Source organism: Jaculus jaculus, chromosome 1 (assembly GCF_020740685.1).
Source record: "Jaculus jaculus isolate mJacJac1 chromosome 1, mJacJac1.mat.Y.cur, whole genome shotgun sequence".
Classification (NCBI taxonomy): Eukaryota; Metazoa; Chordata; class Mammalia; order Rodentia; family Dipodidae; genus Jaculus; species Jaculus jaculus.
Genome location: NC_059102.1, coordinates 144,866,554 through 145,153,667, shown reverse-complemented (window position 1 = coordinate 145,153,667; position 287,114 = coordinate 144,866,554). Strand labels below are relative to the sequence as shown.

At 47.6% G+C, this 287,114-nt stretch overlaps 6 protein-coding genes across 9 annotated transcripts in view; 2 read left to right on the top strand and 4 right to left on the bottom strand.

Annotated features, from left to right (window-relative positions):
- Window positions 1-23,290: 23,290 nt before the first annotated feature.
- Fibcd1 (fibrinogen C domain containing 1) lies at window positions 23,291-60,526 on the top strand. 2 transcript variants are annotated; one of them, XM_004671742.2, is made up of 7 exons: window positions 23,291-23,379; window positions 31,152-31,625; window positions 36,047-36,206; window positions 36,585-36,721; window positions 51,365-51,461; window positions 56,558-56,737; window positions 57,182-60,526. In XM_004671742.2, exons 1-7 carry the CDS (start codon window positions 23,308-23,310, stop codon window positions 57,439-57,441), a joined length of 1,380 nt encoding a protein of 459 aa, XP_004671799.1. In that variant the 5' UTR covers window positions 23,291-23,307; the 3' UTR covers window positions 57,442-60,526. The 2 variants fall into 2 exon arrangements, with proteins under 2 accessions (XP_004671799.1, XP_045001404.1); XM_045145469.1 differs by having other exon boundaries at window positions 57,204-57,333.
- Window positions 60,527-65,427: 4,901 nt separating this feature from the next.
- LOC101594250 (pyroglutamylated RFamide peptide) lies at window positions 65,428-65,832 on the top strand. The gene has a single exon (XM_004671743.2). It carries the CDS (start codon window positions 65,428-65,430, stop codon window positions 65,809-65,811), a length of 384 nt encoding a protein of 127 aa, XP_004671800.2. The 3' UTR covers window positions 65,812-65,832.
- A 3,683-nt stretch (window positions 65,833-69,515) lies between these two features.
- Window positions 69,516-247,433, bottom strand: Abl1 (ABL proto-oncogene 1, non-receptor tyrosine kinase). 3 transcript variants are annotated; one of them, XM_004671756.3, is made up of 11 exons: window positions 246,044-247,433; window positions 102,067-102,240; window positions 100,895-101,190; window positions 91,241-91,513; window positions 83,346-83,430; window positions 82,526-82,703; window positions 80,712-80,896; window positions 77,875-78,027; window positions 75,442-75,531; window positions 74,953-75,120; window positions 69,516-72,816 (listed from the first exon to the last, which is right to left on the bottom strand). In XM_004671756.3, the coding sequence occupies exons 1-11, from the start codon at window positions 246,258-246,260 to the stop codon at window positions 71,123-71,125; spliced, it is 3,513 nt and encodes a 1,170-aa protein (XP_004671813.2). In that variant the 5' UTR covers window positions 246,261-247,433; the 3' UTR covers window positions 69,516-71,122. The 3 variants fall into 3 exon arrangements, with proteins under 3 accessions (XP_004671813.2, XP_004671814.2, XP_044998487.1); XM_004671757.3 differs by lacking the exon at window positions 246,044-247,433 and adding an exon at window positions 120,881-121,007; XM_045142552.1 differs by lacking the exons at window positions 100,895-101,190; window positions 246,044-247,433 and adding an exon at window positions 120,422-120,528.
- Window positions 198,493-198,982, bottom strand: LOC101598655 (protein tyrosine phosphatase type IVA 2-like). The gene is made up of 2 exons (XM_045142630.1): window positions 198,890-198,982; window positions 198,493-198,825 (listed from the first exon to the last, which is right to left on the bottom strand). The coding sequence occupies exons 1-2, from the start codon at window positions 198,980-198,982 to the stop codon at window positions 198,493-198,495; spliced, it is 426 nt and encodes a 141-aa protein (XP_044998565.1).
- Window positions 247,434-256,622: 9,189 nt separating the features above from the next.
- On the bottom strand, window positions 256,623-272,596 carry Exosc2 (exosome component 2). The gene is made up of 9 exons (XM_004671758.2): window positions 272,464-272,596; window positions 269,627-269,728; window positions 264,048-264,093; window positions 263,152-263,241; window positions 262,196-262,261; window positions 261,469-261,537; window positions 259,779-259,955; window positions 258,098-258,226; window positions 256,623-257,391 (listed from the first exon to the last, which is right to left on the bottom strand). Exons 1-9 carry the CDS (start codon window positions 272,583-272,585, stop codon window positions 257,311-257,313), a joined length of 882 nt encoding a protein of 293 aa, XP_004671815.1. The 5' UTR covers window positions 272,586-272,596; the 3' UTR covers window positions 256,623-257,310.
- A 14,282-nt stretch (window positions 272,597-286,878) lies between these two features.
- The window catches only part of Prdm12 (PR/SET domain 12), an 18,119-nt gene continuing 17,883 nt past the window's right edge, over window positions 286,879-287,114 (bottom strand). The window contains exon 5 of the mRNA XM_012952004.2: window positions 286,879-287,114. This exon is cut by the window's right edge and continues 195 nt beyond it. Within this exon, the coding sequence (XP_012807458.2) occupies window positions 286,879-287,114 (236 nt within the window).

Below are 287,114 nucleotides of genomic sequence, written 5' to 3'. Positions count from 1 at the left end.
AGATCACCAAAGGCTTTTCACAAGAAGCCCACCAGTCTTTATGAATATCTCACCCACAGTGGCCACCAGACAGAGGAAACAAGTCCCATCTTGCTGTATGGGAGTTGTCCAGGGGAAACCCTGGTTGGTCCTCCTCCCAGCACTGGAAGTACCAGCCTCATGCCCTGTGTGTAGACCTGTCCCATAGCCTGCCCTTGCAACCCAGGGGGCAGTATTCACACCTGGGCATCTTACTGCTTCCTTGCCTCCCCAGTGGGGGCTTCTCAAAGGTTACCCCAGCTCAGTACGTCCAACATGAAGCTTCATATCTACTTCTAGCCTGCTACTTACCCCAGGATCACTATTGAGGACAACAGAGTCCCACTGTCAAAATGCCCAGGGAGGGGCTGGAGAGATGGCTTAGTGGTTAAGCGCTTGCCTGTGAAGCCTAAGGACCCTGGTTCGAGGCTTGGTTCCCCAGGTCCCACCTAAGCCAGATGCACAAGGGGGCACATGCATCTGGAGTTCGTTCACAGTGGCTGGAGGCCCTGGCACACCCGTTCTCTCTTTCTCTCGGCCCTTTTCTCTGTTTGTTGCTCTCAAATAAATAAATAAAAATATTTTTAAAAAACTGCCCAGGTAGAATGGCCACCTACAGGCTCTTCTTAATGCCCACCTCTCTGAGAAGCATTTTTGGCATTGTCCCTGCTGACTCTTCCCTCAACCTTCTTGGTCTCTGTACAAATCCCAGGTGGCCCTGGTCCATCTCCTGTCAACACTGGAGCAAGCCTCCAAGTGAGTTCCTGGTCATCTCTGAGGGAAACCAAACCCCATTGGTCTTTGGGGTCAGGTGGAAATGTGCAGATGGGCCCCGGACTGGTCCCCCAAGTGCTAGTTTTTGAACACCAACCAAAGTAGCACTGGGTAACCTCGAGCATCCCAAGGTCCATCCCAAGAAGAGCCAGCGGACACCTGGTTAGTCTTGTCGCCACTTTCAGCTGACATCTGGTCCCCAGCTCAGCTGTCATAGCCACATGGTGGGGAGCAGCCATTGCCTAGGCTGCCATCTTAATATCTCTGGCTCTCCATCCGCTGTAATAGGATAGATGATTTTCTGCCATGAGCAAGTCTGGGATGTTGTGGCTAAAGCTGGTGAGGCCCCAACACAGAGAGACAGAGCGAGAGAGAGAGAGAGAGAGAGAGAGAGAGAGAGAGAGAAAACACTAATAGAAATTTAAATCTGGTCAAGGGGCTTAACCATGTTCCTGTAGCCCCTTGACCCTCTGGAGTGACTTTGTGGGAGCATGATGTGTAGCTATTTCCTCATGGGGCTGGAGGGGCTCATAAACTCAGGAAGCCAATGAAACTTGTAGGGCTCAGAAAACTAATAAAACTTAAGCAGCTCAGAAAGTTGTCAGGTTCAGAAGGCCTCTCCCCAAGGTGATAGAAGCATTAAACAATTGCTTTGGAGAAAGACTTTCTGGTGGGACTGCCTGCAAACTGTGCAGGGAGCTCCTGGGATGCACTCTGTGAGTCAGCCATCGCCCCTGCTGGGGTGGGTTTCTTGCTTGTAAAGATGCGCTTGCATTACTCATGTTCCTGTGAGCAACCCCTCATGCAGGCTCCTAAAAGTCACCCTTCCCCATGCCCCTGTAAGCAACCCTTACACTCCTAATAAGTAAACCTTCACTTTCCTGTAAGTAACCCAAGCTCCTGTAAGCAACCCCTCACCCATGCTCCTGTAAGTAATCCCCCAAAAATCTCACTGGACCATCAAGTTAGACTTAGGTAGAATTATTTTGTTGATTTGTCTTCAGTGCCCTACCAAGGCGAACAGAGGCCCGAGGAGCTGAATGAGGAAGCCGAGAGGTCAGCAGAACAGCCAGACCCTTCCACAGCCAGCGCCAGCCCAGACAGTGCTGATGTTCACGGGGGAGTCCTGGTGAGATTGTCTGAACAGAACATGGCAGCCAACGTCCAATCAGACACCCTGTTAGATGAAAACAGGGAAGCTCGGGCAGCAGGATGTGGGTCCTCCAGGGCACACCCACGCCCACGCCCCAGGCCAGTGGGACCCTACAACACAGATGGTGGCGGGGGGGGGGGGGGCTCTGCGACCACTGGAGCAGCGTGCCACATCTGGATTATTGCTCATGAAGAGGCAGGTGTCCTGACAGCCTCAATGTCTCCCCAAGCCCCTTCATGTTTCCACCCCCTACCTGGCAGCCCACACCCACCCTCCAAGCTGCCACACAGAAGCCAGCCGCACATGTGGGAAGCATTTTCAATCCCTCTAGCATTCCTTATCTCTCTCAACAATACCATTCTCCCAAGCATCCTGGGAGGCCTGGGATTTCATGATCTGAGACTCCGTGCTTTGAAGATTTTCAGAGCTAGAGATTCCCACCCAGCAACTGGGGGATGAGTGTGTACCTGGCACAGGAGACCCAGCCACATAGACACGAGAGCCCATCCTGCCCTCAGGCTACATGGCATGCGGACTTGGGGACTGAAAAAGTATTCCAGAGCAAGATCCCAAATGTTGGCTTCTGGGGCCCGCTTTCAAAGCCCTTACCCTGCTCCCCATTGGGAGGTGTGAGGCCTATCCCACAAGGCTGGACAGATCCATTGCTGGGTTGGGGCCTGCTCACTTGAGGGTAGCCTATGTATTGAATGTCCTTTGAAAAATATTTGTATTCACTTATGAGAGAAAGAGAGGGAGAGAAGAGGCACGCAGGGGCCTCCTGACACTGCAGTTGAATTCCACACACGCGCGCCAGTTTGTTGCATCCAGCTTTACGTGGGTACTGGCGAGTCAAGCCTCAGGTATTAGGCTTTGCAAACAAGTGCATTTTGCCTCCCCAGCCCCTGAATGGATTTTGCTTTTTGATACTGGGGATTGAAACCAGGGCCTTGCACATGCCGGGCAGGAACTCTACTACAGAAATACATCCCCAGAGTCTGCGTATTGAATTGCCCTGGCACTCTGCCATAGCTCACTGCTGCCTCCCTTCATGGGGTTGAGTCCTCCTCCTCTTACAGGGCCTGGCTGGTTTTTCAGGCATGGGGTGTGGCTCTCAGACCACTTTCTCTTGGGGCACTTTCCTGGCACACTTGAGGTAGGTACCTAGGGGTTCAGATAACCAACCTCACAGGACTTTTTGGTGTGGGCAATTTAGAGCCAAGTTGTGAGAACTAGATGGATCTAAGGAACCTTCCAGAACCGGACAGTCAAATCTACTTTTGCCTCCCATTCACAGTCCATCATACCCCCCCATCCCCTTCCCAGGCCTCGAGGGGTGGGATGCCCAGGCTCCAGGGAAGGATTCCAGAATCCCTGAAGGAACCACATCTGAGACCCTCACCTCATCTCACTAGGGTTCCAGCAGGGTCACCCTGCCTGGATGGAGCCAATGGTCCCTTTGGGACTGGAACCCTGGAGGTAGTGATGGCCAGCTCCTCTCTGAGCCCTCTAGGCTTTGAGGTTGATGATCTACGGCTGGGCGGTAAGGGACAGAGTGGCAGGCAGGAGTCACAAGAAGCAAATCTGGGCCAAAAATAGGCGGCTGCTTCGTAATCAGGCCCCACAGGTGGGCCTGAGCCGCGTGGCTTTGGAGCCTGGTAATCAAGGAATTAGCGCTGGCTCCTGTGAGCCAGACAGTTTAACTCCCAGCACTGCTCTGGAGCTGAGCCGAGTGAGCCTGGGTACTGGGTGGGGGTGGGGGGTGTTGTCCAAAGGTCTGCAGGAAGAGCAGCATTGGGGTTCAGGGAGAGGGCATGAGGCTTTTTGTGCACAAGTACTGACGATGGGGTGATGGTAGAGGTGTGGGGTAAGGTTGATGCGGGCAGGGCAGGGTGAGGATGGTGGTGGCAGCTGTGGTGATGGTAGGGTTGGTCATGGTGGCAGTAAGAGTCAAGGTTACAGTGGGGTAGTGGGGGTGGTGATGTCGTGGTAGAAGCGATGGTCACTGTTGTGGAGGTGGTGACGGGATGGGGATAGTAATGACAAGAACAGTAGCCGTTGCCATGGGCCATGGAGCGGATAGGTCCATGTTATCTTCATGGCTACCCAAGCAAGTTTGCCTTATTTCATTATTATTTTTTCTTTTTTTAGAAAAGTTGGTGAAGGAATTCTAAACTATTTTTTAAAATATGTTTATTAGCATTATTTTAGTCTAGAGAGAAAGACAAAGAAAGAAATAGGCAGAAAGAGAATGAGTGCGCCAGGGCCTTTCAGCCTCTGTGCATGAACTCCAGATGTGTGCGCCCCCTTGTGTGCATGTGCAGCACTGCATGCTGTGTCACTGTGTGTCTGGCTATGAGGGACCTGGAGATTCGAACATGCATTCTCAGCCTTTGCAGGTAAGTGTCCCAACTGCTAAGCCATCTAGCCAGCCCTATTTCATTATTTTTATCATGTTCATCTGCAGATAAATAAACGGAGGCTTGGGGACATGATATCTCTTGCTGTAGGTCCCTGACTGAGCAGCAAGGCTGCCTGCCTCCACAGCACTGGGTTAACCCGCACAGCTGGTCTCTGCTGCAGGGATGCAGACGTCAGCTGGGAGAACCAGTCACACTCTAGGTCTCCACCACCCCCAACTGACATGTCTCCTACTAATCACCATCTGAGCTTGGAAGGACTCCTGAACGCTTTCTTTTCTTTCTTTCTTTTTTATTTTATTTTATTTTTTTTTTGGCAAAGTGCTTCCTGTCTCTATCTCTGACCTCTGAGAGGCAAACCTAATTAACAAATGGAAGAAGCGAGGCCAGAGAGAGGATATACATGACTTAACAGAAGCCACGGAGCACCCATAAGGAGGCTGTTAGCCAGGAGGAGTCCAGGACACCTAACTCCTGGATCAGGTTTTCCCTTTAGCCCCCTGAAGCCATCAGAGTAACAGATGGGTCCCAGCGGGTGTCCTTACAGGTGCAAGGGAGCAGTGAGGACACTGCTACGTAGTGTGACCTCCGTGTACGTGTCACCCTTGAGCCTCTGTCAGGGTTCTGTGTAGCACCTGGTCCATGGGAAACTTCTGGCCCATGGCATGGTGGGCAGGGTTTACACTGCACGTGAGCTGAGGCAGTTCAGCACCTTGGCCATCACGAAGGTGGCCTTTCCCACCATCCCTGCTCAGGATGGACCAGCCCTGAATCTGGAGGAGAGGAGCTGACTGGCCCATCCCTGTGGGCTGGAGCCCACCTCGGGTCTGGCTGGAGGTCTAGGTCAAAGGGAATTACAGGCAGGTGGATCCGTACTGCTGAGCTTCTCCACAGACTCTTCCACTGAGCGCTGCCTGCCAAGAAACCTCAAGCTCACCCCACTGTCGCTACAGTGGCGAGGCCTCCTGGCAGAGGGACCTGGCCGAGCTGAAACATCCTCCACAGTGCCCAAGCTGCTGGTGGGAATGTGAAAAACAGAACCAGATGCCTCTCTGAACATCCTGGCACTTGGAAGGTAGGAACCTCTTCTCAAATGCAGGCACTTCCTCTCTGCTGCCTCCTGGCTGCTGCGTCCAGCTCCCCTCACCAGGCAGGTGACAGGCCCTATGACTTGCCTGACTGGTACCTCTCTGCAAGGCCACCATCCCCGGGGGCCAGACTAGCTGCCTGCAGGTCCCCTTCACTCCCAAATTGCTCCCCTTTGCTGGCCAAAGTTCAGCCTGTGACCCAGGCTTTTGCGTCCCCCGAGACCCACACTCCTGGTGGCTCCATCTATCCCTCTGCTTGGGTCCACATCTGACAGGCCCCCATCTGCCCCTCCTCTTCTCATGAGAGGCTACGGCCTTTGACAAACCCCGGGGGCCTCCTGCGGAGGAAATGAGGCCTGGCTGTGTAGCTGTGTTCTGAGAAAAGTGAGTCATGTCACCTCCCAGGCTCAGTAGAGCAATGGGGAAGGAGCTGGGTCTCCAGGGGGCATGGGCTGCTCTGCCCATTGGCTCAGAGGAAAGTCATGTCCCCAAGCAACATGCGGTGGGGGGGGGGGGAGGCAAAGGCCCAGCTCTCAGCCTCAAATCATGCCCCCTTTCCATTCCTCTTTTCCTGCTGCCCCCCCCAGCCCTAGGTCTACTGGAGAAGGGACCCCGGAAGGGGAGAGGCTCTTCTGGACATGTAGAGTGTCCCTGCAAGCCTCATCTGGTCTGGCATCTAGAGCTCTTTCCATTCTGATTTTGTAGGATTCTAGAAGAGCCTCCCTCCCCTCCGGCACCACCACAACCCTATCTCTATCACTAAGGGAAAAGAAAAAGAAAAAGAAAAAGAAAAAAAAACACCACCCACCCCATCTAATCCTTTGCCGGCTTATACCACGCAGCTCAGCTTTCTCTCCGGCTCCTCTGGGGGATGATGGAAATGTGAATTTAAATAGAGCTATGTTGAAAGAACATTACCCAGCGAGGTCCCAGCAGGGAGAAGTCCTGCTGAGACACCGAGGCGGCCACAGACCCGCGTGTTTATGAGCAAGGCCAGCACCTTTGGACAATTACAATCAAGACAGCTTGATTAGCCCTCCTCCTCGCCTCACCCCTTCCCATGAATCTCCTTAATAGCTAGCTGTCTTCTTCTGGGGACTAACCATGTGTAGGTAATCTCCAAGGTGGCTCCACAGTGCTGTCCGTGACTAACCTGGACTCCAAAGCAGCCCTTCTTCTAGCATGGCTGTCTACTCTGAGCTGAGGTCTCAGACACAGGGCTCTTGGCAGAATGGCTGGTACTATAAGCTAGGGGCGTCCTGGAGGTCCTTGGTTCCATCTACCCAGTTGGAGCCTGGATGGCCCCACACTTCTTGAGCACGAGAGCGTCAAGGTCACCTAGGCTGCAGGCTGGCAGGTGGGCTTGTTAGAGGGGTGCCCCTCAGGCCTGGGCTTGGCAGAAAGCCCCAAGGGGAGAGTCAGGAGCTGGGTGGGAATGCTGTTCTACCTCAGAAGTCCAGCCAGATTGAAATGGGCTCTGGGGTGGCCACCAAAGAGGCTCTAGAAAGAAACCAGGCAGACGGGGAACATAGGAGTTCTTGCCTGGGCTGGTGGAGATCGCATGGGTAAGCAGTTATCCCAGCTGACAGCCTGGACTCTGGGCTTACTCAATACTAGGGGGCCTGACAGAGACGAGGGAAGCCTTTTGTAGGGTATAGACCCAGGACATGTGTTTGAACCCAAAATAGTAGTGGTGATGGTGATAGTGATGGTGGTAATGGTGATAATGATGATGAAGGTGATGATGGTAGTGTAATGGTGAGAATGATGAGGATGATGGTGGAGGTGACGTTGGAGGTGGAAGGGATAATGATGAAGATGGTATAATGGTGTGATGGTGATGATGTAGGTGGTGATGGTGGGCTTTGGTGGAAGACTCATGCTTCCCCTGTTCCCCCACAGAAGAGAACTGCCTCCACCGCATTTGGGGGGGGGCGCTGCCTTGCGACACCAGGCTGCTGCACAGGGAGCCGCTCTGTAACTGGAAGCAGCCGGGGACACACAGGGGTCTCATGCATTCATTCATTCATTTATAACCAAGCCCCTACCGTTTGCCAGGAGCCAACTGCCCTTCACTCCAACTCCGCCTCCCCTGTGCCTACAGCGCCACCCCAGGCCCACTGCTGGGTGCAGGACAGGACGTGGGGTGACAGGATGGAGATGCCCCATGTGCTCGGGTGCAGAGCAGGCAGGCAGAGGAGCAGGGAGGCCAAGGCTAGACCGAGCCCTTCCCATCGACTCTGGTCTCCAGCCAGTGTGGGAAAGAAAGCTGGAGATTGAACAGGCAAGGCTAGGCTGGGCGAGGGGGCTGGAGCATCTCCGCCGGTCCTGCCCTTTGGCTCCGTAATTCTCTTCCTGGGAATCCATCGAAGGAAATAATTAGTGAGGCCGGCTGAGATGCGGTGAGGCTGTTTGCTGTTTATCAGCAGCTGCAAAGTGGAAATAAATGTGCAGAAAAAAAAAGGAGGGGAGGAGATTTACAAACACATGGCTGTGCCATTCCAACTTTGGAGGCCCACCACGCGTGCAAGGGGATGCCCAGGCTCCCTCTGTGCGCCTCTCAGGGCTCCATTCCCTCCTCTGCAAATGCAGGGGCAGTTCTCAGCTGTGAAGACTTGCGAGGAGCAGGTGAGCTGTCAGTACCTGTGGCGTACTCAGCTCAGCTACCCGCACCACGGACGCCCACTGTGCCCCAACGCCACTGCCGGGCGTGCGTTTGAACACGGAGACCTTCCCACAGCCTCAGTGGTGTGTGTTGTGCCAAGTTGAGTCTGGTTAAACATAAAGGCCGCCTCCGCTCAGTGCGAGGCCCTCCTTGGCATCAAGGACAGAGGTGCCACATGGCCTCATAACTGCACTGACCACAGCTGGTGTCAGGCCCATGGCATCAGCGGGTGCTGTCAGAACAGGGCTTAGACTATCGAGCTCACTGGGAGCCGCAGGAGGGCCTGGGGGACACCTTCCACCCCGTGGCGCTTCAGTCAGAGCAGAGCTGAACACACCAGTGGTTTATTTCTACATAACCAGAAGCGCTGGATCTCAAGAGACGAGACACCCAGGGGAGAGAAGGCAGCCAGTGATGGACATGATGTGAGGTGGATTTGGGGTGCTTGAGAAACAGGGTGGCATGCCTTCCCCAGAGGGCAATGGAGCTGGAGGTTTTTAAGTCTTCCAGGTTCCATCTGTTTGTGACCACAGGCTGCCCTGGGGACAGGGAACAATTACATGTCTCTGCATGGCCTGGAGTGGTGGGCACTGAGTGCCCGCATGGACGGGGTGCGCTGGCGTATGGTAAATGTTGAATAAACACAGTGATATCTTCTCGTCCCCGCCCCCAAGGTGCTGCACGCAAACATGTCTTCTTTCAGCCTGTGCTGTGTACCTCGGTCCACGGGCACCAGTCCTCAAGGGCATCCTGTCTTGAGGGTATACATGGTCTCCAGCAAGGACTGACAGCACTGATGAGAAGGAAACACCCCAGAGCAGTAGACAGGACGGGTTCTGGGTGCAGTGAGAGTAGGGGGGTCCTCTGTCATTTTCACACACGTCCTCTGGCCTCTGCTGTACGTTAGTCAGCGATGGCCATGACAACGCTATGCAGTGACCATCCCCGACACTGTGGCAGCTTACCAAACAGCATCATCCCTCTGGCTGGCCGCTCTGCTGGGTTCAGGTGAGCGTCGTGTGTTTAGCTTTGGAGCCAAGTGGCTTTCCAGGGTATGATCGTCTCATAACCCTGAGGAAATCACAGGGGGGGGGACCTCTTAAAGCTGGTGCTCAGAACCCCACTCTACGCTTCTGCTCATGTCCCACTAGCCAAAGCAAGTTACGTGCAAGTCTCCTGCGCGTGAACAGAAGGCGTAGCAGGCCTCCAGACAAGAGGGTGTGGCTGTGTAATCTCTAACAGGGAGGGAGGGATGGGATCATCTACCCAGGGCCGCCACCTACCTGGAACCAGGGCTTGGCTCAGAGCCAAGGACTCCTTTCTGGACCTGTGGCCCGAGATCCAGCCACCAGCAGCTGATATTGGCTTCATCCCTTTACACAAGGCCTGATGAGAACTTTGAACTTAACCCAGCCAGACCAGAGCCCCCCTTCACCTCACTCCCATCCCTTCTCTGCAGATGGCACCACCACCCACTCTCCACAGACCCTGGCTGCCCCTTCATGCCCCTTTCCCTCTAGCTCTGCTGTTCTGTGAAGAAGAGGGGTTCCTTCCCGTGGGTCATGGGTTGTGCGTCCCGGTCCCCAGCTGGCGGTGCTATTTTGGGAGGCTTTGGAAACTAGAGGTGTCACTTAGTTGGCTGGAGTCATGTCCTCAGGGGTGGAACTTCACCCTGGCCTCTTCCAGAGCTCCCTTTCCTCTGCTTGTCATCCGTGACGGGAGCTGCTCGGCTGCGGCCTGCCCTCCACCGTGGCGGCCTCCCGGCTCTGACACCGGGAGCCAAAACATACCCTTGGGAGTGTGGGTTGTTGCTCTGCTGCCACAGTCAGGCCCCCTGGCGGCATCTCCTAGCCCTGTCCCATATCTGTTCGTGTGTCCCCTGTCTGCTGCAAACACCCCAATGACCGGCTCTGTCTCTTGCCTGGGCAGTTGTAGCAGCCCTGTCATTGGTCTTGGTCCCTGCCCCATCGCAGGTGCCCTTGGTGCCCATGCTCAATATGGAAGCCAAAGGGACCCAGCAAAAAAACATCTATTATGGGCTGGAGGGATGGCTTAGTGGTTAAGGCACTTGCCTGCAAAGACAAAGGACCCAGATTTGATTCCCCAGGACCCATGTAAGCCAGAAGCACAAGGTGGTGCATGTGTCTGGAGTTCATTTGCACACCCATTTTCTCTCTCTCTCTCAAATAAATAAACAAAAATGTATTGTTTTGCATTGTTTTTAATCCATTAGCAGCTGATGTCTCAATGAGTAAAGCGCTTGCTGTGTAGGCATAAGGACCAGAGTTCAGATCCCTAGAATCCAGGCAAAATGTCAGGCGTGGTGGTACGTGCCTGTAATCCCAGTGCTGGGAAGGTGGAAATGGGAATCCCTGGGGGTCACTGGCTAGCTAGTTTAGCCAAATCAGTGAGCTCTGTGTTCAACAAAAGAACCTGTCTCAAAGAATAAGATGGCGAGTAGCTGAGGAAGACCCTGATGTCAACCTCCATCCTCCACATGCACATGCACACACATGTGTGCACACTCATACACACATGCATGCACACTACACACACATGCAAAAAGCAGCAGCCCACTCTATGGTGAGATGCTTCTGCAAGCACTCTCCCCATGATTTCCCTTTGCAAACTGTGTAAAATTAGACTCACTGGCTGCCTGGCATCCCGTTGTCTATCCCTCCTCCTTTCTCTGATTTCATCTCTCCCTCAGTTTGCCCCTGAGCCTTTTGTTGGATCATAGTATATGCTAGCTAGCCTTGTTCCTACCCCAGGACCTTCATGCCTGCTATTTCCTGTGTTTGGAGAGCTCTCCCTCAGTACCCGCCAGGAACGGTTCCTTTTATTATTATTGTTGTTATTATTATTATCATCATCATTATTAGATATGGGCATATTTAGTATGTAAACAATACAGGTTGGTACCATCCTTTCCCTCCTCCCTGCCCCTTTTCTGAACAGGCCCTCCTCGTTGGGGATGCAGGTCAACTCCATGGGGATTGTGGGTCATGCATTATGGGGCCAGCAGTCAGTAATGGGGAAGAGACAATGTCTCTGTGCAAAAGGTCCCAACTTGTGACTCACAATCTTTTTGCCCCCTCTTCTGCAAAATCCCCTGAGCCATGCCGGAAGCATTTTAAGTCTTCAGTGATGGGCTCTTAGGAGCCTCTGGATCTCTGGTAGGTAGGTTTCAGCTGGGGCCAGGGTGGAGCTCTGGGTCGCTTATCTCCTCAGGTCCAGCCCTGGCTCCACACCAACGCACCCCGCCCACACACTGTCCGTGCAGGAAACCCAGACCAGGGTGGCTGGGAGGAGCTGGTGAAACAGGGGTCTGGCCTACTCACTCCATACCGCCCCCCAACACACTGTCCACTAGGGAACCCAGACCGGGGCCAGCGGTTCCTTCTTCACACACCAGCCTCTCAGCAGCCGCTGACCCCCCTCTCTGTACAACGGCATCCTGGTTTATTTGTCTAGCACGCACATGGGCATCTGAATATAGCTCACTTCACTAGAATTAAACTCTTCATAGTAGTGCTCCATGAATATTTGTTGAGGGCACTTGCTGGAGGATTGGATGTGGGAGAAGAGGAAAGGGACAGGAGAACGAGGCCTGTCCCCAGGAGCTCAGATGGCTGGGCGGCTTCCAGTAAGTTTCAAGCAGGGGCCTGATGGGCTGGAGAGATGGCTTCGCACTTAAGGCACTTGCCTGTGAAGCCTAAGGACTCATGTTCTAATCTCCAGGTCCCACGTAAGCCAGATGCACAGTGAGGCAAGTTCAAGGCTACGTATGCACACTGGGGCTCATGCGTCTGGAGTTCAATTGCAGTGGCTGGAGGCCCTGGAGTGCCAATTCTCTCTCACACTCTCACATTAAAATGAAAAAAAAAAAATGCAGTCTGTTGGGCTTGCCTAAAAAAAGTGGGGGGACCTGAGTTCCACAGGAGTCACCCTCTGACACCAAAGGGTCAACTGAAGCCCTGATGAGATCAAGAGGTGATCAGGTGGGGTCACCTCTGCCCAGCTTCATCTGTCACTCCAAGCAGGATGTCTTAGCAAAACTCAGTATGTCCCTGGAGCTCCTCACCTCAAGGTCCTGGGCTCCAGGATCAAAACCCAGCATAGGGGCTGGAGGGATGCCTCAGCAGTTAAAGCACTTGCCTGCAGAGCCTAGAGACCTGGGGTTCAATTCCCCAGTTTCCATGTAAAGCCAGATGCACAAAGTGGCTCATGTGTCTGGAGTTCATTTGCAGTGGTTGGAGGCCCTGGCATGCCCATTCTCATTCTTTCTCCCCGTTTTCTCCTTGAAAATAAATATTTTAAGAAACCAACATATGTTAGGCTTTTAGTAATTCCACAGGTTGGGGAAGGAAGGTGACAGGGGAAAGGTTTTTTGCTTGTTGCCAGAAAGATCTGGAGCTTCCACTTCCTGCTGGTGGGAGTGCGGAATGGCACCACGGCATGGGAAAGGAGATGGGTGGGTTTGGGACACTGGTGGGGCTGGGCAGTACGGCTGGCAAGGAGAGGAGCCACCTGGGAACCAGAAAGCGATTGGCATGTCCTGCCATCCCACTGACATATTTCTGGTCGTTGACCCAGGCATCGACCTCTGCGGAAGCAGGAGTGTCCTGGAGATGCTGGGCGAGGGTGGCCACAGGGCGCAGCTCTGGCCAGGGACAGACATTCTCCCACTCCAGGGACCTGCACTGAACCAGGGCAGGCCTGCCAGGGGTGATGGCTGAGTGTGGGAACTGATGAATGCGGAAGTGAACGATGGGTGAACTTGCAGCCATCCCCAACCCCATCCTGAGGTGCTTACAGGGACGTGGGAAGAGAATGAGGTGCCTGGACCCCACATCCTGCTGGTGTGGGTGACAGAAAAGCCACCATACCATGGAAAGCAATTTGGCTGTTTCTTATGAAGTTTGGTGCAACTCCCTCCCTGTATTCATGTGGCGTTCACACACTCGTGCCCAGAGGTCATACACCAGGGACATGTGTACATAAGTTCTTCACAGCCCTGACTAGAAACAGGCTGGTGTCCATCAACATGAAGACAGGTAACAGTGACAAGGCCATAAGATGAAATACTGTGGTCAATAAAAAAAGGGCCAAACCACTGCTCACACCAGGAGGGTGACTCCCTCAGGTCCACCAGCAAGAAAAGGAAGACAGGGCTGGAGAGATGGCTTAGCGGTTAAGCGCTTGCCTGTGAAGCCTAAGGACCCCAGTTCGAGGCTCGGTTCCCCAGGACCCACGTTAGCCAGATGCACAAGGGGGCGCACACGTCTGGAGTTCGTTGGCAGTGGCTGAAGGCCCTGGCGCGCCCATTCTCTCTCTCTATCTGCCTCTTTCTCTCTCTGTCTGTTGCTCTCAAATAAATAAATTTAAAAAAAAAAAAAAGGAAGACAGGCCCAAAGAGTGCACAGCACAGGGTCCCACTTACATAGTACTCAAGAAAAGGCAAGGTAAGGCTGGGGGATGTAGCTCAGTTGGTAAAGTGTTTGTCCAGCATGCACAGAACTTGGGTTCAATCTCCAGTATCAACTAAATGAAGTTTGTAATCCTAGAACTCAGGGGGTGGATGCAGGAGAGTCAGGATTTCAAGGTTATCCTTGGCTACAAAGAGAGTTCATGGGCCAGCCTAGGCTACATGAAACCCTGTCTTTAAAAAAGAGGGTAACAGGCCCAGAAAGCCAAGCGCCACATGTTCTCCCTCATATGTGGATCCTAGCTGCAGATGATTGGGCTTCTGCGTGAGAAGGAAAAAACTCAGTAGCAGAGGCCAGTAAGGTAAAAAGGAGATATAAAGGGAAGAGAAAGGAAGGGAGGAGAGTACTTAATAGGTTGGTATTGTATATATGTGAGCAGAATAATTGAGATGGGGAGGGGATATGATGGAGAATGGAATTTCAAAGGGGAAAGTCAGGGAGGGAGGGAGGGTATTACCATGGGATATTTTTTATAATCTTGGAAGATGTTAATAAAAATTGAGAAAAATAAATAAATAAATAAATAAAGAGGGTAAGCCGGGCATGGTGGCGCACGCCTTTAATCCCAGCACTCGGGAGGCAGAGGTAGGAGGATCGCCATGAGTTCAAGGCCACCCTGAGACTACAGAGTTAATTCCAGGTCAGCCTGGACCAGAGTGAGACCCTACCTCGAAAAACAAAAACAACAACAACATAAAGAGGGTAAAAAGCTAGAGAGATAGCTTAGCAGTTAAGGTGCTTGCCTGCGAAGCCTAGGGACCCAGGTTCGACCCCCTGGAACTCACATAAGCCAGATGCACAAGGCCACGCATGCACACAAGGTGGTACACGCATCTAGAATTTGATTACAGTGGCTAGAAGCCCTGGTGCGCCAATTCTCTCTCTTGTTCTCCCCCCCTCAATCTCTCTCATTAAAAGAGAGAGAGAGAGAGAGAAAGCAAAGGCAAAGCTGTCTACATTGATGGGACCCCAAGCAGGGAGTACCTTGAGGGAAGGTGACCAAGTCTGAGGTGATACTGATGTCCTGTGTGTTGGCCGAATGGAGGACAAACCTCCCCTGTGCATTATTTTCTAAAGTTACAGTCCACATGTAGGAAGATTTTGTTCTCAACCATAGGACAGACTAGGAACCTCAACAAATATATGGTTATGAAGACTACAAAACTTGAATAAAAAATAGCAAACACCATTTAAAAAAATTATTTGTGTGTGTGTGCATGCACATGTGCACACACACACACACACACACACACCAAGGTCTCTTGCTGCTGCAAACACGTGTGCCACTTTTTTTTTAACATGTGCCAACTTTTAAAAAATTTTTTTTTGTTTATTTTTATTTATTTATTTGAGAGTGAGAGAGAGAGAAAGAGGCAAATAGAGAGAAATAGAGAGAATGGGCATGCCAGGGCTTCCAGCCTCTGCAAACGAACTCCAGACGCATGCGCCCCCTTGTGCATCTGGCTAACATGGGACCTGGGGAACCGAGCCTCGAACCGGGGTCCTTAGGCTTCACAGGCAAGCGCTTGACCGCTAAGCCTTCTCTCCAGCCCATGTGCCAACTTTTGTATCCTGCTTTACATGGGTACTGGGGAATTGAACATGGGCTGGCAAACTTTGCAAGCAAGCAACTTTAACCACTGAGCCATCTCTCTAGCCCCAACAATCATTATTTTAAACTATAGCTAAACGAAACAATGAGGGAAAACAAAGGAGCAGGGTATGTGACTGCAGGAGAGACTGAAGCTATGTTGCCCAAGGGTATATCGGTGGTCAAAACTGTGGCCTTGGGTTGCATGACCCAGGAGACAGGCCTTAAGGGGAAAAGGGAGCAAGAGCCAGACCCACCAGAAAACCTGAGCCATATCCTCAGTGCAAAGATGAGAGGAAATTCCCTCTGTGGGGTGGGGAGGAAGAGCAGATGACACAGGAAAAAAAAATCCTATATCTTAATACCCACAGGCCTGTTCCTGGCTAATTTATTCTACATGTAAGATGGGAACTTGAAATGATCCTGCACTTGGAGGGTCTGAGGTGCCTTGGGGACCTGAAGCACGTCCTCCAGGGAAGGAAAAACCCCCACCCAGAACACAGCAGGTTCCTACAGATGAAGCCCCAACAAAGATGGACATTAAACAGGGCGTGGTGGTGCACTGGGGAGGCAGAGGTACAAGGATCACGATGGGTTCAAGGCCACCCTGAGACTACATAGTGAATTCCAGGTCAGCCTGGGCTAGAGGGAGACCTTGCCTCCAACCCCACTTTCTGTATCCGGCTTGAACCCTGATGGTTAGGCTTTGCAGGTAAGCGCCTTCACCGCTAAGCCATCTCTCCAGCCCTTTCTTCCCTATCAAAATTGATTACTGACAATTTTAGTTATTTATTTGTTTATGAGAGAGGAAAGAGACAGAGAGAGAATGGGCACGCCAAGGCCTGCAGCTATAGCAAACAAACTCCAGATGTAGGTGCCGCCTTGTGCATCTGGCTTACGTGGGTCCTGGAAAAACGAACTTGGGTCCTTTGGCTTTAGAGGCGAGCACCTTAACTGCTAAGCCATCTCTCCAGCCTGATTATTGACAGTTTTGATATATGAAATGCATTTCGATCGCACTCACCTCCCATGACCTCCTTTGTTCCCCTCGATCTCCCCTTCTTCTGAACTAGCCCCACTTCTACTTTGCTCTCTCTCTCTCTCTCTCTTTTTCTCTCTCTCTCTTTGAGACCTACCGCCTGCATGAGCATAGGTGGGTTATTTACTGAGCCTGGGCAACATGCCAGAGCTGCACCACTGAAGAAAATATCTTCTTCCTCCTCAGCCCATCATCTCTGCCAGTAGCTCCTCAGGGAGGGATGGGGGTCTCATGAGCTCCTCCACCATCTGTGATGGGATGTTGACGGGCCCAGCCTTGTGTGGGTGACCCCACCTATTGAGAATTCATGAATGCAATGGTCACGTCCCCCTGGCCATTCTTATCCTCACTATACAGAAGAAGCAGCAATGGAGGTCAAGTCCCTTGTTCAAGGCTGCACACCTCACAGACTGCATGGCACACTGTGAATTTAACCTACTCCCCTCCGCCCCACTGTAAAATTTGGGGACCTGGGACAGCTAACAGGTGGGTTTACACATGTTTGTTGCCAAATATAAAGAACTGGGTACAGAAAATGAAATTCTGGCTCAGAAGTTGACCAAACCAGCCACGACATCTCAACCTACAAGTGGTCCAGCTTGCAAGAGGCTTTCTCATGTAAGGGCAGATGCACAAAATGACAATGGTTAGAGGACAGGGCGTCCATTCTCTCTTCCTCTCTGTTTCTCTCTCTGTCTCTCTGTACTTGCAAGTAAATAAATAAATAGATAATATAGATAATAAAATAATAAATAATAAAATAGATAATAAATAAATAAATAATTTAAAAGGGAAGAAGCCAGGGTGAGAAAATCCAGTGGGTATCTACGCACAGTAGGAAACCCAAATGGAGCTGTCCTGAGGCCTCAAAAATGCAAACGAGGGGCAGGAGAGGTGGCCTCGCAGTTAAGCATTTGCCTGTGAAGCCTAAGGACCCAGGTTCGAGGCTCAATTCCCCAGGAGCCACGTTAGTCAGATGCGCAAGGGGGTGCATGCGTCTGGAGTTCATTTGTAGTGGATAGAGGCCCTGGTGCGCCCATTCTCTATCTGCCTCCCTCCCTCCCTCTCTCCCTCTCTCTCTCTCTCTGTCACTTTCAAATAAACAAATTTTAAAAATGCAAATGAGGCTATCTCAAGGTCACAACACTGCCTGTTCCTCCTGCCTGGGTTTCCTGACTAGTCTGAGCACTGCACCCCAGTGGGGTTCCTTCTCTCTCCCACTGTTTATTCTGTCTTCCCTGGCTTGGGTGCCCATCCCCACCCCCCGCCCTCAGGAGAACTAGGCCCTTGAACCTTCTCTCCAGTCTGGGTGAGGGGCTAGTGTTCTTCTGCTAGGGGACATCGACAAGCATTTTCTTTTGTCTATGTTGTGGGTGGGTGGGGGGATGGTATGATGCACGCACGTGTGCTTGCCCCTGCAGTGGCCAGAGGAGAATGCTGGGGTGTCCTCCTCCATCCTTCATCTGCATGCTTCCTCTCCCGGAATCTGGATCTGCCTTGTTTCTGGTCATGCTGACTGACCAGTGAGCCCCAGTGATTCTTTGGTACACTCCCCACAAGGCTAGGCTTATAGGCCCACATGGTCATGCCCAGCTGTCTATGTGGGGAATCAAACTCCCAGGCAAATCAGCCCCTCATGTTAGCAGGACACTTACTCCAACCCATTGAGCCATCTCCCCAGTGTCAAATTTCAGGATCTGCAAAGGAGGAGCAAGACAGACAGCTTCTTGGATGGAAGACTTTATTTTAGCAGAGGAGAGGGAAAGGTGGGGGGAGGGAGGGAGAGGAGAGAGAAAGAAAGGATGAGGGTGGTCCAGGGAGTGAGTTTTATGGGAAGAGGCAAGAAACTACTGTGAGGAAGGGGCCTTGGGTAGTGTGCAGAGACGTGGGTTGGGGGAAGTGACCTCCTGTCCTCTTAGCCCAGAAGCATACCGGGAGGTAGCCCCAAGTCTCAGGGTCAACATGGCCAGGTAGTAGGGAAGAGTGAGAGGCAGATGGGCGGAGAGCTCTTAGAGCCAACATCCAGCCTGAAAACCACCTTCAGTGTGAGAGCCAACACCATGATCTGCCTGTGCTGCCCCAGCTGGGCCCACCCTCCCCCCCCCAGCTTCAGCCCTCTCTCCTGTGCCCCCCTCCCCCCTCCTCTCTAAGACGCCATCTGGCTAGACCCCATTTCCCGGGGTTTCTTGCAGTTCTCCTGAATTCTGTCCCTTCTCCCCTCCGCATCAGCCTTGAACCTCCAATTTCCACAATGAAAGCACCCACCAAAATGTTCTGTCAACAACAACCAGCTTCTCCCTAGCGGGAGCTCCGTTTAAATGTCTGAAATGACATTTGTACTCCTGCTCCGAATTTACCGAGCGCTAGGGACACAAAACAGGGCAGGTACGGTGTGATCCACACCTGAATGATGACACTCTCCTGCTCCTGGCCTCCAGCCTCAGCGGTCACGGCTCAGCTTTGGCACGTGTTTCTCCCGTGACATCTGACAGACTTGCCATGAGATGCCACACACAACATCCTGATGGACTGGGACAGAGACCCCTGCCACACACGCACAGTTAACACAAAGACCTGCACGCATGCACATGTGTACACACACACACACACACACTCACACACATGCACGCTCCCTGCTAATTCTCGCCTTTGATGGCAGTGTCTGGCCTGTCATCACCACTCAGTGTTGACAAAGCAAAATAAAAATACAATAAAATGAAAGAAAGAAATCCACTCTGTCACTCGGACTCTCCCAGCTCCTGCCAGGTTTGGCAGCCCCCTCCCCGCCCCCGCCTTCGCATTATGGGTTTATGTCAAGGTATGTTGGATTCTAAATTAAATGTCAGCCCACTGTACATTTCTGGCTCCAGCGCAGAAAATGAGGAGCTGGCGCTGGAGACCATCCAATTGTTCAGCTCCCTGCGCCTAACCACGAGGGTGACAAGTCCATTGAATCACCGCAAGGTACCTTCCCATGCCACAGAAGGCCAGGATGAATTTATTCCTAATGATAAATGTGATTGTCAGAAGTAAGTTAAAATAGTTTTATGAGGACAGCAGAGTGCCCTGGGCAGTGTGGGGCAGAGGTGGGTGGGTGAGAGCCAGAAGTCCTGACCTCCTCACCAGCTCATCCCCAGGAGACAGGCACATTTGATATGCGACCCACGTTCCTGCAGTCCCTGCTGCATGCAGGCTCAGCTGTGCTAGCTGGATGTCTCGGACTAACCAGGTGGTGCCGATAGGCTGGAGGAGAGATGGTCTCTTGCAGTGGCCAGCCCATGGTTCACATTCTGGTCCACCAACTGCTGTGTGATCTTGGTCAAAGTATTGAACCTCTCTGAGCTTCAAGTACCTCATCTTTAAAACTGGGATAGTGGGGCCGGAGAGATGGCTTAGCAGTTAAGCGCTTGCCTGTGAAGCCTGAGGACCCCAGTTCGAGGCTCAATTCCCCAGGACCCACATTAGCCAGATGCACAAGGGAGCATACGCGTCTGGAGTTCGTTCGCAGTGGCTGGAAGCCCTGGCGCGCCCATTCTCTCTATCTGCCTTTCTCTGTCTGTCACTCTCAAATAATTAAATTAAATTAAAAAACTGGGGTAGTGGGCTGGAGAGATACTCAGTGGTTAAGGCACTTGCCTGCAAAGCCTGACTACCCAGGTTCCCTAGTATCCATGTAAAGCCAGATGCACAAAGGGGCACATGCATCTGGAGTTCCTTTGCAGTGGCTGAAGGCCGTGGTGCACCAATTCTGTCTTTCTTCTCTCTATCTCTCTGCTTCTAAATGAATGAATAAAAACATTTTTTAAAACACTGGAATATTAGCAGCACCTGTATTTCCTTGGTGAAGATAAAGTGAAATCATGATATTGTGAATGAATGGTGTTAACGCACGGGAACTGTTTACTAACCGATAGTGCAGTGTTAGTTCCATTAAGAGGACCATTACCCAAGTCACACACCTTTCCTTTCTGAGTCTGTTCCCGTATCTCTGCAATGGGAGTAGCAACAACTCGCAGTTATGCAGCTGGGAGAACACGGGTGCGCCCCACAGGGCAGAACGGAAGAGTGACACACAACCAATGGCAGCGGGTCCGGAGGCTGGCACCCTGCATGTTGTCACACTCTGTACCCAGCCACCCTTCCTTGTCCTTTTCTTCCCTCTTCCTTACTTTTGTATGTGACAGTTTCATGTATCTCAGGCTGCCTTTGAACTTTCTATGTAACTGAGAATGACCTGGAATTTGTGGTCCTCTTGCCTCCGCCCCTCAAGTGGGACTACAGGTGTACCCCACTATGCCCAGCTTATGCGATGCTGAAGATGGAACCCGGGGCTTCGTGGATGCTAGGCAGGCACGCTACCCACTGAGCCACGTCCCCAGCCCCTCCTTTGGATATCTTCCTATCTGTTCCTCTGAAGTCAGTTGCTCGTCACCTGTTCCCCCTGTGCTGGACCCACAGTGAGGCTAATGAGGAGAGCTACCTTAGGCCAGCTGACATCTGTGATAGATGCGTCCTGGCTCAGATGGAGGGATGGGACCTTGCCAGCCCTCTCTTTGGAATGTCAACTAAAACTTCCAGACAGGAGGTCCCTGATGGAGGGGTTGTCATACTGCAGGAAGGGAAACCAGGGCTGGTGAGCCAGAGAGGGGTGGCCAGGGTGTGGGAAGCCTCGGGAGGCATCCCCTACAGCCATAAGGCCCTGGGCCCTGGCTTCCTGGAGGCCCTCACTGGTCCCTGAACTGAATGGAAAGGCTAGTCCCACCTTATCTGGCTTGTTGGGTATAGTTGGGGCTGTCCCTGAGGCCATCAGCCTTGTAAAGGGCTACAGAGTGTAGGGAGGGTGCCAGTCTGGTCTGTGGGATCACCTGCCCTTCCTGCCAGCAGATCTCAGGGTGGGCTTGGCACCAGCTTCTGAGATGCACTTGCATCTCATGCCCCCCACATGGCACCCACGGAGCCACCGTCCACTCTTCTCCCCAGACAATGCCTGTGTGTAGCAGGTGCATGCAACATGCAAAGGCTGGGAGCAGTAGGCGGGTTCTTCCCTGACCTGTGTCTCGACTGACAGTTCTGGGGTTCTGAGTAGAGGTATCATTGCAGAGAAGTGACGGGGTGAGGCCTGCCGCCCCCACGCCAGCACGCATACCTTTTGCACCCCAGCAGACAGAATTGAAGGCCGCCTGTTGCTGAGCAGGTGCAACGACCCATCACCAAACACTGACAGGAAGTGCCGCTAGGTGGCGCCCGCTTACCTGTCCAACCGTCCATCCTTAAGCCCGGGAGCTGAAGTACCGAGCAGCTCCCGAGAAAGAGCACCTTGCCCAGGCACGCTGACTCCCGCTCGCCTCGTTTGCATCGGGGCATCCCACTACTCATGGCCGTCCTTGCACAACCCTAGGCTCTTTGCACCGCCTCCGTCAGATTCCTGGCTCAGGGCTGCCCAGGCAGACTTGTAAACAACACAGACTGGAGCCGACAACGCTGTCCCTGTCCCTTCTACAACTGCTCCTGGGAAAGCCAGAGCTTCCCCCTTCCTGGTTCACAGAGGAAGGAAGTCTTCCCAACATCACAGCAGGGAAGATCCAGTCCTTCCCTCAGCGGGCTCGCTGGGGACCTCACGAGGCCCTTCTGAAGGGGGTTCTGCTGACCTTTTGGGGCGCAGGGGGAAAGTGAGGTACGATGGGGTGCAGTGGCTTGCCTCGGACCACACAGCCAGGGTCCGGTGCTTCCACATGCCTCTGCCCCGGGCCTGAGTGCCCTCTACGTCACCTGCTGACCCCCTTAAGTATAGGAAAGGAAGCCAGGGGACAGGTCACCCCAGCGAGGCGCAGAGACCCAAGCTGGGCAGGGGGGTCATGTCCAGTAACCTGGGCAGCAGGGCCGGGACTGCACACGTGGGCACCAAGCCACGCTGCAAGGTAACAGCTGTGAACAAATCTTCTGACAGGTGACAGTCTCCTTGGAAAGCACGCCCCATCGCCCCCTTCCCCAGCTCTAGCTCTGATTCCAGGGCGACCCTGCCTGGCGCCCAGGGGGACAAGAAGAGGGACAACGATGGGGCGACAGACTGGCAACCGGTGGGGAAGAGACGAAGATGGTGCCAGGGAACAACAGTGCGTCGGGCCAAGGCGCCCGGGTGGGAGCCGGAAAACAGCTTCGGGGAGTAGCAGGAGTGTGGGGGGTGGGAAGCTCGGAGAGCCAGGACGTGTCTCGGGAGCTGGGGGGCCGGCGGGGCGCACGGCACCGCGCGAGTGGGAGCCACACCAGCAGCTCGTTAGTCGCGCAGATTAGGGACTTTGTCAATTACCTCCGGAGGCTCGGGCGGATTAAATGCTTGGAAAAGTGCTGCCGGCGGGAGGGGGCGACTCAGAAGTCCCTCGACGGCTCAGATCCGGGGGTGGTGGGAGAGGGGCCGCGGCGGAGAGGCGGAGGACGGGACTTGTACCCACCTCCACCGCACAGGTGCCGCTGCCAAGGGTCCCCGAGCGCCGAGCCCCGGGGTGGACACACGCTACACCCCCACCGCCCCACTCACACACACCGGCCCGCGGCCAGCACCCCGGAGCCACGCGGGGGAGGCGCCCCGTCGCCGCCCCAGCCCGCGGTGAACCCCCCATCCCCCGCATCCCGAGCTCGGGAGTCGCCCGCCCGACGTTCCCCCACGCGAGCGCGCGGGCAGGTGGGCAGGTGGGCGGGTCCCACCCGGGGGTAAGTTTGTGCTCCCCAGGTTGCCCGCGGCCGGGGACCTTCCTTGCTTCCTTCCCCCACCACCACCGCCCCGGGCCGGCGAGTGTTCGCTCGCGGGGCGCGTGCGCGTGCCGGGGAGGCCGCCGGGAGCCGTGCGAGGCACAGAGAGTCCGAGACGCGGGGCCCGAGCGCGAGGAGCGCGAGGAGCGGGAGGAGCGGGAGGAGCAGGAGGAGGAGGAGGCGGGGCGCGGGCGGGGCGGGGCGCGGGGACGGCGCGGGCAGCTCTCGGCGGCTCCGGCTCTCCGCGCTCGCCCCGCGCAGCTCTCGCAGCCCGGCACCGGCACCGAGCGGGGCGCGCCCCGCGCCCGCGCCAGGCCAGCCGGAAGATGGTCAACGAGCGGTGGAAGACCATGGGCGGCGCTTCCCAACTTGAGGACCGGCCGCGCGACAAGCCGCAGGTACACACGCGCGGGCGCGGGGGGTACCTGGGACCCTCCGAGGGCTGCGCCCGGCAGAGCGGGCACCCGGGACCCGGGGCTCCTCCGCAGCGGGTCTGGAGGAAGGGGGGACTTGAACTCGGGTTCACACAGAAGGTGGACGCGCCTGCAGGGGTGGCCTCTCCCCACCCCCAGCGGAGACCCTCCCCCTCTTCCCTCCATCCCCTCACCCCCGGTGCTTCCTCGTGCAGAAGGGAGAGGGGATCTATAGTTCACTGTGGTTTGTGACCCCGGCGGCTGAGTCTCATTCGTCCACCTCCCCACATCCATGTCCCCATCCGGTGCCAACCTCAGGGCACATCTCCCAGAGCTTAAGTAGTAAGACCCAGCTTACTGGATGGCCTCCTTTCCTTGTTCCTGCCTACAACAGGGCACCAATAAAGGTTCATCACTTTTAAGACCAGGAAAGCAAGGCTCAGAGAGGGCCAGCTCCAGCCCCAGGCCACGCAGCTCTGTGGGGATTTGAACGCAGATCTGCCTGGTCCTCTCTACTTGCTGCCTGTGCAAACGCGGTGGGGAGGGGAGGGTGGGCTTGGAGGGGGCCCAGGGCTGTGCACTGCACCGGCTGAGGGCAGAGCAGGAAGAGCCCTGCTCCAGCAGCCGAGGCAGAGGGGTGGCCGCAGGTCTGCCCCAGGCTGGGCTACCAAGGGACCAGGACAGGCAGGCAAGATGAGGAGGCCATTTGCCAAGGAGAACCGACAATGGGGCTGCCCGTTTTAAATTTTAAATTTCAAATTTCTCCCAGACAGATGTCACTGGGGAAGGAACAGTTTGAGTTTGCAGCCGCAGGAGGGGGTGGCAGGGGCGGGCCTTGGCGGCCCCCCTCTCCCTCCCCCCTCTCCCTCCCCCCCCCTCTCTCTACAATGTGCTCTTTCAGGAGTGGCCCTGGGCATGGTGTGGGGGCCAGCCCTCTACAGTTTGCAAAGCTCTTTTCCATTCACCTGCAGGGCCTCACTTTCCCAGGTTTTGCACTTGTATGTCTCAGACTGGTGATCAGAGAGGTTCATGAGATGTGCCCCAGCCACACAGCGTGGGCAGGAGAGCAAGGGTTCAGAGGACTTCTAACCGCAGTCTTTGCCCTGGCCTCCCAAGGGTAGCCTGTCCTCCTTAGGCGAAGTGTTTGCTCTCGGTCCCAGGTAACAGGACCTTTCCTGCTGAGATCTGACTTTCTCTCCCTCAAAAAGGCATTCTTTTACATTTGGACTTGTTCTTAAAGGCTGCCCCAGCCTGGCCCAGGGTCCCCTCCTGTCAGCTCCTTCCAGGTACTGACAGTCACTGGCCAATCCTGGGCCTCACCCCACTTTTAGATCCTTGCTGCCTTATCTGACTGGCTCCACCAGGCTCTGAACTCTCTCTCTCTCTCTCTCCCCCTCTGAGGGACACCCTACATGTTCTTCAACACTGGGTCCTGGGAGGCCTCCTCCTCTTCTGGGAGGCCTTCCTGGATGGCGAGTGCTGGAGTCTCCAGATCCCCCTCCACAGCTTCCAGCGGTCACAGGTCGCCCTAGCTTACTAGTCCACCCCTGGCCAGGCTGCACTCCTTCAGGAAACTCAGGTGGAGAACTGAGTAGAGAGCTGCTTGAAGCTTGGGCCTGGAGGAGCTTGGGGAGAGGAGGGGAAATGCTGCTGTCCCAAGGGCAGGGTGCTTCTGCAAGAAATGGGGATTTCAGGCACCCTGGACAAGGCCCAGGCTCCCTGACCCTGCTTCCCTCTACCTCCCCCCCCCCACCAAGACCAGCTCAGGGCTGCGACATCCGGAGTCCAGCTCCTGTGCCTGGGCTTCTGGGACTAGTTTCACACACTTTCCTTCTCGCATGGTGACCCAGCATGTGGTAGGCTGTGTGTGTGTGTATGTATGTGTGTACACACACATACACACACACACACACACACACACACACACACACACACACACACCGTCCTTGGTGAGCTTTCAACAAAGAAGTCAGACCTTTCTTGTATGGCCATTCAGGGAGAGGTTTGCTCCCCAGCCCCTTGGAGCTGCCTCCCTTGCTTCTAGATTCTTCTTGGCCACTGGCATGCAGCACCTCTCTGGGCCTGAGCTGTACCATCTGCAAATGGGACCAGCCATCTCGCGTTCAGAGGGAGTCAAGGAGACTCCAGGTGCCTCTGCAAACTAAAAAGTACCATGCACTCATGGGGAGCCTGCTTCTCAGAGCAGCCTGTCTCTTGTCACAGCAGTTGGGGCCCTGCTTTCTCCTCAGCCCCCCCAGGGTGGGAGGTCTCTGTACCCCGCTCCCACTGCAAGGGCCTTTGAGGTAGGTCCAGACCAAGGTACTTTACTCCCAGAGAACATGCCAGTGCCCCAGCGTTGGAGGGTGCTCATTCCCACACTTCTCATGTCTTGCTCATACCACCCTGGGAGGCTGGCAGAAGTGACAGATGAGGCCACCAGTGGCCAAGTGCACTGGAGGGAAACTTGAATCCATGTCTTCCTGTAGCAGCTGTAGTGCAGGTGAAGGGAGAAAGCCTGTGGTGCTTGCTTTCTTTTTAAAAAAATTTTTTTTTGTTTATTTATTTGAAAGTGACAGAGAAAGAGGCAGAGAGAGAGAGAGAAAATGGGCGCGCCAGGGCCTCCAGCCACTGCATATGAACTCCAGACATGTGCGCCCCCTTGTGAGTCTGGCTAACGTGGGTCCTGGGGAATCGAGCCTCGAGCTGGGGTCCTTAGGCTTCACAGGCAAGTGCTTAACCGCTAAGCCATCTCTCCAGCCCTGCGGTGCTTTCTTGAACCCAGGAGTTGATTCCAAATGACAGGGCCGGGCAGCACACCTGCCTCTCACCCCTCCACAAAGGGCCTGTGTCGTGGTGTGGCCTCTTGGGGACCCCCTTGGGCCTGCTCTGCCTAGCTCTGTTCCTGCGCTGTCTGTCCTCAGCAACTCATTGGCTAGGTGACCTTGGCCAAGTGGCCGGCTCCGTCTTCATCAGGGTGTCCTTCCACCTCTGCTCGCAGGAGGGGCGCCTGCATCTTGGGGCGGAGAGCCACAGTGCCACCGTGATGTCTGACAGGAGTTCAGAGTGACTTGGACGGAAGACTCTAGAATTAGACGTGCTCTTCCCATCCTAGAGTGTGGGCAGGAAGTCATCCCGGAACCATCTCCTCAGAGGGACAGGAACTTCTTGCTGAGCTGTCCCCAAGCTACCTTCAACATGGCATCGACCTCCCACCCATCCCACAAACTTCCAGAGACGCTGTAGAAAGGAAGTCAATAATTCTCTTAGGGAAGTTTTTCCTGACGTCTAACCTTAATCCCTGCATCATTTAATTCGCTCAGTGGCTATTTCTGGGAGACCCTCCTTCATGCCAGAAGATAGAGCCTGCGCCTCAGGGAGCTTAGAGTTCCCTGGGGACAAAGCCACTAGTCAGGTGTTGCCACAGACGGTGGCAGGAGCTGTTCAGGAAAAGCGATACATCTCTTTCTCCCCACTCTCTGGGGTTTGTGTGAGATCACACTGCATCGGATTTGGGGAGGAGGAGGTGAGGTGAGGAGGGGGAAGAGGTTGCCCTCGGTCATCTCGTGCACCTGTGCTCCAGACAAGCTCACGGGGTGGGTGACCTGAGCCTTGGCAGAGGTCGGAGAAGTGAGTCCCGTGGAGGTGGCATTAGACTGGAAGTTTGGCAGGTGTGCATCCCCGCAGCGGGCGGGGGTTGGGGAGGAGGTAGGCACCAGGTGTCTGTACACTGGGCTGGTCAATATGGAACTTTTGGTTCCAGGGACCAGGGAGGGGTATCAGGGGATAATGTCCTGTCTGCTTTGCTTTTGGGGTATGGGGAGTCAGAGGGGACATGTTCGCCATATGGGGAGTCAGAGAGGATATGTTTGCTATGATTGTGCGTCAGGTGACGGGGCCATGGCCAGGCTGCTGACTGGAGGAGCAGGAACAGAGGACAGAAGGGCTCAGAGGAGGTGGTGACTGGCTAGATGTGGGACAGTGAAGGAAAGGACAGCTGGTAGCATAGGCGCCATCCCTGGGCTGGCATCTCTGGAATACTCAGGTTTGGGGTGCAGAGACTCTGGGGAGTTTTGGTGGAGTGAGGCCCACATGTGGGAAAGCCAGGGGCTGGAGAGACCCCCCCGCCCACGAGCCAGCAGACCCAGAGCTGAGCACTTGAGTCAAGAGAGCATGGGGGCCTCGAGCTTCCCAGAGGGACAGTGCTGGCAGCTCCCCTGTCTTCCCTGTCCCCTTGGAAACCTTCAGCTGCTGCTCCAGGACTTCCGGCCAGACTCAACCTGCAGTACACCTGAGCAAAAAGGAGAATGGATGTTCCTCTGGTCATAGAATGAGCCTGCATTCCCTCTTTCTTTATCTTTGGGACCCCCAGAATTAGGGCAAAGCTACCAACATTCACCCCAGGGGAACTCTGAGGCTCCTTTCATCAGGGCCAGTAGCTCAGAGTTCAGCTCTGATGGGATAGGAACAGAGGTGTGCACCTGGCGGGGGTGGGGGGGGGAGGTCGGTGGGATGTAAGGAGGAACCCAGGGGTCCAGCAGGGCAAAGCCTTTACCCTACAAGCCCATAGTGTTCACCTGGTCCCCAACGTGCTGGCATCCTGATCATGAGCCATAGCTTTTGGCTGGGACTTCCAGGTGGTGGTGAGCAGCGTGTCTCTTCCCGTCACCCACCTTATCTTCCCTTCCGGGAAGAGACCTTTTCCAGATAGGGCTCTCTGTCTATGGCCAGGGGATGGGGCCACCAGTACTGAATCCCTCTCCAGATCTCCAGGTTGCTTCTGAGGGCTGATGACTCTAGGAGATAGTCTGATGGCTATAATTTTGTAACTAAGGCTCTTGCCTCCATTCTAGTGGCCGCCCACCCTTGTCTTCACTAAGGCTTTTTAGATAGCATATGACCTGGTTTGACACTAGGAGTCTTGTAGGAAACAAAGCTACAACCCTCTACCTGCATGCTCATGTGGGTCTTGAACCTGGGTCTCCTGACTTGGGCTCCTGGTCCTTTCTGGACCCATGGCCTGCAACGGTTGTTCTTGGAAGGCGGGGAGTCTGTGCATCCTTCCATTATGGAGCCATGGGGAGGGGGGTGCACCCCGCTCTGCTGGCCAAAGACTGATTAACAAGCTCCAGCCTGAGGCACCGCGTTGGCAGCCCGGCCCAAGCCCCCTTATTATCTCGGGCAGATTTCTTTGCGAGGCACGTAAACCACAGCCTATAAAAATGAACAGCACTTCATCTTTAAGGTTGATCTCTGAAGGCTAATTCTTTTCCATGGAGTGTCCTGCTTCATCGCTGAGCTGTAGTGTCCCGCTGGCTTCCTCCACCCTCCCCACATCTGTATCCTTTGTCCCCACTCCCCGGGGAGGGGCATGTCCAGTCCTGTGGGGTCCTGGAGACCTAGCAAGGAGATGGCTTCTCCCCCTGAGCCAGCCAGGGGACCTTAATGCTACTGTGGGAGGATGTGGCTCAGAGTTGCTTGGGGCAAGGTGTCTCCTGAAGGATGGACTGACCCTGGTGCAGGTGTGACAGGCACAGAGTCATGTCCCTGAAGCTCCAGCCAGGCTTAGGCAAAAGAAGAAGCTGTTAGGGGATGTTTGACTCACAGCTGCCCAGTCCTGGGCTCCGATGCTGCCTCTGCTCCATGTCCTGCATGTCACGCTGGGCTCAGGACTTTGCTCCCTGAGTATCATTTTTCCCATTTGCAAAACCACTTCCACCACAGCCCCCATTGCGGGGGAGACTTGGGTATTCCAGAGACGGGAGCATGGTACAAGACTGAGGCAGTGCCTGTCTGCCTGTGAGCCACTGGCCTGGAGGCCCCTCCTTCTCTACGTGCCGTCCCATGGGGGGTCAGGTCAGAGGTAGCCCTGCCTCGGGATCTGGCGTTCATCAGGGTGGGTCATGAGGCTCTGTAGGTGCCTCGCCTGCTCTTCCTGCCTCTGTGTGTCCGTCCATCCATCCATCCATCCATGCATCCCTCCCACAGTCAGCCATGAGTACTGTTCTGTGTGAGGTGGTTATTCAATCCCTACTGGACGCTGGACTCACAGGCCAGGACAGGTTTCTGCACCTGCCACCCATCATCCTTTGGGTATCCAGAAACTGTCCTCCCCTTTCTTCAGCTCCCCAGGATGTTCGTGCCCCCCGAAAGGTTGAGACTCAAGCCCAAGGGACATAAACTCTCCCGGAGGGGGGATGCGGCCTGGCTTCCCTCTGATGCCTACTTCAGAGGGGCCCAGAGCCTGACTCATGGGGACAGTCTGTGACTGTGGAAGCAAGGCTTGAGGGATGAAAGGAGTGAGCGAATTCATGACCGCAAAGACGGTGCTGTCTGCCAGAAGCACTTGTGAAGCCCCGCCAGGCCCGGGGAGGAAGTGGTCAAGGAGGACTTCCCGGAAGAGGCTTGCCCCTCATTTTCCTCCTCAGGTGACTTGGGAGTTACTGATAGTATTTGAATTTATGCACTTTTTCTTAGTAGTGAGCACACTAGATGTTTTCTAAATCTAAGGAAGCAAGCGAGCTGTCAGTTACCATGGTAAGATGCCCCCTGTTTGGAGATGTTACAAAAAAGAAGGTGCCTGCTAACATGGGAGATACAGAAATAAGGCCCTGGGTGGAAAATAAAAGCCACCTCTTGATGCTTTCTGCACATTGATCACGAGATAATAAAAGCCACTAATATTTACTGCAGAAGTGCAACGGGCCAGGCATGGCTCCAAAGTGCTTTAATATACTAACTCATTTAAAGAGGCATCTCAAATTCAGAAAGTGGAAATACGGGGAAAATGAGTGTGAAAGTTGAAGCAGTTTGGTTGTAGGAGTTTCCTGGCCCCTAGGGGAAAGCAGCAGGCTTGGAATCCAATGGGAGCTCTATTTTTTGTTTGTTTGTTTTAACTATGCTGTTTATTTATTTATTTATTAGAGGGAGAGGAGAGAGAGAATGGGTACACCTCTAGCCACTGCAAACCAACTCCAGAAGCATGCGCTACCTTGTGTATCTGGTTCACATGGGTATTGAGGAATTGAACCTATGTCCTCAGGCTTCGCTGGCAAACACCTTAACTAAGCCATCTCTCTAGCCTGGGAGCTCTGTTTCTAACTGGCTGTGTGACTCTGGACTATCTTCCTGCCTTCTCTGGGCTTCCGTTTTCCCCTGTATCCATGCTCAGTGACTGGCCAATTTGGTTCAGTAAGCGTGGGTCCCCAACGCGTCTGGTACGGTACCGTCAGGGCATCTCTTTTCATTCCAAGCCACACTTTGGCCCTGGCTGCTGTGAAACCCCAGCTAGGGTAGCTCAGTGCTCGGGCCCTGTTCTCACCACACCAGCACTGGCTCCATCCATTCCTTGCTTCCAGGTGTGGCCTGTTCTGGGAGTCACAGTGCCTGCATGGTCTCAACCTCACTAGAGGGAGGGGCTCTGCTGATCTGAGCAGCCCCCTCACATTTGTCTTGCCAGGGTCCTGGTCTGGGAAGAGGGTGAGGGAGGAGATGGTCAGGGTCACTGTGCCTGCTCCACGCAGGGCATGAGGACTTCTCCACCTGTGTCTCGCAGTATCTCTGGATGTCTCTGAGCTTGCCCCTTCTGGTCTCTGGCTCTCTCCATCTCTGGGGTTCTTTCACCCTCCCAGCCCCCATGAAGCTTCACTGGGCAGAGTGGTGGGCACAGGTTGGCCTTTAACATATGCCCTCTTCTCTCCTTTCTGTCCTCATCTGTCTGTCTGTCTGTCTTCGTCTGCTTGTCCTGGACTGGCCCACAGCGCCCGAGCTGCGGCTACGTGCTGTGCACGGTACTCCTGTCCCTAGCTGTGTTGCTGGCCGTGGCTGTCACGGGCGCTGTGCTCTTCCTGAATCATGCTCGTGTGCCGGGCACGGCTCCCCCACCCGTTGTAAGCACGGGGCCAGCAGGGCCCAACAGTGCCCTGGTCACTGTGGAGAGGGCCGACAGCTCCCGCCTCAGCATCCTCATCGACCCACGCTGCCCTGACCTTGCTGACAGCTTCGCCCGCCTGGAGGGCATGCAGGCTTCCGTGCTGCGGATGCTGACCGAGCGCCAGGCCCAGCCACAGCTGGATGGTGCCCCGGAGCTGCTGGACATGCTGGCTGATCAGCTGCCTCGTCTGCTGGCCAGGGCCTCCGAACTGCAAACGGAGTGTGCCGGGCTGCGGAAGGGCCACAGCACCCTGGGCCAGGGCCTCAGCACCTTGCAGAGTGAGCAGGGCCACCTCATCCAGGTGAGGGCTAGGTGTGTGTGGGCCTTGGGACCCTGGTGGAGGGCTGGGATCGCTGCCATTCCCTTTGCGTCCCGTGCACGCTCCCAAGCAAACCTTTGCCCCTTCCATCCGCATATGCGTTCACGGGAAGCCTCCCAGCTCCTGGGAGCCAAAATTCCATCCTGGCTTCTTTGCCGCACACTCTCGGCAGCCCCACACCCTGGTGGCATCCATCAGTGAGATGGGACCCGTGGCTAACGGGACTGGCTCCCCAGGCCCTAGGAGGTGCTGGGAGGTGCAGGCAAGACAAGACATGACCCCCCCCACCCCCGTCAAGAACCAGTTGAGGTTCAGAGGGATGCAACTTGCTCTTGGTCACAGCCTTGTGACTGGTGGGGTCCTGCCTGGAGGGAGCTGCCCCCACTTCGCAATTCAGCTCACTGGCCTGTGATTTTCGTAGCTTTCCAGCTACAGGACAGGGAGGGGAGCCCAGCCAGACCCTTGGTCCGATCCCCACCTTCCTCCCTCCTAACCCTACTCCCATGCCCGCGAGTGTAATGGGGGGCTAGGTAAAGGGCTTCTGAAGTAGCAGCTGCAGCCAGGATTCAACCACCAGCCAGCCGTTCCCATCACAGCAGCAGGGGCTCAGGACCACCTCATGTCCCCCCGCCATTTTCCAAGATGGAAAAGAGGTGCTGGGGCTGGGGAGACAGCTTAGGGGATGAAGTGCTTGTCCGAGTGTGATGACTGAGTTCAGAGCTCCAGAAACCACAGAGACATGCCAGGCATGGTGGCATGCACCGGTAATCCCAGTGCTTGGGAGGCAGAGACGGGGGGTTCCCTGGGACTCCATGGCTAGCTCGTTTAGCGGAATCCGTGAGTCCCAGGTTCAGTGAGAGACCCTGTCTCATAAAAGTAAGGGGAGAAAGCAATAAAAGACGTCTCTTGCTGATTGCTGGCTTGCACATGCAGGCGTACATACATACACGTGTGCCTCCACACACAACTGCTCCCCCACACAAGCATACATACGTACACATCACATACACTCATACACATGCAAAAAAAGGCGGGGGAAAGCAATCCTGCTTAGCCCCTGGTACCCCAGCAGTCCAGCCCATGTCATTATCCTCTGTGACTCAGTCTTAGGGTTAATGCCACTTCTGCTCGACCAGCAGTCACTGCCCCCTTCGCCTGGATTGACCAGGCATTTGGTCACTCACAGCTCATGAGCCATGGGCCTCTTCCCTCCCACAAAGACTGCAGCTGGAGAAATTACAGTTCTTGTCATCCTGTCTGGGTGACTGACGGGGTGGTGGGTCCCCTGGATCGGGGGGAGGGACATGTAGCCAGCTTCCTGCTGCCCCTCCCCCAGTAGCTTCCCCAGGCCTGGCAGGGTGGGTGACCACTAAGACTCTGGGTGCCGTGGGCCCCACCCCATCTTCTCTGAGGCCCAGTTCTTGGTTAGCTCAGGCTGGCCATCGATGTCCCCTCTGACCCGGGTGCTGGGAGGGACCTCAGTGACCCCCCCCCCCACTACAGGAGCCATTTCTGCCATACAGATGTGTCATCACTAGGTTCCACTGCCATGGCTCACCTGATACAGTCCCTTCCAGTGTGGTTCTTGCTGCTCTAGATGGCTCAGAGACTGTGTGTCTGCCTGTCTTGCCCAGAGGTAGCTAACTGTGGCCACTCAGCCCCCGTCCCAGCTCTCCCGGCTATTGGCCAGCAGTGCGCTGGTCTCTGACCTGGCTGAGCTGGGTGATCCAGCCTGTAGGTTTCATTCCTCTTAGTGCCAGGGTCCAGTCCAGGCTCCATACGTATCCGCTGAGTAACCTTAGGTGGACCGCGTCCCCTCCTCTCTACACAGGCTCTCCTCAACTGAAAAAAGAAAAAAATGGACAACCCAGGCCAGACTCAAGGACATGGTGTCATTCCTGACTGTGCAGGGCTTAGCTGGCTTCTGGCTCATGGAGATGCCCACTGTTGGCCCTATCTATGAACAGAAATTTAAAGCCACTAGGAGTCACCGTTGACGATCCTCTGTGAGGAAATGCTAGGCGCACAGCAGGGCTGGGATCTGTTAACAAGCACTTTTTCACCAGTAACCCCAAGGCAGGAACATTTGCTGCCCCCATTCTGCAGAAGGGCAGACTGAGGTGCAGTGGCAACAGGCCTGGGCAGAAGCTTGGCCCTGGGTGGCTCCCAGAAACAGTTTGCTCTGACTTCATGGCCTCGTCTCTCACTGCCAGCCCCCCCCCCCCGTGGTGAATCTGCACAGCTCAGTCACGGGGTCTGATGGACTCCCCATTAATTCGGGGCAGGTTTATACGTATGTTTCCAGAGGTAATCATTTGCTAGTCTAAACTGAGGTCTTCCCTGCCTGCCAGCCACAGGGAGGGGCTGTGCCCGAGCCGCTGAGTGTACCATGGCCGTGGCGACTCTGAAGGATGAGATATGCGGTGCTGTTTACCAAGTGGTCCTGGCTCCCCCTGCTAGGAGCTTCCTGCACCCCCGACTCCCACTCAGGGCTCCCTGATCCCGGCCACAGGTCACCATGCTGAAGCCTGCAGGCGCTCCCTGTCCACCCCGGCACGCTCCCCGGCCCGGTCCTCACTGAATCATGTGCTCAGCCGAGGGGAAATTGACAGGGACGGGGCCTTCACAGGGGCTCTGCCTCTGGATGAGCCGAAAATCATATTTTGTAAACTGCTGGCTGGGTGTATTTCTGTCTCCCTTCCAGCGACGGGCTATTATCTGGCAAGTGACAGGTTCGGTGAGCAAGACCCAGCTCACTGCTGCCGGCTGCCTGCCACCTGCGTGTTTCTCTGCCTCCCGCGCCAGGTGGGTCCCATGCCACCTGGAGCCCAGGGGTCAGGGAGGCAGGAGAACCCCGGCCAACCAGCAGCAGCATAGCTGAGGGGAACCCCTGCTGACCCACATTGCCCTCGTGAGCTCCAACCCCAGGACGGTGATGGGTGGCATGGGGGAGGGATGAGCCTTGCATGGCTGGAACCCTCAGCCAGCTAACACAGGCAGCTGTGAGACAAGCGATCCTGACACCCCCCCTCCCCGAAAGACCCTCATTCTGGTCTGCAGACAGGGGTCTGCTCTCTCCTCCATAATCATCGGCTAATGAGTGGGAGAGGGGATCGGAGGCACAACCCTGCCAGAAATGCTAAGGGCCCAGGGCCCTCGGAGCGCCCTGTCACTGGCTTGCCACATGATGGCGCAGCTCTTTCCTGCTGTGATCCACATGCCTGTTCGCAGGCAGAGACGTCTCCTTCTGGGCCTCAGTTTCCCTGCTTACAGCAAGAAGATGACAATCTCAAGCACTGTGACAGGAGGGTCGGGGGGAGGTAGTCTCATAAGGTCACGGACATTGGACAACTATGGATGTTCCCTACGCTGTTCACAATGGGAGAAGGAGGCATCCTCTTCCCAGCCTGCAGTCCAGGCTCCACACCCATTCCTCTGTAACGTGCACAAAGACCGCTTGTGCCTTGGCCATCTTGTGTGGGGCTCATAAGAAATGGTGGGTGGGGAGGTGAACCGAGGTCTCCACCGTGGGCTGGTGTGGTCTCCAGTTCCTACAGCAGTTAGGTCAAGAGGACGGTGCTTGCCCATCTCTCACATAAGAATCAAAGCTTGTCGGGGCTGTAGCTCCATTGGTAGAGTGTTTGCCTAGCACACATGAAGCCCTGAGTTCAATCCTGTGTGAACTGGGTGTGGATGCCTGTAATCCCAGTATTTTTTAATTTGATTTTATTTTAGAGAGAGTGAGGCAGAGAGAGAGGGAGGGAATTGGTGCTGCAGGGCCTCAGCTACTGCAGCCGAACATCAGACGCTTGCGCCACCTAGTGGGCATGTATGACTTTGAGCTTGCCTCATCTTTGTGCGTCTAGCTTACATGGGATCTGGAGAGTCAAACATGGGTCCTTAGGCTTCGCAGACAAGCACCTTAACCACTAAGCCATCTCTCCAGCCCTAGTCCCAGTATTTTTGAGGGAGAAGCAGGAGGATCATCAGTTCAGGATCATCCTCAACTAGACAGCAAGTTCAAGACGCTATAGGAGAGGATAGGGGAAGGAAAGCAAGGCTTCTTCAACATGCCTACCACAGTTGTGGAATTGGCCAGTAGGTGAGCTGTGCCTTCACCTGGCCTTCATGATTTGAGTGCTGATTCTACTTCCCTCACACCTGGGCTGGACCCGGGAATGGCCAGATTCCCACCTGAGCCCTACCCTCTGAGCCATTGAGGTCCTAACGCAATGGGATTTATCAGAGCTCAGCTAACCCATCAGACCACCTCAGTCAGGGACCTGGGGTCAGGGCAGACCAAGGGCCACTGGGAGCTGGGGACCCACTTCTCAGGGGATTGTCTTTCCTGGCAGGGGACCTTCTGTAACCCTGCCCCCTCCAATAGCTTTTGTGTTCTGCAGCTGCTCTCTGAAAGCCAAGGCCACATGGCTCACCTGGTGAACTCAGTCAGCGACATCCTGGAGGCTCTGCAGAGGGAGAAGGGGCTGGGCCGGCCCCGAGTCAAGGCCGATCTGCAGAGGGCCCCTGCCAAGGGAGCCCGGCCTCGGGGCTGCGCCAACGGTAAGTGAGCTTAACTTCCATTCCCCATGCATCTCGGGTGTCTAGGCCCATGTAGCCAGGAAAAGTGGGGTAAGGATTTCCCCCGGGACACCAGGACCCTGCCCTGCTTCTGCTAGGCCCACACTTTGTCCTGCACCTTCCATGGTGACACTATGGATGAAGGACTCCCTGTGGCCTTACCTGTGCCCTCCTACTGAATCTCAGCCCATTTTCCTGATGAGGAACATGAGGCCCAGGAGAATTCACCCAGGGGGTGACAGGCCCAAGGACTAATTCTCAGACTGATGTCGTTGCTGGAAGTCAGAGAGAGCTAGGGACCACTCAGTGGGTGGGGGTGTGAAATTATACCAGCCCCCCTGGTGTGTCCTTGCTGTGTAGGCTCTCGGCCCCGGGACTGCCTGGACATACTCCTGAGTGGACAACAGGACAATGGTATCTACTCAGTCTTCCCTATCCACTACCCCGCTGGCTTCCAGGTCTACTGTGACATGCACACAGATGGCGGTGGCTGGACGGTGAGTCTGAGCTCATGAGCCCGATGTTACACTCAGCTGCTCACCCAGCATCGACAGGGACAGCCCTGCCCAGTGTGCTTGGCCTGGCCTGAGCTCTGTCCACATCCACAGACATGTGGGACAGGGTAGGGGAGTCTGGTCCTCAGGGAGCAGATGCTGTTCACTGCGCCCTGAGTGCAGGGACCCTTGGGTCTTAGGATAGGCTTGGGAAATTGGGACAAGCCCTGTGATGGAACATGTTGTTAATGTGAGCTCTGGAGCTGCTCTGTAGGTATCTGCTTCTGGAGTAGTCAGTGTGCCAGAGGAAGGAAGGGGAAGCTGAGGGTCTTCCAGAGGGTCTTTGTGAGGAGTCTCTGACCCCTGGGCTTTCTGATTCCTGCCTGATTGCACAGGGGGAGTGTGGGATTCCCAATCAGACATCAGGGTTAGGACAGACACTGGTGCCCTGAAACTCCCCTAGCTGGGGGAAAGGGTGGGTAGGGGTCGCTGTAGGGCCCTGGTTCAAATCCGTTTGGACATCTCCAGGTCAGGTGTGTTGTCTGCAAAGGTCCAGACAGGAAATGCAGGCTTGGCCTCCACGCAGGCTTTCACATCTGTTTCCGGAGACTAGTGGCAACGACCCAGCTTGGCCATTGTGGAAGAAATAAGAAGACAAAAGGAAATGGCCCAGTTGTGGCTTTGTTTCAATAGTGAACTATAGAGGCTGAAATTTGAATTCCGTAAAATGTTCACATATTCTTAAAGTATTACTCACAGGACACTTTAGAAATTCTCCTTTTGGCTTTCATTACAAAGAGTTCAGGGGCTGGGAGACAGCTCAGTGAAGTGCTTGCCGCTTGCCATACAAGCATGAGGACCTGAGTTCGTAGTCCCCCACACCCCATGTGACATGGCTGGATGAGGTAGCACAGGCCTGTAACTCCAGCACTGGGAAGGTGGAGGCAGGCGGATCCCTGGGGCTTGCTGGCCGGCCAGCCTAACTGAATTGGTTCCTTTCTGGAAGAATAAGATAGAAAGCAGCTGAGGACGATCCCAACTTTGACCTCTGGCCTCCACATGCGCACACACATCATGCACATGAGCGCAGGCACATGCACACTTATATGTGCTCATACAGGAACATGCATGTGTACACACCACATATACATACATGCAAAAAAAAACAAAAAAGGTTAAACGGGCTGGGGAAATGGCTGAGTGGCTAAAGCGTTTGCCTGGGAAGCCTAAGGACCCAGTTTGATTCCCCAGGACCCATGTAAGCCAGTTGCACAAAGTGGTGCATGCGCCTGGAGTTCATTTGCAATGGTTGGAGGCCCTGGTGTGCCCATCCTCTCTTTCTACCTGCCTCTTTCTGTCTCTAATTAATGAATTAAGTAATTAAAGATAAAACCATTCTTAGTTCTCACATTGTACAAAAACAGGACATAGGCAGAAACTGTCCCATGCTGTGGCTTACTGACCCTATTATGGAGCTGAAGACTGTTGCTGTCTCCTCACCTAACTGGCCTTTTAGAAAAGGGACATTTCCTGTGTACTGTCTTTGAGACCTAGCCTTGGAGTTATGCCTCAGAATGGATCACTGGCTATTGTGTGATTTTTAAGAATTTATTTTTTTAGAGAATTAGGGCCTCAGCCATTGAAGTCAAACACCAGATGCTTTTGCCACCTTGTGGGCATGTGCAACCTTGCACTTGCCTAACCTCTGTGCATTGGGCTTATGTGGGACCTGGAGAGTCGAACATGGGTCCTTAGGCATAGCAGGCAAGCGCCTTAACCGCTAAACCATCTCTCCAGCCCTGTTGTGTGATTTTTGTGCAGATTTTAAAAATTCATGCCCCCTCTTTTATGCATTCTGAAGCTGGGCTAGGCCAGGTAAATAAAGCCTTGCTGTGTTAGCTGAGTGCCTCAGTGACCAGCTTGTGCCTCTGTCCCCGTGTGCCACCCTGCATTTCTCCTCCTTCATGAGGTGACTGTGAATGGGACACTACTAATCAACCATGGACTTTTTGTTTAAAGGTAGGGTATCACTCGAACCCTGGAACCCACTCTGTAGCCCCAGGCTGGCCTTGAAATCAATGTGATCCTTCTACCTCTGCCTGCCGAGTGCTAAGATCAAAGGTGTGCACCACCATGCCCACGTTAATCATGGGCATTTTTGATCCCTACTATATACTGGAGGCTTCAGAAGTATAGCTGCAGGGAAGCTCTTGTCCTTCCAAGGGGCTTAGAGTCTGCAGGGACTTGGGCTGTGACAGAGGAGGGAGCTCTGGGCTGGCCTGTTGATAAGGGGTATTTCCTATCTGAGAGAATAGGCAGGGCCTCTGGGCATGTGCAGGAAAGAGCAGGTGTTCCGGGACCCCCAAGTCAGAAAGCACATGGCGCCTTCAGGACACAGAGTGAGCTGGCATGTGTGGCATGTGGAAAGGTAAGGCTGAAGTTGACAAAACCTCAGGCTTCCAAATTTTAGGACAGGAACTAGGGAGCTGTGAAGGGTGCTGGGGAATGGGAAGATGGAATAGGAACCTTGCTTCATTGCACCCGTGGGTAGAGCTGGCAAGGAATTCCCATGTAGATGAAAGCCTGGGAGGCCATGGAGCCTGGGACATGGCACTTGGGCTCTGCCATCCATAGACAGATCTAGAAGTAGATGGGTCTTGCTGTGTGATCTTGCACAAGTGATCTGGGTTTTCTGGGTCTCAGTTTCCTCCTGTATCACTTAGTTGTTATTGAAGTTAAGCACTAGGACATAGCTGATAGGCAGACAAGGAATGTACCAGAAGGAGGTAGAAGGCCAGAGACACCTGCTCAAGGTCACTCAACCAGGAGCAGGAAGACTCCCAGGCAAGGTTGGGGGTTGGCCTGGTGAAAACCCCATTGGGTTGGGACTGATGTCATGGTGTGCTAGACACAGTGAGACCTGGGCAGGGTACCCCACTCAATCTTTCGGAGGCTGTTATCTTTCACTGGGGTCTCAAGGTCAGCTTGTGCCCCTTATTTTGGGTAGAGGGGTCACACTTCAGGACAGGAAGCTCGTACTGGGGCTGGAGAGAGGGCTTAGTGGATGAAACACTTGCTGAGGGACCTGAGTTTGGATCCTTGGCATCTTGTATAAATTCTGGGTGGGCATCGCAGCCTGGACAGAACTTCCCGAGGGCAAGCTGGGTACCTGGTCTAGCAGAATCTGCAGGCCCTGGCTTCAAGTCAGAGAGCCTGTCTCAAACAATAAGCTGGCAAGTCATGGAGAAGACACTCAGTGTCCACCTCTGGCCTCCATACGCGCACACGAGCGCCTGCACACAGCATACGCACACACGTTGGTGTTAGTTGCAGTCAGGGTCGCACTGATGGCAGAAATCACCCGACCAAGAGCAGCTTTTGGGAAAACAGGATTTATTTTGGCTTACAGACTTGAGGGGAAGCTCCATGATGGCAGGGGAAATGATGGCATGAGCAGAGGGTGGACATCACCCCCTGGCCAACATAAGGTGGACAACAGCAACAGGAGAGTGTGCCAAACACTGGCATGGGGAAACTGGCTATAACACCCAAAAGCCTGCCCCCAACAATACACTCCTTCCAGGAGGTGTTAATTCCAAAATCTCTATCAGCTGGGAACCTAGCATTCAGAACACCTAAGTTTATGGGGGACACCTGAACCAAACCACCACATTTCATCCCTGGTCCCCATAAACTGTTAACCATGTATGATATAAAATGCAATGCATTCAGTCCAACTTTCAAAGTCCCCACATTTTTTTATCCTAATGATGTTCAAATATCCCCATAATCCAAGGTCTTTTAACTGACCCATAATACCAAAAAAAATTCCCCCCCAAACCATAATAGCACAGAATAAACATACACACTTCAAAAGATGGTATTGGGCATAGCAAAGAAATATTCAGCCAATACAAGATTTAAAACAGCCAGGGCAAACATCAAACTCTGTAGCTTCAAGTCCAGCAACTCTAGTCAGTGACAAATCTCCAAGTCTGATAATTCTAACCAGCAACAAGTTGTTGGTATTCCAATTCCACCCCTCCAGCTAGGCTATGCACAGTCCTGGAAAACTTCATCTGGGGATGGCAGCTTTCCTTAGCAGCCATCTTGTGGTCCTGGCATCACTACTGGGTCTCCACTGCAATCCACAGTTCATCCTCAAGGCTCCATTGGGTCTCCATTCAGGCATCCAGAAAACCTGCTTCATGTTGCCCATGGCCGTTTCCAAAACACAAGACTGTGTTGCAAATTCAATGACCCTCTTTTTCCTACATTTTTATACTCCACAATACCAGGTAGGGTGCCAATTTGTTAATCCAGGGGGAAATGAAGCAGACTTTGATGAATAGGACACTCGTTGAACACTCAGGCCCCTCCAAAAGAGTCTACATTCTTCCTATTGCCCCAGTGCAGGTCAGCTGGCCCAATCTCAGTGGTTGTGATCTCATATAATTGCAGCTGAACAGGCAGATATTTCAACCCAAAGATTTCATTTCTGTGCCATATCCCTCCACCCTCACCAGTCCATTTCTACACAAAGCAACCCTGCACACATTCTCAGGACATGGGCATTATCAGCAAGCCTCTCACACAAACTGCTTCTAGCCCAGTCCAGGCAAAGCTCTTTCTCACCCTCATAAGCCAAACCTCACAGTTCATAGTTCTTTCTGCATTCAGGTCTTCCAGTTCTGACCAGAATAGTCCATGAAGCTGTACTTACAGTACTGCAAAGCATCTCCTAGGACAAGGTTTTAAATCCTTCCACATTCCTCTTGAACATCAGCTCCAAAAGGCCAAAGCCACACAGCCAGGTGTCTAGCAGCAATCCCACTCCTCAGTACCACTTTACTGTTGCAGTCCGGTTCGCATTGCTGGCAGAAATCACCCAACCAAGAGCAGTTCTGGGAAAACAGAGTTTATTTTGGCTTATAGGCTCAAGGGGAAGCTCCATGATGGCCGGGAAAATCAATGGCATGGGTAGAGGGTGGACATCACCCCCTGGCCAATATGAGGTGGACAATAGCAACAGGAGAGTGTGTCAAACACTGGCAAAGGGAAACTGGCTAGAATAGTCATAAGCCCACCCCCAACAATACACTGCCTCCAGGAGTCATTATTTCCCAAATCTCCAGCAGCTGGGAACCTAGCATTCAGAACACCTAAGTTTATGGGGGACACCTGAATCAAACCACCACAGTGCTTAAACAAAAAGGAGGGAATTGCCAATGTTGGTTGCTAAATCTCAAAAGAAGAGGCCAGAAGTCACAAGTCCACTTCAGTGCTTCTTAGGGTGGCCAAGGCTTCTGGTACCAAAATGCCTGCAGAGCAATCTGGAGGCCTACCACTGTTTTTTGACCATGAGCAATGCCCTGGGCATGATACTGGCCACCCACGGTGACTCAGACGCTGTGGCCCCACCCCACCTCAGTCCTCATCTGGACAGGGGCCTCGTAGTCCAGAGAGGTGGGAGCCCAGTTGCCCCCAAAGTGCCAAGGTAGATGCTGGGCATATCTCCACCCTTGGCCTTGTAACAGGGTATATTCAACACTCACCAAGGCCCTTGGCATTGACTATTTTTGGTGTATTGATGTCCAGGCCAACGGACATCCAGGGGAAGAGTTTAACATCAGATAAAACAATGACCTAGAAGCAGAGGAGGGAGGGAAGCCTTTCAGGGGAGAATGTAGTGGGGAGTGCAGGGGAGGGCAGCCCGAGTCAGCTTTGAAAGGGGTCGATGTCCCCAGTTGAGGGGAGATGGGAAGGCCATTGCATGCTGAAGGAAGGGCAGGGCAGAGCTTGCCATTAGGAGCCAGCGCAAGAGCAGCCAGGAGTCCCCTGAGACTGCAAAGATGGACATATCTCTAAACCTGTCTTCAAGCTTCAGAGGAGAGCTTTTAAGTGTACTGTATCTGTGTCTGGGGTTAAAAGCTCTTTTGTTTTTCTGTGAGGAGGTTGAGTTATAGCATTTGCCTCTGGGATCTCTGTAGAAGGAGTGGCCAGGATACCCCAGCTTTGCCCAGAAATCAGAATTAAGGGGTGGGACGGGTTTACACTGAGGCACCGGTATGGCCTTGCATCTTCCACAAAAGCTGACTTGGAGCCAATCTCCCAGGCAGCCAGTTAGGATTTGGGCCAGTAATTCCTCTGGCTTGGACTTCAGGGGTGATTAGTGGGTGGGGGGGGGGGGGCAGTGTCTTGCTCAGCACTGGTGTTCTGACACCTGGATCGGGGCTCTGCAAGAGTGGCCTGGGTAGTCTGAGAAGTGCTTGCGTGGCCAGTAAACGTTAATATCCATTTGGGCTCCTGTCAGAAGCAATCTTTCCCCAGGTACCTTTGGACATCTGTCAGCATCCCCCCGTGCCATGCAAAATCTCCCAGACACTCAATTGTTGTTTAGGAGGGCGCTGGCCACTGCCTCTCCAGACCCTCACGCCATCCATCCTCATTAGGGATTGTGTCCAAACTGCCTGGTCTTGTGTACCAACACTGTATGATCCTCCCCAGAGAATGGGATACTATACTGGACCTCAGGACCCCACTGAACATGCCAGTCATAGCCTGCCTCCCACAGACCAGAGTGGGCAGGGATGGGGTTTGGCTGGAGGAGTGCTTTGTGGTCCATATACCACAGCTCCATCTGGCATTGCCCTGACCCTCCTTCTGTCCCTGGAGGCTGACAGGGCAACCTCAAAGGGGGAAAGAGCTTGCTCGTGCCACACAGAGAGCCTGACCAGGGAAAAGCCAGGCCACCTGACACAGGTCAGTACCGTTAATTGTCACCATATAATAACTGAGCACCAGCTGTAGGGAGCCAGCTGGGACTAGAGAGAACAGTGAGCTTCCAGCTGGAGGGGCGCTGGACAAAGGAACAGGCTTGTGTCAGAGGGGGAAGGAGGAGTTACAGGGGCCTGCCTGGAGCTGAGGACGAAGGAGGGCTCGAGGCAGGGAGGTGACAGAGCTGGCTCTGGCGCTGGGGTGGTTCTGTACTGCTGGCATGTCTGGTGTGTTGGGGGGGCTGTTCAGGGGACAGTGAGAAGGGAGAGGAGAAGGAAGGGGAGGGAGAGGAAGAACAGGAGGAGGAGGGGAAGAAGTAAAGAGGACAAAGAGGAGGAATAGAGAGAGAAGGAAATAAGGAAAGATGAGAAAGGAGGAATAGAAGAGAGAAGAGGGGGCTAGAGAGATGCCTTAGCAGTTAAGAGCTTGCGTGTGCAGCTTAAGGACCCCGGTTCGAGACCTGATTCCCCAGGACCCACGTTAGCCAGGTGCACAAGGGGGCGCACACGTCTGGAGTTCATTTGCAGTGGCTGGAGGCCCTGGCGCGCCCATTCTCTCTGTCTCTCCCCGTCTGTATCTGCCTCTTTCTCTCTCTGTCTGTCATTCTCAAATAAAATAAAATAAAAAGAAGACAGAAGAGGGAGAAAAGGAAGGAGAGGGAAAGGAGAGAGAGAGAAAGGAGGAGGAAGAGGAGGGGGAGATTCCCCTGCTGTCTTGCCACTCTGTCCCACAGCCTTGTTCCCCATGAAGATCTGTTGAGGACAGCACAGCCACCAGGCCTCCTTAGCCAAGCCCTTGTCTTTGTGGAATCATGGGCCCAGATTACACCTGTCTGGCCCAGCTCCACATCTCCTCCAGCAGGGATTCAGCAAAGGATCCCCTCCCCCAACCCTCTCACCCCTCTGTGCCCCACTTGCTGCCTGGCTGGCACCCCCTTCTGCTTGGCAGCCCACTTCACCAGGCATTTTCCCACTGAGCAAGCAGGGTCACAGGTTCAGATGTGCCTCTAATTGGCTCTGTACTAAAGGAGCCCCCTCCCCACACCATCCTCTTCCCTCCACTAGAGGCTGCCGGGCAGGAGGAAAGTCCTGCCCTCGCTGTAAAACTTCAAAGGAGCCTGGCAGGCGATCCGCGCAGAGAGAGATGAAAAGCTCTAAGGGCCGCAAGCCAGGAAGGGACTGCGGCCCAGGGACCCTGCGCTGGGGAGACCTGGCCAAACGGACTGATTGTGAGGCGTCCAGTCTGCTAGACAAATGCAGCTCCTTGTGGCCAGCCCTCCTCTTTCTCCTCCCAGAGAGCAGGAACCTGCTGTGACATTGGTGGGCCACGGTATCCCCCACACTGCTCCCAGATCCCACCCCCCTTCATAGTGACCAAGGAGGCCAGGGATAACTCCTTCACGTTCTCTTGATCTGAAGAAGGAAGCCACCCCCACTCAGAGCAGGTTGATTTCGGTGTCCATGGGATAACATGCAACGTCCCGTGGGACAATGCACGTGAAGCGCTCGGCGCAACATTTAATAGTCAGCAGCTTGGAGCCGTGTTTTGCCAGGAGTTGGCAGCGTTGGCTGCCAAGCCTGGAAGTATGGCGGGGCGCCAAGCCCGGGGGGTACCATTTCCAGTCACAAACAAGGAGTGGGCCTGTTTCCTTCTGGGCCCAGCAGCTGGCTTGGAAGGGGAGGTGGGGAGCTGGTGAGACCTACTGTGTGTCGCCAGGCTCACGTGATGTGTCTGCTAAGAGGCTGCAGGGCTGAGGAAGGTCTTAGAGGAGGAGGCATAGCTCAGGGTGTTCCAGGATTGTCACTCTGGCCCCAGGAAGGAGCAGGTGGAACCTCTTATGCCCCCCCCCCTTTTTTTCCTTTTCAGGGAAAGGTCTTGCTCTAGCTCAGGCTCTCCTGGAATTCACTATGTAGTCTCAGGGTGGCCTTGAACTCGCAGTGATCCTCCTACCTCTGCCTCTGGAGTGCTGGGATTAAAGGTGTGCACCATCAAGCCCAGCTTGGGGACCACTTTTGAGGGCTTACGTTCACCTCTTTGTTCCTTCAGAACAAGAGTTGGCCTTTCTTTGTGTTCCCCTCTGCCTCCTGTCCCAGAGTCACCTGCTGGGCAGGCCTGGGACACTGGAGACTCCACAGCTACACCTCACACCCCTGCCGGTCATGAGTGGGCACAAGACCTCAGTCTAGGAAAACCGCAAGTGTCACCTCCTGGGGACTTTCTTATATTTTCTTTATTTAGTTGAGGGGGGGGCAAATAGAAAAAAAAAATGGGTGCACCAGGGCTTCCAGCCACTGCAAACAAACTCCAGATGTATGAGCCATCTGGAGTTGGGTACTGGGGAATCAAATATGGGTCCCTGGGCTTTGACACCTTAAACATGAAGCCACCTCTCCAGCCCCTCCTGGGGACTTTCTAAGGTACAGAGCCCACCCTTGCTTCAGCACCATGGCCTGAAAGTCCACTCCTTCCCCATCCCTGGGGTCTAAGTACCTCTGACCCCTTGAAAGTCTGTCTACAGCCCAGCGCCCCCTGCTCGGTGCAGCAGATTTGCCAAACACCCCAGTCCTCAGTGAGCGGCTCTCACGTGCCCTGAGTGCCCCTCCAGCCCTGTCCTTGTGCTTGGCCGTGGTTGAAAGCTGTGACTTGGACTCCTCATACAAATCTTGGGGCCTAGGGTTCTAGGGATCCACATTTCACAGAGGAGGAAACTGAGGTATAAGCAGTAGACATTGGGTGCAGCTGTGCTCTATTACTGTGGGCCTGTGTGGGCCTGTCTTTGGGGCCATGAGAGTTCTTTTTTTTATTTTTTATTTTATCTTATTTTATTTTCTTTATTTGACAGAGAAAGAGGCAGATAGGGAGAGAAGAGAGAGAATGGGCATGCCAGGGCCTCCAGCCACTGCAAACAAACTCCAGATGCATGTGCCCCCTTGTGCATCTGGCTAACGTGGGTCCTGAGGAATTGAGCCTTGAACCGGGGTCCTTAGGCTTCACAGGCAAGCACTTAACCACTAAGCCATCTCTTCAGCCCATGGGGCCATGAGAGTTCTGAGGGCCACAGCTGTGCCTGTGTGCCAAGCACAGACAGCCCCACAGTCATGCCTGTCTCCGGGGGAGAGTTCAGAGTTCAGGAGGTCATGCTAGCTGGCTGTCTGGATAGCACTTGGGCTCCTAAGTACTGCCTGGGACTGACAGCCAGACGTGCTCAGAGGCGGGACAGCTTCAGCTTAGCACCCTGTCCCTGTCACACCACAGGGCACTTCCACAGAGGGCGACGTGCCTCCATCTCAGCCTTCCCGTAGCCGCTTCAAGCGCCCCCAGCCTATGTTTCCTCAAGGGCTGAGTTCCTCAGCTCCTGCAGGACTGTGATGGGAAGACCACGTCCTCTGAGGTGCCAGGTGCTCGGGATGCCATCTGTATGGCCTTGGCACCATGTTGGACAGGATGGGGTGGGGGTGGGCAAGGTGGTTCCACAGAGGCAGCTCCACTAGGATGGGTCCTGTGGAGAGGGAGGCTGAGGAAGCTGCAGGGTGTCACTGCTGTCTCTCAGGCTCAGACTGACACAGGACCATCAGCCGCCCCAAGCGCAATCCCTTCTCCTTTGAAACCACTCAGTCCCAACTGCAGGACCATGTGGGTCGCGTACTCCCTTGGCAAAGGCCCCTCCACAGCACTCCCAAGCTGCCCCAGTGGCGGCGGGCAGCCGGCGCTTGAGATGGAGCTCAAGAAAACACGCGCTGTCTGTCCGCCCACTCATGGCAGCAGCCCAGGAGGCCTCGGCGTCGGCAAGCGTTTTCTCCAAGAGTCGCTTTCCAGCCGGAAGCCCGAGAGCTGGGCCAGCGCCCACCGTAGGCCAAGTTAATCTGTAATGACTTTGTGTCTGCCTTTTGCTTCTCTACCCTTTGCCTAAGCAGAGGCTTGGGGCTGAAGGAAGAGACGTGGGCACCCCAGGCCCTCAGTTGGCATCCTGCGTCCAGCTGATCCTTGCACTCTAATTAAAGCCCCGCCTCTTGCCATCGCCGCTGAAGTACAGCTGGTGCCCAGAACTCTGAAGCAGCGGCTGCGGTTTGCCCGCGGCCGCAGAGTCGGAGGAGACACACCCACGCGCCTGATGCCCCGGGAGTGCCTGCCTGGCAACCTGGGGACACCTGGCATGCTCGGTCACTTGGTGCTCAACCCAGTGTCTAGAACGGTCCCCGCAGAGCTCAGGGACTTGATGGCAACCAGCTGGGGTCCGTTGATAGGCGGCAAAATCAATTACCTGAGTTGTGATAAACACAGCTTTTTAAATCAAAGTGGAACGGAATAGAACCCCATAGAGTATAGGGGGGCTGCAGGCTTTTCATTCCAGGAAGCTTTCTGTTCAGATACAAACTTGGGGTGGGAGTGTCCCCTCAAAGCATGGGACCTACTGCACCCCAGCTCCAGCTACCAGGCACACATTGGCAAGCACTGTGGCTTCTTTGGTGCCAGTTCCTGCCATCTGGACATGTTGGCCATTCTCCGTCGTAGTGTTCGTTGCTGGTAGACAGACGCAGGTGGCCTCTGGGGCTGTACCCACCCAAGACGACTGCACAGGTGGAACCCAGGGAGTGGTGAGGTCACTCACACCCGTGGCCAGCTCCAGCCCAGAGAACAGCAGAAGGGGCTGGGCAGTAAGCTGAGAAGTCCGCTCTCACCACAAGGCAGTGTAGTGGTGTCGCACATGCCAGGGACTTGATGCTGGGACTTCATCCTTCAGCACTGGGGACAGGCTCGGCCCGTCTGAGAACATGCTCCTTACCCCGCCACACATGGTCACCTGGCCTGGCCACTGCCTCGGTGTCGATATGTGAATAACAAAGAGGTGACGCAGAGCCCCAGGGAGTTGGTGACCATCACAGTCCGTGGTGTCTGACCACTGTAAGCCTGCCCTGGGGTTCTTCCTACCATGCCCTTTAGAATCAAGGCAGGGTGGGGTTAGGTCTGTCTCTAGGAACTGTAGCATGGGACCAAGGTGTCCCTGTAGGGACAGTGAGGGAGCAGGCTGAGCCCTGACCAGCATATCATGTTATGCACTGGGGTGGAAGCAGGGCCTGGGGAACCTCCAGGAGCCAACCCCAGACACCTGCATGGTCCTTGGAGCCTTCCAGATAAGACACAGTTGGGCCTCTGTGCCACAGCTCCCCTTGCCCCATCCCCATGGGGCCCGGCCATGGAGGGAGGGGGCTCTGTTCCCCTCTGCCCTCACTTTCCCACATCCCTTCTCCACCCCAGGTTTACATTTTTGTTTTTCTTTTTTTCGAGGTAGGGTCTCACACTAGCCCAGACTGACCTGGAATTCACTCTGCCGTCTCAGGCTGGCCTTGAACTCACAGCAATCCTCCTACCTCTGCTTTCCAGTGCTGGGATTAAAGACGTGCGCCACCATGCCCGACTTTGGTTTACACTTTCTACTTTCTAGGATTCATGCCCCACGGGGCCCTGGCAGCCTACCACCTCCACTTTCCACTTCCAACTAGGAAGGCAGTGAAAGGGTGGCCCTCTTAGAGGTCCCGAGAGGCAGGGCTTGCCAGCCACTGGGAGAGGAAGAACTAAACTGAACCATGTGGCAGGCCAGTACGAGGCCCTGGGTCCTGCCCTGTCTTGAAGACCACCCTGGAATCTCCTGAGAAACTGCACTCTACTGGGCAGACTGCTCTCTCTCCACCCTAGGTCTGCCCTGTTCCTGTGTGAGTGAGGGGGTCCTCTGCACACAAACCTTGCCCCTGTGTTCTGTTCCAAGGCACCTGAGTGCAGAGTCTGTACCTTGTGCCACTGACTCAGTTTCCCCAAGGGAGACTGGCTGGCACATTTGCCTGAATGAGAGGTTTGTGGCAGGCGGGCCCACCAGAAGGAGTGACTCCGGAAGGGGGACTGCGGCCAGGCTGCCACTGCGTGATGTCCATCAGGCCAACATTGATCTGAGCACCTCGGGTGTGCCAGGCCCCAGCTCAGGATCCTCGCAGCCCACCATGGAGGTTCTGCCATGATTTGCCTCTTACGAATGAGGAAACAGGCTGGGAGAAGCAGCAGTAGAATGTGGGTGTCCAGGGCAGGGGCACCGGGGCCTCCGGTGAGGCCGAGACCCCAGTGCTAACAGCCTGCTGTCCCTGCAGTCCTCCTCCGCTTCATTCTCTTCATTTTCCTCCCCTTTTGCTTTCTCCTCCCCCTCCTTCCTCCCCCACCCCTTCCTCTTCCTTCCATTTCTCCTCCTCCTGCTCCAGCAGAAACAGGCTCAGCTTGCCCACCGCCTTGCCTTCGGGAGCCCTAAGCTTCTGCCAGGATTAGGCCTTTCAAAGGACGCGTGCTCAGGGTCCCAATGTGCAGCCGTCAATACGGCTCTTCCGCGCGGCTCAGATCTCCCGAGCCTTGTCGAATTTCCTCCCGCCCAGCCGGTCCCTCCAGAGGACTTGCAAATTTTAGGGCAGGACCAGGTTCGTGGGGCAGTGGAGCAAGAAAAAAAAAAAATAGAGGTGTCATCTCCCTCCAGCCCGTGACGTCAGAACTGCCCAAATGCCCGAGACTGATGCCTCTCTGGGTATGCGGTGCATCCACCAGCTCTCTGAACAGACACCGCTCGGCCCAGGCACCCGGGCGGGCTGGCGGGCAGTTCCGAGCCGCTGACCCGGGGCTGCTTAGTAATGAAAGCTCGTGGCTCCCCGTCCCGTCCCCATCGCATGCAGCCACACAGACAGGTGGGCGGCGAGGGGCGCCGCCTCTGCGAGTGAGCAGGAAAAGGCTCGTTAAACAGAAAGACGGTGGTGGAGCCTGAACGGGACTGTCAGCGATCTTGGGCCAGCACAGCCCTTATTTCAAAGCAATTTAACCGCTGGGACTCCAGACTCCCAAATCAAGAATGTTATTAAAAGGAAGAACAGAGGCAGCTTGGTGGCTCCTTGGTACCCAAGTCACACCCCAGCAGGGCTCTGAGCTCCTTGGCCTCCCCTGAGAAGTAGCTGGGACTTGGGAGCTCCCAAATCCTCATAGATCCTGTCAGGCTTTTGAGATGGAACCCTACCTCAAGCCTGGGGTGAGGAGGATGTTTTGAAAAGGGCCAGATGTGATAGCTTCATATCTGAAATCCCAGCATTGGAGAGGTTGAGGCAGGAGGATTGCTGCGTGTTTGAGGCTAGCCTGGGCTGCACAGTGAGACTGTTAGAAAAGCGAAAACAGCCGGCTGTGGTGGTGCACGCCTTTAATCCCGGCACTTGGGAGGCACAGGTAGCAGGAGGATCACCGTGAGTTCGATGCCACCCTGAGACTACATAGTGAATTCCAGGTTAGCCTGGACTAGAGTGAAGCCCTATCTCAAAATAACAAAACAAACAAACAAAACAACAACAACAACAAAAACCAGTGGGGTTCTGTTCAGTTTTATTTTATTGTTGTTTTTTCAGGGGACGGGGTTCAATGTAGGGTTTCACTCTAGCCTAGGCTGACCTGGAATTTACTATGTACTCTCAGGGTGGCCTTGAAATCACAGCAGTCCTCCTACATCTGCCTCCCGAGTGCTGAGATTAAAGGCTTGTGTCACCAAGCCTGACTTTCGGTTTTGTTTTGACCTGGGAAAAGATAACGGGGCCCTGTTCACCTCCCCCTTTCTTGACGAGTGGGGAAACCAGGGAGCAGGAGAGGTGGGCCCATGGTAATTCCTTTTTATGGGGACATTTCAGGGGCCGGTAACCAGTCACGCCTGCCTCTGGCCGCCGCAGGTTCCATCCAGACCTCAGAGCCAGGAGCTGTTCCCGCTGTCGTGAGGGGAATGTGGGTGTCAGGGAGGGCGTGTGTGGGGCTGCAGGTCCTGGGTCGGTTGGCGGGTGACGACTCCGCTCCCACTTCCCCTCTCAGGTGTTTCAGCGCCGGGAGGACGGCTCCGTGAACTTCTTCCGAGGCTGGGAGGCGTATCGAGAGGGCTTCGGCAAGCTCACAGGGGAGCACTGGCTAGGTGAGTCCCCCCCTTACCTGCTGACCTGGCAGACTTCCTCCCTGAGGACACCCACACCCACACTCTGCGGGGTCCCTGTCACGCAAACAGCTGATCAGGGCATTCGGAGCGATTGAGTGAGACCGTGAAAAAGAAGCGACAGAGCATGTTAACATAGGTGGGCTCCGTGCACGTGTGCTGGTAACGGCAACGGAGCGGATACGGGTGAGGTGGCCACGCTGCAACACCAGCACTCGGGAGGCGGAGGCAGGAGGGCTGTGAGTTCCAGTCCAGCCGGGGCTTTAATATAAAGCCAGAACGTGTTTCGGAGCCCCCCCCCCAAAAAAAAGAAGGTGTGGGAGCTGGTGGTGTAGCTCAGTTGGTAGAATGTTTGCCCAGCCTGCGCAAGATTCTGGGTTCAATCGTTGGCACGGCATGACCCAGGCGAGATGGTGCATGCCTGTAATGGCAGGACTCTGGAAGTGGGAGGCAGAAACTGTGTTCTCTTAGGCTACATAGTGAGTTTGAGGCCATGTCCTGGCAGGCACACCTGAGAAGTGATCACTGTTGGGGTCACTGAAGCCATGGCAGGCACGGGGCCCCGTCTTTGGGCACCAGGAGTAGCAAGGATGACCCCAGCATTGTCCTGCTCTCAGAGCCAGCAGTGCCTAGTGGCCATCTTGGGGACACTATGTACGCAGCCCCCAGAGAACAACTAGCTGGCACTTCCAGGTGATCGTGTGCCCACGCATCTTCCCTCAGCTGGGACAGGTCTGCTCATATCGTCATCATTACTTACACAGGATTGGCCTTTAATTTATCTGAACATGTACATTTACTGTTTGATTTTGCCTTAAACAGAGTTATCTTCAAAGCCCACAAATTTGAGGAGGGCCTGTGTTCATCCATGCAGGATGCACAAGGTGGCACTTATGTTTGCAGTCCGTTTGTAGTGGCTAGAGGCTCTGGCATGCCCTTTCTCTCTCTCTCTCTCTCTGTCTCTCTCTCAAATAAAAAATTTAAGAAAACTCTTTCTTCACCCCAAAAGAAACCACACCCCCACCAGCAGTCATTCCCACTTATATTTTACATTTACATGAGTACGTCACCAAATGTCATCTGAGCTTTCCATGATGTGTCGCCCACCTCATGCTACCTTTGCTTCTTGGTATCATATCCTGGAAGTTGGAGCTTGGACAATAGGAGAGTAAGCCAGTGTCATGGCCAGGGACCTCCTAAGAGCCCAGGTGTGGGTGCCAGGTGAAGTTGAAGGGTTCTAGATCTATAAAGACTTTCAGTGAGAGTCCGAGAGGAGGGTGGTAGGGGTAGTATTCGCCAGCAAGCTGACCCATCCTGTCTAATGACTTGGGATGCAGGAGGACAGGGCCTGCCCCACCCTGGTGCCCAGATGGTACTGACCACCCACCCACCTTGTATGGACTTGGTGACCACATTCTGAGCTTACTGAGTACCAGCTTGGAGGAAGGCAGCTACGTATCTTACATTGGTGCCCCAAACCTCACTCCAGCTAGGAGGGCAGCCCTGTTGTCCGTGACCCCGCCTACAGATGAGGAAATGGCAGCTTGCTGAGGTGAGCCCAGTATGGGATGTGCCTGGGCCAGAGTGCTGGTGTGCAGGATGCTTTGAGCTGTATATACGCCTTGCAAGGAGCAAATGCAAGAAGGGGAGGATGGGAGACCCCCTTCTCAGCCCAGCCCACCCAGGTGACTTTGTGAAGGAGAAGGTGGTGGTGGCCAGGCAGAGACCCACCCCCACTTTGCCACCCAGGGCTCTTGGAGTGGTGTGGGCGTCTCCGTTGCTCCGTGGCATCTTAATTGAAATCTGTAAGCAGCCACGGAAGATGGGGGGAAGCATTTAAGCAGGGCTTTGATTAGCTCTGCAGAGGCTGGCGTCCTGACAAGAATGCCAACTCTGATGCCCCTCAGCCTCCCTCTGCTTCTTCAGCCCTCTGTCACCTTCTCATTGAGTGATTACTCTGCTCCTATTAAGTCATGGGTGCTCTTTATATATTAAGGCTCTTGATCCTTTGTCTGTAGACGTATACATGTGCACTTCCAGTCATTGCTCAGCCCTTTCTATTATGTTTTCCTGGCTTTTCAACTTTATTTTTATCAGATGTGGACATATTTAGTATGTAAACAACGCATGTTGGTACCATCCTTTCCCTCCTCCCTGCCCCTTTTCTGAAGAGGCCCTCCTCATTGGGGATGCAGGTCAAATCCATGCATTATGGGGTCAAACATATGGGGGAAGCATTCAGTTATGGGAGACAGGCAATGTCTCTGTGCAAAATGTCCCAACTTGTGGCTCTAACAATCTTTCTGCCCCCTCTTCCACAAAATTTCCTGGGCCATATTGGGTGCATTTTAAGTCTACTTCAGTGATGTGCTCTCAGGAGCCTCTGCATCTCTGGTTTGGTAAATGTTGAGTGCCCTCAGTGTCTATCTCCTTCACCCTTGTGCTGGTATCAGGTTCGCTGAGAAAGCTGCACTCTTGCTCATTTCCCCCAATTCCTCTGTGGTTTCATCTGGGGCCGGGGTGAAGTGCGCTGGGTCATTTATCTCCTCAGATCTTGTTCCCGTCTGAAAAAGAAAAAAGAATTCCACACCGTGGTGCCCGCCTGCAGACAGACAGACACAGGGAAACAAGAATAGGGAGCTGGAACAATCTAGAAAATGGGTCTGGCCTACTCACTCCACACTGCTGTGTCCCTGGTTTTTCAACTTTGATGGAATCAGTTCTTCCCATCTTTTTTTTTTTTTTTTCTAAAAATAGGGTCTCATTATAGCCCAGGCTGACCTGAAATTCACTATGTAGTCTCAGGGTGGCCTCGAACTCACAATGATCCTCCTACCTCTGCCTCCTAAGGGCTAGGATTAAAGGCGAATGCCACCATACCTGGCTTTTCCCATCTTTTAAGAAATATTGTTTATACTTTAGGCCTGCTTTTTAAAGTCACAGTTTTATGAAGTTTTTTTTGTTTGTTTTGAGGTAGGATCTCATCCTGGCCCAGGCTGACCTGGAATTCACTATGTAGTCACAGGGTGGCCTTGAACTCGTGGCGATCCTCCTACCTCTGCCTGCCAAGTGCTGGGATTAAAGGCGTGTGCCACCATACCCTGCTGAAGTCTTTTTTTCTCCTTTGCCTTTGTGTTGTATGTTAGGTTCAGCTCTCTGAGCCTGAGGGTTTCCCTAGGGTGACCGTGTGAGGCGTGAGGTCCCAAGCTCTTCCTGCCCGTCTTCTGTCTTGTCCTCTGACACTTGAACTCTGAGGGGTGGTGGAACTGAATCTCGGCTCATAGTCTGAGGTCTGGGGACTCAGGGAGCAGCCCTGCGGATGGCAGTGACCCTGGAGGGTCAGCGAGAGCAGGGGCAAAGTCAGAGGCCAAAGAAGGGGAGAGGGACCCCAGAGTCTCTTCCCACTGCCAGGCGTCCTGATGAGCCCATCACAGGCACCAGGAAGGCATGTCAGGAGCCAGATATTGCTAGCCCAAAGTAGGGTGTGTGACACCTGCCCCCAGATGACCTGCAGACAGGAAGCATCTCTGGGCTGGTTTCTCTCTCATGCCGTATTCCTGGGTGATGTAATTGGTCCTGGGTAAGGTCTGAATGAGAGCAGGGGCGTTGGGCTCTTCCGCGTGGGTTCAAATCCCAGCTCTGTTGCTTATCAGCTATGTGCCCTGAGCCAGCAACTTCACTCTCTGAGCCTCCCTTCTCTGGCTAATCAAGGGTGATTGTAGTGCCTGCCTCCTCATCGGGTCCTTCGCCAGGCATTGTGGGTAGGGGGAGCTGTGCCATATGCGTTCTGTAATTAACTACACTCTTTCTGAGGCCATCTGATGGATTGCTCTTTGTGAGGTTCTCAGAGCACAGCCTGGCTTCCGGGTGGGGGCTGTCTTTGTCACCTACTCTGTCCTTCTATCCGTGACACCCTCTTGGCCCCCTTCACCAGCTTGCACAGGTGTGTGAGCCAGGCCCAGAGAGGGATAGCAACTTGCCCTGAGATGCCAACCCGGACAGGGTGAGCAGGCAGGATCTTGCAGGGGACATCCCCCCGCCCCCAGGGCTCTTGGACCTACCTGGAAAGGCCAGGCAAGGGACCCAGTGACTCCTCCCAGGCTTCTCCTGTCCCTGGGCCTGGCACATGATACCAGGGTTGGGAGGGGAGGGCTCTTGTAGCCCATCATGCACACAGTAGCTGGGAATGGTGACCCATGGGAGCCACAGCTATGGGCCAGCAAGCAAGGGGGAGGGGCTGATGGAATCTGCTCGTAGCTGTGAACCTGTGAGGCGTTTAATTAAACACCCTCTTAATCAAGAGTTAATCACACTGTCAGGGAAGTGCCCCCAGTGTGTGAGACCCAGGGAAGGGCCTAAGATCTGAGGAGGGAGGGACAGAAGCAGGGAGGAAGGGGGACAGATTGAGAGGGTAGCACAGAGCCAGGCCCTGGGGCCCTCACCCCAGCCACTAAGGCATTTATTGAGCTCCTGTCATGCTGGGCCCCACCCGCCACCCGTTCTGGGGTTTAGCAGTGATGGGGACAGAACTCTCTCAGAGCTTCCGTATCAGTGGGAAACGCACGAGGAAATAGCTGGGACCCAGAATCCTGACAGGTAGGGTAGACTTGTGTGTATGGAAGGTCTGAACCCTCACAGGAGGACAGGCAGCCTACCCAAGGTGTTACGGTCTGAAAATAAGCAGAAAGTCAAGGTGAGAGGGGACACGTGTCCCCGGCAAAGGGACCAGCCCGTGCGAAGGCTCTGCAGTGGAAGTAGCACCCTGGCCGGGTATGAGGGAGGACAAGGGTGCTCCCACGCCCAGATAATTTCCTGGCTCGGGCCAGCTCAAATCCTCTACATTTGGGAAACACAGCTCAACTTCAAGTGAACCGAGAAAGCTAAGTAAATATTCAAAACTTTTTGGCTCTGGCGTCCCTCAGGAAGAAGGAAGTAGCCTTGAGTGGAGAGGGCACGCTTGGTGGTGGCTGTCCTTGCTGTCACTGCACCGGGCGCTCACTCTTTCCTCTCCTTACTTCTCAGGGGACAGGTCTCATCCTGACTCCCTCCACTCCCCCCACCTTCTCCCCCCACCTCAGGGCTCAAAAGGATCCACGCTCTGACCACACAGGCGGCCTATGAGCTCCACGTGGACCTGGAGGACTTCGACAATGGCACCGCCTATGCCCACTACGGGAGCTTTGGCGTGGGTCTGTTCTCCGTGGACCCCGAGGAGGATGGGTACCCGCTCACTGTGGCTGACTACTCGGGCACTGCAGGTCAGAATCCAGGGGCTGCCAGGTAGGCCCGGTGGGATCAGGATCCTGGCCACTCACTTCTGCCTGCAAGTCCTCTCTGACCCTCCTCAGCCCTAAAGCCCACAGCCCACAAAGAAGCCTGGGTTGTTTGCCCATTTCTTGGAGTGGGAGACTGAGTCCAGTGCTGGAGCCAGGAGAATTCTGTGATGGGGCTCCACAGGGCTATTGGGCTGTGGTGGCTGAGACCTTTGGGTGAGAGAGTAGGGGGAGGAAAACCAGAAGCCGGGGTGGAGACTGCCTGGATGAAAGGGCACGCCCCCATTGTTGTTACCGTGCAGGATAGCTACCTGAATCTGCCAGGTTCAGGGGTGGTGTGCACACATTCCAGGGGGCGTGTCAGGCACATATGGTCAGTGGACGCTGAATGGGTCTGGGTGTTCACCCCTCTGTCGCCTGCTTGTGCAGGTGACTCCCTCCTGAAGCACAGCGGCATGAGGTTCACCACCAAGGACCGGGATAGTGACCACTCGGAGAACAACTGTGCCGCCTTCTACCGTGGCGCCTGGTGGTACCGCAACTGCCACACATCCAACCTTAATGGGCAGTACCTGCGTGGCGCCCACGCTTCCTACGCTGACGGCGTCGAGTGGTCCTCCTGGACTGGCTGGCAGTACTCACTCAAGTTCTCCGAGATGAAGATCCGGCCGGTTCGAGAGGACCACTAGACCGGACGCCATCCAGCCCCAGGTCTCCTGACCACACCCCATCCCTGTACCCCTTAGTCTACGCCCACTGCTGTGAGAATACTTTCTGCCCACCCACCTGTTGCATGGCTGACCCTCTCTCCATTAGGGGTGGTCTAAGCCAGCCCTGACACTCAGCCCCCTGGGCCAGCGACACCACACATCTCCTCATTGTCCCCAATTCACCCATGTCCCCTCTCAGCAGCTGACATGATCTCTTGCCAGGGCCAATGGTGGCTGGCACTTGATGTCCCTGAATCACCCCTGCTTAGACTTTGGCTCCCATGCTGTGCCTACTGCCTCATGGAGGGGATGGTGGCATGTGTGCCCCTTGGCTTTGCCAGCCCAAACACCTGTCATCATGGGAACAGAGAGAGTCAGGAACAGACTTAACACCCTGGGCCCTGGGGCCTTTGTGGCATCTCATGGGAGAAGGCTTAGGCTTTCTGAGGCTTGCCTGCCCTAAACTGCCCAGCCCCACCATTCCTCTCCCTCTGTGCCTGGAGACCCTGCCTCTCCTGAGAAGACCTCTAATAGCTGAGGCTGAAGACCGTGTTGGGTTATGGGCTGAGCAGCTGAGTTCTGCTATGTCCTGCAGCTGCCTGTGGAGACCCAGACCCTCAGGCCGAGGCTAGCCCCTGAAGTCCCCTACCCCATGCCTCTTCATGTCTGTACCCGTCTGCTCTGTCTCTGTCAAATGAGGTTTAGCCAGTCTCTGCCCAGCCGTTTACCAGCCTCCTGCCCCACTTCTGCTTGGGGGCACAGGCAGGCCACAGGGTTGGGCCAGTGGGAACCTCTTGGTTTTCTGGGCTGGGGCTGAGGTAGGCTGGCCAGTGCTTGTGCTCAGACCCCCAGCCAAGTGCAGAGGGTGGAGGCCTGCGCCCAGGGGAGGCGGGATAGCTCAAGAGGCTGCGGTCTCTGTAGAGAGGCTGCCCCCTGCTGGTGATCATGGGAACTGCCACCTGGGCGCAGCAAGGCCGAATGGTCACTGGGGAAGGCCACACTGGGTAGTGGGTGGCAGGGGGAGACTGAGGCAGCAGGCCAAGCATCTGGACATTGCCTCCACTGATCCCTCCAATCACCCTGGACTCTACCATTGCCCTCTCCCCCACAGGGAGCCCCACAGCCTTCAGGGACAGGGACAGCAGCCAGGCAGGCTGGCTGGAGCCACAACCTTTGGCCACCAACTCTGGTGTTCATGCCTGGGCTGAGCAAGCTGTGAGAGAAGCTGTCTAGGTTGGGTGGCAACAACCCTCCTTAGGCAGGAGGGAGAGATGCCTAGGGGTGGATTAGATAGGTGCAGGATGTGGAGAGGGTAGTCACTCTCCCCTCCTTCCAAACTCGTGCCAAAGCCCAATCCCTCCATAGGCCAGGTGACCTACGCAGCCCATTGCCATGAGCCATGGACAGAGGTTCACAGTACATATGTCTGCTTGGGTCAAAGCCACCCTGGATGCCAGACAAGAGCAGTTGCTGTCCACTTGACCCCCAGCTGGTGACAGAGGTGGCCAGGTAATAGGGGACTCCAGCCCGGCATGAGTAAGGTGCTGGCAGGGACAAAGAGGCACTCAGGAAGCCCCCTGAAGTGCTCAGGTGGCCACACCGACATGAAGCCCCTTCTCCTTGGTCCCTCTGTATTCAAGAGGGCACCGCGTCACCCGAGCCCCCAGGGTGCCCAATCATATTGCAGAAGTTGGTGGAACCCAGAGCAGGCATCCTGGAAGCACCCTCCTCCCCCAAACACACATTACTGAGACGAGATCGGCATTTGCTGCCAGGGTCCCTGCCAGCCGCCGCTCAGAAGTGCCGAAGGCTTTCTGATGTCTCAACAAACAAGCTCCTGTGAGGGTGATGCTGGTGGTTTCGCAGATGTGCGCGTGTGGCAGGAGGCAGGGCCTGGGGCCAGGGCTTGGCTGCAGAACAGACAAGCCAGAGCTTGGCCTGGCAGGGGGACAGTTGAGGAGGCAGGTGAGGGACAGCATGCATCCATGCCTCATCACGCAGGAGATGACAACCTTTCAGAGCCCCATCACCACCTCACAGCACCAACCGCTCTCCCAGATCGAGGGCATGGCTCTACACCAGCCGAGTGTGCACAACCGGATGAGGCCAGGCGGCAGTTCCTCTCCTCGTGCGTGCCTTTCAAAGGCTAGTGAGGCACGAAGTTCCGGCACACCTACTCTGGGCCACAGTTTCTGCCCTTGACCACAGTCCGATGTCAGTGAGAATGGCTGTCACCAGAGACGGGAAGCAGGAGTGTGGGGAGAGCCCATGGCGGCAGATTCGGTCGGCTCAGACCTGAGTGATGCCACCAGGCCGGTGTACACAAAAGACCCACAGTCACAAACATTGCTGCCCCAGACCCAGTTGGATGGTTTCGGCAGTGGGTGACTGTGACCCATGTTCCATGATTTCACCTGACCAAGCCCACTCTGCCCTTTCCTTCTTTCCTGGGTGAGTAGGGGACGGGTCTCCATGCCTCTACACTGGCATCTTGGCCAGTGCACCATGGCTGTCCCCGTTTAGTGAGCTTCTAAAATTTCCTTCTTCATGCCCAGGGAGGCTCTGTGGACCCAGCCAAGGGCCCCACACTCACCTCCAAGGTGGATCCGCACCGTGAGTCTTTCCAAAGGTGGCTACCCAGCCGGAGCACTGCAAGCCGGGGTTCTGTAGGGGACCCTGGCCAGGCTGCAGGAGATGCGACCGGGGCTGAGTGTCTGTCCTGCCATGTGAGCAGAGGACTGGTGTTTGCCCTTGGGTGGAAGCGGCCCACCTCTTTCTTGCACCTGTAACCCTCATCCCCTCAAGCCTCTGACTGGCCTGGAACTCAAAAGTAGGGGCCACGGCCATTGAAGGCTTTGGCGTTCCGTCAGCCAACCACGTAAAACTGTCCTAAACCAAGAGGACTTGGCAGGGTAGGTATGCCCATTGGCTGGTGTGTGGGGACCACGGGGCAGGGGAGGAGCCAGGAGCTCTCACGACTAGCGCAGCACCCCGTGGACACACGTCGCATGGAACTTGGTTTTGTGAATGTTCCTGTCTCCAGTAAAGTTTTGTGGCGACCCAGCTTCAGCCTCTGACTCTCGTTGTGACCCATGTGAATGGGGTGGGGCCAGGATTGATGTTTGGCTAAGCACCCCTTGTTCTTCGTACACCCCCCAAGGGTGCTGGCTGGCTGAGCGGAGACACACGGGTCTGGCGGCTGGAGCGAGGTGCCTGCCTCCTGCCACGGCTGCGTGTAGCAGAGCTCGTTCTCCCAGGGCTGGGCTTCAGGGATGCACCAAGGCCCACTTGTCTGTTCATCCTACCAGGGTCCCCCTGATGCGTCAGTCCTGCAGGGGCTGAGCCTGGGGCTCTGAGCTGACACTCAGGAACTGACCGTCCCTCAGGGCTGTTTATTCCCATTCCAGTTTGAGGCTTCAGGATGAACCAACTCCGAGTTACCGCATAAAATGCAGCATTGATGGAATACCCATGTTGGAGGAGTCTGGGGTGGTGGGGAAAGCCAGTGTGGAGGCAGTAGGGAAGACTTCACACACTACTGCCAACACTCCTGTAGGGCAGGAGCACCTCAAGCCCAAGTTCAGCCGGGCGTGGTGGCGCACGCCTTTAATCCAAGCACTTGGGAGGCAGAGGTAGGAGGAGCACTGTGAGTTCAAGGCTAACCTGAGACTACATAGTGAATCCCAGGTCAGCCTGGGCCAGTGTGAAACACTACCTTGAAAAAAAAAAAAATCAAGTCTAGTTTCAAGCAATCACCTTTAACCGCTGAGCTATCCCCCCAGCCTTCAAGTCCAGGTTCATAGACCACCAGTGCCAATCTCCTCCAGTGTCCTGAGTATACTGTCCTGTGGCCAGCTCATATTGGGCCACAGGGTTGGAGTGGCAGATGGCAGCACCTGGGGATGGGACCCCTAAGCCAAGCCATGAAAGTCAAAGGTCACCATGGCCACCTGCCTTCCCATGGGACCATACCCACCCCAGGTGGGGGCCTTGTCCAACTAGTTGGTTCCCTGTCACTGCCAAGCTGTCCCCACAGCACTTCTTCGAGCCACAAGCTACCCTGGCTGCAGTTCCCAGAGCCAGCTGCAAGGAGTCCACAAACCCGCCGTCACACAGCTTCCTAGCGCTGACAAAGTGCTTGCTTGGGGGTTAGCCTCAATAGGAAGAGCTTTCCTGAGGCACTGTCCTGGGCTGCAGGAGTGTGTGTGTGTGTGTGTGGGGGGGATGCATGCTTGTGACGAGGGCCCTGACCCTCAGGCTCCCACGAGAGCAGCCGTGAGCATCCGTGGACAGGGTGTCCGGCTGGCTCCTGCCTGCCTGGGGGCACCGTGGGGCTGCACATGCTCTCCACGTGTAACGGGCTCGGAGAGGTTCGTGACTGCCGAAGGTCACAGCTGGCTCTTGGCTGGGCCAAGCACAGCCCTTCACTCTGAGGCCTCACATGTGGCTCAAGCTGAATGAAGGCAGGGTCAGTGCCTGGGTGGGCACAGCCCAACCCGTCATTCAGGTCGCCTCCTTGCCCAGGCTGGCTGTACGCCTGCAGCCGCTAGCACCCTGCCAACACAGAGCCCCAACACCCTGGGGGTCCTCGTGCTCAGGGGCCCCCTGGCTGACCCCCTCCTGTCAGTGGCCACACCTCTCCAGGTACTTGCCCATGCAGAGGAACAGAGGCAGGTTCCCCCTGCTGGTGCTCCACAGAGTGGCACCTGGCACGGAGGGAGGGAGGGAGAGGAGGGAGCTCACAGCAGGTGCTAGAGCCCTGGGCAGGGCGCCAGCCTGCCCCAGGTGTGTTCCTGGAGAACGGGTTGATGAGGACTCCGCCTGCCCGGCGAGGACCTTGACTGCCACGCAGCTGTGTGGCCTGGGGCTCACACAGAGCCACCCTGTCGTTGGTCACACTGTAGAGACAGGAGGGGCCACGATGAGGAATGGCCCCACAACAAGTCAGCGGCTGTGTCTCAGCCAAGGCCGGTCCCGCGAACTGTTTCCAGAGCGGGTCTGCACAGGGAGTGGGCCATGATACAGACCCCTTCCTCCAGCCATACACACAGCAGGTAAGAATGGCACTCCGGCCTGTGGGTGTCTGTGTGTGTGTGTGTGTGTGTGTGCGTGTGTGCACATGCAAGAGAAGCTGGGGAGTGGGCTGGAAAGATGGCTTAGCGGTTAAGGCATTTGCCTGCAAAGCCAAAGGACCCAGGTTCCACTCCTCAGGACCCATGTATGCCAGATGCACAAGGGGGTGCACGCATCTACAGTTAGTTTACAGTGGCTGGAGGCCCTGGCACGCCTATTCTCTCTCTCTCTCTCTCTACCTGCCTATTTCTGTATCTCTCTCTCTCTCTCAAATAGATAAATAAAAAAGAAGCCGGGCATGGAAGTGCATGCCTTTAATCCCAGCACTTGGGAGGCAGCAGTAGGAGGATCGCCGTGAGTTCAAGGCCACCCTGAGACTCCATAGTGAATTCCAGGTCAGCCTGGGCTAGAGTGAGACCCTACCTCAAAAAAAAAAAAAAAAAAAGAGAGAGAGAGAGAGATCGAGAAGCTGGGGAGTGACACACACTGTGAACCCATTGTGGTGCCAATGTGGAAGGAGTGGGAGTTGTGACTTTACCATCTGACCCACTGGGCTAACACGATGGCCTTGCCTCTAGGGCATCACCATGGCCCCAGAGTGGATGTGATTACTTTCAGCTGAAATTCAGAATGTCCTACAGCCACCCAGTGGGACAGCCTAAAAAAGGGTTCCCATGGGCAACAGGCATGGCCTGGCAGTAATGTGGGGGACACAGCACACTGCCTATGGGACAAACCAGCTGTGGCGCCGGAGCTCAACCTCTCTTTAGGCTCCAGAGCAGGTGGGGTACGAAGCAGTGGTGTCTACCTTCCTATAAAAGGGACTGGTCACTGGCTCCACTCCACTCCCACGAGGGCCTGTGCAAACATCCGCCCACCGTGTCTCCCCAGAGGGAGACGACCCAACCAAGGCAGGCCTCTCTTTAAGGGTGGGCTTCCGTGCTTCCGCCTAGGGACTCAAAGGTCTGCGCCCACAATCGACAGCTAATGATGCTGCTCTCCAAAGGGCAGTGCTGGCTGCTCTCATCAGACCACATCCTGTTTGCTTGGGTCTTCACACCAGCAGCCCCAAAGGAATCCCAGGGCCAGGAATGTGCAGCAATCAGGCGACACAGAAGGCCAGGGCGCGCAGGGGCCTATATAAAGCAGGGAAACCCAGGAGCCATGACTGCTAGGCGGGGACCCGAACAGCCCTGCCCAGCCTATTGCGGGGACCCAGGGACCTACCTGCCCTCCGGGGAGCGGGCTAGCGGCATGGTGAGTACGGCGCAGGCTCCGAGTAAGGTCCTCGGGGTCCAGCGGGGTGCAGGTGGAACCCACACACAAAGACCCGTGATGGGAATCCCCACCTTGTCCTGCCAACGGTCCCAGCGTATAGGTGGGCCACAGTCACCTGCCACCGCCTGTCTCCCACTGTGTGTTTTCCCTGCCCCTTCCTGGATGTAGAAGCCAGAAGCCCTAAGTTGTACTGGGCCCCATTCTCAGCGGTGAATATCCTATGATCCCCCAAGGAGAAAAAGGCTATTTCTTGCTTCAGATCAACATGAGTCCTTCCTAGAGGCCACCCTGGGTGCATTTACTCGCCAGGATGGACACTCTGTGGCCCTCATGCCTTGCGCGGGGAGCAGGGAGGAAACCTCTCCAAGAGGCACCCTCAGTCAACTAGGCCCCCAGGAAGGCTGCTCCCCACCCCCAACCAGCAGCAGGCAGGAGCTCGCTCCAGCCCCTAGGGACTGGGAAGCTTAGCTGAGCTGGATTTAGGTAGAAAGCAGAGTTGCTTTTGTTGTTTTTTGAAGCTTTCTGGCTGAGCTGGCTTCTTTGAAATGTTTTCAAGGGACCCGTTTCTGGAAAGAGCTCTGGGGAGTTTCTGGAAGGAGTTCTTTATTCCAGCTTCAGGGGACTCTTCAGAGGACGAGCCAGCTTGGCTCGCCCATGGTCATTACCAAAAAGGCCCCCCTCCTGTGCCAGGGGAGGGGAACAATTCACGTTCTAGGGAGCTCTTCTGTGGGCAGTCACAGATACAGGAGTGGTGAGCGCCTCTTGAACTCAGCTCTGTCCCTTACAAAAGTCCTGGGATCTGGGGCAAGGCTGAGGAGATGGGGTGACACCTCAGTAGGTGGGCTGGGGAACTGTTTGTGATGTGGGGAAAGAAAGACTTTCCAGCAAGCCGGGCACGCCGAGAAGCCACGCAGCCGTGACGAGCCGAGAGCCTTCGCCCTGTACAGTCTTAGATTCTCTGACAGTTTCAGTCCCAAGACAGCAGGAACAGCAATGGATACAGACAGGATTGTGAGGATAAGCCTAGAGGGGGAAAGCATTAGCCCAGAGCTTGACTCATCCATTGTGCTCAGTGAGGGCTGGGGGGGCGCACCTCCCCAAGATGGGTGTCTGCCTTAGACCGGCACCACCAAATCCATTTCCCACTTTCGGGAGCAAACTTGTTTTTCCACCATAGGGAGACAGCAGAGTATCCCAGCAAGCCAGCTCAGCTAGACCCATTCATTATCCATTTGAAAACAGTGATGCTCTTCTCACTTTCTGCCCATGACCTAAGAGTCAATAATCACTAAAAAAAAAAAAAAAAGCAAATAAATAAATATAAGTGCACGTGGCCCTGAGGGCCGCCTGGGCACTGCTATGAGCCACCCAGCAGTCAGGTCCTTCCAGCGCTGAGCTGCTAAGGCAGGTGGCTCCTGGGCTGTGGGATGGTGAGAATCAGACTAACTGGTACAACCAGCTCCTGTGGGCCCCTGCTCTCGGGGGCACTTGGTTTTCCCCGGGACACCAACTTAACCCTCCAAGGGCTGCCCAGGTCTTGGGAAGTGTGCCACCAGAGACTGCCCGTGGACACCTGCCAGCTGCTAACTCCCTAATTCTCCTTCCTCTGCCCAGATGAGGAGCCTGCCCTACCTTCTCCTTCTGCCCTGGGGTGCCTGTTTTCCCCTGCTGGACGGGAGAGGACCAGAGGATGGCAAAGAATCCCGGATGGGCTGGCCTCAGTTGGCCGAGGGGCGCAGACCCCATTCTGCGTGGGGTCCCTCCCCGTGGTGGCGGGGGCCACCACAGACGCCAGCCCTGCTCATGGTGGCTAAGGAGCTCGAAGCGTCCCGTAGGGAACAAGCTGGCTTCCGCCTGGAGAGGCAGGAGGGCGGCCAGGCCACCGCTTTCCTGCCCGGTGGCGGGGAGAAGGCCAGTGGCCCCTTGGGAAGCCTGGCCGAGGAGCTCAGCAGTTACAGCAGGAAGAAAGGTGGCTTCCGCTTCCGCTTTGGCCGGTGAGAGGCTTCTGCAGGGACTCTGTCCCCATCCGTCTTCTCCCTTGTCGTCCCCCAGCCGCAAGGAGCCAGGCACTGCCAGGCCACGGTGTCACCGCAGCACAGTAGTAGTACGGTTTTGGCTAAGCGTGTGCTCACTTCTCCCAACGTTGCTTAGGCAAACAAACCTGCATGGTGTCAGAAAGGAACAGCAAGAGAAAATGGTCTTTGTCCCAGCCCACGACCCAGGCTGCTGTCTGCCTCCCTCTTTCCCCAGCGATCGGAGCAGAGCCCGAGCCCCAGGGGTAGGGTGCTCAGGCTGCAGTCGTCCATGAATATGAATTGGGCCCAGCGCTGGCTCCGCAGCAAGTGGAAGGTAGGTGGACTGAGTGATTACGGCGAGGTAATCAAAGTTCTGACAGTCTCCATAGGGATGGCGGTGCCTGACATCCAAAGTGCAACTGCGACTGAGTACGCTCCACTGTGTGTGGAGTGTGGTTCTGAAAGTTAAAAAATAGAAAAACAACCCAAACCGAAAGAAAAAAAAAAAACAAAACCAACAAGGCTGCTTTTCCGTCATATTAGCACAAGCTCCCTCTGGCAAGAAAAACCCAGCGGCGAATGGCAGTGTCATGGAGCTGCCCTTTGGCTGGCCTTGTCCATGATAGTCTGTTTGCCAAGCCAAAGGCCTCAAGGGAGATGAACCAGGAAGAAACACGGTGTTTGCTTCAGCAAAGCTGCATTTCAAATACTCAAAATCAGAATGTGTTGAGTGTGTATCTTTTGAAATAAAAGTTGTAACAACCTTAGCACCGTAATGGAATGCTGGTCTCTTCCCTCCAGGTCCTCTGGGCCCTAGAAAAAGTTCCTTTTCCCGAGCTCTGCATGCCTCGCTTTGGGGAGATGGAAATCCTGCAGCATACCTCTCCTAGCACACCCTTAATTGGCCGCAGGGCGAAGGTACAGGGAGATAGCATGCGGGCTGTTTTCCCCTTCACGTCTCTCTCCTTCCTTCTCTCCTCAGAATAAGGAGCATTAGGAAAATGTCGCTTTACCTCTAGAAACTGGCTCAGCCTGGGCTGCCTGCAGGCCTGGGGCCAGGCAGAACATCCCTTTCAAAGGCTGCCTTGGTCCCCTGCATCCCATCCTGGGTCAGACAAACCCGTCAGAAGCTGCTCACTCCCAGGGCTGGCTGTGACTGCTGAGATGAGAACTTATATTGATGTTTCTATGGCAACATCCCCCTCCTCCTTTCAAGTGGTGGTTTGCCCCTGTTCACAATTGAATAATTTTCCATTGAGCTGTCACAATTAATTGGTGGATTTTTATTAGCCTTTTAGAACCATACTGGGCTGGGCCCAGCTTGGCACCTTGGAGTATTTCAGTATTTTCCATTGTATTAGTGACTTACGTCCCCAGTAGCAGCTCTCAATCCTTAGCAGCCAGAAAGCCACTTCATTAAGGGTGACAGATCTGAGCTACAAAAGACCCACGCTGACTGAGGAACAGGGCTGGGAGGCGAAGTGGGGAGGGAGGCCAGAGCCCAAACACCTGATTGTGGCATACTGTCTTCCCTCAATGCCTAATTGCTACCTGCACAGGGCTCCCTTGTCCGTGGTCCCTGGACTGCTGTGATAGGGACAATAGAAGGACGCCAGGGTCTAGGAGACACATCAGTCTCTGTGGCTTCTCTACTGTCTAAGGAAGATACCTCTGGTGAAGGCATGCTGCTATTACTACCTGCTGATGTGGCCATCGTGGGGATGAATGCTTATTCTGGGTTGGTGTCCATGGAGAATGACCTGAGGACCTCCCTCAATCAGAGGGTGGACAATAAGAGAGAATTATGGGTCCATCCAATGCCCTCCCCCACCATGGCACTCACTCACTCTGCTTTGGTGAGGGGCAGTCACCTGGATCAACCCATCCATGTCCAGGAAATGTGTTCATGGAAGGCAGGTATAACTGACCACAGGCCAAGGGCAGGGGGATACCCTGGAGCTAGGCCCCTGCCAACCTTCACTTGCCAAGGTGTATGGTCTGAGACAGGAGCTGCACAAGGCCACTGGTCAGGATGCTGGAGGACAGCCGAGCTAAGCTGCCCTGCACAGCCTTATGCACACTGGAGGTATTCACAACCTGTCTTTGTTTATTTGGCAGTGCCTAGGATCAAACCCAGAGCCTAGTTCATGCTAGGCAAGTACTCTACCACTGAGCTACATCCCCAGCCTGGCTCATTTTTAATTTAGCAGGATTAGGTTGGCCTCGTTGGAGATGCCTGGGATGAAAGAGAAGGTGCAGGGGAAGCTTCAAAGGGATGGATCCGCTGTTGCACCTTCCATCATTAAAAAGAACCAACAAAGCTATTCTCTTGTTTGCTTGTAGAGTGGAGCTTAATAACCCTGAAAATCAGACCACTCAGACTGCTAAGGGTGCTGATCTGTTAAAGCAGTGACCCTGTAGGTGGCTAACTTCCTCTTTAACCCCCTGCTCCTATTGACTCCAGCTTCTGGCAAGGTCTGGGCCATTCTCTCTCCTGGTGGGGGCTGGGGAGGGGGGATTCTGCAGGCTGGGGAAAGGGTTTGGGAAGCAGTCATTGTGGAAGTAGATTCAGATTCAGGCCCAAGCTGTCCAGCTTCCCGTCTGGCCTGGCAGCTCCAGCTCAAAGCCCAAGAGCTGTGGGTAGTCGTTTGCTGTTATTTATTCAACACACAGACGAGGGCTGGGTGCAGTGGAGCATGCCTGTAATCCCAGCACCAGGGGCTGAGGCAGAAGGATCAGGAGTTCAAGGCCAGCCTGGGCTAATTGAGACTCTGTCTTGGGAAACAAAAGACACAGACAAGGCCTCCTCTTGGTCGAGACACACACGGCCATGTAGTTACTAAGATGGGTGGAGAACATTTCTTCCCATATCTTCCTGTGTTTGAAATACCAATTGAAAGAAATACTTGTGGGAAAGGTCTGGGGTAGCCGCCTTCCTCATTCACTCCGGTACCAGACGCCACAAGACAGATCCGCTAAGGACCCCATGCCAGCAACATCCTTGTCACCCTGTTATTGGTGCTATTGCATCCACATTTCCCCGAGGAACAGCATCTTGGATAATATGACATGAGGGGCTGGGAATGTGGCTCAGTGGGTAGCGTGCCTGGCTAGCATGCATGAAAACCCTGAGTTCGATCCTAGGCACAACATAAACCCAGGTGTGGTAGCACATGCCTAGAATCCCAGAGCTTGGTACGTGGAGACAGAAGGATCGGAAGGTAAAGGTCATCTTCAACTATATAAGGAGTGTAGCCCAGAGGACTACACAAGACCCTGCTCCCATCTAAAAAAGTGATATGACACCTGGCACCCTGAACCCATGTGAGGACATGCTGGGAGCTAAGGGCAGGGACAGAAAAGGGGGCCCAATAAAAAGGGGAAAAGGTGCGCTGGGTAGGAATTCACTCTTTTAGCCAGCAAGTACCTTGGAACCCCAGTTCAGGAACAATGTCATGGCCTTGATGTGGGGACACCAGCCACCCTTAGCGATGCTGAGACCAGCAAACTGGCAGCCACATGCCAAGGACAGAGGGCAGGCCTGGCGGGTAAGCGGTGGCTGGCCCTGCAGCTCTCCCACCCGCGCCGCGCGCTGCCGTCTGGAGCTTAGAACTCCCCACGCTCCTCCCCACACAGGCTAGGGCTTGGGGCAGCGCGGAGGAATTATCGACCCAAGAAATCTGCTAGTCATTCTGTAAACATTTATTTAAAAAATACTACAGAGGAGAGATCTGGATTCAAAAAACACAAGAGTCATATACAGAAACAAATGTACTGGACTGAGGAAAAGGGGGCACACCACTGGCATTCCAGAAGGGAGGCAGTGGCAAACTATTTACACATTGTTTATAAAAAAGCAAGTCTATAAAGAGTGTATATCAAAGTATAAATGCAAATATAGTGGCACGTCACGTGAGCAACAACAGGCCAGTACCTCAGGGATGGACCATGGGGGTGGAGGCCGTCTGGCTCAGCAAGGCCGCTGGTGGTGTGGCACCGCCTCCCTCGGGCTACGGGAGAGCCATCGGGACAAGGAGAACCACGGAGGACAGCCCAGAGGAAACATCTCTACCAGAAAAATAAAACGAATCTAGGTGATTAGTGTTGAAACTGGCCGTGGGAGGCGGCTGGCTTGGGGAGGCGGGGTGCAGGGAGCAGGAGGTGTTTCTCTAGACAGATGCCCACTCTTTGGTTGGCCATTCTGGGTCATGGTTAAGGAGACCCAAGTGTCCTTTCCTGTCCTCAGCTGTAGTCTTGGCTGCCTGGGGAAGGGAGGCAGCTCCTGGGCCAGTTCTCTCAGCTCACGCTGGGGGGGCCAAAAGGGCCTCTGGGCTGAGTGCTACTCTTGGTAAGTACGCTACAGTTTCAAGCTGAGGCCCACGTCTGTAAGGCCCTTGGTCACTGTTAGGCCTTCCCGGCTGTCTGCACAGAGCTTTGAAGTGCCCAAGAACTGCCAAACACCAGACCATCTTGTCACCAAGGCAAGAACCCTGAAAGGACTGACCTGGTTTAGAGGAGCAAGGGAGGGGGAGGGGGGCCTCTGGGGCACTGGAAGTGTGCAAAGGGCCAAGGCCAGCCAGTGTCTGCCACCTGGGACTCAAGCTTTCTATCCAGGATTTGCAATGCACACACAGGAGGACAGGTGACAGGACACACTCCCCAGCTCCATTCTCTTCAGCACCCACCTATCTGGGCCCCCCATAATCTCCTCAAATGAGCACTTGTCATTCACACACATAAAAACAAATGATGAATATACCACACCAGGCCATGGGTGGAGTGACTGGGTGGTCACAATGGTGTGCACCCCCTTCCTGGGATGGGTCTCCGGCACGACAGGTACAAAGACAGCCAGCACAGGGCTTCCTGCACAGAAGAGGTGACAGTGCACAAAGCCTTGGTGACACAGAAGGCACTGCCAGGAGAGGAGGTCATGAGAGGAGCACGGAAAGGACAGTCCTCCTGGGCGATCCCAGCCGGCACAAGAGCTGGGTCTGAGTCAGCGGTGGGAACAAGCTTGACATGCTAGCTGCAGTCCAAGTGTGGGAAGTCCACAGACACAAGATGAGGACAGAGGTGGCTCAGGGTGCCTGGGCTGGGGAGGGGAGGAGAGGGAAGGGTGCAGGGCAGTTGGTGCACAACATAGGTAGCAGGCTGGCTCCAGCAGGCCCGAGCTCTGCCTGGCACAGAGCCCTCTGGGCCAAGTCACCAGCTACCTGGTCCTGTCAGATCGACTTGGGCATGGAGAGCCCTGGGGGCTGCAGCAGCTGAAGCTGGAGGGACTCTGGCTTCTGCTACCTCTGAACGATGTCACTGATCTCCTTCACGGAGCTGAGGAGCTTGCTGAAGTCCTGGGTGGCTGCTGGGCCGCTGGCGGCAGTCGCGGGGCAGATCTGAAGCTCCCGGAGGTTGTTCTCCAGCTTGTTGATGGCCTCGCGGAAGGCGAACTTGTTCCTCATCTGCTGGATGGAATCCACATAGCTCACACAGAACGTGTACAGGTTTTTGCCGGCCTCCAGCACAGCACTGTGGCTGGCCATCTGCTCCGAGTTCCTAGAGATGGCAAGGCATAGGGCCTCAGTGCTGTCCAGAACTACACCCTTGGTAATGGTGCCACTAGCAATGCGCTCTGGCGGCTGGCGGGTCTTCCGAAGAGACACACGGGTCGATATGAGAGGGATGAAGGCAGCAGAAGATGGCTGGTCCCCAGCCAGGGCTGAGGAGGCTGCTGGCAGTGTGGAGGCTGTGGGGCCTGGGCTAGTGGGGGTCCCCGGTGGCTTGGTGGCTGACTGTGGCTTTGGCACAGATGGCGGCACAGGCTTTTTGAGACCCTCTCCTAGCGGGCCAGGCTTGATGGCATCACTGTTCATAGCATCCGCAGCCAGACCAGCACATTTTGTCTTGGTGCCACCACCTGCCTCCCCAGCGGCTTCCTGGCTGGGGCTCGGGGTAGATTTCCCAGCTTTTCCCGCTGAGGCTGGGGGAGGTGGAGGGGCAGGTTTGAGCTTAGACAGCCGCCCCTTGTCCCTCCCCGGGGACTCAGAGCAGTGCTTGTGCCTTCTGACACGGGACTCCTCGGCAGGGGCCTTGCTGAAGCCCACCCTGCTGCTGGGGGGCGTTGGCTCAGCTGCAGCAGGAGTCCCTAAGGCGCTGCCCCTGCTGGCCTCCTCCTTATGGGGTGGGCCGGAAGAAGGCCCAGCAGTGACCTGTCGACGGAGGAGCTTGGGAGTCACGCTGGGAGGGCTGGAGCCTGGGCTGGACTCCGTGTCCCTGAAGACCTCATCAGCAGCCTCCTCCCCCTTCTTCAGCAGCCGGGGCGGCGGTGTCACTGTACCTCTGGCCACCTGCTCAGACCTGGTCTCGCTGGCCCGCTTCCGAGGCAAGGCTGGCTTCTCGCTCTTGTGCCCTCCGAAGGTGGCTGAGTCAAACTGCTTGCCAGCAGACGGCAGGTCCCGAGGCAGTGTGACTGACCTCCACTCTGTGTCCTTGGCCCCGTGGGGCATACAGGAGGCTGAGCAGGACCGCAGGAAGCGCTTGCTGGAGCTGCTGCCACTCTCCTCCTCTCCGGCTGCCAGCCGGCTACTGGTCAGTGTGCTGGACTTTTTCCACAGGTGGGGGGAGCGGAAGCCTGAGCTGCCTGGCTCCCGGAAGGCGCCATTGGGGACACCAGCCCCGTTGCTGGGCTTCGGGGACTTGACGGACTCCACGGCGTCTGAGGGGGGAAGAGCCGCTGTCCCGTTGCTGATCTCCCTGCTCTCTTCCTCATTGGTCCCCCTGCGCTCTGGCTGGCCGTCCATCTCCCGGAAGGAGCTGCTGCGCTTGGGAGGGGTTGGAGCCATTTTCTTCTTCTTCTTGATCAAGGCGCTGAACAGGTTGGTCTTCTTGTCTTTGGGAAGAAGGCGCTCATCTTCGTTGAGGCCGCCATCTGGAGGCCCACGCTCCTTGCGCGGAAGCAGTGGGGACACGGCGGGCTCATGGTCCAGGAGATCTGAAACACAGGAGTGGGAGGTGGTCAACAGCTCCTGATGGTGAGCCACGGGCTGTGCACCCTGCCTGGGGCTCACAACAGACAGCGGCCCATCTACTGTGCATGAGGCCCAGCATGGCTCTGCTCTCCACCCACTGTGTTGATAAGAAAAGGCAAGTGATTTCAAAGGGGAAAGTGTCAGGGGGGAGAGAGGGAATTACCATGGGATTTTTTTTTTATAATCATAGAAAATGTTAATAAAAATTTAAAAATTAAAAAAAAAAAGGCAAGTGAAAAAGTGGGGTGCCATGCTCATACTGCACCGGCCCAATGCCCATCAATGTCATTACCATCAGCCTGCCAGTTACTCAGACAGGCTCAAGTCCCCCCTGAAGACGGAGGGGCGGGGGTGGTGATGGCGCTGGCACCCTCATCCTGATAAAGCTGTGGCATCCCTCCAGTGTCACACTCCAGTCAGCAGAAAGCCAAGCAGAGTCAGACCTGTGGCTCTCAGCTAGATGGAGGAAGAGGCCAAGTACCATGGTGAGGGGATCAAAATGAGCCATTGTAGTGGGAATCAGGAAAGGATAACCTTTGCAAGGCTTTAAATGGCCCTCTTTAAATATGAATAATAGTTCAACAAAATGCTTTTGGTGTTACCAGGCCACGGGAGCCAGCTGCAAGAAGAGAGCTTTCTCTCAGCACCCTGAGATTCAGAACAGGAGTGGAAGATGCATCTGTCCCAATACCAGTAGTGTGCAGACATCCAAATGAGGGCCAGCCAAGGCTCACCCCATGATCTGCTCCAGCAGAAGGCAGAGAAATTCTAGTGGATCCCATGCAGCCAGGTTCTAGAGCAGAGCCACAGGGACAGACACAGCTGCTCACCAGACGACCTACCACCCCCATGACACTTACGGGTAGAAATGACATGTCTGCTATCACTGGGCTTTTCTAAGGCAGCATCTCCTCCCCGCTGTCCCATGACCCAACAGAACGACAACTAATGGGCGAGGGGATTCTGGACAGCCATGGGCCATGGCCTCCAGAGTAGTAGCAGGAGGACCCAGTGGGGCATAGAAATTCTAAAATTTAGGGCTGGAGAGATGGTGTAACGGTTAAGCGCTTGCCTGTGAAGCCCAAGGACCCCGGTTCGAGGCTCGGTTCCCCAGGTCCCACGTTAGCCAGATGCACAAGGGGGCGCATGCATCTGGAGTTCGTTTGCAGTGGCTGGAAGCCCTGGTGCGCCCATCCTCTCTCTCTCCCTCTATCTGTCTTTCTCTCTGTGTCTGTCGCTCTCAAATAAACAAATAAACAAAAAATTAAAAAAAAAATTTGGGCTTACTTCTCATGTAATCCTACTAAGCATGCATTTTTGGCATATGACATGCATCCTATTCCTATAGTAGTATATATGTATGTATTATACAGTACATGGGCACAGGATAAAACAAAACACAAAACTGGGGAGTGTGGGCTCTGCTGTGGGTAGCGCTTCTCACAAGTTCCATCAGAAGCTGGCTTTGTCCTGCCTTGTCTGACTCAGCCAGCCTGTGGTCCATCAGTGTGAGTTCACCATTAGCCTTTGCTTAGAGCCCCAGGAGCTTCTGGGAGCTCAGGCCCCATGCTCAGACACTTGCATTCAGTGGCTCTGCAAGAGAGCCAGACAGCAGGCTCCAGGGGCAGGCGCTCAGTGTGTAGCCTGGCATGCAGAATGCCCAACATGGCTACTGATATTATCCCTGGTACTATCTCTAGGCACCTCCTGCACCTGCCCCATCTCCCTCACTTGCCTGGGGAAGGGCACAGAACCCATGGGGACACGAGCTCTGCCCCATAAGCGCCTCACAGCAGCCCCTTTCTCAACAAACTGCTCTCTATTTGGTTCAGTGTTCATTATTACTGAATCTGCCCACAAATACTGTGGATAGTACATGAAAAGGCAAGTGCCTCTCACTGGGCCTTCCAACCTCTGCCTGTCTGAGCTAACCATGAAGACCTTAGCTGCTGGATGGCTCCCAGGGAGGCTAGGCAAGAGGACAGCATTCCTACTTTAGGGCTGGGCCCCTGACAAGACACTGCCCACCTTTCCCTGCAGGTTTGCACAGCTTCCCATTTGCCTGCCCTGGCCCAAGGTGTGAAGGAGTGAGGACATACCACTCTCTCCCTGGCCCTTGGCGTGGGAGGGCTCAGACACATCAGTGGTGGCATCTTTCTGCTCGGCAGTTCTCCTGGAAGTCCTGGTCTTGGTGGGCAGCTCTGGGGCCTGCAGCATGGTGCTGGTAGCTCCTCTCACGCCTTGCTTCCCCAGTTCCTTTTCCACTTCTAAGGAACACACACACACAAACAGAAACCCAGCAGCCATCAGAGACAATATTAGCTTGGAAACGGGGGGGGGGGGGGGGGGTGGGAGCAACTATTCAGTTATGGAAAAGGGGGCAAAGGTGCTAAAAAGGCAGCACTTAGCATTTTCCAGAACTCTGTAGGTTCCACAAAAGACTGAGAGCCCACTACCAATGCCTCTTCCCAGATGGATGGTCTTTTGTTTGCCAGTGCCAAGTCCACCTTTGTCAGGAGTGAACTGAAAGCATGCCTAGCAGCCCCCAATCAACTTTCACCCCAGGACTCCCGGACAGGTGACTTTACCATCTGAGATACTGGATTCCTGGAACATCGTCTCAAAGGCTTGATGGATCTCAGCAAAGGAGGGCCGGTCAGAGGGATTCCACTGCCAACCTGGACAGAGGAGAGCCACATCAGACCACCCAGAAGGTTCTGCTCAGAGGCACAGGACGAGCCATTCCCAAGGAAATGGCCAGGAAAAAGGCATTCCAAGTCTCTTAACAGCTGATGCCATAACAAGTTAAAAATAAGAATGCCACTGTGCCAGTACTACAGACATTAAGAATTTGAGGCTGGGGAGATGGTTCAGCTGTTAAAAGTGCTTCCTTGCAAAGCTTGCCAACCTAGGTTCAATTCTACAACACCCATGTAAAGCCAGATGCTCAGAGTGGTGCATGCATCTGGAATTTGTTTGCACCAGCAAGAAACCCTGGTGCACCCATCCTATCTTTCTTTCTCAAGTAAATAAAGATTTTTTTTTTAATAACTTGAGAAGGCATTATATACTGGGGAAAAATAGACCATAAAACTCTAGAGAGGAACCGAGAGAAAAATTTCCTCCAAACCTCACACTAGTAGGTACAGGGAACGGACAAGGCAAATAGCTTGTGTCTACTGCCACCCTTATTTCATGTATATCAAAGTTTCAAAGAATTGCTAGTAAAGAAATGTGTTTATTCTTTTTGTGACCAGGTTACCCTGTACCGCCCAGGCTGATCCAAACTCTGGGCTCAAGTGATCCTCCTGCCTCAGCTTCCTCCTGTGAGGGGACAGCTAGCTTGTGCCACCTTGTGCAGCTACAAGTGCTAATTACAACTGGAGGGATGAAAAGGACTAATTCATCCTGGTGTTGGTGAGGATGTAAAATTACTTGCCTACATTTGTTTGCTCTGTTGTCTTCCTATACTTCTGAAGGGAGTACAAACTGCTACCATCTTTCTTGGAGGATAATCTGGCCAACATTATAAGGAATTAAAACACACACAGTTCTTTGAGCTACAGCTCGGATTTTGGAAATCTTGGCATGGTACAAAGTACGCACAGATGAGGATGTGTCAATTCCACTTCCTGTTTTTGTTGTTGTTTGCTTGTTGTTTTCTTAAAGTAGGGACTAACCCTAGCCCAGCTGACCTGGAACTCACTCAGGTCAGCCTTAACTAGAGTATAAAATCTCATCTTGAAAATGAAAACGGGCTGGAGAGATGGCTTAGCAGTTAAGCACTTGCCTGTGAAGCCTAAGGACCCTGGTTCAAGGCTCAATTCCCCAGGACCCATGTTAGCCAGATGCACAAGGGGGTGCATGTGTCTGGAGTTCGTTCGTAGTGGCTGGAAGCCCTGGCACGCCCACTCTCTTTCTCTATCTGCCTCTTTCCTGGAAGCCCTGGCACACCCATTCTCTCTCTCTCTATCTGCCTCTTTCTCTGTCTGTCGCTCTCAAATAAATAAAAACAAACAAAAAAGAAAACAGCCAGGTGTGGTGGTGCACGCCTTTAACCTCAGCAATCAAGAGCCTGAGGCCACCTGAGACTACATAGTGAATTCCAGGTGAGGCTGGGCTAGAGTGAGACCCTAGAAAGAACCAAAAATTAAAACAGGAGCTAGAGATTACTCAGTGGTTAAGATGCTTGCCTGCAAAGCCTAACAACCGAAGCTCGATTCCCCAGTACCCACATAAAGCCAGATGTAGGGCTGGAGAGATGGCTTAGCGGTTAAGTGCTTGCCTGTGAAGCCTAAGGACCCCGGTTCGAGGCTCAGTTCCCCAGGTCCCACGTTAGCCAGATGCACAAGGGGGCGCACGCGTCTGGAGTTCGTTTGCGGAGGCTGGAAGCCCTGGCGCGCCCATTCTCTCTCTCTCCCTCTATCTGTCTTTCTCTCTGTGTCTGTTGCTCTCAAATAAATAAATAAAAATTAAAAAAAAAAAAAAGCCAGATGTACAACATGGTACATGCATCTAGAGTTTGTTTGCAGTGGCTGAAGGCCCTGACACTCCCATTCTCTCTCTCTCTGCCAGATGTGGGATACACCTTTGATCCCAGCACTCAGAAGGCAAAGGTAGGATGATCACTGAGTTCAAGGCCAGCCTGAGCTAGAGTGAGACCCTACCTCAAAAAAACAAAACAAAAGGCCAGGCGTGATGGTGCACGCCATTTATTCCAGCACTCGCCTTTAACTCCAGCACTTTGGAGGCAGAGGTAGGAGGATCAAGGCCACCCTGAGACTACATAGTAAATTCTAGGTTACCCTGAGCTAGAGTGAGACCCTACCTCAAAAAAAAAAAAAAAAAAAAATACACATATTTTCTGTAAATAAAGGTTCACGGGAGCACTGAAATCTGAGAAGCAAACTTCCATTAACTGCTTGAGAAGAATGAGAGAGGCAGGTCTGCCTTCTGCTCACACCTCCACTACTAGAATTTCTGCAGTGACCATGTGCTTTCAAACAGGCAGGAAGGCTTACATGCTCGCATGAGCTCGTAGACCTTCTCTGGGCAACCTTCAGGGCGCTCCATGCGGTAGTCCTTCTCCAGCAGCTCGTATACCTGGGACAGGTCAATTCCCGGGTAAGGTGACATGCCGTAGGTAGCAATTTCCCAGAGCAAGACTCCGAATGCTGAAAGAAAAAGAGGAGGGCTATCGACTGTGTAGGCTTAGCCAGGCTGTGCTACACTATAGAAGCTGTCCTGGCAGTGACATTTTAGCAGTCTCCCCATGACCAACAGCTCAGGACAGATGGGGCAGAATGAGACTCAGTTTGCTAACACACACTGAACTATGCTGAAGGAGAAAAGGTTAGACACGCAGCCAGCCAGCTGTGATACAGGGTCTCTCAGGCACGTGACACCTTACTAGGAAATGATATGGAAGACAGGCACCCACATTCTGCTCATAGCTCTGTGACTAGCTAGCTACATGACTGCATTATGGTGCCAGTCACTTCTGGGTGGCCAGGATTATCTCCAAGGCCCCTGCTGACTCTCAACATTCCATAAAAATCAAATGAAATCTTTCAGTCAATCCTATGCCCACTCTCAGAACCAGTCACCTTGGAAACAGGTGACTCAGGTTTGGGACAGTGAGCAAACCCTATCCTCTTGTTCCTGACAGCACAGATGTGCACAGACTGTAAGAAGACTACCAGAAGGATGAGGAGCTGAATGACCACTGGCCGAAGAGAAGGCAATCCAAGGAGCAGCAAGGAAAAGAACTACCACAGACTGAAACCACCGGGGTGATTCAAACCCAGCAGTTCATATTAATACTATCAAGGACACACGGAATCCGGCTGCTCACCACCTAAGAGTGGCACTTAGGAAGAGGAAACAGAGGCAAAGCAGCACGCGCGGAGCCTGTGTTCCAGCACTAAATGAGCAACAAGGTGGAGGAGGGACGGGGTTTTAATAGAAGTATTTGGCCACGAAATGGATACAGGATGACAGAACTAGACAATCAGCACAGGGCAACCCTAGGAAAACAGTGGTGGAGGCACTGGATGCAGAAGCTGCTACGCAATACCCCAACAATGGGGGACAATCAAGCACCTGGACGGGCCTACGGGCATGCAACCTTCTCCAGTGTCAACGGGATGAAAACCAACCGCCTAGGTCTGAATACCAAAGTTAGACTGCACAGAGGCAGAGAACAAAACCCAGACTCCAGGAAGAGAGTTTCTTCAATAAATAAGCAGCACAGGAAATGTGGAGTCGGAGAAGAAAGGTTAAAGTGACATAAGGGACAGGTGGGCTATACAAGACGTGAGCTACCTTTGGATCTTGGCTGGAAATGTAAAGAGAAGTCTGATTTTTATAGATCAACTGAAAATCTGAACACTAGATATTTGATAATATTCAGAAACTACTGTCATGTTTGAGAGTAGCATTGTGGTTGTGCTAATAAAAAGTCATCTGAATGAAGCTAATACTGAAATATTTATGTGAAAATAACATGATGTCTGGGATTTGCTTCAAAATAATGAGAGTCGGGGGAGTGGGTGGCATGGAGGACACAGGATGGCTATGAGGTGACGATTCAGGCTGAGTGGTAGGGACATGGATTCATTATGCAGTCCTTCCCCCTTAATGTTTGCTTAAAAGATGTCATCATTAAAAAAATCGTTAAGCCTGGCGTGGTGGCGCACATCCTTAAGTCCAGCACTCGGGAGGCATAGATAGGAGGATCACCATGAGTTTGAGGCCACCATGAGACTTCATAGTAAGTTCCAGGTTAGCCTGGGCCAGAGTGAGACCCTACCTCAAACCACCAAAACAAAACAAAACAATCTTTAAAAAGTGAAAGCAAATAATCATGAGGCTTAAGGGATGGGGAGATGGTTCAGCAGTTACAGGTACTTGTTTGCAAAGCCTAATGGCCCAGGTTCAAGTTCCCTGTACCTACATAAAGCCAGGAACATGAAGTGGCACATGTGTCTGGAGTTTGTTTGCAACAGCAGGAGGCCCTGGCACATCCATATTCACTTTCTCTGTATCTCTCAAATAAATAAATAAATAAAAATACTTAAAAAAAAAAAGAGTGTGGTGATACACACCTTTAATCTCAGCACTCAGGAGGCAGAGGTAGGAGGACTGCTTTAGTTCGAGACCAGCCTGAGACTACATAGTGAATTCCGTGTCAGCCTGGGCCACAGTGAGACTCTACCTTGAGAAAACAAAAACAAAACTTCAGAGTAAAGTATCCTGTTTAAAGCCCAAACAAAAATGAATAGCTTCCCTGCTGAGAGGAAGATTCTGGGGGCCTGACGGGTGAGGTCCTGCCCCAGTAGATCTAAGCAACAAATATGAAATGAACACAGAAAGATAGGATATTAAATGCATTACTCTGGATCATTCAGAAGAAAAGAAAAAGCACTCTATTGCTTCATGTTTGAAAGAAAACAATAAATAGGATTTTAAAATAAGCAAAAGGGGCTGGAGAGATGGCTTAGTGGTTAAGTGCTTGCCTATGAAGCGTAAAGACCCTGGTTCGAGGCTCAAATCCCCAGGACCCATGTTAGCCAGATGCACAAGGGGATGCACACATCTGGAGTTCATTTACAGTGGCTAGAGGCCTTGGCATGCCCATTCTCTCCCCCCTCTCTCTATCTGCCTCTTTCTCTCTCTGTCTGTCGCTCTCAAATAAATAAGTGAAAATGAACAAAAATTAAAAAAAAAAAGAAGCAAAATAAGAAAGAATTAAACAACAAAGAGGAAAATAAACAGCAAGGAAGAGTGAGGAAGCCAGGAGTATTAGGTAGAGTAAGAACTCTTAGCTAGCTCAACTGCCCCAGGGCAGGGCCCTTACCCCAGACGTCAGACTTGATGGAGAACTTGTTGTAGGCCAGGCTCTCAGGTGCAGTCCACTTGATGGGGAACTTGGCTCCTGCGTGGGCTGTATAGGTGTCCCCTGTCATCAACCTGCTCAGGCCAAAATCTGCCACCTTCACCAAGTGGTTTTCCCCAACCAGGCAGTTCCGGGCAGCAAGATCTCTGAGGAAAATGTTCATTGGTGAGAGCTCCTGGCACATGTTCCAGCCACACAGATCCTCCAATGTTGAATGAAGGTGTGACCCTGACTCGTGAAATCAAGCCCTGTCCCCTCCAAAGCATAACACTCCACTGGGGAGCAGTGTCAGTACCACGGCACACACATCAGGCTGTCGTAGTGGTGAGAAGAGGTTGGTGCTAGGAGCAGGTCTCCACCTGTCACCCGGAGCAAGTGATGTTAATTACCTTGGGACTCGGGTTACATCATCTATAACATGAAGATGGTAACTGGGCCTACCCTGCGTGCCTGCACATGGTAATTATCTTTGAGGATGGCAAGTGTCTATGTGCCTGTGCCATGACTGCTAAACCATGCTAGGCATGGGGAACTGATTCTCAACTGCAAACAACTTACACAAGGGATCCTCCACCTGTCTTGTCCAGACCTGTCCAAAATGAAATGCAGCCCATGGCATTCTTCACCCACACTGCATTCCTTACTTTCCGACTGCTTCCCTGATACCTACCCAAACACATTCTAAAAGCTGTCTTCTGTATAATCGCTTTCTCTTGCTTTCTGACTCTCCTGTGGAAGAAGGGGTCTAATCTTTGGTTCGTGGATGTTAACTGTGAAATCACAAGGCAAATGGGAATGAAGAAATGAGAAGATGCAGCAGCTTAAAGTGATGGCTGAGTGACGTACCCTGATCACAAGCAATGAGAGAGAAATTAAATACAGAAGAGTTGTGCCTAATAGGATTTTGGGTGAGGCATTTTAAATGTGCCTGAATGGAAAGGGAACAAAGCTGGCCATGCGAGGCAAGCCAGAAGTCAGGAAATCTCAATTTGCAGCATCAGAGGGTCCACTCTGCTGAGCGACAGGCACATCTGGAGCGGGCTCTTGTGGAGCAGAGAAAATCTGTCTTACGAGGCACTGCCAGCATTTCACACACTCTACTTATTCCTGGCTATGAAATCTCATGTAGAGGTTTCACACTTGAGTTAATTGGGGAGGAAAGGTCATAACAGTGGCATGGAGAACATCTTGCATAAAGGAGTCTGGCCAAGCCTGTCAGGCTCCCTCCTGCATAGCCCGTCACTTTGCTAGGAAGCCACTTCCACCAGCAAAGCACGCAAAGACCCAGGTAATTGTGGCACACTTGAAGGTCAAAACACTCCAGGCTTTAAAATGGCAAAGATGCCTAATTTGGGCCTGCATATATCCAATTCTGATAATCATGGAAACATCCCTGATGACAGCAAGTTAAGTGGACAATGGAACAATGACAAAGAGAGGACAAGGGGAAAAAAACACTAAAAATCAACCCCCTGCCCTGGCTTTCAGTACCAATTTGTGTAAAAGCAGAGCCATGGCCTTCAGGCCGAGGTCATTACTGCCAAGCAATGGCCAGGGAGGAATAATGAACATTGCTCTGAAGGGACCTGTGATTATTAGGAAGAATGACTCTTAGGAACTTCATTCATATTCTTAGTCCACAATGGCCCGGAAGTGACGTATTTCTTCCCTGGGATCCGCTGCTTCACTGGTTCGGGCCCTGGGCCGGATGTGGCAGGCAGCTCTGTCAGGCACTAGTGTCTGCCTTTGCCCAGGGGCTGCTCTACAGGTCCTACCTGTGGATGAAGTTTTTCTTCTCCAGGTACTCCATGGCTGACGAGATCTGCGTGGCCATGTACAGCAGTACCACGGCGCTCACCTCCTGTCGGTTACACTCTCGCAAGTAGTCCAACAGGTTTCCGTAGGTCATAAACTCAGTGATGATATAGAAGGGAGGCTCCCGGGTACACACCCCTGCCAACAAGACATGGGGGGCTTCAGCACACAGCTTTGCTCTCAGAGGAAAAAGCCCTAGAGAGGTCTAGCACAAAAAAAAAGGGTCCCAAACAGATGTGAGACCTGCCCCATGGCTTCAAGTACTTACGGCTTGAACCTGTGCTCTGTGGGAGGGAGGGACATGGCCACACTCTTCTGCCTCTGCAGTCCATGAACCTGGACTTACAGAGGCAGCCTGCCATGGAGTTCAAAAGCTTCCCATCAAACAACCACAGTACCTGTGAGTGCTTATGCCTGTTTATAGAACTGCCTCAGTGAGACAGCTCTGCAATATTCCTAAATTTCAGAGGCTAATCTGAGATTTTCATTTGAGAGCTTTAAGGTAGAAACATTCTTCTCTCCCTCTTGAGCATGGACACATGCACGCATACACCTGTCCCTCCTCTCTTTTTTTTTGAGGTAACATCTCACTCTAGTCCAGGCTAACCTGAAACTCACTCTGTAGGATGGCCTCAAACTCACCGTGATCCTCCTACTTCTGCCTCCCAAGTGCTGCCACGCATGGCCTGTGCCCCTCTCTCAACATGAGGATGAAGTGCGGCTGTCCGGATGGAGGGTGAGCCAGCCCCACAGCATGCTCTCTGGGCCGTGCTCGCTTACCTAGCAGCTGCACCAGGTTCGGGTGTTTGATCTCCTTCATCACTGCAGCCTCCTTCAGGAACTCCTCCACCTCCATGGTGTCCTCCTGCAGGGGAGTTAAGATGTGAAATTCCTTCAGCGCGGAAGTATCCAGGGAAGGTCTCATGCAAATAACAGCACCAACACTCAGTCTGGGTCACCCTTCTCGATGGCCATGAGGCTTGGGGAGGATCCATGACAGGTAAGTCTCACCCTGGCAAAACAAAGACTTTCCCCTTTGGGGTTGAACTCTGGGATTCTCACCCACGATGTTATGATTTGGAAGAGAAATGCGCCCCCATAGGCTCATGTTTTCAACACTTGTTCCCCAGAGGGGAGGCTGCAGAAACTTTAGAAGATGGTGACTGAGTGGTGGAAGTGGGTCATTAGGAGCAGACATTTAAAGGTTCCACCTAACCCCTGGCTCTGGTCTAGCTCTCCACTTCCTGGTCCATGGCCACATGAGCAGCTTTGCCACACATGCTCCTGTCATCACAGACTAAGCAACTCTGACATACCTTACCCCACTGTGCCTTCCCCTCTTTGATGGACTGAAACCCTCTGGAACTGTGAGCCAAAATAAGTCTTCCTCTCCTAAACTGGTTCTGTCAGGTGTTTTGACGTTGTGGTGTGAACGTTTGGAACACACAGGGCAATGGGTCAGAGCCAGCTTGCACATCTGACTGTACTTGTTTCCCCACCTTTTGGGGTTGGTGTGGTCTTGCACTTGAGATGTACAGAGGCAAACGGCACAAACACAGTTTTATTTCCCCAAATACTGCCAAAAAATACTTCCAAAAGGCTCTAATACACTTAATCTGAAAAGCACCTTAAGGGAAGAGACCCTGCATTACCAAGATTGGTGCCTCACAGTTTGGTGTGCAATCACAAACTCCTAATGAAGCCATCACCACAGTCGGGGCGGGGTGGGGGAGGCCAATCATCCAAGTTCTAAGGCAATCCTCACAAGTAGCTCACTGACAACAGACTCCCAGCTACTGCCCACGTAGGTCACACTGCACAGGGCCACAGCGAGGAGAGAAAGAGACTGGCCAATGGCACATTCTTTCCACCTCACACATGTCCAGTCTGGGTCTGAGGGGCCATGGACTTCTGCAGCAGTCTACATTGCTCAGACTTGTGGCAACTTTTGCCACAGACCATCACACCAGGAAGCAGTGGTGAATGACAGATCTGCTAAGCTATGGACACTAGGCTTGGGAGACAAGGATGCCGTAGGGCCAGGGCCACCTGCAGATGTCCACGGGGACTGAGCTGGTCAAGAAGAAACACTGAGCATGTACAGGGAGGGAACTTCCTGAAAATCAGATGCCCTGAGCGGAAAACTCTACCAAACCTTATGGGTCTATCTACACATTCCTGCCTCTTTGCAAACAAGAGACAAAGTTCTCAAGTAGTGGGAGATGCTGGGCTGCTCCAGTCCCCCCAAGTAGAAGGAGACTCCACGATAGCCAACCTTTCCTCTTTAGCGCTTTTCTTGCTTGGTCAGCCACACACACAAGTGAAGCATGACCAATGGCGATGTGTTTCCAGCCATTATCACTAAGTGGAGGCTCTGAGAGAGTAAACCAAGACATAATCTACTGCTCTTTCAGAACGCAAGCTGCTCTTAAAAGTTACCTTGACATTGCTGGCCGCCACTACCCAAGCCGAAAGGGACACTCATCCCATGCCACCCATTGGTTGCTTCACTCAAGTTCCCTGGTCCTCTGCCTGCTAAGTGGGGCTGTCTTGGCTCTGGCATTCAGTGTCCTGATGTACCTGGCATCAAAACTGATGCCAAAGGCTGGGACCCTGCAGGACCCAGAGAGGCCCCACCTCTCAGTATGAATGCAAGCTTGCAAAGCGATTCTCGGTGCTGCTTTCTAGGTGGATGGGGCTCTTCCTTCCCTGAACTGAATATAAATTACACATGCGCACTGAAGTCATCTCAGGCATGCTGCTTGTAGGGCCACTAACCCTTTTCTGAAAGACTTGTGTCACAAAGATTTTGAGGCATGAACATGCCAAAGGAACATGGCTTGCAGAAGCACCTTCCTGTCTGTCTGTCTGTCCCTATTTCACACACACACATGCACACACTGATGGTACAGTAACTCCTTTTTGTTCTTTCAGAACAATCAGTGTGAATTTGTCTCCCCCTGCTGGAATCAGACAGTTCAATTTATCACACAAAATGCTAACTGCAATCTAAGTCTATAACTGTGTAAAATAAAAAATATCCCTCATTCTAACCGGTGATGTTCCTCTACTCTTAATTTTTAAATTTTTGTCACCCCTTTGAATATAATTCTTCAATTTGCATAGTAAAATACAACTAGCTCAGATGAGTTGGGGTGGAGGAAATGTTTTCAGAGAAAGCTGGGCTTTCCTTTCCACCTCATCTCTCTGTGACTCTACGAGAGAAGTAACTGTGCTCTTAACTGGGAATGACGAAATGTTTTGGATAGAAAAACAATGGCTGAGAGGATGGCTGGTCAGTTACACTGACCTGGCTCTGCTGTCTAGTGAGCCTGATAACTTACTGACCTTCTCTGCATCTGTTTTCCTATCTACAAAATGCAGTCTCTATTTACCTCACACATAGGGCACCTATTGCAGTCTTGGAGCATGGGCTGCAGACCTAGGTGGTAGTTGCCATTATTCTTATTATGACACTTATCTTTGGCCCTAAGAAGTGAATTAACACATAGTTATAGAAAGAAAGACTGGGGCTGGACAGATGGCTCAGTGGTTAAGGCACTTGCCTGCGAAGTCTAAGGTTTAAGGTTCAAGTCCCCAGAACCCATATAAGCCAGATTGCACAAGGTGGCATATGCCTGGAGTTCATTTGCAGTGTCTAAAGACCCTAGCATGCCCATTCTCTCTCTTATCTACTCTCTCAAATAAATATATATAAGGAAAGGCTGGTTCTCCCATGAATGCTGCCCTTTCTTTCATGTTCTTGTTTTCTGACATTTTCTTATCTCTTCCAGACTGTGCAGCCAACCTTGCCTTCCCTGGCCTCACTCACAAATGCAGGTTTTCTCTTACATGAGAAAGAGCTCTGTGTTACACCCCAAAGTGAGCCTTCACTATCAGAGACACCAGGCTCAGCAAGATGAAAAGCACACTGGAGAGATGATGGTTTCTGAGCTAGACTGATGGAGGTGGCTCACAAAGCAGACATGGAACTTACAGTCAGGTGAGGAGCCCACAAGAAACTCCTCACCCCCGAAAAGCGTGAATGCACTGAGCTCCACAGAGCCCTGCCAGGAGTGATGGTCTTTCAGGAATGAGTCACACAGCCACAGCAGACTCCATGTCATACAGTCCCGCTTCCCCCTCATGTGCACAGCCTCTGTGACATGACTGCCACATCAATATTGTCATGCAGCTCCCCTCCTTTTTGGTTGTTTCTGCAGTTCCCCGTAACACTGTGCTGTGGATGTGGGGGAGGCACTCTCTCATGCTCTGAGGAGTGCATTTAAGACCAGTACCCAGTAGAGAGAAGGAAGAAGGGCGGGCACTGTGTTGTTCCCTCTGTTGGCTGAGAAGGGCTTTGCTTCTCATTGGAGGGCAGCCACACTCAGCCTAGCTCCTCACTGTTTCCACAGCTGAGCTGTCAGTCCATGAGTCAATGTCAATGCCACAACTACATTGCCAGTAGTCTATTCCAAATTCTATCACTTATTAGAAGACACTGACTTGCGAACTTTTAGAATCAGTTCAATTAAAACTCAGAGCTTCTTACACTTAACAGTTGATTTTCTTAAGCACATCCTGAGTTTGGTGCGTTAATGCAGTTGTGATGCTGGTATTTGGGGGCTGAGGCAGGAGTATTAAGGTCAAGTTCCATGCCAGCCTAGACTATATCATACACAGTAGCACGGCATTGTTTAGTTAGGAGGCTCACATGTGCCTCAATGCTCACCCTTCCTGCAGATTCACCCTTAAAGCAGTAGTCCCCAGCCACCCAGACTTCACCGCAATTCCAGTTTCCTGTCCATAGGGGTCAGCCAAGTCTCTTCTCTCCTTCACTAGGCCTTCCTCAGCTCTGAAGACACCAGCCTTCCAGCTCAAATGGAATGCTGGGTACACGCAGGTCTTGCTACTGCTGGCTGACAAGGGCTCAACTGAGATTTATGTCTATTTGCCATGGTATTTGCGGAATAAGACCTGAGTTACCTCTTAAAAAGACAGGAGGGGGGAGGAGGAGAGTTAGGCTTTTAGAATCCAGTGCTCGGATTCCAATCCCAGATCAATCTCTATTTCAATGGGATTACACTAGTATTTTAGCATACCGTTTATAAGGTTGTAAGGGTTAAATGAGAGGCTGGAAGTAATGTGTGTGTGCGTGTGTGTGCATGTGTGTGTGTGTGATGCGATGCCCAGAACACTGCCAACCTTATAGTAAGTGCTCAATGACAGTCAGCTGTTAGTACAATTCAGAACCCAACTGTCTCAAGTTCTATTTAAATATATACATATATGTGGGATATTTTTTTTATAATCACGGAAAATGTTAATAAAAATTTAAAAATTAAAAAAATAAAACAAAAAAATAAATAAAATAATAAATAAATAAATAACTATATACGTGTGTGTGTGTGTGTATATTTTTTTAGGGTGTTTATGTGTGTGACATGGTATGCATGTGAAGGTCAGAGGACAACTTTTGGTCATTGGTTCTTGCCTTCCATCTACTTGGAAGCAGGGTCTCTGGTGGCTCATGGCTACCTTCACCAGGATAGCTAGTCTCCTGAGCTCTGGAGGATTCCCCTGTCGGGCCTCCCTTCTCACTAACGCACGGGGTTACAAATGCCTGCTGCACAACATCAGGGTTTGTTTGTTTGTTTTTGAGGTAAGGTCTCACTCTAGCCCAGGCTGACCTGGAATTCACTCTGTAGTCTCGGGGTGGCCTCAAACTCACGACAATCCTTCTACCTCTGCCTCCTAAGTGCTAGAATTAAAGGTGTGTGCCACCATGCCCGGTCAACATCAGGCTTTTTTTCCATGGGTGCTGGAATTCTGAACTCAGGTACTCACACTTTCATGGCAAGTGCTTTATCCATTGAGTGTCTTCCCAGCTCCCAAAATAATTTTTTTTTTTTTTTGGTTTTTCAAGATAGGGTCTCACTTTAGCCTAGGCTGACCTGAAATGCACTCTGACCTGAAATTCACTCTGTAGTCTCAGGGTGGCCTCGAACTCATGGAGATCCTCCTACCTCTGCCTCCCGAGTGCTGGGATTAAAGGCATGTCCGGCATCCAAAATTCTTAACTTTTACCACAGAGCTAAAGATTCAGAATAGTGACATTAGCCTTCACTGGCAAAGGAGCAATACACTGCAGAGACAGGCACACAAGCCAGGCAGAGGGAGGGGGAGGCATTATTTGGCAACTGCACAGCACCGAATGTCTGGGTTGGCACATGTCTAGAGTGAGGCACACAGCAGCTCCTTGATGGCGCACCTCACAGGGTGATGACTCACAAGCACCCATTAACAGATGCTGTCACTTCACCAACAGCGGGGCCACATGCTAATGAGGCTCTTGGAAAGACTGGGTAATGGTCTAACAGAAAGTATGAGACCCTAAGTAAGGCTAACTCTGTAAGTGCCTGTTCTGGTGATTTGGGCTCACTGGTGGGAGAAACTGTCCCTGGCACAATCTTCTCTACTGCACAGAAAACAGGACAACCTACTGAGGGGATTCCCTAGTCGTGTAACCACTATCTTTGAGATTTCAAGCAAGCTTTTGCTGCTGAGTCTCGAGGGCACTGAGGTGCTGCGCTTTCCTGTTCTGTGTATATGAATCTTGGCAAGTATCTGGGTGATGCTTGGCCCTCCTGGTCTGTCCAGCTGTTAGGAAAGTCCAGGATGTGGAGCCCACGCACACCCACTGTACCCGCATTGAGTAGGATGTACATGTGGTTGTGGGTTTTTTGTGCTTTTACTTGTGGACTCTGAATGAAATTGTACTCATGCAGAAGGGCAGCAGTTGCTCAAAAACTGTGTCCAGGTATAAAAAGTTGGTACCTCAGAATCCTAGGGGACTGACATTTGTGCCCTGCTATTTCTGCTATGCGCACAACTGGCTGACAAGCACCAGTGCTCTCCCCCCAGGGACCTCTGCAGGCAAGCACCTTAACTGTCGAGCCATCTCCCCAGCCCCCAGTGACCTCTGCAAAGCTTGAATGCACTCCTGTCCATCCTGAGCATCTCCAGCAGCTCCTATTCCTTCTGCAGCTGGGGTTCACAGCCACTGTGTCTCATGGTCCCTCATGACCCCAGCATTTTTCTCACCTAGTGCAGCTCCGTCTCCTCCCTGCGTGGCTCTGAGCCTGCTCTGATGCTGTCCTGACCCACTCACTGTACGGCCACCATCACTATTTTGCTGTCTCTCCTATGACCTGGAACTCTGTCTAATTTGGTTTTTTTTTTAATTCTTTAAAATTTTTCATCTTTATTTATTTTTTGAGAGAGAGAGAAAGAAAGAAGCACACAGAGAGAGGCAGATAGAGAATGGGCACACCAGGGCCTCCAGCTGCTGCAAACAAACTCCAGATGCATGCATCACTTTGTGCATCTGGTTTATGTGGTTCCTGGGGAATCAAACCTAGGTCCTTTGGCTTTGTGGGCAAGCACCTTAACCACTCAGCAATCTCTCCAGCCCATCTGATTTGTTTTCTAATGTGGGTTTAAACCCAGTGCCTGGAAAACAGACAGAAACCTCATAAATATTTACTAAATTTAAAAAACTCACTGGGTGTGGTGGCACATGTCTTTAATATCAGCAGGTAGCAGGCAGTGGTAAGAGGATCCCTGTGAGTTTGAGGCCAGCCTTAGAGTATAAGTAAGTTCCAGATCAGCCTAGGCTAGAGTTGAGACCCTACCTCGAAAAACCAATAAAATAAAATAAAGTTGTATCTGGAAAATAGCTAGGAGTATTCTAGGCAACCCCAACTATAATGATTCTCCCCACAACTGCCAGTCCTTCCATAAGCACCAACAGAAAGGGATAGTAAATGTGATATCAGGAAGTCACCTCTGGTTTCTAGAATAAAGAATGCAATCTTTGCTCTAAAACAGTCACTGTATGACAGCCAAAAATTCCAGTTTCCACTTTATTGTACCTGTGAGGTAAGGTTAAGTCACAAGTGTTGGCTTTGCTATTCCCACCTGACTAACTTGGGACATGCACAGATTTAGGCCCGTGTTCCCAGAAGTAGAGGTCTTGGGATTTTCCCCACTGAACTATAAAAAGGAGACCCTCTCCTGACTGCTGTGCACAGGCTCATGCCATCAGTGTGTCTAACAGGCAGAAGCAAATGACACAGTTCAACACTAGGGGACACTCTGCTACAGGAGAAAGCTGGGGATCATGCAGAAGAAGGGAAACAAAACTTCTTGCAGCACCCTAGCAGATCTCAAAGAACTTCCAGTGGAAAACATGAATGGCCTGGAAAGTCCATGGGTCATGTGTGGGGAGAGACAGGAAGGTGGACAGCAATCCAGACAAAAACACTTCCATTTGCCTTTTCCCCCTGCCCATGGGTCCACAGAGGCCTATGTTCCCTTCAATGTCCTCCTTCCCAACTCAGACAGCTTCATGTGCTTCTCCTAACTCTCACAAGAAGTGAGCTCCAGGCTCCAACCAGGGTGGAAGCCAATGGGTTTTCAGTGTGTAGATTTCCACCCGACCCTCAGCACCAGTCAGGCGTTCACCAACCACAGACCACCACAGACTGAGATGCTCACCGGCCCAAAGAAAACAGACAGACAATGTGAGGCCGAGAAGGAGACTGCTTGAAGCTGATGAGGCCTGGGCATGGCAAACCCCAGCAGAAGACCACCCACCCTTGGCTAAGGCCCACCTTCAAGGTCTTCACAGCCACCGTCAGGCTGTACTTCTTCCACACGCCCTCGTACACCTCCCCGTACTGGCCTCCGCCCAGCTTGTGCTTCATGGTGATGTCTGTGCGCTCCATCTCCCACTTGTCGTAGTTGGGGGACACACCGTAGACGGTGGGCTTGTTCCGCTTAGGGGCCGGGTAGTGCAGTGTGGTGATGAGGCCATCAGCCACGGTGGAATGATGGTGAACCAACTCAGCCAGAGTGTTGAAGCGGCTCTCAGAGGAGACGTAGAGCTGGGGACACAAGGACAGCCTTCACCACAGAGCACAGGCAAGCCCCAATAAGCCAGCCGGCTCTGCTTCAGTAGTCAAGCTCTCCACACTGCAGAGGGTTTTAGACAGTCACAGACAGTGTACTTCCCTAGTACTGCTAGAATTGACTTGCTAGACTACAAAGGCTCAAAAAAGAGCCTCAGGGCCAAGTAGTACCTGCCTCTACTTGAAACCCTGCCCAGCCCTCCCAGCGACAATTTACATGTCTCCCCAGACCACCCATTGTAAAGCTACCTCCCAGCATGAGTCTCTGTAATACCACTGCCACTATCTGGTAATTTTGCTAGCTGGTTTATTGTCTGGGTCCACTAACTGAATGTAAGCTCCATGACAGTAGAGCCCTAACCTGTCTTTTTTTTTAATCCTGTATTCCCAATGATAGGAAATGAGCACATGGTGGGTACTCAATAAATGTTTGTTGATTAACTTAATGAGCAGCATAGAACTTACCAACTGGAAAAGAAAGTAACTTAATTTATAATTTTGAACAAATACAATGGATAGAAACAGTGTTTAGAAGATAAAAACTGATAAACATGGCTGGGCATGGTGGCGCATGCCTTTAATCCCAGCACTCGGGAGGTGGAGATAGGAGGATCACCAAGAGTTCGAGACCACCCTGAGACTACAGAGTGAATTCCAGGTCAGCCTAGAGTGAAACCCTACCTCAAAACAACAACAACAAAAGAAACTGATAAACATGGCGTGTGTCTCCTTTGCACTACCGCCTCCTCACTTGGGGCTGGGTTGGGGGCATCAGACAAGACTTCAGTCTCAGCATCCTGTAAGGAGAGAGCACAGCCTTTTCAGTGGGGAAAGGAGACTAAGAGCTCATTCAATGCAAGGGCCTCTAAGGGATCATGCCAGAGTTCCCATGTGGACATGACAGAAGGGAGGGGAGGTGGGCAGCACTGTGGTGAGTGAGTGCTTCCTCACCCCAACCAACACCATGTTAAAATCCACAGGGAACATCCAGGCTTCAGGCACATAACTAGGTCTCTCTGCTTACCAGTGGCAAGTAAGACCTCAAAATCCCATTCAGGGGCTTAGAAGACTTGCCACAATGGAAAGCCATGGGCAGGAGCAAATCTGACACAGTGGTGATACTTGGGGAAAGACAGAGAAGGAGCAAAACTGCACTCTAATATCTTACTACTGGGGAAAAAAGGGGGGGAGACCAAAAAGAGAAAAGCATGGGAACACATGGCAGAGATAGGTCCTTGGCTGTTGGTGATGCTGGGCACCATTACTGCCATACTGCCACATTTACATATTGACCCTCTCCTCTCTAAATAGTAAGGCTGGCTCCCGAATGTACTGTGCATCATACCCCCTATCCTAGCCATGACCCTGCACCCCACTCAAGGAACTCGGTGGAACAGTGCTTTGCTGGTACACAGGGAAATCACTAGGAATTTGTGGGCATGCTCCTAAGGGTCTCCAGGGTGGCAGAATCTTGAAGCTTGAAGAGGCAGGGTCCTCAGGCCTGGTTGGGGGAGAAGCTTGGGCATGTGAGGAGCTCTGCTGGACCCTAGTGTTCAAAGGACAGTTAGAAAAGGAAGAAGCCTGGCTCCTCTCTTGGCTTCTACTTCCTACTTTGAGATGTGTCTGCTCTCACAATTGGCAACTGAGAGCCTCCACCAGTGCTGCCTGCCAAGGGCCTTCCCCAGTGTCTTGCCATCACTCTCCCAAACTTCCTTTCTTCCTTATGCTTAGGAAGATAGCATAAGTAAAATTTAAAAACCCAATGGCAAACTTTGGGTCCATAACCCTTTGGTAGAAATCCTACTACTAAATCCCAAGAAAACAACTGTCTGAACCCTTCAGCTCTAAAGAACTTGCTCCTGGTGTAGACTGTGGCCCTAAGACATCACCTGGTCCCTCTGTGAGAAGGACAGTTCACAGTCCCTGCCACCCTCCTTGGAAAGCTGCCAGCTGTACAAAGACTATACTCACAGGAGGTTACCAATGTTCCAGCTTCAGGCTAGCTCAGCTATGGTGTCTCAGCTACTGAGGAGCACAGAGAAGGGTCATTCCAAGGGGACACTCTGGGGATCTGAGTAGCCGCCCTCCCTTACCACCCATAGGATAATGCAGGGCATAATGGGAGGTGAAAGAGCCCATGTAGCTTTCTGGCTCCTGGTGAGCTCCCAGAACAGGGTTTATTATGCATTTCTCCAGTAGAGCAAGAGACAGAGTTGACTGGAAGGAGTATCGCTCAGCATGAAGTTCCAGTGTCTTCAATCATGCTTGAGAGCTGCTGGCTCTGCTGAGCCCTACTTCATGGAGAATTTGTGCTTGAACAACTGGCTTCATTGGAGCTTTTAGAATTAAGGGAGTGTTCACTGAATGAGCAAACTTCACACTTTAATAATCAAGTTTACAGGCCCTGTGACTTCGTTCATCTTTCAACTTAAAAATTCACATATTCCGGGCGTGGTGGTGCACGCCTTTAATCCCAGCACTCAGGAGGCAGAGGGAGGACGATCGCGGTGAGTTCAAGGCCACCCTGAGACGCCATAGTGAATTCCAGGTCAGCCTGAGCTAGAGTGAGACCCTACCTCGAAAAAAAAAAATTCACATGTTGATCCTCACTAAATGTTAAAGCCAGATTGCTGAACTGTACCGCACATTTCATCCCAGCTCTTACCCTGCGTCCTACTCAGGGTGTGCTGGCTTCCTTCTGACTAGCTCCAGTTTTTTATTTTATTTTATTTTAGTTTATTTTTATTTATTTGAGAGTGACAGAAAGAGAAAGAGGGAGGGAGGGAAGGAGAGAGGGAGGGAGGGGGAGAAAGAGCGCGCACCAGAGCTTCCAGCCACTGCAAATGAACTCCAGATGCGTGCGCCCTTTTGTGCATCTGGCTAATGTGGGTCCTGGGGAATCAAGCCTTGAACCAGAGTCCTTAGGCTTCACAGGCAAGCACTCAACTGCCAAGCCATCTCTCCAGCCCAAGCTCCAGTTTTAAGCAGCATTTTTCTGGTGAACAGGAAATCACAGGAATTTGAGGCATGTTCAGAGAAGAAAATGATGTTAGTACTGTGAACACCAATCATTATGCTGGATGTCCCATTCCGCAAACTCTTAGGAGTACTCAGCCAGGGCCCTGCCTCTTCCCTATCATGCATGAACTCAGGAAGACAAGACTTGCCAAAGAAACTCCTAGAATGGTTTTCCCCTGACTCCTCTGCTGGGCTCACAGACTTATGCTACATCTGCCTGTCTCAGACCTGAGCCTCATCTCCTTCAGGAAACCAGGTTCCCTTAAAGCTGCTCACGGATTTGCAGAGCCGAAAACCTAGCACTTCCCATCCTGCTCCTACTGGGCAGACTCCTCCAGGACATGGACACCACTGCGCCACTCTCAGGGTAGACAAAGTCTAGAAGTTTTAGGGAGCTCTTCCTGCCACCACTGCACAGTGTGAGCCTGATTCAATTCCTGCCAACCTGAATCTGCCACTCTAGTTCATGAAAATAACGTCCACTGTAAGTTTCATTCAAGAAGAGGGAAGACTATCCGGGCCCTTGGGAACTGCAGGCCTGCACAGTAGCCTCTCACAGACGTGAAGAACAAGAACAGTGTGGGCAACATCAGTCTCTTAACTCTCTCTCCCTGTCAACAGAGGGTGGCCCTCGACTGCCTGATGGGCTGCAATGGCTGCCACAAAGCTCAGGACATGAGAAGAGAGGTGAGCCAGAGCAGGAGGGTGGAGGCAGAAAGAAATCCTTTGGGCCCTACAGAATAATCTCTATCCAGTTGTTTTCTGAAGACTGGCTGATTTGAAAGTCAGAACTAAGCTTTGTCAACCCCAGCCTGGCCCTCCCAGCAATCTTAAACTTTCCCCTCAGTAATCCAAAGAGGATTGCATCAAAGCTCTGCTATGTGGGAAGCATTCTTCAGCGCTGAGCCCCACTGTCCCACGCTAAGCGACAGCACCTCCCCATCCTGATGCCCGTCTCTCACTCTAGGGATGTGATCCCACTTTGAGTGTGGCCTTCAGAGAGGAGCCTCGCCAAGGGCTGAGCTGTCCCAGGGAACCAGACAAATGATGGCAGAAATTGTATGTGGGGGTCAAGTTGGCAAGGTGCCAATGGAAGGCACTGCTGATCACAAGAGTGCCCAGGTCAGATGAACCTCAAGCTTTCGGAATCACCTATCTTGCCCTCTGATCAGTACTCTAGAACAGCCTCAGCTAGTGCGTAGTCAAACTAGCTCGTGCATGCTTGTGTCCGCTGAGAGGCGACTAATGAGTCAACTCTTGGGGAAAGCAGGCATTACTCTGCTAAGTGTGGCTCTCCAGCCATCATCCTAACTTGCCACCAGGTGGGCTCCTAGAGATGACAGCTTGCCTCCCAGCTGTTTTCTTTGTGCAAGGCAAGTTAGGATGATGACCCTGGGCTAGAGCAAGACTCTACCTTGAAAAGTGTAAAAAGTAAATAAAAAGTATGAAATCACCTAGTAATGGCCAATTTATCACAGCAGAAGACTGAATATAACTTCAAAGTCAGCCAGGAGAGGAGTGTTCCAATTAGAGTCTATGTGCCTAAAGGGCACTGATAGGAAGAGAAGCATTACACATGCTACAATCAGACACTCTCTAAAACACCTTGTTACTAGGGGAAAGGCCAGATGTGCAGGTAAGGGGTGTCACCTGTGCCTCCTTTCAAAGACCAACAGATACCCACCAGGTAAATCTAGAAGCAGCTAGGAAAAGCAGTTGCCTCTGGAGAGGAAGAACTGAGTTAGTATAATTTCAGTATAATTCTTCTTGATGTATTTACTTTTTGAAACCATGTGCATATATTACATATTATATTTTAAAAATGAGGTTAGCTGGGCATGGTGGTGCACACCTTGAATCTTAGCACTAAGGAGGCAGAGGTAGGAGGATCACTGTGAATTTGAAGCTATCCTGAGACTAAAGAGTGAGTTCAGGTCAGCTTGAGATAGAATGAGACCCTACCTGGAAAAAAAATAAAAACAACAACAACAAAAAATATATATAATGAGCCAGGCATAGTGGCACACGCCTTTAATCCCAACACTTGGGAGGCACAGGTAGGAGAACTGCCATGAGTTTGATGCCACCCTGAGACTACATAGTGAATTCTAGGTCAGCGTGAGCTAGAGTGAGACCCTACCTCAAAAATCCGAAAATAAATAAATAAACAAACAAATAAATAAAAGGCCAGGTATAGCAACACAAACCTGCAATCTCAACCCTTGGGAGGTAGAGGTAGGAGGATTGCCAAAGTCTGAGGCCAGTCTGAGCTACTTAGTGAGTTTCAGACCAGCCAGGGCTATAGAGCATGACCATGTCTCAAAATGCCAAAAAAAAAAAAAGATAAAATAATATGACTGAAGTGGGGGAGAAGGTGGAGTGGGATTTGGGGATGGCCTCATGAACATTCATGCCACTGAGCCAGATTCCCAGCTCTTAGAAACAATTTTTTAAGGAGAGAGAGAGAAAGAGATGGAATACGAATGGGTATGCCATGCCAGTGCCTCCTGCCACTGCAAACAAACTCCAGATGCAGGTGCCACTTGCACATCTGGCTTTATGTGAGCACTGCGGAACTGAACTCAGGCCATCAGACTGCCAAGCCATCTCTCCAGCCTCTAAAAAGCAATTTTTGCCGGGCATGGTGGTGCACGCCTTTAATCCCAGCACTCGGGAGGCAGAGGTAGGAGGGTCACTGTGAGTTTGAGGCCACCCTGAGACACAGTGAATTCCAGGTCAGCCTGGACTAGTGTGGGACTCTACGTCGGGGGAAAAAAAAAAAAAGCAATTTTTAAGGCATACATCTAAGCTATGAAGACAATCTGCCTATTGACACTGTTTCTCAACACAGCTGGTACAGTAAGTGGCCACCGGGATTCCTGCCCAGTTCCACTAAGTACTCCCTGACTGATGATCTTGGATAAGAAACTTCATCTCTCCTAACCTCCCTTTTATCAATGCAAAAATGCAGATTATGAGCTGGAGGGATGGCTTAGCAGTTTGGCCTACAAAGCCAAAGGACCCAGGTTTCATTGCCCAGGATCCATGTAAGCCAGATACACAAGGTGGCACATGCATCTGGAGTTCGTTTGCTAGAGGTCCTGGTGCACCCATTCTATCTGCCTCTTTTTCTGTCTCAAATTAAAAGAAAATAAATTAAATACAGGCTGCATCACCTGTTTGGGATGAGGTTTAATGGAGACAGGCTGCAGGACATTTGGGAACAGAGGAGGATTATGTACCTTGATTCTTTCCCTCTCTTCATGGATCTTTTCTGTGTGTGCAAAGGGGGGGGGGGGAACACAACAAAGTTTTATTGGGTAAAAAGAAAGAAAAAGAGGAAAACTGGTGCACCAGGTCTGCATCCCAGAGTTCAGGATCTCAGGATGCAGCCCTGATCTGTTGAGAGTGTCACCTTTTATTGGTAATAACCACATCTTCATGGATCTTTAAAGACTGTTTATACAAAGACCACAAAATAATATATACCAACTCCTTTATAAAATTTAAAGTTGGGATTTAGAAATCTATTAACATAATTTGATCTCACTTCCTCTTAAAAAATGTGCATGGGGGGCACACCCTCCTGTTGCTGTGGTCCACCTTCTGTTGGCCAGGGGGTGATGTCCACCCTCTGCTCATGCCATTGTTTTCCCCTGCCATCATGGAGCTTCCCCTTGAGCCTGTAAGCCAAAATAAATCTCTTTTTCCCAGAAGCTGCTCTTGGTTGGGTGATTTCTACCAGCAATGCGAACCGGACTGCAACAGTAAAGTGGTACCGAGGAGTGGGGTTGCTGCTGGACACCTGACTATGTGGCTTCAGCCTTTTGTAGCTGATTTTCAAGAGGAATGTGGAAGGAGTTGAAATCTTGGCCTAAGAGATGCCTTGCAGTACTGTAAGTACAGCCTGATGGACTAATCTGGTCAGAGCTGAAAGACCTGAAGGCAGTAAGAACTATGGACTGTGAGGTTTGGCTTATGAGGGTGAGAAAAAGCTTTGCCTGGACTGGGCTAGCAGTCTGTGTGAGAAGCTTGCTCTTGTGCCCATGTCCTGAGAAGTTGTGCAGGGTTGCTTTGCGTAGAAATGAACTGGTGTGAGCAGAGGGATATGGCACAGAAAGAAAAACCTTTGGGTGAACTGCTGCCCATTCAGCTGCAACTGAGAGATGACAATCTTTGAGACTGGGCTAAGTGACCTGCGCTGGGGCAACAAGAAGAATGTAGACTCTTTTGAAGGGGCCTGACTGCTCAAGGAGTGTCCTGTTCTTCAAAGTCTGCTTTATTTCCCCCCTGGATTAACAAATTGGCACCCTACCTGGTATCATAAGAGTATAAGAAATGCTGGAAAGAGGGTCATTGAGTTTGCAACATGGTCTTGTGTTTTGGAAATGGCCATGGGCAGTGTGAAGCGGGTTTGCTGGTTGCCTGCATAGAGACCCCATGGGGCCATGAGGATGAACCGTGGCTTGCAGTGGAGACCCAGTGGAGATGCCGGGACCATGAGATGGCTGCCGAGGAGCTGCTGGCCCCGATGAAGTTTCCCAGGACTGTGAGTAGCCTAGCTGGAGGGGCGGAATTGGAATGCCAGAGACTTGTTGCTGGTTAGAATTATCGGACTTGAAGATTTGTCACTGGCTAGAGTTGCTGGACTTGAAGCTACAGAGTTTGATATTTGCCCTGGTTGTTTTTAATCTTGTATTGGTTGAATGTTTCTTTGCTATGCCCAATGCCATCTTTTGCAGTGTGAATATTAATCTGTGCCATTATGGGTTTTTTGAGGTTACATTTTGGTATTATGGCTCAGTTAAAAGATCTTGGACTATGGGGATGTATGAACATCATTGGGATTGATAAAAACTATGGGGACTTTTAAAATGAGATGAATGCATTGTATTTTACATCATGTATGGATATCAGTTTATGGGGGCCAGGGGCGGAATGTGGTGGTAAAAAAAAATGTGCATGGGGCTGGAGGGATGGCTTAGTGGTTAAGGTGCTTGCCTGCAAAGCCAAAGGGCCCAGGTTCAATTTCCCAGGACCCATGTAAGCCAGATGCAGAAGGGAATGCATGTATCTGGAGTTTGTTTGCAGTGGCTGGAGGGCCTGGTGTACTCATTTTCTCTCTCTCTGTCAAATAAATAAATAAAATATTAAAAAATTAACTGTGCATGCACATATGTGCATTTAATGCACAATCACTTTATCTAGAGAAAGAATATCACCCATTAGAATTATTTAGGAGGTGCTAGCAAGGTGTTAAACTTTTGCTTGAATATACCTATTGTTTGAATTTTTCTCACTAAAGATGAATGATTAAGGATTGTTTTGTCAAAAAGGAAGTTTGCCAGGCACAGTGGGGCACACCTTTAATCCTAGCACTCAGGAGGCAAAGGCAGGAGGATCACTGTGAGTTCGAGGCCAGCCTGAGATTACATAGTGAATTCTAGGTCAGCCTGGGTTAGAGTGAAACCCTACCTCGAGAACCACCCCCCTCAAATAAAGGAAGAGTTTTAGGAACTGGAAAAATGGCTTAGTGGTTAAGGCACTTGCCTGCAAAGCCTAAGGACTCAGTTTTGATTCCCCAGGACCCATGTAAGCCAAATGCACAAGTGGCACATGCATCTGGAATTTGTTTGCAGTGGCTGGAAGCCCTGGCCCACCCATTCTTTCATCCCCCACCCCTTCTCTGTCCTAAATAAATAAAAATCTTAAAAAGGCAGAGTTTTAATGTAAAAAAGTCTGTCTAAAACCCAACAGGTTCTAGTTTCAGAGAGCCGCAGACACCACACCTATGGGTCTGTAGTATCACATACTGACCTCAAAGATCACTCATGAGGCTAATGCTTCATAAAGCCTGTGGAGTGACTCCTGCAGCCTACTTGAAAGAGTCTTGAATCATCTGGAATGGCTTCTTTCTTTCTTTCTTTCTTTCTTTTCTTCCTTTCTTTCTTTTTCTTTCTGTTTTTCAACGTAGGGTCTCACTCTAGTCCAGGCTGACCTGGAATTCACTATGTAGCCTCAGGGTGGCCTTGAACTCATGATGATCCTCCTACCTCTGCCTCCTGAGTGCTGGGATTAAAGGTGTGCGCCACCACACCCAGCTTGTTTTTTGTTGTTAGGTTTTTGTTTTGTTTTGTTTTGTTTTGAAAGAGTCTCATGTCCTCTTTCTCAGACTGCCTAAGTGCTGAAATTACATGAATTGCAACACCCAGCTTGAGGCATTTTCTTGACTAAGCCATGTTGCTATAACTTACTGGCTTAATTGGCAGGCACTCCGTGGCTGAGAACTGCAGACTACCCGCTGGGCTGCCCCCAGACCAGCTCCCCACAGGTGCCCACCTTGCCATCAGAAGCAGTGTTGATCCTGTAGTGGTACACTCTCCCTTCATAGCGCAGTGAAATGGACCTCTGGCCGGGGCTGCTCTCGCTCTCCCGCACTAGGAAGCTGCCGTTGATCCCGCTGCTCAGCAGATACTCAGCAGCATTTCGGGACACGGGCCCGTGGTACCAGGAATGCTTCTCCAGGCTGTTGACGGGGGTGATGTAGTTGCTGGGGACCCATCCTTGGCCATTTTTGGTTTGAGCTTCACACCACTCTCCGTTGTGATTATAACCTAAGACCCGGAGCTTTTCACCTTAGACAAGAGAACCAAGTAGACCTATCAGCTTTGAAAACTGCCTCCTTCTTCCTCTCACCTCTAAGCCTCAATTTAACAGGCTCACATTAACATGTGCCTTGACATGTGCACAGAATACATGTTTAAACACGAAGCTTCCTGTTTGTGGTAAATATGTAGACTTTTGCCTTGGGGTTTTTTAAATGCATATGCACATGTGCATGCATGTGTGGAGGGCAGAGGACAATTTCTGGTGTCATCCTCAAAAACACCTCCCACCTCCTTTGAGAAAGGGTCTCATTGGCCCAGAGCTCACCAATTATGCTAGAATGGTTCACCCGTGAGCCAGGGGATTCTGCTATCTCTGCCTTTCCATTGCTGGAATTACAGGTATGTGCCACAACACACAGCATTTTAGCGTCAGTTTTTATAAATCTACTGTGTTTACTCAAGTGATCTCCTCCTACTACATGGAAACGTTCTAGGGCAAAATCTTTTTTTTTTTTTAAGAACTATGGGGATTTCTTCTTCTTTTTCTCTGTCCTGTTGTTTTTCAGGTAGGGTTTCACTTTAGCCCAGGCTGACCTGGAATTCACTATGCTGTCTCAGGCTGGCCTGGAACTCCTACCTCTGGCTCCCAAGTGCTGGGGTTAAAGGCGTGCACCACCACGCCCAACTCAAAATGCTTTTTCTTAGGGGTACACACATCCTGTTCAACATGAACACAGGGAAGCTAGTTTGCAAATGGTTACTGTCCCAGAGCCCTTCTGTTTTCTGGACAACTCTGCATCCCAAACTGAAAGCTGCTCTCAGTGAGCAAAGGGCAGGCCAGACAGGCCACAGGCCCCTGGTTTCTGTCACTAGCAGCCACTGCTGCTGCATCCAGAACTTTACCTTTAGTTATGCTTAGGGTGTTGTCACCACTGGCCACAAAATCATACAGTGCAACAAAAAGGTTGGGGTCATTTTCGCTGGGCCCGGCGAGGAGGCTTTCCTTGGAGTTCCATCGGGCTGCTTCACTGAGACCCTGGGGCTCCAAGTCAGATGCTACTGGCCTCTGTAGGGCTTCTGGAAGACAAGGGGAAGAGGATGAGAAAATAACTGAAGCAGAACTTATTTAGGAGCAAAGACAACCCCGCCCAACATTTCACATCCCCAGTTTACTCCATGACCTAACATCTACACATACTATGCTTAAACAGTTTTAAAGAAATCTTCACCTCATCTTGTAGAAAATGCTAAGTATTTTCATTCTAGGGTGGGAATTATTATTCTCAACTAGCTTAAGCTTTTAAAATTTATTAATTCAACATGAATTTAACCACAAGTGGGGGGGGAATCCATTCTAGTCTACCACTGCCTAAAATGTAAAATATTATTAAGTTTCTTGCTTTAAAGTATTTTTATCTGTTTTTAATTTTTTAATTTATTTATGGGGGGGACACCCACAGCACATATGTGAAGGTCAGAGGACAACTCTGAGGTGTTTGTGTCCCATCTTCTTTGAGACAAGGTCTCTTGCTGCTGCAAACAAACGTCAGACTAGCTGGCCACAGCTTCATATTTTCTCCTGGCATGTCATGCCTCCCACACGTCAAGATCACAGATGCATGTGTCACTTTGCAACCAGCTTTATGTGGTTGCTGAGGAATTGAACCAAGGCTGGCAGGCTTTGCAAGCAAATACCCTCTAACTGCTGAGCCATCTCCCTAGGCACATTTTGTTTTGTTTGCGATACGCTCTCATGTAGCCCAAGCTGGCCTCAAATTCACTATGTAGCCAACACTGGCCTTAAACTCCTAATCCTCTTGCCTCTAGCTCCCAAGTGCTAGGATGACAGCTTAAAACACTTTAAAATGTATCCATGTTAATAGTTTAAAAAATCAAATCAGTGCTGGAGAGATGGCTTAGTGGTTAAGGCACTTGCATGCATAGCCAAAGGACCCAGGTTCCATTCCCCAGGACCCACATAAGACAGATGCACAAAGGGGCACATGCACGTGGAGTTCGTTTGCAATGGTTAGAGTTCTGGTACACCCATTCTTGCTACTCCTCTCTCTCCTTGCAAATAAATAAAAATACATATATTTAAAAACCAAGCCTTTGGGGCTGAAGAGAGGGCTTAGCAGTTAAGGCCTTTGCCTGCAAAGCCAGAGGATTCCAGTTTGATTCTCCAAGACCTGTGTAAGCCAGATGCATAAGGGGGCACATGCATCTGGAGTTCGTTTGCAAGGGCTGGAGGCCCTGGCGTGCCCATTCTCTCTCTCCCCCCCTTTCTCTCTCAAATAAATAAATATTTTTTTAAATCAAGCCTTTATTGTCCCAGTCCCCTCTGTGGGAGGGGGGAGTGGGTTTTTTATGACCTCCATTCTAGACAGCAGCTGGTCAGCCGTCTCTTTCAACCTCTTCTTGGTATGTCCACCTTCTACTGCTGAGAGCTCTCCTGTGCTTTCAGAAGCAGACTCCCAGTTCTGTGACAGATGGCTATTCTCCACAACTAGCTTCCCGGGAGGAAGAGGTGAATGTCCACCCTTCCTGGCCAGCTTTCCTCCTCCTCCACTGCCCACTCTCAAATAGGGCCATCAATACAGATTTTTTTAGCCTGTGAATGAAGCCTTGCATGTTGTAGGTTGATTCTCAAGCTGGAAGTCAGACAGCAGCTTGTGAATTAGGAATATGACTACTGTTTACTACAGTGTCACACCATTCATTATATCTTCTTCAAATTCCTTTTTCCTTTTTCTTTTTCCTTAAACTTTGCTCAAACTCTCTAGGATTTTGTTATGATAATAACAAGGTGCTGGAGGGTTTTTCCAAATAAGCGCATGTCCTTTGAACAGATGTTGTAGTAGAGGGACATTATCAAATGAAATCCATATATCATTTAAGGAAATTACAATAAACAATCAAACTTTAAAGGAGTGGTTCAGATTTGAAAAGCATGGAAGATTTGGGCTCGAGAGATGGTTGAGAGGTTAAGGCATTTGCCTGCGAAGCCAAATGACCTAGGTTCAATTCCCCAGGATCCACATAAACCAGATGCACAAGGGGCACATGTGTTTGGAGTTCGTTTGCAGTGGCTTAAAGACAGGCATGACGACAAGTCTGCAGTCCTAGCCTCTGGGGGGGTGAAGCAGGCGCACCTTCCACTGGAGGCCAGCCTGGGCTACAATGCGAGCCTTTATCTCAGAAAAAAGAAAAAAGGAGTATGAGGGAGTGGGGAAGCAGGAAGAGAAGGAAAGAGAAAGGGAGGAAAGAAGAGAGAAAGGAAGATACCTTAGAGACCTGAGGGACCAGGATAAACTTTGAGGAACATGGCTGGAAAATTCCCAGAAATGGACATTGTCTAAAGGATCACTTGGGAAGAAGCCAGCATAAATAACACAGGCCTTTCAATGCTGGCCTTGCTTCTACTAAGGGGAGTGAATCTGTAGGAGTTGGTTCTAAAAGCAAATCAAACCGTGTATTTACTCATCATCACCAAGCTTGGTCAGTGCGCTTCATGCGCTTCGAGGACAGAGGTCATGTGAGAAGCGAGTCTTGCATCATGCCATCTCCCAGCTGCGGAAACAGTGTTGTGTGTCAGACTGCTCGCTAAGTACTCCCAGAACCCTCACAGGTAAGAACTGACTAGTTCAGTGAAAAGGCTGGTGATTAAAGAAGGATTTTTTTTTTGGGGGGGGGGCTCAAGGTAGGGTCTTGCTCTAGCCCAGGGTGACCTGGAATTCACTATGTAGCCTCACAGTGGCCTCGAACTCATGGTAATCCTCCTACCTCTGCCTCCCTAGTGCCAGTATTATCCTGATTTTTTTTTTTTTTGCTTAAAAAAATAAACTAGGGGATGGAGAGATGGCTCAGCAATTAAAGACACTTGCTTGCAAAGCCTGATGGCCTGAGTTTGATTCCCCAGCACTCATGTAAAGTGGCACATGTATCAGGAATTCGTTTGCAGTGGCAGGTTGAACTGGTGTGCCCATCTATTCTAAATAATAAATTAATTTGCATAAGACACAAATTATACATTTTAGTGGAGTACTGTGGAGTAAAAGACCTGAGATATTTTTATTAACAAATGTGACCCTCAACCCACCTAAAATGTGCCTATTAGTCTCAGCTTCAGGGCCGAGAACTGTCTTTGGAGTCTGGGTACATGACCAGAGCTTAATGACGCCCTCTTCTCTAACTGCCCTGGGAGTCCAGGAACTCCTTCTGTTCCAGCATCAACTTCCTGCAGGTGGAAGGAGAACTCAAGGCTGCACCATCCTACTGCAGAACTTCCTAATTCTACAGCTCATGCCACTCCATCTTTTTATGCGTGGCTCCATAGCTTTTTTTTTTTTTTTTTTTTTTTTTTTTGAGGAATGGTCTCACTGTAGCCTAGGCTGACCTGGAATTTACTATGCATGTTGTCCCAGGCTGGCCTTGAACTCATGGCAAGCCTCCCACCTCTGCCTCCTGACACTGGGAATAAAGGTGTGTGCCACTATACCTGACTCTCAGTAGCAATTTCTAAAAGCCACCTCCATTTATGAGTCTTAATTTCATAAAAACAATTATCTTTTCACACAGGTGTTTTGCCAGTTTTACATTAACTAAGTAATTACAACAGCTGCCATGAGTCTAAGGCGAGCAGGCTGTCAGGCAAACACAATGGGCTGTCTGTCAGGGAACAGGGGGGCTCCGTTTTACAAGAAAGAGGAGCGGCTGGCCCATTGAGCACATAGCCTAAGTGAACCCTCGTCAGATTCTGTCGCCATTTTATAAGGAAAACTGCTTGGCAGAGGGTTCCTAACACAAACAAATTCTTAGACAGATCAATCCCTCCACAAGGGGGGAAAATGAGCAAATTCCATGAGCAAGCATGCCACAGGAAACTAAAATCACCATCAAATATGTTAAGTGTGTGAGCCTTTCTAATAATTCTTCACAAAAACTGATCCTTCTCTTGCCCCTGAGGACAGCAGCACCATGGGCACTGATGCAATGCCAGCAGTGGGATATAAGCTAGTAACACTTCAGGAAGGCAAGTGGAGTCCAAATAAAGTCCTAAAAGAATTTTTTTTTTGATTTGTCCTCAGATGCATACAATGACTTCTATATACTGATTTTAAAGACTCGCACAAAAAAGGGAAAGGTACAAAATATAAAGTAAACTCATTTTGTTGTTGTGGTGGTGGTGTTTTGTTTTTTCAAGGTAGGATCAGCCTGACCTGGAATTCACTATAGTCTCAGGGTGGCCTTGAACTCACAAAGATCCTCCTACTTCAGCCTCCTGAGTGTTGGGATTAAAGGTGTGCGCCACCATGCCCAGCTATGTAAATTTGTTTTTGCTCCATCCAAAAAATAGGACATATTCAAGATATATTTAGTTGGGGGCTGGAGAGATGGCTTAGCGGTTAAGCGCTTGCCTGTGAAGCCTAAGGACCCCAGTTCGAGGCTCGGTTCCCCAGGTCCCACGTTAGCCAGATGCACAAGGGGGCGCACGCGTCTGGAGTTCGTTTGCAGAGGCTGGAAGCCCTGGCGCGCCCATTCTCTCTCTCTCCCTCTATCTGTCTTTCTCTCTGTGTCTGTCACTCTCAAATAAATAAATTAATTTTTAAAAAAAAAGATATATTTAGTTGGGGTGGAGTATGCTCAATGGTCAGTGCACTTAGCAAGGCACTTTTGGAACAAGTATCTAATGGCTTAGGAAAGCATTCATATCATGTTCAGTGTTTATATTATATGTCACTATATATAGCATTATCCCAATCTTGTAAAAATTGAAAAAATGATCAGAAGGTTGAAATAACCAAAATGTGTATATGCATGGGGTAATAATATTTTCAATTTTCCTCATTGGTTTCTATATTATGGCTTGTTATAGTGAATGCATTACTTATAATCAGAATGTAATGACAACTCTAGAATGACTTACAAACAGAAGTCAAGGGAGACTTACAGAACCCATAATTTCCCATGAGAAGGCTGGGATGGGGGATCTCCTCCTTTTGTCCTGAAAGAGTATCTGTGCATTTCCCTGGGCACTTCAACCCGGGGCCAGGAGCACACAGCTATGGCAGACTGGGCCCACACAGGAAATTAAACCCAAGTCATGAAGACAGAAATGCTTTTCTTCTCAAGCGCCATTTGACCTCTTCTATCAAACATTCTGCTGCATCTGGATTTGATCAAAATTACATAATCAGGAGAAGTGGCCTGCAAAGCACCTGGAGTGAGCTGAGCAGAGACCCGCCCAGAGGTGAAGTGGGCCTGTTGCTAACCTGAGAGGCCTTCGTTGGGAAGGGAAGAGCCTCTGCCATCTGTTCCAGCAGGACCTGCTCCATCCTCCTCCCCACGCTGTCCTGGGAAGAATTGCTCATGCATGCCTCTGGATGGAGACACCAGTGAGTGAGCCGCCATGGCCAACACCAAAACCTTCCAGCCAATTCCCAGTCCAGGCTGATGTCAAAACTGACTCATGGTCTATCAGTGCCAAGTTACTTTCTTCATTTCACATAGAACTATGCTAGTCAACCTTAAAAATGATCACAGCTTATGAGGCCAAAGTTGCAGAATGTACTCAAATCTTTCTTGCTCAAGATGTGAACTTTTTGCCAGTCTCACTGTCAGGAAGTCATGCCCAGCTCCCCCAAAGCCCAAAGGCTTTATTCGGAAAAGAAGCGGAGAACTCCCTTCTCTGTTCTCCCAGCACATCTTTTGGCTACGGTTAGTCTTCGGAAATAAACTTCAGCATCTGTTATTATTCTCAGTTGTTTTAGTGAACCTTTCCTGCTATATCCTTTCTGACTCATATTTTAAATTTATTTAAGATTTGGATCATTAAAGATGCCTCTCACTTCATTTAGGACCATTCTGTTCTTTTCCTGTAAGTTAACAAAGAAGTTCCCACCCACCAAAATGAAATTCATTAATCAGCCAGTTAAGCACCACCTCAACTGGTGGGTGGAGAACTGGTGACATCTGAAAAACGTCCCAAACCGCTAAAAAGGTCCAGTTCCAGCTTTGGATGTATCAGCTGGTTGAAAACCTGATAAGAACCACACCACAAAACTCGCTGGACCTGTGCTGGATGAACTTGTTTGGACAGTATTCTAGGAAAAGTCTGGACTTTCAAGCTTAATTTAAAGATCGTTTTATGTAAAAACAATACTTGCTCAGTTGAGTCACTGCTGAAAAATGTTTACAGAAGATTCTAAGATACAGCTATCTGGTCTAGACTGCTGGGGGTGGGGGATGGGGGGATGGGAGGAGGGCTAACTGCTGCTGCTAGGAAAGCAAGTGCTTGGTAACTCCAGTGTGGGAGACTTCACTGTCCCAAGGGGAGGGCAGACTTCACCTCCAGGAAAAACATCCCCAGGAAGCTTCCCACCTTCCTGTTGGCAAGGGTGCCCAAGGTCACGCTCCCTCTGGAGTGCAGGGCAGCCAACTGCACAGCATTCATCACAGCCCTCACCTGGGGCTTGAGGAGTCTCTCAGGAGGGCTGTGCAGGAAGCTTTCTTGGGGGGGAGGGTCACGAAGGCAGGGATAATCAGAGGCAACAACTTTCCCTTGTCCTAGGCTCAGTTTATGACTTAAACCCTGGTGCTTTAGTTGAATTTCCTTGGTGGCTCCTTTGCTATTTCCTCTGGCTCAAAGAATCTCCACAACACTCAAATCTATAAAACAGACCCTTCTGAAAGAAGAGGGCTTCGTGTTTTATTTCACACTCAGTTCCAGCTGATGAGATCATGCTCAGACTATTCTCAAGTTAGTTTCTAACAGCCCCATACAACGTTTCATAAAATGAGCTGAGGGGAAAAGCATTATTTCCCACACCTCGAACTTGCTGAAAGTCATTCCATCTGCATTCTACATGGTCCCTCATTTTGTAATACATGCCTTCACTCACAGCAGCTAAAATTATTTTTTAAAAAAAAGTTTAACTAAATACAGCCTTTCTATTAACTTCACACCCTGAACACAATTTTCCCAGCATCCCTCCAAACTGCATTGAGAGCTAGGGAGTAGCAGGACAATAAAGCACCAAGAACCATCACAGGACCTCGGCGTCAGAAGCCCTGGTGACAAAAACTTACATGACTATACCAGAGAAAGTCTGGAAACTTGTTTCTTGGAGGAAGTCATAAGAACAGACAGTCAAGGCTCTGAGGAGTGAACTGGGCAGGGAGGAAACAAGAAGAGAGGGGACTAACCAGGGACCCAGGCCATTCATCTGTGCTATGCTAGAACCCTACTGATCAATCAGTGCCAAAGGCAACTCCAAATCCAGTCTTTAACACAGGCTTGTGAAGCAGAACAATCTTATTGGAATAGTCCTAAAAACAGAAGTTTGTGATTCAGCCCCCTTTTCTTTAATGTACTTAAATATGGGCTGCTTTACTAACACACTAAATTATGAGTTCCAATGGAACTGCTGCCATTGCAGCAGTGACGGGTATAAACAACAATTGACTGTTAATGGCTGATATCCACTGGAAACAGTCACAAGTCCGGTTAGTAACTCTGTAGTTGCTCACTTATGTTCTCAAAAAAAAAGAGAGAATAAATGAGCTGGTAAATTTCAGCTAAGTTAATGAAGTAAAGTTGGCTTTTTGTCCCTCCAAGGACATTGAGTTCTGAATTTCCGCCCAGACTCTAAGGATGTTGCAGGGAAACAGCTCTTGCACCAAGATGTCACAGTGCTCAGCAACATCCCCAATACCAGCAACTCAACAAGAAAAGTCTGCAAGGGGAGGCGGTGTAAAATAGTGACAAACTCACACTGCACAACTTTTTTTTAAAATAAGTGTCGTTTTCTTTCTTTCCTCTTGAAGGAAATATAGGCAGTTAATTATATAGGTTTCTATAGAAATCTTTTTTCAAAAACAAAGTTGAGCCAAGGCATGGTGGCGCATGCCTCTAATCCCAACATTTGGGAGGCAGAGGTGGAAGGAACACCATGAATTCAAGGCCACCCTAAGGCTACTGAGTGAATTCCAGGACAGCCTGGGCTACAGCGAGACTTTACCTCAAAAACAAACAAAAAAAAGGCAGACATGGTGGCACACGCCTTTAATCCCAGTACTTGGGAGACAGAGGTAGGTGGATCACTGTGAGTTCGAGGCCACCCTGAGACTACATAGTGAATTCCAGGTCAGCCTGGACTAGAGTGAGACCCTACCTCAAAAGACAAAACTAAAAAGAAAAAAAGTTGAGGGCTGGCGAGATGGCTCAGCAGTTAAGGCAGTTGGCTTTAGAGCCCAAGGACCTGTGTTCAATTCCCCAGTACCCATGTACAGCCAGATGCACAAAGTAGCACATACATCTAGAATCTGTTAGCAGTGGCTAGAAGCCCTAGCATACCCACTCTCTGTCTCTTTTCTCTCTCTCTCTCTCTCTGCTTGCAAATAAATATTTTTTTTAAGTTGAGGACTACAGTGAGACCCTACCTCCAAAAAAAAAAAAAAAGAGTTGAGGGCAGGAAAGATGGCTCTGTAGTTAAGGCGCTTGCCTGGAAAGCCTAAGGACTCAGGTTCGATTCCCTACTACCCATGAAAAGCCAGGTGCACAAGGTGGTGCATGTGTCTGGAGTTCATTTGCTTTAGCTTGAGGCCCTAGAACACCCATTCTTTCTCTACCTGCTACTCTCTTTCTCTTAAACAAAGTTGAGGGCTGGGGAGATGGCTCAGTGATTAAAGGTGCTTTCTTGCAAAGGCTGCCAGCCTATGTTCGATTCCCCAGTGCTCACATAAAGTGGAATGCACCAAGTGGTGCCTGCATCTGGATGGAGTTCATCTGCAGTGACAGGAGACCCTGGAGTGCTCATACTCTTACTGTCTCTGTCTCAAATAAATAAAAATATTTTTTTTAATGAAAGATTTCAGGGCTGGAGGCATAGTTAAGCAGTTAAAGCACTTGCCTGCAAAGCCAAAGGACCCAAATTCAGTTCCTCAGAACCCACATAAGCCAGCTGCACAAGGTGGCACATACATCTAGAGTTCATTCACTGTGACTGGAGGCCCTGGTGTGCCCATTCTCTATCTGTCCACCCCCAAATAAATAAATAAAATTAAAATTAAAATGTTTTATAATTTATTTTTATTTCTTTATTTGTAAGCAGAGAGAAGAGAGACAGAGAGAGAGAGTGGGCACATCAGGGCCTGTAGCCACTGCAAACAAACTCCAGATACATATGCCCCTTGTGCATCCGGCTTACGTGGGTCCTGGGGAATCAAACTTGGGTCCTTTGGCTTTGCAGGCAAACACCTTAACCACTAAGCCATCTCCCCAGCCCAAAATTAAAATTTTAATTAAAAAAATGAAAGATTTCTTGGGAACCTCTTCCCCATCAAGCAGTCCACAGAGTAACTTTCCTGAAGACACAAAAACAAAAATGAATGAATGAACAAATGAAGGAATCTTGCATCACCTTTTCAAAATCTATTGTTAAAGAGATCTGCATTTGGGGCTGGAGAGATGGCTTAGCGGTTAAGGTGTTTGCCTGTGAAGCCTAAGGACTCTGGTTCAAGGTTCCTCAGGACCCAGATTAGCCAGATGCACAAGGGGGCACACACATCTGTAGTGGCTGGAGGCCCCGGCGTGCCATTCTCTATCTACCTCGTTCTCTCTGTTGCTCTCAAATAAATAAAAAAAGAGGTCTGCATTTGCTGGAAACGGAATGTAAAGACTTAGATAGACATCACCATCTTCCAAACCACTGGACACCTGTTGTTCACGCCCATGCCAGGATGTGCCTAGGAGTCGTCTCCATCTCTCAGCATAAGTCTTTAAATGTTCCTGGCCTGGCCTGGCCACACCACTGGAACCTCTGACCATTCCACCTCCTCCACACTGCCTGCAACCCGAGGGTCTCCCTCATTGCCAGTTGGACCACTCCACTGCTTCCTTTCTCTGTGAGACAATGCCCTGCCTGGCACTGGTCAGAACATCGTGTGCCTTAAAGGGTGGGTGGCTGCTGGTAGCTCACATAGACGTCAGAAAATGGATGGCATTGTCATTATGCCACCCTCCAGGAGAACTCTAAGTTCCTCCTCCTCTTTTTTTAAAAATATTTTTATTTATTTATTTGCATGTGGGGGAGAGAGAAAATGGGCACACCAGGGCTTCTAGATACTGCAAACATACTCCAGATGCATGAGCTACTTTGTGAATTTGGCCTTCCGTGGATACTAGGAAACTGAACCCAGGTCATTAGGCTTTGCAGGAAGGTGCCTTAACTGCTAAGCCATCCCTCCTCCTCCTCCTCTTGAAACAGGTGCCCGAAGGGTGTAGATGCTGCCCGCTGCCTTTCTCTCTTTCTAGTCCAGCTCCCCAGGCTCCTTACAGCACTCCACCCCCTTCCTCGCCTGACTGCTCCTGTCAGCACCACTCACCCCCCTGACCTTCCCAGCCTAAAATGTCCCCTTGGCCTCCCACCTCTAGTCAACATTCTCTACTGCCCCCTGGGCGAGCCCTCCTTCTCCCCAATGTGCTTGATATCGGTCAATATCACCACCGTACGCTGTGCGCGAGCATGGGAACTGCTGGTGTCCCTAAGCCTGGGCTTTGATGCTGACAGGCCAGGCACAAACCTCAGCACCCCGTGAAGGTGCTTTCTGCACCTCTCGAAAGCACTGCAGGACATGAGTCAGGCTCTCAGAGGAGCTGGCGTGCACCACATGCACAGCACTCCCGCGTGGACCCCAGGTTGGTACTGCTGGGCAAAGACCCCTTTGAGGTTGTGACCATGGAGAAGTAAGCTCCTTGGGGGTTGGGTGGCTCTTCTCCCCAGCCCTAGCACAGCGTAGTGTTGCACACAGCTCTGTCCGGTGGTCCTGAGGCAGAGCACGCCACACTTGTCTTCACCAATGAGTCAAAACATTAAGCGGGGACCGAGAAAATGCAACATAATAATCTGTTAACCCATACTAATAAAACTCACAGAGATGACGGGCAGGAGATCAAAGTCCAAGTCTCTTACTATTTCTTACCAGGAAAAACTACAACAGTCCAGGGAATGCAGTGAGTTGTTTTCAGTGAAATATAAACCATGGCCAAGATCCTAAAACAGGGTATGACATGACATCACACGTGCCTGTGCTTTGCATCAGACAGACAGCACGGCAAGAACCCCAATGCATCTAAGGAAGTTTCCAGGAATCCCCACAATGGCTGCAGACACAACTGTCCAAAGTGAGCCACTAACCACAGAAGGACTTTTATTCTGTCACAGGCCACTTGAGCAGGCAGAAGCCTCCCCTTCCACTGCCAGCCCCAGGCTGATTGGAAAGTACTCACTTCCCATCTGCTCTTCTTTCATGTGTCTCCTGGGTCCCTTTAGACCTGGCCTAACTGGCACCCAATGGTAGATGATTCTTCCTCCAGAATGTCACACTAGCCATTAGTATTTTTATTGCTCATCTGAGTCATTCAGCATGCCCTATCCCTAACCCCCAGAAGAGGTTTTGCCCCTAGCTCCAAAAGTCACAATGTTTAATTCTACTCTTGGCCCACCTTTAAAAACAACTGTAAGGTATACAAATGTACAATGCAGTCAGTTTAATGTTAGGACTGGTTATAGAGGGAAAGACTGGGACTTTAAAAGGAATTCACAAGTAAGAAGGTTCATGTTCTGCAACTGGGTGTGATGAGATAATAGCCACACTGATCCATCTGCTCTGTCCCCACCATGGCCCCATCTGGTGACCTCACTGATGAGCTCTCCCTCCGGTTATCCATCCATCAACTTCCACCCACGGGTCCAGCTATATGTCTCTTTTACCTCTCCCTCTGGGATCTCTCTGTCCCCCACATCTTCCCGGGATCTCTGTTCCCCACCCCAGTCTTCCTTCCCTTTCCTCCTCAACTTGGGTGTCTTTGTCCCCCAGTTCTCTGGGGTTCCCCTCAGTCCCTTCTCCTCTTCCTCCTTTTCTCCCTCCCCTTCCTGCTGGTTTCTCTCTTTTACCATTTGTCATCTATATCCACCTAACAAAGTTTTTATGGTGTGTATTAAGAAACAACTCAAGGACTGGGGAGATGGCTCAGCTGTTAAAAGCTGCTGGTCTAGGTTCAATTCCCCTGCCCTCATGTGTCCATTTTCTCAAATAATTTTTTTTTTAAAAAAAAGAAAGGACTCAAGAACCATTTTAGCTGGGCGTAGTGGCATATGCCTTTAATCCTAGCACTTGGGAGGCAGAGGTAGGAAGATCTCTGTGAGTTCAAGGCCAGCCTGAGACTACACAGTGAATTTCAGGTCAGCCTGGGCTATAGCGAGACCCTACCCTGAAAAACCAAGAGAGAGAGGGAGAGAGTGTGTGCCAGGCATGGTGGCACACACCTTTATTCCCAACACTTTGAAGGTAGAGGTAGGACCACCTTTATAAATTCAAGACCAGCCTGGGATTACAGAATGAGTTCCAGATCAGCCTGGACTACAGTGAGACCCTATCTTGGAAAAAAAAAAAAAAAAAAACAGGGCCAGAGAGATGGCTTAGTGGTTAAGGCACATGCCTGTGAAGCCCAAGGACCCAGGTTTGATTCTCCAGGTCCCATGTAAGCCAGATGCACATGGTGGCACATGCATTTGGAGTTTGTGTAGTGGCTAGAGGCCCTGGTATGCCCATTCTCTCACTCTCTCTCACACACTCTCTAATAAATAAATAAAAATAAAATCTTTTAAGCTGGGCATGATGGCACACACCTTTAATCCCAGCACTCAGGAGGCAGAGGTAGGAAGATCACGGTGAGTTGAAGGCCACCCTGAGACTACCTTGTGAATTCCAGGTCAGCCTGAGCTAGAATGAGACCCTACCTCAGAAAAATAAAATAAAATAAAATAAAATAAAATAAAATAAAATAAAAAATAAAATCTTTAGCAAAAAAAGAAAAAAACAAAACAAACAATTTAGACATACCAGTTCTCCTCACCTGAAGATGTGTACAAGGGGCTTCATTACTGTCTGCTTTCACAAGCTTACAGCTTTCCATTTAAAAAGAAAGAAAAGGGGGGCTAGAGAGATGGCTTAGTGGTTAAGGCGCTTGCCTGCAAAGCCAAAGGACCCAGGTTCAATTCTCCAGGACCACATAAGCCAGATGCACAAGGGGACACGTGCATCTGGAGTTCATTTACAGTGGCTAGAGGTCCTGGCATGCCCATTCTCTCTCTCTGTCTATCTCCCTCTCCCCTCTCTGCTTGCAAATAAATAATTAAAATTTAAAAAAAAATTTAAGTTAAAAAAAGAAAGAAAAGGACTGGAGACGTGGCTTAGCAGTTAAGGTGTTTGCTGACAAAGCCTAAGGATCTAGGTTCAATTCTCCAGGTCCCACATAAGCCAGATGTACAAGGTGGCGCATGCATCTGGAGTTTATTTGCAGTGGCTAGAGGCTCTGGCATGCCCATTCGCTCTCTCCAGCTCTCTAATAAATAAAAGTAAATCTTAAAAATAAATAAATAAAAAGAAAGAAAAGGAGCTGGAGAGATGGCTTAGTGGTTAAGGCACTGGCCTGTGAGACCGAAGGATCCAAGTTCAATTCCCCAGTACCCATGTAAGCCAGATGCACAAAGGGGCGCATGTGTTTGCGGTGCCTGGAGGCCCTGGTGTGCCCATTCTCTATCTGCTTCTCTCTCTCAAATAAATATTTTTTTAAAAAGAAAAGAAAAGAAAAAGAAAGAAAGAAAGAAAAGGCTGGGCATAGTAGTTCACGCCTACAATCACAACAGTTGGTAGGCTGAGGCAAGAGGACTGCTGAGAGTTCAAGGTCAACCTAGGCTACATGAGACGTTATCTCAAACAGAAAATAAACCTAAGCATTTATTTCATAGTTGTTGTTCGCCACTATTATTATGATTAGTTATGAAGGAAAAGCAAAATTCTTCCAATTTTGTGTTCCATCATCTTTTTATTTTTGGTTTTTCAAGGTAGGGTCTCACTCTAGCCCAGGCTGACCTGGAATTCACTATATAGTCTCAGGGTGGCCTTGAACTCACAGCAACTCTTCTACCTCTGCCTCCCGGGTGCTGGGATTAAAGGCGTGCACCACCACGCCTGGCCATCTTTCATTCTCGTGCACACATGCACGCACGCTCAAGATCCCCCTGCCTCAGGCTCCCCGTGCTGAGATTATAGTCATGGGTAACCACACGTGGCTTTGTCATATGTATTTAAAACGCACGTTTGTTTTTTTCCCTGTTTCCATTTCAGGTCAGTGATCACACAGGCAAGATTATGACTCAATTTCACAAGGTTCTATCCAGAACAGGACTTTAGTTTCTGAATGTCTAAGGCTGTGGGGAGAACTAAGATGTCAACAACTAAGAACCAGTGGGAGATTTTCTTTACAAATAAAATACTCATCACAGGACTAAGCAGAGGAAGAGAAGGTAATTTTCAGGTTAAACACAAGAACAGGTAGTATTAAGTACTATACATTTATCTTAAAAATTTGGAAACTAAGCCATGTGTGGTGGCTCAAGACAATAATCCTAGCACTCAGAACTCAGGAGTAGGCCGAGGTAGGATACTGCTGGGAGTTCCGGGCCAGCTTGGGCTACAGACTGAGTTCTAAGTCAGCCTGAGCTAGAGGGAGACTGCCTCAAAGCCAAAACAAAACAAAAACCTTGAAAACAACTAATAAGAAAAAGTACGGATGGGTCCAGCTCATTCTATGGAAAAGCCTCCACTCCTTACCTGCTCATGATAGCATCTTACGTGCACTTGCTCTCGCCCCGTACCAGGCTCTGGGCTAAACACTTCACATGATTCTCTCCATGTCAAGGTAGAAAGTACCTGCTGAGCCTCAAGTTCTGAGAACAAAGCAGCTTGAAGAGTGGAGTGCTCAAGAGTGCCTCGGAGCATGACTGGCCCTGGGGTGCGGACAACCAGCTCCAGGACTGCCTGCTTGCATATACATGCGAGATCAGGGGGCCGAGCAATGTCGGCAGGGGCTGGGAACTACCTGGATCTGAGGGCATCTCAGAAGGATCATAGGTTAGCAAAAACGAACACACTTGGCTTGACAGCTATCAAAGCAGTCAGTAGTGAGGCTTCTCATGGCTCTGGAATCGACCCATGGGCTGGGAAAAGGAAGTCTCCTGGACCTCAAGTACGGAAACGGAAGTGCAGACTTGTCACAGGAACTCAGGGATCTCCTTACTCTAACTTCCCAAGTGAACTGGGAGAGCATCCCTCTCCCTGGGGACCTCACAGAGTGGGCATGAGAATTCAGTGAGGATGTCATGATGTGTCTAGCGCCAAGCACTGTCACATCATAAAAATTCAAAACATAACTGGCCGGCAGGCTAAGAAGGAGAAAGCACCGCTGCAGATGTTTCTAAACAAGGCAAGTATGTAATGACCTCAGGACAGTATTTAGCAAGCACAGGCTCCCCGAAGCCTCGGGTCTAAAAGTGCGACTGGTGGTTCAACAGTTAAGGGCTGAGCAGCAGTTTCAAAGTGAGTTCTTCAAATAAATGGAGTTCAACAAGAGTTCACTTCACAGTCGGTAGTTTTGGATTCCACAGCACAGAACCATCGTGTCCACGCACACATGTGCAAATACAAACATAGGAGCCAATAAAGCACAATGAGAGAACTGGGTTCCACAGCCTTGTGTCCGTGTTCCTTCCACATCTCCAGGGGAGAGAATTTGTGCTCCAAGTGGACCAAAGACTGATGTTATCGTGCTGAATAGATACATCATTATCAACAGGTTGGAAAGCAAAATCCAATGTCAGAAATGCCGGGATATACACAAACTATTTCTAGAAGGACACAGTTTTCTTGAAGAAGAAAAGCACAGTGATTGGATAGGACAATGATAGAAGAGGAAACTACTTTTCATTAAATACCTTTTAGAATTTATTGCCAAGTATTTTTATGTTCACATAAAATATTTAATCCATGCTAGGCATCATGGCACATGCCTTTAATCCCAGCAACTCAGCAGGCTGAGGTGGGAGGATGGCTGTGGGTTTGAGGCCAGCCTGAGCTTACATATTAAATTCCAGGTCTGTCTGGTTTGAGCAAGACCCTACCTTGAAAAATCAAATATATACATATAAAAATTTCAAGGCTGGAGAGATGGCTCAGCAGTGAAAGACACTGGCTTGCAAAGCCTGCCTGTCTGGATTAAATTCCCCAGTAACCATGTAAAGCCAAATGCACAAAGTAGCACATGCATCTGGAGTTCATTTGCAGTGGCAGGAGGCCCTGGCCTGCCCATTCTCTCTGTCTCTCTGTCTGTCTGTCTGTATCTTTCTCTTTCTTGCAAGTAAATAAATAATTTTAAAAAATTCAATCTTACTGCTAAACATAATTATTTTACCAGTACTAGGTTCTAGAAGAGAAAGAGACTGTCCTTATTCCAACCATTTAGTTGAAGCATTTCTGAAGACAATATATTAAGATCCATCGTGGGCTCCATGGGAAATAACTGGCCACAGTAGCAGGACACAGAGTGGCTAAGAGTAGGATTCCTGGACTGAGCACTGCGGCACTGGCCCATCCCTGCTAGCCAGCAGATCGAGGCAGGATGATCCCAAGCTCAAGGCATATCTGGGCTACACAGTGAGTTGAAGGTCAGCCTGGGCAATTTAGCTAGGCTCAAGACCTTATCTCAAAATGAAACTTCAGGAAAAGGACTGGAATGGAGCTCAGTAATAGAGCACTTGCTTAGCATGGTGAAGCCTCTAGGTTCAAGCCTCAGTACTGAAAAAAAGGACAGAGGGCTCCCAGAGGCCAGACAGCACAAGTTCAAATCCAAGCACCACCAGTCACTACTTCTGTGACCACAAATGAGTCACCTAGCCTTTTGGTGCCTCCGTTTCCTCATCTACAAGACAGAATTACGGCCACATGACAAATCAGTTTATCAGAGCACTGAGTGCAGAAAGCGTGTGGCACAAGGCAGGCACACAACAGCTGCTGCTTTGACTGCTAGGAAGCAAGCACTTTCCAACAACGGAAAAGTTACTCAGTTCCTTCCCTGACCTGGGATGCCCAGGACGCGGGGTAGGTGTCAATGAACACTGACTGATTGGTTTAGGATGTCAGTAAAGATGGATTACTTTTCCAGATGTTGGCAATTGCTCTGCCCCAGAGATAAGCAGCACTTCCAGTCTTCAACAAACGATCACTGATGTTGGTTTGATTCTCTCAACCACAGAACAAGAATTCCACTGACTTTCACTAATTCAGTAAGAATATAGTGACATCTCCTCGGACGGACGAAACCTTATCGCACAGCAGCCGGCTGAGCTGGAATTTTTTTTCCCCAAGACTTGACAGTCAGCATTATAATCCATTTCAAGGCTGGAATAAGACTTTTGGGATTTGATTTATTTATTTTGCCCAAAGAAGAATTAAGCCAGGTAGTTATGCACCAGCTCTCAGTTTGCCCCAGGAAGACAAGCTGATGCTGAGGCAAAGTGTTCCTCCAGCTCTGCAGTCACAAAAGACCATTCATCTGGGTCCAGGCAGGGCAGCCGCCTGCAAATGGAGATGATAATGCCTAACACTAACTCATCACAGATGGGAGAATGTGCTCCGGATTGAGAGCAGCTTGGAAAAAATCAGCAGCGTATTAACTGAAGATGACTTTGGCTGCTCAGACACCAAATTCTGGGGACGTCCTCCCTCCTTGTAGGACTCTCTGAGCTCCTGCCATCTGCCTGAGCCTTCTGAGGGATCCAGTCCTGAAGTCCCCAGAGCCAAGGGGTACCATGTACAAAATTCATAACTTTATTTGTGTGGCTGGCACTTATGCCTGAGATGGGTATGGGAGCCCCATGCCTTGTCAAAAAGTGGACAAGGAAAGCCAGGGGTAGTGGAACATGCTTTTAATCCCAGCACTCAGGGAGGCTGAGGTAGGAGGATCACCATGAGTTCAAGGCCACCTTGAGACTACCTAATGAATTTCAGGTCAGCTGAGCTAGTGAGACCCCACCTCAAAACAAACAAACAAACAAACAAAACAGTTGATAAGGAAAGGAAAGCAGGGTAGAGAACTAAGAAGTTTGTTTCGCCTTCACTTCTAAAAGGGAAAAACATTACAATTTTGGAGTCTATAATAGAAATCTTTCTACTCCTCTTTGAAGTCCTAAAATACTCGGAGAAGCCCAAGCACCATCACACAGTCCTCAACACTCTCCCTCTACTGTTTCTCGTGTGGTCATCTTATTATACCAAACACTAAAGGAAAGAAGATAGCAATAAACAGAATTGGAGGAACTGGCGGAAAGGACACAAAAGTAACAGGCTCTAAGCTTACGGAAGGAAGGAAGGAAGGTACGTGACCGTCATGGTCCTCCCAGTTCTACGCTTTTGAGTGCCATGCAGCTTCTTTCTTCGAAGAAGTCTTAAGGCCTTTCCGTGGTCTGCAGAAAGGCTGGGGTGGAGTGGAGTGGGGGAGGGGAGGGATTCTGTATCCATAAATGGTAGAGCGGTTCCCTTCGTCACTTAATGGAAGCCCTGCGTTTTCACAACAGGATCGACCTTTCGGACACACCATCCCCAAAGAACGGCACAAAAGTCCACAACGTGGGCTCCCCAGGCCACTGGGCCTGCGGCTCGGGCTTCCTCCAACTTTCCGGCGGGAGGGCCGAGCCGCCCAGGAGGCCGCAGGGCGCGGGCTCTGGGAGCTGGCGCCCGCACGTCCCCAAGCAGCAGCGGGTGGAGGGACCGCGGGCGGGAGCCCCGCAGGCCCGCGCCCCGGCCAGCCCGGGCTTACCTTCCAGGTAGCAGCTGGAGGACGAGGACAGCCCCTTCTTGGATTTGCAGCCCACCAGCTTCAAGCAGATCTCCAACATGGTCCCGGCGCCCCGCCGCCACGCCGCCCAGCTAGCCCGCGCCCCGGGCCCAGGGCCCCGCCAGGCCGCGCTCACCGCCGCCCGGGCCCGCGTCCGCCCCGCGTCTCCGCCTAGCCCGGACGCGCGAGTTAACAAAGGCCAAGCCGGCGCCGCCAGCCGCCCCGCCCCGCCCCGCCTCGCCTTAACCCCCTCCTGGCCGCCGCCCGCAGCCAAGAGGAGCGAATTTCTGCTGTTCACAGGCCGACCTCGGCTTCGCCTCGGCGCCGGGATCTCCCGGGGCAGCTCGGCCCCCCTCCCATATCTGGGCAGGAGAGCGCACCCCACCGCGGCCGAAGACCCCCGAGCCTGGGTCAGGGGATCTGGAAGTGGAAATGAAAATTCCTCTGGAATTACCAATACTGGCCCCATTTCTATTCAGGGAGGACTGTGATTAAGCCTAAGGCAGTGGGTGTCTGAGGGAGACTTGGAACCCACAGGACAACCACAAAGATATGGAACACCATGATCAAACTACCCATTTGAACCTCGAAACGGTTGCAAACTGAAGAGTTGTGAGTTCCAGTGAGGGGAATCTGATCTCCACCATAAGCATTCTTCGTGGGCAGGAACTGCATCCCTTCCTGACCTCATGGTGAGTGCTATGGGGAAACCCGTTAAAACTCCATTTCATTGCTGGGCTGAGTTCAAATGTTTCCTAACTCTGGCTAGGTCTGGTCACCGACCAGACTATAACATAAAGTAACAATAATCACAGCAATGGGCTACTGGCACAAACTCAGAAATCTAAGTCAGTGGAAACAAGGCCTTACCACAGCCAATAATTTGATTAAAAGGTCAACTAAGTTCCAATGACAACAGGAAAGCAAACTTCGTAGCTAACTTTACCTAACAGGGAGAGCTTTAGTCTACATGCTCTAGAACTTGAGTAATCTGAGATGGATGGAGATGTTCCCACGTGCCAGCCCTTGGGAGAAGCACCCTGTGTGCCTTACCACAGCACATCAACACATCAGTTCTTTAAAGAAAATCAAATCCTGATATTGATTCTTCATGCAAAACAGTGGTGTTCAGAAAGGTCAAGCCTGAGATCCTACAGTGATCCCACTCAGCCCAGGTCTGCCAGGCTTCAAGGATCAGACTCCTGGCCAGTGGGCTAGGCTGCCCCTTCTCACCAAGAATCTGCCTTCCAGGGGCTGGAGAGATGGCTTACTGGTTAAGACATTTGCCTGCGAAACTCAAAGACCCAGATTCGATTCCCCGGGACCCACATAAGCCAGATGCACAAGGTGGTGCATGCGTCTAGAGTCTGCAGTGGCTGGAGGCCCTGTCATGCCCATTCTTTCTCTCTCTCACTCTCTCTCTTAAAATAAATAAATTAAAAAAAAAAATCTATCTTCCAAGTAGAGTAGAGCACTACATGGCTGTATCTTTGATCACGTGATGAAATTGGTTATGACCTGTTTCATGGAAAGCCTTGGTTAGGAGACTGTGGCTCCTTGCTAGCCCATCCTTATGATGCTAAAGGATATTGAGAACAAGACCTTTACTTAAATCTGCAAAAAACAGCAGTAAATTCAAGATTGAACTGGATGTGGCTAATATGTATGACAGAGGTTCTCAGCTGGGATGCCATTAACTTTCAGAGGTGTTCCATGAACTTCTGATCCATGTGTGAAATGGATTTGTATTGCAACTAACTGGACCTACTGCTCATGTCTGGTACCAAAGCATGCCTTGTGAGCACCCCAAGGTGGCCACTCAGGACCTCCTCTGTTGCTGACACCTGGAGACACAGGACTACTGGGGACCCCAGGTGATACTGGATACTTTCCAGATTCTGGGAGACCCTGTCTTTCCTCAAGAGAGCCTTCATGTAATGACTGCTAACTAGTGTTGTCTTGAACCTTTCAACCTCCACATGGATAGCCAAAAATAACAGTCAAAAGGGTGCCAACAACACAGACCAGCTAAATAATATAATATCTGTCTGTTCTGCTGCCATTGTGGGGAATTCAAAGGTCTTGGATCAGACTTTAATAAAGTCTGTCATTATATAGCATTTCAGATTAAAGGGTTATATTCAGATGGGCAGGTTAATGCCAAGAATTACACATTAATAAGCATTTTTGAAATTCTAACCATATCCTTGAATACTATCCATTAATACAAGTCCAGATATTCATTCACATGTGCAGTACTTCATACTGAGTTATACGTTTATTTCTGAAAGCTAATGAGTATTACTAGTACTCTGCTCTTGTGTCTACAATGACCTGATCCTCTTAAAGGTGTAATGTCTATAAACTGACCACATCTCTCATAACTTAGATGTGAAACTGTACCAACAGGTCTGGTAACACATGGCACCACATTGGACAGAACTATTCTTTTTCCGTATCTAGCTTTTATAAGATAGGAAAAGCACTGTGTCAAGCAAATAAATAGGAACCTCAATATTCTCACCAATGGAAAGGGGAAGAGGAGTTCCCCCAGTTTATCTAAAGCCTAAAAATCAGAAGGAAAATAAGAGGAGGCCAGGTGTGGTGGCGCATGCCTTTAATTCCAGCACCTGGGAGGCAGAGGTAGGAGGATGGCCAAGAGTTCGAGGCCACCCTGAGACTACATAGTAAATTCCAGGTCAGCCTGATCTAGCCTGAGACCCTACCTCAGAAAACAAAAACAAAACAAACAAACAAAAAAAAACAAGAGGGAAGGTAGAAACTCCAAGGAGTGGACATGTCTGCTGCTGTATTCCATGTGAAAAATGAACTGACTCTTAATGTGTACATGATACATGCAAAGCCTCTCTGCAGCCCTAGGAACCCTGCATAGGTGAACTGCACTCCATAGCCAGGAGACCCAGGGAGGGGCAAGAAGGGAAGTCCACACAGGTCAGAGACAGCAAGGTGGAAAGACCTTGAATGTTCCAAAAACAGCACAGTTTCCAAGTTAAGTGAAAGATAAGTAATATGACCATCACCCAAGTATAAAAGGAAAACCAAGAATGTGTGGCTGGGGAGATAACTCAGCTGTGAAAGATGATTGCTTGCAAAGACTGCTGGCCCAAGTTTAATTCACCAATGCACATGTAAAGCCAGATGCACAAAGTGGCACATACTTCTGGAGTTTGGTATGATAAAAGGTATGCCACAGTATTTCTCTTTCTCTCCACCCTCTCTTTCTCTTTCTGTTTGCAAACAAATGAAAAAAATTTTTGAGATAGGGAAGGAGGGAGGGAGGATGGGCATACCAGGACCTTCAGCCTGCTGCCAGCGAACTCCAAAGGTGTGTGCCCTCTTGTGGCACATTGCAACACTGCGTGCTTGTGTCTGGCTACATAGGACCTGGAGACTTGAACATGGGTCCTTAGGTTTTGCAGGCAAATGCCTTAACTGCTAAACCATCTCTACAGCCTGAAAATATATATTTTTTTTTCCGAAGGTAGGGTCTCACTCTAGTCCAGGCTGACCTGGAACTAACTCTGTAGTCCCAGGCTGACCTCCAGCTCACAGCAATTCTCCTACCTCTGCCTCCTGAGTGCTAGGATTAAAGGCGTGTGCCACCATGCCCAGCCGAAAATATTTTTTTAAAAATCAGTAACTATTGGGGAAATGTGTTGAAAAAAATAATGCAGGGAGTAGTTTTAGCCAGGTGTGTGGTGGCACACGTCTTTAATCTCAGCTCTCAGGAAGGAGGCAAAGGCAGGAGGATTGCTGTGAGCTGGAGGTCAGCCTGGGACTACAGAGTTAGTTCCAGGTCAGCCTGAGCTAGAGTGAGACCCTGCCTCAAAGGGGGAAAAAAAAAAAGTTTTAGGGCTAGAGAACTCACTCAGTGGTTAAAAACACTTGTTTGCAAAGCCTGACAGCCTGGGTTTGATTCCCCAGTACCCATGTAAATCTACATGCACAAAGTGTGGCTCATGCATCTGGAATTTGTTTGCAGTGGCAAGAGGCCCTAGTGCACCCATATTAATTCATTCATTCATCATTATTTTCTCTCCTTGTGAATAAATTTTTTAAAGTTTTTTTTTTTTTTTTTAAAAGCCAGGTGTGGTGCACACCTTTAATCCCAGCACTCGGAGGCAAAGGTAAGAGGATTGCTGTGACTTTGAAGTCAGCCTGGGACTACACTGAGTTCCATCCAGGTCAGTCTGGGATAGAGTGAGACTCTGCCTCAAAAAAACAACAAAATAGGAGCTGGGCATGGTGGCGCACGCCTATAATCCCAGCACTCGGGAGGCAGAGGTAGGAGGATTGCCATGAGTTCAAGGCCACCCTGAGATGACAGAGTTAATTCCAGGTCAGCCTGCACCAGGGTGAAATCCTACCTCGAAAAACCAAAAAAAAAAAAAAAAGAAAGAAAAAAGAAAAAAGAAAAGAAAGAAAAACCAACAAAATATATATAGGGCTGGAGAAACTGCTCAGTGGTTAAAGGTACTTGCTACAAAGCCTGCCAGCCCAGGTTCAATTACCCAGCACTCCATAAAGCTAGATGCACAAAGTGGCACATGCGTCTAGAGTTTGCAGTGGGTAAGAGGCCCTGGTGTGTCCATACACACTTAACACACTTGCTCTCTTTCTCTCACAAATAAGTAAATTAAATATATAGAGAGAATAGTTACAAATATATATAAGAAAAGGAGTGAAGCTGGGCATAGTGGTGCATGGCTTTACTCCCAGCACTTGGGAGGCAGAAGTAGGAGGATTGCTATGAGTTCAAGGACACCCTGAGACTACATAGTTAATTCCAGGTCAGCCTGGACTAGAGTGAGACCATATCTCAAAAAACAAAACAAAAAAAAAAAAAGAGTGAAAGTATGTCATTAAGGTGTGAGATCTGATCAATGTTTCTAGAAGCACGGTCCATAGACAGATTATATTGTCAATAACTTGGTTAGCCTGCTTACAATACACACTAGCCTACAGCATCAGAGTATGTGGGGCAGACGATTTTAAATTCCCTAGAGGATTACTGTGGGTATATAAGATATAAAACCACTGTTCTGGGAGAAGAGGAAAAGGTTTCTTCTTGTTTTCACCAGAAATAAGACACAGGAATGATCACATTTTAGAAATCTAAAATTGACTCATTTGAAAACAATTTCTGAATTTAAGAAATGTATAATATTAGAACAAGTTAACAAAATTTTTCTTCTCTAAAGATAAAAGATGGGATTTTTTTAAATTTTGGAGTTGAGTCCTCTTTGCCCCCCACCCTCCAAATGGGCAGGCACCCACCACAGCAGGAGACCAAGAGGAGGTACAATACAAGATATGGAAGCTCTACCCCCAGCAGTGAAACTGACATGAGGCCTGGCTGGAAACCCCAAGACCAGAAGACCTCAGGTCTGGCTGATCCCCTCACCATACTAACCCACTAGTCAGTAACTCCCGCAAACAAGCTCAGAGAACAGCCCATTCCTCTTGCTCAGCAGAACCTCATGGCTTCTCTGGCTATGTGGCTCCTGTATGTGTCCAACCGAAGGGTGAGAGACTTAAATGATCACAGCAACAATGGCAGTTTAGCCACTGTATCTGAATACATGGGTGTCCTTTTAAATTTCACAACCTTTCAACCAGATATGGCACTATTTGTTGGTCACAAGTCATAGATCACCAAGGCCTAGTGGCTGAGGCCTGGGCAAGCCAGGCAATGCAATAGAGTTTGAATGAGCTGTGATTCCACCTAAGCCTAGTTGTAAAGCTGTGAGGCTTTACAAGCAAGCAGCTCTGAACCACTGAGCTACCTTCCAGCCCAACTCAATAGTTTTACACATCATCTACTAATTCATCAGAGTAGTGTTATGCCACATTAGCCCCATCCCCCACACCATTAAATCATGGTTTTATTTATTTTTTTATTTTGAGAGCGACAGACAGAGAAAGAGGCAGATAGAGACAGAGAGAGAGAATGGGCGCACCAGGGCCTCCAGCCACTGCGAATGAACTCCAGACGTGTGCGCCCCCTTGTGCATCTGGCTAACGTGGGTCCTAGGGAATCAAGCCTTGAACTGGGGTCTTTAGGCTTCACAGGCAAGCACTTAACTGCTAAGCCATTTCTCCAGCCCAAATCATGGTTTTTAATTAAATCAGTGGCTAGTGTTTCCACTACTGTGACAATGTAAACACTGTCCACTACTCAGACTATGAACATTTTCTTTATTATACAACTTCATCTTGGAGATACTAATTGCCTTGGGTTTTTTCCCTTATTAGTCTATGTATTTTTTTCTTTTAATTTTTTTGTTTTTATTTTTATTTATTTGAGAGCGACAAAGAGAGAGAGAGAGAGAAAGAGGGAGGGAGGAAGAGAGAGAGAGATGGGCATGGCAGGGCCTCCAGCCACTGCAAATGAACTCCAGATGCATGAGCCCCCTTATGCATCTGGCTAACGTGAGTCCTGGGGAAATCAAGCCTCGAACTGGGGTCCTTAGGCTTCACTGGCAAGTGCTTAGCCACTAAGCCATCTCTCTAGCCCTGTATTTTTCTTTTCAAATTCTTCAAAGATCTGTCAAAAAATCTATTGGTACTTTTTCCAAATACTAAAGCATTTCAAATACTTTTGTGGTTCTTTTTTTTTTGTTTTTCAAGGTAGGGTCTCACTTTAGCCCAGGCTGACCTGGAATTCACTATGGAGTGTCAGGGTGGCCTCGAACTCACAGTGATCCTCCTACCTCTGTCTCCTGAGTGATGGGATAAAAGGCGTGCACCACCATGCCCAGCTAAATACTCTTAATTCTATTTATTGACTTACTCTTTCATTCTACTGGAATTCATTATCCAGTGGGTTTTTGGAGGGTGGGTGGGTGGGTGATGTCCAAAGAATACCTGTTTTCTACTATGACAGTTAACCAGGTATATAATCCTCAGTTGAAAGTAATTTCTCCAACTGAATTTTGAAGCTTTTTCTCCATTATCTTCTAGTCCCCAGCATAGTTATTTAGAAATGCAACTTCATAAATGGTTTGCTTCTCTTCTTTGGCAGTTTTTAGGATCTTCTACCACCAACCCCTGCACCCACCCCCACACACTTTTGTTGTTTCACAACTTTACAATGACATGACTTAGAATGGGTCCTTTTCATATACTATGTCGGGCCCTCAAGGGGCCCATCATATTCAGAGATCAAAGGCAGAAGCTTTGCAAAACACTAAGTTCTGCAATTTTTCCTCATACTTGTCTCCAAACTTCCTGATTCTTCTTGTTGTTGCTATTGTTATTGTTTAGTTCTCTTTTTCTGAAACTTCCACCAGATGGATATTGAAATCCTGTGAGGGAGCTTCTAATTTTGTTACTGTTCTCTCTCATTTTCCACAACTTCATCTTTATGTCCTATATTCTGAGTAAACTATTTTCCCAATGTTCTGTTGAATTTTAAACTCTGGTTATTGTTTATAATAGTAAAGAATTGACTTTTAGGGGCTTAAGGCTAGCCTCAGCAAGAGAGTTCAAATACAGCCTAGACTACATAAGACTCTACTTCAGAAGGCTAGGGAGAAGGCTCAGTGGTTAAAGACACTTGCTTACAAAGCCTGCCAGCCTGGGTTCAATTCCCCAGCACCCATGTAAAGTCAGATAGGCATTTGTTTGCAGCAGCAAGAAGACCCTGGCACATGCATGTATATATATACACACATGCAAATCAGAATTTAAATTTTTTTTAATTTTTATTTATTTATTTAAAAGTGACAGACAGGAAAAGAGGCAGAGAAAGAGAGAGAAAACGGGTGCACCAGGGCCTCCAACCACTGCAAACGAACTCCAGACGTGTACGCCCCCTTGTGCATCTGGCTAATGTGGGTCCTGGGGAATTGAGCCTTGAACAAGGGTCTTTAGGTTTCACAGGCAAGTGCTTAACCAATAAGCCATTTCTCCAGCCCAAGAAGTAATTTTTTAAAAAAGATCCTTTTTAAAAAAAAACAAGGGCTGGCCGGGCATGATGGCACATGCATTTAATCCCAGTACTTGGAAGGCTAAGTTAGGAGAATTGCCATAAGTTTAAGGCCACCCTGAGACTCCATAGTGAATTCCAGGTCAGCCTGGACTAGAGTGAGGCCCTACCTCGGAAAAAAAAAAAAAAAAAGGAGGGGTCCCTGGAGGGATGGCTCAGCGGTTAAAGGTACTTGGTTACAAAGTCTGTCAGCTGGGTTTAATTCCCCAGTACTCACATAAAGCCAAATATACAAAGTGGCACATGTGCTAGTTTGTTTGTGGTGGCTACAGACCCTGGCGTGCTTATTCTCTCTGTGCTTGTAAATAAGTAAGTGGAAATTAAATAAAAACAAGCAAAAAAAAAACTTATTTTTATTTTTTGTATTTTCATTTATTTATTTGAGAGAGAGGGAAAGAATGGGCATGCCAGAGTCTCCAGCCACTGCAAAGGAACTCCAGATGCATGCACCACCTTGTGCATCTGGTTTATGTGGGGTCTTTTGGCTTTGCAGGCAAGTGTCTAAACTGCTAAGCCATCTCTCCAGCCCTGAGGTTTTTTGTTTGTTTGTTTGTTTTGTTTTGTTTTGAGATAGGGTCTCCTCTAGCCCTAGAATTCACTATGCAGTTTCAGCTGGTTTTGAGCTCACAGAATCCTCCTACTTCAGCCTCCCAAGCACTGAGATTAAAGGCTTGTGCCACCACACCCAGCTCTGATTCTTATTGTTACTGTTTTTAATAGCATTAAGCTATTTCTCTCCAAGGGCTGCAAAGAACAGCTCTTTTCAACTCCTCCTGTTCCCCTGTGTTGTCACTATTTCCTCAGTTCCTTGATTTGTGTACTTATTTCCTTCTTTCCTGGGATGCTGGAGATGCCTCTAGTGCTCAGGGAAATTTGGCTGTCCATTCATTATCTGTGAGGAACTAAAAAGATGAGTGAAGTCCTGGGTACAGAAGGGGCACGATAGTGCCTGCAAGCTTCAATGAAGGAGATGGTGAGCTGCCTTCTCATCAAGACAACCCCCAAATACTGGTATCTTAAAGGCAGTTCTTTAGGGCTATTCTATTTCCCCCCCCAAAAAAAAAGTACTTCAATCTCCTCTTGTTGGATAGCAGGAAGCAGACAAGAGGTAGAGAATCTCACTTCTCAGCATGTGCGTGCTGGCGTGCATACACACACACAGACACACACACACAGTCTACTCTAACCCACCCCGCTATTTTTAGGTGGCTTACCTGACCAGACTGCAGACAAACTCCTGAGTTGGCAACTTAACAGGACACTCCCCTTCTCATGCAGCCAAGGAAGCACAGTGGCCACCTGTCTACAGGGCTGGGAAGCCAAGCCAAGCGAGTAATCTGGATGTACCTTTTGTAGACTCTCATTCACCACCACTGCCACCACTCAACCGCAGACTCAGAGCTGCCTTCAGCAGTCCTAATACCTGTGACTTCTGACCAGGCAGCCTGGCTTCCCAGCAGCACAATGGCTCACATCTGAAGGGTTCTCAAAAGTTGGGCTGCAGCAACCCCACCACTACCCCACCATCCCGCTAGGTCTGCTGGCACTCTTAACTATCTCCCATCTCCCAGAAATGTGTCACCATTGTTACCTGTCCCATCTCCTTTGGGTACCCCTGTCCCCTTTGGGTTCCTTATGCATTTGAGCCTGGCATGCTAGCTCACACTTGCAATCCCAGTACTCAGGAGGCCGAGTCAGAAGTACTGCAGTGAATTCAAGCTCAGCCTGAGTTACACAGTGAGATGACTACCCCCACCATGGTCTCAAAAGAACAAAAAGCAAACTAATAACATCTTTTTGCTGTTTTCATGGGCTAAGGGGAGACTGGAGATAGAGGTAGGTCTCCCTACCTGTAATCATTTTTTACTCACAAGTGAGTTTGCCCTCACAGATTATACAGCTATGGCAGACAGGCTCGAAAGCCTGTGTTTAGCCGGGTGTGTTGGAACACGTCTTTAATCCCAGCACTTGGGAGGCAGAGGTAAGAGGATCACCATGAGTTCGAGGCCACCCTGAGACAACATAGTGAATTCCAGGACAGTCTGCACTACAGCGAGACCCTATCTCTAAAAAAAAAAAAAAAAAAGAGGCGGGGGGGAAAGCCTGTGTTAAGTCACAACAGGTTTGTGGCAGAGCCAGGAATGGAACCTACATTGGCAAATTACCTTGCTAGGTTTTCCTCATTAAGTGACATCTACTTGATACCAATAATTTAAAAAGAGAGGGGTTGGTGAAATTGCTCAGTGATTAAAGATGCTTGGTTACAAAGCCTGCTGGCCCAGGTCTGATTCCCTGGTAGCCACAGAAAGCCAGATGCACAAAGTAGTGCATGCATCTGGAGTTTGTTTGCAGTGGTGAGAGGCTCTACATCCACTCTCTCTCTCTGCTTGCATAAATAAAAATATTTTAAAAAAAGAAAGAGCAAGCAAGCTCTGGAGAGATGGCTTAGTGGTTAAGGCTCTTGCCTGCAAAGCCAAAGGACCCAAGTACTATTCCCCAGGACCCACATAAGCCATATGCACAAGGTGACACATGTGTCTAGGGTTTGTTTGCGGGAGCTGGAGGCCCTGGTGCACCTATTCTCACACTCTCTGCCTCTCTGTCTCTCAAATAAATAAATATAAAGTTAAAAAATTCTAAAAATAGGGCTGGAGAGATGGCTTAGTGGTTAAGTGTTTGCCTGTGAGGCCTAAGGACCGCAGTTCAAGGCTCAATTCCCCAGGACCCACATAAGCCAGATGCACAAGGTGGCACACACATCTGGAGTTCGTTTGCAGAGGCTGGAGGCCCTGGAGTGCCCATTCTCTCTCTACCTATCTGCCTCTTTCTCTCTCTTTCTATGGCTCTCAAATAAATAAATAAAATAAAATAAACAAAAAAAAATTTAAAAAGAGAAAGATATTATTCAGAAGGGTGCCAGGCTGAAGGGTATTTTAAATGTGTAGCAATGGACAGGTCTCAAATCTTAGCTTTGCTGACGAATGGTGAAGAACGACCAGCCCCCAAGTCCCTAAATCAACTTACAACTCTGTGCCTTAAGGGTTAATTGCAGACAGAAATATTATCAAACAAAATATTTTGGAACACTCTTCTTAAACTCTTAAGTTCTTGATTTTACATGTTTGCATAAAATGTCTTGGCCCTTTATTTGGTAAATCTGTGCAGTGAGTTCCAAAGAATTTTATTTTAAATCACTGAAAGTCCTATTTGGCTTCTTCTTATCTGAATAATCAATAAAAGTTAAAATGCCAATGGCTGGGTATTTGTCAACAACTCTTTAATCACAACACTCAGGAAGTCTGAGGCAGGAGGATTATGAGTTCTAGATAAGCATTACCATATTGAAGGCCCTATCTACATACACAGAAAAATCTAACAGCAATGTTGCCAAACAAAATAAAACTATAGGCTTCAAACTCTTATCTATGAGATAAAATTTCTCCAAGGGAGCTGGGCATGGTGGAACACACTTTTAATCCTAGCATTCAGGAGGCAGAGGTAGGAGGATCGCTGTGAGTTCAAGGCCACCCTGAGACTACATAGTGAATCCCAGGTCAGCCTAGACTAGAGTGAAACCCTACCTTGAAAAGAAAAAAAAGAAAAAAAAATTCTCCATTGGGTAAACCCAGTCACCCACAGTGGAAACACAGAAATGCACAGGTTACCACATTACCATCACCTTCTGTTTAGAAAGACCAGTACAGTGCCCAGCTTATTCACTTTTGTTGACTTTAAACTGGAAAGCCAATGGTTAATTTCTTTCCTCCCTTTCCCTAAGACTAAAGGAATCTGCAGAGCAGCAAAGCAGGCCTAGGAGATCACATTACTTTTGGGGGTGGGGAAGAAGGCAGCTGGAGGGAGTGGAGAGAGGGCTAGGAAGAAAAGAAAACAAGCTGTCTAACCCTCCCCACAGCGTAAACCCAGCAAGGCGAGGAGGCAGAGGAGTGATGTTTACCCAAGTTATCTGGGACAGCTGAACGTGCACAAGTACCGATCCCTTGGTACTGGGTACTGGCAGCCTCACCGCGGAGCGCTGTGTCCCAGAAACCACGGCTTGGAACAATGTTCAGCAAGGATTTGTTTTGTTAACAAGGTTTTAGACATACCAGGATGGATGGAACCTGCAGGTTTCTTTCCTACACTTGTTGGAATTTTGTCCTCAGAAAAGCAAAGGTATCACTGAGTGAAACAGCCTTTCTGCTGTGTCTTTTCCTTAAAGGGATGGATTGGGCCTACCGAATCCAGAACTGCATTACAAACTGGGAAAGAAGGAGTACAGGTGACCTTGGAGAGGCTGCCTGTCAAGGAGCCCTGTGCTGAGGGCCAGGAAAGGACTAGGTCTGGGCTCAAGGCCCTGGAAAGGGAAAGCACAAAACTGAGCCTGCCTTCCAAAGTCCACCTGCCAAAACCTATCCCCTGTCATTCTTCCTACCAGCTGGCACAGAAGACCTATAGTACAGCAGCTCCCGAGCAGTTGAATCTCAAAGTGAATTCCACATTCCCTAGGTACCAGGCTGGAGCTTATATGTCAGTCTGACTGGGCTGTACATTGCCCACGTAACTAACAAAGCATATTCATTCTGGGAGTGTCTATGGAGATGATTTTAGAAGAGATTAGTATTTTGACTGCCCTCACCACACACCAGCCCCTGACTTTCCAGCTGGCAGCAGCACATGGTAGCCCTTGAGGACTCCAGGATGGCAGATGCCCTGGGAGGGAAAGATGACGCTAGGGTTCCAGGTCCTAGGGTCCCAGGTCCTAAGCTCCAATCTCCTCTGCTTGGTTCCTGGGTCTTAGCTGACAACTAGGACCCCAGCTCTGATCTCCCGGACCTGGTCCCTGGGAGGGCAGGATGACATTATGCTCTGGCTATTAAATCACTCCCCACCTCCCATCCCCCACCTCCCACCCCCCACCTTCGAGCTCGAATCTTCCCTGAATGATTTCTGTTTAAGATCAGGTCTCGATCTCCCCTGCCAAGACAACTTCAGGTCCAGAACTTGCCTGCATGGACCAAAGAGGAAGATTTAATCGCAAGCCTACAAAACAGCATGTGAGCAGAGTCCGTACTCCTGAGGACCAATCCAAGGATGGGGAGGGGGTGGGAGGAACATTCAAAGGTAATAAAACCTGATCCCCTTCCACAGTCTGAGGCAATCTGGTAGGGACTCCTTCCTATGTCTGAGGAATTTTTCTGTTTCTATCAACAAGCTTTCACTTTTGCCTTGCTACATCTATCTTCCTGTCTCCTAATTCTTTATTGGATAGAGAAAAAGAACCTTATTGGGCTGGAGAGACGGCTTAGCAATTAAGGCGTTTGCTTGCAAGAAGCAAACAATCCAGGTTGGATTCCCCGGGATCCACGTAAAGCCAGATGCACAAAGTGGTGCATGCATCTGGAGTTCATCTGCAACAGCTAGAGGCTCTGGTGCACCCATGTTGTTGTCCCTCCACCCCCACTGCTTAAAGATGAATGAATAAATAATTATTTTTTTAAAAAACAGCATTTTAATGGCTGCTGGTAACAATCTCTGAGCCAAGACCTGATAATTAATCTCTCCACAAAATATAGGAGACAGAAGACATAACATATAGGTACATAGATACCATTGGTTTGTTTCTCTGGAGAATGAGAACTTAATACCCAAAGCATTAATAATTCAGTTATGGGCTAGAGAGATGGCTTAATCAAGGTGCTTGCCTGCAAAACCTAACAACCCGAGTTCAATTCTACAGTGCCTACATAAAGCCAGATGTACAAGGTGGCGCGCGTGCATCTGGAGTTCATTTTCATTGACTAGAGGCCCTGGGGTGCCCATTCTCTCTCTTTCTCTTCCCCCCTCCCCTTTCTCTTCTTGCAAATAAATAAATAAAAATATTTTTAAAAATTCAGGCTGGAAGGCTGTCTTAACAGTTAAGGCATTTGCCCAGGTCCTATCCTCCAGGACCCACATTAGCCAGATGCACAAGGGGACGCAAACATCTGGAGTTCGTTTGCAATGGCTGGAGGCCTGGCATGCCCATTCTCTCTCTCTCCCTCTTTCTCTGCCAAATAAATAAATAAATAAATAAATAAATAAATAATTCATAGTTATGGGGTTTTATATGAAGAACATTCTGGTGCAATGCTAAAGCAACAGTAAAGCTAACCTTTGAAGCCAGGTGTGGTGGTGCACACCTCTAATCCCAGCTCTTGGAAGGCAGAGGTAAGAGGATCGCCATGAATTCAAGGCCACCCTGAGAATACAAAGTAAATTCCAGGTCAGCTTGGGCTACGGTGAGACTCTACCTCAAAAAACAAAACAACAACAACAAAATAACTCTTAGGCTTGGCATATTAACTAGACTTTCTTTGATGTTAGAAATTGGGAGTTCCTAACTATGACTAGGAATGACTTTCAACATCTCCTCTCTTGCCCTCAACCCCTAAAGTTTAGGCTCTAACCATTAACTAATTTTCTTTCCTTTTTTTTTTCCCCCAGCCCTGGTTTTTCAAGGTAGAGTGTATGCAATTTCTAGGTCAAGTTCACAAAAGGATGGGCCATGTCCCTGCCTGTGAGGGACATCATAGCTGGAGTAGCCATGTTGGATCCAGCTGTGAAAGGCACATCTTAAGGAATAAAAGGATGAATGTGTGACATCACACCATGCAGGACTGCTAGTGTCGACCTGTCACAGAACAGAAAAACTCCAGCTCATATAAATTACTGGTGTTTGGGTCTATTATAACAGCTATTTATTTACTATTATTTTTAGTTTGGGGTGTTTTGTCAAGGTAGGGTCTTACTCTAGCCCAGGCTGACCTGGAACTTCACTCTAGTCCCAGGCTGGCCTTGAACTCACAGTGATCCCTCTACCTCTGCTGGGATTAAAGGCACATGCCACCACGCCCAGCCTATAACAGCTGTTTAGCCCTTATGGTGCTAACATTAAAAGATTGGTTCAGGGGACTGAGAAGATGGTTCAGTGGTTAAAGATGTTTGCTTACAAAGCCTGCAGGCCTGAATTTAATTCTCCACCTACTCACATAAAACAGGTATTCACCTGCAGTAGCAAGAGCCTGTTGTTCATATACATACAAATAAATAATTTTCTTTTAAAAAACAGACTGGTTCTGCTGGGCATGGTGGTGCATGCCTTTCATCCCAGCACTCAGGAGGCAGAGGTAGGTAGATTATTGTGAGTTCAAGGCCAGCCTGAGACTACAGAGTGAATTCCAGGTCAACCTGGACTAGAGGAAGACCCTACCTCGAAGTAAAAAAAAAAAAAAAAAAAAAAAAAGCGTGGTTCTAAGATAAATCTAAGAATTCCCCAAGTCAACAGTTTTGTTTTCTTTCTCTGGCAAAAGCTGTTCACTGGAGTCCTTGAACTAGCCGCTAATGTTTGGAAACTGAGAACGTGCTAAGTAGTTGCTCTGAAACACTAGTCCAGGGGACAGCTCCAGCAAACACATGTCACGCGTAACTACTGTTACACTGGATGCCTCTTCTTTTCAGGAACTGGTATTGTGTGAGAAGATACAAACGCATGTGTTCTTGCACATATGTCTGACAAAGAACTTGTGTCCAAAATGCAGAGAATTCTCACTACTCACCAGTAAGTTTGCACACAAAGTGACTAAAGCATAGGCAAAAGATCAGACCTGGCATGAGAGTAGACAGGCCAAGTCTTGAAAAGTTAAGTACAGGGGCTGGGAAGATGGCTTAACAGGTAACAGTGCTGGCTGTGAAAGCATGAAAGCCTAAGAAGCCTGATTCGCCCATGTAAATAATCAGGCATGGCCACGCACACCTGTAACTCCAGCTGTGTTGGGAAGGGGACTGGAGAATCTCTGGGGCTCACTGGTCAGCCAATCTGACTAGATGCAGGTTCAGTGGAGAACTCAGTCTCAAGGAAACACCCAGATGAGTCATAGAGTAGGGCACAACACCATGCATATATATGCACAGGGTGCCTATATCCATAGACATATTTACATGTGCAAAAAATTTTTATCTCAGGGACTTGAGATTTGGCTTAGCAGTTAAGTGCTTGCCTGTGAAGCCTAAGGACCCCGGTTTGAGGCTTGATTCCCCAGGACCCACATAAGCCAGATACACAAGGTAGTGCATGCATGTGGACTTCATTTTCAGTGGCTGGAGGCCCTGGCCCGTCCATTCTCTCTCTCTCTGCCTCTTTCTCTGTCTGTCTATTGCTCTCAAATAAATAAATAAATAAAACCAAATTTTAAAAAATTATATCTCAGTAAAACCACTAATAAAACAGGAAGAAGGTCTTCTAGTTAAGTGTCATACAAAAGAGAAGTTTACACATGCAGCTGGTGTGGATGCCTGGCTCTATGCTGTGAGAAGACCAACTCTGTGTGTCATAGGCACTTGGCTCCTTTAAAGATGCTTCTAGTGAGAGCTAGAGCTGCCAGACCAACACCAAACTATTCCACCAACTCTGATACCTTTCCAACACGCAGCCCAAGGGGCTGCTGCTGAGGAGTGTGGCCGAGGAAGGGCTGTGCATACACAAATAAGTACCTGAGAAAGCCAGCACTCCTTTCACACCCAGGAAGCATGCCAGGCTCCCACCAGCACCTGCAGCCTGCACAGTGGTGGCACCAGGCCACTTGCATCCACACAGCCCCACCACATCTTTTTTATTTTTAAGGTAGGGTATCACTCTAGCCCAGGCTGACCCAGAATTTATTATGTAGTCTCAGGGTGGCCTTGATCTCACAGCCATTCTCCTACCTCTACCTCCCAAGTGCTGGGATTAAAGGTGTGTGCCACCATGCCTGGCTTTTTTTTTTTTTTAATTAATTTTTTTGTTTTTTGAGGCAGGGTCTCACTGTAGTTCAGGCTGATCTGGAATTCACTTGTTGTCTCAGGGTGGCCTTGAATTCATGGCGATCCTCCTACCTCTGCCTCCCCCCAGTGCTGGGATTAAAGATGCACACCACCATGCTTTAAAAATATTTATTTATTTATTTATTTTGGTTTTTCAAGGTAGGGTCTCACTCTGGCTCAGGCTGACCTGGAATTCACTATGTAGTCTCAGGGTGGCCTCGAACTCACGGCGATCCTCCTACCTCTGCCTCCCGAGTGCTGGGATTAAAGGCGTGCGCCACCACGCCCGGTTTAAAAATATTTTTGACAGGCATAGTGGAGCACACCTTTAATCCCATCACTTGGGAAGCAGAGGTAGGGGGATCACTGTGCCAGCCTAGTACAACAGACTAAATTTAAGGTCAGCCTGGGCTAGAATGAGACCTTACCTCCAAAAAAAGGTTTTTTTTATTTATTTGAGAAGGAGTGTCAGAGAGAATGTCAGGGCCTCTTGCCACTGTTAACAAACTCCAGATACATGCACACCACATTGTGCTCTGGTTTTATGCGGATGCTAGGGCATTGAACCCAGGCTGCCAGGTTTTGTAGCAAGTATCTTTAACCACTGAGCCATCTCCCCAGTCTCCTCCCAACCACATCTTAAAAAGCACAAGTCCCAACTTACTCTCATAGAAACCAAGTATCAGTGAGTTATAAAATACTGTAATTTTTAAAAAATATTTTATTTATTTGAGAGAGAAAGAGGCAGATAGAGAGAGTAGACATACCAGGGCCTCTGGCCATTGCAAACGAACTCCAGATACATGTGCCACCTTGTGCATCTGGCTTTACGTGGGTACTGAGGAAATGAACAACTCAGGTCCTTAGGCTTTGCAGGCAAAGTGCCTTAACCACTAAATCATCTCTCCAGCCCAGAAAATACCATAATATTTAAGACCTATTGTAGTAAACTTCTAGGTAGTAAATATTACATTTCTCAACTGCTGAGGAGCAATCTATTATTGGAATTAACAGTAAATACTCCCATGAATCATAAAGGAATTACAAAGCTTAGACAATTAATTTTTTTAAAAAATATTTGAGCCGGGTGTGGTGGTGCATGCCTTTAATCCCAGCACTCAAGAGGCAGAGGTAGGAGTATTGCCATGAGTTCAAGGCTACCCTGAGACTACACAGTTAATTCCAGGTCAGCCTGAGCCAGAATGAGACCATACCTCAAAAAAACAAAACAAACAAACAAAAAAATCAAGAGAGATTAAGAATAAGGCAGACAGAGAGAAAAAGTGAGTATGAGTATGCCAGGGGCCTCTCCTGCCTCTACAAAGAAACTCCAGATACATGTACCCCTTTGTGCATCTGGCTTTACATGGGTACTAGGGAAATGAACCTGGGCTATCAAGCTTTGCAAGCAAGTGTCTTTAACCTCTGAGTCATCTCTCCAAACCTGCAACTCATAATGCTTGATGAAGTCCAGCTTCTTCCTTCCCATGTACTTTCCTGCTAGACTGTACAAAATCGTATATTCTTTATTATTATTATTTTGGTTTTTCAAGGTAGGGCTTCACTCTAGCCCAGGTTGGTGTGGAATTCACTATGTAATCTCAGGGTGGCCTCAAACTCACAGCAATCCTCCTACCTCTGCCTCCCAGGTGCTGGGATTAAAGGCATGTGTCACCATAGCCTGATATAGATATATATTTAATTTTCTTAGTGTATCATCTTTGTTTTTACTTTTTTTTTTTTAAAGGTAGGGTCTCACTCTAGCTTAGTCTGACCTGGAATTCACTATGCATTCTCAGGGTGGCCTTGAACTTTTAGTGATCCTACCTTTGCCATTTGAGTGCTGGGATTAAAAGCATATGCCACCATGCCTGGCTTTATTCTTTTTTATTTACTTATATTTTTAAATTTATTTGTAAGCAGAGAAAGAGACATATGGACAGACAGTATGGGCACACCAGGACTCTTGATGTTGCAAACAAACTCCAGATGCATGGGCCACTTTGTACATCTGGCTTTACACTGGCACTGGGGAATCGAACCTGGGCTATAAGCTTTGCAAGCAAACACCTTTAATTGCTGAGCCACCTCTCCAGCCCCAAGATGGTACATTCTGTATTTGTATTTCACAATATAAAAATTGGTGAAGGCAACAACAGAAGTTCTTCCCTCAGGGAAGTTGCCAGTTGGCCTGCACTGAGAAGTATCCACTGTGACCCCAAGGTGGTAGAAATTCCAGTACAGAGGAGTTCCTTCCAAAACAAGCCACCTCTCCCATCAGGAGAGCTGTGTGACCTCAGAGTAGAGGCAGATGAGCTTTGGAAAAAGTCCTGCACCAGACCACGGCCCTGGTTCCATTTGCTTCTGTGGGGCCAGCCTGACCCAGAAGGCCATGACCACCTGTTCTGCTCTCATCTGTGACCTGACAAGGTCTAAGTTAAGCTGTTTCTTCTTGTCAATGGCCTTTAGAAAACAAGTTTGAGGGACGGAGAGATGGCTTAGTGGTTAAGGTACTTGCTTGCAAAGCCTGAGGACCTAGGTTTGATTCCCCAGAACCCAAGTAAGCCAGATGCATAAGGTATCATGTGTATTTGGAGTTCATTTGCAGTGGCCGGAGGCCCAGGAAGGCCCATTCTCTCTCTGTCTGTCTCTCTCATAAAAAACATAAAAATAAAAAAACACCAAGTTTGCTAACTCACAAATGCCAGCACTGTCCCAAAGGGCTGGCTTCTTGTTACCCTGACTATGTCCACACCAGGCTAACACTTTCCAGGTGGATTTAGGAGCTATTGGACCCTAGCAGGATGAGACGCTGTTCTCCCACAAAGGGAAGGACTCTCGGCTCTGATGGCTGCCAGAGCATCCTCGCGCACAGCTGAACACTTCCACGGAAAGGGTGCCAGAAACCCTCGGAAAAGCAGTGTGCTGAGCCCTGGGCTTCACTTCCTGCCAGCAAGCTGTCGGACGAGGGGTGGGGAACTTTCAGTTGTGTAGGTCTGCTAAGGACCGACAGCTTTCTTCTCTTTAAGACAAAACTGTCTTTAACTCTGTCTTAAAACTGCACGTCACTTGCAGGGTGCTGGCTGCAGGCCCTGCTCCAGGGAGTGTTTGCCTTTCTCATTTCCTGTTCTCAAGAGCTGCGTGGGGGAATTCGGCAATACTCGATATCTGTCAAAATTGCAAACACATTTACCCTTTAACCCCTATCAGCTCTACTTTTGGGGATTTACTTTACAAACTTACCTACACACACACACATTTCCACTATAGCAGTGTTTGACTAGCAAACGTGTCATTGAGTCAAACTCTGGGTTAGCCTACAACGGGCAGGATTCGCTGGGAAAGATCATCACATGAAGCTTCCCCAAAATTGTACAGGAAACTTGTAGGAACTGGGGAGATGGCTCAGTGTAGATAAAGTTTGTCACACAGGCGAAAGGACCTGAGTTTGGATCCCCAACATCCAGTAAATGCCAGGTGGTTGGGGCCACTGGCTATAATCCCAGCTCAGTAGAGGGAGGTGGAGACAAGAGAATCCCTGGGGATTAACAGCCAGTTAGTCTACCTACTAGGCTAGGGAGAGATCCTGTCTTTAAAATAGGTGCATGGCACAAAAGGAATCACACCCAAGGTTGTCCTCTGGCCCCCATATGCATATTACACTCATACATAGAGAAAATGGGGGGTTGGAAGGGAGGAGAAAAGGGGGGAGAGGAATCAATAATCGATGTTAGCTTTTTGTCAAATAATAGCTTGGTCTGATGGCTTTGTTTTTATATATTTAACTATTTATTTTGTTTTTTGTGGTTTCGTTTTTTGTTTTTTTCATTTTTCAATGCAGGGTCTCACTCTAGCCCAGAGCTGACCTGTAATTCACTATGTAGTCTCAGGGTGGCCTCAAACTCATGGCAATCCTCCTATCTCTGCCTCCCAAGTGCTAGGAATTAAAGGTATGCGCCACCATGCCCGGCATTGTTTTTATTTTTTAAATGTTTTATTTATTTGCTTATTTGAGAGAGGGAGGGAAGGAGGAAAATAGAATGGGTGTGCCAGAGCCTCCAGCCACTACAAATGAACCCCAGATGCATGCACCACCTTGTGCATCTGGTTTATGTGGATACTGGGGAATCAAGCCTGGGTCCTTAGACTTTGCAGGCAAGTGCCTTAAAACTGCTAAGCCATCTCTCCAGCCCTGTTTTTGTTTTTGAGACAGGGACCTGAAGTGGAGATCCTCCTGCCTCAGCCTCCTGAATGCTGAGATTACAGGTGTGAGCTCCCACATCCAGCTTGGTCTATTTTTGGAATCAGAATAAGGCTGATTTCATGGAATGAGTACAGGATAATTCATTACCTCCTTTTCTATTTTTTGGAAAGGTTTATGAAATTAGTACTCTGTCTTCCTTTAATGTCTGGTAGAAATCTCCAGGATGCAAGCTGGGCCTAAAGTTTACCTGATGAAAGGTTTTTTTTTTAATTTATATTTTAATGCTTTAATAATTAAACAGTATAATACTGACATAAGAATAAGTAGGTAAAGGGTAGAGAAAGGAAGGGGGGAGGATACTTAATAGGTTGATATTGTATATATGTAATTATAATGATTGTAATGGGGAGGTAATATGATGGAGAATGGAATTTCAAATGGGAAAGTGTGGGGGTGGGGAGGGAGGGAATTACCATGGGATATATTTTATAATCATGGAAAATGTTAATAAAAATTTAAAAAAATTAAAATTAAAAAAAAAAAGAATAAGTAGGAAGAATCAGGCATGGTGACACATGCATTTAATCCCAGCACTTGGGAGGCAGAGGTAGGAGGATCAAGGATCACCATGAGTTCGAGGCCACCCTGAGACTACATAGTGAATTCCAGGTCAGCCTGGGCTAGAGTGAGACCCTACCTCAACCCCCCCCCCAAAAAAAAAACCCAAAAAGAAAATAATGACTAGATAGATCAATTCAATAAAACAAAGGGGTCTGAAACAGACCCTGGGAAGGTTTTAAATTACCAGTTTTTCTTACAGGAACTCTGGAAATTTGCGTCTTTCAAGAAATCTTTCAGGCTGGAGAGATGGCTTAGCAGTTAAGCACTTGCCTGTGAAGCCTAAGGGCCCCAGTTCAAGGCTCGATTCCCCAGGACCCACGTTAGCCAGATGCACAAGGGGGCACATGCGTCTGGAGTTCGTTTGCAGTGACTGGAGGCCCTGGCAAGACCATTTTCTCTCTCTCTCTTTCTCTGCCTCTTTCTCTGTCTGTCACTTTCAAATAAATAAATAAACAGAAAACAGAAAAATTTTAAAAAATCTTTCTTCTATCTATAGAACCTGTGGAATGCCTTCTCTTTCATTACTGATACTACATTCATGTCTCTTCCTCTTGTCCTGAGAGGTCAGAACAGAGATCCATGAGCATATTGCTCTTCTCAGAGAACTGGCCTTTGTTCTCTCAATTTCCATGCTATTCTACTTTCTTTTTCAAAAATATCTTTATTTACTTGAGAAAGAAAGAGATAGTGACAGAAATGGATGCACTAGGGCCTCTTGCTGCTGCAGATGAGATCCAGACACATGAGCTACTTTGTGCATCTGGCTTTACATGGGAAATGGGGAAGTGAACTTGGGTTGACAGGATTTGCAAACAAGCACCTATAGCCACTGAGCCATCTCCACAGCCCACACCTGGCTTTTAAATAGGTGCGAGGAATCCAAACTCAGGTCCTATGTTTGTACAACAAGTATTTTGTGGACTGAGCCATCTCTCAATCCCCCAGATATTTCCTGTTACTGATTTCTCTTTAATTTCATTATGATCATTAAAAATGGAGCCTTGTGGGCTGGAGAGATGGCTTAGCGGTTAAGGCACTTGCCTGCAAAGCCTAAGGACCCATGTTCGACTCTCCAGATCCCACATAAGCCAGATATACAAAGGTGAGGCCAGTTCAAGGTCACACATGCCTATTAGGTGGCACAAGTATCTGGCATTCAATTGTAGTGGCTGAGACCCTGGTATGCCAATTCGCTCTCTAAAATTTAAAAAAAAAAAGGGTTTAGTGCTTGCCTGTGAAGCCTAAGGACTCCAGTTCAAGGCTCAATTCCCCAGGACCCATGCTAGCCAGATGCACAAGGGGGAGTAACCCTAACCCTAACCCTGGCACTCCCATTTTCTCTTTCTCTCTCTCTCTGCCTCTCTCTCTCTCTCTTACTCTCAAATAAATAAAAATGAACAAAAAGTATTAAAAAAAGAATTAAAAATGGAGCCTCGTGTGGTGGCATAAGTCTGCAACACTCAGAAAGATGGAGGCAGAAAGCTCTGGAGTTTCAAGCCTGTCTGGGCTACTATGCAGACTACATCTATGCTTGGCTTTGATATCACAGAATGAGAAAGTTTTTTACAGTCTACATTAGCATCTTCATATGCTAGTGAAAGCAGTAAGGAATTACAAGATTCCAGATTGTCTATGTGCCATTATATTGTTTGCTGGAGATGATTAAGAAAATCTATAAATGGCTCTGTTGACTTTTGTTTTGTAGTGGAGAAGGACCCTGCTGGAGTGTTTAAATCAGGGATCCTGTTCCACTTTGGGGGCAGCTGTGCTAGTTTGTTCATTGACAATTTGTGGGTTGGCAAGCTGTTGTGCCATAGTTTCTGAATCTCTGTCCTGTTACCTGATCATAAGTAGCTTTTATTGGAGGTCACTGCCTGCAATTGTGAGCATGCATGAACCAGTATTCATCCATCCACTCCTGAAGCCATAGGACATACTTGACAGTATTGAGAATAGTTTTCGTAAGGGCCTGCCAGTCAGAAGTTATCATTTCATAATTAGTCATGATCACTTTTATTATTTCTCGAGTGAAATAACTTTGAACCCCATTGTCTTTAACACTTTGTCTGAGTTCTTTATATGCAGTGAATGGGAGCTGTTTGTGAGTAGGCTCTTGTTCGTGGTGCTAGGAACAGGGAATGCAGTTATAAATTCTGCTTGGGCAGCTTCCTAAAGGCACTGTTTTTGTTTGTTTTTTTCAAGGTAGGGTCTTACTCTAGCCCAGGCTGACCTGAATTCACTATGCAGTCTCAGACTGGCCTTGAACACATGGCAATCCTTGATCCTTCTACCCCTGCTCCTTGAGTGCTGGGATTAAAGGCATGCACCACCACCACCACCTGAGATTCTTCGGTCTTATCTGAATCTCTTATCCTTTCTTTTGATCTGGTTGTAAAGCGAGCCGAATTTGACTCCTTAAGAGTTAGATGTTTGAGCTGAACAATCCTATCGAGCACCTGATCACCACTTTTTTTCCCCAAGAGTCTAAATTTAATGTTCCATGAGTTAGATACCAAGGACAAACTTTTGAATAATAGCCCAAAGCTTGCAAATTTCATTTAATAACGTTTAGTTCCAAATCCCTTAAGTAAAGCTGACAGCTGCTGTGTGAGCACAAGCCTCAGGGGATGGTGTTTCCCACAGCAATGACAGAAACTAACAGTAAAACTGTTGCCACTGGAGCAGCTGATCCAGGTCCAGGATCTGCTGAGGCAAAACAGGCTTGATTAGAAAGAAAAGCAGACAAGGAAAACACAGGTGCACAGTGCAGACTAACAGCATGCATCTCTGTCCACTGTCATTTAGCAGTAAGCTGACAGGAAGAAGCTCTAAACAGTCCCCTTTTCCTCATGACTTTTCCAACACAATCTGTCAGACTAACTCCTGACATTACTTAGAAGTGAGCCTGACCAGCAAGACTTGGGTGGAGAGAAGAAATTCCTCACATTGGGCACCAAATGCCTAGCTGGGACATGCCCTGAAATTACAGAAACTGAACTGGTTAGCTGCTTCTCAGAGCAGAGCCTAGAAGAAGGAAAGCTGAGCCTTGGAGTCATTTAAACCAAGGGTGAAGGCCTGTTGCTTCTGCTGTGGCCACTGCTCCGAGATGCAGGATCTCACTAGGGTTTTTATTGAACAGTAATATGGGAACAAGATGAGCACTGCATAGGCAAAGGGCAAGTCATTTTTAACTCTAGATGATTCTTTAAACATGAGTTAAAAGAAGAGATTTAGGAGACTGGAAAGATGGCTTAGCGGTTAAAATGCTTGCCTGCAAAGCCAAAGGACTTCAATTCGATTCCCCAGGACCCATGTAAGCCAGCTGCACAAGGTGGCGCATGCATCTGGAGTTCCTTTGCAGTGTCTGGAAGCCCTGGCATGCCCATTTTTTCTCTCTCTCTCACCCCCTCTTTCCCTCTCAAATAAATAAATAAAAATAAAATATTTTAAAAAGGAAGAGGTTGAAATTATTAAAAGAGAGAGAGAAGAGATTTTAGGGCCAGGTGTGGTGGCACACACCTTTAATCCCAGCACTTGGGAGGCAGAGGTTTACCATGAGTTTAAGGCCACCTTAAGAGTACATAGTGAATTCCAGGTCAGCCTGTGATAAAATGAAACCCTATCTCAAAAAAAAAAAAAAAAAAAAAAAAAAAGGGGGGGCTGGAGAGATGGCATAGCAATTAAGGCACTTGCCTGCAAAGCCAAGGGACCCAGGTTTGATTCCCCAGGACCCACGTAAGCTAGATGCACATGATGGCACATGTGTCTGGAGTTCGTTTGCAGCCTCGGCCTTGGTGTGCCCATTTCTCTCTCTTTCTATCTGCCTCTTTCTCTCTCTCTCAAACAAATAAGATAAAAGAAAGTTTGGGGAAAATGAAGGAGGAGGAGGAGGAGAAGAGGAGATTTAGGGGCATAACCAGTTGGACTCTGCTGATCCAGGTAATCACACTGTGCCCACCTGCTCTTTTCAACAGATCTGTAAAGTAGTTCTGTGGGCAATTCATGTGTTGTTCTCGACAGAATAGTTTACTCATGCACACACTGGTCTGGGTCAAGAGTGCAACCAAGTCACTGAGGAAGCAGGGCAAGGAGCGTAGCTAAAGATCAGTGAGCATCTCTGAACATTCCTGGTCAATGCTGGTCACCTGTTCAGGCCAAAGCACCAAGGCAGAGGAGACCTAGTCATATTATGTTAAGTGAGTAGATTATATGGTTGTGAAGTTATCTTTGGGGTAAGTTACAAGTCAGGGACTTAGCAGAAAAAGCATCTCATGGCAATATTCTCAAAAAAGTTATCTATTCTTTTCCACAGGCCATTCCCACATTTCATTCTTGTAGTTCATGCCCACACCCACTATTCATTCATAGTCCTTCTCTCTCCTCCTTGGGGTCCCTCACAGTACCTTCTCCTTACAGGACTCCATTACACATGCACATGGCCACTTGAGGCTGCCCACCAGTCACTGGACTTTACTGACTTTCCCACTCAGCCTTTCTTTCCAGCTGTTTCATTTTGGACAGGTTCTATAGTGCGAGAAATCACTAATATGACTCTGGAATTTGGCATCAGTCTCATTCAGTGTATCTTTCTTCTGTGTAAATTCAACTTCCAAATCTCAATCTATTCTACTTTTCCCTAGCTTTTTTTTTTTTTTTTTTTTTTTTGGTTTTTCGAGGTAGGGTCTCACTCTGGCTCAGGCTAACCTGGAATTCACTATGTAGTCTCAGGATGGCCTCGAACTCTCGGCGATCCTCCTACCTCTGCCTCCCAAGTGCTGGGATTAAAGGCGTGCGCCACCACGCCCGACTCTTCCCTAGCTTTTTTTTTTTTTTTTTTTTTTTTTTTAGTTTTTTGAGGTAGGGTCTCACTCTAGCCCAGGCTGACCTGGAATTCACTACAGAGTCTCAGGGTGGCCTTGAACTCACGGCGATCCTCCTACCTCTGCCTCCCGAGTGCTGGGATTAAAGGTGTGCGCCACCACGCCCGGCTTTCCCTAGCTTTTTGAACATATGGAATAGAGCTAGAACAACTATTTGATGGCTGTGATGCAACAGTCTTATCATTTGTGTGCTTTCTGGTGAGTTAGTGGTTGCAGTTCCCTACTCCTCATGCCTATTATTTTTATTAAATGATAGAGTGGTTAATCCTGATTGCTGATCTGAAGGGATTCAGAATCACTTGGGAGACAAAACCCTGGACATGTCTGAGAGAAAGCATTTTTAGAGGTTAAATTTAGGAGGAAAGATCCACTTTGAATGTGGATGGCACCATTCCATGGCTGATGTTCCTGAATAAATAAAGAGAAAGCAAGCTGAGCACCAGCCCCCCACCTCTCTCTCTGCTTCCCAAGTGTGGATGCAATGTGACCAACTATGTTTCTGCTCCATGCCTTCCCCTCCATGCCACGTAATGTTCCCTCAAACTGTGAGCCAAAATAAACCCTTCCTCTACCAAACAGCTTTCAGTCAGGCATCTTAAGGCAATGACAAAGTACTTGGGCAGGGAGTGGTAGCACATGCCTTTAAGCACTTGGGAAGCAGAGGTAGAAGGATTGCCATGAGTTCAAGGCCAGCCTGAGACTACATAGTGAATTCTAGGCCAGCCTACAGTGAGACCCTACCTTGAAAAAAAAAAAAAAGTGGGGCTGGAGAGATGGCTTAGCAGTTAAGATGTTTGCCTGTGAAGCCTAAGGACCCAGGTTTGATTCCTCAGCACCCACATAAGCTAGATGCACAGGGGGTGCATGCATCTGGAGTGCATGTGGCTAGAGGTCCTGGCATACCCATTCTCTCTCTATTAAATAAAAAATAAATTAAAAGTAACTGGCACAGAAAAAAAAAAGTAACTGGTACAGATAACCAACAGTGAAATTCAACACACTGGGTCCTTGTTATTTTTTTAAACATTTAAAAATTTTATTTATCCATTCATTGTGGGGGGGGCAGATAAAGAGAATGGGCACACCAGTGCCTCCAGCCGCTGCAAGCAAGATCCAGATACATGTGCCACCTTGTACATCTGGCTTACATGGGTCCTAAGGAATCAAACCTGGGTCCTTTGGCTTTGCAAGCAAGCATCTTAACCACTAAGCCATCTCTCCAGGCCTCCTTGCTATTTTTTTAAATTATTTATTTATTTATTTGAGAGCGACAGACACAGAGAGAAAGACAGATAGAGGGAGAGAGAGAGAATGGGTGCACCAGGGCTTCCAGCCTCTGCAAACGAACTCCAGATGTGTGTGCCCCCTTGTGCATCTGGCTAACGTGGGACCTGGGGAACCAAGCCTCGAACCGGGGTCCTTAGGCTTCACAGGCAAGCGCTTAACCACTAAGCCATCTCTCCAGCCCCTCCTTGCTATTTTTGAAATCCCAAACTGCTCTTCAACTTTTGTTATGAGATGATGCAGCTTATAAACAGTTTGAGCATTGTGGGACTTGCTCTTAACTGTTAGGCAGGATCATTTTTCCTTAGGATTCTTCCTTCCTTCCTTCCTTCCTCCTTCCCTCCCTCCCTCCCTCCCTCCCTCCCTCCCTCTTGCCTTCTTTCCTTCCATAGGTTTCACTCTAAGCCAGGCTAACCTGGAATTCACTATGTAGTTTAAGGGTAACCTCAAACTCATGGCAGTCCTCCTACTTCTGCCTCCCAAGTGTTGGGATTAAAGGCGTGCACCACCAAACCCAGTTTAATCCCCCCCACACCTTTTTTTTTTTTTTTTTTTTTTTTTTTGAGGCAGGATCTCACTCTAGTCCAGGCTGACCTGGAATTCACTATGTATTCTCAGGGTGGTCTCAAACTCATGGCAATCCTCCTACCTCTGCCTCCCGAGTGCTGGGATTAAAAGCATATGCCACCATACCCGGCTCAATTTTTCCCCACTCTTAAGGTTTTGAATATATTTGAGCAGTTGGTCCCCAACAAGTGGCACTGTTTCAAGACGATATGGAACCTTTGGACATGGGGCCTTGATGGACAACATAGGACCACAGGCTTCAGGGGTGGGGCTTATAAATTGTAGACCAGCTAAGTTGTAGCCTGAGCCACTTTGCTTCCTAACTGCCACTGTGATAAAGCAGACACCTTAGTCTCCAATGTCATGTCTTCCCCACCCTGATGGACTATGTCTCCTAAACCATGACCCAGAACAACTTCTTTCTCCATTAAGTTATTTCTGTCAGGCATTCTGTCACAGTGATGAGAAAAGTACTACTGAAGCAAGCCCATATGGTGATTTAATCTTAGGTATCAAGTAGACTGGGCTGGCCATAGGGTTCTCGAGATGTTCAGTCAGGCATTTTTCTGTGGGGGTGTTCTGGGAGAATATTAACATTTAAGTTAGTAGATCCAGTAAAGCAGCCCACCTTCCCTAATATGAGTGGCCTGTAGCCAATCAGCTGAAAACCTGACCGTTCCCTGAGTCGGGAAACTTCCACCCAGCCTTCCACTTGGCACTCTTTTAGACTCACTCTGCCCCAACCCTACAGACCTGGAGGCTTGATGGTCTCCAGTCATACCTATGGCAGCCCTCTCTCTCTCTCTCTTTCTCTCTCCACAAACACACACACTACAGATTCCATTTCCTAGTGAAAGAGATGAGACAAGAACTGGACATTATACACAGCTTTAAATGCCCTCCCTCTTTATTTGTATTTTTTTCATATTTCATTTTTATTTATTTGAGAAAGAGGCAGATAGAGAGAGAATGGGCACATCAGGGCCTCTGGCACTGCAAATGAACTCCACATGCTTGTTCTACCATGTGCATCTGGCCTATGTGGGTACTGGGGAAACGAACCTGTGTCCCTTAGGCTTCACAGGCAAGCACCTTAACCACTAAGCCACCTTTCCAGCCCTCTCTTCATTTTTTTTATTGTAAAATGATGGCTCAATGTGCAAATTTCTACTGACCATGTTATATCCATGCATGTTTTGCCTCCTGAAAATTTGTTTAAGTGACATATAAAATGTAAACTGATGGAAAAAATTACTAAAAACCTCTTAGTTTTCATTTGTGCCTAGAAACTTCTATATTTTATTTTATTTACTTCAGAGACAGGGTCTCATGTATCCCAGGCTACTTGGAACTTATTTGCCCAAGGGTGACCCTGAACTCCTGATCTCCTTGCCTCCACTTTTGGAGTGCTACGGTTATAGGTGTGTGCTGCCATAATGCCTAACTCCTCAACTTGAAAACAATTTTTTTGTTTTGTTTTGGTGTTTCAAGGTAGGGTCTCACTCTAGCTCAGGCTGACCTGGGATTCACTATGTAATCTCAGGGTGGCCTCAAACTCAGTGTTCCTCCTACCTCTGCCTCCTAAGAGCTGGGATAAAGTCATGTGCCACCATGCCCAGCTTTAATGTGAATTTTAAAGTTGATGATTAATATAAATGGTGTTAGAGAAATAGGAATACTTAGATAATAAATGTTGCTTATCTACTGTTTTCATTAAAGAAACAGTTTAGTAAGATGAGAAGCCAGTATAATATGTACATTGTTTAAATCATATTTTAATATAAAAGCTTTAACTTTATCATATATTCAAAGAATTATAAACTTCTTTTGTAGTACATGTATATGTGGGATATGTGATTATGGGTGTGTGTGTGTGTGTGTGTGTGTGTGTGTGTGTGTAAGTTCACATGCATTTATGTGAACGTACATGTGGCATGAGGCCAGAAGACAGCATCATGGGTTTTCCACCATCCCTCTTCATCTTACGCTTTGAGACAATGTCAATTGCTGAATCTACAGCTCACAAATTTGGCTATCCTAGCCGGCTAGGGTTTCCTTGTCTCTGCTTCCCCAGCACTGGGATTACAGGCACACATCAACAAGCCCAGCATTTATGTGGGTTCTGTAGATCCAAACTCAGGTTCTCATGCTTTCACAGCAAGCACTTACCCACTAAGCATCTCCCCAGCCCCAAACAATATTTTATATGTTCCTAAACACATGCCTAAAAAGGAACTAATGCAAAGGCTTATGAACTATGATAGATAACAAAGGGCAAATCTGAAAATAATCTATTAATGACATATATAACAGGTTTGAACAAAACAAATTCTGCTCATCCAGATTTATAATGCCTACAAAGGAGGAATTTGAAGGATGATGAACTGTGTCTTACATTAGGGTTGATGTAAGACAGTATTTATTCAATGTTAATAAATTTACTCTTGAAAAGGACATGCACATCTTTCATTGAAAACTATCAAATGGAGCTGGAGAGATGGCTCAGCAATTAAAGGCACCTGCTTGCAAATTCTGTCTGCCCCAGTTAGGTTCCCCAATATCCACATGATGCCAGATATACAATGTGGTGCATGTGTCTGGAGTTCATCTGCAGCAACTAGAGGCCCTGGTGCACCCACACTCTGTCTCTCCCTCTCTGTCTCAAATAAATAAAAATATTTTTGAAAAAGAAAGCTATGGGGCTGGAGAGATGGCTTAGCGGTTAAGCGCTTGCCTGTGAAGCCTAAGGACCCCGGTTCGAGGCTCGGTTCCCCAGGTCCCACGTTAGCCAGATGCACAAGGGGGCGCACGCGTCTGGAGTTCGTTTGCAGAGGCTGGAAGCCCTGGCGCGCCCATTCTCTCTCTCTCCCTCTGTCTTTCTCTCTGTGTCTGTTGCTCTCAAATAAATAAATAAAAAATTTAAAAAAAAAAGCTATGAAATGGGTGATATACAAAAATTATAAATATATATAATTATAAATATGTTCAAAGAGGTCAAAGAACACATGAAAACAATCAAAGAAGAAATCAAAGAGGAAATCAAAGAGGAAATCAAAGGAATCAAAGAAGAGACAGGACACCAATTTAATGAAATAAAGAAGGCAATACAAGACATAAATAGAGAAATAGAAATAATAAAGAAAAACCAGTCAGAATTACTAGCAATGAAGAACACAGTTAATGAAATAAAAAACTCTGTAGAAAATCTCACCAGTAGGATGGATGAGGGAGAAGACAGAATATCTAAGCTAGAAGATCAGGTGGCAGACCTAATGCAGTCCAACAAAGAGAAAGACAAACTTATAGAAAAGTATGAGTGGGAATTTCAAGATATTCGGGACACTATGAAAAGATCCAATATAAGAATTCAGGGCATAGTAGAAGGAGAAGAATTCCACTCTAGAGGCATAGTAGGCATCTTCAACAAAATCATAGGGGAAAATTTCCCCCAAATTGGGAAAGAGGTGCCAATACAGATACAGGAAGCCTTTAGAACCCCAGCCAGACAAAACCCAGAAAGAAACTCTCCTCGCCACATTATACTCAAACTTCCAAACACACAAACCAAAGAAAAAATATTGAAAGCAGTTAGAGAGAAAAATCAAGTTACCTACAAAAGCAAGCCCATCAGGATTACAGCAGATTATTCAACACAAACTTTTAAAGCCAGAAGGGCCTGGAGTGATATATTCCAAGTTCTGAAAGATAACAACTGTCAACCAAGGTTACTTTATCCTGCAAAGTTATCCATCCAAATAGATGGAGAAATAAAGACATTCCATGACAAAAGCAGGTTAAAGGAATATCTGAAGACAAAACCAGCTCTACAGAAAATACTTGATAGAATCCTCCATGCTGAACAAAAGGAAAAGCACACATATAAGGAACCTAGAAAAAACCAGCCATACTCAAATACCAGTTAACAGAAGAGAGCACAGGTAGAACAAGTAACACACACACACACACACAAATGGCAAACATAAATACACACCTTTCAATAATATCTCTTAATATCAACGGTCTCAATGCCCCAACGAAAAGACATAGATTTGCAGACTGGGTTAAAAAGCAGGATCCTACAATTTGTTGTCTTCAAGAAACTCACCTTTCTACAAAGGATAGACATTATCTTAGGGTGAAAGGTTGGAAGACGGTGTTTCAAGCAAATGGGCCTAGAAAACAAGCAGGGGTTGCTATCCTAATATCAGACAGGGTGGACTTTAGTCCGAAGTTAGTCAAAAAAGATAAGGAAGGTCACTTTATATTGATTAAGGGCACACTCCAACAGGAGGACATTACAATCCTAAACATATATGCACCTAACATGGGGGCTCCCAAATTTGTCAAACAAACACTATTAGAACTAAGGTCACAGATAACACCAAACACGGTGGTGGTGGGTGACTTTAACACCCCACTCTCATCAATTGACAGGTCATCCAGGGAAAGAATAAACAGAGAGGCATCTGGACTAAATGAGGTCATAGAAGATATGGACCTAACAGATATATACAGGACATTTCATCCAAAGGCTGCAGAATATACATTCTTTTCAGCAGCACATGGAACATTCTCTAAAATAGACCATATATTAGGACACAAAGCAAATCTTAACAAATTCAGGAAAATTGAAATAATTCCTTGCATTCTATCTGACCACAATGGAATTAAACTACAAATCAGTAGCAAGAAAGGCTACAGAGCATACACAAAATCATGGAAGCTAAACAATACACTACTAAATGATGAGTGGGTCAATGAAGAAATCAAAAAGGAAATCAAAAAATTTATAGAGTCAAATGATAATGAGAACACAACATACCAAAATCTCTGGGACACAATGAAGGCAGTTCTAAGAGGTAAATTTATAGCCTTAAGTGCCTATATTAAGAAATTAGAAAGGTCGCAAGTAAACGACCTAATGCTTTGCCTTAAAGCCTTGGAAAAAGAAGAACAAGGCAAACCAAAAATTAGTAGACGGGAAGAAATAATAAAGATTAGGGCAGAAATTAATGAAATAGAAACAAAAAGAACAATCCAAAGAATTAATGAAACAAAGAGTTGGTTCTTTGAAAGGATAAACAAGATTGATAAACCCTTAGCAAATCTGACCAAAAGAAAGAGAGAAGAGACACAAATTAATAAAATCAGAGATGGACAAGGCAACATCACAACAGATTCCAGAGAAATTCAAAAAATCATAGGGACATACTACAAAAGCATATACTCCACAAAGTATGAAAATCTGAAAGAAATGGATGATTTCCTTGATCTATATGACCTACCTAAATTAAACCAAAATGAGATTAATCACTTAAATAGACCTATAACAAACATGGAGATCCGAGCAGTTATCAATAATCTCCCAACTAAAAAAAGCCCAGGCCCGGATGGATTCACTGCTGAATTTTACCAGACTTTTAAGGAAGAGCTAACACCATTGCTTCTTAAGCTTTTCCAGGAAATAGAAAAAGAAGGAATCCTACCAAACTCCTTCTATGAGGCCAGCATCACCCTGATACCAAAACCAGGCAAAGATAGAACAAAAAAAGAAAATTACAGACCAATCTCCCTCATGAACATAGATGCAAAAATTCTCAACAAAATATTGGCAAACAGAATACAAGAGTATATCAAAAAGATCATTCACCCTGACCAAGTAGGCTTTATCCCAGAGATGCAGGGATGGTTCAACATACGCAAATCTATAAATGTAATACATTACATAAATGGGTTGAAGGACAAAAACCACATGATCATCTCATTAGATGCAGAGAAAGCATTTGACAAAATCCAACATCCCTTCATGATAAAAGTCCTACAGAGACTGGGAATAGAAGGAACATATCTCAATATAATAAAGGCTATTTATGACAAGCCTACAGCCAACATATTACTAAATGGGGAAAAACTGGAAGCTTTTCCACTAAAATCAGGAACAAGACAAGGGTGTCCACTGTCTCCACTTCTATTTAATATAGTTTTGGAAGTCTTAGCCATAGCAATAAGGCAAGAGACACACATAAAAGGGATACAAATTGGAAAGGAAGAAATCAAGTTATCACTATTTGCAGATGACATGATTCTATACATAAAGGACCCTAAAGACTCTACTAGCAAGCTGTTAGAGCTAATCAAAACCTACAGCAATGTAGCAGGATACAAAATAAATACACAGAAATCAGTAGCCTTCATATATGCTAACAACAAACACACAGAGGATGAAATCAGAGAATCACTCCCATTCACAATTGCATCAAAAAAAATAAAATACCTTGGAATAAACCTAACTAAGGAAGTAAAGAATCTATACAATGAGAACTTTAAGACACTCAAGCGAGAAATTGCAGAAGACACTAGAAAGTGGAGAAACATCCCTTGTTCCTGGCTTGGAAGAATCAATATCGTGAAAATGGCAATCTTACCTAAAGCAATCTACACATTTAATGCAATCCCTATCAAAATTCCAAAGGCTTTCTTCATGGAAATAGAAAAAACAATCCAAAAATTCATTTGGAATCATAAAAAACCTCGAATATCTAAAATAATACTGAGCAACAAAAAAGAGGCTGGTGGTATCACCATACCTGATTTTAACCTATACTACAGAGCCATAGTAACAAAAACAGCATGGTACTGGCACAAAAACAGACATGTAGATCAGTGGAACAGAATAGAGGACCCAGATGTAAGCCCAAGTAGCTATAGCCACCTGATATTCGATAAAAATGCCAAAAATACTCATTGGAGAAGAGACAGCCTCTTCAGCAAATGGTGTTTTGAAAACTGGATAAATATCTGCAGAAGGATGAAAATAGATTCTTCTCTCTCGCCATGCACAAGAATTAAGTCCAAATGGATTAAAGACCTTAACATCAGACCGGAAACTTTGAAACTGCTAGAGGAAAAAGTAGGGGAAACCCTCCAACATATTGGTCTTGGCAAAGACTTTCTAAATACAACCCCAATTGCTCAGGCAATAAAACCACAGATTAACCACTGGGACCTAATGAAATTACAAAGATTTTGCACCGCAAAGGACACAGTGAAAACAGCAAAGAGGCAACCTACAGAATGGGAAAAAATCTTCGCCAGCTATATATCTGATAAAGGATTAATATCTAGGATATACAAAGAACTCAAAAAGTTAACTAATAAGGAATCAAACAGGCCAATCAAAAAATGGGCTAAGGAGCTAAATAGAGAGTTCTCAAAGGAAGAAATACGAATGGCATATAAGCACCTAAAAAAATGTTCTACGTCACTAGTCATCAGGGAAATGCAGATTAAAACTACATTGAGATTCCATCTCACTCCTGTCAGATTGGCCACCATCATGAAAACAAATGATCATAAATGTTGGCGGGGATGTGGAAAAAAAGGAACCCTTCTGCACTGCTGGTGGGAATGCAATCTGGTCCAGCCATTGTGGAAAACAGTGTGGAGGTTCCTAAAGCAGCTAGAGATTGATCTACCATATGACCCAGCTATAGCGCTCCTAGGCATATATCCAAAGGACTCATCTCATTTCCTTAGAAGTACATGCTCAACCATGTTTATTGCTGCTCAATTTATAATAGCTGGGAAATGGAACCAGCCTAGATGTCCCTCAACTGATGAGTGGATAATGAAGATGTGGTACATTTATACAATGGAGTTCTACTCAGCGGTAAAGAAAAATGAAGTTATGAAATTTGCAGAAAAATGGATGGACCTGGAAAGTATTATACTAAGTCAGGTAACCCAGGCCCAGAAAGCCAAGCGCCACATGTTCTCCCTCATATGGGGATCCTAGCTACAGATGACTGGGCTTCTGTGTGAGAATGAAAATACTTAGTAGCAGAGGCCAGTAAGTTGAAAAGGAGACATAAAGGGTGGAGAAAGGAAGGGAGGAGGATACTTAATAGGTTGATATTGTATATATGTAATTACAATGATTGTAATGGGGAGGTAATATGATTGAGAATGGAATTTCAAACGGGAAAGTGTGGGGGTGGGGAGGGAGGGAATTACCATGGGATATATTTTATAATCATGGAAAATGTTAATAAAAATTAAAAAAAAAAAAAAAAAACCCAAGGGGCATTCTCTTCCTATCTGCCTCCTCTCCTCTCTCCCCGCCATAAATAAAAATAATAAATAAATAAATAAGTAAAAAAAAAAAAAAAAAAAAGTAAAATTAGAATTTGAGTTTCCTTTCTATAAAATGACCAAGTTATTCCACCCCTGATAACAAATTCCTTTCCTTTTTAATCATCAAAGTATTTTATTAACTATGAGTTTTCTAGCATGTTCAGGAATCACAAAATGTTCCATATTTTTTTAAGTTGTCTTTATAATCATTTTATTGTTGTGTTTCCAAATGAATGCCTTTCAGAGCGCTATGGCTTTGCCATGCATAAGCACAGCAAGAATATGCAGAGAACCCCAGCATCTCTGGCTTAGAGAATCTGACACAGGAAGCCAGGAAACTGTGACTCTCAAGAGTGAAGCAATCCGAGAAGAGGCAAAGTCAGAGGAGAGCTCCCAACCCAGAACTTCACAGCTCTCATTGAGCCCTCACTGAGCCTTGAGCCAGAAGAATCTAGCACTTCCACAACTGAACATTCTGAATGTCCAGGGTACAATCCAGAAACACCCACAATACAAAGAATGGAAAAATGAACATGTGAATTCAAACATCAACCTGCTTCTTAAAATTAACTAATTAATTAATTGTTAGACAGAAAAGAGGAATGAACACACCAGGGCCTCTTACTATTGCAAATGAATACCAAATGCATGCATCACTTTATGCATCTGGCTTTATGTGGTTACTGGAGAATCAATCTCCAGGCTGGCAGGCTTTGCAAATGCCTTTAACCACTGAGCCATCTCCCCAGCTTGCTTTTTTGTTGTTGTTGCTGTTGTTTGTCTTTCAAAGTAGGGTCTAGCTCTAGCCCAGGCTGTAAAATAACTTTTACAATTGTCTCAATGAAGCACAAACAAAGCTATGCCCTCACCCAATGAATGTAAATCTCACCAGGAAAGCAGGAAACACAACAGGGAGAGAGAAACAATAAAAAAGAATCCACTGGGAATTCTAGAACTGAAAACATTAAATTTTAGAACTGAAAACTTCACTAGATATACCTAAACGTTGACTGGACGAAGGAGAGGAAGGAGTGAGGTTTAACCTGTAACCCCAGCACTGAGGAAGCTGAAGCAGGAGGATCATGAACTTAAGGCCAGTTGGGCTACACAGTGAGACCTTGTGAAAAGAAGAAAGAAAGAGCACAAGAGGCTATAGAGATAACTTAGCAGATGAGGTGCTTGCTTGCGAAGATGAGGGACTCAGGTTTGACTCTCTAGGTCACCTGTAAGCCAGACACACAAAGTGACACAAGCACACAAGGTCGCGCATGCATATGGAGTTCAACTGCAGTGGCTAAAGGCCCTGGCATGCTAATTCATTCTCACTCTCTCTCACATTTTAAAAAAAAAAAAAAAAGGGCCAGTCTGCTGGGCTTTCCTCAAAAAAGATTTTTTTCTAAAAGAAAGGCAGTTAGCCAAGATGAGGAAGAGAAAAAAAGACTGAAGGAAAAAATGAGTTTGGACTCAAGTGGCCCAACAGGAAGAATGACAAAAAGGGAGAGAATGACAGATATTTTAACCAACGACATGCAGAAATTTGATGTAAAATGCTAAATAAACACTAAGAGCAAAGCATTCCTTACATACTAACCCAACACTCCAAAGCCACAGATGAAGGGTAGGTTTTGTTTGTGTTTTGAAATGGGATTTCACTGTTTCTCAGGCTAGCCTCAAATTCACAATCCTGCTTCAGCATTCTTTTTTCTTCCTTCCTTTCTTCCTCTTCTTTTTTTTAAAATTCAGCTTTTTGAGGTAGGGTCTCACTCTGGCCCAGGCTGACCTGGAATTCACTATGTCATCTCAGGGTGGTCTCGAACTCATGGTGATCCTCCTATCTCTGCCTCCCAAGTGCTGGGATTAAAGGCATGCACCACCACGCCTGATACAGAGAGAACAGGTGTACCAAGGTTTCTAGCTCCTGCAAACGAACTCTAGATGTATGAGCCACTTTGTGCATCTGACTGCACATGGGCACTGGGGGATCAAACTCGGGTCATAAGGCTTTACTGGCACTTGCCTTAACTGCTAAGCCATCTCTCCAACCCATTTGTTTATTTGTTTGTTTGTTTGTTTTTGAGGTAGGGTCTCACTCTATCCCAGGCTGACCTGGAACTCACTCTATATTCCCAGGCTGGCCTTATTTACTTATTTATTTGGGTTTCCAAGGTAGGGTTTCACTCTAACCCAGGCTGACCTGGAATTTACTATGTCATCTCAGGGTGGCCTTGAACTCACTGTGATCCTCCTACCTCTGCCTCCTGAGTGCTGGGATTAAAAGCGTGCGCCACCATGCCTGGCTCCACCATATTTTTTGAGATAGGGTCTCTCACTGTACCTAGAACTCACTGATTTGCCTAGGCAAGTCAGATAGCAAGTCCCAGATATCCTCCTGTCTCTGTCTCCACAGTGCTGGGATTACAGGTGTACACTGTCATGCCTGGCTTTTACACAGATGTTGGGGATCTTAACTCAGGTTCTAATGTTTGTGTGGCAATCACTTTATTACTGAAGCATCTCCACAACTCCTTAGCTTTAAAAGGTTGTTATCATATTATTTAGTAAGTAGAAAAGCTAACTTGATGAGTGGAAATACTCTGCAGGGTGGTAATGTTCCACTAGAAACCAAAGGTAGTTATAGGAAAATCCCAGTGACAGGAGTGGGATACCTTCCAGTAAGCTGTTGATCAGGGAGGGTCCTGAGTTCCTCAAAACAATCTAGGCAGGATACTTGGGACAAGGATTGGCAGTTAAAAGGAACTTGTTTGCAAAGCCTGCTGGCCTGGATTCGATTCCCCAGTATCCATGTCAATCCAGATGTACAGGGTGGTGCATGTGTCTGAAGTTCATTTGCAGCAGCAAGAGATCCTGGCATGACCATATTCATATTCTCCCCCCCCCTCACTGCTTGCATATAAATAATAAATAAAAATATTTATAAGAATAAAAATCAATACTAGAGGAGTCATGTTCATTAGTGGTTAGTCACTGGCAAGTTGCCCATGCTCTGGTAAATAACTCCTTATCAGCCCTCATGCATATAACCCTAAAATAAAACAGTGGCACGTGGATGGACACACACACACACACACACACACACACACACACACACCCCAATACCAAAGCAAGTTCCAGGCCAGCCAGGGTTACATAGCCAGGAACTTTCTAAAATAAAAAAATAATAATAATAATCACCCAGGCACTGTGGCTTACGCATTTAGCTCCAGCATTCAGAAGGCTGAGGCAGGAGGACTGTTAGAAATTAAAAACCAGCCTGTGCTACAGCTACAGAATGAGTTCCAGGTCAGCCTGGAATAGAGTGAGATCCTGCCTCAAAAAAAAGCAATACCAATAAAATTAAATTAAACAGGGCTGGAGAGATGGCTTAGCGGTTAAGCGCTTGCCTGTGAAGCCTAAGGACCCCGGTTCAAGGCTCGGTTCCCCAGGTCCCACGTTAGCCAGATGCACAAGGGGGCACACGCGCCTGGAATTCGTTTGCAGAGGCTGGAAGCCCTGGCGCGCCCATTCTCTCTCTCCCTCTATCTGTCTTTCTCTCTGTGTCTGTCGCTCTCAAATAAATAAACAAATAAAATTAAAAAAAAAATTAAATTAAACAAAAAGTTTAGGATTTGGAGAAAGCCCTAAGCAATCTACATTAAAAACAAAAAGTGTCTAGTAGGGCTCATAATGAATTTAGCAAACTGCAGGATACAAGTCAGTATACAAATTAAAAAAAAATTTAAACTATTTTTATTTATTTGAGAAAGAGAGAATGGGTGCGCCAAAGCCTCTAACCACTGCAAATGAACTCCAGAGGCATGTGCCACCTCGTGCATCTGGCTTACATGGGTTTTGGGGAATCGAACTTGGGTCCTTAGGCTTCTCAGATAAGTGCCTTGACCGCTAAGCCTTCTGTTCAGCCCAAATTTTGAAATATTAATTTACACATTTAGAAAGATATGTAAGCTCTTTACTGAAAATTATAAGACACTGCAAAGGAAAATTTATAAAAGACCCAATGATACTACACTATGTTCTTGCACTATACAGTCCTGACTCCTCACCTAGCCAGTATTAGTTGAGCAATCCCAATTTAATAACAGACTTAATGCAATCCTATTCAAAATTCTGAAAGCATTTTGGAAGAAAATGACAAGCTGGTGTGTGTGTATTTAGTAACAAGATCTAGAATAGCCAACAAGTTTGGAAAAAACACAATAAAATCAAAGGACTTACACTATCCAAATTTAAGATGTAATATGGCGTAACAAAGACAATACAAGTTGGCAGAAAAACAGATATATTGCACTGAACAGAATGTAGTCTGTATGTAGGCCCACGTTTATACTATGAACAGAATATGGTCTCTTTTTTGGCTCATATGTGGCGTGTTAAACTATATGGGATAAATAAACACAAGAAGTCCACACCAGCACATAGGATAAACAGGAATTATTACTCTTCTTCCTCTCCCCCCTGCTTCTATTATTCCTCCTTTCTCTGTAGTTCTAGGGATTGAGCCTGGTACAAGCACTCTGAAATATGACCTGCATCCCCAGCCCTGATATATTTAAAACTAAAGAAAAGGTTAAAACATCTTGAAATCAGGAGTCAATGGCATCTGACCTGAGGGGAAGGCAATTCAAATGGCAATGGCTTTCCCATCAGAAACTACAAAGCACAATGGCCTGGGAACAATTTTTTTTTTTTTAATTTTAATCTTATTTATTTTGAGAGAGTAAGGCCGGGAAAGAGAGAGAGAGAGAGGGAGAATGGGCACCTCAGGGCCTTTAGCTGCTGAGAATGAGCTCCAGATGTGTGTGCCCCTTGTGCATATGTACGATGTTGCATGCTCGCATCACTGTACATCTGGCCTATGTGGAACTTGGAGATTCAAACAGGAGTTCTTAGGTTTCACAGGCAAGCTACTTAACTGCTAAGCCATCTCTCCAGTCTCCGGGAGCAAATTTTTTAAGTATTAAAAGACATGTCAAGGCTGGAGAGATGGCTGAGTGGTTAAGTGCTTGCCTGTGAAGCCTAAGGACCCCGGTTCAAGGCTCAATTCCCCAGGACCCACGTTAGCCAGATGTACAAAGGCGCGCACGCATCTGGAGTTCGTTTGCAGTGGCTGGAGGCCCTGGCGCGCCCATTCATTTTCTCTCTCTCTCTCTCTCTCTCTCTCCCTCCCTCTCTGCCTCTTTCTCTCTTTGTCTGTCACTCTCAAATAAATAAATTAAAATGATTAAAAAAAAAAAGACATGTCAAAGGCCAGACATGGTGGCACATACCTTTAATCCCAGCACTCGGGAGGCAGAGGTAGGAGGATCACTGTGAGTTCAAGGCCACCCTGAGACTACAGAGTGAATTCCAGGTCAGCCTGGGCTAGAGTGAAACCCTACCTCAATACCCCCCCAAAAAAAATAAAAAATAAAAAAGACATGTCAAGCCAGGCATGGTAGCACAAGCCTTTAATCCCAGCACTCGGGAGGCAGAGGTAGAAGGTTAAGTTCGAGGCCACCCTGAGACTACATAGTAAATTCCAGGTCCACCTGGGCTAGAGTAAAACCCTACCTCAAAAAGCCAAAAAGTATGTCAACCCAGAATCCTACATTCAGCAAAATCATTCTTTAGAAATAAAGATCTGAAGACATTCCTAGATAAAGGAAGCCATGAGAATTTGTTGCCAGCATGCCTAGGCTGAGATGGCAAAGGGAAGTTCTTGGAGCAGCAGGGAAACAATGAAAGGAGGGATCTTTTACAACATGGTGGGGGGGACATGGTAGGAAAGTTATGGTTAAGCATGTTTTGGACTGATGTGTCTAACCTCTCAGTAATTCCTCTCCACACCCCACTGCCATAGCCCTTCAGGAACTTTACTAATGCAAAGCCTACCTCTGCTACTGCCCTACAGCTCACTGTGGCACTGTCACACAGTGAGTACCTCTGGCAAACACAGCTCCAAATGCTGACCTCAGGAAGCCTCTGGCAACTTAGCTTGATGACTCCTCAGCTTCAACACTGTGAGGGAACAGAAGCTAGGGCTTCGTGCATGCTAGGTAAATCCTCTACCACTGAGCTACAGACTCAGCCACGCTACACTTAAGGAACCACTGTTCCCGTGGGAAGTAGCTGGGAGAATAAGGCCACGAAAGGTTAGAAGGGAATATGAAAGCAAGTGTGGTCCAGATCACAAATAAGTGTTGTAGAATTCAAAAGAAAAAGAGGAAGCATGCTGGGAAAGCCTCAGCCTCCTAGCATTCCTCCTCTACACATTCAGTGCCTGGCAGTGAGCAGGAGCGTGGAGATCCCTCTCTCCTTGCCAAAAGATCCTGGCATACTATAAATCCACATTTACTTATTTAAAATGTTTTATTCATTCATGTGTGTGTGTGTGCATGCATGCATAATGTCATGTGTTTGTGTGCATGCATACCAGGGTCTCTTATACTGCAATCAAACACCAGACACATACATCACTTCTTGTGTCCAGCTTTATGTGGGTGCTGGGGAACTGAACCTGGGTCAACAGGTTTTGCAAGTGAACACCTTTAACCACTGAATCATGTCCCCAACCCCATATTTGTTTCTTAACTGGGCACAAGTGTCCTGTTTCCTGTCACATATCTACCTCCTCTGCATGTTTTAATTATCTGGTTACCAACAAACAGGCATGTGTCACAGCCCCATGGTAGTAACAACACCTGTGTAAATCCCACAGTGACCATGAACAGTGCCTTGCATTACTGATGTTCAATCTTACTGTGAGAGGGGGAACACTCACTTTATTACACAGCCTCAGGATAGAATGTTTCCATGCAACCTAGCAAGAAATGTCTACAGTGCAGAGGGGTTCATGGTCCAGTGTTCTTAGAGGCATGGGCGGTGCCTTTCATGCTTTGCTCATATGATGAAATCAAGTAGTTCACGTAATTATTTTCCTAAATGCTCCTCTTGTGAACAGGTATGTTGTGCTGTATAACATGCCTTGAGCATTCTGGACAGATTCTCTGGGCTATCAATGGCAACTATTGACTAGTCGAAAGTGAGAAGTAATATATATTCATCTGACCAACCTTCTCCTAAAGCCATTTCCATGACAATAATGATGGGACTCAATTATATGTTTTATTTCAGTCACTCTTGTTTTAAATTTTTTTTTGTTTTATTTTTATTTATTTGAGAGTGACAGAGAGACAGAGAAAGAGGCAGATAGATATAGAGAGAATGGGTGTGCCAGGGCCTCCAGCCACTGCAAATGAACTCCAGATGAGTGTGCCACCTTATGCATCTGGCTTACATGGGTCCTGGGGAATTGAGCCTTGAACCAGGGTCGTCAGGCTTTACAGGCAAGTACTTAACTTCTAAGCCATCTCTCCAGCCCTGCTTCAGTCACTCTTGATAAAAATTTGAATAAATAGAGCTGGGCATGATGGCACACACCACCTTTAATCCCAGTACTTGGGAGGCAGAGGTAAGAGGACTGCTGTAAGTTCAAGGCTACCCTGAGACTATATAGTGAATTCCAGGTCAGCCTGAGCTGGAGTGAGAACCTAACCTCAAAAAGCCAAATAAATAAATAAATAAAATTTAAAAACTGAATAAATAAAACTATCTAAAAAAAATATAGCAGTTTTTCAGCAATGAGAACATGGAGGTCTGCCCTGTGAAGGATGTAAATTTTTTTGATCACTTTAGCTCCTCCTTCCTTCAAGTCTAATTAAATGGTTTGATCAGCCAAGCATGGTAGTGAAAACCCAGCACTTGGGAGGCAGAGGTAGGAGGATTGCTGTGAGTTTGAGACCTGCTTGAGACTACATAGTGAATTCCAAGTCAGCCCGGGCTACAGTGAGACCCTACCTCAAAAATAAATAAATAAATAAAGCCATCAGAGGGCTGGGGAGATAGCTCAGCAGTTAAAGGTACTTGATTGCAAAGCATGGTGGCTTGGGTTTAATTCCCTCAGATCCACGTAAACGCCAGATGCACAAAGTGGTGGAGTCCATTTACAGTGGCAAGAGGCCCTGGCTCACCCATATACTCTCCCTTTCTCTTTATTTCAAATAGATTTAAAAAAAAAATTAAAGCCAGCCAAATGAGGGAGCACAATGCCTTACCAGTACTTACTCATGAAATGAATCACCAAAGAAAGAGACTTTAACTTAGTTTAATGTTTTTCAACAAGCAAATGATACTTCTATAATACAAGTGGTTTGATGGAAAAGGTATTCATCAGAATAAGAATTAAAAAGTAATCATTCAGCCAGGCGAGGTGGCATACTCCTTTAATCCCAGCACTCGGGAGGCAGAGGTAGGAGGATTGCCTTGAGTTCGAGGCCACCCTGAGACTCCACAGTGAAGTCCAGGTCAGCCTGGGATACAGTGAGAAAAAAAAAAAAAGTAATCATTCAGGGCCCAAGAGATGGCTTAGCGGTTAAGGCGCTTGCCTGTGAAGCCTAAGGACCCATGTTCAACTCTCTAGATCCCACGTAAGCCAGATGCGCAAAGGTGAGGCAAGTGCAAGGTCACACATGCCCGCTAGGTGGCGCAAGCATCTGGAGTTCGATTGCAGTGGCTGAGGCCCTAGTGTACCAATTCTCTCTTTCTCTCTCTCCATCTCTCTAAAAAGAAATGCAATTGTTCACTGCTACTATTGCTTGTGAAAGCTTTATCAATTCTGACCTACAGAAGAAATTAAAGCAAAGGGAGAAAAGAGAGGAACAAGAGTGGCAGGAGCTGTGCTCACTTGGATGCAGAGGACGAGCTTAGCACCGGAGAGCTGTGCCTGCTCATGCTGCTCTGGCTCTGGAAGTAGGAGATGCACACCCAGTGCTCTTGAGCACACGGTTTCTCCACGAGAAATGCCTGGGACAACTGTCACCCTTACAATAAAAGCCTTGGCAACAAAGATTTAAATGTCAAGCAGCAAGCTGTGAGATGCTTTTACAGTTAGGTACTACCTGACATGTAGTAAGTGTGGCACTAACCTGTGTCAAACATCCAGAACAGTGCTTGACATACCAAGTGTAATGTAACTATAACACTAGTATTTGCTGGTATGAACATTATACTGTACTCCAGTGAGAAATACTTCTTAACCAGCAAGTCCTTTGTATTAACCCACTCTGCCTGTGAAGTGACAAGGCACAGGCCGGTCCCTGTGCTGAGGGAGCACCCAGCCAGGACAGCAGCATCAGACCAAGTAGCACTTTAGTTATAAACTGAGATGAGTTCTCCAAAGGCAAGGATAAATCCTATGAAAGAATATAACAAGATGAAACTTGATTTTAAAAAAAAAGTTCTTAATGAATTAATTATACATTTTATAAATCTCATTTTAAAAGGTTTTTGCATCAAGTCTTCTTAAAAAACTAATATTATATCATACCTAAAGTAGAAATTTATATTTCATTTAAAATTAGACAGATTAGTTACTCCACCTTAGCTTTTCTGTTGAGAGTTTCTCATACATAGTAAATATGAAAAACTCTCTATCTGCCGTGTGTCCAGTGCAACTTCAGACGTAAGAGCTGCTTAAAGTGGGGAAGGGAAATGCCTAGGCAAAACAATGAGGTCAGTTTTGCAAAACGAGGATAACACAGGTTTATATGCTGCTGTCTGCAATTACCAACATGTGGTACCTGGACAGGCAGAACTTTCTGGACTGTCATGCTCAGGCACTTCCAGTATCACCAGGAAAACACTTCCAAAAACAAAAGTGAGGGACCAGCAACAAGGAAAGACTATTCTGAAGCTGCTGCCAGGAAATAAGACTTTGTTTAAACAAAACTAGTAAACGAGACCAGCTGTCAGAAGGGTCAGTAGATCTGAAGTACAACTCAACAAACCCCACTTCATCACCCCAGGGAGGGGATGTGTCCTTCCAGGTGCTATGAGGTGGCAGATAAGCAATGGCACTTCATGGCAAGGACAACAGGCAGCTGTGGCACAGGTGGATGGGTGCCCATAAGAAACCATGTGGCATGGGCCAACTAGCTTTACACTCCCATCTCTCTCCTAAGAGCTTAATAAAAGAAGTGTGCAGGGACCAAGGGCAGGGAAGGGAGATGAATCCACTACAAGTGGTCTTCTTTGGAAGGTGCCAGGAGGGAGGGTCCTGCAACCAGAAACAGAGGCGATGGCCAAGGTACTCCACTTACTAAAACTATGCTCAAGGGAACTCTAAAATGCACACATCTTTCATACCAGAAAGCTAACACAAATCTCAAGAAATACAGACCCTAAGGTCTTTTTTATAAGGTTTGATTATTTAAAACCATTTTCCAGCCAGTGTGGTGGTGCATGCCTTTAATCCCAGCGCTCAGAGCTGAGGTCGGAGGACTGCTGTGAGTTCAAGGTCAGTCTGGAGGTACAGTGTGAGTTCTAGGTCAGTCTGGGTTAGACTGAGACCTTACCTTGAAAAAAAATCAAAATAGGGCTGGAGAAATGGCTTAGTGGTTAAGGTGCTTGCCTGCAAAGTCAAAGGACCAGGTTCGATTCCCCAGGACCCACGTAAACCAGATGCACAAGATGGCGCATGCATCTGGAGTTTGTTAGCAGTAGCTCAAGGCCCTGGCATGCCCATTCTCTCTCTCTCAAATAAATAAACTAAAAACTTAAAATAAATAAATAAAACCATTTTCTTAACTTCTGGGGGTAGCACTTACTCAAGTAACGTGGCCCAGTCAACAGTGACGACTATTTCAAAAGTACTTCCCAATGGATCTCCTCAGACAGCCAGTAGAATTTTAACCAAAACAATGCAGTTGAGAAATTCAGCCATTAATCATTTTATTTTGGAAACCAATTAGGGGATAATGAAGAAATAAAAAAAAAAAACAGTGATTCATTTGTTTTGATGAAATCTGGCTTTTCAAATGATAGGACAGGCCAGAAAATACACGTTTCTACGGTCTACCTAAGGTGCTTTAAACAGCCTTTGGAAAAATAGGTTCTTCTCCAATGAGAAATCAAACAACCCAATCAAAAAATGATCTATGGAACTAAATAGAGTGTTCTCACCAGAAGAAATACAAATGGCATATAAACATCTAAAAAAGTATGCTACATCCTTAGCCATCAGGGAACTGCAAATTAAAACTATCTTGAGATTCTCTCTCTCTCCTGTCAGAATGGCTACCATCAAGAAAACAAATGACAATAAATGTTGGCAAGGTTGTGGTAAAAGGGGAACCCTTCTGCACTGTTGGTGGGAATGTAATCTGGTCCAGCCATTGTGGAAATCAGTGTGGAGGTTCTTAAGACAGCTAAAAATAGATTTGCCATATGATCCAGCTATAGCATTCCTAGGCATATATCCTAATGACTCTTATCACTACCTTAGAGATTCTTGCACAACCATATTTACTGCTTCTCTATTCACAATAGCTAGGAAATGGAACCAGCCTAGATGTCCATCCACAGATGAATGGATAATAAAGATGTGGTACATCTATACAATGGAGTTCTATTCAGCAGTAAAGAAAAATGAAATTATGAAAATTACAGGGAAATAGATGGATCTAGAAAGGATTATACTAAGTGAGATAACCCAGGCCCAGAAAGCCAAATGTCACATGTTCTCTCTTATATGTGGATCCTAGCTACAAATGTACAGACTTGTGTGTGATCTGGGACCAATAATCAGTAGCAGAGGCCCATAAACTAGAAAAAGGCTATAAGTGAGGGAGGAGAGGGAAGGTCTTAAGAGTATGGTATTGTATATATGTAAGCAGAAGAACAGATTACAGGGAGGGGAAAGGCCTAAGCAAGGTCAGGGGAAGAGATCATATAAAAGAAAGATGAGGGGATGGGTTAATCAAAATACAAGATATTCTGAATAAGACATATGAAAATCTATTTTTTAAAAATAATGGCACATCCAGAAGCCATAGATTGCTACTAGAAATTTTTCAGTGCCTGGGATGGGATGCCTCCCACTGAGTCATAGGCCAGGGAGGTCTATGTTGCCTCCAAAACATTATAGGCTACTGCCAAGGGCATTGGTTCCCCATGAGAAAGAGATGGTAAGACCCTATTGCTGAAGAAATCACATGCCTGAGTGGCAAAGTCACTGAGAAATCAAGGTGGTGCTGAGCAGAAAACCTTCTTCCTGTAGCCCAGAAAACTGAAAGCTGGAAAAAGCTGCACTGTATGCTGTCTTATGGGAGACAGAAGTCATCAGCAGTGAAAACAGTGGACGCTGAAAACCTCAAGTTTGGCCAGACAGGCCAAATGTCTGAACAAGTGCAATAGTGGCATGTCTGCTCTGGGGGAAACCAACTGCTCTAATTGGACTGAAAGCCCACTCTATGGGAGGGAATATGTGCCTGGTACTGAAAACCTAATCAAAAGCCTATGGTAGGAGAGATCATGAGCCTTAGGGGTATAAAGCCTGGTTTGCTCTGGATAAATGCATATATTATTCTCAATAAATTGCCCTGAAATCACTACACTTAATGTTCATACACATATATTAATGCTACTCTCACTTCTGGTTAGGGAAGCTTCTCTTTTCAGATAATGATGGCCACTGGGATGACCCAAAATGCAACATAGTGCTGAGAAGAAGGGATGGAGGAGTGTCCAGCACCGAAACATCTCACACCCTCCAAGGCTCAAGGTCCACTATGGAAGAGGTGGTAGAAAGAATGTAAGAGCCAAAGGAAGGGTATCACTCCATACAAACAACTGTCTAGACAGAATTTTGCCTTGATATCCAAGACCTCACAGTGCCTAGCAATACCCACACAAGACCCTCATAATAGGAGAAAAAGATGATGACATCAAATTAAAAGAGAGACTAATGGACAGAGGGAGGGAATATGATGGAAAGCAGAACTACTATGAAGGAGAAAGTGGGGGGGAAGGGAAGGGGGAGGGGAGAAAAAAGCCATGGTTTGTTGTCTGTAAGTATAGAAGTTGTCAATAATATATATATATATGTATGTATGTATGTATGTATGTATGTATGTATGTATAAAAGAAAAAAATAGGTTCTTCTCAAGATTGTGAGCAAAAAAGTAAGCAAGGAGCCAAATAAATCAATTCATAAAGCAGAGTCTCCTGACTAGGACAGGTTCTGCTTGTTTTATGCACGCGGGCTTACAGCTGAAAATACATGGCCCAGGCCATCTCAGACAGACTTGCCCTCTGCAGCATTGAAGTCCGTGAGACAGCAGGGTGCCGTGAACCAACACCCTCTTCTTCAGGGACTTGTGGCTTGGACCTGGAGCTTCACCTGCTAGCTACTTCTAGCTACTTTTACCTACTTCTGTAAAAATCAGACAAGGCTCAGTACTCAAGTCCAAGTCAAAATGTGTGTTTTCACAGTCTGTTCAGCCAGCCTAGAAGTTCTGACATGCGCAGACAGGCTGGTATCCGCAAGACATGAGTGATACAAAGCACACTCCAGTGATAGCACCGTGACAGCTCAGACCTAGGTCAGACTGTACAGAATTTGTAGGGAAGAAAACAAGGTACATGCTGAAGGGCTAGGGGATGGGGAATAAAATAGATCTAAGGGCAAACCTGTAGCGTACTGACAGGAATATTAAAAATGAGCCTGTTCCACATCACTTTCGCTGCCTGTGTGTTTGTAAGCTATACTCTGCCAAGACTCAATGAAGCAAAAACAAGGTGGTATCAGAGAAAAGCCATGAGGCACAGTCCTGGGGGTCTTCCATCCAACCTCATAACCCTAGACATGACCACTTAATGACCCTGAGTCCACTATAAGGATAACATCTGCCATTTCATATGGCATCATCTAAGTTGGTGGTGTCACCAAATTTGCTAGGTACCACCCTGTAAACAGAAGGTCTTATATTATTTGCAGCATCTCCTAAAATATCCTACTCAACACTTTCCATGCGCCTTAGACCCTTCTAGATGCTCCCTCAACTCAGCACTTATTCCTTGTGTTTTCCAGGACCCCAAATCAGGAATCATCTTTTGACATGGCTTCTGGTGTGTTGTGGAGAAAGGGACAGAACTGGGGACAGGAAGCTGCTGATGGAAACTGGGAAAGGGGACTGGAGAGACAGTTTAGGAGTTGAGGCACTTGCCTGAGGAGTCTAAGAACTTGGGTTCAATTACCCAGTACCCATGGTGGTACATGCATCTAGAGTTCATTTGCAGTGCCTAGAAGCCCTGGTGTGCCCATTCTCTCTATATATCTGCCTCTTTCTCTCTCTCACTCTCAAATAAATAGATAAAATATTTTTTTTTAAATGATACTGGGAAAGGAAGAAAGGGCATTAGGCTGACAGCATGGAATAACACTATGATGCCCAAGTAATAATGTGGCCTGAGGCTAACATGTGACCTCCTGAAGGCCACATAGCTGAGTGCTTTGACTTGATTGAGCAACCAACTCAGTGGCAGCAAAAGGGGACATGATCCCACTGGTGATGAGACACTTTAGGCAAAGCCTAGGAGGCTGGGAGACTCCACCTAATTGGTGATGTGTCCTGGCAAAGCTTCAGGTCACCCTACAATGAGCCTAAGGCACCCTCCGTGTGCTTCTGTGTGAGACACAGTCTTCTGTTTGCAATTCTGATTCTGGGTAGGATGCAGATGATTTGGTTTCAAGTCACAACTTGAAGTTCCAGAAGTCCTTCCATCCACGGGTGCCACCGAAGAGCAGCAGAGCCTCGTCAGGCACACTCAGTTCACGATCCCAGAGGCGTGGGGCATACGAGCCTGAAGGTGAGCAGCTCCAAGTCCCAAAGCAGCTCACGCTGGAGCTGCTCAAGGTTTCCAAGAACAAGCAAGAAGAGGGTGCGGATGCACATCCATACCAACAGGAAGGGGGAGAAGCGACCATTAGGACAGCCAACTGAACTGAACTTGTCTATCCCCTTCCTCCATAAGCTTTCCACCACAGAAAATTCACAGCCCTGGGCTGCTGGATGGTTCAGTGGTTAAAAGTACTTGCTTGCAAAGCTTGATGGCCTGGGCTTGATTCCCCAGTACTCACGTTAAGCCAGATGCACAAAGTGATGCATGCATCTGGAGTTTGCAGAGCCAGGGGGCCCTGATATTCCCATTCTCATATTCTCTCTCTCTCTCTTTGCAAATAAATTTTTGTTTGTTTGTTTGTTTTTGTTTTTCGAGGTAGGGTCTCACTCTGGTCCAGGCTGACCTGGAATTAACTCTGTAGTCTCAGGGTGGCCTTGAACAAATAAGTATTTTTTAAAAAAGAGATTCAGGGATTGGGGAGATGGCTTAGTGGCTAAGGTGCTTGTCTGCAAAGCCAAAGGACCTAGGTTTGATTTCCCAGAGGCCACGAAAGTCAGATGCACAAGAAGGCACATGCGTCTAGAGTTTGTTTGCAGCAGTTGGAGGCCTGGTGCACTCATTCTCTCTCACTCTCTTTCCTTTCTCTCAAAAAATAAATAAAAATTGGACTGGGGAAAAAAAAATAAGACATTCAGTTCCAATCAAGTATAAGCTTAGATAAACTAATGTACCTCTCCAGGTCTGCTAGGTCTTCTTCAATTTCAAACCTGTCTTCTTAAGAGTCTTTCCCTTTCTTGAAAAAAAAATTGAAAATGTCCTTTAATATGAATTATCAGTGATAAATTCCTTCTTTAAAAATTTATATGATGTGCCAGGTGTGGTGGTGCACGCCTTTAATCCCAACACTGGGGAGGCAGAGGTAGAAGGAATGGCATGAGTTTGAGGCCACCCTGAGGCTCCATAGTGAATTCCAGGTCAGCCTAGGCTAGAGTGAGACCCTACCTCGAAAAAGAAAAAAAAAAAAGCATATGATGTACATGAGACACCAAGTGTGCAAAGCCCGACTGCCAGGTTCAATTCTCCAGTACCCACATAAAGCCAGACAAAGTGGTGAATGCATCTTTTGCAGCAGCAAGAGGCCCTGACACACCCATTCTCCACCACCACCTCTCTGTCGCAAAATTTAAAAAGTATGTAATATTTTTTCATTCTCAATCTTGAAAGACCATTTTAATAGCTATATAGTTCTAGGTTAACAGTTATTTTCTGCCAGCTTTGCAAATAATAATCTACTGGATCAGGGTTTCTATTGTCCCTGCACAGTACTGGCTGTCACTGTTAACTGCTAGTCCATTGGAGCTAATCTGTCTCTTCTCTCTATTGTTGGAACCTTTTCTGTCTTGGGTATTCTATAAGCTTGTGTGATGTTTGTTTAGACATGGATTTCTTGCCTTTCCTACTGTTCTAGAGTTTGATGAGCTTTGTAAACCTGAGAATTTACCTCTTATTACCATGCTGGGGAGAGGTAGTTAGGTAGCTTTGTTAGGCAGTTAGGGGGACTGGGCCCCTGAAAGTAAAAAGCAGGCATGTGTAGGCTATGCTAGAGATCAGAGAGGAAGCTGGCTTATCTCTAGTCTAAATGAGTTCCCTAGATCTTCTTTTCTACAAACAATTTGAGCTCCTCCTGGGAGGGAGGTCCTCTTTCCTAAAATCTAAATCTAATCCTGACATTGTGGTTGGTCAAGTTCAGCCCCCAGAACTTGGTGTCATGGTTAGTCTCTTCCTAAGATAGCCTCTAGCACAGACCAATCAGCTGTCTCTCTGGCCCAGAAAGTAGGGCCCACCACCATAAGGTTATAAATACATTTACTAGCTCTCTTGGTGGCCAGTTCATCACTCCTGAACCTCCATGTTCTGCTGAGTCTCCCCCTCATCCCAGCCCAGCTGGGCTGAGATGAAGGTAGAACACCTTGGACCCCTCTCTATGCCCTCCTGTCCTCGACAAGGTTGGAACCCTCTGTACTCTTCTTGTCTCTCTGTACTTTCTTTTCTTTTTTCTCTAGATCTCTTTTCATGTTTTTTTTCCAGGCCTACCACATGGGCTCTCAGACCACGTGGGTGTATTCATTTTCCTTCCCTTGGTTCTGTACTTCCCCCAATAAACGTGGTAATTTAAAAAATATTCTTCTGGGCTGGAGAGATGACTTAGCGGTTAAGCGCTTGCCTGTGAAGCCCAAGGGCCCTGGTTTGAGGCTCGGTTCCCCAGGTCCCACGTTAGCCAGATGCACAAGGGGGCACATGCATCTGGAGTTCGTTTGCAGTGGCTGGAAGCCCTGGTGCGCCCACTCTCTCTGTCTACCTGCCTATTTCTGTATCTCTCTCTCAAATAAATAAATAAAATATTTTTTTTGAAATTTTAAAAATATATTCTTCTCAGTTTGGTTTGCCCAATTCTTTGGTTAAAATACAAACACAAACTCAGCATTTGGGGTTCAATGACTCTTTCCTGAACCCCAATAATAATAGGACACTACCATAAAGTCCATTGTTTAAAAACTCCACTTCTCACCAGAGGGCAATGGCTCTGCAGGTCCAAGTAAGTACGCCACAGCCTGGCTTCTCTACTCTATGTCCCAGGACTCTGGAATTCTCTATTCAAATCCAAGCCCACATTCAGAGCATGCATGGGTCTCTTCCCTCAGTCTATAGTAATAGTGGAGTGTAGCAGCTAGGCACAAACCAGACTCTCACCTAGAAGTATACTTGTGAGGAATGTGGACAGAGGGCTGAAGCGCAGGCTGGAGAAAGAGAGAGAGAGCAACTGACCGTGAGCCCATCCCCAGCAGGAGATGACCCTGGGTTAAGGAAATGAGGGACTACATAGTGAATTCCAGATCAGCCTGGGCTACAGTGAAACCACACCTGGGCGGGGGGGGAGGGGGGTTATAGCCATAGATTGTTAATAGAAAAATTTCAGTGCCGGGGTGGGATATCTTCCGGGAAACTGCTGGTCCCAGATGACCCCCCCAAAAAAAAACATTACAGACTACTGACAAGGCTCTTGGTTTCCCACTAGAACCAGATGGTAAGACCTTATTGTTGAAAACTGCAAATTCTTGGGCTGCAGGTCAGGGAGAAATCAAGCTCAAAGTATCCTAAACTGTCTAAACTGACTAATTTAGTCTAAATTTACTAAACTGTCATAGTGCTGGAAAGTATTACGCAGCATATAGCCTTTGAGAGAGAGAGAAGTCATGAATGGTCTTAACCTGCAGTGGACTCTGCGAATTTTATGGCTAGATAGTCAGACCAAGTGTACCAACTGGTCTATTATGAGGGAAACAAACTACTCTCATTGGATTTGAGGCCCACTCCACAGGAGGAAAATCATGTCTGGTACTGAAAACCTAGTCAAAAGCCTTTGGTTGGGGCTTTCATAATCCCTGAGAAGAAACCACTATTGGTTTGTCTGGCTAAATGCACACACTATGCCCATCAAACCACCCTCTAAACACTTATGTTCATGCCCATTTATCAATGCTACTCTCACTTTTGGTTAGAGAAGCTTCTCTTGGGCTGGAGAGATTGCTTAGTGGTTAATACACTTGCTTGCAAAACCTAAGGACCCAGGTTTGATTCCTCAGTACCCATGTAAAACAGGATGCACAAAATGGCACATATCTACAGTTTGTTTGCAGTGGCTAGAGGCCCAGGCATGCCCATTTTCCCTTCCCCCCCGTCTCTCTCTCTCTCTCCTTGCAAATAAGCAAACATTAAAAAGAAAGAAAGAAAGAAAGAAAGAAAGAAAGAAAGAAAGAAAGAAAGAAAGAAAGAAAGAAAGAAAGAAAGAAGGAAGGAAGGAAGGAAGGAAGGAAGGAAGGAAGGAAGGAAGGAAGGAAGGAAGGAAGGAAAGAAAAGGAAAAGGAAAAGGAAAAGGAAAAGGAAAAGGAAAAGGAAAAGGAAAAGGAAAAGGAAAAGGAAAAGGAAAAGGAAAAGGAAAAGAAGCTTCTGTTTTCAGATGGTAGTGACCCCTGGGGTAACTCAAAACTCATTACAGTGCTGTACTGAGAAGTGGCAGTGGAGTGTTCAGCACTAAGGAAGACATCTCCATTACGCCTTCCAAGGCTCAGGACCATTTTGGAAGAAGTAGCAGAAAGAATGTAGGAGCCAAAGGAAGGGAGGACTGCTTATGCAGTATCCATACACAAAGCGGCCTTGATGCTCATGACCTCACAGTGGCTGATGCCACCTCCGTAAGACTTTCCTAACAGGTGGAAAAAGATGCCATCAAAATAGAAGAGACTAGGCCGGGCGTGGTGGTGCACGCCTTTAGTCCCAGCACTTGGGAGGCAGAGGTAGGAGAATCACCATGAGTTCAAGGCCACCCTGAGACTACACAGAGAATTCCAGGTCAGCCTGGGCCAGAGCGAGACCCTACCTCCAAAAACAAAAAAAAATATAGAAGAGACTAGTTGGAAAGAGGAAGGGATTCAGTGGAGGTGGGACTTTGGAAGGGGAAAGCGGAGTGGTAGGAAAGGATTATGATCATCATATATTGTCCATATTTATGGAAGTTGTCAATAAAAACTTTTTTAATTCAAAAAAAAAAACCTCTAAATTTGGGCTGGAGAGATGGTTAAAGGTGCTTGCTTAGAAGGCTTCATAGCCTAGGTTCAATTCCCCATTACCCATATAAAGCCAGATTCACAATGTGGCACATGTATCTGGAATTTGCTAATAATAATGCTAAATTCCAACCTAGCCTTCTGGACTATTAAGAAGGTGCGTTTGTCAGGCTGGAAGGCAGCTTAGAGGTTAAGGCGTTTGCCTTCAAAGCCAGGTTCGATTCCCCAGGACCCACGTTAGCCAGATGCACAAGGGGGCGCAGTGGCTGGAGGCCCTGACACACCCATTCTCTCTACCTTTCTCTGTCAAATAAATAAATAAAATAAAATTTTTTTACAAAAAAGAAGGCACATTTGCCATGGTAGAAACAGGGAATATTTTATAGTATGTCAAATTTATAATTTTTAGATAGATGTATGAATTGTGGGTATTTTTTTAAGACAAGTTTTCACTGTGTCGCTCAAGTTGGCCTGGAACGTACTATGTTGCCCAGACTGGCCTCAAACTTGCAATGCTTCTCCATCAGTCCCCCATGTGCTGGAAGTACAGGTGAACTACCACGCTCAGCCTTTGGGGCCTCCATCCCCTGTAGCAGTGTCTTCTGGAACTCCCACTAGACATCATTGGGCCTTCTCACTATGTATTCCATCTCACTACAATGTCCTCTGCCTCACTCTACACCCCATCTCTTATGTCTTCCATCTCTTAGCTTCTTATAGTCTCCACCTGCACTTGTGCTATTTCTTCAACTTCACCTTCTAGTTCTCTAATTCTCTCTGGTATTTAACCTCTCCTTAAAGTGTTTAATTCAAGCCAAGCATGGCGGCATACACCTTTAATGCCAGCACGCAGGAGGCAGAGGTAGGAGGATTGCCATGAGTTCAAGGCCACCCTGACGCTACTAGTGAATTTCAGGTCAGCCTGGAATAGAGTGAGATCCTACCTCGAAAAACCAAAATAAATAAATAAATAATAAAATTTTAATTCAATGATTATGGTTTTTACTTCTGAACTTTACATTTACTTTCTATTTGGTGTCCGGTTGTTTTGATATTATCATGGTTTTGATATGAAATGCCCCTCCTCAAAACTCATGTGATAAAGGCTTGGTTCTGAGCTGGTGGGTCTAATCATCAGAGGTGGCTACTAGACCACTAGGGCACTGGCACAATCTGTAGACCAGTCCCTTCATGGAGTCACCATTTGATGGCAGTACTGGGAAGTGGTAAAAAGTTAAGAGTTGGGGCCTAGTTGGAATTGGTGGGTCACTGGAGGTGTGTCCTGGAAAGATATGGTTTGATCCCCTGCCTACTCCAATGTCTCTGCTTCTTGGATTCCATGAGGTCAGTAGCTTCCTACACTCCACACTGCTCTGCCTTGCCTCAGGCCCAAAGCAATGGGGCTAGCCAGCAGTGTTCTGAAATCATGAGCAAAAATAAGTCTTTTCCTTTCAGGTTGTTTTCTGAAGTATTTTGTCACAGCGATGAAAAACTGTATAATATAGATGATACGCTTTTCTTTGCTTACATTTTTGATTCCCTCTTTTTTATTCCCAAAATCACATTGTCCTCTCTTTCACCCTCTCTTCTCTTTCCCTCTCCCTCCCTCCTTTTCTGGCACGTTTATATGGGTTGTAGTGATATATGGGAACTCTCTGAGTCCAGGCAAAACTTCAATTTGCTTGTGTCAGGTGCCCAGGAACATTAAAATCCTAGGCTCTCTTTAAATCAATTTTTCCAACCTGCAGCTATTGGAGGTCACACAAATAGCATAAAGTTGGTTTCTGAAGCCAAGCATGGTGATATATACCTTAATCCCAGCAATAAGAAGGCTGAAGGAGGATCATCTTGGTCCTGGAACTTAAGACCAACCTGGGCAACATAGTGAGTCCGAAATCTCAGGAAAACAAAAACAAAAACAAAAACAAAAAAGCCCATCTGTTTCCAACCCCACAAGGGAGCTGGTCAGCAGCTGAAGTACATACTTTCCCCTTTCACCCAAAGCCAAAGCTGAGACAGTTTTCCCTGCAGAGTAGCAGTTTTAACAGGGGCTTCCCCTAGTGCACCTTTTCTCCAGAGTGCAGCTCCTCCAAGGCCTTGTGTCCATTGGGATGTGGGACTGTGAGAAGGCCATACCATCACAGCTGTAGCATTCTAAATCGGAATGTTTAACTTGAATCTAACATTAAAGAAACTTCAAATGAACCAAACTTGGAACACATTCTATAAGACAGAACTGGCCCATATTCTTTAAAGGTATCATCATCATGTAGGAAGAGTGAAGAACAGGACCACTGCCGTCTGGGATGCTGAACCGACTCTGCTGCTTGAGCGACCCTGGAAAGAGCACTGCAGGGACAATGAAAACTGAAGCATGGACTGGAGGAGTCACAAAAAAAAAAAAAAAAAAAAAACACAGCTAAACTCCCTGAACCTGACAATCACACTGCAGCTAAGGAAGAAGGTACCCCTGTTCCGATGGACACACTTCAAGTACCAGGGTGTAGAGGACAAGATGCTGTAGCTTACTCCTACTGACTAAGAAAAACAGCTAACCCACACATAAAGCAGGGAAGAGGAGAAAGGCCAAAAGAATGGAATTTGGCATAATGTTAAAGACTGGCAGATGGGGCTGCAGATGGCTCAGTGGTTAAGGCACATGCCTACAAAGCCTAAGAACTCAGGTTTCATTCCCCAGTATGCATGTAAAGCCAGATGCACAAGGTAGTACATGTGTCTGAAGTTAGTTTGAAATGACTAGAGGTCCTGGCACACCCATTCTCTCTCTCAAATAAGTAAATAAATAAATAAAATATTTTAGGGCTGGAGAGATGGCTTAGCAGTTAAGGCACTTGCCTGTAAAGCCGAAGGACCCAGATTCAATTCTCCAATACCCACATAAGCCAAATGCACAAGGTGGCACATGCTTCTGGAGTTCTTTGTAGTAGCTAGAGAGGCCCTGGAGTGCCCATTCTCCCCCCCACCACCACTTCCTCACCCTTATAAGTAAATAAATAAACAAATAAATAAATAAATAAATAAAATTTTTTGTTGTTTCTTCAAGGTAGGGTCTCACTCTAGACCAGACTGACCTGGAACTCACTATTTCTCATGGTGGCCTCAAACTCATGGCCATCCTTCTACCTCTGCTTCCTGAGTGCTGGGATTAAAGGCAGGCGCCACCACGCCCAGCTAATAAAATATTTTTTAAACTTTAAAAATACTTTTAAAGATTGGCAGCTCTAAGTAATGGCTATAGGGAAATTCTCTATAGTATTAATATAAATTTTGTATAATTTGAAATTTTTCAAGGGTAGTCAAAGTCAATACAAAGGTATTCTGAGAAAACTGAAGGTGCACATGCATGTTTATATCAGTAAACAGCACTGATCTGGGAGGACCCTGTGGTAGTTTGGGTGTAAAATGTTCCTATAGCCTCAGGTGTTTATAAGTCTCCTACTTAGTCCCCACCTAATGGAGTCTTTGGAGGTGGAGCCCTGCTGGAGGAAGTGTGTCACTAGGGACAGACCCTGAGGCGTAGTCCTGCCCTAGGTGGTGTTCAAGGCTAGAGTGGGCTCAGACTGTTCTTTCTCTTCGCTGTGGATGGATGCTGAAGTGAGCCTGCTTCTTCCACGACGATTAAGGTCCCCTGGGATCTGTAAGCCTGAATAAACCCTTTCCTCCCATCAGCTGCTTCCGCTAGGAAGTTTGTCCCAGCAGCAAAAAGGTAACTTCAACAAACACCAATTTCCATTTTGCTTACTTAATTCTGCTGAGGGATAGGTGAATAAATGATTGAGAGTATCTATTCCATTCTTACATTTATAAAATCATAACTTCTCTTGAAATCGAGATCACCACGTAACAGAGAACTGACTGCTAATGAGTGACAAGTCCTCCCAAAGAGAGACAAACATCAAACTATGTGGCTTTTCACAGTCAGGAGACCGAGGTGGCTGCCATAGAACTGCATAGGGAACAGGCCAACAGCTGACGAGCTCATAGGAAGCTGAGTGTAGGCTAGTCTTGGCACTAAAAAACCCCAGGAGATTGGACACAGAGCTATCCAAACACCCTAGCAAGCTCTTGTCCACGGGGCCACCAGTAAGTGCTCAGGCAGAAGACTGGAGCCATACAGGAATTAGAGACTACCCTCTCAATATGGGGCAGGGACAGAATCTTGCCTACCTCCCATTCTCTACTTCTGGGAATGAGGCAGAAGCAAAAGTCACTGCCTGTTGCACTCTGCACTCACGTTAAATGAAGGTCATCGGAGAAGGGGCACATGGCAAGTCCTATCACATCGGAGACCCACCACATGTGTCCAAAGAAAGTGGAAGAGCACGATGCTGAGGAAGCGCTATGGCCCAGAAAGACCTGCTGAGAGCCAAGTGAAAAGAACCAAACGTCCCTGTCTTTACCTCAGTCTGGCTCCAAGCACAGAGCAGCAGCCTGCCATGACAGAAGCCAGCAAAAGTGAAAAGATGCAAGTGCTATGGAAGAAAAGCCATAGAGAGGCTGGAGGGATGGCTTATGCCTGCAAAAGGATCCAGGTTCGATTATCTAGCACCCATGTAAGCCAGATGTACAAGGTGGCACATGTGTCTGGAGTTTGTTTGCAGTGGCTAAAGGCCTCTCTCTCTTTGACTCTTTTTCACTATCTCTCTCAAATAAATAGATTTTAAAAAAGAAAGAAAGAAAAGAAAAGGAAGGAAAAGAAGAGAAAAGCCAAAGAGGCTGCAGATAGGGCAGACCTCAGAACAAGAACTCTCAATGGGGGAAAAGAGAAAGATCATTCAGGATAAAGGGGGAAAGTAAACAAAAGTCATGATAATATCAAATGCATATTTACCTAACAAAAGAGCTTTCAAAATACAACAATAATAATATAAAGTAGTAATTGGGTCTCTCTTTTTTTGTTTGTTTTTTGTTTTTCAAGGTAGAGTCTTACTCTAGCCCAGGCTGACCTGCAACTCACTATGAAGCCTCATGATGGCCTTGGATTCATGGTGATCCTCCTACCTCTGCCTCCCAAGTGCTGGGATTAAAGGCGTGCACCACCACGCCTAACTTAATTCGATCTTTTAATTATGATGTGTCATTTCTTCACTTCTGTTCCATCCATAGTGGTCCAAGTTAGGTTTCCTGCTTACTAGATTACATGATAACAACCTTTTAAAGCTAATGACTAATTCCAAAATACAGCATATTTTCAGTACAGAACTGTTTGGCTTGGCAAAGTAACTCCAGGGCCCTCTGGGACAAGCTGACAAAGCTGTTTAGGGCTCGAGGGCAGAGGAGCCCCATGCAGAAAACCCTTCCCTGATGTCAGAGCTCAAAGAGGGAAAGAGGAGTAAGCAAAGAGTCAAACCAAGCGTCATCACTTCCCCTCCCTGCAAATTCAAGGAATGAGATGATGAGCAGTTAGGTCCCGCCAGGAGACGGAAACCACACCAGTCATTTCAACAGGAAGACTCATCCTAAGGGATTGAGGGACTGTAACTAACCAAAAGCGCTTACATCTAACAGTGTTTGGTGAGTCGGCACTTGTCAGACATCTGTTAGACCCAGGGCCAAATTAACCTGCAATGCAAAGCCCACACTCAGAACCAGCTCCTTATCTAACCCTCATATGCAAGGCCAGTATTTTACCTGCCCTAATCAACCAGGGCAGGTACCACACAACTAGGGACAGCCAAGGGCTCAAGCCCACCAGGATTATCCACACAAGCCAGTTTGAAGCTGTGTTCTCTGTCCTGCTTGTCTGTCTCAAGAATCATCAAGAAAAGCTCTAGTTCAGGGTCTCCCCTCACATCCTCTGCCCCTGACCAAGCCTGGCGCTTCCCTAAGGGGACCTACATGGTATGGCATGCCTTCCACTTGGCATGTAAGTAAGTCACAGGTCTTAGCCTGACTGCATCACCACTCACTCATCTCCACAAATTAAAAGTCCCCAGGTACCCATGAGACAGAGGCTTTAAATTTATTTTCTGATGGAAATTCTGTAAGACCACCTTGCAACCTTCTACCCACACCAACATGAGATGCCTACAGAGTCAAAGTGATGGTGAGGCCCAGCATGGCAAGGTGCAGACCTGAACTCTAGCACCATGACCCTCCACCTGTTTGTGCTAAGAAAAGAGCCGGGGGGCTGGGAGGTGGCTTTGTGGGTAAAAGGGCTTGCCACACAAACTTGAGGGCCTGAGTCCAATCACACAGAACCCATGCAAAAAGCTGGGCACAGGGCTGAGGAAATGGCTTAGCGGTTAAAGCACTTACCTAAGGACCCCAGTTCAATTCCCCAGGACCCATGTAAGCCAGATGCACAAAGGGGTGCATGCATCTGGAGTTTGTTGGCAGTGGCTGGAGGCCCTGGTGCACCCCAGCCCATTCTCTCTTCCTTTTTATCTGCCTCTTCCTCGCTCTCTCTCTCAAATAAATAAATAATAAAAGGGCTGGAGAGATGGCTTAGAGGTTAAGGCATTTGCCTGCAAAGCCACAAGACCCAGGTTTAGTTCTCCAGGACCCACAGAAGCCAGATGCACAAGGAGGCACGCGCATCTGGAGTTCATTTACAGTGGCTAAAAGCCCTGGCATGTGCACGCTCTCCCTCCCTCTCTCTCTCTCTCTCTCTCTGCCTCTTTCTCTGTATCAAATAAATAAATAAAATATTTTTAAAAAACAAAAATAAATAATAAAAAACTTTAAAAAAAAAAAGGGCTGAGCATAAAAGCATGCCTATAACCCCAGTCGTGTGGGGAGTGGAGACTGAAGCTCACTGGTCAGCCAGTCTGACTGAAAATGGCAGCTCCGGGCTCCCTGGCAGACTCATCTTGAGGAAGGAAATAAGGCTGAAGAGTGATAGAAAATACTCAATGTTCTATTCTGGCTTCAAATGTATGTGCATGAGGCGTGCATCTGCACACACTACACACATGCATACACCTGCCAAAAAAGGAAGGAAGAGAGCTGGAAAGATGGCTTAGCAGTTAAGGTGCTTGCCTGCAAAGTCAAAGTATCCCAGTTTAATTCTCCAGGACCCATGTAAGCCAGATACACAAGGGGGAACAAGCATCTGGAGTTTGACATACCCATTCTCTCTCTCTCTCTCTCTCTCTCTCTCTCTCTCTCTCTCTCTCCCCCTCTCCCTCTCCCTCCCCCCCCCGCTTCTTTCTTTCAAATAAATAAATATATATATTTTTTTTAAGAAAGGAAGGGAGGGAGGGAGCTCTGAAGTTCAAGTATCTGTTCTGGTCAAAAGCAGGCAAGGACAGGTCCCTGATCAGGAAAAAAAAAAAGAGGAAAAAAAAAATGTCATTAGCCATACCTCAGGGGGCATCTTCAAAGGGCCCCAGGACCAGAGCACACTAGATCAGCAGAGGTAAGCACAGACAGGCAAGGAAGCCCCATCCCACAGGATCTTACAACCTTCACCCAGATGCCATTGGTAACAGGGAAGAATGGGGTAAAAACAGGGAATATGAAAAACACAGAACTGATACATACCGTTTACATGAGAGAATAGATTTGGCTGGCTGGCTAAAATACTTTGTTCTCCCCTGTGTAGGGTGACAATTTGTGAGCAAACAGAGCGGATTTTTTTAATGCTGTAAGTTCTCTGCCCAGCTGGGTAGCAGTATATATGTCTACAACTGCTACGTCATCATGTATCTTAGGCGAGGTAGGGGGAGAACACACAAAGTACAGCATATTATGGTCACTGCTCCATGTGTCACTTAAACAACGGCACTCTGTTCATGATTACATCCATCCTGACTTCAGAGGGACTTTTAAGTGTGAAATGGTGAACATTCAGAATTAAAGCAGCTCTGGAAAAGTAAGGAAGAAGCTGGCAGGAAGGTGTTTTGTTCCTTTTTCTTTTTCTTGTTGCGGTCTCAGGCTAGCCTCAAACTCAGTCATTCTCCAACCTCTGCCTCTTAAGTGCTGGGATTAAAGGCATGCGCCACCATGCCTAGCAGGATTTCCTTTTCTCTTTATTTTATTTTATTTATTTGAGAAAGAGAAAGAGGCAGAGAGAGGGAGAGAATGGGCACACCAGGGCCTTTAGCTGCTGCAAACAAACTCCAGACACGTGCGGCCCCTTATGGGCAAGTGTGACACTGTGTGCTTGCATCACTGTGCATCTGGCTTATGTGGGACCTGGAGATTTGAACGTGAGTTCTTGGAGTTTGCAGGCAAGTGCCTTAAGTGTCACTTCTTTTTACTAATTGTCCTTTTCTGGTACTTGAATTTTTTACCATGTGTGTTTACTTAAAACCCACACATAGCTTCTATGTGTTCACATCTTCGGTGTGAGGGCAAACTTTAAATTTCTACCTAGATATAGTCTACCTTGATCATATATTTCTAATTTACAACCATTTAAATTCAAATGGAACTAGTGTTCTACAACTTTGCATTTCAGGGTGTATATCTTATTTTTAAGATAGTTTATTTTTATTTATTTATTTGAGAAAGAGTCAGACAGAGGGAGAGAAAAGGACAGAGAGAGAGAAAAAAAAATGGGCACGCCAGGGAATCCAGCCACTGCGAACAAACTCCAGATGCATGCACCATCTTATGCATCTGGCTTCATGGGTCCTAGGGAATTGAACCAAGGTCCTTTGGCTTTGCAGGCAAATAAATGCCTTAGCTACTAAGCCAGTTCTCCAGCCCCCCCAGGGTGAATATTTTAGTTTCTAATTTTGTTAGCAAAGCTCACCTGTATGAACTAGAAAGGGAAAGAGGCCATCCTTAAAGCAGTGGATGCTGCCAAGGTGACTATCCTTCACAGGACACACAACCACAATCTCCAACCAGGAGGTTTCCTGGAACCCACACAAGGACAAAACACATACAGTCAGATACTATTCCCAGAAGAAAGTCTTCACCTCCACAAGGGCCTTCTGAGGTATCCTAGTCCACCTTAAAAAGTCACCTAATAGCTTATGTTTTTTGAAGTGTTCATGATTGCTGATGTTTGTTTGTTTGTTTGTTTGTTTGTTTATTTATTTATTTATTTATTTTTGGTTTTTTGAGGTAGGGTCTCACTCTAGCCCAGGCTGACCTGGAATTCACTATGAAGTCTCAGGGTGACCTTGAACTCATGGCGATCCTCCTACCTCTGCCTCCCAAGTGCTGCGATTAAAGGTGTGCACCACCACACCTGGCTTTTTATTTTTATTTTTAATTAATTTATTTTTATTGACAACTTCCATAATTATAGACAATAAACCATGGTAATTCCCTCCCTCGCTCACCTTCCCTTTCAATACTCCACTCTCAATCATATCCTCTTAATGGCTTATATTTAACTTTTACTGAATGACACATGGGGAATTTAAGAAACAGAACTACATTGAATAGTGTTTTGGATTCATGTTGGGGTTTGTTTCAGTGGTGGTGGAAAGAAACCCAGGAACACACACATGCTAAGCGAGCACTCAACCCTCAAGCTATACCCCCAGCCCAAAGGTTGATTTTCTTTTATACTTTTTCCTTTTTTTATTGACAGCTTCCATAATTATAGACAGTAAACCATGATAATTCCCTCCTCCCACTTTCCTCTTTGCAATTCCACTCTCCATCACATCTCCTCTCCCTCTGATTTTCTTCAGTATGGGATGGTGGTGTGGTACAGGTATAAAAAAAGTGTTCTTCGGGAGCTAGAGAAATGGATTAGCGGTCCAAGAGCTTGCCTGCAAAGCCTAAGGTTCGAGTCCCCAGTACCCACGTAAGCCAGATGCACAAGGTGGTGCATGCATCTGGAGGTGGTTTGCAGTGGCTAGAGGCCCTGGCATGCCCATTCTCTATCTGCCCCTCCCCTTTTCAAATAAATAAATATTTTTTTTAAAAAACAGAATGTTCTTCAGTGTGGAATGGTATTGGGATGCAAGTATGCAAGTACCTTTGTTCAGAACCATTGTGAGTCTGCAGCCAACCTCTAGGAGGTGTGGTGGAAGGGAAATGTCTGTACATTACACATGGTCAGGCAAGAAATAGAGAGGGAGTTCTTTCCCTCCTCCGTTAGCTTTTTTTTCTTCAGATTTAAAAAAATATATATATTATCTATTATTATTTGAGAAAGAAGCAGGGAGAGAGAGAGAAAATGGGTGTGCCAGGGCCTCTAGCCACTGCAAAAGAACATCAGTTACATGTGCTACCTTGTTTATATGGCTTCTTTATATGGGTACTGGGGAATTGAACCTGGGCCCTTGGATTGGCCAGCAAGCACTAAGCAATCTCTCCAGCCCCTCTTTGAGCTTTTTATATATTTGTTAGTTCTCATTAAAAATGTTAGGAAAGGGCTGGAGAAATGGCTTAGCGATTAAGCCATTTGCCTGCAAAGCCAAAGGATCCAGGTTCAATTCCCCAGGACCCACATAAGCCAGATGCACAAGGGGCACATGCAGCTGGAGTTCATTTTCAGTGGCTAGAGGCCCTGGCATGCCCATTATCTCTCTGTCTGCCTCTCTACTATCTCTCTCTGCTTGCAAATAATTTTTTTTTAAATGTTTAATGTTAGAAAAGCTGGGTATGGTGGTGCACGTCTTTAATCCCAGCACTAAGAAGGCATATGTAGGAGGCTCACTGTGAGTTCGAGGCCACCCTGAGACTATATAGTGAATTCCAAGTCAGCTTGAGCTAGAGTGAGACCCTACCTCAGAAAATCAAAAAAAAAAAAAAAAAGTTAGGAAAGAAGCCAGGCATGGTGGTGCACACCTTTACTTCTGGCACTCAGGAAGCAAAGGTAGAAGGACTGCCGTGAGTTTGAGGCCATCTTGAGATTACATAGCAAATCACAGGTCAGCCTGGGCTAGAGTAAGACCCTACCTCAAAAAAAAAAAAAAAAAAGAAGAAGAAGAAGAAGAAAAAAGAAAAAGTGCCAGGTGCAGTGGTACACAATTTTAATCCCAGCACTCAGGAGGCAGAGGTAGGAGGATCACCAGGAGTTTGAGGGCAGCTTGAGACTACATAGTGAATTTCAGGTCAGCCTGGGTTAGAGTGAAACCCTACCTCAAAAAGTCAAAGAAAAAATGTTAAGAAAGCACAACTGACAGTGAATACTCTTGACAAGAACAGTCTTCTTAGCGTCCTCAGAAACGAGAATTTCATGTCTCCCCGGAAGGCCATCCAGGGGCAGTGTCCCTTAGGCACTGAACCTGGAGCTTGAGCACCGCACCTCTGGCATCCCTCTCAGTAACCCATTAGGAGCATGTTTACCCACCGTGGAGTCACAACTTTAGCGGGAAGCCAGTAACTGTTTGATCCCATGGAACTGAGGAAGAACATGGACTTAACACTTATGGACCTGCTTTGGAGCCTTCACTCTTGGGCACTGCCAGTCTCTTCACACTTGGATCAGGACCCATTCTTGATCATGAGATCCATTAGTGAGTCTTAGCCAGTATTTTTCCAAATGAAGTAAAATAGAAACTATCACTATGTTCCACATTATTCCTTCCCAATGTCTTCAGATATGCAGACACACATGCAAAAACATCTGTACATGTGACATGTGTGCATGTATGTGTGTCGGGGGGGGAGGGAGAGAGAAGGTCATGACAGACCATGGTCATGTTTGAAAGCTACTCCATCAGCCACACTGCCTTCTCCTCTTTCATTTCCTGCCCAGAAGCTTCAGTGTTTGGGAGACTAGAGGAGAAAAGAGCAATTCAGATTTAGATGGCGAAGGGGAAATGCCACTGGGAATTCTCTAATCTCAAAATAATACAATGTCAAAGAACACTAACAGACAATAATGCAACTGGCAAATTTGCTAGTATAAAAGCCCTCTCTTCAAGTAGGAATTTGGATAACCCTCATGGTGTTTGTACAGTAAGATGTTATCTCTGAGTCTATTAAAAGACATCAACTTGAAATTCTGGCTGAAACAGTATATATAAACATGGTCAAAGGTTAAAATTAGATGGAAAGAGTCTTCTCTGGCAGTTCTCCTCCACTGAAAATCCAAGTGCATGTCAACATGACTGAGATCAGAATGCCAAGGAAAACCATGGACATGCCCAAAGATGTCCAAAGCAGCTGAGTGGTGCATGAGAGGGGATGGAGGACCCATGCCGGGCAAGTGAGAAGGGAAGATTACTGTAATAAAACCTTCACAAACAAGATGCCCAACAGTATACCGTATGTAGACATGAAAATTAAAAATCAAATCATTCCACATGTGTTTAAGGTCTGCCATTAAAGGAGGGTTTCCTGTGAATTAATCATACCCTCACCAAATGAAGTCATAGGAAGAAAGTACTATGTCTTTAAATCCAGCTAGCTTTCATTCCAAGTTCGGTCTGAAGCCATTACTGCTCCCTAGGGATGGTGTTGACTCACTGCATCTTCAGCATGACGCAAGTGAGGGTCTCTGCACAGCTTCCAAACAGACTGAGCCTATCCAGGAAGGCTGGCTCTGGGCTGTGGCTCAGTCAGTCCAGGTCCATTTGCAGAGCTGGGTACTGGGACTGGAGGACAGAGCTCTCCTCACCTGTGCCTCCATTGGGACCTGATCACTTCCTAAGGAGACACAATGTGAGTGTTCCTACAACTCTGTCAACTTGCTCGTCCCTTAAGGACTGTACATGGTCCACCTTCACTGTTCACTCCACTCTCGTGGATGTACCAACTCTGTCATGTGGAAGAAAGGAATGGAAACAAGTCCTCTCACTCACATCTTCAGTGCTCGCAATCCCTCATGGCTGCAGTTCCTGATATACATATATATATTATAAAAATAAAAGTCTTAGGCTGGAAAAATGTCTCAGCAGTTAAGGCACTTGCCTACAAAGCCAAAGGACCCAGGTTCAATTCCCCAAGACTCACGTTAACCAGATACACAAGGTGGCACATGCGTCTGGGGTTGATCTGCAGTGGCTGGAGGCCCTGGCATGTGCCCATTCTCTCTCTCTCTCAAATAAATAAATAAATAAATATAATTTTTTAAAATAAAAGTCTTGCCTGGTGTCAGCCTGAGAAAGGGACAGAAGTGGGGGTAGAAAAGGCCCATGTCATCAACACACAGCCATGAAAGTATGAACATGAGGTGGGCAGCATCCAAACACAGAAGCTGCAGGAAGTTTCATTCTGGGATTAGTCAGCTACAAGGTCCCACCAATGCAAGGGTGCCCCTGAGGGCCTGGAACCAGATAAATGTACTATCACAGCTTCAGGACAGTCCCTAAAGTGGGCCTCCTAACTCAGAGGATTTGCCAACATTGAACATGCCTGGTTTTTAGTGGGTCACATTGAGAGCTGGACACGTTCACAGTGTTCCTTCTGAGAACTCTCAGCCTATAAAAGGCATTCAGAGGCAGTGGCTCTGTTAATGCAATGATGAGCAGCTGTAGATAGCCTCCCTCCAGGGACCAAGTGAAATGCAAGCAAGTGCTCAGTTTTATCCTTCACTTCCTGAGGCATCATGACTTTGAGCCTTACTGGTTTTATTTTGGTTGGGTAATTTTTGGGACAGGTTCTCACTATGTAAAGGCTGGCCTGGAAGTCAATATGTAGTCCAGGTGAGCCTCAAACTCACCACCTCCTGACCCTGCAGACCTCCACAGTGCTGAGGTTATAGATATACACCACCATGTCCAGCTAAAAGCATGTCATTTCTTTAAACCCAAAGTCACTCTCCATATAACAGACTACTTATATTTTGTTTTGGTTAGTCAAAGTAGTTAACCATCAAGTGCATTACTGCAATTTTTTTCTGGATTAATTAATTTTTAATTAATTTTTCTGTATATGAAGATGCCATGATGAAGCCTATTACTTTTTATGCTACCCTAAAAAATTAGTAAAACCATTAAAAAAAATTCTACATTCCTAAGCCCCTTCCTCCAAGTATAAAGGGCTAACCAGTATATAGCTCTTCAAGTCTTACTGCTAGGAACAAGCATCTTGACTATTGCCAAGCCTCTACAGCCTGGTGTCAGAAATGTGACCATATTGCATCACACACACACCAGAAACCTCTTCCACTAGATCTGGTTGGGAAAGCTAAATGGTAAGATCCTACTACTGAAGACCCCACAGGTTGCGAGCACAAGACACGAAGAAATCAACTGGAAATGAGAAGGAAGCCAACTCCCTGCTACCTGGCCCTCATAGTGCTGGAAAGTGCTATGTAAACTGCTGGGGGATAATGGTTACCAACACCATGAATAAGTAGGGGATCCTGCAAGTTATAAGAGGATCTCCAAGAGTTCGAGACCACCCTGAGACTATACTGAATTGCAGGTCAGCCTGGGTTAGAGCAAGACCTTATCTTGGGGGGAAAAAAAGATGTTCATAGTCTCTAGAGAGAAGCTTCCACTGTTCTTTGGCTAAGAAGAGAAGGTATGACTATAAAAGTCTTTAGAAGCACCATGTTTACCCCTTTGATCCATGCTACTCTCACTCTTGGTTGGAGAATCTTCTTTTCTATAGATGGCAGTGACTACCAGAGAGAACCAAGATCCATCAATAAAGACTACCTAGCATGAGACAAGTTAGCTCGATCACATCTACTGGGCCCAGGAGACACTACAGAAGAAGTGGCAATTTAAACTGTTGTTCTCCCTCAGAGGACACTGCAGAAGAGGAGACAGAAAAGATTTAAGAATCATGAGGTAGGATGTTGTCCCCTCCACTAAGACTGACTGGTGCTGATACATGACTTCACAGTGAATATTTACAATCCTGAGGAGAGCTCTCAGTGGGATGAGGGTGAGAGAGAAGGTATATGAGAGTATAACTCAATAGGAATATGATCAATATGCAATATATTCATACTATAAAGTTCATAATAATAAAAATAATTATTTTTAAAATATTTTATTTATTTACTTATTTGAAAGAGAAATAATGGGTACACTAGGGCCTCCAGAAGCATTTGCCACCTTGTGCATCTGGCTTATGTGGGTACTAAAGAACCAAACCTGGATCTTTAGACTTCATAGCTAGCGCCTTAACCACTAAACCATCTCTCCAGCCCCCAATTTTTTTTTTCCGAGGTAGGGTCCCACTCTAGCCCAGGCTGACCTGGAACTCAATTATGTAGTCTCAGGTGGCCTTGAACTCATGGTGATCCTTCTACTTCTACCTCCCAAGTACTGGGATTAAAGGTATACACCATCACACCTGACTTTCAAAATAATTATTTTTTGTTTGTTTTTTTTTTTCAAGGTAGAGTCTCACTCTAGCCCAGGCTGACCTGGACTTCACTTTATAGTCTCAGGGTGGCCTCGAACTCATGGTGATCCTCCTACCTCTGCCTCCTGAGTGCTGGGATTAAAGACATGAGCCACCCTACCCAGCCCTCAAAATAATTATTTTTTTTTAAATATCTGGTAAGGCAGCAAAGAGGTGAAAGGGTGGAATTTTTATAGCAAGCACCATGGCCACCATGATGGATGACGGTTATAAAGTGTGCTTCTTCTCCAGGATCAAGTTCTTCCTCCTGGTGTTGACCTCTGTTGCCATAACTACCATTTGACTCATCTTAAAAAGTTACACACACATCTCCACAGGGTCACTGCAACTGCAGCTCAGCTTATCCTCACGTGGCAGCTGCTCAAGCTGAAGGCCACTGTCACCTCACCACTGGGACTATTTAGGGAACAAGCAGAACCTGATCCTGAGATGTTGTTTTTGTTTTTGTTTTTGTTTTTCAAGGCAGGGTCTTGCTGTAGTCCAGGCTGACCTGGAATTCACTATGTAGTCTCAGGGTGGCCTTGAACTCACGGTGATCCTCCTACATCTGCCTCCTGAGTGCTGGGATTAAAGGAATGTGCCACCATGCCCACCTCTAAAATGAGATTTTTGTTTTAAAAAGTTGTACTTCTTGAGCCGGGCATGGCGGCGCACATCTTTAATCCCAGCACTCGGGAAGCAGAGGTAGGAGGTTCAGCATGAGTTTGAGGCCACCCTAAAACTACATAGTGAATTCCAGGTCAGCCTGGGCCAGAGTGAGACCCTGCCTCAAAAAAAAAAAAAAAAAGAAAAGAAAAGAAAAGTACTTCTTATCAATACTGGAGCGTATGTAAATCCCAACTGAAACTAAATTAGCTATAAAGTTCTTCCCTATTTATCAGACTTTACTTTTAATTTTCAAAGAGATTGACACACTTGCAGAATATAAGGGACTTTACATAATTCTAACAAGCTCCAGAGGATCTATAGGGTTCCACTCTGGCTGACAGGCCTGTGCCTGCTCCCTGCAGTAATCCACAACTATCCAGTCATACATGACATGAAATGACAGTTGGGATGCTGAATCAAGATGGTGAACTGAACACATGCTCATCCCATCCAGCCCATGACCCCTTTCAGTTACATTAAAGCAATAAAAGGCATAAACACTACAATGAAAGAACAGAATGGGGCAAGGCAGCTTTTTTTGTTGTTGTGTAAACAGGTAATCAGCTAAGCACTTGGCTCAAAGAAACATGGAGGCCACCTGCCCTGGAGGAACTAGAATGCCAGTCTGATTCAGTTTCATCCAAGATGGCAAGCAGCAGCCGCTTCCTGGCTCTCCCTGATTCTTCCTGAACTTTCATTCATACATTCATCCTCTCTCACACTATATTTTTTTTTGGTGGGGGGGCTGAGGCAGGGTCTCATTCTTGCCCAGGCTGACCTGGTATCACTCCGTAGTCCTACGCTGGCCTCAAACTCACAGCCAACCTCCTGCCTCTGCCTCCCAAGTGCTGAGATTAAAGGTCTGAGCCACCATGCCTTGCACACTCTGTTTTTGAGACAATGTCTCATTCTAATTCATGATGGCCTCGAGCTCACAGCAAACCTCCTGCCTCAGTTAGAATTTATAGGTATGTGCCATCATGCCCAGCTTCTCCATTTTTTCTCTTAGTTTTATTTTTTTATTTGAGAGAGAGAAAGGAGAAAGAGAAAGTGTGTACCAGGGCCCCTAGCCTCTGCAAACAAACTCCAAATACATGCACCACCTTGTGCATCTGGCTTATGTGGGTCCTGGGGAATCGAACCTGGGTCCTTTGGCTTTGTAACAAGTGCATTAACCGCCAAGCCATGTCTCCAACTCCTCCACTTTTTAAAAAATATGAAAGTTTGCCGGTTGTGGTGGCGCATGCTGGTACGAAATTGCTGAAGAGGAAGAGTCAGGAGGAGGATCAGGGGTTCAAGGCCAGCCTGAGCTACACATTTAAAGCTGGGCATGGTGGCGCATGCCTTTAATCCCAGCACTCAGGAGACAGAGATAGAAGAATCACCATGAGTTTGAGGGCACTCTGAGACTACATAGTTAATTCCAGGTCAGCTTGGACCACAGTGAGACCCTACCTCAGAAAAATAAATAAATTAAATAAATAAATAAATAAAAATAAAAATACAAAAGTTCAGGGCTTAGTGGTTAAGCACTTGCCTGTGAAGCCTAAGGACCCCGGTTCGAGGCTCAGTTCCCCAGGTTCCACGTTAGCCAGATGCACAAGGGGGCGCAAGTGTCTGGAGTTCGTTTGCAGAGGCTGGAAGCCCTGGCGCGCCCATTCTCTCTCTCTCCCTCTATCTGTCTTTCTCCCTGTGTCTGTCGCTCTCAAATAAATAAATAAAAAATGAACAAAAAATATTTAAAAAAATACAAAAGTTCCTTTGTGAGGGATTTTTGGAGGTAAGCATACTAATTTTTGTTATTCTGAAAATGTCATTTTCAGGCCTCATTTCCAAATCATATTTTAGTTGAGGTGTACTAACTCAGCATTTTTGAGATGCCCTTCCACTAGCTTGTGTTGCTCTAGAAACATCTCCCCTCAGTCCACAGTGTTCCTACGGCTCTAGAGAAGTCTCCCCTCAGCCCATGCTGTTCCTACAGAGAGAATCTATTTCTATTTCACTTCCACTAAGGTCTGCTTCTGTCTTTGGTATTCTATACCTACCAGTATGGACAAGCTTTTTTGTTTAGTTTTGTTTATTTTCCATTTGAGATCTTCTCTGATTCCCAGCCTAAAAGATTCTTGCTTTGCTTTTCTATATCCTTAGAAGACTTTCATATTATTTCAAATACTGCCTCTCACCTATCTATATAGCTATCCTTTATATTTTTATTTCTTTAGATTTGATTCTATAGTTTCATTTTTGTCTGATACTATATTGTATAATTTCTTCAGCTTTACCCCTCAACTAACTAAATCTTCATTTGTGTCTAACCTATTGCTAGTGGATGGGTTCATTCACTTAGGTTTCAATTTCACTGAAAAATATCTTTCTTGTGTTTCCAGTTCTTTTCCAATTCTGTTCCTTACTGGAGATTTTAGCTCCTCCTCCCCCCTTTTTTTCTTTTTTGGTTTTTCAAGGTAAGGTCTAGCTCTCAGGGTGGCCTTGAATTCAGTGATCCTCCTACCTCTGCCTTCCGAGTGCTGGGATTAAAGGCGTGTGCCACTACTGCCTGACTCGATTTTAGCCCTTTTTGTGTCACATTTCATTCCCGTCCATGTTTTAAATCAATATTTCTGAATCTGGAGGCCCTGGTGTGCCATTTTCTTTCCTTCCTTCCTTCCTTCCTTCCTTCCTTCCTTCCTTCCTTCCTTCCTTCCTTCCTTCCTTCCCTCCCTCCCTCCCTCCCTCCCTCCCTTCCTTCCTTCAGTTTTTCAAGGTAGGGTTCAGGCTGACCTAGAATTCACTCAGTAGTCTCAGGGTGGCCTTGAACTCAGATCCTCCTCCCTCTGACTCCCAAGTGCTAGGATTAAAGGCGTGCACCACCATGCCCAGCTGTGTCTTTTTCTTTCTATCTGCCTCTTTCTCTCTGTCTTTCCCTCTCTCTCAAATAAGCAAATAGTATTAAAAAAAAAGAAAGAAAAAGAAAAACGACAAGACTCTATTTCCCTATTGCCCCAAAAAACTTGCAGCATGAATGCATGGAACATAAACTGGCCCTCCTGCTACCCCTAATCAATTCCATACCTAAAAACTCAACACTGACCTGTACTTTGTTTGTTGATGGGAACGCCACCATGTGGTGAACGGTTTTAGTGCACTTTTTTGTTTTGTTTTGGGGTTTTGGGGTTTTTTTTAAACATTTTTTAAATGAGTCTTACAATTTTTTAAAATATTTTATTTTTATTTATTTAAGAGAATGGGCATGCCAGGGCTTATAAAAGCCACTGCAAATGAACTCCAGACACATGCGCCACCTTGTGCAAATGGCTTACGTGGGACCTGGAAAACCGAATCTGGGTCCTTAGGCTTTGCAGGCATATTGATAAGCCATGTCCACAGCCCTGTTTTTTTTTTTTTGTTTGTTTGTTTGTTGTTGTTTTTTTTTTTTTGAGGTAGTGTCTCACTCTAGCTCAGGCTGACCTGCAATTCACTATGTAGTCTCAGAGTGGCTTTGAACTCATGGTGATCCTCCTACTGCTGCCTCTCAAATGCTGGGATTAAAGGTGTGCACTACCATGCTAGGATTAGTGCACTTTTTATAGATATAAACTGAATGTGTTCACACTTGAAAACTGAAGAACTATGCAGGCTCAATACAATATAAAACAAATTTGGTTGGATAGGTAGCACAGTGGTAGAGCACTTGCCTAACAAGATCCCCAGCACTATAGAAAAATACAACAGCAGATATAGCTGCATCTTATGGAACAGAATAACTTATAATTTTTAAAATATTATTTATTTATTTGAGAGGCAGATAGAGAGAGAAGGGGTGCGCCAAGGCCTCCAGCCACTGCAAATGAACTCCAGATGCATGTGCCAGCTTGTGCACCTGGCTTATGTGGGTCCTGGGGAATTGAACCTAGGTCCTTTGGCTTTGCAGGCAAGCACCTTATCTGCTAAGTCATCTCTCCAGCCCAATAAGATATTTTTAATGGTTAAGCTTTTGAGTTCAGATTAAATATTTTATCTGTGCCCTCATGGCTGATTCAGATTACACACCTCATTTCTTACGTGAGGAAGAGACACTGAGCCAGTGAATCACCCAAGGGTCCACAATAAGTAATTGAGGGGCGGGGAAGTAGAAAGGGGAAGTGATGGTGTGAGGATCTGTAATTCTGGTTTCCACCCTGTGCGTTATCTCATTCCTTATCCTCTGGATGTAACCCTGGTCTCTTGCCCTATGTGTTTTATGTCACTCCTTTCTTCTAGATGAAAAGTTCTGGAGACCTTATTATTATTATTTTTTTAACAAACATGTATATAGCATTGAGCCTGCAAAATGTTCTAAGCAGTTTACTAATAGCAAGCTTTAAAAAGTGCCTGAAACCCAGAAGCACTATGTATGTCAAATAAAGGGTGTTTTATTTATTTTTTTTTATTTTTATCTCTTTATTTTTTTGAGGTAGGGTCTTGCTCTAGCCCAGACTGACCTGGAATTTACCATGTAGTCTCAGGCTGGCCTCAAATTCACAGTGATCCTCCTATGCCTGCCTCCGGAGTGCTGGGATTAAAGGCATGCAGCAACATGCCTGGCTAAATAAAGGGTTTTTATTTGCATGAGCATGTGTTTGCACATGCACACACACGGTCCAGGGCCTCTTGCCACTGCAAATGAACACCAGACACTTGCACCACTTTTTATATCTAGCTTATGTAGGTGTTTTGAGAATTGAACCCAGACTAGCAGGCTTTGCAAGAAAGCATTTAAGCTTAGCTATCTTTTTACTCTTTAAATAAAGGTTTTAAGCCTTCAAATGATTTGTGTTTAATATAGCTCTTTGCATATGAGGATTTTAAACTTACTTACTTATTTGTTTTTATTTATTTTCAAGCAGAGAGACAGGCAGAATGAAGGTGTCAGGGCCTCTGGCCGCTGCAAAAAAACTCCAGATGCATGTGCCACTTTGTGCACCTGGCTTTATGTGGTTGCTGGGGAATCAAACCCAGGGTGTTAGGCTTTGCAAGCAATCCCCTTAACTGCTGAACCATCTCTCCAGCCCTGAGGATTTTAAACTTTAAACATTGTAACTCATGATAATCTTCTCGGGCTAAAGAAATACAAAAACATGACCAGTAGAAATAGACCACAGCAAAGTTGGAAGTCTAGCCCTGTGCTCGAAGCCCACAGCAGTGCTCTGTAGCTACTAAGCTTCACCCACTTCTTGGCACTCTCAATGCCCATGTCCACAGTTCGGAGCTCACTCTAAGTCACATCCACCCCTCAGCGCTCACACTGCCTATTATATGGAGTTAAGCCAGGCTCAAAAGTCACACCCTGCATGATTCCATGATTCCATGTGCTAGGAAAGGAAGAACTGCAGGGACAGAAAACAGACCAGAGACTGTCAGGAGCTGGCAGTGGAAGTAAGGGAGGACTATTAAAGGGCAGCACACGGAAAGTTCAAGGCTGCTGATGGAACTGTTCTGTATCCTGAAGATGATGGCAATTTCATAACTGCCTGCATCTGTCAAAGTTCAAGGAGCTGCACACTAAAGAAGATGGGTTTTACATTATGCAAATTATATATACCTCAATAAGCCTGACTAAAATTAACAAAATAGAGCTGGAGAGATGGCTTAGCAGTTAACGCATTTTTGAATCTTTTCTCCTTTGCTTAAAGATTTTATTCATGTTTTAGAAGGATTTATCATTAGCTTTTCCCCCAATCATTAGGAGTTGAGGAGTACTGAATCCATCACTACTTTGATGACACAGGTAAGATTTCAGATTCACATTTCCAGGTACCAAGAGTTCCCTCTAAATGCCACAATCAAGTAAGCCTTCCTTTGTAGTTCTACTGAACACAGCAAAGCCCATTGGTATCTCTGAAGCATAATCGCATCTTAGGTCGGTATTTCTCCAAGAAAAGCGGCTGTTTGGAATTGAATGCTCCCCTTCTTATTTGTCTTATAAACTGAACTGCATTTTCATACTTCATTCCACATTCAATCAAAGCAAGCGCAACCAGCACAGGAGCCCTTCTCAAGCCAGCAACACAATGCACTGCAACACAGCAACCTGGCTCTTCACGAAATTTGGATTTTAACAGGTTCAGCCAATCATCTACAATCTGATTAGGGGGTGGAGCTCCATCATCAAATGGCCAATCTAGAACGTGGATTCCTTCCTTTTCAACTGGAGCTTTATCATAAGGAGCATCACACACTCAAACTTCAGTTGTCACTCCATACTTTTAACTTGTTGAGAGTAGCATTGGTAGGGTTGTGAGTTATCAGAAAATGCATGTTCTCATAAGAGATTTCCACAGGGGCTGGACAGTTCATTATGGCAAATAAAAAGTGTGAGCGTGCGTGTGTGAGTATAGTGGGAAAAATAAAAAAAAAATTTAAAAATCAATAAATCATCAAATGTTTCACAGCAGAAAACATTAAAAAGACCACTAAAATGCCTATTATCGATCACTGTTTTCTCTATTCAACTTATTTATTCATTAGGAAGCTTCACTCTTCAAGATAGGCAGAAGTATTTAGAATCCACTTATGCCTCAATGTCTGCAGATGGATACCTTCAGACTGCAAAAAATCCAACTACATACAAGACTTAAGCAGCCTTTACTACATTTAGGCACTAGTGAGACAAGTTAAAAGTGTAGATTGTTTTCCACTTTTCTTTACTTGATGCTTAATTTTACTGGAGTCATTAAAAGAAATATGCTTGCAATTAAAAAAAAAAAAAGCCAACTATTTCTGAGGCCAGTCTTGGTGTCCAGAGTCTTCAAGGCAATGTTAATTACAATTATGGCACATAGACCCTCCAAGCTCACTTGTCAGCAAAAACGCTGTGCTGAGCCTGGCAGAAGTCTGCCCTCACGCTCAGAATCGCCATAAATGTACAATGGATATTCCAACGAAAAACGCTGGCGAGCTGTGAACTGGGCATTGATGTCGGTGGAGGCGAGAGCGAGGGAAGGCGCCTCTCTCCTCAGTCACCTCGGAGGCGGTGGCGGTGGCGGTGGCGGTGGCGGTGGCGGTAGCAGCGGGACAATGAGAACGACGCGTGCGTGTCCATGAGTCCGTCTTGCTGCCCCTGCTGAGGCTGACGCTACTGTGTATTTTCCTCCTGCCACCACTACCTGCTGGCATGTCTCCGCCGGACCCAGATACTGCTGTAAGGCATTTTCTTGAGAAGCCAAAGGACCCAGGTTTGACTCCCCAGGATCCGTGTCAGATGCACAAGGTGGCACATGCATCTGGAGTTCGTTTACAGTGGCTGAAGGCCCTGGCATGACCATTCTCTCTGCCTTCTCTTCTCTCTCTCAAATAAATAAAACAAAAATAAGATAAATATTTTAAAAAATTAACCAGGGCTGGAGGGATGGATTAGCGATTAAGGCATTTGCCTGCAAAGCCAAAGGACCTAGGTTCAACTCCCTAAGACCCACGTTAGCCAGATGCCCAAGGGGGCGCACGTGTCTGGAGTTCATTTGCAGTGGCTAGAGGCCCTGGCACGCCCATTCTCTCTCTGTCAAATAAATAACTAAATATAAAATATATTTAAAATTTAACAAAATAAAATATAATAAAAGACTAGGGTTGGGTCTGGTGATGCAAGCCTTTAATCCCAGTACTTGGGAGGCAGAGGTAGAAGGATCACCATGAGTTCAAGGCCAAACTGAGACTACAGTTAATTCCAGGTCAGCCTGGACTAGACGGAGACCCTACCTTGAAAAAAAAAAAACACAAAAAACAAAGACTAGGGCCACAGATGGATTCACTGGTGAATTTTACCAGACCTTCATGGAAGAACTAACACCAATGCTTCTTAAACTATTCCATAAACTAGAAAAACAAGGAATCCTACCAAACTCCTTTTATGAAGCCAGCATCACCCTGATATCAAAACCAGACAAAGATAGAACAAAAAAAGAAAATTACAGACCAATCTCCCTCATGAACATAGATTCAAAAGTTCTCAACAAAATATTGACAAACAGAATACAAGAATATATCAGAAAGATCATTCACCCCCACCAAGTAAGCTTTATCCCAGAGATGCAGGGATGGTTCAACATATGCAAATTGATAAATGTAATACATTATATAAATGGACTGAAGGACAAAAATCACATCATCATCTCATTAGATGCAGAAAAGGCATTTGACAAAATCCAACATCCCTTCATGATAAAAGTACTACATAGACTGGGAATAGAAGGAACACATCTCAACATAATAAAGGCTGTTTATGACAAACCTACAACCAACATACAAAATGGAGAAAAACTTGAAGCTTTTCCACTAAAATCAGGAACAAGACAAGGGTAGCCACATTCCCCACTTTTATTTAATATAGTATTAGAAGTCTTAGCCATAGCAATAAGGCAAGAGACACACATAAAAGGGATACAAACTGGAAAGGAAGAGAGTTATCATTACTTGCAGATGATATGACTCTACCAGCAAACTGTGATAAATACTTATAGCCATGGATACAAAATAAACACACAGAAATCAGTAGCCTTCCTATATACTAACAACACACACAGACGATGGAATCAGAGAATCACTCCCACTCACAATTGCATCAAAAAAAAAAAAAAGAAAGTAATGAAGGCTGGAGAGATGGCTTAGTGGTTAAGTGCGTGTCTGTGAAGACTAAGGACCCCAGTTAGATGCTCAATTCCCCAGGACCCACGTTAGCCAGATGCACAAGGGGGCACAAACATCTGGAGTTTGTCTGCAGTGGCTGGAGGCCCTGGTGCACACACCTACCCTTCTCTCTCTGTCTCTCTCTCTCTGCCTCTTTCTCTCTGTCTGTCACTCTCAAATAAATAAACAGGGCTGGGGAGATGGCTTAGTGATTAAGGTGCTTGCCTGTAAAGCCAAAGGATCCAGGTTCGATTCCCCAGGACCAACATAAGCAAGATGCACAAGGGGGTGCATGCATCTGGAATTCATTTGCAGTGGCTAGAGGCCCTGGCATGCCCATTCTCTCTCTTTCTCTCTCATAAAGAAAAATAAAATTTTAGGCTGGGCGTGGTGATGCATGCCTTTAATCCAAGCACTCGGGGAGGTAGAGGTAGGAGGATCGCGGTGAGTTCAAGGCCACCCTGAGACTCCATAGTGAATTCCAGGTCAGCCTGGGCTAGAGTAAGATCCTACCTCGAACCCCCCCCCAAAAAAAGAAATTTTTAAAAAAAGAAACAGATTCTTCTCTCTCTCCATGCACAAAAATTATGGATCAAAGACCTTAACATCAGACCTGAAACTCTGAAACTGCTAGAGGAAAAAGTAGGGGAAACACTTCAACATACTGGTATTAGCAAAGACTTTCTGAATATATCTCCAGTTGCTCAGAAAATAAAACCACAGATCAACTGTTGGAACCTCATGAAATTATAAAGCTTTTGTACAGCAAAGGACACTACGAACCTACAGAATGGGAGAAAATCTTTGCCAGCTACACATCTGATAGAGGATTAATATCTACGATATACAAACAACTCAAAAAGTTAAATAATAAGAAATCAAACAACCCAATTAAAAATGGGCTGTGGAACTAAATAGAGTGTTTAGAGAGTTCTCAAAAGAAGAAATTCAGAGCCGGGCGTGGTGGTGCACACCTTTAATCCTAGCACTCGGGAGACAGAGGTAGGAGGATGGCTGTGAGTTCGAGGCCACCTTGAGACTTCATAGTGAATTCCAGGTCAGCCTGGGCTAGAATGAGACTCTACTTTGAAAAACAAAAAAAAAAAAAAAAAAATGAAGAAGAAATTTAGATGGCATATAAACATATAAAAAATGTTCTACATCCCTAGCCATCAGGGAAATGCAGATTAAAACTACATTGAGATTCCATCTCACTGTCAGATTGGCTACCATCATGAAAATAAATGACCATAAATGCTGATAAGGATGCAGAAAAAGAGGAACACTTCTACACTGTTGGTGGGAAGGCAATCTGGTCCAGCCATTGTGAAAGTTCCTAACAAAGCTAAAAATAGATCTACCATATGACCCAGCTATACCACTCCTAGGCATATATCCTAAGGACTTGTCTCATTACCTTAGAAATACTTGCTCGACCATGTTTATTGCACTCTATTCTCAGTAGCTAGAAAATGGAACCAGCCTAGATGTTCCTCAACTGGTGAGTGGATAATGATGATGTGGCACATTTACACAATGAAGTTCTACTCAGTGGTAAAGAAAAATGAAGTTATGAAATTTGCAGGAAAATAGATGGATCTGGAAAGGATTATACTAAGTGAGGTAACCCAGACCCAGAAAGCTAAACATCACATGTTCTCTCTCATATGTGGATCCTAGGTACAAATGATTGGACTTCTATGTGAGTAGGAAGAAAGCTCAGTAGCAGAGGCCAGTAAATTAGAAAGGGGATATAAAGGGAATAGAAAGGGAGGGAGGGGAAATTTAATAGGATGGTATTATATATATGCAAGTAGAAGTACAGATTAATGGGGGTGAAAAGGCCTAAGTGAGGTCAGGGGAAGAGATTGAGTAAAGGAAAGGTGGTAGAAGGGCTAATCAAAATCTAAGAGGATATAAATAAGTCATATGGAAATGACTTTTCTGGACAATGGAACACCCAGAAGCCATAGATTGTTACTAGAAAATTTTCAGTGCCAGGCGTGGGATACCTTCCAGTAAGTTGTTGGCCAGGGAGGTCCCTGATACCCCCAAAACATTACAGGCCACTACCGAGGCCCTTTGTTTCCCACCAGGAATAATAGATGGTAATACTTGGGCTGCAAGGTCACTGAGAAATCCTGCTGGAACTGAGCTGACAACCTCCTCTGTGTAGACCAGCTGACAGAAAGCTGGAAGAAACCATTCTGCATGCAGTTCAATGGGGGAGAGAGAAATCACCAATGAAGATACCCAACAGTGGACACTGCAAGCCTTAAACTTGGCCAGCCAAGGAAAATGAGCCAACAGGCATCTGTTATGAGGGAAGACAACCACTCACTCTCTAATTGGACTAAAGCCTGCTCCATGGGAGAGAATACATCCCTGATACTGAAAACCTACAACAGCGATAGTCATGAGCTCTAGGGGTGTAACGTCTGCTGCTGTCTGGCTAAATGGATATACTACGCTCACCAAACTGCCCAGTAAACACTTGTCTTAATGTTCATACCCATATATTAATGCTACTCTCACTTTTGGTTAGAGAAGTTTCTCTTTTCAGATGGCAATGACCTTGGGATGACTCAGCAGGCACCATGGTGCTGAGGAGAAGTGACAGAGGAGTGCTCAGCACTGCAATATCTCTATCACAACTTCCATGGCTCAGGGTCCATTGTGGAAGAGGTGGCAGAAAGAATATAAGAGCCAAAGGAAAGGAGGACTCTTTACAACGTGCTCCTCCAGACACAAAATGGCCTGGATATCCATGACCTTACAGTGCCTGACACTGCCTACACAAGACCATCATAATAGGAAGAAAAGATCATGACATCAAAATAAAAGAGAGACTGATTGAGCGAGGAAGGAAATATGATGGAGAGTGGAGGGAGGAAGGGAAGAAATTACTGTAGGATATGGTTTATAATTATGGAAGTTGTCAATAAAAATCTTTTTAAAAGCCAGTCGTGGCGGCACATGTCTTTAATCCGATGACTCAGGATGCAGAGGTATAAGGATCACCATGAGTTCAAGGTCACCCTGAGACTACATAGGGAATTCCAGGTCAGTCTGAGCTAAGAGACCCTACCTCAACCTCACCCACCCAGGGGACCAGACTAGGGCTAGAGTTCAGCTTTCCAAATTAAATAGTGGCTGTGCTCTCAGAAGGTAAGGAAGCTTCGATCTATAAAAGTTAAATAACAACTGTTCAGGCAGCTTGTCTCTATAACCAAGCTACTCTAGTTAGACCTTTGGCTCTTACTGACTTTTATTACTGCCCCATAACAGTTACAACTATTGATATAGCTATATAATAAGCATTATTCTGTTTCCTTCTATTTTCAGTGGAATTCTCAGTACCAATTACAGATGCATGTAAAATACAGAATGAAAAACACCCCCTGGTCTCTCAGCTGTACCCAGCTTCCTCCCCTGGCCCACCCCACCCCACAGAGCCACAGTGGCAGACCACAGAGTCATTTCCTCAGCTTGAGTGGGGCTGAGCCAGCCTTGTCCTTCCACTGAGAACTGGTAGCACCTCTTCATGCCACTCCACATAAAACCACCTCAATCTCTGACCTCACCAGGGTTTGCTGACTGGCAGCTGTGCCATGAATGATGACCTCGGTTATTACAACTGCTCTAAGTTAGGCAGCATGGGGATGCAGAGTGCTTGCTGAGCAGGTACAAGGCCTTGGGTTCAATCCCCAGCATCACATAAACTGGGTATTGTGGCATGCACCTGCAACCCCAGAACTTAAGAGGTACACAGAGGCAGGCAAATCAGGAGTTCAAGGTCACCCTTGGCTATAAAGTGATTTTGAAGCCAGCCTGAACTACATGAGACTCTATCTCTAAAAATCAAAAGGGAAAAAATAGCCACACAAAGTCAGGTTTTCCCTCAGGGGTCCTAATTCAACTCTCACAGGACCCCTACAGAGCAGGCCTGAGACAGAGCAGATGAGCCCTCCAGAACAGATGCACTAGTCCATTCCTTCTACAGGGATGGCTGGGCACCAGCAACATGCCAATGCACCAGGTTAGCTAGTCTTGGCCAGCACAGAGCTTACAACCTCTCTTGCTGGCTCTAACAAGCCACAACCTTCTTGACCAAGGAGAGCAGGGCTGATATACAGGCTCCAGGGACCGCAAGGAGGGGATCTCAGCTGAGTTGAAAACGGGGGGCTAGGGTGTTAAGACCCCTGTTTCTGCTCCTCGGTGCTCCTCTCTACCCTCTCCATGGAACTGAGGATATATAATGAGTCATCACTGGGATGTTGGGGCTTCTCCCTTAAAGGAAAGTTTCTTCTTAGAAGCTCCATGTTTCTCCCAAATGCAATTCAAACCATGCTTCCATGATGCTGTGCATTGAGCAAGAATGGATTCTTTCACAAACAGGGATTCCCTGCCACCAACCTTTCTATCCAGAGGAAAGAGAAAAAGGAGGCTGCAAACTCTGGTGTGTGCTGGGACCAGCCAGGCAGTCCATGTACATGGGGTGTCCAGGGTTGGCTTTCAAGACTGCCTCACAGTGACTGACACTGCCTACACAAGACCATCATAACAGGAGGAAAAGATCATGACATCAAAATAAGAGAGACTGGTTGAGAGAGGGAGAAGATATGATGGAGAATGGAGTTTCAAAGGGGAAAGTGGTGGGGGGAGGAAGGCTATTACCATGGGCTATTTTTTTAAGTTTTTTTTTCTAATTTATTCATGAGTGGCAGAAAGAGAGAGAGAGGATGGGCACGCCAGGGCCTCCAGCCACTGCAAATGAACTCCAGACTCATGCGACCCCTTGTGTACCTGGCTAACATGGGTCCTGGAGAATCGAGCCTCAAACCACAGTCCTTAGGCTTCACAGGAAAGCGATTAACCGCTAAGCCATCTCTCCAGCCCCCATGGGATACTTTTTATAATCATGGAAGTTGTTAATAAAAAATTTTGAAGAAAAAATAACTACAAAAAAAAAAAAGGACTGCAGCAGCTACTCAGCTTCAGCAGAAAGGCACCATGTGAGAAGTACAGCCCTCCCCAGTATAGTGCACGTGCGTGTGTGCTCACACACAAACAGGACATCTCTTTTAAGCAGAAATACCCACCTGCTCTTACAAAAAAGAAAAAAGTTTATAGGGCTGGGTGTGGTGGTGTATACCTTTAATCCGAGCACTTGGGAGGCAGAGGTAGGAGGATTGACGTGAGTTGAAGGCCACCTGAAACTAAATTCCAGGTCAGCCTGAGCTAGAGTAAGACCCTACCTCAGAAATCAAAAAAAAAAGAAAAAAAATCTACATGAGATAAACAACGTTAATATAGATCTCTTGACAGGTTAAATTTGCTCATCAAAGTTTATGCTAGGAGGAGGTCTCTAGAACAAATCATTTGTTGTAATTAACTGGTAGAAGGCTAAACCCTGTCTCAACAAACAAATCAGACTGGAAAATTTTTTTGGGGGGGGTTTTCGAGGTAGGGTCTCACTCTAGCTCAGGCTGACCTGGAATTCACTATGGAGTCTCAGGGTGGCCTCGAACTCATGGCGATCCTCCTACCTCTGCCTCCTGAGTGCTGGGATTAAAGGCATGCGCCACCACGCCCGGCAGACTGGAAAATTTTTAAATGTGAATAACAAACCTATTTTGGGGGGGGGAGAGGGGTGAGAGGTTTGAGTCAGGGCCTTGGTATAAAGCTCAGGCTGGCCTCATATTTGTGGGCTCAAGTGAGCTCCTGCCTCAGCCTCCTCAATATTGGGATTATAAGCATGCATATCTCATGTCTACCTTTGTTTTCTTTTCAGCTCTGTAGGTTTGAGGATTCAAGTGTGTTTTCTTTATAAAACCTGAAGCTCTTCCAGAACTAAAATCTGGTATTGAGTAGGTCAGGCTCTTCGGAACACCAAAGGCCACATGAGCCTTCAGATTAATGGAATCCCAAGGGATCCCCTGGGATACCAGAGGAAGATACATGAGTGAAGTGGTGAGAGTGAAGGCAGGGACAGAGAGCTGACATCCCTGTGCCAGGTGGGTACTGAGGAGCAGGTCAGCAGACAGTCTCTTGGAAGGTGTCATGGTTTGGTCCTGTGTGAACCTGAAAAAGCATGCAGCAGGGCTGGTGTGACAGGGACACAGAAGAGAGCAGGCCCCAGCTGCCACAAAGAGGGAAGGGCACCCGAAGTACATGGGCAGCAGCCAGCATGGAGTCCAGCCCTGGGGGCCTGGCTGGAAGAGAAGTTGGGATTCCACTGGAACTGAGATGGGAAAGGTACGACAGAGGCCAGGTCTCTGCTTGTGGGGAGCAGGAAGGCACCTGGCCCAATAGGGGTGGCAGGGATGGGGCAGGGATGGCACTCTAGGGCAGCAGCCTTGGCTGTGGGCTTGACTCTTCAGGGCTTATTGTTGCATAATGAGGGTTAAGGAGGAATTCCAGTGTCCTGGGCACAGGCTGTTGCCCTCTCCCCAAGTCCTAAGCCATTAAGAGGCAGAGCAGGACCAGGATGCGGAGAGCAGGTATGGTGAGGAGGGAAAAGCTTCTGTGCACTGCTGCAATTTCACACCACAGGTCATCTCTCCTCTGCTGGGGACTCTGCGGAGCCAAGTCCCACTGACCCCCCCCACTCTGACCCTGTCACTTCTCCTGCATGCTTGCCATTCTTCTCTCAGAAGCTGTCTGCACCCATCCTTCTCTTCTCAAAGCCCTCAGGGGGCACTTTCCATGCTGTGGTCATGTGGGCTGCTCCAGTTCGGGGCAGAGCTACTATGTGTCAGGGAATGCCACAGCCACATTCCTCCCCTCGCACCCATGCATCCCACAGCTCAAGCGCTCACAATCAGAAGCTCCTCAACAGCCTGGGAAACTGGCCGTGGGTGATGACCTGCACCCACATAGTCTTCACTCTGCCAAGTACATCTGATGAATTTGCCCAGCTGTGCTTTGCCATCTCTCTCCTTGAGAAAACACTCCAAAGGAGACCAAGACCCTGTCCTGTGACTGCTTCCTCCAGATCTGCTTAGAAGCTCTTCTCCACCAAGCTGTACAGACATGTCATCAGTTGGTTAGCAAAAGGCCTAGGAAAACCTGTGAGACTGTCAGGACTCACAATGCATCTACCTTAATTTTCAAGATTTCAACATGTTAAAAGTGGCAAACCTGTGGCACAAAGAACACAGCAGATGGATCCCAGGGGTCTGAAGGACAGACTGGAACACAGATGCTGTTGGGTTGGCTCTGTGCCCCCACATGACCTTCCTTTCTTCCTTTATCAAGAGAAGTAAGTACCAGCTGGTGAGATGGCTCAGCAGTTAAAGTGTTTGCCTACAAAGTCTAACAACCCGATTTAAATTCCCCAGTACCTATATACAGCCAGATGCACAAGGTGGTACATGTGTCTAGAGTTCATTTGCAGTGGCTAGAGGCCCTGAAGTGCCCATTCTCTCTGCCAGGCTTGGTGACATAGTGGCACATGCCTTTAATCCTAGCACTTGGGAGGCAGAAGCAGGAGGATCACCATGAGTTCGAGGCCAGTGTGAAACTACATAAGTGAATTTCAGGTCAGCCTGGGCTAGAATGAGACCTTACCTCACAAAAAACAAAGACAGAGCCGGGCGTAGTGGCACATACCTTTAATCCCAGCACTCCGGAGGCAGAGGTAGAAGGATTGTTGTGAGTTTGAGGCCACCCTGAGAATACAGAGTGAATTCCAGGTCAGCCTGGGCTAGAGTGAGACCCTACCTCAAAAAAACAAAAACAACAAAAAAGACAGGGGGCTGGAGAAATGGCTTAGCAGTTAAGGTGTTTGCTTAAAAAGCCAAAGGACACTGGTTCAATTTCCCAAGACCCATGTAAGCCAGATGCATAAAAGGGGGGCATGTATCCGGAGTTCATTTGCAGTGGCTAGGGGCCCTGGCATGCCCTATCTCTCTCTCTCTCTCAAATAAATAAATAAATAAATAAAATACTTAAAAAAAAAAAAGAACAAAGACAAAAGAGAGAAAGAGAGATAAATACCAATCTGCCATTGACCAGGTATGTATACTGCTAAACTTAATAATACCCTCCAGAGCACTTAGCAAAACAGATCAAAAGCCTGCATAAATTCCAATCTGCTTTATATTCCAATCTATTTTTAAATATTTTATTTATTTATTTGAAAGAGAGAGAGAGGAAGAGGCAGAAAGACAGAAAGACAAGATGGGTGTACCAGGGCCTCCAGCCACTGTAAATGAACTCCAGATGCATGTGCCCCTTGTGCATCTGGCTTACATGGATCTTAGGGAATTGAACCAGGGTCCTTAGACTTTGCAGGCAAATGCCTTAACCACTAAGCCATTTCCTCCGTCCCTCAATCTGTTTTGTTTATGGAGAAATTCTACTCCTAGAAACTTATCCTAAAAAAATAATAGGGATGGTCAGGCATGGTGGTACACTCCTTTAATCCCAGCACTTAGGAGGCTGAGGTAAGAGGACCTATATGAGCTGGAGGCCAGCCTGGGGCTACAGAATGAATTCTATGTCAGCTTGGCCTAGACTGAGACCCTACCTTGGGGAAAAAAATGTAAGAAGAGGAAGATAGAGAAGAGAAGGAGAAGAAAAAAGAAGGAAGAGGAAGAAATGATAGGTCTGTATAAAGATGGATCAAGCAGACTCAGGAAGAAAGTCTGCAAACAACTCCAGTGCTCATCAGTGGAGAGCTGATCAGGAGATAAGTCACAGCTCAGTTACACTCTCCAGGAATGTCCCTGGGCTGCAGGCCAGAGCACTGCCACTCCTGACTTAGTCTCTTCCATGTGCCCCAATCAAAGCACCTTGAGAAGCTGCTAAAAGCTATGAGCCTCCTCTCCAAACAATCTAACTTCAGGACATACAAAGTCAAGAGGAAACCATGGTACTCATATTTAGCATTAAAAAAATCATCTTAAAGCCGGGTGTGGTGGCATCCACCTTTAATCCCAGTACTTGGAGGCAAAGGTAGGAGGGTCACCATGAGTTCGAGGCCACCCTGAGACCACCCGGAGACTACGTAGTGAATTCCAGGTCAGCCTGGGCTAGAGGAAACCCTACCTCAAAAAAAAAAAACAAATCTTGGGGGCTGGAGATATGGGTAAGTGACTAAGGCGCTTGCCTGTGAAGCCTGAGGACCCAAGTGTGATACCCCAGTACCCAAGTAAGCTAGATGCACAAAGTGGCGCACTATCTGGAGTTAGCAGTGACTGGAGGCCCTGGCACACCCATACTCTATCTGGCCCCCTCGCCTCTTTTTCCAATAAATAAATTAAAAAATATTTTGTTTAAATCATCTTGAGCTGGGCATGGTGGCACAGAGAAAACCTTCACCATGTGGAAGATCAGTAGCAGAACTCTGCCCCAGCTACCAGAGGCCAGCATTTGCTACCTCGAGCAAAAATAAAGAAACAGAACAATTTAAGAGTCTGCTAAAGAAAAGCCTCACTGCCGAGGAGATGCAGTCCAGAAAGCAGGCTCTTATTCCTCCAGTGGTTTCTAGGGTCAGCCAGTTAGTGACCAGAGAACAGGTCTCCCAGGTACAGTGATAAGCACACCTGTCCATGCCCTCTCACAGCATGTTTCTCTACTTACAACCTTCCCCTGCACCAACCTTGGCCAGAGTGATCCCACCTCATACACGCCAGTGCCCTCAGTTGGTCCTCAGCCAAAGCAAGCCCCTCAGGGGAGTGTCCCACCCCCCCCAAGGCCCTGCTATGCTAGGCCCATTTTTCCTTCCCTGGGAGATTAGGGGAGGGTTCTACTAACAGCAAAAGTGAGACACTTTCTCACTTTAGCAGTTTTTATTTACTTTTTTATTATTTATTTGCAAGGAGAAAGAGAGGCAGAGAGAAAGAGAATGGACATGCCAGGACTTCTTGGCACTGTAAATGAACTCTAAATGCATGCACCACTTTGTGCCTCTGACTTTAAGAATTGAACCTGGGCCATCAGGCTTTGCAAGCAAGCACCTTTAACCACTGAGCCTTCTCTCCAGCCCCACTTTCTCAATTCAATCCACACCATAAAACAGAACTGATGCACCACTATGATGCTCGCTTACAGATGCCATGGTAGCCAGACATAATCCACAATGATGCCCAGCTCAGTGAGCATAATGATTAGTGAGTGTCCTCCCTTACTGCTGACCTAGCAACCAGCATAGGACTTCTAAACCTGGTCACACAGCACACAGTGTGGCTCTGCCTTCTGCTTTCCTGAAGTCCTTGCTATGGGGAAAGCTGCTGCCTCATCATGAGGGTGCTGAAGCAGCCTGTGGGTGGTACTTGAACCAAGGAACCCCAGACAACAGCCAGCACCAGCGCACTGGCCTCAGGTGACCCATGCAGAAGAGGGAAGCCGTCAGATAACTATGGCCACACACTGACAACATCCTTGGGAGCAGCCCAAAGCCAAGCCACTTCTAAGTTCCATGCTCAGGGAAGCAATCTTATTTATTGTTTTAAACTGCCGTATTTTAAGACACTGTACTACTCAGAAATAGATAAGTATTGATGGAATTCAAAGAGTAAGCAACTCACTCAGACACTTGGGCTTTTTTATTTTTTTTATTTTTTATTTATTTGAGAGTGACAGACAGAGAGAAAGAGGCAGAGAGAGAGAGAGAGAGAGAGGGAGAGGGAGAAGGAGAGAATGAGTGCACCAGGGCCTCCAGCCACTGCAGACAAACTCCAGACACGTGCACCCCTTGTGCATCTGGCTAATGTGGGTCCTGGGGAATTGAGCCTCAAAGCGGGGGTCCCTAGGCTTCACAGGCAAGCACTTAACCGCTAAACCATCTCTCCAGCCCTGTTTTGATTTTTAGATAGAGTCTCATCCTATAGCCTAGGCTGCCCTGTAACTCATTATCCACACCAGGTTGACTTTGAATTCTGAAAAACATCCTGCCTCAGCCTCCTGAATGCTGGGATTACAGGTATGAGCTACCATACCCTTCGGAGCCTCAGTTCTTAGACACTGTAACACTCGACCTTCTCCTCAGGACTAATGCACCACTAGAGCCCACAGAGCAAGAAGCACGACTGTGTTTTCAACCCTGGATCACCAGCAGCAGCAGCCTAATACCCCAGCCTACTAAAGGCACTGTGTTAAAACAACGAACGAAATGAATCAAAACATGAAGGATGGGTGTTAGTTAGGAGTGACAGGGTCTAGTCTATGCTTTGCTTAATTTATTTATCCTGCAGTACCCATGCATTGTGCAGCTTACTTCACTTGGATTCAATTCAAACAGGTCCTTGAAGGAAAAGGAAGTAAGGAAGTGCCTCCAACCCTCCAGCACAGGGGAACTAAAAAGAAGCAAAGCAAAAAAAGGAGGAGGAGGAGAAAGATGGAAGAAGAAAAAAACAGGAGGGAGGGGCTGCAGAGATGGTTTAGTGGTTAAGGCCTTTGCCTGCAAAGCCAAAGAACCCAGGTTCAATTACCCAGGACCCACGTAAGCAAGATGCACAAAGGGGCACATGTGTCTGGAGGTTGTATGCAATGGCTGGGGGGGAAAAAAAGGCCACTAAGGCTGTGAAGTGATATAAGGATACAAGCCAGATGCTGATTAGCTATTTGGGTTTTTTTTTTTTTTTTTTTTTGGTGGGGGGATTGTTTTGTTTTGTTTTGTTTTTTGTTTTTGTTTTTATTTTTTCCAGGTAGTGTCTCACTCTAGCTCAGGCTAACCTGGAATTCACTATGTAGTCTCAGGGTGGTCTCGAACTCATGGTGATCCTCCTACCTTTGCCTCCCTCCCGAGTGCTGGGTTTAAAGGTATGTAGAAATGAGAGGCTCATGGAAAGCTGTGACCAGGGAAGCAACATGATCTCACTAGCATTCCTGGAAGATTATTCAGATTTCTATATGAATAGCAGTCTGAGCCAGGCGTGGTGGCACATGTCTTTCATCCTACACTCGGGAAGCAGAGGTAGGAGAATTGCTGTGAGTTCAAGGCCAGCCTGAAACTATGCAGTGAATTCCAGGTCAGCCTGGACTACAGTGAGACCCTACTTCAAAGAAAAAAAAAAAAAAAGAGTAGTCTGCAGAGAAGGAAGACTAAGAGACTGAAAGCAGAAAGACGTAAGGGAGGTGAAGCCAAAGTAGTAGTCAGAGGAAGGAACAGACCCTTCAGCGGCAAGGACAGCTCTTTAGAAAAAGGGATAGATCTGGTAGATGATGTCTAAAGGTGCCTAGCCAATCCCTGATGTGCTATATACACCCAACAATGATTATGTTTCTTTGTTAATGCTCAGTTTGAAAGCACTACAGATTTCCCAAAGGTGTGCACCATGGACACAACACAAATTAAAACATCACCACATCCTATGTTCAATGGCATGGAAAAAAAAAAAGGTTTAATTTTTTTATCGTTATTTATTAGATACAGAGGGCAAAAGAATGGGCGCACCAGGGCCTCTAGCCACTACAAATGAACTCCAAATGCATGTGCCATGATGTGCATCTGGCTAACATGGAACCTGGAGAATTGAATCTGGGTCCTTAGGCTTCACAGGCAAGTACCTTAACCACAAAGCCAACCCTCCAGCCCTAAAATATGTTTTTTAAAAATAAAAATAGGCCGGGCATGGTGGCGCACACCTTTAATCCCAGCACTCGGGAAGCAGAGGTAGGAGGATTATGGTGAGTTCAAGGATACCCTGAGAATACATAGTGAATTCCAGGACAGCCTGAGCTACAGTGAGACCCTGCCTTGAAAAACGTAAATAAATATAAAAATAAAGGGCTGGAGGGATGGCTTCATGGTTAAGGCATTTACCTGCAAAGCCAAAGGACCCTGGTTCAATTCCCCAGGACCCACGTTAGTCAGATGCACAAGGAAGCACACACATCTGGAGTTCATTTGCAGTGGCTAGAGGCCCTGGCACACCCATTCTCTTTCTCTTTTTTTTTTTCTCTCTCTCCCTGCCCCCCATTCTCTGTCAAATAAATATATAAATAATTAAAATAAAATACTTAATCCTTCTCAGACTTTTGAAAAAATTAAGTATTATTCTCTTGGGCTGGAGAGATGGCTTAGGGGTTAAGGTGCATGCCTGTGAAGCCTAAGGACTCAGGTTCGATTCTCCAGATCCTATGAAAGCCAGATGCACAAGGTGGCACATGCATCTGTAGTTGGTTTGCAGTGGCAGGAGGCCCTGGCACACCCACTCTCTTTCTCTCTTCCCCTCTGTCTCAAATAAATAAATAAAATAGATAAATAAAATGTTTTAAAACATTCTCTTGAAAAAAAATATCTGAGGAAATGGCTGAATGGGCCATTACAGAAAGACTAATTGTCTCAGAGGAGATTTTTCATGTTAGCAGTGAGTACTGTGACCATGCCGCAGTCATGATGGCAGAGGCAGCGGACAAGAAATGCCAGAAACGCCTGTCCTGGGTTCTGACAATGTGACAAGCTATGGACCCGCTAAAGCTGAACAACATTATACAAGCTGGCTTCAAACTTGTGATCCTCCTGCTTTACAACCTCCCAAGTGCTGGGGCTACAGGTGTCTACCACCATGCCTAGGTTCTAAAGAAGACTTTTTGAAAGCAGAGAAGGGAGGTGACTACAACTGGGGTTGGGTGTGTGGTGTGTGGCTACAGGCTCATGCATGCCATAACATCCATGAGGAGGTCAGAGGACAATTTTCAAGTGTTGGTCCTCGCCTTCTCTCCTTTGAGGCAAGCAAGGTCTCTGGCCTTTCAATCTTTTTTCTTTCTTTATTTTTTAATATTTTTATTTATCTGCAAGGAGAGAGAGAGTAGCATGGGTGCACCAGGGCCTCCAGCTGCTACAAGCAAACTGCAGATGCATGCACCACTTTGTGCACCTGGCTTAACGTGGGTACTGGGTAATCTAAATCTAGTTGTAAAGCATTGCAGGCAAGGGCCTTAACCACTGAGCCATCTCTATGGCCTTTAATGTTTTTGTCGTCGTTGTTTTACCAGGCAACCTGGATCCCACACTTCAGGCAGATTCTCTTATCCTCACCTTCCTTCTGGATGGGATTACACATGCTTGCCACACAACCTGGCATTTCATGGGGGTGCTGGTGTTCTGAACTGGGGTACTCATGCTTGTGCAGCAAGTGCTCCACCCACTGAGATAGACATCTCCCCTGCCCCAAACCAGGGTGTTTTGGTATTGCTTGGTTTTGTTCATTCTCCTAGTCATAACAATGCTCCAGAAAATAAGAGACAGAGGCTCTGGGAGGGTCAATCAGAAAGGAGACTTACTAGCTAGGCCCTAAATTTGAGGAGAAAAGGCAGATGTGGTTTTCCCAGCCCAAAGTCAATGGCCCAGACTTGACCAGCACAACAAGAATGTGCAGAGGCACATGCAGGGCGTGCAGACACACCCTGAAAGCAGAGCAGCTCAGAAGGCTCTTTCCCAGCACTTGACCAGCTACTGTCTTGACACAAGTATCAGCGACAGGGCCGGGGGAAGAACAGTTGATGCCTCTCCATGCAAGAACCCCTGCACACTTAAGCATGGAGGCACCTACATGCAGAGAATAGGAAGAACTCAGAACAGCCAAGTGAGCATCAAGTTGGATGGTAGCTTCTGTCATAGACCCATGAGGACCAGGGCACTGGGCGAGTTCTTCAAGGGGGAAGGCTGACAGGCTCATGCTACCGGACTGCCCAAAGGAAGGAGCATGAAACCAAATACCCAATTAAAATGGCATCACCGCAGCACCCTGATCTGGGGGCAAGGCAATGACAAACTTAATCCCAAACAGTCTGGGTCCTGAGTATAAGGTAATTAGTTGCAATTGAACCAGGTTTTATCTTTGAAACTAAACAATGGCCCATGTGCCAGGGGAAAAGGAACAGGAGCCTCCTGCCTGGGACAGGAGCATGGGCTGCAATCCTAGCTCTGCCAAACAAGATCTCTAGGCCAGTATCCCTAGGTGAGCAGAGTACTGGTATACTGGTATATCAACCCTACAGGACGAGTGGGGAACTCAGAGAGACTGCAACCCCTAGGACAACCCAGACATAGGACACATGATCAGCAACTGCTGGAAGTGCTGCTGTCCTGGGGAACCCCCTCCACATGTTCAGAACCTCTGTGGGCACCTTTTCGGGCCGCCTGCACTCTGACAAATGAGACAATGATCTCTCCTGCCACCCCACCTCGCAGCTGGTGAAGACAGGGCTGCCTAACTCCTAGCCACTCTGCCAACTCTGAAGACAGGAACCTCGCCCAATACCCTTGCACAATGGTCGGCTCAGCACACACACTCCATGTATGTCAGCAAATCACTGGAGTACACTAACACCATCTCCTCAAGGAAGGCAATCTCCAGCCTTTTCATAGCTAAGGAACTGAGGTAAAAGTCCTGGGGGAGAAGTCATATCACAGGTACACTAGAAGGGCCTCACCTCCTCCAACCTTGTATATGAAACGTGGGCTTTCAACAGGAAAGAGAAGTTCAAATGCTTTCCTTCTCCTGGCACTCTCCAGGAGTTAGGGCATACTTCCACAAAGGCTGGTAGAGCTGAGTTCAGGGCCCATCTCAAACTTGTTCTCAGACAGTTCTGAGAGTGTTGGCACAGACAGCCTCAGTTTTCTTCTAAAAGGGCTTCAAACTGCCTCCTCACAGAGGGCCTAGGGTGCTGTAGAAGGACAGCACAAGCTGCCCCTGTCTACAGTACACTCGGGGGACAGCACAGCAGACCACAAGGGAGCCCAGCTCTGCCCAGGCCAAGAGCGGGAGGATTCCACATGCCCAAATTCCTGAGCCATGAGCACAAAGCAGAAAGGAGCCATATTTTCATTCTCCTGTGAAACAGCCTGACACGCACCACACGGCACTCGTGCTTCAAGGCCTCTTAAAGCCAGCTGAAGGGGAACGGGCCACTTACCCCTCTCAGAACCTGTTCGCCAAAGCTGACACGACAAAGACCGGCAGCAGGCTGACACCATGGGCACAAGAGTTTCCTTGAAACAAGGAAGGCAATTCCACAAGTGGTAATAAACAAAACATCCCCTCCCTTCAACTCCTACAAGCCCTCACCTCTCTACCTCAACGAAATACCATCAGGTTGTCCAAACCATGTCCAGTAAGAAAGTGAAGAGAAAATGACAGAGTAAAATGTACTGCAGAAGCTAGACTATAGAGACTTCCATTTACGGCCATGCTGAAAAAGGCACAAATTGTATCGTGTTCAAAGGTGTAAAGTGTTGGGACTGGGGAGATGTCTTAGTGGCTAAAGAAACTTGCTTGCAAAGCCTGCTGGCCCAGGTTCAATTCCCCAGTACATATGTCAGATATACAAAGTGACAGATGTGTCTGGTATTTGTTTGCAGTGTCAAGAGGCCCTGAAGTGTCCATACTCCCCCCCCCCCAAGTAAATGGACAGCCTTGCTAATGAGAAGGATTATCACGGAGAAAGAGAGGCAAGAAAACACACACAAACCCTTCAACCAAGCTGTCTTTTCAATGGGAATCCGGAAGCTGCTAAGGCAGAGAACTGATGGTTGGTGGATCTTTTCACTTTAAACCTGCTCTCCTTCAGAAGAGAAATGGCTGCACTCTCCCCAGAGGCTTGCTTCCTGGAAGTACTACTCTGTCCTATGCAGAGCTGTGAGCATCTGCTAGGTGTACACAGCGTTACTGGATGTGTGATCAGCTCTTCGTTGGCTTGAAACTCATTCACGGCATAAGGAAAGCTGCTGCTGCACCACAGAGCTTCTCAAAGACGCAGGTCTGGACAGTGTCCTTGTCCTCCACAGCCACCACTCACAGTGGGGACTGACTTCCACAAAGGGAGGTCATGGGCACCACCTCCAGCTCGTGGGAGCACTCTGCCATTATGCCACCCACCCCACAGACTCAAAGAAAGGAGCTGTGAGCCTTGAACAGGGCGCTTGCTCAAGAAAACAGCACTTGAGTGTTCAAGGGTGAAAGGCAGTACACAACAGTCACCAAGTCTCTGAATGTGCAGGCTGCTAGAGTCCCAGGAGTGAGCAGAGCCACCACATGAAGGAGTACACTGCTGAGCCTAAATGACTGTCCCAGTCATGGTGAGAACCACAGCAGTATACGGGTGAGTGATGGGTGAGCACCAGACCTCTGAGGACAGAGTGCACACCACACACCTTCCTCCTCGAGGAGGAACGCCTAGGAGTCTTGCCACTCTTGAAACTGTCACTCCCTTCCTCCTTGCCACACTCAAGGTCATGAAGCTGTCTTTGCCCCTCTCACATGTGACCAGTTGAGCCTAGGGTGTCATCCCTTTCTTTAGGCTTCCCTTGCCTTCTCTGTAAGTGGTCTTCCTTCCACTCCCTATCTAAACTTAGATTACATGTCAGCTTTCCTAAATCACTGCACTGAGCTTTGAATACAACCCTTCAATGGAGGTACTGAGTACCACTAAGTGCTAGTAGGTAGATGCTAGGACATTTGACAGAACCTTCATGGTGTCAGCAAAGATGTACTGAGTACCACAAAGTGCTGAACACTGTTCTACATGCTGGTACACTTTATAGAGCTTTCATGGTGTCCACAGCTACTGTGAGCTATCTCTAACTTCCAAATACCTTCAGAATTTCTGTCCTGTTGTTCAGGGTCATCTCTCTGTGACAATTCACATATCCTTTTCTGCCTCATTCCAGCTAAACTTTCTAACATCCTCCATCCTTTCCCACCTGAATATATCTTCTTTCACTGACCAGATGCTAATCCCCTTAACATTCCCTATGCTAAGGGACAAAGTCACTCACTGAAGGAAAGCAACAGAGAAGATAGACCCAGTGTTGAAACCCACCTATCTCCTCTGACTTCGCTTCTTGAATACTTTCAAGACAGGTCAACCACTGCTAACTGCTCTCACTGTCTGAAAGCTTTCCATACTGTGCCCAATGCCCACTGTGACTTCCATCTAGGGCTCCCAACTCTGCCTTCTAGAGGTTCAGTAAGATCAAATCCCCTTCCCAAGACAGTCTTCTTAGTAGTTTCAGACATCTAGTACATCCTCTCTAAGCTAAAAACTTCACCCTGGGGATGGAGAGATAGCTTAGTAGTTAAGGCACTTATCTGCAAAGCCTAACAACCAGAGTTCAATTCCCCAGTGCCCATGTAAAGCCAGATCCACAAGGTGGCACATGCATCTGGAGTTCATTTACAGCAGCTGGAGGCCCTGGCATGCCCATTCTGTCTGTCTCTTTCTATTTCTCTCTGCTTGCAAATAAATAAGTAAATATTTTTTAAATGTTAATTAAAAAAAAGCTTTACCCTGTACTCTGACCACTCATTATTCACCTGTTCATTAAATAAATTTATTTTGGGGTATATGTGTGTTCACATGTATAAATGTGGATGGTGCACAGAGGACAACTTTTTTAAATACTTTATTCTTATTTATTTATTTGAGAGAGAGCAAGAGAGAACGGGTGTGCCAGGGCCTCCAGCTCCAGCCACTGAAAACAAATTCCAGATGCATGTGCCATCTTGTGCATCTGGCTTATAGGGGTACTGGGGAATCGAACCTTGGTCCTTTGGCTTTGCAGGCAAGTGCCTTAACTGCTAAGCCATCTCTCCAACCCTTTTTTGTTTTGTTTTGTTTTGTTTCTTCCGAGGTAGAGTCTTACTCTAGCCCAGGCTGACTTAGAATTCACTATGTAGTCTCAAGGCGGCTTAAACTCACAGCGATCCTCCTACCTCTGCCTCCTGAGTGCTAGGATTAAAGGCATGCGCCACCATGCCTGGCTAGAGGACAACTTTTGGGTCACCTCACCTTCATTTAAGCATGGTCTCTCATTATTCACTGTTCCATTCACCAGGTTAGCTGGACCTCAAGCTTCTGAGAAATTCTCCTATTTTTGTCTCCCTTCTCACTATAGGTGAACTGGAATTACAGAAGCCTACCACGGCTTCCAGCAATTACGTGGGGTCTGGGGATCTGAACTCAGGTAGATACTCAGAGAGGTACTGTGCCACCTCACCAGCTCTCATTAAATAACTATGTATGGAACACCTAGTAAGGTGGTAGGCACTACACGTGGTACTGCTCTGCCCATAAATGCCTTCAGAGGATTTACAAGGCAGGCAGGCAGGTATGACCACATTAAGCAGAGGGTGCAGGGAGTCAGCTGAAAGCTAAATTCTGGTTTTCAGCACAAGCAGAGGTAAGGGGCAGCGGGGTGGGCGGGGTCTCTCAGAGGTAGCAAGATACCATGATCTGCACACTGGCTACCTTCCTCTGAAGAGCGAATGCATGAACATTTGCCTGCACATACAAGGCTCTGGGTTTGATCCTCAGCTCTGCATGAAAATATATTTAAAGTAAAAACCCTTAGACAGGACCCTGGTTTGAGGCTTGGTTCCCCAGGACCCACGTTAGCCAGATGCACAAGGGGGCGCACATGTCTGGAGTGCGTTTACAGTGGCTGGAGGCCCGCCCATTCTCTCTCTCTCTGACTCTTTCTGTGTCTGTCACTCTCAAATAAATAAATAAATAAACAAACCCTTAGACAGGTGTAGCAGTGCACACCTTTAGTCCCAGAACTTAAAGAGGCTGAGGTAGGAGGCTGAGGACCACTGTGAGTTCAAAACCAGCCTGGAGCTACAGAGTGAATTCCAGGTCAGTCTAGGCTACACTGGAGACCCTGCCTTGAAATAAAAACAAAAGGAAAACCCAAAATAAAATTTAAAATGAAAATGAGAAAACTTAGGCCCAGAAAAGTAAAATAGTAACCTAAATCTCACACCAAGTAGCAGAGTCAGGATTCAAACCCAGGACTTTCTGATAACCATCTGGTTAAAAGAACTTCCCCTTGGTGAGGCCACTGTACCCTCTGAGAATTCAAGGAAAGCATAAGATCCCTTCAAAGAAAAAAGATTCTTGGGCCGGGTGTGGTGGCATACACCTTTAATCCCAGCACTTGGGAGGCAAAGGTAGGAGGAGGATCGCTGTGAGTTCGAGGCCAACCTGAGACTACATAGTGAATTCCAGGTCAGCCTGAGCCAGAATGAGACCCTACCTTGAAAAACCAAAAAATAAAATAAAAAGAGATTCTTGTCACATTCAATAAACTTACCCAAGGCCCCAGGGTTTGAAGACTCAGCTCTATGCACCTCTCTTAGCATCAGGAAGAATTTGGGGTAAGCATGGTGGGCCGGAGCTCAGTAATGCGCCCACTAGTCCCTTCTCATGGAAGCATGGAGGGGGAAAGCTCACAAGTACACATAACCCAGCCCCTGCACTACCATCAACCAGAAACAGCCCCAGAAAACAGATGAGGAAACCAGGGCTGGGTCTGGGATCACACAGTGTTCAGCAACAGGACAAGTGTAAGAGCAACTAAAAACAGCCAAAGTTTACAGGTCAGGTTGACTAACAGGCTCTTCAGGTGCTAGAAATGGAAATATTGAATACAAGCATTTATGATATCAACTCAAAAACAAAAAGAAGATGGGCATGGTGGTGCACACCTTAATCCCAATACTCAGGAGGCAGAGGTAGGAGGATCACCCTGCATTCGATGAGGCCACCCTGAGACTACATAGTGAATTCCAGGTCAGCCTGGACTAGAGTGAAACCCTACCTCAAAACAACAAACAAAATTGAAAAAAAGATTATGAGCCAAGCGTGGTGGCACACGCCTTTAATCCCAGCCCTTGGGAGGCAGAGGTAGGAGGACTGCCATGAGTTTGAGGCCACCCTGATACTCTATAGTGAATTCCAGGTCAGCCTGGGCTAGAGTGAGACCCTACCTCAAAAAACAAAAACAAAAACAAAAGATTATGTATTATTCTGCCCTGCCTTTCTGAATAGAGGTTTTTAATTCTCAGATGATGGTGCTGGCCTCCATTTAATTCCCCCATACCTCCACAGAACTCAAACAGCACAAGCTACAGTGTAGCCTTAATAAAGCACCAAAGAAGACTTCAGAACAATTTAGTACTATGAACCACTAATTCACGAGAAAATAAGTGGCTGGCACTTAAAATCGAGTATAGAAGGTGATTTCATGTCCCTAAAAGTGATGCACAGCAGCGTTAACCCGGTGTGAACTACAGCATTACAGCAGCACAGAGGCAAGCCATGCCACGCCTCAGTTATGATAACACGAGCATATTAAAGATAGTCGAGGGGGCAAGGAAGATGGCTCAGGGGGTAAAGGTGCTTTCTTGAAAAGCCTATCGCCACCCAGGGCTCACTTCCCCAGCCACCCTGATGGCCAGTCATTTACACCCTGACACATACATACATGTACACACACACATAAAACTTTTTTAAAATAGATTCTTCATTAAATGGCAATGTGGGCGGGGGGTGGGGGCACATGGGGAGATGGCTCACAAGCATGAGGACCTGGGTTCAGATCCCAGCACTGGGTAAGCAGAGGAGAAGGATCCCCAGGGCCTACTGGCTAGCTAGTCTAGCTGAGTCAGTGGGCTTCAGAGAGTGTGAAGTAAGGTGAAAGAGCAACTGAGAAAGACAACTGACAATGACCTCTGACCGCCACATGCAGATGTACACACATGTACACACACTCACACATATACATGTGCACACACACCACAAATACACATACACATTCAAAAGAAGACAACTTGGTAGAAAGCATAGTTTATGATACAAAAAGGCCACACAAAGCTCATGCCTTTAATCCCAGCACTCGGGAGGCAGAGGTAAGGGGATCACCATGAGTTCGAAGCCACCCTGAGACTACATAGTGAATTCCAGGTCAGCCTGCCTAGAACAAGACCTCAAAAAAAAGAGGGGGGTAGGTAGGGGCTGGAGAGATGGGTTAGCAGTTAAGGTGCTTGCCTGCAAAGCCAAAGGACCCAGGTTCAACTCCCCAGAACCCATGTAAGCCAGATACACAATGTGGCACATGCACCTGGGGTTCTTTGCAGTGGCTAGAGGCCGTGACACACCCATTCTCTCTCTATCTGCTTCTTTCTCTCTTTCCCTCCCTCCCTCCCTCCCTCTCATATATATATACACACATAAGTGTGTGTGTGTGTGTGTGTGTTTTTGTTTTTTGAGATAGGATCTCACTCTAGCCGAGGCTGACCTGGAATTCACTATGTAGCCTCAGGGTGGCCTCAAACTCATGGTGATCCTCCTACCTCTGCCTCCCAAGTGGATTAAAGGCATGTGCCACCACGCCTGGCTTAAAAGGGAGATTTTTTTTTTGAAAGTATGCATTCACATTGTTTTGTGTGTGTGCATACACATATGTGTATACATGTGTACATGTATGCTCATATGGTCAGGCTAGAGGAGAACACTGGGTGTTGTCTTTTTACTCACCAACCTGTTTCTTTGAGATGGAGTCTCTCACTCACCCCAGAATTGTTTTTGTGGGGTATTTTTGTTTTTGGTTAGTAGGTCAGTAAGCCTCAGAGATCTCCCCACCTGAAGACTGAGGTTACAGAAATGTGTAATGATTGCCATGAGTTGAAGGCTACACTAAAACTACATAGTGAATTCCAGGTCAGCCTGGGCTAGAGCAAGACTACTCGAAAACAAACAAAAAAAAGAAAGAAAGAAAGAAAGAAAGAAAGAAAGAAAGAAAGAAAGAAAGAAAGAAGAAAGAAAGAAAGAAAGAAAGAAAGAAAGAAAGAAAGAAAGAAAGAAAGAAAGAAAGAAAGAGAAAGAAAGAGAGAAAGAAAAGAAATGTGAAGGTTGGAGAGATGGCTCAGTGGTTAAGATGCTTGCTTCCAAAGCCTGCCAGCCTGGGTTCAATTCTTCAGTACCCATATAAAGTCGGATGCACAAAGTGACACATGTGTCTGGAGTTAGTTTGCAGTGGCAGGATGCCCTGGCATGTCCATTCCCATTCTCTCCCCCTCTTTAAACAATATTAAAGTCGGGGCGGGGGGCGACATGGTTTAGCAGTTAAGGCACTTAACCTGCAACGACTAAGGACTCATGTTTGACTCTTCAGATACCATGTAAGCCAAACACACAAAGTGACACAAGTGCACAAAGGTTGTGCATGTGCAGAAGGTGGCACATACATCTGGAGTTCAACTGCAGTGGCTGGAGGCCCTAAGTGCCAATCCTCTCTCTCTCATGCATTTAAAAAAAAAAAAAAAAAGCCAGGCATGGTGTCCCACATCTTTAATCCCAGCACTCAGGAGGCAGAGGTAGAAGGATCACTGTGAGTCTGAGGCCAGACTGAGACTACATCATGAATTCCAGGTCAGCCTGGGCTACAGTTAGACCCCACCTCAAAAAAAAAAAAAAAACGGCAATTTGGGGAGGAGATGGCTCAGTGGCTAAAGGTGCTTGCTCCACAAGCCTGCAACCTGAGAGTGATCCCAACATCCTTGTAAAGCTGGATGCAAAGAGGTGCCCTCATCAGTAATCCCAACACACCTATGGCAATGGGAAGTGGAGCTATGCTGGCCTTGCCCTGGAAGAAAGACAACAAAAACCCTATCTCAAACAAACAAAGTGGGAGGAGAGACCCATCACCCAAGTAGTTTTTTTTTTGTTTTGTTTTTTGGTTTCTCCAGGTAGGGTCTCACTCTAGTCCAGGCTGACCTGGAATTCCCTATGTAGTCTCAAGCAGAGGTAGGATAATCACTGTGAGTTCAAGTTCTCCCTGAGACTACATAGGGAATTCCAGGTCAGTGTGAGCTAGACTGAGATGCTACCTCGAAAAACTAAAAATAAAAAGAGCTCCCCTGTTTTGTTCAATCTCCAGTTAGTGAGGACACTGGCCAAGACTGTGGCTCATGACTATGAAGGGAGGAGACTGAAAATGAGGAAACAACCCCAAACTACTACAGAACCCTTGGTTCTGTGTGTGTGTGTTTCATGTGTCCTAGGCTGACCAAAAATTCAATTCATAGCTGAGGATGGAGGATATGCTTGAAGTTATCCTCCTGCCTCCATCTCTCTTGGGTTTTTTTTGTTTGTTTTTGGTTTTTGTTGTTGTTGTTGTTTGGTTTTCCTAGGTAGGGTCTTGCTCTAGCCAAGACTGACCTGGAATTCACTCTGTATTCTCAGGGTGGCCTCGAACTCATGGCGATCCTCCTACCTATGCTGGGGTTAAAGATGTGCACCATGACACGGGCCAATCTCCCAAATTTTAAGATTAAAGCATTCACCAACATGTCTGATTTATTCCCTGCTAGGGATGAAACCCAGGGCTACATATATGCTAAAATGCACTCTACCAACTGAGGTATGTTCCTTGCCCCTGAGTTCCTGCCTCCCGAGTGCTGGGATTAAAGGCATGCGCCATCACGCCCGGCTCTGAAAATGTCTTTAAAGGACAGATTCCTAGAAGGCATGAGGTGAATCTCCAATCCCTGCAACACAGAGCTCCACACCAGTGTTCTGTCACACTTGTCTGTGAGGCTTTAGTCTCTTCAACTAATCCTTCACACCCAGCAAAGGAAGTTTGCTCTACTTGTAAGTCTAGGTTGCACTGACAGCTACACACACTCACAGATCCCAGAACTTACTTACAGCAGCATACCCACAATGCATTACAGCCCAACCTGGGTTTCACAAATCTGTTTTCCATATGGGCTCATAAATAAAACCTTTGGAGCCTGAGGGGAAAAAAAGACAAAAAGAAGAGGAGGAGGAGGAGGAAGAAAGGAAGAAAGGAAAGAAGGAAGGGAGGGAGGGAATGTGCTATAAAACAAGAGACTCCGGGATTAGATAACTTTGTTCTGAAGAAGTAATATATCCTGGAGCAAGACAGGAATGGCCATCAGGTCAGAAGACGCAGGCTTTAACAGGAAGAAGGGCTCAGAGCCTAGACAAAGAAAATCTGGGGTTCTGCATAACTGAGGGTGTCATCAGCTACAACAGGGGGGAGACATCCACAGCCCACGTTCAGGCACCCCAACAACAAAAGGGTTTTCCTTCCAGGTTTTCTCTCTGGGATTTTCTTTAAGAAGGGTTGCATCCAGTATTGTGATAGGATCATCTCTAACCTGAATGGTGTAGAAATAATCCCGGAGTTGCCAACACCTTACAACCTAGTGACAGGCCCACCAGTGCATTCATATTCATTCGTTCTCTCTTTCTTGCTCTTTCTTCCTTCCTTCCTCTTACCACTCCTATCTTAAGCACTATGATTCCCATCCTGCAAATCAAGAACCCAAGACTCATGCACTCAGGTGTCTCTGTCTGCACCCAGCAGAGATGGGCTCAGCTAGTCTTTAAGTGTCTGCAGGCATCTAGATTCAGATAAAGCCATAACTTAATGTCACTCTAGTCTCCCCATGTAGCAGTGAGATAGAGACACAGGAATATTTGTCAGGTGACAGTACAGCTCCTAGACATCCTGGAGTCTATGGGGTCTCTGGAGTTTATGCTGAATCTGTGAGAATAAAACCCACCATGCAAACGCAAGTTCCCAGAAACAGGCTACCCCTGGGTTACTCTCTGAGGCTGATCTACTGATTAGAACTTGGTAATTATAGAGAGTTAGAATGCTGCAGACCCACATTATCTTGGGCTATCTTCAGCCCCTTTAATAACTATTCATTGTCCAACTCTGTGTTTGACCTAACATCACTGTCACTATTAGACAAACCTTTTTGGAATGTACTGACAGGTCCCTAGCTTCTACCAATCCAAAGGCTAAGAATGTTATCAGGTAGCATCTGAGGCCTAGAGCAGAGACCTACATGCTCGGCTATAACTGCTTACCTGATGTCTCTGCCAATATATTTGAAAAGTGTCTTGACTTATGACTTACTTTTGTTCTATTACTATAAACCTTTCATGAAACTGCTACTACACTGGAACATGGCATTTAAGGCAACGAGAATCTGTGTTCCTGGGCCATAGTCAGTTGTATTTAGCTCCAGAATAAACTCTGACACTTTGAGGTGAGAGTTGTGTTTTTGTGTTGACAGCTGAGAAGGTTAGCACTCAAATCATAGCTCTGCCAATCAAGCCTTTTTGTCCAGGTCTATAAGTGGGGTTTTCAGGGCAAAAGCCCGGGTTCTGGCAGCCCCAACAGGCTATGTATGGCCCCATATGTCAGTACCTAAGTACTATGAAAATCAGGAATGGAGGAGATATTTCATGCAGTTATACTGAAAAGAGAAGAGGAGTAAATACAGAGGTCCAGTGACCCCCCTCAAGTCCACCTTTGGGGTACTGATGTGAGGTTTAGGTTGAATTAGAAAGCAAGTGGGAGGTATGTACCACTAAATAGTCCTGCCCATTTTGTTTTAGCTCCAGTCTCCCATGGTGGTCTGAAGTCCTACTGCTTGAAGAGATAAAGTGGTTCTCAGGAGATGCCCACTCCTGTTCCAGGGTGCAGTGTTTCTCTCTTGGATAAGTGCCCTCATCTGCTTCCTGCGAGGTTTTGCTCTCGAGAGGAAAACATCAAGTACATTGACTCTTCTACCCTCAGCAGAGGTGCCAGACAGCCATCCGCGTTCAGGCACCTTGCAGCCCAGTGAGGAGTCAGCACTGTTAGTTGTGAGCAGCTCTCGAGGGCTTGCTTTGGGTCTAGGAACTCTGGACTTTAGGACAGAGATGCAACAAACATTTAGGTCCCTTCTATCCCTGCCAGGTGCAAACAAGTTGTTGCTCCTGACACTGTCACTTGTGGCCAATCACTGTGCAAGCCATTGTGCTTCTCTACAATGGTAACTTCTCTACAGCCAAGGTGAACAGAAACCTTTGGGCTGGGGAGATGGCACAGTGGTAAAAGGCACTTGCTAGCAAAGCCTGGCAATACCCAGGTAAAGCTAGATGCACAAAGTAAGGCAAGCATCTGGAGTACCTGTGCAGTGGCAAGAGGTCCTGGCCTGCGCCCATACTCCCCACCCTTTTCTGATCATAAATTTAAAAAAAAAAAAATTTTAACTCAACAACATCAATGAAAGGAGCATTTACTAACTCCTCCCTCTCCACCTAAGTCGCAGGTACACATAGCATACTAACAAAGCGTGACGTGGACTGAATTGCACCCACAGGAAAAGCCGCAACAGGTTTTACCAACTTACCCAATCCATCTAACAGTTATGACCTCCTGGCTTGGAAATGGTGCAACCCAAAAGCACATTGAAAAATGTTCATCAGGGCTCAGCTGTTAAGGTACTAGTCTGTAAAGCCTAACTACCCAGGTTCGATTCCCCAGTACCCAGGTAAAGCCAGATGCACGAAGTGGCACAAGTGTCTGCAGTTCACATGCAGAGGCTCTGGTGTGCCTAGTCTGTCTCTCTTCCCTCTTCTCTCTCTCTGCTTATATTTTTTTTCCAGGCTGGAGAGATGGCTTAGTGGTTAAGGTGCTTGCCTGCAAAGACAAAGGACCCAAGTTCCATTCCCCAGTACCCACGTAAGCCAGATGCCCAAGGTGACCCACGTCTGGAGCTCATTTGCAGTGGCTACAGGCCCTGGTGTGCCCATTCTCCCTTTCTCTGCCTCTTCTCTAATATATAACTAAGAATTTAAAAAATTAAAAATATTTTTTCAGGGCTGGATAAATGGCTCAGAGATTAAGGCGCTTGCTTGCAAAGCCTAAGAACCCAAGTTTCATTCCCCAGTACCTATGTAAAGCCAGAAGCATAAGGTATCACTGTCTGGAGTTTGTTTGCAATGGCTAGGGGGCCCTGGCATGCCAATTATCTCTATCTGCCTCCTTCTCTCAAATAAATATTAGAAAGAAAGAAAGAAAGAAAGAAAGAAAGAAAGAAAGAAAGAAAGAAAGAAAGAAAGAAAGAGGGAAAGAGTGAGCTAGGCATGATGGTGAACACCTTTTATCCCAGCACTTGGGAGGCAGAGGTAGGAGGATGACTGAGTTTGAGGCCACCCAGAGACTACATAGTGAATTCCAGGTCAGCCTGACCTAGAGTGAGACCCTACCTTGGGAAAAAAAAAAAAAAAAGCCAGAAAGAAAAGAAAAATTGGAGCTGAAGAGATGGCTTAGCGGTTAAGGCATTTGCCTGCAAAGCCAAAGGACCTCAGTTTGATTCCCCAAGACCCACGTAAGCCAGACACACAAGGGGGTGCATGCATCTGGAGTTCGTTTGCAGTGGCTGGAGGCCCTGGCATGCCCATTCTCTCTCTCTCTATCTCTCAAATAAATAAAAATAAAGTTAAAATCTTTTTCTAAAAAAAAAACAAAAAGAGCCTGGTGTGGTGGCACATGCCCTTAATCCCAGCACTCCAGAGGCACTAAAAGCTGGGTGTGGTTATGCATGCTTGTAATCCCTATGCCAGAGGATCCCTGAGACATGTTGGCCAGTCAGTATAACCAAATCAGTGACATAACCTGTCTCCAAAAAAATAAGGTAAGGCTGGAAAGACAGCTCAGTGGTTAAAGGCACTTATTTGCAAAGCCTGCTGGCCCAGGTTTGATTCCCCAGTGCCCACATAAATCAGAAGTACAAAGTGATGTATGCATCTGGAGTTTCTTTGCAGTGGCAAGAGTCCCCGGCACAAATGCCCATCTCTCTCTCATTCCCTTTCTCTCTGCTTGCAAATAAGTAAATAAATAAATGAATAAGGTAGAAGAACAATCAAGAAAGACACTTGACATCAACTTCTGGCCTCTACATGAATATGCACACGTGTATCCATACACATGTGAACATACACATCACATACACAAGAAGCCCTCAATAATCAAGAGACCTGGGCCATGAACATGGCTAGTGGCTAAAGTGCTTGCCATGCAACTCTGAGTACCTGAGTTTAGATCCCCAAACTCTACATAAAAAAGGTAGAAGCTGTGGCAGGTTTCTGTAACCGCAGTGCTTCTATGGCAAGGAGAGGCAGACACAAGAAGCCAACAGAGCAGAGAACAACTAAAACCCCTGCCTCACACAAGTGGAAGGCTCAAAGTTGTCCTCTGACCTCTACATGTGCACTATGGCATGCACATGTCCCTCCACATACTCATATACTAAATAAATAATTTAAATATTATCATCATCATTTATTACTCATTTGCAAGCAGGCAGAGAGAGAAGAGAGACAGAGAGAGAGAGAGAATGGGTACACCAGTGCCTCCAGCCACCGCAAACGATCTCCAGATGCATGCACCACTTTGTGCATCTGGCTTTACATGGGTACTAGGGAATCGAATCCAGGTCATTAGGCTTTTCAGGCAAGCACCTTAATCATTAAGCCATCTCTCCTGCCCTAAAAATATTTTGGCTTTTTTGAGTTAGGGTCTTGCTCTAGCCTAGGCTGACCTGGAATTCACTATGCAGTCTCAGGCTGGCCTCAAATTCATGGCAATTCTCCTACCTATGCTTCCTGAGGGCTGGGATTAAAGGCCTGTGCCACCATGCCTGGCCATAACATTTCTTATATAAACATAGCACCAGATGATTAGGTATAGCTCAGTGGTACTCTGTGGTGGTTTGCTTAGCATGGAGGAGGCCCTGGGTTCAACTCCCAGTACCACCAACAATAAAGATGTCACAGTTCTTTTACTGGGATATAATACTGATACAAAACTATTTTCCTTTTCTTTTTATTTGAGAGAGAGAAACAGGTAGAGAGAGGGAGAGAGAGAATGGGCGCACTAGGGCCTCCAGCCACTGCAAACGAATTCTAGATGCATGCACCCCTTGTGCAGCTGGCTTTACATGGGTCCTGGGGAATCAAACCAACATCCTTTTGCTTTGCAAGCAAAGCCTTAGCCACTAATCCATCTCTCCAGCCCCCAAACTATTTTCTAATCAATAATCCATATTCAGGTTTCAGTGAATAGTCCAATAATATCTCTTGTAGGTATCATCTTTGACCTGGAGTGGGATCTAACTCAAGCAGATGCATTGCTTTTAGTTATTGCTTCTCTTTTGTGCCCTCGGCCTTGGTGTTGCTTAGCCAAGTCAGGTAACTGGCAGAACATACCTCACTTTGGTTTGTTTTTGTACATGATTAGGTAAGAGCTATACTTTTCTTTTTGGTTTGGATTTTTGAGGTACTGTCTTGCTCTAGCCCAGGCTGACCTGGAATTCAGGCTGTATTCTCAGGCTGGCCTCAAACTCACAGCAGTCCTCCTACCTCTGCCTCCACAGGGATGGAACTAAAGGTGTATGCCATCATACCTGGCTTTGGGTTATACATTTTGTCTTGTTTTGTTTTGTTTTGAGGAAGTTTCACATTAGTCCAAGCTGACCTGGAATTCACTATGTAGTCTCACAGTGGTCTTGAACTCATGACATTCCTACTACTTCTGCCTCCCAAGTGCTGGGATTAAAAGCGTGCACTACCATGCCTGGCTCATTTTTTTAAATTTAATTTTATTTATTATTATTATTTGTTTTGTTTTGTTTTCTGAGGTAGGGTCTCATTGTAACCCAGGCTGACCTGGAATTCAGTAAGTAATCTCAGGGCTCGAGAACTCAAAGATTCTCCTATCTCTGCCTCCTGAGTACTGGAATTAAAGGCATGCACCGCCACACCTGGCGGATTATACATATTTTTTTCTCATGTATGCTTAATACATGAAGTGATACATGTATCTGGAGTTCATAGCAGTGGCTGAAGGCTCTGACACACCCATTCTCTCTCTCCCTCCTCTCTCATATAAATTTTAAAAATCACTTAAATAAAAAAGCAGGTGGCATCAGGCAGAGTATGGTGGCCCACACCTTTAATCCCCACTCAGGAGGATGGGGTAGAAGCATCATAGTGGGTTCTAGAGTGAGACCTTGCCTTGAAAAAAGCAAACAAAGAACGTACTATCAGTAATAGATTACCTTTAACAAAATGACTTCCTCATAGGGCAGTACCAACAATATACTTTGTTTCAGTCGGCACACTGTAACAGGAAGAGTTAAGGATATCTCCATAAAACAGGATTTTTCTAATTTTTCAAAGCAGACACAAGAGCAAAATGGCATGTAAACTAATGAGTATGATACAAATAATATTGATTTATATTATAATCTATTATATCATTTGTCAATGAAGCCTGACATTTCTCTTTCTAAAATAAATATAAGAAATAAAAAACTGACCACATAGCCAAGCATGGTGGCACATGCCTTTAATCCCAGCACCCAGGAGGCAGAGATAGGAGAATCCCTGTAATTTCAAGGCTAGCCTGGGACTATACAGTGAACTCCTGGTCAGCTTGAGCTAATGTGACACCCTACTAAAAAAAAAACAAAAAAAAAACAGATCAGGGTTAAATGCATTTCTTTTCCAGCTGGAAGCCTGGTGGCTGGCAGTGAAGGGAACCCAATTCAAAATGGCTCAAAGTACAGTAAGGAAATGTGCTTCACCTCATAATGCAAAGTGCAGAGGTGAGTGGACTCAGCCACTTGGCACTGCCCCATTGAACTTCTCCACCCTTTCTAGAGTTTCCACTGTCACCTCAGGCTGGCTAGCTTCACCCCAACACCAAGGAACAAAAGGCCTTGCCTTCAGACAGACTGGATCAGTTTTAAGACTCATGCCCACACTGTTCCCAAGCAATCCCCAGGGCAAAAGTTACTGCCCAGTAAGTACTTTTCTTAATGTTCATACCCATATATTAATGCTAATCTCACTTTTGATTAGAGAAAATTCTCTTTTCAGATGGCAGTGACCTACAGATGACTCAGCAGGCATGATGGTGCTGAGAAGAAGTGACTGAGGAGTGCTCATCACTGAATTATCTCAATCACACCTTCCAAGGCTCAGGGTCCATTGCGGAAGAGGTGGCAGAAAGAATGTAAGAGCCAAAGGAAGGGTAGGACTCCTTACAATGTGCTCCCCCAGACACAAAATGGTCTGGATATCCATGACCTCATACTGCCTGACAATACTTACACAAGACCATCATAATAAAAGGAAAAGATGATGACATCAAAATAAAAGAAAGACTGATTGAGAGGGGGAAGGTGTATGACGGAGAGTGGAGTTTCAAAGGGGGAAAGTTGGGGGAGGGAGGGAATTAACATGGTTTATTGTCTACAATTATGGAAGTTGTCAATAAAAAAATTAAAACAAATAAAGGTGAAAAGGCCTAAGTGAAGTCAGGGGAAAAGATTGAATAAAGGAAAGGTGGAGGGAGGGCTAATCAAAATCTAAGAGGATATAAGTAAGTCATAAGGAAACCTACTTTTTTGGACAATGGAACACACAATGGAGCCATAGATTATTACTAGAAATTTTCCAGTGCCAGGGATGGGATACCTTCTAGTAAGTTGTTGGCCAGGAAGGTCCCTGGTGACCCCAAAACATTACAGGCCATTGCTGAGGCCCTTGGTTTCCCACCAGAATACATGGTAAGAAGACCTTATTGCTGGGCTCCACATATTTAGGCTGCAAGGTCACTGAGAAATCCTGCTGAAGCTCAGCTGAAAACCTCCTCCATGCAGACCAGCTGACAGAAAGCTGGAAAAAGCCACACTGCATGAATCAAATGGGAGAAAGAGAAATCACCAGTGAAGATACCCAACAGTGGACACTGAAAGCCTTATATTTGGCCAGCCAGGCCAAATGAGCCAACAGGTGCAACAGTGGCATGTCTGTTATAAGGGAAAACAACCACCCTGTAATTTGACTGAGGGCTCACTCAATGGGAGGGAATACATCCCTGATACTGAAAATCTACAACAGGGGTAGTCATGTGCCCTAGGGGAGTAATGTCTGCTAGTGTCTGGCTCAATGTATGTACTATGCTCACCAAACTGCCCAGTAAACACTTGTCTTAATGTTCATACTCATATATTAATGCTAATCTCACTTTTGGTTAGAGAAACTTCTCTTTTCAGATGGCAGTGACCTTGGGATGACTCAGAAGGCACCATGGTGCTGAGAAGAAGTGACAGAGGAGTGCTCAGCACTGCAATATCTCTACCACACCTTCCATGGCTCAGGGTCCATTGCGGAAGAGGTGGTGGAAAGAATGTAAGGGCCAAAGGAAGGGTAGGACTCCTTATAATGTGCTCCTCCAGACACAAAATGGCCTGAATATCCATGACCTCACAGTGCCTGACACTACCTACACAAGGCCATCATAATAGGAGGAAAAGATCATGACATCAAAGAGAGAGAGAGAGAGAGAGAGAGACTGATTGAGAGGGGCAGGGGATATGATGGAGAATGGAGTTTCAATGGGGAAAGTGGAGGAGGTAGGGAATTACCATGGGATATTGTTTACAATTATGGAAGTTATCAATAAAAAAAAAAAACATTTAAGTCCAGTCTGAGTTATAGCAGACCCTGTCTCAAAAAAACAGAGAGCTGGGCTGGAGAGATGGCTTAGCAGTTAAGGCATTTGCCTGCAAAGCCAAAGGACCCAGGTTTGACTCCCCAGGACCCACATAAGCCAGATGCACAAGATGACGCATGCATCTGGATTCATTTGCAGCGGCTGAGGGCCTGACATGTCCATTTTCTATCTGCCTCTTTCTCTCCCTATTTCTCTCTCTGCCTCTTTCAAATAAATAAATAAAATTAAAATTAAAAAGGAAAGCAAACAAATAAATAAATAAATACAATATTTTTTAAATGGCAATAGTTGAGCCAGGCATGGTGGCACATGACTTTAATCCCAGCACTGAAGAGGCAGAGGTAGGAGGATCAAAGTGAGTTTGAGGCTACCCAGAGACTACATAGTTAATTCCAAGTCAGCCTGGGCTAGTGTGAGACCCTACCTCGAAAAACCAAAAAAGTAAATAAATAAATAAATAAATAAAGGCAATAACTGGGCTGGAGAGATAGCTTAGCAGTTAAGGCACCTGCCTGCAAAGCCAAAGGACAAAGGTTTGATTCCCCAGGACCCGCATGAACCAGATGTACAAGATGGAGCATGTGTGTGGAGTTCATTTGCAATGTTTTTTCTCTCTTTCTCTCAAATAAATAAAAATTTTAAAAACACTTAGAAAAAGAAGAAAAATGACAATAATTTACAGAATTTAGCCTTTACCACTCACAGAACAAAGGTCCCCTCAGATGGCTGGCTTTGTCAGTAAGAAGTCTCTATGTTTCACTATTTATTCCTAGGATCAAAGTAATCTATAGAACAAATGCAATCCTAGAAGAAAATCTTTATGGGTATTCTTATTGGCTCTAGAAACTGATATAATGGATCCAAAAATGTACATGGAAAAACAAATGAGTGAGCTGAACCAATGTTGAACAAAACTGAAGACTCTATTCCATCATATATTGAGATTTATTTTAAAGCTACAGTAATACATGTGATGTTGGTGGGGAAAAAGAAAGAGAGAGAGACAGACTTTGCAATGAATAAACAGAATACAGAGTCCCCCAAGAGATCCACAAACATTTATGCAGCAGAGATGAAAAGGCTAGGTCAATACGGAAGGGAAAAAAGAACCCTCACCAGTAAAAGAAAAATCCATTCCAAGTGAACTGCAAAGGAGTACACACTTCCTCATAACCATCTAATAGACATGCTTTTTTTAAATGCAGACCACAGAAAAGTACTAATCATAAAGAAACAGGTTGTGCCAGGCATGGTGGCACATGCCTTTAATCCCAGCACTCAGGAGGCAGAGGTAGGAGGACTACTGTGAGTTTGAGGTCAGCATGGGCTAGAGTGAGACCTTACCTCAAAAACAAAACAAACAGGGCTGGAGAAATGGCTTAGTGGTTAAGATGCTTACCAGCAAAGCAACTCTCCAGGACCCATGTGAGCCAGATGCACAAGGGATGCATGCATCTGGAGTTGGTTTGCAGTGGCTGGTGGCCCCGGTGTGCCCATTCTCTCTCTTTCTCTCTGCCCCTTTCTCTCTCTTAAATAAATGAAATAAATAAATAACTAGGAACGTAGCTCAGTTGGTAGAATTTACCCATGTAAAAATGTCAGAAGTGAGCCAGGTGTGGTGGCCCATGCCTTTAATCCCACCACTTGGGAGGCAGAGGCAGTAAGATTGTTGTGAGTTCAAGGCCACCCTGAGACTACACAGTCAATTCCAGGTCAGCCTAGGCTAGAGCAAAACCCTACCTTGACAAAAATGCCAAAAGTGTACCTTCTAATCCTGAGGAGGCAATGAGAAAGGAGGATGCTTGGTGCTTTCTGACTAGCCAGTCTAACCTAATTTGTGAGCTCTAGGTCAATAAGAGATCCTGTCTCAAAAAAGGTAGACAGTGTTCCAAAGATGACACCCAAGGTTATCTTCATACACACACACACACACACACACACACACACACACACACACACCCTCCCCCCGCATACAAGCACACATAAATGCGCTGAAAAAGGGAGAGTCTGATACATGCTACAACATGGACAACCTTGAGAACATTATGCTAACTGAAACATGCCAGTCATGAAGGGACACATATAATTACATTTATATAAAGCAACTGAAATGGGCAAATTCTGTTATTTATGCAGTTACTGCTGTATACCCAAGAAGAGAAAGAATTTTGCTATTTTGTAAAACAAACTGGATACCTCCCAAGATTCAACCCAATCCTATGTAAAAACACAGCATCGAAATTCCATGAGTCTTGCTTACATCCATGAACTGTATGTAGAGACATCACCATAGTGATCACATCAATTCTCACACCTTAACTACTGTCAGCCTGAGACTACTCATTTTTTTTGTTTTGTTTTGTTTCTGTTTTTCAAGGTAAGGTCTCACTCTAGCCCAGACTGACCTGGAGTTCACTCTGTAGTCCCATGCTGGCATCGACTTCACAGTGATCCTCCTATCTCAACTCCTGAGCGTTGGGATTAAAGGTGCGCATCACCATACCCCAGCTAGGTTTCTTTTGCTTTCCTTCTTTTTTGGATTTTTCCAGGCAGTGTCTCAATCTAAGCTAGGCTGACCTGGAACTCACTTTATCTAGGCTGGCTTCAAACTGCTATCTCAGCCTCCAAATGCTGGGACTCAAGGCATGTGCCACCATGCTTGGCTGACTCACAGTTTCTCTTTCCAGCCTTCACTGCTTTCTTGAACTCAAACTCATGGACCTAACTGCCTGCCTCACATGCCCACCTGGATGTCTAGCAGACACCTCAAATGTAGTTTTCTCCTGAAGGTTTCTCCTAAAGGTCTGCATTCCCCCACCCCAACACCCCGCTCCTGGTCTGCATTTCCCTGCCCCAATACCCAACTCAATGGCAAAAAGTTTTACCAGCCCTCTCAGTAAAAGGCAACTTCATTCCTCAAGTTATTTTGTCCAAAAACCTGAGTCACCCTTGACCTGACTCACACTCTTTATCTCACAGCAAAGCCAGCCAGCTCAGACTTCAAATAGTTGTACAATCTATCACTGCCACTTCCCTGGTCCAAGAGCCATCATTCTCTTCGACATTTGTGCAATTGTACCCCATATGTAACCCTGCCCTTCCCTTACTCCGTCACACCACTGGCTGGCCACCACAGCTGTGCAAAGAGATTGGACCAGAATATAGACCAGGGGACTAGAGAAATGGCTTAGCAGTTAAAGGCACCTGCTTACAAAGCCAGGATTCAATTCCCCAGCACCCATGCAAAGCCAGAGATTCACATAGTGACGCATGCATCTTGAGTTCCTTTGTAGTAGCAAGAGGCCATCATGCACCCATTCTTCCTCGCCCTCTCTCTCCTTGCACTTGGGAGGCAGAGGTAGGAGGATCACTGTGAGTTTGAGGCCATCCTGAGACTACACAGTGAATTTCAGGTCAGGCTAGGCTAGAGATAGACTCTATCTTGAAGAAAAATAAAAAAGTCAGTCAAAACTGGGAACCGGAGAGATGCTTCTCAGTGGTTAAAGGCACTTACCAAGCCGAACTGCCTGGATTCGATTCCCTGCTACTCACATAAAGCCAGATGCACAAAGTGGTGTGTGTCTGGAGTTCATTTGCAGCAGCAGGAGGCCCTGGCCTGCCTACACTCACTCTCTCTCTCTCTCTCTGTGTCTGTCTCTTTCTCAATTAAATAAAAATATTTTTTTTAAAGCAAGAACTCCTTAAACTGGCCAAGGCCCTATGCTTCTGCTTTTCTAGGCATTCTCCTGGCAATCCTCCTTCTACTCTGCTCTAGCCAGAAATGTCTTACATTTTGAAATTGTGACACAACATTGTCATCTACAGAGTTAACACTTGAAAAATACAAGATCAAGTTACCAAAAACAAACAAACAAAAAAAAAACCCATCATAATATTTTAAATAAGTTTATGATTCTGTGTTGCACTGCATTCATAGCTCTCCCCAGCCATATGCAGACCACAGGCCACAGACAGTCCCCTCTCCCTTAAATGTGCTACGCATTTCTGCCTCAAGCCTCTGCCTGTATCCTTACACAGCTTGTCCCCAACCCATCCTTCAGCTTTATTCAAAAACCAACCATTCCAGCACCCTTTCTAAGGGTTACTACCTGAACATTCGCACTGTTATTTTTCTCCTCAGCATTTGCCACCCTCCAACATCTATCTGTATTTTACATATTTAGCAAACGGATGGACTGTCTCTGCCACTAGAATAAAAGTTCTAGGAAGGCAGGGACATTTCTTTGTTCACTAATGTACCATCAGAGATTAAAACACTAGCACATAGTGTATGCTCAACATTTGAAGAAAAGTGGAAATCCTAAGACAAAAAAGAGGCTGAGGACATGGTTCAGTGGTTAAAGGTGCTTGCTTACAAAGCATGCTGGCCAGGCTTCAAGTCCCCAGTACCCATGTAAAGCCAGTTGCACAAAATGGCACATGCGTCTGGAGTAACATGGTAATTTGAATTAGATGTCTCCCATAAACTCATGTGCTTTGAGTGCTTGGTCCCCAGCTGAGGGCAATTGGGAAGTGGAGCTGGAGGAGGTATTTTGGTGAGTAGGCTTAGGGGTGCTATAGCTAGCTCCCCCTTGCAAGAGCTTGGCTCAGTCTCCTGCTGCTGTTTTCTACCTGGTGTGGCAGAGGTGATGTCCAGCCTCTGCTCCTGCCATGGTTTCCTCTGCCTTCATGTAGCTTTCCCCTCGAGACTGTAAGTCAAAATAAATCCTTTCCTCCTGTCCCCTGCTTTTGGTCATGGTTTTTGTCCCAGCAACATGAAGGCAACTACACCAAGTTCATTTGCAGAGGTAAGATGAAGTCCCTGACATGTGTGTGCTTTCTCTCAAATAAAAAATAATAATAGAAAATGAACAATAATGTTGTTAAAACAATAAAAAGAAGTCTAGGGCTGGAGAGATGACTTAGTGGTTAAATGCTATGAAGCCTAAAGACACAGGTATGATTCCCAATTACCCACATAAGTCAGATTCACAAGGTGGCACATGCATATGGAGTTCATTTGCAGTGGCAAGAGGGCCTGATACACCCATTATCTCTATATCTGCCTCTTTCTCTCTCTACATCTCTCTCTCTAATAAATAAATACTTTCAAGTCTTCTGAAAGTAAATTCTCTAAGGCAAGTGACTAAAATTTGAAAAGAATATTTGGTATATAAAATAATACATAGATTTTTAAAAATATTTTTTCTGATTTATTTTTTATTTATTTATTAGAGACAGAGAGAAGAACAGAGAGTGAGACTGGGCACACAGAGCCTCTATCCACTGCAACTGGCTTACACGGGACCTGGAGAATCGAACCTGGGTCGTTAGGCTTCACAGGCAAGTGCCTTAACCACTAAGCCATCGCTCCAGCCCAGATTTTCTTTTTTTATATACGTATGACTAAATTCTTTCAACTCTTAAATGATGCTGGCAAAGTTACCAACTGCTCATACAAATGTTGCACCTCCACCACATACCATTTCACCACCATTATCACAATTATCATTACATCAGCAATGACCACCATTACCAACAACCACCCCCACTCCCATTATTCTGGTTTCCAACTCATGTTTACCACAGCACAATGTTTCTGACTTCAAAATAGAATCTATGCTGGGTGTGGTGGTGCACGCCTTAAAACCCAGCAGTCTGGAAGGCAGAGGTAGCAGGACTGCTGTGAGTTCAAGGCCTCTCTGAGACTACATAATTAATTCCAGATCAGCCTGAGCTAGAGCAAGACTTTACCACAAAGGGAATAGCTCAGTTAGTAGAGTGCTTGTTTAGCAAACACAATGCCCTGGCTTTGATCCCTAACCCTGCATAAAACTAAGCATGGTGGTACATGCCTGTGACCCCAGAACTTGGAGGTGGAGGGTGGAGGATCAGACATTCTCAGCTACATAAGGAGGTTGAGGCCAGCTTGGACCAGAAAGTGTAACCAAACTTTGTGAGTTCAAGGTCAGTCTGGGACTACAGAGTGAGTACCAGGTCAGCCTGGGCTCCAGTAGGATACACGGGGAGGAGGAGAGTTAAAATTTTCTCTTATTCCACCTAAACTCTCAATTCCCTAGAAATAGCAGTTTTTGCCTAAAATCCTTATTTTCTGCATACACATTAATAAAACAGATATGTGCTTCAGATATGTGCTTACAAAAATGGGGTCAAACAGTAGAAGGATCCTTCAAATGGTTTTTTCCAACTACAACACATGGACGTCTTTCAAGCAGTCCTTTATAAGATGTAAGTCCGCAACCTGTGGCGCCCTCTGCATGGATTGCCTACAGCAGCCCCTCTCAAACATTTGCAACCCAGGCCTCCTTATACTCCTGGAAACCACTGGGCCTCAAAGACCTTAAGTTAATTAACTTATGTTGCCAATAATTACCATATTAGAAATTAAAACTGTGATTTTAGGGCCTGGAGAGATGGCTTAGCAGTTAAGGTGCTTGCCTGAGAAGCCTAAGGACCCAGGTTCAATTCCCCAGTACCCACGTAAGCCAGATGCACAAGGTGACACATGCATCTGGAATTCATTTGCAGTGGCTAGAGGCCCTGTTACATCCAATCTCTCCCTCCACCAAACCCCCAAGTAAATAAATATTAAAAAAAAAAAAAAGAAACTACTGACCCACCTTACACTCTGAATAGACTTTTACCTATTAGTAATCTTTTGTTTGTTTATTTTCACCTGTACGAGGTAGGGTCTCACTCTAGCCCAGGCTGACCTGAAATTCACCATGTAGTCTCAGGGTGGCCTCAAATTCATGGTGACCCTCCTACCTCTGCCTCCCAAGTGTTTGGATTAAAGACGTGTGCCACTATGCCTGGCCCCATTAGAGATTTTTATAGTAAATGCTGATTATTTAGAAAATACCAGTTCACAAATCTATACAGAACTTACATTTGATTATGAAATATCAAGACATCACACTATCACAGTGACAAAACAAGTTCTCCAAAACCCTAATTTTTGCTAGACAGCTAAAATTCTATCATTAGCAACAAATACTACCACTATTTTCCTTGAAAGAGTAACCATAGTACATTCATTGTGGTTTCAAGTAAGAATAATCTGAGAGGGCTGAAGAAATGGCTTAGTGGTTAAGCGCTTGCCTGTGAAGCCTAAGGACCCTGGTTCAAGTCTTGAACCAGGACCCAAGTCAGCCAGGTGCACAAGGGGGCGCAAGTGTCTGGAGTTCGTTTGCAGTGGCTGGAGGCCCTGGCACACCCATTCTCTCTCTCTCTCTATTTGCCTCTTTCTTTCTCTGTAGCTCTCAAATAAATAAATTAATTAATTAATTAATCTGAGAAAAAGGAGCTAGTACAGTTTGCAGCTCAAGCATGGACTATATGGCTTTTCTGGAGAGAGAATCAGATGTCAGTACTTCATACATACTCCCATCAGATCCCACAAGAGTATCACAAAGATATATGCAAAAGGAACAGGGTGGTGGTACACACCCGTAATCACAGCAGGACACAAATAGGTGGAGACAGGAGGATCAGTAGTTCAAGGTTATCCTCTACTACACTGCTAGTTCTATTTCAGAAATACAAAAGGAAATGTAGAGTTGGCTAGGTGTAGTAACACAATCCAGCGCTCAGGAGGCAAGGGCAGGAGGACTGTCTTGAGCTTGAGGTTGACTTAGGCTACACAGTAAGACCCTGCTTCAAACAACCAAAACAAAGAACAAAAAGTTAGTAAAACCAGCAACTTTGACCGGCATGATGGCACATGCCTTTAATCCCAACATCTACGAGGATCACAGTGAGTTCAAGGCCACCCTGAGACTACACAGTGAATTTTAGGTTAGCCTGAGCTACAGCTCGACCCTACCTCAAAAAACCTAAAACATCAGTTGCAACTTCATCAAAACCAAATTGAGGGCTGGAGAGATGGATTAGCAGTTAAGCACTTGCCTGTGAAGCCTAAGGACCTCAGTTCAGGGCTCAATTCCCCAGGACCCACATAAGCCAGATGCACAAGGGGTGCATGCGTCTAGAGTTCATTTGCAGTGGCTGGAGGCCCTGTCGCACCCATTTTCTCTCCCTCTCTCTCTCTCTCTCTCTCTCTCTCTCTCTCTCTCTCTGCCAGTCGCTCTCAAATAAATAAATAAATAATTTTTTAAAAACTGTTTTAATGTCTCAATCCTTGAAAAGTATCACAGACATATAGGAGACAACATTGTTTCCACTAGTGTGATTACTGGGTCATCCCTGTGCACGTTTTCAGTTCACCCAAAACTCTGTATCAACCTCCACAACTTAAGGCTACACCAGTCGGGGTTAAAATGTAAATGCTGGCTTTTTAAACTGAAACTCTGAGAAGATCGGAACATGCTTTCACATTTGCCGGCTGCAAAACAATACTAGACTAGAACTGTTTCAAGACAGAGTGAAAATGAAGTTACCCGGGCTTACTGAGGTGAAACTTCATTGTCATTAAATGCAAGGTCATCAAAAGTGGCTTTTGTTCACTGTGGTCACCCACTGTCGAAGTATGTACCATCTGCACACATGCTACATTTCATTATTCAGTAAGCGTGCTCAAACGGCACTTTAATATTAAGTACACAGTCTGAAAAGTGTCAAGTGCAATAGTACAAACAGGACCCTAGGCCAGTCATGGTACACACCCCTTTAACTGCAGCACTCAGGAGGCACAGCTAGCAGGATCACCATGAGCTTGAGGCCCCTGAGACTACATAGTGAATTCCAGGTCAGCCTGGGCTAGAGCGAGACCCTACCTCAAAAAAAAAAAGAAAAAAAAAAAAAAAACATTAAGGGGGCTAGAGAGGTGGCTCAGTGGTTAAGCCTCTTTCCAGAAAAGCCTAAGGACCTGAGTTTGATTCCCCAGTACCCATGTAAAGCCAAATGCACAAAGTGGAGTTCTTTTGCAGTGACTATAGGCCCTGGCACACCCACTCTATCTTCCTCTTTATTGCTCATAAATAAATAATTTTAAAAAAATTAGGGACACTAATTAATTGGTTCCTGGCTGGCCTCTGCAATAGGCATCAGTCTAAACTGACCCTTAACTTTTTTTTCCACAATTTTTAAAATTATTTTTATTTATTTATTTGAAAGAGAGAGGCAAATAAAGAGGAAAAAAATGGACATGTCAGGGCCTCCAGCTGCTGCAAATGAACTTCAGATGCATGTGCCACCTTGTACATCTATCTGGCTTACGTGTGACCCTTACCTTTTAACATTACACAGAATTGCTAAAAGTTGGGCTGGAGAGATGGCTTAGCAGTAAAGTTGCTTGCCTGCAAAGCCTAAGGACCTAGGTTCAACTCCCCAGAACTCACATAAGCCAGATGCACATGGTTGACATACGCATCTGGAGTTTGTTTGCAGTGGCCTGGCATGCTCATTCTCTCTCTCAAGTAAATAAATAAACTTTGTTCTGTTTTGTTTTGTTTTGAGGTAGTTTCACTCTAGCTCAGGCTGACCTGGAATTCACTATGTACTCTCAGGGTGGCCTTGAACTCACAGCAATCCTCCTACCTCTGCCTCCCAAGTGCTGGGATTAAAGGCATAAGCCATCAAACCCGGCAATATTTAATAAAAAAAAAAAAGGGGGGGGCTGGAGAGATGACTTAGTAGTTGAGGCATTTGCCTGCAAAGTGAAAGGACCCTGGTTCGATTCCCCAGAACCCAAGTAAGCTAGATGCACAAGGTGGCACATGTATCTGGAGTTCGTTTGCACTGGCTAGAGGCCCTGGCACGTCCATTCTCTTTCTCTCTCTCTCAAATAAATAAAAATAAAAAATATTAAAAACAAACTTACTTATAAAAAAGAGAGAGAGAGAGAGCTGGAGAGATGGCTTAGCGGTTAAGGCACTCACCCACAAAGCCAAAGGTCCCAGGTTTGATTCCCCAGGACCCACGTAAGCCAGATGCACAAGGGGCACATGTGTGTGGAGTTCATTTGCAGTGGCCGAGGCCCTGGTACACCCATTCTCTCTCCCCCTCTCCCTCCCCCCATCACTCACTCACTCAAATAAATAAATAAATAAACTAAAAAAAAAAATACTGAAAGTCAACAACATGACATGTACTGTCAGCACAGAAATTCCAACTACATTCATAAAAATGTCAGCCTTTTCTTACCCTGAATGGAATGTCATTCTAAGCAGGGAGAGACAAAAGCACATCAATGGGGAAAGGGTTATTCCTTAAGGAAGATAACAGAACTGTCCTAGGTTCACAAGACATGAAGCTCACCCACTCCATGCTTCCCACCTAGCTCCAAAGTGAGCTCTTTCGAGAACTCCTCCTATGTGAGAAGGTCAAGGATGTTACTGTCAACTAGGTTCCATTGTTCTTAATCTTTGTGGAGCTGAGAATGTGATGTGAGTTCTCTGGCACAAAGCTGTTAAGGGTTCAAGCTCAGGGAGAGGAGAAGAAGAGAAGGGGAGGGGAGGGAGAGGAGGGAGGGAAGGAGGTAGGACAGAGGGAAGAGTCCCTGCCTTCAGTTACAGCACTATTAACCACGGATGCTAAGAAACCCACAAGAAAATGAGCCTCTAAGACAATAAAATGGCTTGTCCAAGGTCACCAGTGAAGTTTGTTTTGTTTTGTTTTTCAAGGTAGGGTCTAGCTTTAGCCCAGGCTGGAATGCTCACTGTTGATTACCCTTTTTTTTAAATTTTTATTTATTTATTTGAGAGACAGAAAAAGAGAAAAGGGGGGATGGGGGCAGAGAGACTGGGTATGCCAGGACCTTCAGCCACTGCAAACGAACTCCAGACACATTATGCCACCTTGTGTATCTAACTTACATAGGTCCTGGGAATCGAACATAGGTCCTTTGGCTTTGCAGGCATGCTTCTTAATCGCTAAGCCGTCCCTCCAGTTCGTTTTTGTTTTTGCTTTTTTCAAGGTAGGGTCTTACTCTAGCTCAGGCTGACCTGAAATTCACTATGTTGTCTCAGGGTGGCCTTGAACAATCCTCCACCTCTGCCTCCCAAGTGCTGGGATTAAAGGCATACACCACCACACCTGGTTCTCAGCAGTGAATTTGAAGTGGAATCAGGCAAGAAATACACAACTTAAAATAGATTTTGCAAATGGGAAAGTGTGGGGGTGGGGAGGGAGGGAATTACTATGGGATATATTTTATAATCATGGAAAATGTTAATAAAAAAAATAAATTTTGAATAAAGCTGTAATTTTTTATATAAAGAAATGTTCCACCAGAAGCTAAGAGATAACTGAGTAACAAACATGCTAAAAGGAAGTAGAATGAACTGGCAAGTATTGTTAGTTGTTCCAGAAGGTTCCTTCGTGGTCTAGGCTGAACACATAAGGAAAAACATGACGGAAGGGCTGGTGAGATAGCTTAGCAGTTAAGGCACTTGTCTGCGAAGCCTAAGGACCTAGGATCGATTCTCCAGGTCCCACGTAAGCCAGATGCACATGATGACACATGCACCTGGAGTTCATTTGCAGTGGCTGGAGGCCCTGGTACACCCATTCTCTCTCTGCCTCTCCTCCCCATCCCCTCCCCCCTACCCCGTCCTTCTCTCTGTCTCTAATAAATAAATAAATAAATCAGAACAACATGACAGGAAATCTTGAAAAGCACTCACCATGTTCCACAAAAACATTGCAGTGTGGACCCCCATGCCTCGATGACTCCTTCTTCCCTGCTCCTTTGATAAAGTGCAGGGCGGGCAAACTTGGCCTTCTTTGGTCCCCGAGAACTTTTCCAGGCTGTTGCCCCATAAAGCAGTAATAGGCACCCCTTGCCAGAAGAGGTTCAAGATCTTCCAGAACGGTCAGTGGGCTTAGCAGGAACCAGTACATGCATGGGACTTCACATCAACGCATCTCCCAAGTCTATCACGGAGGCCAATCACAGAAAGAAAACTTCCATAGCAAAAGGACGCAGTCTTGGTTTGACTCATGTAAACAAGAGTTTGAATTATTTTCGAGGTGTATCCATTTGCAGTAATCTAACTGCAATGGTACTATCCACGTTCCTTGATTTTAAGTATATATTCTGTGGGCTGCATACGTTTCTTCTCAAAAAGAAAAAGAAAAACAAACAGAAACATTCACTGGGTATTGAAGAGTCAACAATACTAGTGCATAAAGGAACCGTGGACCGTCTTGGGAGGCTTCCTCCGGTGGAAGTCACCAACCCCCTATCTTTGTCTCTCCATCTTCCGACAAGCCTCCGGCCAGAGGCTCTCCCTTCCCTCCCTCGCTCTCCGGAAAAGGACACGGGTCACCCAGGTTTCAGCCAAAGCTTGCTCTCCACTCTGACGAGAAGGAATGCATTGCCAGCAACTTTTAAGTCCGCTTTTTAAAAGGCCTGTGAAACCAATCGAGACTTTTCCTTTGCATTAAAGTTTGTGGCTGCACTGAGACCAAATGGGCTGTAGGTGACATTGGAAGAAGTCAGGGCATGGGGGGCTCGCGGAAGCAACCTGGGGGACAGGGTGAGCCACTTGACAGCAAGATCTGAAGGGGGCGGGGAAGGGGTTTCCGTGGCTTGACTTGGGGCCGGAATCTGGAGCAAGAGGCTTGGATTTTAAAAAAGGAGAGAGAGGGAGAAAGAGAGAGAAGACTCTCGAGGCGGGACACAGGCGGCTTACTCCGGGGGACGCTCCTCCGCGCCTCAGAAAACGGGGTGTCCCAAGTCGGGGGAAACCGAGGACAGCCCGTGTCCCCGAGCCAAGGCAGGGTTGTAGGGGACGAAGAACTTCAGTGACCCCGCAGGAAAGAGAGAGGCGGTCACAGAGGTAGGAGGCCCGTCCGCCTCAGCCACCCTGAGCCCGGGGGTCTCTGCCCGAGACACCCCTCCCCCGGCTCCGGACGCTGCCACCGCCGCCGCCGCCTCCGAGTAATCACATCCCCGAGCTGTGTCGAGAGACCCGGCCTCTGCGGCCGGCAGGGGCCGAGCACAACCCAGGGACTGACTCCTCTGCCGCTGGACCCGGGAACCGGCTCCGGCGCCGTTCAGGGACAGACACGGAAGCCCGCGGCCGCCATGATGGATTACGAGCCGCTCCACAACGAGGCCAGGCCCCGCCCCCCGAGCCCGCCCCCCGGCGACGTCGGGAGCCTTCCACGCAAAGCCCGAGGCTCCCCCGGCGCCGCTCTCTCGGACGACCCCGCACCTTCTTGTTCTGGCCTTACTGTCCGCGAGAGCTCGGCCGGGCACGACCTTTGAAACGGGGTTTCTTAGAGAGCCACGGTGAGGGGCGAGGAAGCACCCGCCTCCTCTGCACTGCCATTGGTCCGCAGCGAATCGAGTCAGGCCTCTGTCCTCCGTCCCATTGGCCAGTGCGGGAGAACGCTGCCGGCTCCCCGCTTTCGGCGCCGCCGCGGTGCGTGCCGGGAGCTGTAGTCCTTGGCGCTCTCCGAGGCTTGGGGCCCTTTGCTCGGGGCTCCTGAGCTCTGGCCCCGCCTCCCTGGAGCCAGTGCACTCTAGTCCTCCAGGCGTCGGTTGGCAAAGAGCCGCAGTGAAGGTGAAATTGTGGATTGGATTTTTCCAGAAACGGAGTTGGATTATTTCTTGAAACTGTTAAGGAAGGAAATTTAACATTATGATCAAATTGGCAGGAATAGAGACTAATACCTTCTCGAAAACCAAGGTGCGCTCTTCATACTTGCCTCCTCCAAAACGCGAAAGATTGGGACCAGCTAAGAAATACAAAGCAAGCATTGATTTTGTTGGCATACTAGGAGGCTGATGAAGAGGCACCATGCGTTCTGAAGGTGTGCCAGGCTCATTCACGTTTGCGCTTGAGTGAACCTTTACCATATTTCAGATGAAACATGCATTCGCATAAGAACATCCTCAATGTTGTGCTAAAATACCCAGATTATTAGGTTTAACAGACGTAGCGCTAGCTAATGAACTAGACTCCTCAAGCCTGCACCTGTCCTACACAACTTTTCTCTCTCCTGGCTACCTGATCAGGCCAAACCCATTTCTAAGGGATTGGTCATCAAAGCACCCAGCACTATTTGCACTTTTTCATAAACTGCAGTAGCTCAATCCTATGGCCCAGGGTGGCATGCAATACTGCTCCTACTATACGGATTCAGAAACATAATCCACGTGTCATTTGGCCAGTAGGTAACAACAGCACTATTCAGCCAAGACTATTAAAGTTACCTTTTTTTAAAAAAAAAATTCTTTTTTATTAATTTTGTTTATTTTTATTTATTTATTTGAGAGCGACAGACAGAAGGAGAAAGAGGCAGACAGAGATAAAAAGAATGGGTGCGCCAAGGCCTCCAGCCACTGCAAGCGAACTCTAGGCGCATGCGCCCCCTTGTGCATCTAGCTAACGTGGGTCCTGAGGAAACGAGCCTCGAACCAGGGTCCTTAGGCTTCACAGGCAAGAGCTTAACCGCTAAGCCATCTCTCCAGCCCAAAAGTTATTTTTCTTAAACTAATTTTTAAAAATTTATTTGCAAGGAGAGAGAGAGATAGGAGATATAGTGAGTGGGACTGCTATGACCTCCCGCTACTGCAGACAAACCCCAAATGCATGTCCCACTTTGTGCATCTGTCTTTATGTGGGTACTAAGGAATCAAACTCTGGTCATAAGGCTTTGCAGGCAAGCGCTTTAACCACTAAGCCATTTCTCCTAAAACAGGGGTAGTCCTAAAGTTACCTTCTTGTTGCTGGAACAAAGCACCAGGCCTGGTGTGCTGGTAAACGCCTTTAATCCCAGCACTCAGGAGGCAGAGGTTGAAGGATTGCTGTGAGTTCGAGGCCACCCTGAGACTACATAGTAAGTTCTAGGTCAACCTGGGCTAGAACAAGACGGTACCTCAGGGGAAAAAAATACGCCCGACCACAAGTAGCAGATGGAAGGAAAGTTTTTTTTAATCTTTTATTATTGACAATTTCCATACATATACTTGATGTACATTGATCATAATAATCCCTTCCTGTTACTTTCTTTTATCCTCTATCCCATATCCACTCAACCACTTCTTTCCAACTAGTCCCTCTATCTTTTATTTATTTATTTTTCTCAATTTTTATTAACATTTTCCATGATTATAAAAAGTATCCCATGGTAATACCCCCCCCCAACTTTCCCCTTTGAAATTGCATTCTCTATCATATCCTCCCTATCTCAGTCTCTCTTTTATTTTGATGTCGTGGTCTTTTCCTCCTCTTATGATGGTCTTGTGTAGGTAGTGTCAGGCACTATGAGGTCATGGATATCCAGGCTAGTTTATGTCTGGAGGGAGCACGTTGTAAGAAGTCCTACCCTTCCTTTGACTCTTACATTCTTTCTGCCACCTCTTCCACATTAGACCCTAAGCCTTGGATCGAGATGTTACTCAGTACTCCAGTCACTTCTTTCCTGCACTATGATACCTTCTGAGTCATCCCAAAATCACTGCCATCTGAAAAGAGAAGATTCTCTACCCAAAGTGAGAGTAGTATTAATATGAGGGTATAAATATTAAGAGAAGTGCTTACTGGGCAGTTTGATAAGCATAGTATATACATTTTTCCAGACATCAGCAGATGTTATACTCCTAGGGCTCATGACTATCCCAGTTTTAAGTTTTCAGTATCAGGGATGTGTCGTCCCCCCCAATGGAGTAGGCCTCCAGTCCAATTGGAGGGCAGTTGGTTTCCACCATGACAGACGTTATTTGGGCTGGCTGGCCAATTATAAGGCTTGCAGTGTCCACTGTTGAGTATCTTCACTGGTGGTATCTCTTTCTCCCATTGAATTACATGTAGAATGGCTTCTTCCAGCTTTCTGTCAGCTGGTCTACATGGAGGAGGTTATCAGCTCAGTTCCAGCAGGATTTCTCAGTGGCCTTGCAGCCCAAGTATGTGGAGTCTTCAGCAATAGGGTCTTACATCTATTCCTGGTGGGAAACCAAGGGCCTCGGCAATGTCCTATAATGTTTGGGGGGCATCCAGGACCTCCCTGGCCAACTCACTGGAGGTATCCCATCCCTGGCACTGAAAATTTTCTAACAACGATCTATGGCTCCTGAGTATTCTATTGTCCGAAACCAGAGGATTCCATATGATTTATTTGCATCCTCTTAGATTTTGATTAGCCCTTCCTCCACCTTTCCTTTACTCAATCTCTTCCCCTGACCTCACTTTGGGCTTTTTCACCCCCGTTAATCTATTCTTCTACTTACATATATACAATACCAACCTATTAAGTACCCACTTCCCTTCCTTTCTCTTCCCTTTACATCTCCTTTTTAACTTACTGGCCTCTGCTACTGAGTTTTTTCCTTCTCACACAGAAGCCCAATCATCTGTAGCTAGGATCCACATATGAGGGAGAACATGTGGTGCTTGGCTTTCTGGGCCTGGGTTACCTCACTTAGTATAATCCTTTCCAGATCCATCCATTTTTCTGCAAATTTCATAACTTCATTTTTCTTTACCGCTGAGTAGAACTGCATTGTATAAATGTGCCGCATCTTCATTATCCACTCATCAGTTGAGGGACATCTAGGCTGGTTCCATTTTCCAGCTATTATGAATTGAGCGGCAATAAACATGGTTGAGCATGCACTTCTATGTAAATGGGATGAGTCCTTAGGATATATGCCTAGGAGTGCTATAGCTGGGTCATATGGTAGATCACTTTTTAGCTGTCTTAGGAACCTCCACACTGATTTCCACAATGACTGGACCAGATTGCATTCCCACCAGCAGTGTCGAAGGGTTCCTCTTTTTCCACATTCCCGCCAGCATTTATGATAATTTGTTTTCATGATGGTGGCCAGTCTGACAGGAGTGAGCTGGAATCTCAGTGTGGTTTTCATCTGCATTTCCCTGATGACTAGGGATGTAGAATTTTTAGATGCTTATACTCCATCCGTATTTCTTCTTTTGAGAACTCTCTATATAGCTCCATAGCCCATTTTTTAATTGGGGGAGGAAGGTTTTTTAATCTGGTTTACAGTCGCAAAGGGAAGCTTCATGGCAGGCGATATAGCATGGTATGAGCAGAGGCTGGACATCACCTCTGCCATAACAGATGAAAACAGCAGCAGGAGGGTGAGCAGAAGCCTAGCAAGAGAGAACTGAGCATAACACCCCTAAATACAATCCCAACAACACACATCCCTTGCAAAGGCTCCACCTCCCAAACTGCCTGAGCTGGGAAACAAGCATTTAGAGCAGATGGATTTGTGGGGAATATCTAATTCAAACTACCACACTGACCTTGCTCCACAATGCATGATTTTACTAAATACACCTATTTGCACATGACAGAGATAGTATATGGGCACACCAGGGCCTCCTGTGACTGCAAATGTGTCATGTTGTGCAATGGTAATGGGGAATCTAACTGGGGGTCAACAGGCTTTCCAAGAAAGTGCCTGTAACTGCTGAGCTATCTCCCCAGCAATATATGGTTTTTCTACTGTGACCTTCAGTATCAACTGTTAATACTGTGCTCATGTTCTTTTTTAATTTTTTAAATTTTTATTTATTGAGAGGGAATGGGTGCACCAGGGCCTCCAGCCACTGCAAATGAACTGACACATTCACCACCATGTGCATCTGGCTTACGTAGGTTCTGGGGAGTCGAACCTGGGTCCTTAGGTTTTGCAGGCAGGCACCTTAACTGCTAAGCCATTTCTTCAGCCCCATTATTGAGCTAATGTTAAGACAAATTTTCAAAAATTGCCTCTGAAGCTGGGCATGGTGGTGCATGCCTTTAATCCTAGCACTCAGGAGGCAGAGGTAGGAGGATCGCTGTGGGTTCAAGGCCACCCTGAGACTGGATAGTGAATTCCAGATCAGCCTGGGCTAGAGTGAGACCCTACCTTGAAAAAAAAAATTGCTACTGAGATAGAGACACCACAGCTGCACTGTTGCACATGCAGACATTTTAAAAATACTGTCACATTGAGAAATGGCCATTCTTTTCAATAACTGGTATCTCACTTATTAGAGGACAGTCAATTGGAAATGCTAAACATGAAACATGAAAATGTGTGCCTAGATTTAGAACTGGAATTAAATTCAGATGTTGGTTGAGTTTTTCCTTGCTCACAGTAATCTGTCTGGTAGTTTATTTATTTGGATTGTAAATGTTTGACTGTTAATGGTAGTGCCATTTGCAAATACAGTGCCTGTGTTCCCCCTTTATTTTACCCATTATCTTGTGTTGGTGTTTTTGTTTTTTTAGTTTTTTCCTTTTCTTTGCCTTTTTTTTCCCCCTGGTTTTCCAAGGTAGGGTCTCACTCCAGCCCAGCTGACCTGGAATTCACTATGTAGTCTCAGAGTGGCCTCCAACTCATGATGATCTTCCTACCTCTGCCTCCAGAGTGTTGGGATTAAAGGCTTGTGCCACCATAACTGGCTCCCTATTCGTCTTGTTTTTAAGATTTTCATATATTTATTTGAAAGAGGGGGAGAGAGAAAACGCTAGGGCCCTCTAGCTACTGTAAACATACTCCAGGCGCCACGGGCCACCTTGTGTATCTGGCTTACGTGGGTACTGGGGAATTGAACCTGGGTCCTTAGGCTGCTCAGGCAAGTGACAATTGTTAAACCACCTCTCCAGCCCCCTATTCACATTTTAATCACTTCTTTTACATCTGCATTCTTCAGTTCAGGTTACAACTGAGCTTGCCGGGCCTCAAATTCACTATATACCCAAGCCAAGTAAGATCTTGCAGTTCTGATCTTCCTGTGCTGAGTTACATACCTGCACCACCACACTGGTTTACATAGCTCCGTGATGGAACCCAGAGTCGCCTCCATACTAGGCAAACACCCTGTTAACTGGAGCTCCATCCCCAGCCCTAACAGGTATTTACTAAGCCCCTGTTCCAAGTGCTGGGATATGGTACTAGGGGGAGGTGCCACCTTTCCAAAGAGAGCATGTAGGGGGACAGTAGGCAAAGTAAATGATCCCCCCCAAAAAATATCGACCTGAATACTGTAAATTAACCCTTCACCATTAGCCCGACCCAACTCGACAGATGGCTCTAACATTCCCTAGAGCTTAAATCAGTTCATGACTCAGTTGACCATGGACTTAGCAAATCATTTTAGTTTTCTGAAGTGATTTCCTCTCACCAGCCAGGGACATGGCTGTTCATCTGGTTGTCATGTGATCTTAGTATTCCAGACTGAAATAGGACCACTGTAGCGTCATCTGCACTCACTCTACAGCCTTTTCCTAGTCTTCTCAAGTAAGCCTCAAGCCCACTCTGCATCTTTTCCCGATGGCTGTACGGCACTGTTTTGTTTTTCTGAGGCAGGGTCTAGCTCAGGCTGACCTGGAACTCACTCTTTAGCCCTAGGCTGGCCTTAAACTCCAACCCAAGTTGTGTAGTGAGACTGTCTCACCAAACCAAATGAATATATGGTGCTGTGATCTAAGGTTTTTAGTTAACCTTTTGTTTTGTTTTTGAGGTAGGGTCATGCTGTAGCCCAGAATGACCTGGAAGCTACTATGTAGTCTCAAGCTGGCCTTGAACTCAGTGACCCTCCTCCTAGGCGCGCACACCTGATGTTACTGTACTTTCTAACACCGTAGAAAACTTTTAAGGACTTCAACCTGAGCAATGCAGAGCCTAGCACACACCTGGCAGGATGTTACCCAGAGTTGAATAAATCCTTTCAAACTTTACCATTTTCATTAAAAATGATTCACCGTAATCTAACTTTGTCCTTTAATGAAGCAAAGCTGAGTTACACAAAATTTCATCCCAGGGGCTGAAGAGATGGCTTAGCAGTTAAGGTGTTTTCCTGCAAAGCCAAAGGATCCCAGCTCAATTCTCCCGTACCCACATAAGCCAGACGCACCAAGGGGTGCATGCATCTGGGGTTTGCCTGTAGTGGCTAGAGGCCCTGGCATGCCCTTTCTCTCTTCCAAGTAAGTAATTTTTTAAAATTTTATTCCATAATGGAATTATTAACACTTATCAAGGGCACCCTCTATCTGCATGGAAAGCAGGAACCTACAGAAAGTTGCTTTCCAACCTCAAAGCACTCGTGGGGGAGATACTTCACCAGAAGCACAGGCTAGCAGCTTGGGAGAAGCAGGCTCCCACTGCCCTCCCTCAAGAGCCTGGAAGCTTCTCCGAATGAGACTGGTGAGCCAACCTCAAGTTGGAACACAGCATATAGAAGTGTGACTTTCTTTGAGACAGGTGGTACATGGAATAAAGGGAACTGTCTTGCATGATGCTGTAAACATCCCACTGGGTGATGGAGATTCAAAGGGTGTTCACAACTGTGAAATGCAACGTTCACTTCCTCTTGCTCACACTGTGTAAGGTGTTCTGTCACTGTTCAGGTGTACTAGAAGCCTCCTCCAGCTAACAGTTACCCAGAGCACAGGAGCAGAACCAGTGTTACCACTATCAAAAAGCAGCTCACAGATGTGAACTGCAACAGCACCTGCACTAATATAGTGCCTTAAAGAACGTGGTGGTGGGCTGGAGAGATGGCTTAGCGGTTAAGCACTTGCCTGTGAAGCCTACGGACGCCGGTTCGAGGCTCAATTCTCCAGGACCCACATTAGCCAGATGCACAAGGGGGCGCACACATCTGGAGTTCGTTTGCAGTGGCTGGAGGCCCTGGCACACCCATGTCCTCTCTGTAGCTCTCAAATAAATAAATAAAAATTTAAAAGAATGTGATGCCGCACATGGGATCAAAGCCACCCTGGGACTACATAGTGAATTCCAGGTCAGTCTGGGCTAGAGCAAGACCCTACCTGGAGGAAAAAAAAATGCTAATTGGGGTCAAGGAAGATGGCTGGGTGGTGGTTAAAGGTGCTTATTTACAAAGCTTACCTGCACGGGTTTGATTCCCCAGGATCCAAGTAAAGCCAGAGGCGCAAAGTGGCACATTTCTAGAGTTCCTTTGTGGCAGGTCCTAGCATGCCCATATTCTCTGTACAAATAAAAATATTTTCAAAATGCTGACGACTAGAGAGATGGCTTAGCAGTTAAAGCACTTGCCTGCAAAGCCAAAGGACCCAGGTTTGATTCCCCAGGACCCACATAAGCCAGATGCACAAGATGGCACAAGTGTCTGGAGTTTGTTTGCAGTGGCTGAAGGCCTCGGCACGCCCATTCTCTATCTGCCGTTTTTTCTTTGTCCAATAAAATAAAGTTTGCTTTATTTTTAAAATGATAACTGAAAGAGCAGGGCATGGTAGCACACACCTTTAATCCCAGGACTGAGGCTGAGGTAGAAAGATCACCATGAGTTCGAGGCCAGTGTGGAGCTAGAGTGAGTTTCCAGGTCAGTGAAATGGACTCCAACAACAAAAAGCCAACTGAAAAAACTTCCAATCAGGGCACCATTTTTCATTTGGTGTGGTGAAACAGTCTCACTACACAGCTCAGGCTGACTTCAAATTAATGCTTTCTGCCTGAGATCACAGGCTTGCATTACCATGCCATGTAATCAGTCATCAAAAAAATGTTATAGTGGGGGCTGCTGAGATGGCTGTCATTAAAGGTGCTTGTTTGCAGAGCCTAACACCCCAGGTTCAATTCCCCAGTACCCACATAAAGCCAAATGCACAAAGTGGCACATGTGTCTGGGATTAATTTGCAGTGGCAAGAGGTCGTGGCATGCCTGTTGTGTGCTTACAAATAATAAATTAGAAAACAAGAAACATAGTGAGTTCCAAGTAAGGCTGGGCTAGTGAGGTCCTACCTCTAAAAGAAAACTCTGAGCCAGGCGTGGTGGTGCACGCCTTTAATCCCAACACTTGGGAGGCAGAGGTAGAATTGCCGTGAGTTCGAAGCCACCCTGAGACTCCACAGTGAATTCCAGGTCAGCCTGGGCTAGAGTGAGACCCTACCTCAAAAAAAAAAAAAGAAAAGAAAAAGTAAACTCTGGGGACTGGGGAGATGGCTCAGTGGGTAAGGCATTTACTCACAACCAGGAGGGCTTGTGTTTGGATCCTCCACACCATGTGAAGTGACGGGCATGGTGGTGCACCTGTATAATCTCACTGCTAAGGAGGCAGACAGGAGGATACCCTGGGGATTGCTAGCCAAATCAGTTTGAGTTCCAGATTTTTGAAAGAGGTGAACAAGGTGAAATTGGATATGGGAAGATACCTTAGTAAAGAGGTCCATCCTTGCACACCCAGACACATACATGCAAATAAAGACAGCTTTCTTTTCCCGGCTCCATTTTTGTTTTATCAGAGCCCCTGATGTGCAGTGGAGTCAGAGCATTTATTTCTCCATTATCAGCTTCCTACAAGAACCCTCACAGGCAGGACGGGGCAAGTGCCAGGCTCCCTGGAAGGAGCATGCAGCAGGAGGTAGATTCCAACCACCTGACTCTTCCACTGCACTGCTGCTGGGTTATTTTACCAACTGTGTATCTTCAATGGCAGACTCGCACTTTAAAGGACATGGGCTGGAAGCCACAATAGACCATTGGGGGTCAGGGATGCCATGGTTTTTCTTTTTTCTTTTCTTTCTTTTTTTTTTTTTTGCTTTTTCCGTTTTCCTCCCAGTATTGGGGACTGAATGTAGAGCCTTGCCTTGCTGTGTTATCCCAGTCCACCATGTTTTCTACTGGGGCAGTTCTGTGGGGCATCGTATGGTGTGAAATATGATGAGTGGTGGACATGGGTTTTCCATACTGTTCCAAGATGGGAGGTCCTTTGCTGGGACACTGCGCTCAGAACAACCTGAGACTCCCAGCTTGCCCTGTGACTCCGCAGCAGCCCATGTGGCCAGAGCCCCCATTTGCTTCTACCCAGGCCATGTCTGAGAACAGGAGTGCAGGCGAGCTTGTCAGACCCTCCCTGGGCCACACGTGGGGACACACAGCAGGCTCTTCGCTTCCAAAGACCCCTCCAGAGAGGGGCACAGTCCCACACTCGGGAGCTCTCCTCATCCCTCCTGCTCTAAAAGCCGCCGGCGTGTTTCCAGCACAATCTCCTCCATTACCTCTGGCTTTAAGATGTCTTTGATCTGAAAAGCACAGAAAAGGGTATGTACTCCACACAGAAGCTGACCACAAGCAGACCCCCACACCAACTAAAAGGTCATGAAGGCTCACAGAACCTCCACCAGACGCTGCTGCTGCATGACAGGACTGAAAGGTCCAGCTTAATGAGGCCGCATGATTCCTTGGGACCCAGGTGACAAGAACAAAAGTAATGCTTGACATCCATGAGAAGGGCAGCTGATACTGGAGATGAAATCTAGAGGGTCGCTGTCCTAAAGGAGTCCTACCGGGCTGGAGAGATGGCTTTGCGGTTAAGCGTTTGCCTGTTAAGCCTAAGGACCCCAGTTCGAGGCTCAATTCCCCAGGACCCACATTAGCCAGATGCACAAGGGGGCGCATGTGTCTGGAGTTTGCTGGCAGGGGCTGGAAGCTCTGGCGCACATCTTTCTCAGTCTCTGCCTGCCTTCCTCCCTCTCTGTCTCTCTCTCTGTCCCTCTTAAATAAATAAATAAAAATAAAAATTTAAATTTAAATTTAAAAAAAAAAGGAGTCCTACCTGATACCTCCACCCACGTACCCCATCCCAGTCCTTAGGCTGACCCCTGACATGGAGACTACAACAACTCCAGGGGAAGACCTAGCAGGCACTCAAGGCCATTAGTTCCTGCTGCTGATATGCTCAAAGCCTACGGCGAGCCGCTGAGGACGAGGGAAGGCCGAGCAGAGCACCTGATGTGGAAGGGAGGCTTCGTAGCAGTACAGGATGCTGGTATCGTACAGCATCATCCTCTGAGTTACCAGCAAGACAACACAGTTCCGAAGCCGGGATATCACCTCTCGGTCAGCAAGGGAGACAGGCTGTGCAGGCACAAAGGGAAAGGGAGGAGAAATACAATCAGGATCCCAGGAAATCAGAGTACATCCACACTCAGTATCACCATGGGACTCTAAGCCATTCAAATAGTGGCCTCCATGGATTCTTCAGTGGCTTAATGGCTGTTCCTGGAAACTTTGCTATCTCCACCAACCAAACTTAACCCATCCACTGAGTTCATCAATTCAGCAGAGAAGATAATTCAGTGTCCATGAACATTCCTTGAGACTCAGTACCACACCTTTCAGCAAACTACACACATGACAGGGTCTCATAAGATGACACTGCAGCATCTTAGTTGATAAATATACTATAGGATGTTCTACAACAGAAGTCACTTGAGAACGTATTAAGTGACACAAGACTAGAAAAAAGCAAAAGGGAGCCAAGCATGGTGGTGCATGCCTTTAATCCTGACACTCAGGAGGCAGACAGGAGGGTCACTGTGAGTCTGAGGCCAGCTTGAAATTGCAGAGTGAATTCCAGGTCAGCCTGAGCTAGAGTGAGACCCTACCTCAAGGAGGGAGGGAGGGAGGGAGGGAGGGAGGGAGGAAGGAAAGAAAGGAGAACGAAAAAGGCGAAAGTGGCCAGTCATGGTGATGCACATCTTTTTTAAAATATATTTTATTTATTGGAGAAAGAGGTAGAGTGAGAGAGAGAAAGAGAGAAAATGGGCACACCAGGGCCTCTAGCCACTACAAACGAACTCCAGACATAGGCACCCTATTGTGCATCTGGCTTATGTGGGTCCTGGAGAATCAAACCAGTGTCCTCAGTCTTCATAGCCAGATGCCTTAACCACTAAGCCATCTCTGCAGCCCATTGGTACACATCTTTAATCCTAGTACTTGGGAGGCCAAAGTAGGAGGATCCCTCTGAGTTTGAGACCAGCCTGAGACTACGTAGTGAATTCTAGGTCAGCCTGGGCTACAGTGAGGTCCTCCATCTTGAGAAAAAAGAACAGGGGACTGAAGGCACAGATGGCTCAGGGGGTTAGGCCATTTGCTATGCGGCATGAGGGCCTGATCCACCCTGAGTTTAATTCCTCAGGACCTACATACACAGCTGGGTATGGCCATGCACACCTGTACCCTCAGTCCTGTATGGAAACCAGAGAATTGATGGGGCTCACTAGCCAGCCAACTTGACCAAAAGACCAATAGCTTAAAAAAAATAATAATAAAGTAGCTGGGTGTGGTGGTACACGCCTTTAATCCCAGCACTTGGAAGGCAGAGGTAGGAGGATCTTCGTGGGTTCAAGGCCACTCTGAGATTATATAGTGAATTCCAGGTCAGCCTGAGCCAGAATGAGACCCTACCTTGAAAAATAAAAAATTTTAAAAAGTAGCACCAGCTCCAGCGAGGGACTCCGTGACACTGAACGCTCTCCTCCAGCCGCTGTACACATGCACAGGGCGCCCACACCATAAACACACATGCAAAAGATATAAAAACAAAAAGAGGAGGGCTCCTCATGCCACACAAGCACAGGGATCCTCACCTGACCCCACCAACAGAGGTGAGGTGTCCACTCACCTCCAGGTTGGCAGTGAAGCCCCCCACATCCTCATCTTTGTGCTCAGGAGTCGGGTAGATCCAGATGAAGCCGTTGTTGCCCAGGATCACTGAGGCACCACATGGCAAATCATGGAAGTGAGTCTTCTGCCTTTTCACCAGCGATGGTGAAACCTGGACCAAAACTCCCTGACCTAGCTAAAGAAACCAATCATAAGCCAGGTACAGTGGTATGTATGCTCCCACCATCCCAGCACTCAGCCTGGGCTACCTGGCAAGACCTTGTCTCAAACAGGTAAAGGGCTGGAGAGATGGCGTAGTGGTTAAGGTGTTTGCCTGTGAAGCCAAATGACCCATGTAAGCCAGATGCGTAAGGTAGTACATGTGTCTGGAGTTCATTTGCATTGGTTGAAGGCCCTGGCATGCCCATTATCTCTAAGTAAACAAAATTTTAAAATAATAACAAAAAAAAAAAAAAAAGCAACAGCAGCCAGGCGTAGTGGTACATGCCTTTAACCTCAGCATTCGGGAGGCAGAGGCAGGAGGATCACCATGAGTTCAAGGCCAGCCTGAGCAATATTGTAAGCCCTTGTCCCAAAAAATCAGAAAGGTGTGTGGGGGGGATTGGTTCGGGGGAGACAGACTATAGGTGAGGTTTCTGTATTTGTTTTATTTTTGCTTATGTGTGTATGTGTTCATATGTGGACAGTATAGATGCATGTTGAGGCCAGAGGTTGATAGTAGGTGTCTTCCTTGATAGCTCTTTTAAAAAAAAATACTTATTATCATTTATTTATTTGAGAATAGGCATGCCAGGGCCTCCAGCCCTGTAACGAACACCAGATACATGTGCCCCCTTGTGCATCTGGCTTACGTGGGCTCCGGGAAATCAAATTGAGGTCCTTTGGCTTTGCAGGCAAGCACCTTAACCGTGAAGCCATCTCTCCAGCCCCCGCCCCCGTTTTGTTTTGGTTTCGAGGTAGGGTCTCGCTGTAGCCCAGCTGACCTGGAATTCACTATGGAGTCTCAGGGTGGCCTGGAACTCTCGGCAATCCTCCTACCTCTGCCTCCTGAGTGCTGAGATTAAAGGCATGTGCCACCACACCCGGCTCTTTTGTTTTTTGAGATAGGGTCTCACTCTAGCCCAGGCTGCCCTTGAACTCACACTGAACCTTCTACCTTGGCCTCCCAAATGCTGAAATTAAAAGCATGTGCCACCACATCTGACAGCTTTTTTTTTTTTTTTTAACTAAGGCAGGCTCTCTTGCTTGAACCCAGAGCTCACCAATTCATGAAGTCTAGCGAGCCAGCTTGCCCAGGGATCCTGTCTCCACCTCCTGAGCACTGGGGTTGCAGGGCAGCTGCTGTGCCCATCCAGCACTTACACAGGTGCTGTGGAACCAAACTGTAATCTTCACACTTTGATAGCATCTCCCCAGCCCTGACCTTGAACTCCCAATCCTCCTGCCTTAGTCTCCAAAAGGTTAGGATTACAGATCAGTGATGCCACAGCCAGCTAACTAAGTGGACTCAAGCTTGCCTGGCATGGTGGCCACACCTTTAGTCCCAGCACTTGGGAGGCAGAGGTAGGAGGATCGCCATGAGTTTGAGGTCACCCTGAGACTACACACTGAATTTCAGGTCAGCCTGGTCTACAGTAAAACCCTACCTCGAAAAACCAAAAAAAAGAAAGAAAGAGAGTCTGACTTACCTTTCCATATTTCAGGCTCCTCGTATGCAGAGAGACAGCTCCATCTGAGAACACTGCCTGGACCTCAGCCTGCCAGGATGATGAAGGAACAACAACAGCCTGGGCAACCTCTCGGTCACTTCCTCATCCTTCTTTCCCTCCCACAGGAAACAGGCCACCCTCAATATCTTAGATGGAGATGGACCCAGAGGACTGTGACCTCACCTCTCCCCTTGGCTGATATGAGTATCTTGCTATGGCACAACCTTATCTACTCCCTGGGAGAAATGTTAGACTTAAGAAAATTTGAGTCTAAGCCAGGCATGGTGGCTCATGACTGTCACCTCAGTACTCAGGAAGGAGGATTGTGATGAGTTCCAGAACGGCCCTGGGCTGCAGTGTGAAATGTTGAGTACTTGTCTTGAAGGAAGGGAGGGAGGGAGGAGAGTGGGAAAGGTAGGCAGGGAAGGGGAGGGAAAGAAAAAGACAGACCAGAAAGGAAAAAGAAAGAGGGGAGATAGAAGTAAGGAAGGGGGAGTAATTGAGTCTAGCCTACAGCATTGGCCACCACAAATGAAAAGATCCAAAGAAGTGAGTTGGTGCAGGTCTGAGTAAGAGTTATAGAAATCTTCTGGGCTAAGAAGGTAAAAACAAAGGCAGGATTCAGTTCCTCTACTCAGATCCAGTGCAAGCCCCACTTCCAGTCCCATAGGAAAGCAGCAGGAAGAGAAAACACAGTGGAGGATACACTGATAAGGTCCCCTTCCTGCAAGAAACCTCTCATGGCTAGCTCATCTTCCGCAGATCTTCGCCTCTGAAACACACAAAGAAATGTCGTTACTTACACCATATATATCCTCAGGTCTTTCTCCATCGCTTCTCTTTCATTTATTCTTCAGGCCTTAGACACCAATGACTAAGAATGATGGCAAGAGGAAATAACTTAGGCCACTGGAGGGGGACAAGCATGATAATCTCAACTCTTCATCTGGAAGGACCCTCTTTGGAGTAATATTCCAAATCCTGACTGATTATTGAAAGCCCTCCCTCCCAACCTCTTCCTCCACACTTCATGCTTGGCTGTACCTCTGCTCACACATTTTCCTTCCTTTCATTCCCAACCTCACTGAAATTCTCTCCATCCTTTAAGGATCAATGCCAATACCAGTCTCTGCTACGAGTGTCTCTTGCTGAAATAATCACTCCTTCTACACTGCATGCTTCTTTATTCTCCTCCTGCATTGTCCATCTCTCCTGCTGGTCTATAAGCTCTTTAAGGAGCTCAATCATGCCTCCTTTACCTGGCAGTCCACAGGACCCAGCACAGGGAGCTCTCTGCAATACACAAGGGTTTGAACCACTGGAGAAATGGAAGACCGCCACTGTCTAGAATAACCAAATGTCACTCAAGTCACAAAAAGCTCAAGACAACCTTTCAAGGAACACCATTACTGTGCAAAGCTGACAGATCTGAAGTCAACATCCAAGAGCTTCTCTCTGCAGCTCTTTGGGAGTCCACTCCATGAATGTTTCTGATCTTACCACACACAAGGTGCTGTCTGTGTTGAGAGACTGGGGCCAGATCAAAAGCCCACTTATACCATTCAGGTAGCAAGCTTCAAGATGAACAGTAACAGGGGCAACCTCAGAATAAGGAAAGCTCTCTGGTGGAATGACAGGTCCCAAAGCTCACATGTCCCTTACCAGCTCTCCTCCAGGTAAGTTCATGGATGAGAGAAGCAAGACTGAATCCAGCCTGGAGTTGGTCTCCACCTTCCATCTCTTCTGTTGAACCTACAAGCAAAAAGTTCCATACATGCACTTAAAAAAAATTGTGTAAGCCGGGCGTGGTGGTGCACGCCTTTAATCCCAGCACTCGGGAGGCAGAGGTAGGAGGATCGCCGTGAGTTCAAGGCCACCCTGAGACTACAGAGTTAATTCCAGTTCAGCCTGGACCAGAGTGAGACCCTACCTCGAAAAACCAAAAAAAAAAAAAAATTGTTTAATATTTTTATTTACTTGGGCTGCAGGGATGGCTTAGCGGTTAAGCATTTGCCTGCAAAAATCAAAGGACCCAGGTTCAATTCCTCAGGACCCACGTTAGCCACATGCACAAGGGGGCACACATCTGGAGTTTGTTTGTAGTGGCTGGAGGCCCTGGCACACCCATTCACATTCTCTCAATCTCTCTCTCCTGTCAAATAAATAACTAAATAAAATAAAATATTTTTAATTTTTTTATTTATTCATAAGCAGAGAAGATAGAAGAGATAAAGAAAGAATAGGTACACCAGGGTGTCTAGCCACTGCAAACAAACTCCAGATGAGTGTGACACTTTGTGCATCTGGCTTTATGTGGGTACTGGGGAAATCAAACTCGGGTCATTAGGCTTTGTAGGCAAGTGCCTTAACTGCTAAGCCATCTCTCCAGCCCCACATGCACATTTTAAATCTGGTAATCCCAAACATAACAAGCAGAGGCCACACACAGCCAAAAGCAAGGAAAGCTTTCAAAATGGTACACTGAATGACTGTCCCACCCCTTAAACCAATGAATGCTTCACTTGTAAATGCCTATCTGGGTGAAACAAAGGCTTTACCTCTGTGATTCTGCCCACCACGATGTCTCCTACTTCACCATTATATCTGCAAGAAAAACAAAAGGTCATCCATCAGTGAGCAGACATACTGACAAGCTCCCATTTGAGATTTGGGGCAAACAGGGCAAAGGACTGGATTAAGGGCAACATTTAGCAAAGTCATATAACTAGGCTGTTTGGGCTTTTTTTTTTTTTTTTTTTTTTTTGAGGTAGGGGTCTCACTGTAGCACAGGGTGACCTAGGATTCACTGTAGTCTCAGGACGGCCTTGAATTCTTGGCAGTCCACCTGCCTCTGTCTCGAGAGTGCTGGAATTAGAGGTGTGCCACCACACCCAGGTCGATTTTTTTTTGGGGGGGGGTTGTTTTTTTGTTTATTGTTTTTCAAGGGAGGGCCTTGCTGTAGCTCAGGCTGACCTGGAATTCACTATGTAGTCTCATTTTGGCCTCAAACTCAGTGATCCTTGATCCTACCTCTGGCTCCTGAGTGCTAGGATTAAAGCCCTGCACCACCATGCCCAGCTTAGACTTCTTTATTTTTTTGAAGCCTTCTACCTCAGCTTCCTGAGTGCTAGAACTAAAGGCATGCACCATCATGCCTGACCTACTTGGACTTCTTTTCAGTAATTGATAACTTCAAACATCTCTCCATATATAAGCTCATTAGCGCTCCTTAATTTCCCCATGTCCAGGAACCCTGCTACTGCCTCCTTGTGGGCAGGAACTCTCTGTATTCTTTCCTATTTTTCTGTTAAGCACTTTAAGCTCTATAACCCCTAAAATAAAATCTCTAAACTGAAGCCTGGCATGGTGGCGCACGCCTTTAATCCCAGCACTCAGGAGGCCAAGGTAGGATCACCATGAGTTTGAGGCCACCCTGACACTAACAGTAAATCCAGGTCAGCCTGAACTAGAGTGAGACACTACCTTGAGAAACAAAACAAAACAAAACAAAAATCTCTAAACTAAAATTTCAAAAGAAAAATAAATCACTTAGGGCAAATCATTCTGTTAGCCTAAAATCCGCTTTGTTGGGTTATATGACAATGCAAAGTATAGAGCACTTTCTGGAACACAAATGAGTTCTACACCAGCCCAAGGAGGAAAAAGAAGATTCTGATGAGGGGTGTTGAAGTCACCCACTACCACTGTGTTTGGTGTTATCTGTAACCTTAGTTTTAATAGCATTTGTTTGATGAATTTGGGGGCCCCCATGTTAGGTGCATATATATTTAGAATTGTAATGTCCTCCTGTTGGAGAGTGCCTTTAATCAATATAAAGTGACCTTCCTTATCTTTCTTAACTAATGTTGGACTGAAGTCTACCTTGTCAGATATTAGGGTAGTAACCCCTGCTTGTTTTCTAGGTCCATTTGCTTGAAACACTGTTTTCCAACTTTTCACCCTAAGATAGTGTCCATCCTTTGTAGAAAGGTGGGTTTCTTGGAGGGAATAAATTGAAGGATCCTGCTTTTTAACCCAGTCTGTGAACCTATGTCTCTTGGTTGAGGCATTGAGGCCCTTGATATTGAGATATTATTGAAAGGTGTGTATTCATTTTTGCCATTTTTTTGTAGTTCTTCCGGTTTTACCTTTGCTCTCTTGTGTTAACTGGTATTTGAGTATTCGTTTTTTCCTGGTTCCTTATGTGTGCTTTTCTTTTTCAATGTGTGCTTTTCTATTTCAATATGAGAATTCTTTGAAGTATTCTATAGAGCTGGTTTTGTCTTCAAATACTCCTTTAGCTTGCTTTTGTTGTGGAATGTCCTTATTTCTCCATCTATTTGAATGGATAGATTTGCAGGATAAAGTAACCTTGGTTGACAGTTTTTATCTTTCAGAACTTGGAATATATCACTTCAACCCCTTCTGGCTTTAAACATTTGTGTTGAGTAATCTGCTGTAATCCTGATGGGCTTGCCTTTGTATGCGACTTGATTTTTCTCTCCAACTGCTTTCAATATTTTTTCTTAGGTTTGTGTGTTTGGTAGTTTGATTATAATATGGTGAGGAGAGGTTCTTTCCAGGTTTTGTCTGGCTGGTGTTCTAAAGGATTCCTGTATCTACATTGGCACCTCTTTCCCAATTTGGGGCAAGTTTTCTTCTATGATTTTGTTGAAGACACCTACTATGCCTTTGGAGTGGAGTTCTTCTCCTTCTACTATGCCCTGAATTCGTATGTTTGATCTTTTCATAGTGTCCTCAATATCTTGAAATTCCCACTCATACATTTCTATTAGTTTGTCTTTCTCTCTGTTGGACTGTATTTGATCTGCCACCTGGTCTTCTAGCTTAGATATTCTGTCCTCTCCTTCATCCAGTCTATTGGTGAGATTTTCTAGTTTTTTTTAATTTCATTTACCATATTCTTCATTGCTAGTAATTCTGACTGGTTTTTATTATTTCTAATTCCTTATTTATGTCTAGTATTGACCTCTTTATTTCATTAAATTGGTGTCCTGTATTTTGATTTGATTTCCTTTCATTCCTTTGATTTCTTCTGTGACTTCTTTGAACATATTTATAACCATTCTTTTGAAATCTTTCTCAGGCATTTCCTCTAACATTCTCACTGGAGGTCATTTCTGATGCATTAATACTTTTTGTTGCATTTTTGGTATTTGTGTTGTAATGTATATATTTTTACATCCTAGATTATTTAATGATTGGATTTTCTAGTTTGCTGAGTATTATTAGATATATCAATTAATCTGATGTTATGTATCTTCAGGGTAGGAGCTTAAGGTATGGCTCTCAAGACTCTCAGAGTATCTATAAAAGTGACCCTAGGTGTTGGGTTTACCTGCTATGAGAGTATTCAAGTAGGCTGAGTGGAACCAAATACAGATAGCTTCCAAAACTTAACTAAGCAATGTACACTTTCAATGAAAAACAGCACAGCATATTCATCCAAGAGTAGGTATTATGACAACCAGATCCTCTGTCTGTCCCTTAGGCTATGTGGTGCCTCACCCACTCCCTTAATCCTGACAACAAGGAGGTTAAGATTTCTGATCTGCTGAGGGTTCCAAGTCAGTTTGTGACCAGGTGAGACCCTTCCCTGGTATAATCCCAGTTACCTTTTGGGATGATTTTGGTCTCAGTTATGCTGCTCCTGCTTGGGTCCCGCTATTTGTTCAAGTAGGCATGGTAGGGTCCCTAGACTGCTGCTCTGTTCGCTGGAGCTGGGCACTGGCGGTGGGGGAGGGGAGGCTGCCAATGCTGCTCTAGATCTCTCGCTGTTCCACATGTTCTTCTACCTTGTGATCTGCTCCTCCGTTGCTCACTGCCACTCTCTCTTCACTTTTCTTGAGTTTGCAGAGAGCTCCAGTGTGAGTGGAAAATCCCCTCACCTGGCTTTTCCTGCAGCTGAAGCCGAGCCTGGTGGCTGGCTGGTATGCTGCCGCTATGGTCCCGCGGACCTGCTGGAGCCACTTCTGCCCGCCTGTGCAGGCTCTGGATCTCTCCTACTTCTCTGCTGCCACTTTAATTTCCTATACACCTTACTTTTTAGTCAAACCATGTATCTTGCTGGGTTTTTTTTCTCCCCCCTAGGCTGCTTTGGCATGGTAGCTACACCGCCATCTTAACCAGAAGTCGGAAAAAGAAGATTCTAAAACACATCATCATCCATAGGCTCATACTTGCCATCTGCCCCCTTGCTCAGGCCCTCGGCCAGTTCCTCACCCCAACCCTAAGGGTGAAGTGCTCCTCACCAAGGCTCAAGCCTTCCACTCACACCTTTGCTCACTTGTGGTGAGTTCATCCAATTTAATGGTTTTAAATCACCACTGGTAAGCCACATGTGGGGGTGTACACCTGTCACTTGAGGAGTGGAGTCAGAAAGATTAGTGTTCAAGGCCAACCTCAGCTGCACAGAAAGACAGAAGCCAGCCTAGGTTACATGATATACCGTCTCAAAAACAAAACAAACAATAGCATGACAAAATACCAATGAGGGCCAAAACTACTTCCCTCAGTCCCAATTCTACGCAACCTCGACCTAATCTCTATTATGAATACATAGATCATGGGCATGTTCAAATGTAAAAAACCCAAGCTGGCACAGTGGTATACCTTTAATCCTAGCATTCTGGAGGATGAGGTAGAGGATCCCTTCACTTTAGGTCTAGCCTGAGGCTACAAAGTGAGTCCCAGGTCAGCCTGAGATAAAGAGAGAACCTACTTTAAAAAAAAAATCACAAAAATTGGGCTGGAGAGATGGCTTAGCAGTTAAGCACTTGCCTGTGAAATCTTAAGACCTCAGTTCAAGGCTTGATTCCCAGTACCCACATAAGCCAGATGCATGAGATGGAGCATGTGTCTTCAGTTTGTCTGTAGTGGCTGGAGGCCCTAGCGTACCCATTCTCTTTCTCCCTCTTTCTCAGTCGCTCTCAAATAAATAAAATATTTGTAAAAAAAACACACACACAAAATGGAGCTGAGCATGGTGGCATAAGCCTTTAATCCCAGCACTTGGGAGGCAGAGGTAGGAGGATCACCATGAGTTCAAGGCCACCCTGAGACTACATAGTGAATTCCAGGTCAGCCTGAGCTAGAGTGAGACCCTACCTCAGAAAAGAAAACACGCGCGCATACACACAAAATGGCCATGCATGGTGGTGCACACACTGGGGAGGCAGAGGTATAAGGATCACCATGAGGTCAAGGCCACCCTGAGATTACATAATTCCAGGTCAGCCTGAGCTAGAACGAGACCCTGTCTCAAAAAACCACAAAATAGGGCTGGAGAGATGGCTTAACGGTTAAGTGCTCGCCTGTGAAGCCTATGGACCCTTGTTCGAGGCTCGGTTCTCCAGGTCCCACGTTAGCCTGATGCACAGGGGGGCGCATGCGTCTGGAGTTCGTTTGCAGTGGCTGGAAGCCCTGGAGCACCCATTCTCTCTCTCCCTCTATCTGTCTTTCTCTCTGTGTCTGTTGCTCTCAAATAAATAAATAAATAAAATGAACAAAAAATATTTAAAAAAAAACCCACAAAATAGTAATTAGGCTGGAGAAATGACTTAGTCGTTAAGGTACTTGCCTATGAAGCCTAAGGACCCAGGTTCAGTTCTCCAGGTCCCACATAAGCCAGATGCACAAGGTGTCACATGTGTCTGGAGTTCATCTGCAGTGGCTAGACGCCCTGGCACACCCATTCTCTCTCTCTCTCTCTCTTCCTTCTTTGTCAGGAATGGTGGCGCATGCCTTTAATTCCAGCACTTGGGATCACTGTGAGTTCAAGGCCACCTTGAGACTACCAAATGAATTCCAGGTCAACCTGGGCTAGAGCAAGAACCTACCTCATAAAACAATAACAAAAACATTTTAAGAGCCACACAGTGGGTGGAAATACCCAGAGGCAGGGTCCCCCACTAACCTATTGTGACTGACTAAAGTTTTTGTGATCCCACAGTAAATCCCATAACTTCACAGAGGAGGGCCCCAGGGAAGCAGAACAGGGGAGAGTGACTAACAGGATATAATCTGTTAAAAAGAAACAGGAAAAAAAAAAAAAAAAAAAGACTTGGTTGAAAGACACAAATGCTGCAACAAAGAGAATACACACCTTCTTCCTCACCTGGTTTTCAAAGCTTTCACACAGATCAACTTGTTTACTCTCTCTACAGAGCCAGCCACAGATGCGATGAGCTTCTCTTCCCCCATGTATGTTCCATGGCCTCTGTTGGTAAGATAAGACAGGAAAGAACACTAGTGTAACATTGGAGGTGACCACTCCTATCAAGAGCAATCATGCAGGGTGTGCTAGAGATTCTCAGTGCTGAACAGCCAACTGTCACTTCTCAGCACCTTGACGAGCAGACGTGTCATCTGAAAAAACGGAAAATTCTCTATCCAAAAGTGAGTAGCCTGGCATGGTGGGGCACGCCTTTAATCCCAGCACCTGGAAGGCAGAGGTAGGAGGATCACTACACGTTTAAGGCCACCCTGAGAATATATAGTGAATTCCAGGTTAGCCTGAGACCCTACTGCAAAAAAAAAATAATAATAATTAATTAATTAAATAAGTGAAAGTTGAGCTGGATGTGGTGGTACACACCTTTAATCCCAGCACTCGGAAGACAGAGGTAGGAGGATTGCCGCGAGTTTGAGACCACCCTGAGACAACATAATTCCATGTCAACCTGGGCCAGAGTGAGACCCTACCTGGGAGGGGGGGAGTGAAACTAGCACTAACATATGGGCATAAATATAAGTACTTAGAGAGCAATTTGGTGGGATAACACATCCATTTAGCCAATCACAAATAGTAGCTTCCCCCCTACGGCTTGTGGCATTACACCCTCCAATGGTTCAGGGACAATAGCAGAAGAGGTGGCAGAAAGAATTTAAGAGCTAAAGGATGGGAGGAGTGCTTTGTAATGCTGTCTTCCAGACACAAATTGGTCCCTGTATTCATGACCTCACTGTGGCTGCTGTTACTTGCCCAAGACCTGTCTAATATTAGGCCCATCAGTCTATGAATGATGAAGGAAGTAAAAAAAAAAAAAAAAGTGCTGGGGAGATGGATCAGCAGTTCAAGGTGCTTGCTTGCAATGCCTGCAAAACTGGGGAACCTGATTCAATTCCCCAGTTCTTTGCAGTGACACCCTGGCACCTCCCTCTTACTCAAAGAAAAAAGGAAAGAAAGGAGAAGGGAGAAAAGGAAAGAGAAGAAAGAATTTTTTTAAAAAAAGATAAAGGAAAGCCAGGCAGGCATGGTGGCACATGCCTTTGATCCTAGCACTTGACAGGCAGAGGTAGGAAGATGTGAGTTTGGGGCCACCCTGAGAATTCCAGATCAGCCTGGGCTAGATCAAAACCCTACCTCGAAAAAGAAAAAAAATAAAATAAAAGAGATAAAGGAGCTGGGGACATGGCTCAGCAGGTAAAGGCACTTGCTTGCAAAACCTGTTGGCCCAGTTTGATTCCCCAGTACCCAAGTAAAGGCAGATGAACAAAGTGGCACATGCATATGGAGTTTATATGCAGCAGCAAGAGGCCCTAGAGCATCCATATTCATTCCCATTCTCTCTCTTTCCTTGCACATAAAATGTTTGTCAAACTCACACCCTTAATCCCAGCACTCATGAGACTGAGGTAGGTGGATAGCTGTGAGTCCCAGTCCAGTCTGAGACAGATTGAGAGGCTCTACCTCAAAATAAAAAAAAAAAAGAAGAAGCCAGGCAGCATGGTGGTACATGCCCCTAACCCCAGCACTCGGGAGGTAGAGGTAGAAGATTGCAGTGAGTTCGAGGCCACCCTGAGATTACATAGTGAATTCCAGGTCAGCTTAGCTAAAGTAAGACTCTACCTCGAAAAAACCGGGAAAAAAAAAAATCAAAACAGCGAATAGTAGGAAAGAAGAGGGGTTCAGTGGAAGAGGACAAAGTAGGTGGTGGGAGGGATTATGTAAATTTTAAAAAGTTAGTTTCTGTTATTATTTATTTATCATAGAAAGAGGCAGGTAGTCCTAGTAATAAGAGAGAGAACATTAAGGAACAAAACGAAGCCGGGCGTGGCGGAGCACACCTTTAATCCCAGCCGTGGGTTTGAAGCCACCCTGAGACTACAGAGTGAATTCCAGGTCAGCCTGAGCCAGAGTGAGACCCTACCTCAAAAAAAAAAAAAAAAAAAGTCACTTTCTCCACTATCCCATTAACACAGGACCCCACCCCGCGCTGTCATTCCCACCCTACTCTCAACCACACTTGCCCTCACCCAGCGCTGTTTTGTCCTCCATGCATTTACCACCAAACATTCTGAATATCTTACTTGTGCATTACTCGTCTCTCCCTTACAGAGCACAAACTATTTTACCAAATGACTGGTCACCATCTCTACCTTCCTGACCAGGAAACTGACCTCAGAGAGGTGATGACCTCTTGAGAGAGATGGCAGCTGGGTGACTCCAGCGCCCGCCTTCCCATCCACCGCACACGCTTGCTGTCCTTACACGGAGTTTGCATACAGGCCCCAAATATTGATTCCAAATCAAGCTCCCGACCACGAGGTGACAATGAGGAAGGCGGCCAAGCCAGCAATGCCCTCTGTCCCCTCACACAGCTGAAAACTACATACGAGGGCCCTGGGCTCAGCCCTCCCCAGCTGTCCCTCCCTCCACGAAGGCTCAAAGATGTGGGTTTTCAGGCACTGGATCCCAAAGTTCCCGCCGCCAGCGGTCGGGAGGATGTCAGGGGCCGAGACGAACGCAGACCTTCACTCTAGATGCAGGGAATGAGAAGCACGAGGCTGGGAAACGAGGCGACGGGGATGGATGCTCAGAGATGTGCCCCGAGGACCGCGGGGACCCAGACACCAACGCACAGGACCGCAGAGGAGGCCCGGGCTGCGCGCCAGCAGACCACGTGCGGACAGCTGTGCGGCCGCGCCGCGCCCCGCCCCGCCCGCACGTACCGCATGAAGCCCGTGTCCGTGGTGATCGTGTCTCCCGGCACCACTAGGTGCTTCTTCGAGTCCCGGCCCAGGCTCTCACTAAGTGGTTTGCGAGCCGATGGAAGTCTCATCTCCATCGCCATCTTGGCGCCACTGATTTGCGCAAGCGCAGCCCCGCCAGAAGCTCGGAAGCTCCGCAATCCCCGCCCACGCTCGGAAGGGCGGGGCGAAGCTCGAGAGCAGCAGCCAATGGGAATGCGCGGTGTGGCGGCCATGTTGGCTATTGGCAATCAGTACGTTAACCTGGAGAGAAAGGGAGCCAAGTGGCCATGTTTAGTCCTGGCAAGGAAGCACCTGTGGAATGTGTCTTGCATCGTATATGGAGTATGAAGTTTGAGTTTGTTATTATTATTAGTTTAATTTTTCGTTAGTATTATTTTGGGGTTTTAAAAATTATTTTATTGACAACTTCTATACTTACAGACAACAAACTACGATAACTCCCTCCCTCACTTTCCCCTTCACAACTTCACTCTCCATCATATCCTCTCTCCTTTAGTCTCTATTTTATCTTGATGTCATTGTCTTTTTCTCCTATTATGAGGGTCTTGTGAAGGTATTGCTAGGCACTGCTAGGTCGTGGATATCAAGGCCAATTTCTGTCTGGGCAGTTGCATTGTAAGGTGTAGTACCCTTCATTCTTTCTGCCACCTCTTCTGCAATGGACCCTGAGCCTTGGAAGGTGTGATAGAGATGTTTCAGTGCTGGACACTCCTCTGTCACTTCTCAGCACTATGTTGCCTTTTCAGGTCAGCCTGGGCTAGAGTGAGACCCTACCTCAAAAAATAAAAAAGACAAGGGGCTGGGGAAATGGCTTACTGTTAAGGTGCTTATCCGCAAAGCTTAACAACTGAGGTATGATTCCCCAGGACCCACATAAAGCCAGATGTACAAACCTGGCACACCCATTCATTCATTCTGTGTGTGTGTGTGTGTGTGTGTGATTCTCTGCTTGCAAATCAATAAATAAAATAAAAAACTAAACAAGTTTAGCAAGGCAGGCATATTTGGTAGGAAGGGCAAGTGCGCATGTGTGATGGCTTGAATTAGGTGTACCCCCATAAACTAATGTATGTTGGGTACTTGGACTTCAACTAATGGCAATGTGGGACATGAAACTTGCTGAAGGTGTGGTGCTGGGTATGAGCTTAGGAGTGTTATAGCCAGCACCCCTTTGCCAGAGCTCTGCTTACTCTCCCATTGCTGTTTTCCACCTGCTGTGGCAGAGGTGATGCCCAGCCTCTCCTCATGCCATGCTTTCCCCTGCCATCATGAAGCTTCCCTTGGAGACTGTAAGGCAAAATAAAAACTTTCCCCCCATCAGCTGCTTTTGGTTGGGTGCTTTGTCCTAGTAATAAGATGGTAACTACAATATATAACACAATGATCTTCACTTACCTCCACTCATGTGAGGAGACGAGTGCTCTCCAAATGGGCATACTGCTCTAAAGATTCCACAGGAGACAGGAAAGAGGCGTCTATGTAGCTCTGTCTGCCTGTTTAACAGGAGCGTTTTCCTGGTCTCATCTACTTGCCTTGCACTGACCTCTGCTTCCCCTGGTCCTGCAAGTTTTACAGCAAAGTATTTCTTTTCGAGGTAGGTCTCACTTTAGCCCAGGCTGACCTGGAATTCACTATGCAGTCTCAGGGTGGCGTCAAACTCATGGTGATCCTCCTACCTCTGCCTCCCGAGTGCTGGGATTAAAGGCGTGTGCCATCACCCCTGGCAGGCAGCACACTGATTTTAACCTTAGAGTATTGGACAGCATACTTCTCTGTGCACGGGGTCTCTACACAGGATTAAATTATACCAGTGTGATCAAGAAGGCAGGTAAGGGAAGGGAGATAGTTCAGCAGTTAAAGTACTTGCTTGTGAAGCCTACCAGCCCGGTTCAATTCTCCAGTACCCATATAAAGCCAGAAACACAAAGTTGTGTGTGTGTGTGTGTGTGTGTGTGTGTGTGTGTCTGAAGTTTATTTGCAGCAGCAAGAGGCCTTTGTGTGCCATATTCTCTCCCCTCCCCCTCTTCCTCTCTCAAATAAGTATGTTAAAAATTAGCTGGGCATGGTGGTGCATGCCTTTAATCCCAGCACTTGGGAGGCAGAGGTAGGAAGATTGCCATGAGTTCAAAGCCACCCTAAGACTACATAGTTAATTCGAGGTCAGCCTGGACCAGAGTAAGACCCTACCTCGAAAAAACAACAACAAAAAATTAAAGTTAGCCAGGCATGGTGGCACATGCCTTTAATCCCAGCACTCGAGAGGCAGAGATAGGAGAATGGCTGTGAGTTCGAGGCCACCCTGAGACTCCATAGTGAATTCCAAGTCAGCCTGGGCTAGAGTGAGACCCCACCTCGAAAAACCAAAATAAATAAATAAATAAATAAAGTAGCAGGGCATTGGCACACACCTTTAATCCCAGCACTGGGGAGGCAGAGGTAGGAGGATCACTATGAATTCGAGGACATCCTGAGACTATATAGTGAATTCCAGGTCAGCCTGGACTAGAGTGAAACCCTACCTCAAAAAACCAAAATAATAGCAGGGCGTGGTGGCACACGCCTTTAATCCCAGCACTCAGGAGGCAGAGGTAGGAGGATTGCCATGAGTTCAAGGCCACCCTGAGATGACAGAGTTAATTCCAGGTCAGCCTGGACCAGAGTGAGACCCTACCTGGAAAACAAAAACAAAACAAAACAAACAAAAAAAACACCCAAAATAATAATAATAAATAAAATAAACAAGAAAAGGAAATCAGGTAAGTCCAGTCTATTGCTCCTTGCTTGAAGCTGCATCAGGGCAAGTGTTTTACTAATCTCCAAAAGAACAGCATTTTCTTCACCTAGCCAATGTTCCCAGCTACAGTTGCCAAGAAAACCAACGCTGAAACTTCTGGGTACTATAGCATAGTAGCATAGTATAGCCATGCCAAAGCAGTCTAGGGAGGAAAATAAGTAGAAAAACAGCAAAATACACTATGCTACTGGAAAGTGAAGGTGTATGAGTTATTCTCAAACACATCAAAGAAGCAGGAGAGACTAAGAGCTTCTACAAAGGAGGAAGGAGGCCTGATCTGTGAGCCTTCACACCCGGCCCAGAGGTGCAGGAGCAGAAACCAGGTGAGGGGATTTTCCACTCACATCAGCCTCCTCGCAAAGTCAAGAAACCTGAGCGGGAAGACGGCAGGGCCCAGCTGAGCAGCTGCTGAAGGAGAACACAAATGGGACCAGCTGAGCAGTTCCGGTACAACTCCAGGCACCCTGCACAGCTTCCATCCCCCAGCTGTAAGGGCCGTGAACCTCCAGAGGACTCATACACCCCCAGCCACACAGCATCCAGCATAGCCAGTCAGAACACCAGATCCACAGCCCACCAGAGAGGGACAGATGTGAGCCCTCACCATTGTTGAGATTGGGAGCCATCCCGAAAGGTAACAGGGTCCACTTACACAAAGGCAGGTACATAGGCCTGCACTAGAAGTGACCTCTCTTTCCATGTCAGGGCAGGTTATGTGTTGTGTATTCTTGGTTGGCTTTACCATTCTCACATAAGCTGTATTTTGGTGTTGAGTATGGCTGCCTTCGATGTTTCTAGATTCACAGGTCCTTAGTCTTTTTCTTCTGTCATTGTTGGGGGCAGGGTCTGACTCAGTCCCCGGGTGACCTGGAACCCATTTCAGACTAGAAATCTCAACTTCCCAGTTGACAGGATTAAGGGTGTGGACAACACACTCCCCTAGGGACTTTGGTTTTGTTAGATTACCTGTTTGTTTTAATCCCCACTGCTGCATAAATACTCTGTGCTGGTTTGGATTGAATGTATATACTGCTTAGTTGAATTTTAGAATTTGGCATTAAATTGTTCCACCCCATAGTATACTAGAATACCTGAATAGCAGGCAAATTCAACACAGAGGGTCAGTCCTATTGTTTTTTTGGGGCATAAGAGCTACACTTGTTACCTCAAACCCCTACCCTGAAGATATATAAAGTCAGATTTACACAGCTAAGAACACTGCAGAAACTAACTCAAGATGCAAAAATCTCTACATTATAATACAAGAAACACAAAAAGTCAAGACAATACAATCCTACCAAAAATTATAAATCCATCAGAAATGATCCCCAAAGAGACTGTTTTAGATGAAATGCATGACAAAGGTTTCAAAAAAAAAAAAAAAGAGGGCTGGAGAGATGGCTTAGCAGTTAAGCACTTTCCTGTGAAGCCTAAGGACCCAGGTTCAAGCCTCGATTCCCCAGGATCCACGTTACCTAGATGCTCAAGGGGGCACATGCATCTGGAGTTCGTTTGTAGTGGCTGGTGGCCCTGGCATGCCCATTCTCTCTCTCTCTCTGCCTCTTTCTCTCGGTCTGTTGCTCTCAAATAAATAAACAAACAACAAAAAAAAAGATTTTATCTAAACTCAAAGAAATGAAAGGAATCAAAGAAGAAAACAACCTCCTGAAGGAAAACAACTTAATGAGGTTGATACAAGAGTAAAGAAATATCAATAATGAAAAAGTACCCCCCCAAAAAAAGCCGGGCGTGGTAGTGCACACCTTTAATCCCAGCATTTGGGAGGCAGAAGTAGGAAGATTGCCATGAGTTCGAGGCCACCCTAAGACTACATAGTGAATTCCAGGTCAGCCTGAGCTAGAGTGAGACCCTACCGGGAAAAACAAAAATAAAACAAAACAAATTCCCATTCATGCCTTCCTATTAGTTTGTCTTTCTCTTTTTGCCACCTGGTCTTCCAGTTTAGATTCTGTCCTCTCCTTGATCCATTCTACTGTTTAGACTTGTTTTTTTTTTTAGTTTTTTTGAGGTAGAATCTCACTGTATCCTGGGCTGACCTGGAGTTCACTATGTAGTCTCATGGTGGCCTTGAATTCACGGCAATACTTCTACCTCTGCCTCCCAAGTGCTGGGATTAAAGGCATGGCCACCATATCTGGCTAGCACTTGGGAGGCAGAGGTAGGAGGATTGCCATGAGTTCACAGCCACCCTAAAATGACAGTGAATTCCAGGTCAGCATGGGCCAGAGTGAAACCCTACCTCGAAAAACCAAAAACAGCTGGGTGTGGTGCACACCTTTAATCCCAGCCCTTGGGAGACAGAGGTAAAAGAATCACCATGAGTTCAAGGCCACCCTAAGACTACATAGTGAATTCCAGGTCAGCCTGAGCTAGAGTGAGACCCTACCGGGAAAAACAAAAACAAAAAAATCAGAAATATTAGAAATGAAAAACAGAGTAAGTCAAATAGAAAACTCTGTAGAAGGTCTCACCAGAAAAAAAAGAAAAGAAAAAAGCCAGATATGGTGGCCATGCCTTTAATCCCAGCACTTGGGAGGCATAGGTAGAAGTATTGCCGTGAATTCAAGGCCACCATGAGACTACATAGTGAACTCCAGGTCAGCCCAGGATACAGTGAGATTCTACCTCAAAAAAACTAAAAAAAAAAACAAGTCTAAACAGTAGAATGGATCAAGGAGAGGACAGAATCTAAACTGGAAGACCAGGTGGCAAAAAGAGAAAGACAAACTAATAGGAAGGCATGAATGGGAATTTGTTTTGTTTTGTTTTTGTTTTTCCCGGTAGGGTCTCACTCTAGCTCAGGCTGACCTGGAATTCACTATGTAGTCTTAGGGTGGCCTTGAACTCATGGTGATTCTTTTACCTCTGTCTCCCAAGGGCTGGGATTAAAGGTGTGCACCCAGCTGTTTTTGGTTTTTCGAGGTAGGGTTTCACTCTGGCCCATGCTGACCTGGAATTCACTGTCATTTTAGGGTGGCTGTGAACTCATGGCAATCCTCCTACCTCTGCCTCCCAAGTGCTAGGAGGATTAAAGCCTGGCGTGGCAGCAAGGCCACCCTGAGACTACATAGTTAATTCAGGTCAGCCTGGACCAAAGTGAGACCCTACCTGGATGTGGGGGAGGGGGGCGTGCACCACCATGCCCAGCCATTAATGGGAATTTTAAGACAATTGTGACACTATGAAGAGATTAAACATAAGAATTCAGGGGATAGTAGAAGGAGAAGAATTTCACTCCAAAGGCATAGTAGGCGTCTTCAACAAAATCATAGAAGAAAACTTCCCCCACATTGGGAAAGAGGTGTCAATGCAGATACAGGAATCCTTTAGAACACCAACCAGACAAAACCTAGAAAGAACCTCTCCTCGCCATACTGTAATCAAACTACCAAACACACAAACCTAAGAAAAAATATTGAAAGCAGTTGGAGAGAAAAATCAAGTCGCATACAAAGAGAAGCCCATCAGGATTACAGCAGATTACTCAACACAAACATTAAAAACCAGAAGGGCTTGGAGTGATGTATTCCAAGTTCTGAAAGATAACAACTGTCAACCAAGGTTACTTTATCCTGCAAAGCTATCCATTCAAATAGATGGAGAAATAAGGACATTCCACACCAAAAACAGGCTAGAGGAATATATGAACACTGAAGCACCAGAAGGAACCAGAAAAAAAAAAAAGCTCAAATAATAGTTAATACGAGAAGAGTACAAGGTGATGCAAGTGCAAGGTTGCACACGCCCACAAGGTGGCGCACGTGTCTGGAGAGGGTGGAGGCCCTGGTGCTTCTCTTTCTCATTCTGTCTCACTCTTGCTCTCTCACATAAAAACAAAACGAAAGGACAGTCTGTTGACCTTGCCTCAAAAAAAAAAAACAAAAAAAAAACCCCAAAAAAACCTGAACTAAACCAAGGAAAAGAAAAACAGAAAGAAAGCTAACCTGCAGCTGGAGAGATGACTCAGTGGTTAAGGGCACTTGCTTGCAAAGCCTGACAGTGAGTCCAAAGTGGCACATGTATCTGGAATTCACTTGCATTGCAATAGGCCCTGACGTGCCCATTCTCTCTCTCTCTCCCTTTCTCTTGCTTCCTGCTTGCAAATATATATATATATATACATAAATATATGAAAGCCAACCCTACCAGGCAGTTCATGGCATAAAGAAGGTCATGTTCCAGGGCTGGGGAGATGACTCAGTGAATAATGCACTTGCCACACAAATGAAAGGACCAGTTTGAATCCCCAGCACCCACATAAATGCCAGGTGGGTGTAGTGGCCCTGTTATCCCAGCTCTCAGGAGGCAGAGCCAGGGGATTGCCACAACAAACTGCCTGGCTAGACCAACAGAATTATCAAGCTCTGGGTTCCAGTGAGAGACCCTGCCTCAGTAAATAAGAGTGATGGATGAAGACACCCAAAGTCATATTCTGGCCTACACACACACACACACACACACACACACACACACACACCAAGGGAAAAAAAAATTCCAGGAGTAGTGGCACACAGCTTTAATCCCAGCACTTGGGAGACAGGGGTAGGAGGATAGCTGTGAATTCAATGCCAGCCTAGGACTCCATAGTGAATTTCAGATCAGCCTGGATTACAGTGAGACCCTACCTTAAAAAAACAAAACAAAATCTGGGCATGGAGGCATATGCCTTTTATCCCAGCACTCCAGAGGCAAGGGTAGAAGGACCACCGTGAATTCGAGGCCACCCTGAGACTCCATAGTGAATTCCAGCTTGGGCTAGAGTAAAAAACAAAACAAAACAAAAAAAGAAAAACATGGCTGGAGGGATGGCTTAGCGGTTAAGGCAAAGCCAAAGGACCCAGATTTGATTCCCCAGGATCCTTGTTAGACAGATGCACAAGGGGACGCACATGTCTGGAGTTCGTTTGCAGTGACTGGAAGCCCTGGCATGACCATTCTCTCTCTCTCTCCCCCCCCCCCCCCCGCCCTTTCTCTGTCAAATAAATAAAATAAAAAAACAGCCGGGCATGGTGGCAGACACCTTTAATCCCAGTACTTGGGAGGCAGAGGTAGGAGGATTGCCATGAGTTAGAGGCCACTCTGAGACTACATAGTGAATTGCAGGTCAGCTTGAGCTAGACCAAGACCCTACCTCGGAAAAACAAAACAAAACAAAAAAGATTGTATCCTATAGGTTATTCAGTAAACAGACAGAACCCCACCTTTCTCCCGTCCTAGGAGAAGCTGCTAGACCCCTGGAAATGCTGGAACTGCCGAAGTGTTGAGTGCCTTACAGCCATAAGAGGGCGATAGTGTCCCGTGAGCCTAACCAAGCTGCTGCGGAGCAAAGCCTCATGGAGCGTTCCCAGACCAAAACCCAGGTATAGTTCCCGCAGTTTTCAGTTTATCCTGTGAGGAGTGACATTGCCTTAATGCTGCCCATCCCATACTTGAAGCCTGTCACCACGATGGTGTTGTGAATACCTATTTATGGAGGAAGTCAAAGCATGCAAAAATCTAGAATTCACATAGCTGCTGGGGCTGACCCATTGCCCAGTTTAGCTGCCACCTTCTCTCCCCTAGAACCTTCCTCATTTACCAAATGCCTCCTGAGTGTTCACGGGTGAGGGATACCTGCTGAGTGTTTTAAAAACATGTGGCTTACTCCTCACAGCCCACGTACAAGGCCAGCCTGGCTATTCCTGATGACTGCCTGTGGTCACAACATCTCCAAAGTAGACTTAGAGCTAGGACTAGGACTCAGGACTCTGGCACACTCTTTTAATCCCAGCACTTGGGAGGCAGAGGTAGGAGGATCGCCATGAGTTCAAGGCCACCCTGACTGCATAGTGAATTCCAGGTCAACCTGAACTAGAGGGAAACCCTACCTCCAAAAAAAAAAGAACTCAGGACTCCACATTTCCCATGTAACTCCACTCTCTGTCCCATACATGGCTTTTTATCCCAGCACCCGATGGAGTGGGTGCCACAATATAGCTTCATGTCTTGGGGGGCCGTGATTGTTAAACATGTTAAGCATGTGGATTTAGGCTATAAGGGTGGTCAAAGGTGGGGTCCAAATGTCTGGGAGTGTGTGCTTTAACTCCGTAAATGATTTCAATTTCACATCAGGTCCACTATCCACATCTGTGTGTCTCCACAGTCACCACCCTAGGCCAATTAGAGAGATCTTGCTGGGAGCACGTCAGTAGTCTAAGCTTGTCTGCCTCATTCTGCGTTTCACACACACCGACACACCACACACACTGACACCATCTAACTGCATACAGCAGCCAGACAGAGGTTTCCAAAACAGATCTGATTAAATCACTTCCCTGCTTAAAACACTGCTGGCAACTTCCCTTGACACTGAGAATAAAGTCCAGAGGCATCATCATGGCCCCTGCCTGGCTGTGATCTCACTCTTCTCAGAACCCTCTGCTGTTGCTCACTGGGCTGCATGCCATCAGACTGGGTGGCATGAGTGCGGCAAGTTGTCACTGCAGGATCCTTTTCCCTTGGGCTCCTTCTGCTTAGATTCTTCTGTCCTTTTTTGTTGTTGTTGTTTATTTTTATTCATTTATTCGAGAGTAACTATTTGGGTAGCAGATCCCTCCCTCATTCATATCTTATTTTGGGGGGACCAGGCATGGTGGTGCACACCTTTAATCCCAGAATTTGGGAGGCAGAGGTAGGAGGATTGCCATGAGTTTGAGAACACCCTGAGACTACATAGTGAATTCCAGGTCAGCCTGGGCTAGAGTGAAACCCTACCTCAAAAAAACCCACATAGGGCTGGAGAGATGGCTTAGCGGTTAAGCGCTTGCCTGTGAAGCCTAAGAACCCCGGTTCGAGGCTCGGTTCCCCAGGTCCCACGTTAGCCAGATGCACAAGGGGGCGCACGCGTCTGGAGTTCGCTTGCAGTGGCTGGAAGCCCTGGCGCGCCCATTCTCTCTCTCCCTCTATCTGTCTTTCTCTCTGTGTCTGTCGCTCTCAAAACAAAAACAAACACACACACACACACACACACACACACACACATATATATATATATGTGCATATATATATATATATATATATATATATATATATATATATATATATTGCACACACACACGTTTTAAAGCAAGATATGGTGGCACACACTTTAATCCCAGCACTCAGGAAGCTGAGGTAGGAGGATAATTATAAGTTTGAGGCCAACCTGGGCAACAGAGTTCCAAGTCAGTCATGGATAGAGTCAGACACTGTCCCTCCAAACAAACAAACAGAAAAAGCCAAGTGTGGTGGCGCAAGCCTTTAATCCCAGCACTCAGGAGGCAGAGGTAGGAGGATCGCCGTGAGTTTGAGGCTACCCTGAGACTACATAGTGAATTGCAGATCAGCCTGAGCTAGAATGAGACCCTACCTCAAATATATATATATAAAACATAAATAATAATAAATAAATAAAGCAATAGGAAAAGCCAGGCCAGGGGCAGGGGAGGGTGAGTCAGTTCATGAGTATGTGGGAACCATCCCCAGAATGCATGTATTCAAATGCCCAAGAACAGGGAGGTTGTACAGACATTGCCTCAATTTTTGCAGGACATTGGGGGCGGGGGCGCTACGCTCTCAGGAAAGGAACTTGAAGCTTCTACGGAGAATGCAAGCAGGGTAAGAAGTGCAGCTTCTCAGCTACGTACCGTTTGCAAACTCCTCAGGATTATGGTTCCTATCTGCTGAATTTTGCAGTCCCTCGTGTGGGCCCTGGTATCCGTAGCAGCACACTTAATGAAAGTAGGCCATCTCCAAAACCAAGCTCTAGAAGCACTTTGGGCTGCAATTGAGACACATTGCCACTAGGTGGGTTCTGGAGCCCGCGTCTGGTCCCTGTGATCTGTCAGCTGGAACTTTGCAGAACCAAATTATATCTATGGCGACCAATTTTCATTTTTGCTTAAGGGCCCTACCAACTTCTCCGAAGCCTGGGTCCTGCAGGACCTTCTTTGAAAAAAAATCCTCACTAGCTGGGAGATTCCACATGTGGCGGGAGAGTGTTTAATTCCACATCACCCATTGACATCTGGAGGGAAGGGGACTCAGAACCTAAGTTTTGGTCATGGGAGCAAGAAGCTTGGGTGGGACCTGCAGTAGGAGGAGGGCAGTGCAGGATGTCTAAGGCGATGCATGGAAATGAGGCAAGGTTTAGAAAGAGGATGAAAACTCTCAGTCTGAGTGTGGTGGCACTTGCCTTTAAACCCAGCACTCGGGAAGCAGAGTGAATTTCAGGTCAGCGAGGGCTAGAGCAAGACCCTACCTCGAACACGCCCCCCCCCCCCCCGCCAAAAAAAAAAAAAAAAAAAAACCAGCTCAAAAGCCTGGCATGGTGGTGGCCCCTTTAAATCCCAGCACTTGGAAGACCAAGGTAGAAGGATCACCACGAGTTCGAGGCTAGCCTGAGACTACATAGTGAATGGTGGGTCCCTGTGCCCATATACTGCCTCGCAGGCCATTTGGCGAATCCCCAAAGTGAAAGGGTCTCTGGGCATGCACAGCTGAACTTTCAAAGAGGAATGGCCAGCCTCCGGGGACAAGTGTGAATTCCTAAGTGTCTGCAAGTGTGCAAGTGTGTGCATAAGTGCAAGGCTAAATGAGGATGCACAGTGAGGTGTCCTCTTGGGATATCAGGAAGCATAGCTACCTGGTGGATCAGAAGGGGACTCCCTCGAAGCTGACATACACTGGACCACAGGCATGAGATCACACTTCCCAGTCCACAGAGCTCTTACCTGCCAGGAAGTCTGGAGGGGAGAGTCAGGCCTGGCCCTGCCTACCATAACTGCATCCCTGCTCCTTGGTTTTCATTAAAGTAGATCTGGACATGGGCTCCCAGAGCATTGAACATTCTAGGAGGAAACTTGTGGATCATCCTTTTTACATTTATTTTTTAAGATTCATTATTATTATTATTAAAGATTTTAAATATATATTTATATATATTTATTAGAGACACAGAGAGAAATGGATGCACCTCTAGCCACTGCAAATGAACTCCAGATCTGGCTTACATGGGACCTGGAGAATTGAACCTGGGTCCTTAGGCTTCACAAGCAAGAAGCTTAACCGCTAAGACATCTCTCCAGCCCTATTACCTTTTATTGTTTTGTCTTTATTTTATTATTATTTATTTTTATCTTTTGTTTTTTTCGAGGCAGGGTCTCACTCTGGCTCAGGCTGACCTGGAGTTAACTATGCAGTCTCAGGATGGTCTTGAACTCACAACGATCCTACCTTTGCCTCCCACGTGTTTTGTTTTCTTTTTTTCTTTTGAGATAGAGTCTTGCTCTAGCCCAGGCTTACCTGGAATTCACTATGTAGTCTCAGAGTGGCCTTGAACTCATGATTATTCTACTTCTGCTTCCTGAGTGCTGGGATTAAAGGCATGTGCCACCACTCCCAGCACTTGCGGATCATTCCTAGTCTACCTCCACTGGCTCCTTGAAGCCTTCCAAGTTGACCATGAAAATGAAAAGTCACAGGTGCAGGGGCTGGGGAGACAGCACAAGTGGATAAAGAGTTTGTTGCTCAAGCATGAAGATGGGAGTTTATACCCTTTGCACCCATGTAAATGCTAGGTGGGAATGATGGTGTGAGTCCTTAGTCCCAGTACTCGGGAAGTGGAGACGAGATTCCCTGGGGAAGCTGGAGAACTAGACTAGCCAAATCTGCAAGCCCTCAGTCTGTCAGTAAGGTGGAGAGTGAGGAGGAAAACCCTGGATGTCAACCTCTGGCCTCCATGTGCACACATGCACTCCCACAAACATGTGAACATGCATACACACACACACACACACACTCATACCACACAAAAAGTAAAAGGGCTGGAGAGATGGTTCAGTGGCTAAAGGTGCTTGCTTGCAAAGCCTAACAGATGGCCTGGGTCCAATTCCCCAGTACCCACATAAAGCCAGATGTGTCTGGAGTTTGCAGTGGCAGGAGGCCCTGGCATGCCTATAGTCATTCTCTTTGTGTCTGATTCTTTGTCTCTAGTTCTCTCTCTCAAATAAATAAATATTTTTAAGTAAGTAAAAATAAATAAGATTTTGGGCAAGAATCACATCAAGGAACCCATATTACAGTCAGAGAGATCCACCCAGCTTCTCCAAAATTTCCACATGCCCTGTACTATGGCACTTCTTTTTGGGCTCTGTCCCCAGTCCTGACACCGATTTGTCCTTACAGGGAACAACTCTTTCCAGCCTTCACACGCCGTCCATACTCGCTAGGTCTCATGTAGGCAAAGGTGTGCACTCATTCAGACGGCAAAGGGCAAATGTTCCAAGTAATTTTTTTATTTTAGAATACAAGAGAGGTACAAATGTATTTACAGTTATACATATACAATGAAATAATATATATCACAGTTTTGTAAATATCATTTTAGATAAATATTTACAAAGTTAAAGTGACTATTTTCTGGAAGTAGAACACGGTTTCTTGAAAACTCTATACATTTTATACTTTTTATCAATATTATAGTTTCTTTATTTTACAAAACGCCCTAAAGGGAATTCTGGTAAATGACGGCCAGGTTGCCAGACGACACCAGAGGGCGCCCATGGCAGAGCAGGCCCAAGTAATGGGTAGTAGGGGGCTCTCAACAGACGGGCTGAACCCCGGTATCCTGCAGTTCTTGAAGGGCTTTCAGGGCACAGGGGCCAACCTGGGCTCCAGTCAGCCCCATCCTGTCCTCCTCTTGCTGGATAGTGCGTGGCTGGGTGAAAGTGAGGGGGGTTGGGGTGAGGAGAGAGAGAGAGAGAACCTCTCCCTTCCCAAGCGGGAAGTCAGAGCTGAAGGAGAGGTGGTACTGGTTCAATGCCCGCGTTTTACAGATGGGGAAACTGAGGTCCAGAGGGACAGAGCCTTTGCTCCAAGGGCCCCTGCATTAATTTCCTTTGCGTCTCTAACTCTCAACCTGCCTGGCACACTGCAAAGGCGCCTCGCACTTCCCTAGGAGTCAGATGTGGGATGACAGCGACCGAAAGGAAACCAGGGCCTAGAAGGAGCAGGTCTCTCCGAGTCTTGGCTGCCTGCCCTTGGGTCCCAATCGTTCCCTACTCCCAAGGTCGTTCCCTTGACGCCGGACACATCAGAACACCATTCCCGGGAGACAGAGAGGGCCCCCCCTCCATTCCAAACTACGGGGCTTTCTTTGGGGTTCGCTGAGGTCCTTCGAGACCTGCATTCCCTTCCCCTGCCACTCACGAGAAAGAGAGAGAGAGAGAGAGATGGCCGCTGGGCGAACAGCTCTACAGAAGGGAGACTCCGGGTTCGGGCCGGGCCAGGGGGACCCCTCTCTCAAGAGGAGGTGACCGGACAAATCGCACTAGGGGGATATCGCCCTCCAGCGACCTCACCTGGGAGACGAGGCAACAGTGTGCGCCAGGGGTCATTTCCGGGGCGCACTCATCTGCGGCGCGCGCGCACGCGCGCAGGACCTCGGCGGAGGCGCGCCCCCGCCCCCACCGCGGGGAGGAGGCGCGGGCGCGCGGCGGCGGGGGGGAGGAGGGCCGGGCCGGGCGGGCGCGCGCCCGCGCTCACAGCACCATGGCGGGCAGGTGGTGCGTGGCGGCGGCGGCGGCGGCGGCAGCGGCGGCGGCGGCGGCGGCGAGCGCGGGCGCGTGCGCGTGGGGCGCGGGCAGCGCGGGCGAGTGCGCCTGCAGCGCGGCGCTGGGCGGCCGGTGGCGCGCGCTCTTCTGGTGCGCGCGCAGGCCGGCCAGCTGCGAGTAGGCGCTCTGGCACACCTGGCACTTGTAAGGGCGCTCGCCCGTGT

Coding starts and splice junctions, on each gene's coding strand:
- Fibcd1 (XM_004671742.2), top strand. CDS start 23,308: ATGGTCAACGAGCGGTGGAAGACCATGGGCGGCGCTTCCCAACTTGAG. Junction 36,207..36,584: donor GCCTCGGGGCTGCGCCAACG/GTAAGTGAGCTT, acceptor CTTGCTGTGTAG/GCTCTCGGCCCCGGGACTGC. Junction 51,462..56,557: donor CACAGGGGAGCACTGGCTAG/GTGAGTCCCCCC, acceptor CCCCCACCTCAG/GGCTCAAAAGGATCCACGCT.
- LOC101594250 (XM_004671743.2), top strand. CDS start 65,428: ATGAGGAGCCTGCCCTACCTTCTCCTTCTGCCCTGGGGTGCCTGTTTT.
- LOC101598655 (XM_045142630.1), bottom strand. CDS start 198,982: ATGAACTGTCCAGCCCCTGTGGAAATCTCTTATGAGAACATGCATTTT. Junction 198,826..198,889: donor CTACTCTCAACAAGTTAAAA/GTATGGAGTGAC, acceptor CCAGTTGAAAAG/GAAGGAATCCACGTTCTAGA.
- Abl1 (XM_004671756.3), bottom strand. CDS start 246,260: ATGTACTGGTTCCTGCTAAGCCCACTGACCGTTCTGGAAGATCTTGAA. Junction 83,431..91,240: donor TGGCTGTGAAGACCTTGAAG/GTGGGCCTTAGC, acceptor ACTCCCCTGCAG/GAGGACACCATGGAGGTGGA. Junction 80,897..82,525: donor AAGAAAAACTTCATCCACAG/GTAGGACCTGTA, acceptor CATTTTCCTCAG/AGATCTTGCTGCCCGGAACT.
- Exosc2 (XM_004671758.2), bottom strand. CDS start 272,585: ATGGCGATGGAGATGAGACTTCCATCGGCTCGCAAACCACTTAGTGAG. Junction 262,262..263,151: donor ACTTACCTGGAGGAGAGCTG/GTAAGGGACATG, acceptor TGTGTGTTTCAG/AGGCGAAGATCTGCGGAAGA. Junction 257,392..258,097: donor AAGCCTCCCTTCCACATCAG/GTGCTCTGCTCG, acceptor TGTGCTTTTCAG/ATCAAAGACATCTTAAAGCC.